The 288,358-nt window shown below is 41.0% G+C and overlaps 1 protein-coding gene and 2 long non-coding RNA genes across 7 annotated transcripts; 2 read left to right on the top strand and 1 right to left on the bottom strand.

Annotated features, from left to right (window-relative positions):
* The first annotated feature begins 91,035 nt into the window (after positions 1-91,035).
* On the top strand, positions 91,036-263,726 carry LOC118400066 (contactin-4-like). Of its 4 annotated transcripts, none has more exons than XM_035796461.2 (23): positions 91,036-91,188; positions 117,672-117,812; positions 138,231-138,363; positions 142,342-142,517; positions 164,906-165,001; positions 187,115-187,318; positions 192,659-192,761; positions 193,096-193,280; positions 196,226-196,365; positions 209,135-209,264; positions 211,190-211,340; positions 234,410-234,537; positions 251,898-252,073; positions 253,371-253,491; positions 254,273-254,431; positions 255,097-255,246; positions 255,455-255,525; positions 259,240-259,474; positions 259,759-259,874; positions 260,791-260,977; positions 261,073-261,185; positions 261,281-261,449; positions 261,794-263,726. In XM_035796461.2, the coding sequence occupies exons 2-23, from the start codon at positions 117,758-117,760 to the stop codon at positions 261,883-261,885; spliced, it is 3,090 nt and encodes a 1,029-aa protein (XP_035652354.1). In that variant the 5' UTR covers positions 91,036-91,188; positions 117,672-117,757; the 3' UTR covers positions 261,886-263,726. The 4 variants fall into 4 exon arrangements, with proteins under 4 accessions (XP_035652354.1, XP_035652356.1, XP_035652353.1 ...); XM_035796463.2 differs by lacking the exon at positions 91,036-91,188 and adding an exon at positions 91,753-92,055 and having other exon boundaries at positions 253,374-253,491; XM_035796460.2 differs by lacking the exon at positions 91,036-91,188 and adding an exon at positions 91,753-92,055.
* On the bottom strand, positions 187,325-197,554 carry LOC127910283 (uncharacterized). The gene is made up of 4 exons (XR_008074112.1): positions 197,386-197,554; positions 196,162-196,322; positions 189,128-189,242; positions 187,325-188,691 (listed from the first exon to the last, which is right to left on the bottom strand). It is a non-coding gene; the product is annotated as an uncharacterized LOC127910283 (long non-coding RNA).
* Positions 209,275-211,163, top strand: LOC127910284 (uncharacterized). 2 transcript variants are annotated; one of them, XR_008074114.1, is made up of 4 exons: positions 209,275-210,202; positions 210,319-210,434; positions 210,522-210,637; positions 210,754-211,163. It is a non-coding gene; the product is annotated as an uncharacterized LOC127910284 (long non-coding RNA). The 2 variants fall into 2 exon arrangements; XR_008074113.1 differs by having other exon boundaries at positions 210,522-211,163.
* Positions 263,727-288,358: the final 24,632 nt, after the last annotated feature.

The following is a 288,358-nucleotide window of genomic DNA, read 5'->3' as shown; positions in this document are numbered from 1 at the left end:
ATATGGTTGCCTGGAGACAATCCATTCAAAGTCTTGTGCACAATGATGGTTAATTATCAATAACTCAAGGTTAACCTCTCATGAATACAGAAATGATTGATTATTTTTCAGATACAGGAAAATCAACCTTCAAAATGTCCCATGTTTTCAGAGGTCAGGTCCCCTGTATGAACTCTGTTGAACACTACACTGCTACCATATGATTGAAGGCTCTCGTCATTCTTTCCCAATTAGAACAACTTTCTCAGAAAACAAATTGACTTGCAACAAGCAATTAGAATGGTAAATTCAGAGGTAAACATTCAGTAATCGGAATGGCGGGGGACAAAGGAAATCCACGGAACCGTTTTGACTCCAGTTAAATATTTGTCTAATTGTTGTTTCCTCCTGACAAACAATGTCATGTTGAATGCATGATATTGGCATGCTGATATCTGATATTGTATTTATTTATTTAGGACATATTGCATGTCAACGTGACAAGAGACAAATTGATCGGCGCACACACAGGAATGTACTTCATAATGTGCCGGGGAACATTTTCAATATGATGTTAAGGTCAGCAAACGATACATGAAGTTATGTGTACCACATGGCATATGACATTTTCAAGACGAGGCATGACACAGGAAGACTACACCATAGTAGAGGAAGTGCATTCCAGCCAGCCACACATTGGAATAATCGTATCAGGCTGGCTGACAGGTAAGTGTCTGGATATGGACATTAATCTCCTGAGAACTGCTCTAACTCTGTGGAATACCCAGGGATTTCATAGCAGACGCTAGGCCGCCTGAAAATAGAAGCAGGTCTGGAATGAAAGTAGAAGTGTACTTAAAATGTCCTCTGTCACGTTATGTTGCACAAAGGTACAGTATGTCTTAAATAACACAGAGAATTGATCTTGATCTCTTAACTAATTATTTTTTCATCACTGTATACCATCAGTATTGCATGTCGATCATGAACTGAATTAATAGTACCGACGTCTTATCGTGGTTATTGCTTATTCATATCCTGAGAGGGACATTACAATACTATACCTTCAAAAAGGTTGTTGTCACAGTAACACTGTGAAGAGATATGATGCAGACCTCCAGTTGGGGTTATGTTCTTCACTTACAGAGTTTAGGTATACAGTATAAGTGTCATAGAGTGTAATACACAAGCCTTTCAACCAAGTTTATTTTTGTCTTATAGCCTGAATTTAAAATGGATTACATTTTGTGTCTCTGATCTACAGTACACACAATACCACATAATGTTAAAGTTGAATATTTGCTTGTAAAACATTTTTAATTAATAAAAAACGAAAAGCTGAAATGTCTTGAGTCAATAAGTATTCAACTCCTTTGTTATGGCAAGCCTAAATAAGTTCAGGAGTAAACATGTGCTTAACAAATCATATAACTTGCATGGACTCATTCTGTGTTCAATAATAGTAGTTAACCATGATTTTTTTAATGACTTCCCCATCTCTGTACCCTGCACATACAATTAAGGTCCCTCAATCGAGTGGTGAATTGCAAGCACAGATTCAACCACAGAGACCAGGGAGTTTAAATTCACCTTTCAGCAGGACAATAACCTAAAACACAAGGCCAAATCAGTTATATGTGAATGTTCCTGAGTGGCCGAGCTACAGTTTTGACTGAAATATTTTTGAAAATCTATGAAAATCTAAGTCTTGAAAATTGTTGTCAAATCAAATTGTATTAGTCACATGTGCCGGGGTAGACCTTACAGCGAAATGTTTACTTACGAGCCCATAACCAACAATGCAGTACAAATAAGAATAAGAAATAAAAGTAAGAAGTAAATAAGGAACAGCAGTAAAATAACAATAGTGAGACTATACACAGGGGGCTACCAGTACAGTCAATGTGTGGGGGCATCGGTTAGTCAAGGTAATTGAGTTAATATGTACATGTAGGTAGAGTTATTAAAGTAACCATGCATAGACGATAACAACAGAGAGTATCAGTGGTGTAAAAGGGGCGGGGATATGCAAATAGTATTGGTAGCCATTTGATTATATGTTCAGGAGTCTTATGGCTTGGGGGTAGAAGCTGTTTAGAAGCCTCTTGGACCTAGAGTTGGCGCTCCGGCACCGCTTGCCGTGCGGTAGCAGAGAGAACAGTCTATGACTAGGGTGGCTGGAGTCTTTGACAATTAAACATTAGGGGTCGAAAGGGGGGTACAGCAATGATCAACAAACAATTTGACAGAGCTTGAAGAATGTTAAGAATAATAATGGGCAAATATTGTACAATCCAGCTGTGCACGCTCTTAAGGACTTACCCAGAAAGACTCAAAGCAGTAATCACTACCAAAGGTGATTCTAACATGTATTGTCACACTCAGGGGTGTGAATATTGATGTACATTTGATATTTCTGTATTTCATTTTCAATAAACTTTCTAAAAACATGTTTTCACTTTGTCATTTTGGGGTATTGTGTGTACATGGGTGAGAAAAATATATTCAATACATTTGGAATTCAGCCTGTAACACAAGACGTTGAATAAAGGGTATGAATACTTTCTGAAGGCACTGTACAGTATATTAAGAATAGGACCATTGACCAGATTCCCAGATGCCACTATAAAAAATGATGATCTGTGACAATTACTGATTATTGCACCATTTATATTGGCCTTCACGACCCAGTCATGCTTTTCTTGGATTTCAATGGAGTTCCCCCACCACCACCATCCACTGTCAATCTTAAATCATATAGCAGTCTTATTCTTGACAATACTTAAATAGCTATTAGATGGAGATCAGTTAATTCAAGTAGGGACAGATTAGACAGCCCATCCTAAGGCCATGTAATGAATCTTATGCATTAAGAACCAGAGAACATTTGGCCCAGATTTCTCACAGATAACCACAGAAGTGGTGAAAGATCACTGCATATACACAAATGAGACTCAATGTTTCGAGGAGGAAGTCCAGGCAAATGCAATATGGAATAATGTTGGTGATAAAGATTGTTTGTCGGAGTCAAATTCTGTTGTTGGTTGTTGAAAATAGTTTGGAATGGTTGATGTGTTGAAAATCGGTGATTGGTAAAACATTACATCTCTCTTAGAATTATGGAAGTAACCAAGTCTTGATCTCATGTCCACACAAAACGTCAGCAAATATTTGTGATTTTTTTTTATATATTCAAGAGAATAAGTAGTGGATTTCAAAAGATGCAGGGTACAGAAGTTCTAAGACCCAGGTTAAAGCACTCATAATCTGCAAAATAGCACAAGCTACTTGGCCTGCAAATGCACATGAATAGTCAAGGTTCAGTACTGATAAAGCTGGTCTCAGGACTGGGAGCTATGACAGAGACATAATCTTTAAGGTAAACAGGATTAGAACTCAAAGGGAAAGCATTACCTTACCAACAGTGAGATAAAATTGAGTTTAAGTGTGTCAGACACTCTCAGTATGTGGTTGTCTCACCTAGCTATCTTAAGATGATTGCACTCACTGTAAGTCGCTCTGAATAACAGTGTCTGCTAAAATGACAAAAATGTAATGTAAATGTTAGCATGTTCAGTTCAGGACAATGTATGTTGGATTGTATGGGTGTAAGTGTGTGCAATACCAAATCAACTGATGGTTATCTGTAAGGACTGATGCTGGAGACAAGAAGCAAGTACAGGGAGTGAACATTTAATGGAAAACAGACATCAAACAGAGGAAGGACAGTGTCTGGACAGGGTGAACAAAACAACATTACGACAATAATGTCGACACGGGGAACAAAACTGAGGAACAGACAGATATAGAGGGGGCAATCAAAAATGTGAAGGAGTCCAGGTGAGTACAATAAGCACAGATGCGCGTAATGATTGTGACAGGTGTGTGTAATGAAGGGCAGCCTGGCACCCCCGAACGCACCAGAGAGGGGGAGCGGGAGCAGGCATGACACTACCTCCCCCTCTAGGGGCACCACCCTGCGTCCCACCTGGGCGAGCCTGACGGGCCAGATGAGGCATGGATGCTGGACAAGCCTACTGAGGCGTAGAAGCCGGACGCGTAGAAGCCGGTCTGATGGGCCAGCTGGGGCTTGGGAGCCCGACGAGCCGGCTGAGGCATAACATGGGATTGGAGCCTGCCGAGCCAACCGATGTAAGGAAACCTCTGAAGCCAGCTCAGGCGCGGAAGTCCGATAAACCAGCTGAAGCACCCCCGGTTCCATTGGCGTCTGCACCCAGACCCGATGTCACCACCAAAAACAAAAAACAAGAACTCCCTGATGCTTCAAATAGTGGAATCAGCATTCTGTAAAGACCAACGCTGGAGATGAGAAGCAAGTACAGGCAGTGAACATTTAATGGAAAACGGACATCAAACAAAACAAGAACAGCGTCTGAACGGGGGGAACAAAACAACATCCCGACAATAATGCTGATAAGGGGAACAAAGCTGAGGAACAGACAGAAATAGAGGGGGCAGTCAACAACGTGAAGGAGTCCAGTTGAGTCCAATGAGCGCTGATGCGCGCAATGATGGTGACAGGTGTGCGTAATGAAGGGCAGCCTGGTGCCCTCAAGGGCCAGAGAGGGGGAGCAGGAGCAGGCATGACAGTCATCATAAATTGAGGAATTTGGAGCCATTGGTTGGCAGAATGGCACACATGCAGAAAAGGAGTTCCACATAGAACCAAAAATGGTATCATATATGGAACTCTTTTGTAGGGTTCTTCTTCACTGACCCAAATAAAACCCTATGGGTTCTTCTTCACCAAACCAAATGGTTTCATATAGAACCCTTTACGGTGCCATTTATGAATTATGGCTACTACTAATAGAATAGTAATATCAATAAGAAAAATATATATTGAATAATAAAATAATGCACAAAAGAATACCAACATAGTTTTGATATGCTATTGTCATTATAGTCACACTCAAACAACCAGTTTAGGGAATGCAAACATTGTTTGGAAATATGCACTGGTGGGCAGGGAGGCACTTTGTTTGAATGATGGCCCATGCCAATCTTGGTAACTCTGAATGCCTTCAGAGGGTTTATACATTCTTTGTGGACAGTACTGTATGGGTTATTACCTGGCTGGTTCCTGAGAAGAAGAAAATTGCAGCATAAACATGAGTCAACCTTACACCTGCAAGAATGAAGGAAAAATGCTGTGCTGACATAATTATTATTACGCAGAAGACCAACTTACATGCATTTGCTGACATCAGTAGCAATGATATTTGTGTTCAGCGGCAACATAGCTAGTCCCTTTTTATGAAAAGGGGTCTTCCATTTTAACCAAAGAATGAAAAGGTTCTATATAGGTGTGCATATTATCAAGTAAAGAGATTTTGATAGTAGTTGACATTATGGCCATCAAAAAAATTCATTCAAAAATGTAAGTAAAAAAACATATAGTTGCAATAAACTGTCTAAACAATTCAAAATGTTATGTTGCCACCTTTGATTAAAAAAACTGATACAACTGAACTCTTTAGAACCCATAGCAGCCGTCGACAGCGTTAAAAAAAAATACTGTAGAGACCGCGAACGGCCTTGTTTTTCAAACAATAATATGTGTGAATATGGCAAAATTTACTTGCAAACAAACTGTTGTGGTATTTGCAGAGCTGTTGTTATCAACCAGAAACCGGAAACAAGGTATGCAGTCTTTTTTTTTTTTTTTTTAAGACTCGCTTCATGAAAAGGATGGCACCGAGGCGGACACGACTTTTCACTGTGAAAGAGGCTGTATCCAAATGATAGCTGAGGTTGACGCTTCGTGAGTGCATCCCAAATTCCCTCTACACACATCTTTTCTTGCCTGACAGACTAACTAGCTGGCTAGCTATAGCAAGCAGCTTGGTCCGTTTCCACATGAATTACATCGGTAGAAACAAGACAAAACAACCACCTAGTTAGCTAGCTGACTATATACAGCTAAAAACTGCAACCATTGCCATGAGACAGGGTGCAAACATTCAAACTCCACCGCTGATGTGCTCACCTGTACCAACCAAGTGATCATGACAGCATTTGCTAATCTGAGAGCTTTTCCCCAAATTTCACAGCATCAATTATTGACAGCACCAAACATATATCTGCCCTATTACTTATTTCACGCACCTCGACATCACCGCTTTTCAAGATGCAGGATGCACCTGAGCTCAATTTCGAGTCTCATAGCAAAGCGTACTTCTGTAAATAAGGTATTTCTGTTTTTTTTTTTTTTTTTACACATTTGCAAACATTTCTAAAAACGTTGTCATTATGGGTTATTGTGTGGAGATTGATGAGGAAAAGCATTTATTTAATCCATTTTAGAATAAGGCTGTAAAGTAACATCATGTGGAAAAAGGGAAGGTGTATGAATTCTTTCAGAATGCACTGCATAGGTATAATGGTTCCCAAATAGGCAAGAACATTATGGTTAGTCATTATTAGTTACTTCTGTCTTTAAATCAGTAATCTGATTCTGGAATTTCAATTGAAAAACAAAATTTACTTGAGTAATGACGATAACCAAGTGTCTCCCAATTACATTTTGAGTAATTTTATTAAACCTAGATTTTAAAAAAGCAATTAGCTTAGTTGCGTATCATGATGTTACCTGCCTCAAGCTTCACAATTATTTAAACGTTTTGTTCAAGACACCTTTCTTTATGTTCATTTGGCGTCACCCTATTGGACATTATGTCACACTGATGAACAATAGGCAGTCAAATTTGAACACCCTCCAAAATAATTGAACCATTTGTAAATGCAACTTCTAAACATCAATAATGAATCCTCATTCAATTATTTAAGGGTATTCATTCCACTTACAGGGCCTCGAAAGAGCCCTGTATTATTATTTTTTGTCACTCCCCTCCCTGAGTCGGAGTGGGTAATTTACATGCCTGGTGCCTTCCTTGGATGTGGTAGCCATTTCTTAGGCTTCCTCCCTGGAATCGAACCCTGATTCCCTGTTACCCGTAGTCAACATGGTATGCACAGAAAGTACCATTGAAAGTTGATAGGGCACACATTCGAATGAGACTTCAGCGCCGCTATTGGGGTCAACAAAACCATGATGCCAGAGACCAACCCCGCATGGGTTTTGGGTAGGTCTGTTGCGGTGACCATATTACCGCCACACTGGAGGTCACCAGTCATGAAGGCAGTTACATTCCACGTGACTGTTTAGTCACGGTAATTAGGCTTCTCCAAGCTCTGATGCTGCTGATGGTCATTAGTATCCTACCAAACTTGCTAACTGCCTGGTACTCAGCCCTCTAATCACTCTGACATCTAAAGTTACATTAATAATGCTAAATTAAGCATATGGGAGTACCTATTTATTTGTTAACAGTTCAATATAGAATAGCCGCATGTGTGCACTCCCTCAAATCGTTTGGAGAAAATATCCTTTCACTTTTATTCAGCTTTGTTCAATTGTATTCTTCATACTAAAAAATTATCTAAAATAATGCCATGGAATTCTAAGCAAATCTTGTCTGCTAAAAGAACTAGTGTAGCCCACAGCCATATGGCATAGCCAGATCAGGACCTAACATAAGAACAACTCAGAGTACGCTATTCTGTTCTTCTGAAATAGACTGCATTTTCTTTATATCATGTTTGTTTAGACCTGTCTAACACCAAAAAAAGAGGATTTATTGTGAAGGTGTAGGATATATTACATGGATTTATTTTACTTTTTAAAATGTAGATGTTCCAAAGGTCTGCATCAGTGGCTTGTGCGGAAGCCAGGAGATACTAAATGTGTTTATGTTAATGAACAGTAAATTACCGTGAGACCGACAGTTATTTGCTTGACAATCACTGGCTGATGAAATTTTGTGAACGCCACAGCCCTAGTCGTGGGTCTGATAAATGCACGTATCCCCGAAGGTCAGCGCTCATTGGCATGTATTAGCTCTAGAATTTCCTCAGTTATCCAAGTAACGTTGTTGCAATCAAAGGAACCATAACTGATTTAATGAGCCATTACCAGTTTCACTGTAACAACTGTGTGTACTAAGACTTGCATGGCTTCATCCTTGAGACAAGAATATGTTGCTGACAGGATCACTCAGGTAGACACCCACAACATTGAGGTGTACCTGGCCACAGTGTGAGGAGGAGCCAAGGAGCAGCTCAAGAGAGGTGTTCGGTTGGAGGATACCACACAATGGAGCCAATGACAGGGTTTGAGAAACACAACACATTTACATTACATTACATTTAAGTCATTTAGCAGACGCTCTTATCCAGAGCGACTTACAAATTGGTGCATTCACCTTATGACATCCAGTGGAACAGCCACTTTACAATAGTGCATCTAAATCTTTTAAGGGGGGGCACCTAGGCAACGAAGCCATGGCACACCTAGACATCATTGCCTAGGAGTGCCATGTCTCTTGCCAGAACACCAATCTGAGGACCACTGAGACAGACTGGTGGGACCGACAGAGAAGCATCAAGGGGTTGAATGATCTAATGCAGGGAGTGAGAACCAGGAATGGGAGCACCACAGACAGTCCCCAATATCTGCCTGCACCATCCCTACGGCCAGGTAAAAGAACCAGTCCCTTCCCAGGCGGCAGAGACAGAACCAGAGGTCAGTGGAAATCTCAGATTGTATGGTCTTTTTTTGGCCTTATTGTTAACATTAAGTATACCATTTGATTTCACCACAGCATGTTGCTTTTTATATTTCAACTGTCCAACAAATATTTTTTTCAATTAAACCAACCAATTTTCAATCAAACCAAAAGACTAAGAAAATTACCCCTTTTATGGCAATTGCAGAAAAGTGCAGTATTTATGATGAACATTTCTGACTAAGTTTACAATCTGTTCAGAGCATGGGCTTCAGCAATGTCTTCAGTACTTCCTCATTGCAAGAGAACCCTCCCCACACAATGGTGCCCAAATGCTGGCTCATTGTTTAATCACAGAATTTTGTCACACCAAGTGGACATTGCTTTTGGGGACAACATTTAATCAATCAGAACCATTTTTAAATATGATGAATGGACTTGGGGACTACTGTTTCTTGAAATACACATCTGTGTCATAAGTACCGTTGTTGTAGGTGAAGGGAATATTTTTCATCCATTGATTCACTTAGTTAAAAGTTCTGCAACCTTACCTGGGACAGTCACACCATTGGACAATTACCACGTCTGGTTCAAAATAATAAGAAAGAAAATAATACATTGCATGAATACAGTCATGATCCAAGTTAAAAAATCAAAGCTTTTAGTAATATGTTTAAAATTTTAACAAAGTTAAGTTATATTTGTGAAAAAAGCGGGCATCGCGTCAACTATCCAGTTCCACGCCAGCATTCATCTGATACTGCTCTATCCGTGCGTTAGCAAATAAAAGTCTGCTATTAAGTATTATGTTAGTGACTTACTTTGTAAGGCTCAGAGAAAACCTTGCATCATAATCACATATAAAGCAACCCTATAAAAGCATAGTTGTTGAAACGGATATCTTTCCATTCTATTTTAAGATTGTGTTTAATCATCTTCGCATCCCTCACAGACACAAAAGATGAGGTCAGGTGTATTCATGCAACATGACTCCAAGCAGCAGATGAGAACGTTACTCCACATTCTATGGCCGTGCTTTTCATATCAGTAAGATGCCGTATAAAACAATACCATGTAATGAGCTTTGTATCGTGAGATGTTTTAGATACAGCAGAGAGTAGTCCATAGTACATTTGCATAGAGCTGCATGGATTTTTTTTGTCGTTATTGTTTTTGCAAGAACTGCATCGATTTATTTCTATTACTAATAGGCTGCATAACAGAGTAACGTGAGGGGGCTCTGAGTGGAGGTAATGTCAGTATTTTTGAACATGTAGTGTGCAGAAACATCAGTGTGTTATTATTACAAGCCTCAAAGAAGGTACACTGAATGTCACCAAATGTAAACCCAGTGGACATGTACGGTACAGCACTATGGCGTTGATTTTAGCAAGAGATATTGCGTGCTGGTTTACTTGGAATGCGTCCCTGGATGTAGCGTTTGTGTGCGGTATAAGATATGACCTGAAAGGAATTCCTTCTTTTTTATCCCTCTTCAGCAGTCCTTAAGCTTGTTTTTCTTTTTCTTTCTTCATCGTGGCTGCATAAGAAAATGAAAATATCTGGAAAATACTAGGATTTGGGTTTTGGAGTTTCCTATAGCAACATGTTGAGTCTTTAGGAAACCACAACTGGTATTGGTTTGACAACCAGAAAACTCTGTGTAAAAAAAAAACAAGCTGAGCTAGAAATATATTTTCAACATTTAAAGGCTATTCGTGGTGTTCTGAAAGAATCATATTTGGAGTTGAGCCTGTTGGGCTAAAATTACATTTTCAGTAACTAAAATATGCTTGATAGGAGTGCAAATATCAGTCATGGTTCATTTTAAGCCACATTTTAACCCAAGGTGTATAGTCTACCTTTGTAATGTTTTGCTAATGTAGGTGCTCCACTGCAACTTAAAGGAAAAATACACCTAACATTGATATTTTGGTATTTGTTTCATTAGTCCATTATTGACATAGTCCACAAACATTTAGCTAGTTAGCAATCAAGTTTTCAAGATATGTGTCTTCCAAAATACAGAAATCATACCTGTATGATGCTAAACACAGCATCAAAGGATGCACAATGCATCATAGGAGGAGACAGTGGTAAAATGGGGTTTTATACATTGTCATGCTTCACACCTATTTTACTGTGTTACACGAGGATGAGTAAATGTGTTTTGGAAACTAACATCACTCAAAGTCTACTTTTAACAGTCACTTCAATTTTCCAAAGCTTCAATCCCCTTTGAGTTTAAGCTGGCTGCTCTGTCAGAAGGAAACTCAGACTTAAATATGTAAAGCAATTGGTATAACCAGAGCTTGACTCATGGATTGTAACTAATCCCTTTTTCATGGACATTTCATAAGAACCTTACTCATAAAAAAAATTGCATTCTTTACCTCTAGGAGCTCATGGACTTAAATATTACCCAAAGTCAACCTTTACTGATTGTAGAAGCAATTTTGGTCGATGTAAATGGTTGGCGACTTGTGTTGTCTACAGTTTGGCTGTATTTGTATATTCCACTTAATTTGTACCCTACAGTAGAGCAGACATTACCTCTCTAGGAGATTGGATTATTTCATGGACATTGGATGGAATCGTTTTCCTGGCTGCAACGGATTCGGCTGCCAAGGAATATTTACCGACGAATGGGAGGAAGGAAAACAAATCTACTGTGCAAAATAGCATGATTGTCAGCGGTGTATCAAATGACAGTATGTGTACTTCAGCAGAGAGCGTTCTAGGACATTCCATGTAAAAACAAAAGTAGGCTAACAGTTTGTGACAGTTGATCACTTTTATGCATTTATATTGATCTCCAAAGATATGTTGTGATCACACTTAAAGACAGGTTAATAGTTACTTTGTTTAGTTCCTTCACAAGCCAAATGTTTGGAGGATGATCAGTGCCACTTTAAAAACTAAATGCTTAAATGTTAAATAGGAACGTGAAAATGCTAAATGAATTTATATAGTTATATCAGTGTGCATGATTCATTCCACAATTCAATTGCAAAGTTAAAATGAAAATAGAAAATTGTTAATAAAAAAATTGGAAGTGGTACACAGAAATTCGAAATGAACATGGTAAATGCCGTTGTAAATTGGAAATGCAACGTGCAAAGTGAAATTGAAAGTGTCTGTTTTCTTTTTCCAACAACCCAATTCAGCATTTTTTCTTTTCTATTTCCATGTTCATTTTCAAAGTGTATGCTAAATGGTGTGAACCAGGAGAGTCAGAAACGCCACACCCCCATGCAGTAGTACATAGCCATGTTGGACCCTCTTTGAATTGATCGTAGACTAGTGTCGTGACGTTGTATTAGTTAATATGACGACTGTTGCTCATCAAATGATTAAAAGTTTCTAATTGCGTGATTAACTGATTCAAACAATTATTAACTCATTAACCTGGGGCACCATGGGAAAACTAGTTTTTATTGAGTTTCTATTTCCCAAATGAACTCAAAGAATATCAGAATATCGATTTTACAACAGCCGCTAATTAACCAGTTACCTCTACAATCTCGTTCTGAACATTGTATAGTCCGTGAATCTGCACGGACCCGGGTCTCACCAATGAGTTCGTACCACACCAATCATAGTTGAATATTTATTTACTATAAAGCTAAAATGATGATAAAAGATACACATAGACAAAATACATTATAGGCTATTGATTAGAAGTTAGTATAACGGGCCAACACACTATGGCGCGTGTTACCCAAAATGGGGATTTCAAAGAGAGAGACAAAAAAGAAAGTACACGAGAAATATACATTTGGGTGAATTCGTCAGCTATGCTATTCTACCCCTAGCCTTGCCCCAAACTGCCGTTCTTATGGGTCAGAATATAATGATGTAATTACGTGGGGAAGATCTCAGAGGATTCTCTGCGTGAACCGTTCAGAGGACCGTTCAGGCTGCTCGATGACTCACTTCTCCCGGCGCACCTTTCTGGTCGTCCTCACGATGTCAGTGTCCTTTTGGCTTAGGAGTCTGTTCCCTCACCCTTGCTCTGGAAGGGGTCTTCTGAGGACAGACAGCTCTGTAGCTCAGAGCTCACAGCATAGGAATGAAACCGTTTAGATACCACGATTCGCTGGGATCGGATGCTAGGGGGTCCGGCTTGAATTCCCCCGCTTAGACACAGCTCCGTAGCTTGGGTAGAAAAATATTTATTTGTCCTCAAACTTGTGTTGCCTTCTGGATTCGTTGACTTTTTAGACCTTGGCTGCAGCTTGGGTCACGTAGTCTCCTCTTTAAATTCTTTACTCACAGGTTGTATACCCTCGTGTCAGAAGTGGGCGTAACCGCCTTTAGGGCAATTCTCTGGGCGTACCAAGTTATGAGGCAAGGTCTAGATTTTACTCAAATCCAATTTTAGACAATGAACTTCACATTTCATCTTTACCAAAACATTCTCTTTGTTTTGGACATTTTCCATACAATGTACAATGTATAAACATCAAACATATACTAGGTAAACAGTTGACGTTACAATGTTTTCGCAATAATGTCATCTATTAACCTTTAATAACAAAACAAAAATGACATACATTTTCATATTCCATCTATCGTCATGACCACCATTGTGGCTGACGGATCCATTGTTCCAAAGTCCCTTTATTTAATGTTTAATGTTCTGAGGCTGGTTCTCCATAGTAACAGGACAAATGAATTTGTCTGTGGCCTGAGATTTACTAGGGTGTGAGGGGTCATAACACCCCCACATCTTCAGACCCCTAGATCTCTCCTCCTCTGTTGGGGTTGAGAGATAATCTGTAGGGTTGTGGTCTCCTGTAACCTGACCTGATCAGGACAGTCATGACACTAGTGTAACCAACAGGGTGTGACCCCAGGTCTCCTTGGCACCAGAAATGCCTGCTAAGCTGAAGCCTAGTCATTGACTCAGGGAGCAAATGCAACTTTGAAAGTCTCAGGCAAGGTTGGGACTACCCCGAGTGGGGTAACTCGGGGTTAGTCCCAACCTTGCCTGAGACTTGCAAAGTTGCGTTTGGGGCGCAACTTTCACTGGGTACGGTAGGAGGGGCTTTTCCCTCCCACATTCTGAAATATAATTTCTCCCCCCAGTTTTATCATTGGAATGTGATACAAAACTAGCCACCAGTGTGCTTTAGGACCATGCGGACGCCAATGAGCTGTCGGGTAGGCTATTTGGAGTGTTTATCCAACTGGATTTTTTTTTCAATATATATAGTTATGTCCCCCCCACTTCTAAAACCAAAGTTGCGCCCATGTGGTTTGAGCACACCTACTCTTTCAAGGGTTTTTCTTAATTCTTTTGTATTTTCTACATTGTAGAATAATAGTTAAAACATCAAAACTATGAAATTACACATATGTAACCAAAAAGTGTTAAGCAAATCAAAATATATTTTAGATTTTAGATTCTTCAAAGTAGGCACCCTTTGCCTTGATGGCAGCTTTGCTAACCCTTGGCATTCTGTCAACCAGCTTCATATGGAATGTTTTTCCAACAGTCTTGAAGGAGTTCCCATATATGCTGAGCACTTGTTGGCTGTTTTTCCTTCACTCTGCAGTCCATCTCATCCCAAACTACCTCAATTTGGTTGAGGTCGGGTGACTGTGGAGGCCATGTCATCATATGCAGCACTCTATCACTCTCCTTTTTGGTCAAATAGCCCTTACACAGCCTGGAGGTGTGTTTGGTCATTGTACTGTCGAAAAACAAATGATAGTCCCACTAAGCGATAAACCAGATGGGATGGCGTATCGCTGCAGAATGTTGTGGTAGCCATGCTGGTTAAGTGTGCCTAGAATTCTAAATAAATTACTGACAGTGTCACAAGCAAAGCACCCCCACACCATCAAACCTCCTCCTCCATGCCTCACTGTGGGAAACACATATGTGGAGATCATCCGTTCACCTACGCTGCGTCTCTCAAAGACACCGGTTGGAGAAAAAAATCTCAAATTTGGACTCATCAGACCAAAGGACAGATTTCCACTGGTCTAGTGTTCATTGTTTGTGTTTCTTGCCCTAATCAAGTCTCTTCTTCTTCTTATTGGTGTCCTTTAGTAGTGGTATCTTTGCAGCAATTTGACCATAAAGGCCCGATTCATGCTGTCTCCTCTGAACAGTTGATGTTGAGATGTGTCTGTTACTTGAACTCTGTTAAGAATGTATTTGGGCTGCAATCTGATGTACAGTTAAGGTAACTCTGGGTCTTCCTTTCCTGTGGCGGTCCTCATGAGAACCAGTTTCATCATAGCGCTTGATGGTTTTTGTGACTAAACTTGAAGAAACTTTAGAAGTTCTTGAAATTTTCCAGATTGACTGACCTTTATGTCTTAAAGTAATGATGGACTGTCATTTATCTTTGCTTATTTGGGCTGTTCTTGTGTTGTTTGCATTATATAGCGAATGTGCACACTGGTCGTGGCACGTGTGCTCTAGCCCACAGGTTGTAGATATAGTGTGGGTAGGCTACCTACATGATAAGATTGTTATGGAAAAAAGAGTGAGATTATTTTTATTTGAATCATCGATCATCATGTCACTAGAATAAGACCCTTGATACTTATTAGAAACGAGAATCAAGCTCATCACCGTACACTTTCACCACTCTGTGAAGTTTGTCTTAACTTATTTCATCTGTAGCCTAATAAACTGCATGGTTTTCCTAGTCGTAGTGGGAGGACCACACTAAATATCATCGCGTGACTCCAAGTTTACTACGATATGATGGTTATTATATCAATATTTGTCCATACAGTTGAGGTCGGAGGTTTACATACATTTAGGCTGGAGTCATTAAAACTAATTTTTCAACCACTCCATAAATTTCTTGTTAACAAACCATAGTTTTGGTAAGTCGGTTAGGATATCTACTTTTGCATGACACAAGTAATTTTTCCAACAATTGTTGACAGATATATTATTTTGCTTTACCACAATTCCAGTGGTTCAGAAGTTTACATACATAAGTTGACTGTGCCTTCAAACAGCTTGGAAAATTCCAGAAAATTATGTCATGGCTTTAGAAGCTTCTGATGGCTAATTGACATCATTTGAGTCAATTGGAGGTGTACCTGTGAATGTATTTCAAGGCCTACCTTCCAACATATTGACTCTTTGCTTGACATCATGGGAAAATCAAAATAAATTAGCCAAGACCTCAGAAACTTGACCTCCATAAATCTGGTTCATCCTTGGGAGCAATTTCCAAACACCTGAAGGTACCAAGTTCATCTGTACAAACAATAGTACGCAAGTATAAACACCATGGGACCACACAGCCGTCATACCGCTCAGGAAGGAGACGTGTTCTGTCTCCTAGCGAAAAGTGCAAATCAATCCCAGAACAACAGCAAAGGACCTTGTGAAGATGCTGGAGGAAACAGGTAGAAAAGCATTTAACCCACAGTAAAACGAGTTCTATATCAACATACCCTGAAAGGCCGCTCAGCAAGGAAGAAGCCACTCCACCAAAACCACAATAAAAAAAGACACTATGGTTTGCAACTGCACATGGGGACAAAGATGTAACTTTTTGGAGAAATATCCTCTGGTCTGATGAAACAAAAATAGAACTGTTTGGCCATAATGACCATCGTTATGTTTGGAGGGAAAAGGGGGATGCTGAAGAACACTATCCCAACCGTGAAGCACGGGGGTGGCAGCATCATGTTGTGGGGATGCTTTGCTGTAGGAGGGACTGGTGCACTTCACAAAATACATGGCATCATGAGGCAGGACAATTATGTGGATATATTACATTTACATTTACATTTAAGTCATTTAGCAGACGCTCTTATCCAGAGCGACTTACAAATTGGTGCATTCACCTTATGACATCCAGTGGAACAGCCACTTTACAATAGTGCATCTAAATCTTTTAAGGGGGGTGAGAAGGATTACTTTATCCTATCCTAGGTATTCCTTAAAGAGGTGGGGTTTCAGGTGTCTCCGGAAGGTGGTGATTGACTCCGCTGTCCTGGCGTCGTGAGGGAGTGTGTTCCACCATTGGGGAGCCAGAGCAGCGAACAGTTTTGACTGGGCTGAGCGGGAACTGTACTTCCTCAGTGGTAGGGAGGCGAGCAGGCCAGAGGTGGATGAACGCAGTGCCCTTGTTTGGGTGTAGGGCCTGATCAGAGCCTGGAGGTACTGAGGTGCCGTTCCCCTCACAGCTCCGTAGGCAAGCACCATGGTCTTGTAGCGGATGCGAGCTTCAACTGGAAGCCAGTGGAGAGAGCGGAGGAGCGGGGTGACGTGAGAGAACTTGGGAAGGTTGAACACCAGACGGGCTGCGGCGTTCTGGATGAGTTGTAGGGGTTTAATGGCACAGGCAGGGAGCCCAGCCAACAGCGAGTTGCAGTAATCCAGACGGGAGATGACAAGTGCCTGGATTAGGACCTGCGCCGCTTCCTGTGTGAGGCAGGGTCGTACTCTGCGGATGTTGTAGAGCATGAACCTACAGGAACGGGCCACCGCCTTGATGTTAGTTGAGAACGACAGGGTGTTGTCCAGGATCACGCCAAGGTTCTTAGCGCTCTGGGAGGAGGACACAATGGAGTTGTCAACCGTGATGGCGAGATCATGGAACGGGCAGTCCTTCCCCGGGAGGAAGAGCAGCTCCGTCTTGTCGAGGTTCAGCTTGAGGTGGTGATCCGTCATCCACACTGATATGTCTGCCAGACATGCAGAGATGCGATTCACCACCTGGTCATCAGAAGGAGGAAAGGAGAAGATTAATTGTGTGTCGTCTGCATAGCAATGATAGGAGAGACCATGTGAGGTTATGACAGAGCCAAGTGACTTGGTGTATAGCGAGAATAGGAGAGGGCCTAGAACAGAGCCCTGGGGGACACCAGTGGTGAGAGTGCGTGGTGAGGAGACAGATTCTCGCCACGCCACCTGGTAGGAGCGACCTGTCAGGTAGGACGCAATCCAAGCGTGGGCCGCGCCGGAGATGCCCAACTCGGAGAGGGTGGAGAGGAGGATCTGATGGTTCACAGTATCGAAGGCAGCCGATAGGTCTAGAAGGATGAGAGCAGAGGAGAGAGAGTTAGCTTTAGCGGTGCGGAGCGCCTCCGTGATACAGAGAAGAGCAGTCTCAGTTGAATGACTAGTCTTGAAACCTGACTGATTTGGATCAAGAAGGTCATTCTGAGAGAGATAGCGGGAGAGCTGGCCAAGGACGGCACGTTCAAAAGTTTTGGAGAGAAAAGAAAGAAGGGATACTGGTCTGTAGTTGTTGACATCGGAGGGATCGAGTGTAGGTTTTTTCAGAAGGGGTGCAACTCTCGCTCTCTTGAAGACGGAAGGGACGTAGCCAGCGGTCAGGGATGAGTTGATGAGCGAGGTGAGGTAAGGGAGAAGGTCTCCGGAAATAGTCTGGAGAAGAGAGGAGGGGATAGGGTCGAGCGGGCAGGTTGTTGGGCGGCCGGCCGTCACAAGACGCGAGATTTCATCTGGAGAGAGAGGGGAGAAAGAGGTCAGAGCACCAGGTAGGGCAGTGTGAGCAGAACCAGCGGTGTCGTTTGACTTAGCAAACGAGGATCGGACGTCGTCGACCTTCTTTTCAAAATGGTTGACGAAGTCATCTGCAGAGAGGGAGGAGGGGGGAGGATTCAGGAGGGAGGAGAAGGTGGCAAAGAGCTTCCTAGGGTTAGAGGCAGATGCTTGGAATTTAGAGTGGTAGAAAGTGGCTTTAGCAGCAGAGACAGAGGAGGAAAATGTAGAGAGGAGGGAGCGAAAGGATGCCAGGTCCGCAGGGAGGCGAGTTTTCCTCCATTTCCGCTCGGCTGCCTGGAGCCCTGTTCTGTGAGCTCGCAATGAGTCGTCGAGCCACGGAGCGGGAGGGGAGGACCGAGCCGGCCTGGAAGATAGGGGACATAGAGAGTCAAAGGATGCAGAAAGGGAGGAGAGGAGGGTTGAGGAGGCAGAATCAGGAGATAGGTTGGAGAAGGTTTCAAGCAACATCTCAAGATATCAGTTAAGCTTGGTCGCTAATGGGTCTTCCACATGGACATTGACCCCAAGCATACTTCCAAAGTTGTGGCAAAATGGACTAAGGACAGAAAGTCAAGGTATTGGAGTGGCCATCACAAAGCCCTGACCTCAATCCTATAGAAAATTAGTGGGCAGAACTGAAAAAGCACATGCGAGCAAGGAGGCCTACAAACCTGACTCAGTTACATCAGCCCTGTCTGGAGGAATGGGCCAATATTCACTCAACTTATCGTGGGAAGTTTGTGGGAGGCTACCTGAAACGTTTGATCCAAGTTAAACCATTTAAAGGCAATGCTACCAAATACTAATTGAGTGTATTTAAACTTCTGACCCACTGAGAATGTGATGAAAGAAATAAAAGCTGAAATAAATCATTCTCTACTATTATTCTGACATTTCACATTCTTAAAATAAATGGGTGATTCTACCTGATCTAAAACAGGGAATATGTACTAGGAATAAATGTCAGTAACTGTGAAAAACGTTTAAATGTATTTGGCTAAGGTGTATGTAAACTTACGACTTCAACTGTAAATGCGTTTCCACCACCATTTCTCTCATAACTACTTTTACAGAAATAAAAAGATCCCACTTCGTCAAGCATATTTTGTTTTGTCGATATTTGGAAAGTTTGCCGAAAATGTTGTTCTTTCCATCAGGCTTGTCGTGACATTTTTTTATCCAACATCAACAACTTATAGTGTACTGGATCACTCACAAACAGAGTAATATAAAATCAATTTAATGCTGCAACTTAAAAACAACTCCAAGTATATTTTAAAACCTCTTGCTCCTACCTGGCACGCAGGCGTCCCATCTAGAGCTCTGGAAATGCAAATGCTAAATGCTAATAGTATTAGTTAAAACTCAAACGTTCATTAAAATACACATGCAGGGTATTGAATTAAAGCTACACTCGTTGTGAATCCAGGCAACAAGTCAGATTTTTAAAATGCTTTTCGGCGAAAGCATGAGAAGCTATTATCTGATAGCATGTAACACCCCAAAAGACCCGCAGGGGACGTAAACAAAATAATTAGCATAGTCGTCGTACACAAACCGCACAAATAAAATATAAAACATTCATTACCTTTGACCATCTTCTTTGTTGGCACTCCTAGATGTCCCACAATCACTATTGGGTCTTTTTTTCGATTAAATCGGTCCATATATAGCCTAGATATTGATCTATGAAGACGGTGTGATAAACGGAAAAAAATAGCGTTTCATAACGTAACGTCATTTTTTAAAATTCAAAAAGTCGACGATAAACTTTCACAAAACACTTCGAAATACTTTTGTAATGCAACTTTAGGTATTAGTACACGTTAATAAGCGATAAAATTAATCAGGAGGCGATGTCAATTCTATAGGTGTCTGTCTCGAAAAAATGTCTTGGAGAGAGCTCGACCAAAACATCCGGTCAGAGACCGGAGGGAATCGATTCCCTTGATTCGGTTAGACCAAGAATCAAAGCTGAATCAAATGACAAGACTCTAGACAACGTGTGGAAGCTGTAGGCACTGCAACCTCGGCCTCATTTAATTCGGTTCACTTTGAACAATTCCTTGAAGTCACGGATGGATATTTATTTCCATTTTCAGTGATCAGATTTTCCTGCACTTTTCGATGAAACGCACGTTCTGTTATAGTCACAGCCGTGATTTAACCAGTTTTATAAACGTCTGAGTGTTTTCTATCCACACATACTAATTATATTCACACAGTGGTGAGACAAATGGGTTCAGACCTGCCGATTTATGAATTGAGACCAGAAAAGGGTAAGGGACGCTCCAGGGTCCTGCACAGAAACCTGCTCATGTCCTGTGACCACTTACCTTTTGAGACACACCCAGAAATGACCAGTGTGGACAAGTGGACAAAAGTCAGAAAACGAGGAGACACCAGCCTGCATAGCCTCTAGATTCTGATGAAGACAGCGGGGATGAATATGACCTTCATCATGAGCCGCTACAGGTTCCCACATCTCCTACAGTACCCGAGGAGAGGAATGCTGAACCAGCGAGAGAGTGGGAACACAGGCCCCCAACAGTGAAACAGACAGTCGCAGTGCCAGTCCCTGATACGCTACCAGCACAGCCTCTTGTTGAAAAGCGACTGGAGGAGACAACAACAGTTAAAGACCTGCCTGATGAAGAGATGAACTTGCCTGCTGAAAATTTGCTTGATGATCATCCACCAAGTGCCTTTCCTTCATTAACTGATGCTGCTGAACCTGAGGAACCAGCCTACCAGCTGCCACAAAGAGAGAGACACCCTCCAAGACGTATCACCTATGATCAGCTTGGTATCCCTTCCTGCTACAGTATCCAGCCACAGCCACAGTTGTTCCCTATCTACTCTGCACCAGGACTGGTTCCATCACTACAGCAATGTTACTTTCAGGCACCTTACATGTATGGGCTTCAGCAAACATGAGGCTACAGAGTTGACATGTTTGACCATGGACTACTGTCTGATTTCACAGACTGTCAAAAGAGACAATTTGCAGACTATGCATATAGATCATTAAAATTGATGGACTGTTGATCAATAGTATGAGAAAAGACTGCTTATGTTATCTGTTTGTTCACTTCCACTGTTTGGTTTTGTTCAAAAGTTAATGCAGTGGCTTTAACATGTTAGGTAGGTTTGGCACAAACTTTGCATAGTATGTCAGTAGTCCTAAGAATGATCTCAGCTGACTCACATTCTGTGGGGATGGAGCTTCCGCAACGGCCTTCACCTTCGATGGCGCCTTGTGGAGCCCTGAACTGTCGATGATGTGGCCCAGGTACTCAAGAGGGCCAGAAAAACTCACATTTGTCCTTCCGGACCCTCAGACCGTACTTCTCCAATCTCTGTAGCGTAGCATTCAGGTTTCTCAGGTGCTCCTGCTCGTCTTTGCCGGTGATGAGTTGATCATCGAGGTAACATTGGACCCAAGTGAGCACGCTCAGTATCTGGTCCATAGCTCTCTGAAACAAGGCCGGAGCTGAGTTGATTCCAAAAGGAAGCATCCGGTACCTGTACAGTCCTTTGTGAGTCACTATGGTTCTTGTGACTCTTGGTCCACATGCATCTGTAGATAGGCCTGACATAAGTCTATCTTACTGAATGGTTGTCCTCCAGCTAAACCTGAAAAGAGGTCGTCAATGAGGGGTAGTGGATATTTTTCAGCAGTCAAGACTGGGTTAATGGTGACTTTGAAATCACCACAGAGTCAGTCTGAGTGATCCATCTTTTTTCATGACTGGAACAACGGGTTTAGCCCATTCACTAACATTCACTGGATCCAATACTCCACTCTCGACTAGTCTGTTAAGCTCCATTTCAACTTTTGGCTTTATGGTGTATGGGACAGGTCTATCTTTGAAGCATTTTGGCTTGCTGTCTCGTTTCACGGTCAGTTTAACTGTTATGTCCTTCATACTGCCAAGTTCTCCTTTGAACACATCCGAGTGTTTCCTCAATATCCCTTGTAGGTTTGTGTCCTCTTTTGCAACCATGTGAATTTCGTGCCAGTTTATTTTGATCTTTTCCAGCCATGTGCGTCCTAGCAATGCTGGATGGTTGCCTTTCACAATGTAGAGTGGTAGCTTTACCTTCTGTTTGTTGAGCTCCACTGTGACAATCACGCTTCCTCTCACTGGAACAATCTCACCGGTGTATGTTTTCAGCGTCATCTTTGTGGGCTGTAGTGTGACGGGATGTAGTTTCTCCCTGTATACAGCCCCAGACAGCAACGATATGGCTGCTCTAGTGTCCACTTGCATCCGTACTGGGTTTCCATCCAGTAGTGGTGTCACCCACTACCCGTATCCATTGTGTGAAATTGACATAACATGCAAAGATTCCTCCCCTTCAGACAGGGTATCACTTTGTTCATCCTCTGTGTGCTCCATTTTATGCACTTTCTTTTTGTACTTCCTGAAGTCGCTTTTCCTTTGTTCAGTACTTTTGTTTGATTGTCTTTTGTTTTACATGTACGTTCGATGTGACCCTGTTTTTCTACAACTTCTGCAGTCTAAGTCTTTGCACCAACACTCCTCTGCTTGGTGACCTGGTTTCTCACAGCGATAGCATGGCTTGCCACCCCCTGCCTTTTTTTAACCACATAGACACCTTACACACTTTGGTCGATGCACTTAGCTGTTGTGCATCTTTATTTTCCATTTCCATTTACTTACTCACTTCTATTGCTCTCTGCAATATTAAGTTACTCTCAGTCAAAAGGTGTTACTGAATTGCCTCGCTGCGCATGCCACACACTAACCTATCATGTATAGTGTCACTCATTGATCGCCCAAATTCACAGTGTTCTGTTTCAATACAGCCACAAACTGTGAGATTGATTCCCCCTAACCTTGATTTCTCTTATGAAGCCGGAATCTATCTGTGATTATCAGTGGTTTGGGAGAATAATGTCCTTTTAAGATAGACACAATTTCATCATATGATTTATCACCAGGTTTTTCAGGCGTTACTAGGCCGCGCAGTCGATTGAATGTTTTTTCTCCCATAACAGTCAAAAATGTTGGCACAACGACTTCTGCTTTAATTCCATTTGCCAACACAAAGTACTCAAAATGTTCTGTGTAAGAACTCCATTGTTCCACAGATTCATCAAAGGTTCCTATATTTCCAATCATTGCAGACGTTTTCGATTTATTTTTATTTCTCACACTTTTCAAACGGTCCCTTACTCCCAGACCCTTTTTTTCTTTCTTTTAACTCACGCTCACTTCACTTTCTCCCGCAGCGAAACTCTTCCTATCCCTCGAGGCACTCGTTGCCATAACATCAAAGGCTAGCTAGCATCACTCGACTGGCTAGCTCCACGTTTTGTTTGCATCTTTCTACAGTGATTTTTTTTTTTCAACTCAGACTTTCTGCCGAAGATGATGAGCACAAACGTGAGAACATTTCTTCCTCGTCGCCAGTTTTGTTGTCAAGACTAAGGAGATGATTGTTGACTACAGGAAAAGGAACACAAAGCACGCGCCCATTCTCATTGACGGGGCTGTAGTGGATCAGGTTGAGAGCTTCAAGTTCCTTGGTGTCCACATCACCAACAAACTAGAATGGTCCAAAAATACCAAGACAGTCGTGAAGAGGGCACGACATAGCCTATTCCCTCTCAGGAAACTAAAAATGGGTCCTGAGATCCTCAAAAGGTTATTCCGGTTGCATCACTGCCTGGTACAGCAATTGCTCGGTCTCCGACCGCAAGGCACTTCAGAGGGTAGTGCGTATGGCCCAGTACATCACTGGGGCAAAGCTGCCTGCCATCCAGGACCTCTACACCAGGCGGTGTCAGAGGAAGGCCCTAAAAATTGTCAAAGACCCCAGCCACCCCAGTCATAGGCTCTTCTCTCTACTACCGCATGGCAAGTGGTACCGAAGTGCCAAGTCTAGGACAAAAAGGCTTCTCAACAGTTTTTACTCCCAAGCCATAAGACTCCTGAACAGGTAATCAAATGGTTACCCGGACTATTTGCATTGTGTGCCCCTCTTTTATGCTGCTGCTACTCTCTGTTTATCTTATATGCATAGTCACTTCAACTATACATGTACATACTACCTCAATTGGCCCAACCAACCAGTGCTACGGCACATTGGCTAACCGGGCTATCTGCATTGTGTCCCACCACCCGCCAACCCCTCTTTTTACTCTACTGCTACTCTCTGTTCATCATATATGCATAGTCACTTTAACCATACCTACATGTACATACTACCTCAATAAGCCTGACTAACTGCTGTCTGTATATTGCCTTGCTACTCTTATTTTCAAATGTCTTTTTACTGTTGTTTTATTTGTTTACTTACCTACACACACACACACACACACACACACACACACACACACACACACATACCTTTTTTTTGCACTATTGGTTAGAGTCTGTAAGTAAGCATTTCACTGTAATACCTGTTGTATTCGGCGCACATGACAAATACACTTTGATTTGATCGCGTAGAAGAACATTCGTGAGATGCAGAAAAATGAAAAGATGATGTAGGAGGGCTTGACGCCATCTGTCAAGCATGGTGGATGGTCTGGGGGTGCTTTGGTGGTGGTAAAGTGGGAGATTTGTACAGGGTAAAGGGGATCTTGAAGATTTTGCAACGCCCTGCCATACCCTGTGAACGGCGCTTAATTGGAGCCAATTTCCTCCTACAACAGGACAATGACCCAAAGCACAGCTCCAAACTATGCAATAACTATTTAGGGAAGAAGCAGTCAGCTGGTATTCTGTCTATAATGGAGTTGCCAGCACAGTCACTGGATCACAACCCTATTGAGAAGTGCCCATCAACCCAATCCAACTTGTGGGAGGTGCTTCAGGAAGCATGGGGTGAAATCTCTTCAGATTACCTCAACAAATTGACAACTAGAATCACAAAGGTCTGCAAGGCTGTAATTGCTGCAAATGGAGGATTCTTTGACGAAAGCAAGGTTTGAGGGACACAATTATTATTTCAATTAAAAATCTTTATTTATAACCTTGTCAACGTCTTGACTATATTTACTATTCATTTTGCAACTCGTTTTATGTATGTTTTCATGGAAAACAAGGACATTTCTAATTGACCCCAAACTTTTGAACGGTAGTGTAAGTATTCAGACCCTTTATTCAGTACTTTGTTGAAGATACTTTGCCAGCGATTACAGCCTTGAGTCTTGGGTATGATGCAACAAGCCTGACACACCTGTGTTTGGGGAGTTTCTCCCATTATTTTCTGCAGATCCTCTCAAAACTGTCAGGTTGAATGGTGTGTCACTGCACAGCTATTTTCATGTCTCTCCAGAGATGTTCGATCGGCTCTGGCTGGGTCACTCAAGGACATTCAGAGACTTGTCTTGAAGCCTCTCCTGTGTTGTCTTGCCTGTGTGCTTCGGGTCATTGTCCTGTTGGATGGTCCTGAGCACTCTAGAACAGGTTTTCATCAAGAATCTCTTTGTACTTTGCTCCTTTCATCTTTCCCTCTATCCTGACTAGTCTCCCTGCTAATGAAAAACATCCCCACAGCATGATGCTGCCACCACCATGCTTCACCGTAGGAATGGTATTGGCCAGGTGATGAGCGGTGTCTGGTTTCCTCCAGATGTGACGCTTGGCATTCAGGCCAAAGAGTTCAAACTAGGTTTCATCAGACCAGAGAATCTTGTTTCTCCTGTCTGAGACTCCAACCGGGCTGTCATGTGCCTTTTACTGAGAAGTGGCTTCCATATGGTCACTCTACCATAAAGGCCTTTTTGGTGAAGTGCTGCAGATATGGTTGTGCTTCTAGAAGGTTCTCCCATCTAGGGCTGTGGCGGTCATGAAATTTAATCAGCGGGTGATTGTCAAGAAAATAACTGTCGGTCTCACGGTATTTGACCGTTAATTAACATGAACACATTTAGCATCCCCTGATTTCCACACAAGCCATTTAAAAAAATGGAATAAATCTATGTAAAATAGCCTACACCTTCACAATAAATCCATTATTTATTTTAGGCAGGTCTAAAGGAGCATGATATGAAGAAAATGACATCTATTTCAGAAGAACAGAATAGCATACTCTGATACGCTGAGTTGATCCTGATGTGGCTATGCCAAATGGCTGTGGGCTACGCTAGTTAATTAAGCAGAGATGATTTGCTTATAATTCTGTGGCATTATTTTATATTGTGAAGAATACAATTGAACAAAGCTAAATCAAATATAAATATTTTCATCAAACGTTTTGAGGGAGTGCACAGTTAACAAAGAAATAGGTACTCCTATATGCTTCATTTAGAATTATTAATGTAACTTTAGTTGTTCTACAGAAGTTGGGCTATATGTTTTGATTTTTAATACATTGTAAGGCAGCATGATGACACTAATGATAATTTGAAAAAAGTTGCTTGAAAAGGCATGTGCAGGCTGTACACACTCCAATAGTTTCTCATTCAGAATTTGACAAGCACTTGATAATGCCTCAAATTTCACAGCGGCATCCCTTTTGTGACCTTAATGCACTCCAAAGTGTCTCTCACTCACTCTCCATGATTGGGTCTTTCTCACAGGCTACAAGTGAAGACAGACACATCAGGGACGCAACTGCGCGTGTCCTTATCCAATTCCGAGGTGCATATTGAAGATATTGGATGAACTGTCCACATTTACTTTTGTTATCAGCCAACAAGATGAGTAGGCCTAACGAACAGCAAAACCACTAGCCTATGTAAATCTACTACCCCCCATAGTACAAATGTTTACCTATTCTATGCATGAAATAAATATTCCAAATAGTCTGGGACAGTTGTGGGATGCGATAGATCCCAAATTAATACAACATTGTGGCTGATGCAACAGATCAGAACATTTAGCTTAAAATGTTGATAAACTATCAGGCTATTTCTTCACATTATAAGCGCAGCAATGTGCAAATGGTAGTAGGCTATAAGCGTGAATTAGCGGAAAACACCATTTATTAAAAGTGACCGCAAATGCAATTATATATGTAATGTTTTTATTATAAAGGTGCACTTTTATGGTGAAAATGTTCTTCCCCAAACTTGAAACTCACTCGCTGCTTATGTATGACAGTTAGGCTATACACCATTTGTAAAGCGGATTAATCTGCTACATTTTAAGAAGTTATTTGGCCACTTTTTAGTTGATACAACCCTAATTAAAACATATAGGCCTACGGGCCAGGCTACATGAGGTGTGCGACTATGATTTGAACAAGATGCAAAAAAAAAAGGCATTGTTTCTTACTATATATAATTCATAGGTGATGGGCTAATATTGTCACCCATCAGACCATTCTTGATGTAATATTGACTTTACATATACTAAATCTAATATGTGTGACATTTGTTTTGATTTTGAATGGATCATTATCATGCACCTGTATCAAAACAGTGGCAGTGGAATAAAATATGTCACATATGCACTTAAAGAGCGAATGGAGGATGCTTTTTCACGTGGTTTATCTACATGCCAACCAAGTAGGCTATACTCGTGGTGTAAATATAAGCAATGTGCTTAATATTAGGAAAGTTGAGAAATAAATATAGTAGGCCTAGCCTATAGAAAGCTGATGGGATCCTCCTCTTTTTATTAGCAGCAATCACACTTCTCCTGCAGTTGCATAGCCTACTCTTCTCTCTACTACCGCATGGCAAGTGGTACCGGAGTGCCAAGTCTAGGACAAAAAGGCTTCTCAACAGTTTTTACTCCCAAGCCATAAGACTCCTGAACAGGTAATCAAATGGTTACCCGGACTATTTGCATTGTGTGCCCCTCTTTTATGCTGCTGCTACTCTCTGTTTATCTTATATGCATAGTCACTTCAACTATACATGTACATACTACCTCAATTGGCCCAACCAACCAGTGCTCCCGCACATTGGCTAACCGGGCTATCTGCGTTGTGTCCCACCACCCGGCAACCCGTCTTTTTACTCTACTGCTACTCTCTGTTCATCATATATGCATAGTCACTTTAACGATACCTACATGTACATACTACCTCAATAAGCCTGACTAACTGCTGTCTGTATATTGCCTTGCTACTCTTATTTTCAAATGTCTTTTTACTGTTGTTTTATTTCTTTAATTACCTACACACACACACACACACACACACCTTTTTTTTGCACTATTGGTTAGTCTGTAAGTAAGCATTTCACTGTAATACCTGTTGTATTCGGCGCACATGACAAATAAACTTTGATTTGATCGCGTAGAAGAACATTCGTGAGATGCAGAAAAAATGAAAAGATGATGTAGGAGGGCTTGACGCCATCTGTCAAGCATGGTGGATGGTCTGGGGGTGCTTTGGTGGTGGTAAAGTGGGAGATTTGTACAGGGTAAAGGGGATCTTGAAGATTTTGCAACGCCCTGCCATACCCTGTGAACGGCGCTTAATTGGAGCCAGTTTCCTCCTACAACAGGACAATGACCCAAAGCACAGCTCCAAACTATGCAATAACTATTTAGGGAAGAAGCAGTCAGCTGGTATTCTGTCTATAATGGAGTTGCCAGCACAGTCACTGGATCACAACCCTATTGAGAAGTGCCCATCAACCCAATCCAACTTGTGGGAGGTGCTTCAGGAAGCATGGGGTGAAATCTCTTCAGATTACCTCAACAAATTGACAACTAGAATCACAAAGGTCTGCAAGGCTGTAATTGCTGCAAATGGAGGATTCTTTGACGAAAGAAAAGTTTGAGGGACACAATTATTATTTAAATTAAAAATCATTATTTATAACCTTGTCAACGTCTTGACTATATTTCCTATTCATTTTGCAACTCATTTTATGTATGTTTTCATGGAAAACAAGGACATTTCTAATTGACCCCAAACTTTTGAACGGTAGTGTAAGTATTCAGACCCTTTATTCAGTACTTTGTTGAAGATACTTTGCCAGCGATTACAGCCTTGAGTCTTGGGTATGATGCAACAAGCCTGACACACCTGTGTTTGGGGAGTTTCTCCCATTGTTTTCTGCAGATCCTCTCAAAACTGTCAGGTTGGATGGTGTGTCACTGCACAGCTATTTTCATGTCTCTCCAGAGATGTTCGATCGGCTCTGGCTGGGTCACTCAAGGACATTCAGAGACTTGTCTTGAAGCCTCTCCTGTGTTGTCTTGCCTGTGTGCTTCGGGTCATTGTCCTGTTGGATGGTCCTGAGCGCAGCAATGTGCACATGGTAGTAGGCTATAAGCGTGAATGTTCCATTAGCCGAAAACACCATTTATTAAAAGTGACCGCAAATACAATTATATATGTAATGTTTTTATTATAAAGGTGCACTTTTATGGTGAAAATGTTCTTCCCCAAACTTGAAACTCACTCGCTGCTTATGTATGACAGTTAGGCTATACACCATTTGTAAAGCTGATTAATCTGCTACATTTTAAGAAGTTATTTGGCCACTTTTTAGTTGATACAACCCTAATTAAAACATATAGGCCTACGGGCCAGGCTACATGAGGTGTGCGACTATGATTTGAACAAGATGCAAAAAAAAGGCATTGTGGAAAAAAACATGTCACATATGCACTTAAAGAGCGAATGGAGGATGCTTTTTCACGTGGTTTATTTACATGCCAACCAAGTAGGCTATACTCGTGGTGTAAATATAAGCAATGTGCTTAATATTAGGAAAGTTGAGAAATAAATATAGTAGTCCTAGCCTATAGAAAGCTGATGGGATCCTCCTCTTTTTATTAGCAGCAATCACACTTCTCCTGCAGTTGCATAGCCTATAGAAATGTTGCGCAACATTAGCTCATGGGCTCTCATGAAGTGTCTGATTAGATTTTCTAATAATTTTGCGTTGATGTCAGAGTGATTTGAGGGACAATAGAGTGCTGAATACCAGGCAGTTAGCAAGTTTTGTCGGCTACTAATGACCAGCAGCATCAGAACTTGGAAAAGCCTAATTACTGTGACTAAACGGTCATGTGGAATTTGACTGCCTTCATGACTCATGACCGCCTGTGTGGCAGTAATACGGTCAACAGGCCTACTCCCACCTCCACAGAGAAACTCAGGAGCTCTGTTAGAGTGACCATTGGGTTCCCCCGATTGCTCAGTTTTGCCAGGCGGCCAGCTCTCGGATGAGTCTTGGTGGTTCTGAACATTTTCCATCTAAGAATGATGGAGGCCACTGTGTTCTTGTGGATTCAATGCTGCAGACATGTTTTGGTACCCTTCCCCAGATCAGTGCCTTGACACAATCCTCTATGGACAATTCCTTCGACCTCATGGCTTGGTTTTTGCTCTGACATGCACTATGGGACCTTTATATAGACAGGTGTGTGCCTTTCCAAATCATGTCCAATCAATTGAATTTACCACAGGTGGACTCGATTCAAGTTGTAGAAAAATCTCAAGGATGATCATTGGAAACAGGATGCACCTGAGCTGAATTTCGAGTCTCATAGCAAAAGGTCTCAATACTTATGTACATCAAGTATTTCTGTTTTTCATTTTAATCCATTTACAAAAATGTCTTAACCTGTTTTCACATTGTCATTATGGGGTATTGTGTGTTGGAAAATATGAGGAAAATATTTTATTTGATCCATTTTAGAATAAGGTTGGAAAGTAACAAAATGTGGAAAAAGTGAAGTCGTCCGAATACTTTCTGAATGCACTATATGAGGTGGCATAATTTTACTTGAATTTTCACTTCAGAATTTTGTCCCATTATACAAGGAATCTGATTGTCTGAACACCCCTTTTTATTTGAGTAAAGTTGCGCTGGCACTATATTTTATGTTATTGCCTAGGTGTAGGCTGTGAGATATGTCAGAAGGTGACATTGTGTGGACCTGAGCTGAGCTCTAAAGTAGGGATAAAGTGATGTGATGGACAGAAGATTGGCTGAGAATTAAAATAGAAGATGAGCCCTCTCCGAGCACTACAGGACAGCTGACAGGCAGCCTGTAAAGTTCTCTCCTCAGGTTCAGATGGAGTGAGCCCTCTCTGGAAGGCCACAGGTGAGCTTGACTGATAACTATGGAGGTCATCCTTCCCATACTATGACTTGTGGGTGTGAGACCAAGCTAGCTAGAAAAATAGTTGTAAACCATTTCAATTGATGTGCTTTGGCAAATAGTTTCCCCTTATTCTATGGGTATAATTTAACTGTGCATATTTGCAGTAAATCTGAATATTGCTCAATTGAAAAGAGTTAACTCACAAGACTACCATCTGTAGGAACATCAAAGTCACCCATTAGAAAATAATAATATCAAGCAACGTGAGAAGATAGGAATATTAAAATAATGTGCCTTACTGGCAAGTACATGTGCTCATTATTGCATATGAAAAGTTTGGAACGTGTTAAAGCTGCCTGTGAAGAAAATCTTTGATTGTGTGATGGAGAAAAATAATTGGGTAAAGGCTTTGGAAATCTCAGTCTGTAGAGAGACAGATATTTTGATTTCAGTTTCTAGTGGGACACATACGAAAGAGGTATGACATTTAAATAAACACACGGTGTGTCATTCTATTTGGATCAAGATGTTTCAGACAGGAACATGATATAGCTATGATTTGTATTTCACGTTTGTTTAGAGTATACACATAATTTACTCTGAAAGTGCACTTCTCTTTCTCACACAAACACATCATTCAAATATCTATCCAAAGTCATTCAACTTGAGCAAAATCAACCTGTTTTGTGTTCTCCCAGGAGAATGAATTACAATAGAGATCTATTCCAGTGACAGTATTCTCTCACAAAACATGACATTCCACAGTCTCAGGGATTTTTTTATTTTATTGGACAGAATCAAACAATGTCAATGTCTCTGATGAGATCAAAAGTAGAGCAGGGAGGGTATGAGCCAAGTGGATCATAGTGCCGTCCTATTTTATTGACTTCTACCATGTTCTTTGTCACCCGTCCTGTCAACCATCCTGCCAGAGCAGCAGCATAGCCATCTTCAGCTAATCAGCAAAAGTAGACAAAAGTCAAATTGCAGCAAAATGTTTGTGCTATTTTACAACAGCTCATGTTGTTTAGGTCAAGAATAAAAATGTTAAAGATTGCACACACATTGAAGAGGGATGATCCTGACTTTTGAGCTAATCAAACCTTTGTCGAATGTATTATTTTGAACTGGATGATTCGAGCCCTGAATGGTGATTGGCTGACAGCAATTGTATATCAGACCGTATACCACGGGTATGACAAACAATTTATTTTAACTGCTATAATTATGTTGGAAACCAGTTGATAATAGCAATAAGGCACCTCGGGGGTTTATGGTATATGGCCAATATATCACGGCTAAGGGCTGTATCCAGTATCCGGGCAGCCGCGTTGCGTCGTGCATAAGAACAGCCCTTAGCTATGGTATATTGGCCATATACCACACCCCCTCAAGCCTTATTGCTTAAAAATGTGTACAACACATTTAGGCACACTTTCCTGATATCGAGTTGCACCCCCTTTTACCCTCAGAACAGAAATACAAGGTGTTGAAAGCATTCCACAGGGATGCTGGTCCATGTTGACACCAAATCTTGTGTCAATTTGGCTGGATGTCCTTTGAGTGGTGGGCCATTCTTGACACATATGGGAAACAGTTGAGTGTAAAAAACTCAGCACTCAAACTGGGTGTGCCTGGCACCGACCCCGTTCAAAGGCACTTACATATTTAGTCTTGGGCACACATACACAATCCATGTCTCAATTGTCTCAAGGCTTTAAAATCTTTATTTAATCTGTCTCTTCCTCTTCATCTACATGATTTGAAGTGGATTTAACAAGTGACATCAATAAGGGATCATAGCTTTGATTCACCTGGTCAGTCTATGTGATGGAAAGAGCAGGTGTTCCTAATGTTTTGGCTGTTGGTGCAGCAGCTACACATACACGACTTGACCAAAATTATGTGGACACCTGCTCGTCGAAAATCTAATTTCAAAATAATGGGCATTAAAATGGAGTTGGTCCCCCCTTTGCTGCTATAATAGCCTCCACTCTTCTGGGAAGGCTTTCCAGCAGATGTTGGAACATTGCTGCGGGGACTTGCTTCCATTATGCCATGAGAGCGTTAGTGAGGTCGGGCATTGACGTTGGGCGATTAGGCCTGGCACGCAGTTGGCGTTCCAATTCATCCCAAATGTGTTCGATGAGGTTGAGATCAGGTCTCCGTGAAGGCCAATCAAGTTCTTCCAGACTGCAAACTCTCCTTCCAGACTCACATCAAACATCTCCAATCAAAAATCAAATCCAGAGTCGGCTTTCTATTCCGCAACAAAGCCTCCTTCACTCACGCTGCCAAGCTTACCCTAGTAAAACTGACTATCCTACCGATCCTCGACTTCGGCGATGTCATCTACAAAATGGCTTCCAACACTCTACTCAGCAAACTGGATGCAGTCTACCACAGTGCCATCCGTTTTGTCACTAAAGCACCTTATACCACCCACCACTGCGACTTGTATGCTCTAGTCGGCTGGCCCTCACTACATATTCGTCGCCAGACCCACTGGCTCCAGGTCATCTACAAGTCCATGCTAGGTAAAGCTCCGCCTTATCTCAGTTCACTGGTCACGATGGCAACACCCATCCGTAGCACGCGCTCCAGCAGGTGTATCTCACTGATCATCCCTAAAGCCAACACCTCATTTGGCCGCCTTTCGTTCCAGTACTCTGCTGCCTGTGACTGGAACGAATTGCAAAAATCGCTGAAGTTGGAGACTTTTATCTCCCTCTCCAACTTCAAACATCAGCTATCCGAGCAGCTAATCGATCGCTGCAGCTGTACATAGTCTATAGGTAAATAGCTCACCCTTTTTCACCTACCTCATTCCCATACTGTTTTTATACTGTTTTTATTTATTTACTTTTCTGCTCTTTTGCACACCAATATCTCTACCTGTACATGCCCATCTGATCATTTATCACTCCAGTGTTAATCTGCAAAATTGTATTATTCGCCTACCTCCTCATGCCTTTTGCACACATTGTATATAGACTGCCCATTTTTTTCTACTGTGTTATTGACTTGCTAATTGTTTACTCCATGTGTAACTCTGTGTTGTCTGTTCACACTGCTATGCTTTATCTTGGCCAGGTCGCAGTTGCAAATGAGAACTTGTTCTCAACTAGCCTACCTGGTTAAATAAAGGTGAAATAAAAAAATAAATAAAAATAAACACCGATCTCAACAAGCCATTTCTGTATAGACCTCACTTTGTGCATGGGGTCATTGTCATGCTGAAAAAGTAAAGGGCTTTCGCCAAGCTGTTGCCACAAAGTTGGAAGCACAGAATCGTCATTGTATGTTGTAGAATTAAGATTTTCCTTCACTGGAACTAAGGGGCCTAGCCCGAGCCATTGAAATACAGCCCCAGACCATTATTGCTCCACCACCAAACTGTACAGTTGGCACTATGCATTGGGGCAGAGTGAGTCATCACTCCAGAGAACGCGTTTCCACTGCTGCAGACTCCAATGGCGGCGAGCTTTACACCACTCCAGCTGACGCTTGGCATTGTGCATGGTGATCCATGGCTGCTCAGCCATGGAAATCCATTTCATGAAGCTCCCGACAAACAGTTCTTGTGCTGACATTGCTTCCTGGGGCAGTGTGGAACTTGGTAGTGAGTGTTGCAACAGAGGACAGACAATTTTTACACCCTTCAGCACTCTGTTGTCTCGTTCTGTGAGCTTGTGTGGCCTACCACTTCGCGGCTGAGCCGGTGTTGCACCTAGAAGTTTTCACTTCACAATAACAGCACTTACATTTGACTGGTGCAGCTCTAGCAGGGTACAAATTTGACAAACTTACTTGTTGGAATGGTGGCATCCTATGACGGTGCCACGTTGAAAGGCACTGAGCTCTTCAGTAAGGCCTTTTCACTGCCAATGTTTGTCTATGGAGATTACATGTCTGTGTGCTCGATTTTATAAACCTGTCAGCAACGGGTGTGGTTGAAATAGCCGAATCCACTAATTTGAAGGGGTGTCCACATACTTTTGTATATATAGTGTAGCTCTCCACTTCTCTTTTGTCATTTAAAGGCAATTTTCTCTCCTTCAATTGAGCTTCAGTCCATCACCATTTGAGCAATCTGCAAGAACAATATAGTCTCCTTATCTGTTCTCCACTGTCAAACATCCTCTTGTATTTCAGTCCATTAAGGTATGTATGCCATTAACCCTGGGCGGTCTCCACACTGCCATGCCTATCAGGAGTATCCTCTCGTCTCTCCTATAAATTATTGATTAGGAACTGTGAGGCTATCATGTCCAGCCATTTGAAGTAACCCATTGTTTACCTTCCTTTTGTCTATGTTAATACCATTTAAAGTGCTAGTACCGTAGTGGAGCAGAAGAATCAATGTAACCAGTATCAGTGAGGCCAATATTTGACAGGTGAAAATTAGACATTTTTCATAAAGAGAGAGTTGGAGAGTTCAGTACATGTGTTAGATTCCTTATTCAACCATTTCACTTTTCAATAAATACGTTATTTGTCAAATATGAGAGCCGCTATGTATCTGTCGAATGGCCATACTGTATGTATCTGTAGGTGGGACAGTAATAGTCCATGGGCCAGTATGTTTTGGTATGATAACCACGTATCTGAGAGAACTAAATGTGGTAGCTGAATTTACTGCATTATATGTTATGACCCCTATGCGGTTATTTGGCCCAACAGGATTGAGGGTATGACATGTTTTTCTGATTATCAGGGCTCCTGAGTGGTCTAAGGCACTGCATCTCACTGCAAGAGGCATCGCTACAGTCCCTGGTTCGATTCTAGGCTGCATCAAATCTGTCCGTGATGGGGAGTCCCATAGTGCGGCGCACAATTGGCCCAGCGTCTAAGATAGTTGTTCTTAACTGACTTGCCTAATTAAATCAAGGAGCAATCTTCTGAAACTTTGGTAATGATATCTCTATGGGCCCACCTTAGGGGGTCAAAGGTCCTACATGTATGCATTTTGGGGTACATCGAGACAGAATGGACAGTATTGCGACGCACTCTATTATCACATGGTACCCTAGATCAGAGTTTCCCAAACTAGCTCCTGGAGGCTAGGGGGAAAAAAACAAAACGTGCACCAAGGGTGGCTGCGGGACCGAGTTTGGGAGACTCGGTTTTAGACGAGCCTTCTCTGTATTGTCAGCACTGGAAATATGGATTTAGTTTCATAACCAAGCAATGACAGCAAATACAGAATGGTTTAGACTAATGATGTATTGCTTGATCTATTGTCATACAGTAGCTAAAATCTGTATGAATCTGTGTACATATTGATATTGTTTATATGAACTACTTCACTTAACACTAAGTTCCCTGGAAGGCATGTGATTCTAAAGTAACCAGGCATTAAATAACTCCTGATCTGAGCCCACTTGCCTCACTCTTTTGAAGAGTAGCCAGGTGCTCCCAGGAGATAATGTTTGACATCATCAAGGACTTAAAGACCTCTTATGCATTTTTGTTACAATGACATGGTTACTTTAATCAGCCTCGCATGATTTTGTCACAGCCACAGAATTATTTAGCTGACAGAGTTTGTCATTAAGGGCTTCAGCAGTTTTGCTTAGGTCTGAGGGAATGAGACTTTTTGGTTCATGATAGAGCATCTGTACTGTCCATGGCCCTCCTATAGATACACCGCTCTTCTAGTCCATGGGCCAGTGGAAAAAATGTGTCCACTTTTGGGGTGGCACAGGTTTGATGCTATTCAATTGTACACCACAAGCCCCTGATCAAATTGATATATGATAACTTCTCCAAAAAAGTACCTTAATGCGTTTTTCACACCTACAGCATCTTGTTGTATTGGGAGTCTATGCAATAGAATGGGAGTCTATGCAAAGGAACGTTGAGACAAGTTGGAATGTTCACATGCTCATTGAAAATGATTATCGAAAATGATTGGAACATTTTTATCGAGTTGATGTCATCATAAAAACCATGGGATTTGGTACATTTTTGCCATCAGATCTAATGATTCAGACGGACTCATCATCGAAAATGTGGAATTAGCATGTGGTGTTTAATCCCCCCCAAAAACTATTATTGTGCTCATGCATATCAAAATAAGATGGGTGATTAGTAAATAAGAACATCAGCAGGGAGATTAGTATTCAGTGATACATTGCTCCTTTAATAAGATGGTTTGCTCTGTAAATTAGTGCTCGTAATTGCTGCCTAATTGGTTTGTTAAAATGAAAAATCGACACCAGTCTATCATTGGCGCTAGAGCATGAACTCCCTAGTACACAACTAACATTCATATCCCTAACACATTCATTCATTCATTCATATCCCTAATGGCAAACTTGAAAACATGCCAATCAGAGATGTACAGTATGATGTGATTTAACTATCCATTTTCCCGTTAGGTTTATTCCCCAGGGATTCATGTTCTACAACGCTACAGCTTGTAATGTCAAGCTTTACAATTTGTAATGTGAATCTGAATATGTTGTGAATATGTTGAATCTATTGTTGATGTAGCTAGCCTACTATGAAACGTAATGAAGCAGATACTTGCGAGGGGGATGTATCGGTGTATCAATATCCAATCAAGGATGACTGTCATTACAGAAAATGTTCAATGTATCTTCCTCTGAGGTCCTACAGTATATTGAACAATATTAATACACAATAATACATCAGTTATATTCAATTTAATTGACTGCGTGCACGTCAGCCTCCATAGCTAAAGCATAGCTGAGATTGAGTCAGGAAACCTTGGCCAAAATAATTCAAATGAAAACAAAACCTCACTCAAGCTGTAGGGATTTTCTTTTTTAGTAACGTGAGGAAACTATTTCTCAATGTCGGAGAGGTCCTACAAATATAAATTGAACTATTAAATGGAGAAAGAATGCAGGAAATGCTGACAATTGCCTAATACGTTTGTTGATGATTAAGCTTGTTTGTTAGAGAATATTTTTTTATAAACCATTATTAACTAGGTTGTTCAAGCCCTGAATGCTGATTGGCTGACAGTCGTATACCACTGGTATTTTTACTGCATTAATTACGTTGGTAACCAGTTTATAATAGCAATAAGGTACCTCAGGGGTTTGTGGTATATACCCAATATACCACGGCTAAGGGCAGTATCCATGCACTCCACGTTGTGCTTAAGAACAGCCCTTAGCCGTAGTATGTTGGTCATCTACCACACCTCCTCAGGCCTTTATGCAAGGGTGGGTCTAATCCTGACATGGATGCTGATTGGCTAAAACCACATTCCAACCAGTGTCTATTCCATAAATTACCACCGGCTAAGGCTATGACGTTGAAATGTCTATTTAGTCACTGGGGGATCCACTGTCTCATTAGCCCAACCCAGCAATTTCTAAACTTAATCTACACTGTAAAAAAGCATCTACAGTAGACATTATCTTTCATTTCTACAACTCTACACTGGCATTTGCACCACTCGCGTTTGGGTTTACAAATCATGACTCAGAATATTTATGGATATATACAAAACATTTCAATAGAAAACCAAGTAAAATGAAATGAAATGTAGCTAGTTTGGTTTCTTTCCAGTTTCAGTTTGAAGTCATTTTCGTAGCTGTGTAGTTGGATATCTCCTTTGAACAGAGCAGTATCCTGATGAGACAGCACATTTTCTATGCCAGGCGGAATCGTGCATTAAATAAATATCGCTAGAACACGGCTTAAACAAACATAAATACAGCTACAGTACTTTGCTTTTATTCTGGGTGCAGTGTTTGGCGTGACTGTGTTCACCGTAGCATGGCAATGGAACATTTAGAACGAATGACTGAGTCACATCCATAGGTATAGAAAAAATACTCCATGACTGGGCCGCCTCTGGCAACCTAACCGATAGAATTAACGAAGATTTATGTTGGGACTATATCTCGTGAAAGGATCCCTTAACAAAAAAGATATGCTCTAAATCCTTCGTCCAAAATAACACCGTTTTTTTACTACAGTAATTTTGCAATGTAACTGCAGTAAACTGCAGTTCTTCTGCAATTATTGCATCCAAAATACCACAGTTGAGTTACTGCATTTTTACTGATGTCACACCCTAATCTGTTTCACCTGTCTTGTGATTGTCTCCAACCCCTCCAGGTGTCGCTTATTATCCCTGGTGTATATATCCCTGCGTTTCCTGTCTCTCTGTGCCAGTTTGTCTTGTATGTTTTTCAAGTCAACCCCCGTTTTTCCCGTACTCCTGCTTCTATTATCTTTTGCTAGTCCTTCTGGGTTTTTGACCCTTGCCTGTTTCCTGGACTCTGTACACGCCTGCCTGACCATTCTGCCTGCCCTGACCTTGAGCCTGCCTGCCACTCTGTACTTCCTGGACTCTGAACTGGTTTTGGCCTTTTGCCTGTCCACAACCATTCTCTTGCCTATCCCTTTTGGATTGTTTAATAAATATCAAGACTCAAGCCATCTGACTCCTGTGTATGCATCTGGGTCTCGCCTTGTGCCCTTGTAACTGCAGTTACAAAACTGCAATCCTTTTTTCTAACGGATGAAATAGGAGGAATAAATGAATCAATATAATGTTTTAATTGAATATGTCAATCATTATTTCAATGTTTTGGTTACCTGTTGTATGAAAGTGCCGTCAAAGCCGGTGTTCGGATGATATATTGACTTCTGCCGCCCTAGGCGAGACCAAGGAATGCCTCGCCTGTAAAACTAGAATAGTCCCAGTAAGCAAAATGTTAGGTTCAATTTAAGTTCTGGATGCGGTTGAAAATACATATTTTTCGGACATTGAAATCAAGTACATTCTTGCTTCTGAATGAAAGTTGAAAGACCTAATATATAGATGTCTATGTTTGGGCCAACTCAAGCCTGATCAAGACCAGATCAGATCTGAACCAAACATAGACGTCTATGATTAGTTCAGATTTGGTCCATACCAAAAAAAGGCTTTTTAGCGTCAGTCCGTGCATACTGAGGTATAGCCTATAGTGTCACTTGAAATATAATTGAGGAATGCCCATCTACAGTTGAAGTCTGAAGTTTACATACAGTTACATTGGAGTCATTAAAACTCATTTTTCAAACACAAATTTCTTGTTAACAAACTATAGTTCTGGCAAGTCGGTTAGGACATCTACTTTGTGCATGACACAAGTCATTTTGACCAACAATTGTTTACAGACAGATTATTTCACTTATAATTCACTGTATCACAATTCCAGTGGGTCAGAAGTTTACATATACTAGGTTAACTGTGCCTTTAAACAGCTTGGAAAATTCCAGGAAATTATGTCATGGCATTAGAAGCTTCTGATAAAGTAAATTGGAGATGTACCTGTGGATGAATTTCAAAGCCTACCTTCAAACTCAGTGCCTCTTTGCTGACATCATGGAAAAATCAAAGAAATCAGCCAAGACATCAGAAAAAAAATGGTATGCCTCCACAGGTCTGGTTCATCATTGGGTGCAATTTCCAAACGCCTGAAGGTACCGCGTCAATCTGTAGAAACAATAGTACACAAGTATAAACACCATGGGACCACACAGGCATCATACCGCTCAGGAAGGAGACGCGTTCAGTCTCCTAGAGATGAATGTACTTTGATGCAAAAAGTGAAAATCAATCCCAGAACAACAGCAAAGGACCTTGTAAAGTTGCTGGAGGAAACAGGTACAAAAGTATCTATATCCACAGGAAAACGAGTCCGATATCAACATAACCTGAAAGGCCGCTCAGCGAGGAAGTGCACCAAAACCGCCATAATAAAGCCAGACTATGGTTTGCATCTGCACATGGAGACAAAGATCATACTTTTTGGAGAAATGTCTTCTGGTCTGATGAAACAAAAATAGAACTGTTTGGCCATAATGACCATCGTTATGTTTGGAGGAAGAAGGGGGAGGCTTGCAAGCCGAAGAACACTTTCTCAACCGTGAAGCACGGGGGTGGCAGCGTAATGTTGTGGGGGTGCTATGCTGCAGGAGGGACTGGTGCACTTCACAAAATAAATGGCATCATGAGGTGGGAAAATTATGTGGATATATTGAAGCAACATCTCAAGATATCAGTCAGGAGGTTAAGCTTGGTCGCAAATGGGTCTTCCAAATGGACATTGACCCCAACCATACTTCCAAAGTTGTGGCCAAAGTCAAGGTATTGGAGTGGCCATCACAAAGCCGTGACCTCAATCCTATAGAAAATGTGTGGGCAGAACTGAAAAAGCACGTGCGAGCAAGGAGGCCTACAAACCACATTCAGCTCTGTCTGGAGGAATGGGCCAAAATTCACCCAACTTATTGTGCTATCTGAAACCTTTGACCCAAGTTAAACCATTTAAAGGCAATGCTACCAATACTAATTGAGTGTTCTGACCCACTGGGAATGTGTTGAAAGAAATAAAAGCTGTAATGAATAATTCTCTCTACTATTATTCTGACATTTCACATTCTTTAAATAAAGTGGTGATTCTACCTGACCTAAAACAGAGAATTTTTACTAGGAATGTATTTGGCTAAGGTGTATGTAAACTTCCGACTTCAACTGTATGTGGTAAGGCTACCGTTTGTAAAACACCAAAAGAAGACAGCTGGTCCGGACAGTACTAAAATTCCAAAAGATGTCTGGGTTATAGCCTTTTTAAAACAAGGCCATAGCATTGTCTGTATTAGTTCTCATTCCTGTGAATAATGAATTAGGCTTTTTAATTTCTGAATATCAGCTACCTGACTTTATCAGGAGGAGTCATCCCGAGCCTATTTGCAATGTGTTTACACAAAGGGAAATGTATTAAAGTATTACATTTCGTCGCTATAATCAGCTCAATAACAATTGATGAACACAAACGTGAAACCATTGATCATGACAATTTTGCTCAAGGGATGGAACTCCTGGGCAGCAGTTCTGAGTAGCCTGATTCTCCATGCCATAATGTCCATTTTATTTTGACCTGTCATGTTATTAAGATATGTTGCTTGTTAACATGTCAGCACATTATTTGATTAGGCACCATTTACAGCGGCTTGTATTCATGGAGGCCAAGGGAAGTCATGCTTCCCACTAAATTGACCAATATATATATATTTTTTTAAATAAAACTTATTTAGTCTCTCTGTGTTTCATAAATGTCCTTCAATTCACAGGAGGCTGAATGTATCTTACACAACAAGGCATTAGAATGAATGAAACAGCGGCCCTCTTTCTCTCTATGCGCCCATCTATTTGATGCTGTCTAGTCAAAAATAGTATGATACTGTCGTCGCCCATAGCATTGAATGCAAGGGACCAGCGAGCATTTGGCCTTCGTTGATAAAAAATATATAATAATAGCCAATCAGCATTGAACTAAACTGAGTGAGCTCAACTGTGAATGGTCCTGGTGCACAATTTGTTTTATAGGGAAGCCAGTTTGGATTTGGCTTCACACCAATCACGTTTGAAGCAAAATGTCATCGACAGAAAAAAAAAAGTGTGGCATCTTGCTCTGTTGTTGTCCTCCAGTGGCTGGCTAGCTAGCTGTACTGAACAAAAATATAAATGCAACATGCAACAATTTCAACGATTTTACTGAGATACAGTTCAAAGGACCAAGAGTATGTGGACACCTGCTCGTTGAACATCTCATTCCAAAATCATGAGCATTAACAGTGGTGTAAAGTACTTAAGTAAAAATACTTTAAAGAACTACTTAAGTAATTTTGGGGGTATCTGTAGTTTATTGTACTATTTATATTTTTCACAACTTTTAATTTTACTTCACTACATTCCTAAAGAAAAATATGTACTTTTTGCTCAATAGATTTTGCCTGACACCCAAAAGTACTCCTGACATTTTGAATGCTTAGCAGGACAGGAAAATTGTCAAATTCACACAATAATCAAGACCAATTGTATTTACTATTGATACTTAAGCATATTTAAAACCAAATACTTTTAGACTTTTACTCAAGTAGTATTTTACTGGGTGACTTTCACTCTTACTTGAGTCTTTTTCTGTGAAGGTATCTTTACTTTTAAGTATGACAGTTGGGTACTTTTTCCACCATTGTGCATTAATACAAAGTAGACCCCCCCACCCCCCTTTGCTTCTATAAGACCCTCCACCAGTCTGGGAAGGCTTTCCACTAGATGCTGGAGCATTGCTGATTGGGGACTTGCTTCCATTTAGCCACGAGCAGTAGTGAGGTCGGACACTGATGTTGGGCGATTACGCCTGGCTCGCAGTCGGCGTTCAAATTAATCCCAAAGGTGTTCGATAAGGTTGAGGTCAGGGCTCTGTGTGGGCCAGTCATGTTCTTCCACACCAATCTCGACAAACCATTTCTGTATGGACCTCGCTTTGTGCACGGATACCGTCATTGTCATCCTGAAACAGTAAAGGGCCTTCTACAAACTGTTGCCACAAAGTTGGATGCACAAAATCGTCTAGAATGTCATTGTATGCTGTAGCATTAGTATTTCCCTTCACTGGAACAAAGGGGCATAGCCCGAACCACGAAAAACAGCCCCAGACCATTATTGCTCCACCACCAAACTGTACAGTTGGCACTATGCATTGGGGCAGAGTGAGTCATCACTCCAGAGAACACATTTCCACTCCTGCCGACTCCAATGGTGGCGAGCTTTACATCCCTCCAGTCGACACTTGGCATTGCGCATGGTGATCTTAGGCTTGTGTGCGGCTTCTTGGCCATGGAAACCCATTTCATAAAGCTCCCAATGAACAGTTATTGTGCTGACATTGCTTCCAGGGGCAGTTTGGAACTCTGTAGTGAGCGTTGCAACCGAGGACAGATGATTTTTATGCACTACGCGCTTCAGCACTCGGAAGTCCCGTTCTGTGTGCTTGTGTGGCCTACCACTTCATGGCTGAGCCGTTGTTGCTCCTAGATGTTTCCACCTCACAGTAACAGTTGACTAGGGCAGGTCTAGCAGGGCAGAAATTTGACCAACTTACTTATTGGAAAGGTGGCATCCTATGACGGTGACACGTTGAAAGTCACTGAGCTCTTCAGTAAGGTCATTCTACTGCCAATGTTTGTCTATGGAGATTGCATGGCTGTGTGCACGATCTTATACACCTGTCAGCAACGAGTGTGGCTGAAATAGCTGAATCCACTAATTTGAAGGAGTGTCCACATACTTTTGTATATATAGTGTTCTTCCACGCACACACATACACACACACACACACATACACACACACATTCACATAAATCAGTAACATGGACAGGCACGTCATAATTACGTTGATTGGACTAAATGGTTTTTGGTATCTTTTAGATGTCACTGTATTAGACTCAGCAAAGGTGATTAGATGATGTTGAAGTTGGAATAGTGGAGGCAGAGCCTGTTTTCTTTGCGACTTCCGGTAACTCTCTGTGGCTCTAAATCAATAGGCCTAGTTGTTAAGTAGCCGGAAAATGTCAGAAACATTAACTTGTTTGACAATGCTGTAGGTCATGTAGTTGTTTGTGACATACAATATGTTTTGTGGACTTCGCTGGACAGATGTTGTTCTCTGGTTTTGCGCTGAAACAAAAGGTGTGGTTGAATTTACTCTGCCCACTGTGTCTTCTTAATGTTCTGGCCTTAGGTGTATATATGACATTGTCAAGGCACATGAACTAACAGATTATAGAGCAAACAACGCAATTATCACAACACATGAGCCTATATGGATTTTCTTTCCTGGCTTGGCTTCCCCAGTGATTTTAATCACGCACCGCTACTGGCCATTTAGGTTAAGCTATTTGATCGGAGAAACTTGCATGATTTCAAAAGTTTCTGTCTCATTACGTTGTTATACATTTTATCACCAGCCTGTAGGCTACAGAAAAGGCCACTTAGGCCTACTCTTTCTACCATAAGATTTATGTTATATTATTATTATTTTGACGGAACGTTGGTGGAGCGCCGCAGCGATGCGTCTCTCCAACAGCACCCTGGAGAGGCGCGCTGGGAATGGACAAGATAAATATTTTGCGGTCCTGCCTTTGACGAAGTGGGCACTTCTTTTCATAGGGCGGCATCAATGCTCAGCTAAAAATACCATGTGACACCGGTTGAGAGAAACTCATTGTTTTGGGGCAGAATTATGTGAGGTTTTATGTGTTTTTGGAAGTACGTATTGGTCAGTTTAGCTCAGAAAATGCCGTACTCGTTAATCTGCTGCCATAGTCGGCTGCCTAATCCTCCCTAATGATCGGTCCGGCCCTGCAACACCCTTGCCAATTTAACCTCCAAACACTGGCTTCTCTGGCATTATCACTTACTTAACTGACTAGTTGAACGAGAAGAGAATGATTGATCAGATGTTTGTTATTTCTATCCCAACCATAGAGACACGTAGCCCAACCTTCCACTGTCTGACTACAACAGGAAATGAGGGGTGTAAATACCGTTTATCCATTTTGCATTTCACCAATGAACATTTCATTATGCATTCACCAATTATCCTTCCCTAAATTACAGATTGGCATGAACCGCACAACGCATCGCTCCTAAACACACCCCTGTTTGCCTGCCACAATCTCCAACCAGGGGTGTATTCATTACGCTGAGGTACATAAACCATTTACTCCAAATGGAAAACGTTTTGAAATGAAAACAAGAGTTTCTATTGGACAAATTCAAGTAGGTCCCTTCCTGTTTTTTTTCTCCGTTTGATCTGTTTGCTTCCGTTTGTTTCTTAAATGGTAAATGGTGTGTTTCTGTTGCAAGACGTAATGAATACACCCAGGACACATTAAGGACTCCTCAAAAAATATTTGGACAAAGAAGTAAGTGTTTACATTTCTTTAATGTAACTTTAGCGTTCATTCTGAAAGAGGATCATTGGTACTGTAGTTTTCATTTTAATCAACAAATACATAAATGTAAATAGTGTGGAGTCGCAAACAAAAACTTTGGTACAAAAGTACATCGGCATCCATGACCACACATTACCATACATTACATTTTTGTTTTCACCAGTGATCAACAATCAAACTAATTGAGAACATTTCTGCAATTACAAAACCTATATTTGATTAAATTGTTTTTGATAAATGACATCGGCAAGAGACTGGGGCTAAATCCCGGCATTTGTGCAGGGAGGGCTTTTGTGAAGGTAACTCTTCTTAGGTCCCAATTGAAACTGGTCTTCAGGGATGCAGCAACCAACCATATGGTGAAAATAAACAAGTGAGTTTCCCCATAAAAGTGAGGGAGGCATGGAGCTGTTATGAGCTGCTTCCATTAGCCCCAATAAACTCTGAAGGTGAGGCGGAACAGTGTGACAGAATCTAAACCGACAGCAGTTTGTTTTTGCAGTTTTAATTAAGGAAGGCAGGTGTGATAAGAATTGGTGTGTTATGCAGCATATTAGTGATATTAACACAAATGAATGTTATTCTCTCACACTTTGTATTATTTAGTACTCAATCTCCAAGTGCTCTACATAAAGAGAGAGACACTAACAGGTTACAAGAAGCTAACAGGTTACAAGAGGCTAACAAGTACAAATAAGACTATTTTGCACAAGTGAACACTTGGATGAGCAATACATTTTCAGAAAGTAAACAATGACAAAGACTGAGATCATGGGCCCCAAATCCCTCATCAAGAAACTGGGTCAACTCAACATGACTATCGATGGCTGCACCATCCACTCCATCTCCACAGTCAGGAACCTTGGTGTCACATTTGAGCCCAGTCTGTCATTTAAACCCGTCATCATACAGAACATCACCAAGTCAGCTTTCTTCCACCTCCAAAACATCTCACGACTCCGACCCTCTCTCGCTGACCCCACTGCTGAAACCCTCTCTCACTGACCCCACTGCTGAAACCCTCTCTCACTGACCCCACTGCTGAAACCCTCTCTCACTGACCCCACTGCTGAAACCCTCTCTCACTGACCCCACTGCTGAAACCCTCACTCACGTCTTTATCATTCATGGACTACTGCAACACCATTCCCTGCGGACTCCCCACCAAAACACTGGACAGACTTCTACACATAAAAAATTCAGCTGCACGAGTCCTCACACACACTAAACCTTGGGACCACATCACCCCCACCCTCATAAAACTCCACTGCCTACCAGTTCAATACAGGATCACCTTCAACTGCTCCTGCTCACCTACAAAAGCACTCAATGGACTGGCGCCCACATATTTTACTGATCCCCTACACTCTTAGAAAAAAGGTGCTATCTAGAACCTTAAAGGGTTCTTCGGCTGTCCATAGGAGAACCCTTTGAATCATTTTTTGGGTTGCAGGTAGAACCCTTTCGGGTTCCATAATGCCTTTCACCATTGAACACTTCATTATACATTATATGTTCACCAATTATCCTTCCCCAATTTACAGGTTGGCATGAACCGCACAACACATTGCTCCTAAACGCACCTCTGTTTGCCTGTTACAATGTCCAACCAGGGGTGTATTCATTCCGTTAGCTCTGTTTGCTTCTGTTTGGTTCAACGGTAAACTGTTTCCGTTGAAAGACGTAATGAATACACCCCAGGAAGCATGACGATGAAGAACCCTTTTTGGTTCCAGGTAGAACCATTTTGGTTCCAGGTAGAGGAGTGCACACTCACTGCACTTTTCTGACACTGGCCTCCTCAACAGGCTCTGCTCCAAGGGAGACCGGGCTTTTAGCAGTGCAGCTCTCCAACTCTGGATCTCCCTCCCTCTCCATGTCAGGACCTCACAATCCATACAGATATTCAAGTCCAAACTAAAGACACCTCTTCACATAGGCTTACCCGGATATTCTGTTTGTCTTACCTTTATATCCCTTGTCTCGTTCCTTCCCTGTTTAGTCTGTCATCATGATTAAGTCGGGTAAGTCTGTCCTTATGTTAAGTCTACTTTTACATACTTATTTTAATGTGTAATTTTATAGCTTTTTATCCCACTGATTATCTTGTGTATGTAAAATAACTTGAAAATTATTTTAAATGAAATGCATTATTATTATCATTATTATTATTATAATAATATTATATAATCAGTCAAAGTTAGTTTTGAGGCCTGTATAAAACTCCTGGTGAGAAATTGGCTTCAGTCTATGGTAATTAGGAAGAGCCCTGAGTGATACATTTCATTTTAAGGCCTAACAAACACATTTGTCATAATCATTTGTAACCATTGTCACAATGTGGCATACCATTAAACATGTGATTATGTGTTAACAGGTGCTCACAAATGATAATAAAATTGGATGATTATGTTGTATCAATTGAAATGTAATTCTAAAATGAGAATATTTCTAATTAAAGAACGAAAACCAATTTCTCATCACCAGTCTGTTTTCTACTCCTTTGAGAGATTTGAGTAATTGAGTGGAACCCACCAAGAGATTAATGACATGGTTTTTGCAACTTGGCAACTAGTCCTTATTATGGCTGGCAAGAGGGAAATAGTACACAACAGTGTGTAAACACAGATCTGATTTGATGTAATGATCCCAGTTTTCCCAAATCCCAGTAAAACTCTCTGAAGAAAAATAAGCTAATTTGTTCAAATTTTTCCCCATGCTCCTGCGGGCAAAGTCTGGTTCCAAGGAAAATTGGGTCTAATGGAGTGTGCGCCCTAGTGGTATGACCTCAATTAACGTTGCCATCCTCAATGTCTGTACAGTGTTCAACCCTCGGTGACCACATCAGAAAATCTCTTGCATGTCTTGTTCCCTCCTTATTTTTTCTCCATTTTATGAAAAGCACAGATGTTCTTTGCTGCTGTTTTCCATTGCTTTCTGAACTTCTGTCTTTCAATCAACTTTCTACAGACGAAGACACTCATATCAGGTAGACAAACAGCCGCCCCGTTTCAAAAACATATTTGATACTTGCCCCTTCTGCACCACTGAGAAATGGTTACTGTTTTTTATTAAATAAGGGTCAGGGAGAATATTATAAACTGCATGAAGGGCAGTCGCATGACCCTATTGTACACTAAGAATGATCAGAATTCATGTTTGCAATGCTTGACAAGAACTTATCTCATCCAAGTGGCCCCATTTTCAGACTTGTCTCATGGCCATGGCTTTAAAAAACCTGGCACAGGGACTGGACTAAGGGGCGTAGCTGCCATGTGAAATCCTTCACATGCATAACTAGGCTGAAAAGGACAGATTCCTGAAATACCCCTTAAAAAGCCAGGCAGTTGCCAGCTCATAGCTGAGATAACTACACAGAGCCAGACTGCCTGAAGCCTCAATGCATCATTGGGCCATTAGTACAGACAGTGTTGTGTGTGTGTGTGTGTGTGTGTGTGTGTGTGTGTGTGTGTGTGTGTGTGTGTGTGTGTGTGTGTGTGTGTGTGTGTGTGTGTGTGTGTGTGTGTGTGTGTGTGTGTGTGTGTGTGTGTGTGTGTGTGTGTGTGTGTGTGTGTGTGTGTGTGTGTGTGTGTGTGTGTGTGTGTTTTTGATACTTTCCGTTTTTTGATTGACTCATGTTTCTTTGAGGCATCCGTCTCCTAAGAGTGACAGCCCAGTGGCCAGGAGAGCCAAGTTGCCAGACTTGATGATGATAGATGATGCCAATGGGACACGCTTACCGCATGGATCAAATATAAAGGAATGTGACACTGAAAAATGACTTGACCAAAAAGTATCATTTGATTGAATAGTTCTGGATTAGTCTCATCATCTCACACAGAAAACTGCATGACGTTTCTTACATCACTGCAATTCCTGCCTTCCATGGAAATAGGATAGAGCATGTAGCACTTAGATCCGAAATACTGAAAATAGTCTTTCATGTCTCATTAACTTGCAAAGACATTGGGAGCTTAATAGACTATTATTATAGAGTGCTCTGAGTACATTCCTTTTTATTTTTCACAACGCAGTTGCTGTGGGCTTTGATTTCTCCAGTCTTCCTTAACCCCCTAATTATTTGAATGCACCTGGCATCTTGAAATTAGAAAATTGTTAGACACTTTTTGTCATATATTTATGACACCAGTGCAACAATCCTCTAACTTGTTGGGTTACAGTTAGAAGCAGTTGAGTTTGACAATCTTCCTCTGGGCTACAGGAGAGCAGTCGTCTGGGAAGCCAGTAAATGCTATTGAAGCATCGCTGAGCAAATATATCCAACCAAGTCACAGCTATTTTGTTCAAGGAAACACAATCTGCGGTCCACTGACAATTCAGAGAAAAGGGTTGGCTAAAATTGCATTTGTGATGCCAGTAATGTCTCACTGGAGAAACGGAGTCCAATTTCTTTTTGAAATAGTTTACAGTAGTGCTAGGCAGGCAGCACCCACAGTTGTCCCTCCTCAGTGTACTTCTACATGTGCATTTTTCCAGGTTTTAGTGGATCCTGTCAGCAGGCTGGAGTAATCCAAGCCTGGAACTCAATCACCATACACAGAGAGAGAGTCTTGTTACCGTATGGTTACCATGGACGCAAACTTGGCTACACCCCATGAAGATGAGATGTAGCAGACATGTATATTTTGAGAATCGACACGGACAAAGTAATTACTGCAGTCGTCTCGGTGATCATCCAGGGCAAGGAGTATGAATCGGCTGATGTAAAAAAAGGGCGTGGTAAATACATTTGATTGATTGGTTGAATGACAAATCGTTAGAAGGTACTTTCTAACGCCAGACAATATAGTGAAGGTAAGACCAGACATTCTTTAACAATGTCATTTAAATGTTGCCTGGCAAAGAACCCAAAGAGGGCCATACTTGGAGTAATCCATGAATGGTTTGAAAAAGCCTACCTGTTGAATATACTTTTGTCTACAGCAAATACATCTATTACAGTGCACTTTTCAGATGAGGGCATTCCTACCACGGGAAGAGTGAAATAAATGTATTTCATTGAAAAGATCACCTACTAAAATCATGCTGCGAACAGAATGCACAGCATGTGAAAAAATACTGGACCTTCTCCTTGTAAACAATATTGTGTAGACGTACGACTCATTAGTCTCAAAACAGCCAAACGCATGATCGTTTGATGATTTTCTTTTTGCATTTCTTTAAAAAAAAGATTACTTTATTCTTTTAAACCAAGGGTCAACATTTGCACGCTTGCCTTTACCTTAGTCATCAATAGCCTATTTCTCGAAAACCCGAATGTGCAACCTAATGATATCCGACAGATGTGTCGTGCAGAATGTATACGCTGGAAATGTTCCAACGAAACGTTTGTTTTTTCTTACTGTCAGTGTGTTCACAGTACCTGTGATACCATTCCAGAATGTCATACTTGTCTTGCATTTTGTATTTTGTATTGAATACTGTATGTAGTACTTTGTCGTGTAGAAAGACAGCGGGACAGTGAGATTGTGGTGGGCCTACTCTATGTTACTGGAAACACGGCAGCAGGTTGCTGGTGGGTTTAGAAGCAGCTGTGTCAACTGCAGCACCAGCCCCCTTTAAGCATCACAGCTCAATCCATCAATCCAGGAGACACATTTTCTACACCGATATACACACAGCATTGTATGTGCTGCAATGCCTCATGGATGTGGGACAGCTGTTGGGAACATCTAATAGATTCAACAATGGGAGATTTTGTGGAATCATTTGTAAAAAAAAAAAAATACGACATTTAATGGTGAATGAATCATTCATTACGTGAGTATTATACATGTGCATGTTACGTTTATGATTTTCCTTTTTCTTGCTGAAATGGGAGCTGTAAATGAATAGTCGATACATGCAATTGTCCTCATTATGTCACAGTGATAGAGTGTGTGAGTGCTCCTCTGGCATTCTTCAGGGCGGCTGTTTTATCAGGGCTTCTCTGCAGACAGCCCCATGGAGGGAACCAACATTTGGGCTTGTGACTATCAGAGCCTATTGTCAGAGAGCTCTGACTCGCACCCTGGGAGCCATCAAACCCACACAGCCCGAGTGTCTGTTGCATGAGTGGCGAAGCAGGGGCAAAGAGAAACAGGATGTAATATCTGGAGCGTGGCTCTCTGTTAAAAAAAAGAGATTTCATGCAGTGTGCTGTTGGGATGTATTTTGGCATTTTTATACACCTAAACACTACAGGTTTTATTGTGCTGCTGTGTTAATGCTGAGGCTTGTGTTTCTTTGCCCAGTGATTGCGTTAAGTGCTGTTTTGAGTAATGTATGTCTACCTCTTACCTTGGAGGGTGTCTTGTGGGTGGTGTCTGCTCCCCTCCATGTCTTTGTATGGGAGGTGAGTGGGAGGTGGGAGAGCGCCTGTCTGAATGAAAGACTAGGGCAGGGAGGTTTATAAATAAAATTGACAGCAGACACCTTGCTGAACCATGACTGGAATTTTTAAAGGGTGGCAGAGCTTTTGTGAGAGGCCAGGGAAATATCTAGCTCAAACGCCTTGCAGAGTACACTGCCTCACTGGGTATAAATATGGATAGGGTGGTCTCTTTAGAGTGCTGGTCTGTGGGTTCACGTGATCTGTGCAGTACATCTCAATGGTGGGGAAAGGGAAAGAAAGCTACATGTGGCGTAATTTGAGACAAGCTGGATATCAGATCGTTGATTTCCCGAGCTGTTACCTGAAGCCAAAGGCCACCTGAAGCAGACGTGTCCTGGCTGGACGGACAGCAATGTCACAGCTCTCAATTTGATCAAGATTAAAAAATGGACAAAAATATTGAAATATAACAAAAATCTTTTGAAAGGTTAATCTTTTGCACTCCTTTACAAAGAGAAGAATGAAAGAGAAGGGATTGAAGAAAGCGAGACAAAACGATCCAGGAAGAAAATGAAAATCATATATCTGAAAGGACAACCTGTTTTCAGTTTCCATTTTTTTTCATGACTGATAACCTTATCTCAAGCAAATAGCAGTTGTGTCAAAGCGTCTTGATGTATAGTAAGAGTGAACAAAATTACCTTGGGTCAATCGATACTCATCAAATTCTGTTATCACCTTGAGACCCCATGCGAAAGGTTTGTGTCTCTACTGGAGGTGCACATTTCACCTCTGCTCTGGCTTTAAGGAGCTGATATGGCTGCCTGCTGCAGATTCCCCTCTTCCTCACACACACAAACACCTATGTAGAAGTGACTCCAGGGAGATATACCCTTTCTTTTGGCTGCGATAAATCTCAACACATTAGGAATTTAACCTTTTGTTTTGAACTTGAGCCTTGGCCTAGCTTTCCCTGTTGTGACATCTCTAGGGCAATGGAGATGAGCCATCCATCAGATATAAGCTTCACCTATATTAAAGATTACTTACACTCAGCTCTGCCCTTCTGCTCCGTGCACACACACATAACACGATTCTGTCATCGAAAGAGGAAGAACAACCTGGAGCACAACATCAAACACTTCTTGCACCATCCATGAAACCAGCATGACTTATCACCAGAGCATATGAAATGTTTATCCTTCACATTGACACATGTATTTAAAAAAAAAAGGCATTTAGCAGATGTTCTTATCCAGTTCAATTTAAAGTTGTGAGTGCATACATTTTCGTACTGGTTCATCGTGGGAATCAAACCTGGCGTTGCAAAGCACCATGCTCTACCAACTGAGCCAAATGGATTGTTTAAACGCACTAGCATTTTACAAGCATTTTTCTGAGAACACACAGCGTGCCCTCTTAGCGTGCTTGCATCTTTTATCATCTAATTTAAAAGGTACTAAAGCCATGTACCATTTTCTATGCATGCACATTTCTATGCATGCACATGTCTATGCATGCACATTTCTATGGCGTCACATTTCTATGCATGCACATTTCTATGACGTCACATTTCTATGCATGCGCATTTCTATGGCGCCACATTTCTATGCATGCACATTTCTATGACGCCACATTTCTATGCATGCACATTTCTATGACGCCACATTTCTATGCATGCACATTTCTATGCATGCACATTTCTATGGCGTCACATTTCTATGCATGCACATTTCTATGACGTCACATTTCTATGCATGCGCATTTCTATGGCGCCACATTTCTATGCATGCACATTTCTATGACGTCACATTTCTACGCATGCACATTTCTATGACGCCACATTTCTATGCATGCGCATTTCTATGACGCCACATTTCTATGCATGCGCATTTCTATGATGCCACATTTCTATGCATGCACATTTCTATGGTGCCACATTTCTATGGCGCCACATTTCTGTGACACCACATTTCTATGCATCCACATTTCTATGGCGCCACATTTCTATGCATGCGCATTTCTATGATGCCACATTTCTATGGCACCACATTTCTATGGCGCCACATTTCTATGACGCCACATTTCTATGCATTCATTGCTGTGTATCTCTTAATGATCCTGCTTTACAAGAGATCCACGTTAAAATACGACACTTAAACCCATCTGTGTTTTACATAACTGCATCTAGAGATGTTATAGTAAGTCTGCCTTCATGGAACACACATGCTTGTGACCGCATGGTCTTTTTGTTATCCACATCAGTGATCAAAGCGAAGGAGAACGTTTTCCAGGCCATCCCATCCCATGTTTTCAAAAGACCTCTCGTTTGTAAGGTAAAATAACCTATTCTGAGAAATAAACTAGTGTCTCAATTTCTCACACTGCCCGCCTCTCCTGCTTCCTCAGGGGACCCAGCGCCCCTGTCCCTGAGTCTCCAGAGGTTGACGTAGACCTGCTCATTGCACATTTTCTCTCCCCGTCTCAGCTTCTCCCGGCTCACTGTTAACTGATTAGTACACAGTGTCATAGCCTACTTATTATTAAATTCTGCCAGCCACAGGGACACGTTCCAATAAGTTCTCAGAAGGAAATGGGGGATTAGTTTGCATGTTTTTAAGATTGCTTTTGTGAGTGAAAAAGAAAATGCTATGAGCACTAGAAATGGAAAGGTAAGAAAATATGAGCTTTATGTGTTTGCATCGTTTTTTGGCATAAAGGGCATTTAAAGGCTAAAAGTATTAATCCCAGAAATTGGGTAATTTATTTGATTGACATGACGCAGTACCATTAAAGGTATACCATTTCAATAAAAAGGTAACTTCATCCATGATTCCTAGTTATAATAGATAGGGACTCTGGTAGTGACCCGAAAGCACTTTTGTTTAAAACCAGTCATTCAATCAAATGTATTTATAAATCAGCAGTTGTCACAAAGTGCTTATGAAAAAAAATATATCCAAAAACCCAAAAGAGGTAGTAATACAGATGTAAAAGCTCAAATGCTAGGAAAAACTGGCTAGAAAGGCAGGAACCTAGAAAGAAACCTAGAGCGGAACCAGGCTCTGAAGAGTGACCAGTCCTCTTCTGGCTGTGCCAGATGGAGATTATAAGAGTGCATGGGCATTAGGGCCAGATCATTCTGGCCTTTAAACACGGTCAATAACTTAGACAACTGCTATGGTGCCTCAGGGCAATATCACACCACTTGGGAAGGTACAATTATTGACCAAAGTAACAAAAATACAGGGAGAAACTGAACTGACCTGATTGAACAGGTGAATTAAAAAGCACACTGATATCTCTGGGTTGATTTTCCACCCACCCATTCTTGGGATTGTGGAGTAAGGTGGGACTTGATTCTATAACATCAGTATAAATGTCAATGGAGAAGGACTCTAATGATGGCTACACAATAGCAGCTTTGCTCCAGGGACCTGATTAGGTTAGAGGAAAGAGAACTCACCAGGTGGGAGTCCATTGCACTGGCCATAATGAGTGGAAGCTACACAGGGTATTTGAATGTCAACTCTACCTCCCGAGAGCTGCTTTCTTACATTTTTTGGGCCATTCTAGAGTGAAACATCGGGGAAGATCCATGAGCTAAGGGTGCCATTTTACAGGTAAGACATGAATATTCCTGTTGCATGTTCCTGTGTCAAAAACTGATGAGCGAGGATGATATGTCACTTCCTCCTGCCAATTTGAGCTGACATGTCTATAATGATATCCTAGTGAGCTTTATTTGTAAGGATGATGAGAACGTCAGATTTTGAGGGGAATGACATGTCAGACCAATATGGCAGGAAGGTATTCAACTCTATAAAACTGTATAATAGTCAACTTTCGCGTACTGTAAGCCGAATTTAGTATTTACATTTTACTTAAAAATATTCTGATGAGTACTGTTGGGGGAAGCAACTGCCCTAGTTTTTTTAGTGTTCTCGTCAATTACCTAGTAAACATCGACTACCTAAGGTTACCTATTTTTGATTGTCACCCTAATGTCTATCAATGCGCTTTCAACCGTTCAAGTGGCAGAAGAAACATGCGGAATTGGTGCGTTCGGTTGCTCTTTAACTTTTATCTTTGGAAGAGTTGGAGACGTCATTCCAACATATCATTTCTTAACTTGTCGACAATTTAATAGGTTATTTATTCTATTTCAAAAGTGGTATTGAATTGTGTTTGGTTGTCAATGCAACCAAATAGTAACATTTGAATGAGATGTATCTTCTGCTTGGAAAGTTCCATCTGTGCCAATGACTTAGTCTGGCTTTAATTCCAGTTTGATGTGTTGGATTCATGAAACAAATCTAAATAATCTATAGAATAGTACTAAATCAAATAAACCTTTAAAAATATATATATATTTATTTAGCTCAGCTCCAGTACAGTGGGCTTGGCAGCAGCTGCCTGCATTGCGTCTCTTCCGGTGGTGCTGCTGTGACAGGCTCTTGCTCATTGACTGTCAGACAGTCTATTGTCTGGAGAATCCTCATGAATCCTCTCCCCGGCCCTGACTAGTCCTCCATCATGAGGCTTTAGCCCTGGTTCTCTGGCAGGGGATGTGCCCCTGTCACCTCAGCCTAATCTCACAGGCAATCTACAGTTCAGCCAGCCTCATGTCACTGTGACATTGGCCTGTTATTAGCCTCACTACTCTTTTAGGGAGCATGCAAAGACACTTTTGGCAATCCGACAGCTCCGTGGCATGAACTTCATTTTGGTGCAGGTAATACAGCTGCCAGCGGGACTGGATCCTGATGCTCAGGCGAAGAGGAGAGAGTCAAGGTAGGCCCCCAATTGGGAATTCTACAAGCCAATCCCCTTCAAACTCCATTCTATGGTAGTATAGCCAGGCAACATTGGAGTCTTCCTTGTCTCAGCCATGCTTTGGATATCCCTGACATCACGTTTGACTGTGGATTGGATCTGCTGGGATATCCCACTTACCATGGCTAACCCCTGACAAACCTACCTAAAATGTTCATTATTACTACTGCAATGTAGGGAAAATAGATACCTGGTCAGTTGCACAACTGAATCCCTCTGAATCAAGCGCATTGCGGGAGGCTGCCTTAATCTATGTTATCGGCGCCCGGGTTGCTGGATCAAATCCCTGAGATGACAAGGTAAAAAAAATCTTCCGTTCTGCCCCTGAGCATGGCACTGTTCTCCGGCTGCCGGTGGATGTCGATTAAGGCAGCCCCCCACACCTATCTGATTCTGAATCAAATGCAGAAGACACATTTCAGTTGAATGCATTCAGTAGGTATCTCCCCTTTAAACGGCCTTGCTCAAGTGCAGAACAGTAGATTTCTCCACCTCAGAGATTCAAACCTCTAGGCTACCTGCCGCCCGTACTGCTACTAGTCGCTTCAGGCTATGTACTACTACTATTACCTAGTCTGCCACTGAAAGCTAATATTTATAAAACATTCACTCCTAGTACACCAGGACTTCCCCCAGGAGATGCACCATCATATTTCTCTCCCTAAATAATAGCCTAAAACTTTTAGAATTTCTTATGAGTAAAAGTGTAGTAGCCTGATTGTAGTTCTTTGTGATATGGGATCTAACCGCCCCACACTCCAAAGTCATGATGTTGATATAGTAGTCTGTCAATGTACTCAGACCAGATATTTCAATATATTTACCTTTGACTATATTTCACTGCTTCACTTAAGTAAAAGGGTTTTAAACCTCTTCAACGACCACTAAAAAAATACTTTTATAGAGCTGAAGCAAGTCCCACAAGCAAGCCCTTTTGTCCCCCCAGGGAGAATAATGTATTACACTTAATGAAACTAATTACACATTTACAAACAGGCCTAAGAAGAATATGTGACATTTTCTGTGTTGTTAATTCAAGCCACATTCACCCTTAAATTACATCCCGATTGGCAAAAATTTCAGCACAATTGGTCCGTCAATCAAGAATAACTAAATAGCCCATTTACAGAATTTAGACACAGCACATAAATATATGTTAGGTTAACAGGAGTTAGTTGACTGGATATGTAACATTCGTCCAAACATTGTACAACTGCAAATGCACAGGGGGGCCTCGGACTTCTGTCTCTTTACATTCTACTGAGAGGAAGTCAATCCGGATGTTTTTTTTTTCTTTCTTTCCAACTATGCTTGTTACAAGTCGAAGAATGATGTATAACTGTCTTGACTAGGAAATCCCTAACAGGACCACAAGAGAGTTGTTTCAAGAGTACAAAGAAAAGCACATTTCTTATTTCATCTGCTGTATTCTATGTTCATCATCCTTCCTATTGGGCGTGCTCCATTGGCAAGTTATATAGTTATGTTCTTATTTGAGATCTCTCCCAATCAGTTTCTTAGAAGTGCAACACTAACGGCATCTCCATCAGGTATACAAGACAACAAAAAAACAAAGTTGATGTGTCAAATGGATAGTATTTTCACTATCTTTTTAAGAAATGTGTTCAAGCTGTGTGTAAGGCAAGTGCAATGGTTGGTCTGATAAGAAGATGCTGGCTCTTAAGCAAGAAACACAGTGTAGGAAAACCCTAACCTTTAATGACAGACAACATGGCCATGTTAACTTTGTTCTTCCATTAAGATTTCCATCAGTTATTTTGTTGTTGTTGATTCAGGACCATTTCTGTGTTAAGATGAACCTGACCTTCTTGATATAACAACATCTGCCAATGTGTCTTTGATGGGATCTGCAGAAACATAAGGAGATATTGAATTCATAAAGTGTTTATCCGAGTACTCAAGGTGCTTCACATTGACGGCAAGAATACGGTGTATTGGAATGTTTTAATTAGCGTCGAGCAGGGACATTCACAATTATTTTAACACTTGTGGTTATCATACCCTCTCATGTTAACATCTGTTTACATACACTGAGTGTATAAAACATTAGGAACAACATCCTAATATTGAGTTGCACCCCCTTTTGCACTCAGAACAGCCTCAATTCGTCGGGGGCATGAACTACAAGGTGTCGAAAACGTTCCACATGGATGTTGGCCCATGTTAACACCCATGTTAACACCAATGCTTCCTACAGTTGTGTCAAGTTGGCTGGATGTCCTTTGGGTGGTGGACCATTCTTGATACACACGGGAAACTGTTGAGCGTGACAAACCCAGGAGCGTTACAGTTCTTGACACACTCAAACCAGTGCGCCTGGAAAAATACTACCATACCCCATTCAATGGCACTTAAATATTTGTGTCTTGCCCGTTCACTCTCTCAATGGCACACATACACAATCCATGTCTCAATTGTCTCAAGGCTTAAAATCCTTCTTTAACCTGTCTCCTCCCCTTCACCTACACTGATTGAAGTGGATTTAACAGGTGACATCAATAAGGGACCATAGCTTTTACCTGGATTCACCTAGTCGGTCTAGGTCATGGAAAGAGCAGGTGTCCCACATGTTTTGTACACTCAGTGTAATTCTCACTTATTCAAACACAGGGTTCTCAGAATTGCAATCCAGATGGCTTACTAAGGGCATGATGGTGTGTGAACCTTCTTAAAGGCATATATGAGTTGTGACGCTAAAAAGCAACAGTTCTCTAAATAACACTTAGTAGTGCTGTTGTGTATATTTTACCATATGCTATTGTATTGAACTATAATGGAATTTCAAACATTCAGTTCAGGGGTATTTTAAAATTGACAGATGTTTAACTTTATGGGATGGGGCCATGCTTGCGAATATAAGCAACCATTTAAATTGAACAGTTTCGTATCAACATATCAGCCAATTCAAATTGCAGATTTACACGTGACAGAATGCTAAATTGTAGCTAGTCCAATCAGAGAACATGGCACACATTAGCCCTACAGTATGCTAAACTCGCAAAACAACGGCATTTCTGGCCAACAGAGGGATATTTTAAACTTACAAATTCAGGGTTTACTGCTGGTCTGTAACAAAATGTTGTGCACCAATGTTGTTAATTTATTTTAAAAATATATATTGATTGAATTTCAAAAACATACAATCTACCTGCTGGGTAGCCGCTCAACATCTACATTACATTCCAGTCATCTAGCAGACGCTCCCATCCTGAGCAACCCACAGGAGCAACCAGGGTCAAGCACCCCGACCAAGGGCACATCTACAGATCCCCAGCCCAGTCGACACTGGGACCCTAACCAGCGACCTCCCGGCCACCGGCCCCAACGCTCCCAACCGCCAGGCCACCCATCACCCCCAATCATCCAAGATCCCCCCACATTTCCCCCCCAAGGGCTGCCCCTCAACCATACAAGACCCTCCCACAGTCCCCCTCGAAAAACCTATCACTCCTTTCCCCAACCCCAATGACCCGTCTCCACCCCCTCCAAGCCACCATCCCCGTCCAACCCAACCAAAACAGAGTTATCCAAAGTTGGCTAGCAAGCAAGCAAGGGATAAGAACGTTGACTGGGTTGTGTACATAGATTTAGAACAAAAAAATGTATGACTGGGTCGCGTCTCAGGCAACCGAACCGGTAGAACAAACGACCAGCCAGCTTGGGTAGCAACCCTGGATGTGTGTCGGGACTATATCTCATGGAAGGATGAAATAGTATGATTAAATTCTTCAAAATAATGTTTTTAATGAAAATATGTCAAGCCGTAGTATAAAAGTGATAATGTACTCGAAGTGTTAAGGGGATATATTGTCAGGGTTTGCCGGCTCACAACTTCATCTCGTAACAACACCTGTGCCAATATATCCTACAAACACCGGCCTCAAGGGCAATATCACTTAAATGTAAGTGGGAAAAAGGTATGTCCAGCAGTAGTTACAGCACCTATAGAAAGTCACCCTTCCCATTGGATTTCTTCTCATTTTATTGTGTTACAAAGTGGGATTAATTGACATACACAAAATACACTGTAATATCTAAATGGAAGAACAATTACGAATATACCTTGGTTGCATAAGTATTCACCAACCTCAGGTAATACATGTTAGAAACACCTTTGGCAGCAATTACATATGTGAGTCTCTAAGAGCTTTGGAAACCTGGATTGTAAAATATTTTCCAATAATTATTTAAAAATTCTTCAAGTTATTTCAAGACATTGAGGATCCATGGATAGAGAGCAATTTTCTAGTCTTGCCATAGATTTTCAAACAAATTTACACTACCTTTCAAAAGTTTGGGGTCACTTAGAAATGTCCTTGTTTTCCATGAAAACATACATGAAATGAGTTGCAAAATTAATAGGAAATATAGTGAAGACATTGACAATGTTATAAATAAGGATTTTTAATTGAAATAATAATTGTGTCCTTCAAACTTTGCTTTCATCAAAGAATCCTCCATTTGCAGCAATTACAGCCTTGCAGACCTTTGGCAATGCTAGTTGTCAATTTGTTGAGGAAATCTGAAGAGATTTCACCCCATGCTTCCTGAAGTACTTCCCACAAGTTGGAATGGGTTGACGGGCACTTCCACGTACTATATGGTCAAGCTGCTCCCACAACAGCTCAATAGGGTTGAGATCCGGTGCCTGTGCTGGCAACTCCATTACAGACAGAATACCAGCTGACTGCTTCTTCCCTAAATAGTTATTGCATAGTTTGGAGCTGTGCTTTGGGTCATTGTCCTGTTGTAGGAGGAAATTGGCTCCAATTAAGCACCATCCACAGGGTATGGCAGGGCATTGCAATATGAAGTGATGGCCTTCCATCTTCAAGATCCCTTTTACACTGTACAAATCTCCCACTTTACCACCACTAAAGCACCCCAGACCATCACATTGCCTCCACCATGCTTGAGAGATGGCGTCAAGCCCTCCTCCATTATCAATTCATTTTTTTTGCATCTCACGAATGTTCTTCTTTGTGATCCGAACACCTCAAACTTAGATTAAACTGTACATAACACTTTTTTCCAATCTTCCTCTGTCCAGTTTCTGTGTTATTTTGCCCATCTTCATCTTTTATTTTTATTGGCCAGTCTGAGATATGGCTTTTCTTTGCAACTCTGCCTAGAAAACCAGCATCCCGGAATCGCCTCTTCACTGGTGACGTTGAGACTGGTGTTTTGCAGGTACTGTTCTGTGAAGGGAGTAGAACGAGATCTTCAGTTTCTTGGCAATTTCTCGCATGGAATAGGCTTCATTTCTCAGAACAAGAATAGACTGACGTGTTTCAGAAGAAAGTTCTTTGTTTCTAGCCATTTTGAGCCTGTAATCGAACACACAAATGCTGATGCTCCAGATACTCAATTGGTCTAAAGAAGGACAGTTTTATTGCTTCTTTAACCAGCACACAGTTTCCAGCTGTGCTAACATAATTGCAAAATGGTTTTCTAATGATCAATTACCCTTTTAAAATGATTAACTTGGATTAGCTACACAAGGTGCCATTTGAACACAGGAATGATGGTTTCTGATAAATGGGCCTCTGTACGCCTATGTAGATATTACATTTAAAAAATCATCCGTTTCCGGCTACAATAGTCATTTATAACATTAACAATGTCTACACTGTATTTCTGATCAATTTAATTATTTTAATGGACAAAAATGTGCTTTTCTTTCAAAAACAACAACATTTGTAAGTGACCCCTTTTGAACGGTAGCGTATGTCTAAAATGTAACTTGGCCACTCAGGAACATTTACTTCTTGGTAAACCTTCTTTGGGATAGCCCCCTTTTTTACATTTTTGCCTAAATGACATACCCAAATCTACCTGCCTGTAGCTAAGGCCCTGAAGCAAGGGTATGTATATTCTTGTTAATATTTGAAAGGAAACACTTTGAAATTTGTGGAAATGTGAATTGAATGTAGGAGAATACAATACAATAGATCTGGTAGAAGAAAATACAAAGAAAAAAACTACCTTTGATTTCTACCACCATCTTTGAAAGGCAAGAGAAAGGTCCCAGTTCTAGCCATCACTCTGGTTGTAATTCTGATAGTGTCCACAAGATGTGTACTGGCTTATCTTCCACCATAATTTGCAGATAATTCATAAAAAATACTACAATGTGATTTTCTGGATTTTTTTTCTCATTTTGTCTGTCATAGTTGAAGTGTACCTATGATGAGAATTACAGGCCTCTCTCATATTTTTAAGTGGGAGAACTTGCACAATTGGTGGCTGACTAAATCGTTTTTTGCCCCACTGTATGTACTGACATTTGTTGCTTCTCTAAAATCTGCGATCTTAACATAAGGCGCTGCATGATTTATTTTAAGGTAAGCAACTCCAGTGTAGATTTGGCTATGTATTGTAGGTCATTGTCCTGCTGAAAAGTGAATTTCTCTCCCAGTGTCTGGTATGAAGCAGACTGAAGCAGATTTTCCTCTGAGATTTTGCATATGCTTAGCTCCATCCTGTGTATTTTCATCCTGAAATACTCCTCAGTCTTTACCGATGTCAAGCACACCCATACCACCGCCATGCTTGAAAAGAAGGAGGCATTTACTCAGTATTGTGTTGGATTTGCCCCAAACATAAGGCTTAGCATTTAGCCAAAAAAGTGTAGTCTTTTACCGTGTTCTTTTGCAGTATTACTTTAGTGCCGTGTTGCATACTGTACATGAGCATGTTTTGGAATATTATTCACAATATTAGTCACTACAGTGTTGTTGAGATTTCTACACCACTGTGTCTGTGTGGATGGACCATTTTAGGTCCTCAGTGATGTGCACGCCAAGGAACTTGAAGCTTTTGACCCTCTCCACATCGGCCATGTCGATGAGGATGGGGGTGTGCTCTCTCTGCTGTCTCCTGTAGATCAGCTCCTTTGTTTTGTTGTTATTTTCCTGGCACCACTCCGCCAGGGCCCTCACCTCCTCCCTGTAGGCTGTCTCGTCATTCTTTGTAATCAGGCCTACCACTGTTGTGTGTTAGCAAGCTTGGTGATTGAGTTGGAGACATGCCTTGCCACGCAGACATGGGTAAACAGGGAGTACAAGAGGGGGCTGAGCAGGCACCACTGGCTGAGGTGTTGTTGCCTATCTTCACCACCTGGGTTTGGCCTATCAGGAAGTCTAGGACCTAGTTGCACAGGGAGGGGTTCAGACCCATGGTCATGAGCTTAGTGATGACCTTGGAGGGCACTATGGTGTTGAAGGCTGAGCTGTAGTTGATAAACCGCATTCTCACATTCCACATCTCCAGGTGGGATGGGGCAGTGTGCAGTGCAATGGTGATTGCGTCGTCTGGATCTGTTAGGGCGGTATGCAAACTATAGTGGGTTTAGGGTGTCAGGTAAGATGGAGGTGATATAATCCTTAAACTAGCCTTTCAAAGCACTTCATGGTGACAGAAGTAAGTGTTACGGGGTGACAGTCAATTATTTCAGTCACCCTCGCTTTCTTGGGTACAGGTACTGTTTGTTCTGAGGTTAAATGCGGGTGCAACTCAACGTGTTCTTAATGTTTGATATACTCAGTGTAGTGTAGAGAATTATTGTACCATCTAAACTGTTGTGAAATATATTTTCCAAAACCCCAAATATTAGATTTACAGCTTTTTGATGCTGGTGTACGAAGTCGAACGTAAAAGACGCAAAAACTGAACCTAAGTACGAGAAGCGTAGAAATAACATAGAACAAATCTATCGCTTCTAAGACTTGCTTTCAATGACAATGGCAGATCTATAACTCACAATTCTATTGGTGTATTTAGACTTGACAATTCATGCAAATTTTGTATTCTGATCATAGAGTTCTGATCATGGAATTCCGAACGCGTCATGCGTCTAAAACTACATTTAAAGGTGTCTACCGTGTCCACAGTGTGTCCAGATTCCCTTTTCCCACGCTTCAAATGCCAGTAAGCATTCTAAAAATGGTGGAGCAGTTAGTTGCCATAACAGGCGGTGATGCAAACGGTCAGGATGCTCTCGATGGTGCAGCTCTGCTACCGCACGGTAATTGGTACTGGAGCATCAAATCTAGGACCAAAAGGCCCCTTAACAGCTTCTACCCCCAAGCCATAAGACTGCTGAACAATTAATAAAATGGCCACCCGGACTATTTACTTTACAAATTACCTCGACTATTCTGTACCCCCGCACATTAACTCGGTACCGGTACCCCTTGTATTTAGCTTTGTTATTGTTATGTAATTCTCTTGTGCTACTTTTTAATTTTATTTAATTTTCTTACTTTAGTTTATTTAATAAATATTTTCTTAACTCTATTTCTTGAACTGCATTGTTGGTTAAGGGCTTGTAAGTAGGCATTTCACAGTAAATACAAATACCTGTTGTATTCGGCACATGTGACAAATACAATTTCATTTGATTTGAATATTCTTACACCAGCTAAACTCTCTAGAAAGTCAGCAAGCTAGCATGCAATGCTAAAGGGATTGCTAACAGGTTAGCATAACTCTATCCAAACCAAAACTAGTTTTTCTAATTATTAGCTAACTGGCTAGCATTTATGAGTCCAGCAAACTTGTTCCTCACACGCTAGGAATGTATTTCCTCTAACGCTATGATGAAAGGTGCCCCTCTGTCCCCAAACACATGTTTTCTGGAGACTTCTGCTAGGAGTGCTGGTGATGTTGTGCACTGTATGCGCTTTCAGTTGCCTGATTGCATCTAGACTGAGGAGAAATCCACACACAATGCATCCCTGACCACCTCCTGAAGTGGTCAGACAGATATGAACACAATCAGAACACAAAGCAACTATTGCACGTCTAGACCCATCTTTGCAATGCAATCTTCATATTCTGATAATAGGAAGTTGCATGTAAGTGTCAAGTGTAGACACGACCTCTGTGAATTTGTTCGGGTCGCCCAAAAAGTTACATATTGCAGCTTTATGGCCCTTACAGACTGTACGATTTTACGCCATCTTATGCCATCCCATGTTGTGAGCAAATTCTTAGAACGTAAAAGATTGTCAGACGTCTTTATTCAGTGTGACAGAGTCTAGGTGTGTCTTGCAGTCGTAGGCTCTGACAAGGTTCTGGCAGTGTCCTAAATCTTGAGCCTTTTTCGTGTAGTGTGTGGCTGGTGTTAAGAGCCGATCTCGGTGACTGACCAATAGGAACATTGCCGGGCAATGACACCATGCAGTTTTTTCTTTTCAAATAATCTGTAGAATTCACACATCGCATAATTAAAACTTGGTGCAAGTAATGGGTTGTGTCTAGTTACAAAAAACAAACACACCACAAATGTCAAAATCGCAACTCTTGTATTGAGTAATGCCAAGGATTATGTGGAGACGTATATCACATTCAAGCTATGGGGCTTATATTCGTCATAACGCTTCCATGTTCTGATGTGCCTCTTCAATTCGAGAGTTGAGCTTTTCATTACGAGGAGCGCACTGTCAGAGAGGTAGGAGGAGCCTATCAGTCATCAATATAGAAACAGCTTGCTGTAACTTCTTTCGACTTCATGCTTGATACGCCCAGTTGACGTAGACCCTACGTCTCAGTTAACGGAGTCTACGCCCAGCTGACGTAGCCTCGCAAGCCAATTGAAAAGAATGTGACCAACAAACTGAAGCAAATCGTACAATCTGGCCCGGTTGATATAAAGATTTTAATTTTGGTCACATTGCACAGTGTGACACGTGATAAGTGTAAAAGACCGAGTCCGACGTACAGTGTGGGAAGGCCTTTAGTTCCAATATCTCTGCCCCAGAATGTGCCTAATGCCCAAGTTTGACCAGCACGATGGAAAATGTGATTTTTCTGTGTACCCTATGTGCACTACTTACAGCATAATAATGACAAAAGTAACTATAAATATGGGTATTCCCTACTCTAAGTATGTATGATTACATAGTCAGTTTATATTGATATGTTCAGTAAATTTGGTCAGAATGTGACTATCCTATTTGGCTGCATGTACATTTTACCCATAAAAAATTGCATAACGGTTTCAATATCTCTGGCCCAGAAAGTCAGGTAAAATCTCCCACAGTTTTCTGAGAGGGGCTACATCATCTGAGAACGGCTCTTGGTGGTGCTGTTCTACTTGATAATGAATTGCACACACTTGGTGTCCCAGGTCTAAATCAGTCCCTGATTAGAGGGCAACAATGAAAAAATGCAGTGGAACTGGCTTCGAGGTCCAGAGTTGAGTTTTAGGGGTCTAAGTGTTTATGTTTGATAATGCACTCAGTTTTTGTTGAGAATTTCAGGATATTTGACCTAAACTTATTCCTTTTTCCATTATGCCCATTTTCACCAGATTTGACCATTAACCCTTTGAAAATCTAAATTTAACTTGTTATCCAGCCTAACTTTTAACAACCTCTAAAAAGCAACAGTTAACTGAAGGTTAGTAGGTTAACTTAACTACTATTGTGGGTTTTTGGTTGCAAGTAAGTTTGTTTTAACCCGCAGGTGCATGTAATCACCTGTTTTAAGAAACCCGGTGCTAATGTTCAGCTATGTGATACAGTAAGCCCTGCCTTTTGGTTACAATTGAGCCTATGGTACTGACACACTGGCATTCCCATGGTAGGCTACTTGGAGCTGAAGAAATGGCAATATTGTCAGTGAGCTGTATGCTATGACAGTGTGAACGTTTTGAAGAGTGCTTAGTATCAAGGGCAGAAATGGAGGATATTACAGTTCCTTTCATATCTCAACTGTTCTCTCACACAATCTAATCTCACAAGCTGCATCCTCTTTAATCAACAGGGTTTGGTTAAATAGCAAGTCGTGAAGTCTGTCAAATAAATCTGGAACATCTTATTAATTAAGTTAGTGTTACATCTTCACCAGAGTAATTTTGATCAAGGACCAATTTCCCTCTAGATTGAATGCCAATCAATAAAGCTGTGGCTTGCTATTGGCCTCCCTAATGGTGTCAGTGGGCGTTTTTTCCTTGAACAGAAACTTAGTCCCCAATTCAATCTAAAGTTCGTCTTGGAGATAGGAAATAATTGATCTGTGTAAATCTGGCTCTAACACCACACCACACCATTGGACACCAGACGCCAAGACCATGCTGCTGCTCCCTGCCAACATAGTCAACATAAGATAAGAGCCTATCTCCAAAGAGCAGGTACACAGGTAATTTAACCTACAGGGAGGCAGGTAAAACGATTTCTTGTCTGCTGCAGTTCATTGAATATCAGTAAGAAGAGCAAAATGTAGATTATGCGTTGCTATACAAGTACTGCATTTTAAAAAATCTAGACCTCTTGGATTTCCTTTCTGAACCATTACAATACATTAAAACAAAATCCATTAACGAGACAAATATGCCATATAGATAGCTAGCCCTTCCTGTTACAGTACATTAATGACCTTAAGATGCCCTTCCACTTACTACTGACCCATATATTTCAGCAGTGAAGCACAGTTATGCATTTAATAAACCTGAACACTTTAGTGAATTGGAAGCTGGACTCTTTTGTTCAAGTTCAATTCCCTCTTGGTTTGTGGAACAACAGAATCATTTCCTGAGCTGGCTGGTTATGTAATATAAACTTAAAGTAGCATTTATGTGAACCGTTTAGGTTTGCCTAAATAGCCCAGAGCTTGAAGACAAAAAGCTCTAAGCAGCCACTCCTGAGTTGTACAAACAAGTCAATTGGATTAAGATCCATCTGTGATTTAAATAGGAACAACAGAATAAAACATCAGTGACACGTTCAGCAATTAAAGTGCAGATGGTGGAATGAAGCAGTTGGTACCTGTACAGGGAGACGGGGCATGTTGCACGATGCATCTTTCAATTAAGTGTGCTTTAATGTTTGACTGTGACACTAAGCTCTGAAAGGTTGTACTTGCAGATCTCCTGCTAACCATTAATAACGCATTATATTTTATTTGGATGTTGTCTACTTGTTAATGAGTGCCTGCATCTGGTATAAAGTGTGTGTGTGTGTGTGTGTGTGTGTGTGTGTGTGTGTGTGTGTGTGTGTGTGTGTGTGTGTGTGTGTGTGTGTGTGTGTGTGTGTGTGTGTGTGTGTGTGTGTGTGTGTGTGTGTGTGTGTGTGTGTGTGTGTGTGTGTGTGTGTGTGATTATCAGTTACACATATATGTCAGTACATACACACAAGAAGTAGGTCACATGGGGGAGAGGCGTTGTGCTGTGAGGTGTTGCTTTATTTGTTTTTTGAAACCAGGGTTTGCTGTTCACTTGCGCTATATAATATGAAAGGGAGTTCTATGCACTGATGTGTCTGTATAAAACTGTACGTTTCCTTGAATTTGTTCTGCACCCAGAGGATGTGAAAAGACCACTGGTGGCATGTCTGGTGGGGTAAGTGTGTGTGTCAGTGCTGTGTAAGTTGACTATGCTTGTTTGTAGGCTTATGTAGCTTAATTGTATCTATGATCGGACGCTATCCATTTATGTTTTTTGTGTGCTATTTTAATATATGAGAATTAACCGATGATATCAGGCCACATTGGGCCATAATTACAGACACCTGTGTGTGTCTAGTGACACTATATAAATGAGTCACCCCGCAGTGTTTGTCATTATACCCTGATGAAGACAGCTTGTCTGTCGAAACGTATATAAATAAATATTTTTGCATCTGAGCTCCTAGAGTGTGTGGCTCTCCTTTATTTTTTAAGTGTTCTACTCTGCCTGCCAGCACCTCGCCTAAATAGGTGTGCATTTCTTTCACCTCTAGATTAAGTTGACTATGCCGAATATTTGGGGATGAATGCTTACTTTTGGAAAGATTTTGTCAGAGATCAAACTTTGCTAACTGTCATTATATAAATTGATGAGGCCCCAAGGCACATGACAACACCCAAGCCAATATATCCTCCAAACACTGGCTTCTCTGGCATTATCACTTACTGTAAGTAAATAGTGGTGTCACCTGAACTATGGTCTTAAATGTAGGCAGAGAACTTCATATTTCTTTTCAAATTTCAGCATTCTCCCTCGTAATGTTAGAAACAAATGCATGACTGGAAACAGACCACAAACTCTCATACTTTTTTATTTTCAGGTGATCAACAATCAAAATACTGGAGACCATAAGTGCAAGTGGGATAAAATAAACATACTATCCTGCCTCCTCACTGCACAACCTCCAAGACGGCCTACCACACAGCAGTGTATTGTAAGTAGTGCATTGATTGTGCATACTATTCCTTCACACACATTTGATTTTTAAAAATGTGTTGGCCAATTTGTATTACTTCTGTAGTCTGGCCCTTGCAGGTCAGTGTTTTCTGCAAAAACAAATGTTACTAGCAATACATCATCTTTCCCAAGGGATTTTCAGGTCAAATATGACAAATGTCCATATCATATATTTTGGCTCATGCAGCCTTGTGGAGTCAGATCCAGATTGCATTAATATGACTGTGCTGTAGACAGATATATCCGACAGAAATTGACACCTACCCGAAAATGACGTCTGACACCGGAGAGAGGAAACTGGGTTGACAGCACCTGCTGCTGCAGCAATGAGGCGATAAGACGGGAGGGGGAGAGGACGAATGGGAATCTCATCAGATTAGTGGAGAGAGAGAACCTTCAGGTAGAACTGACATAGATGCCATTTAAATCTCAGCTGTCACTTCTCCCTCTGAGGGACACTGTGACGTTCAGGGAAGCCAGAACAGTGCAGGCTGCTCAAACAATACAGCTCAGCTCATAGGCCGCTAACGCTTTCTTCTCTTGTTTCCCATTTAGTTTGGATTTTGTATTATATCGGTATCATATAACTGCTATCTATGAAAATGCATTTATTGCATTGGAGTGTTTTCTGAACCCTTACGGAAAAACAACATTATTTCACATGCGGAAAATCACATGATTTCCCATTTCGAAAATCAAATGTGTTTTTGGAACACTTCACGTGATGATATTTCACATGGTTTCACATTTGAAATGTAGTTTTTAATGTGAAACCATGTGTTTTTGGCACTCTCAACATGTGAGGATATTTTTTCAACTTACATATTTCACATACATGATTACATTGTGTATGTTTATTTATACGTTATTCAACATGTCCCCACCTGGGATTTGAACTCAGAACATCTTGGTTCACAGCATTCTGATCTTCCTGCTATGACACCATATCTGTGTCAATGTCTGATTTCCCATGTATTCATACACTTTGGACTTCAAAGTAAATCTCAGCTTTGTTAAAAATACACTAAAGAAACACGGTTATATTTGTCATCGTGATTCAGGAGTAACATTAAACCAGAATAATATGTCCCACCAACATTAGACAACTGTAATTGTATTGTCATTGATTAAAGGTTTTTATACTATTTTAGCTGAACAGCGTACCACTTACTTTAAAACTCCCATACCATTTCATTCCCATAGAAAAAAACACATTTGAAATTGCATTTTCACATGTTATAACTGTTTTCACATGTTGATCTGAAATGTTCACATGTGAAAAAAAAAATAGACGATCAGTAGTTGTGAAACCATATGCTCACGTAATCAAATTGAGTTCACGTTTACACCACCTTTTCACATGTGAGGAGAAAAATCAAATTTGCATTTTCACATGTGAAAAAGATCCATATGTGAATAAAACAAATTTGCAGTTTTAACATGTCATTTTCTTTTCTTCACATGTTAAAATCTAAGTCTCACACGTGGAATTGCATTTTCATGTGTGAAAAATGTTCACATGTGAAAATCTGACTTGTACTTTCACATGTAAAACTAACTCTCACATGTGGAATTGTTGAAATTTTGCATCCCGATGTTGTAACGTTTATTTCACAAGATCATATTTTCACGTGAAGTTTCATTTGATCACGTTTCTTTTACATCTTGTCACATGTGAACACATTCATTTGACAAAAGATCACACGTGAAATTGATTTGGTTTTCTGCTTAGGGAATGGCCAATCAATATGCAAATTACACAATGCTAATTAGATGACCACATGGTCATACTTTTTACATTACATTAGACACATTAGAAATTTCAATTATACATGATTCCTCAGAACAAAATAGGTTGCATGGATACAGAACCGCTTGCATTTACTCAACAAATGAGTGAAAGGGCCAGTGTTATTGTCTATTAGACTTTAGGCCTCAGCGTAGCATTTGGACATTAAATTGCCTCCATGGAGCAGCCCCTGGCAGCCCCATGTTTAATGGGCCGTGGTGACCACTTGTCATACTCAGCAGTCACATCTGATAAGTTTAGAATGGGGAGCCAGTCATAACACTTTGTGTCACATCTCCGTGTAAGCATTTTGAGGGGCTTTGAAAAACCCTGTGTTGCCACACAGAGGGGATAAGTGCTCGCTACACTATCCATCCTACCATTCATCTCAAAATGGTCCAATCTTACAAATTAAGCGCAAAGGTAAAAAGGTCCATTAAGACAAGAGAAAAACACTCATCCTGGTTAACTACTGTACTTTCATAATCAAATGTTGTTTTCTTGAAGTTTGGGACACAGTACTGTTATATAGATTCCCGTAGCAATACTGTGACACTGACTGATTCAATCTGAAGTTTTTATGTCAAACCCGAGAGATGTGCAAATGGTAAAACTGAAAGCATGAGAGGCGATACAGCTCCTAGGTGAAATTAGGTCTCATACTAGCAATGCCTGCCCTGCTTTCTCACAGACTATGTTTGGCAGCGAGTGTACATTCTGTCGAGCTATCCACTGAGTGAGAGTGGTGACTGGTGTGCCAAATAATTCGTAAAAGGCCATTTTTCTCACCATGCTTGACAGGTAGGGGGAATGAAGGATTAGGATCTTTTTTGTGGCGCCTGGCCTAAGCAGCAATGTGTGGACCATAGTGAACAGACCACTAAGCTTAGGGCCATAAAATGAAATGGTGTATAATTTTTTAGGGGAATCAACTGTGTAGTTTCCTGAGGTGAAATATAGTGTGCAGAATGTGCATTCTCAGTTAGCTATCACAAATCCCAGAATGTACTTTGAATTCCCTTTCCCCTTTAAATACGTACTTATGACAACCCATCTTAAAGATGCACTATGCAGAAATCCTGGTTCCCCCTCAAAAATCCTGGTTGCCAAAATTAATAAGACAAAATTAAAACAAAATTAGTTTGTCTAAACAAGCAGTCATTGTGTAGAGAATCATTGTACCATCTAAACCACTGTGAAACATATTTTCCATATCCCCAAATATTGCATATTTAGCTGTTTGAAGCTGGTGTAAAAAAAAAAAAAGTAGCACATAGAACATCTACCACTTCTTAGATTTGCTTTCAACAGGAATGAAATATCTATAACTCACATTTCTATGTGAATTTGGTCAGATTGCCCAAAAAGTTACACATTGTAGTTTTAAATCTTTTCTTACTCTACCTTTTTGGAAGAATTGTCATTTGAGATATGCCTTGGACATTCTTGAGGACCTGTCAGATCAATTCTGGAAGTCGTAACACAACAGAAAGTAATCAAATGTATTTGACATTTCTGGACTCTTTTATGACAGTGGCATTATTAACTACATATGACTATCGAATAGATGTTTCATCTTTCTCCACAAAGGCAGCAAAATAGTTATTCATATCATTTATCTTTCCTTTACTCTTCATCTCATAATTGCAATATCCTCCAGCTCTTTGTAAGGTTAAGTTCAGAGAAGCAGCCTCTTTTAAAATGAAAAATCAGGTGGGAAATTCTGTTCCCATGACCAACAGTAGCATGATGTAGGGTTCACCCATGCATGTTGACTGTCACACGGCCCTCTGTACCTGGGGCCTGATGATGCCATTAACCAATCATAACCAGTAATGACAATTTCTCAAGATTTTTTTTCACTGCCAAGCTGATAAATGTACAGTATTCAAAAATTGTACACCATATACCTTTTTAGTGATTCAAACACCAATGCATGTCTTCTATGATTACCAGTGGCGATTTTAGCATGTAAATCTTGGTGGGGCAAACTCTGTTTTAGATGCATGCAAGCAAAGCCATTGCACAACTCAACACTAAACAATACATGAATTGCACTATAACAGTGACAAACGGGTGCCCACAAACTGTTAGGGCCTACATAAAGCTGTCCCAAAAAAAGCAGAGCTTTCTTTTCAGCCTCATGGAGTGAATCCTTACCACCAATACACCTGGCTATCAGTGGAGCCTTGTCTTGGCAGTAAAACAGTTAATTCAGCCTAATTTACTGCCTTTTAAAAAACATAGCTGATATGGCTAACTGGCCACAAATGTGGTTTCAACTGACAATTGAGATGTACAAACTATGGCATAAGGGGACGACGAGCGGATATGAGGCAATCATCATTTCGATTAAGATTAATGAGCGAGATATATGGATATAGTAAATATAGTAAACTTTTTAAATGTACAGCAACAAAATTCAGAACATGGGCCATTCTTACAGTATTCTCCCTTTAAGTCAGAAACATATAATATATGTTATATATTAAAATATAATATATATATAATTTATTTATTTATTTATATTTTTATTTCACCTTTATTTAACCAGGTAGGCTAGTTGAGAACATGTTCTTATTTACAACTGCAACCTGGCCAAGATAAAGCATAGCAGTGTGAACAGACGACAACACAGAGTTACACATGGAGTAAACAATAAACAAGTCAATAACACAGTAGAACATTTGAAAAAGTCGATATACATTGTGTGCAAAAGGCATGAGGTAGGCGAATAATTACAATTTTGCAGATTAACACTGGAGTGATAAATGATCAGATGGTCATGTGCAGGTAGATAAAGGGGGCATATAAACAGACAGTGAAAGCTCTTACAATTTTCCATGATGCCATTTCCCTAAAACAGGCTATAGGCTACCACCAACAGTTAACAGCACCACCAACAGCTAACAGCTAACTACATAACATACACTTAGTATTACTTCCTTAGCTACGGTAGACATATCTCCCTGGCATATTACATCATTTATGCAGCCGCATTCAAGACATTTTTGGACTCTCCTTGTTGTGCTGTGCTCACTTGAACAGGAAGGTGTTGGATTTATGGTGCTTTCAAGACAACTGGGAAATCTGGAAAAAAAACAAGGTTGAATCATGACGTCAGTGATCTTCAGGTCAGAGCTCTAGAAAGAGACCTGAGTTCCCGACTTCGAATTCCGAGTTGGATGGTCATTCAAATGTATTTTCCCAGTCGGAGCTCGTTTTTTTCCTGAGTTCCCTATTGTCTTGAACTCACTGGAATCTGAGATTTCCTAGTTCCGAGTTTCCAATTGTTTTGAATGCGGCAGAAGTCATGCTGGATTGACAGCATGCCCAATGTAGAATGTTCTTCCTTTTAAGCTTGGAAAAGAGACCCTTAACCACAGACTTGGACCACACGCCCACTCCACTGAATAGCAGGTTAGTGATTGCTTTGCAGCACTTGCAGTTAGTCACTGATTCCTTCGAAACCACTCATTGTTGAATTTGCAATTTCAAACTGGTTGTGAAATGTTTATGTCCAATGGCCGATGAGCACCGATACATTTAAAAAGATAATTTATCTTCATATGACAAGGATTTAAAAGGATTTGCCAATAGATGATGATGACTGCCAGCTAAGATTTTGAAAGTATGATGTTCACATGATCCAATCATTGCACATGATATTGTTTTCATGCAGATTTCAGAATATTCACATGAAAATCTGTCGACAAAATAGATGGAAACCTAGCTAGTGAGAATGCATCAGAGACGGGAAGGTTCTCTTTGAGCTGGGGTGCTGCTTATCTAACACACTAACAGCTCATTGTCAGAGGTCCTGTGCTCTGAGGCATCTGCATTGCCATTATACCTCCTCTGAGGGATTAGGAAAACACGTCCCATTAAAAAGATAATGACAGATTCATGCATTTTAATGACACCAGGGACAATATGTGCAGCGTTTCCTTAATATTCGTCAGTATCATTTCTCATTTCACTGTTCATCCATAATCATAGACGTGTTCCTTTGAAAGCTGGTACATTATGTAATGACTGTGTAAACGGCCCGGGCTGTAAGAACCATGAGGAGGCCCAAGGAGATGTTAATTTCATGACTTATTAAACAGCACTAAATAGACATACTACACATCCTGTTTTCAGCTCATTTCACATACCTAGAGAAGCTCTACTCTAGGCCTAGAGGACTAACTACATATGAGGGCACCGATATCCGGACCGCTGTCATTTCTTTCTAAATAAAAAAATGAAATAATACAAATATATATTTTGTACACAAAGAGAATCAATTGCGGTTCAACATCTAAATATTGCTCCCAGCGTCGATCAGCGCCTGCATCTTTGCGAATGAGTGAAATCGTTAACAGTGGTTTGTTTGTTATGTTCGCCTTCATCCCCCGGATTTTCCTCCCGTATTTGCATTTTAGCAGCACCTTCCGCCACTCTTTCAAAAGGCTATAACTTCACCCTCTCGCGGCACAGGCTGAGGGCCTGAGAGGTGAAACGAACTACCCCAGCTCGCAGTCGTAAGCAATAGAGACTCTGCTGACAGTGTGTTGTGGGACAAAAGGCAATTTTAAAACTGTCCTACGACTCCTGCCGTGGCTACAGACATCCCCAAACAAACAACAAACTACTCTCAGAGAATGAGTGCACAACTGGTAAATAGTCGCTTATAGTTACGTCAGTTAGTCAGGCGGCTAGCTGCCGGCAGAGACTTCTATTGCAGTAACGTCAGCGTTGAAGGGCTCTGGCTAGCATTACTTAGCCAGCAAGAAGGGTGAAGTAAGAAGCTAACCTTAAACAGAGCCTACCTCAGCAGGTAAAAATAAAATAGGCTACTAAGTTCTCATAATAGCCTTGCTTTACAGAGAGAAGGCTACTAATAGGCTGTGTGTTTGATAGACTGAGGTGAATGAACCTACAGCAGCCAAGCTGGGGTCATTTTAGCTTGTTTTTGCTTTTCTCCGGGTTGGTAAATGGGGGAGTTATTGCCATAACTATCAGCCAAGCTAATTCAAGGTTGACTGTAGCAGATGTTCATGTTGGTGAAAGAGATTTAAGCTCTCCCAACTACCATCTGGGCCCTGCATAAGCAATGGTTGCTATGCCCGTCATTTCCTAGTTTTGCAAATCACTTGGCTAACTTAAAATTAAACATTTTCTCACTTAATTAAACTGTTCCTTTTCCCCCCTTTATTTGTGTCATCCATTTATTAGGAATAAAAACTATTCAAAACTATTTTTTATCATACTTGCCTTTTAAGTATATGGTAAGTAATAGCCTTTATAAAGATACTTTCATGACAATGCTGTAAATGAAAAGATGATTCTCTGATATGTTTTGATGGGAAAGCACTTGAAATGGTCCCTTGGGACTCCCAGTTATTCTCAAAATAAGTCCTAGCTGGAAACGTAGTGGCCAATCACACACTGACATCTCCATAACATTCATAGACTACTCACAGCAAGTGTTTTGGTAGCTTTTATGCAAATATATATTTGTCATTCAGTTCAGTTAAACACGCAGGGGTGGGTTAACTAAACTTTCCATTCTGTCACATTTCTGTCCTTGACACTTGGGGAGAGTGTTTGAGAAGTGTTTCTCAAATGTGTTTGTGACTCATTCCACAGTTTCAGTTTCCTTTGGCCATTGCATCGGGCGTGATTCAGTCCAACATAGTCCCTACGTAGTGTACAGAAATCGATACACTTGAGGAGTGGTTGGAGGGCCTTTATCTTTGGGGTCTGATGATTTTGCCCTATGAATAATTCACGGGTAAAAAGCCATGGCTAATGGTGAGCCGTGAAGATAGGAATAACAGCTTTACCTTATCACTCTTAATCTTAGAAGCTGCAGTAATACAATGCCTAAAATGTAGCACTTAATGGTGTGTCAGTGAGGAAACATGATCTAAGACCATTAGGAGCATTTTGTGCTGAGGCACAACACAGGCATTTCCCCTCTTATCAGTCCCACTGAGCAGACTGGGAATGCAGAAAATCAGGGAAGGTGCTGGGTTAGCATTTGGACAGGTAAACTGTCAGCCTCTTTGCTGAGTCCAGGAAAGTAATTTGCTCTTTTTAGCAAGTAAATTATTCTAGCTTGTATCCCCACAAATATGCACAGTGTGATGCTGTGTGGTTAGCATGTTATGCAAACAAAGGATTGAGTCTTTTCCCAGACATCCCAATGACACCAGATGAGGGTTAGAGGTTCATCAGATTCAACAGTCAATGAAACATTAGCATTGCTTATGACACTTGTTTGATTAATGAGTTTATTTTTGACATGGCCATGAAAAAAAGACTTCACGCTTCTGCTAAAATTGATTGAAATTATGCGGAAACTGTCAATGAATTCATATTACCGTCTGTTGGTTTGATATTGACTGGCGGTCATTCCATGAATAAATGGCCCGATCCAGGGGTCCTGAGAATACTTAAACAAACACTTATGTAGATGCCAACTGACTTTCGCCAGTGGTTTTCCATTTAGAATCCAGCACTTCTCTAAAAACAGAAGAAGTCACTTTAAGGTTCTGAGCACAGCAATCACAAGCACTCTTTAATTATATTTCCCCATGGACAGACAAAGTATTGAGATGTGTAGGCCTACATATTTCAATATCTTTAAGTGCAGGGAACTCTAAAGAGAGATTGCATATCATGTACGTTAAAACTCATATCAATCAGTCATGGCTGAAATGACTTCCTCACATTGGATCTAAAATAAGAAATAGTAGTAGGTTTCATTATAAGAGCTGTAACTTCCAAAGGGACCTCCATATTTACGATTTAATTTACTTTTCAAATGAGTTTCTGTCCAAAGCTGCCTTTGTATAAACCTGCTGTAGATTACAGCAGAGGTACTAATTCACTTTCAAAGGTATGATCTCAAAAGGCACGAATCACAGGTATTGTAGTTGGTATTATATGACCAAATAAATAAACATTGAAATTATGAGACTAGGTGGAGAATGCTAGTTGTCATTTGTACTTTTATAACAGATTCAATTTGTTACAAACAAGTTCTACATACATTCTCAATGCTCATTCACATAATATGTAAGTCTACACTGAGTATACAAAACATTAAGAACACCTGCTCTTTCCATGACATAGACCAACCAGGTGAATCCAGGTGAAAGCTATGATCCTTTATTGATGTGACTTGTTAAATACACTTCAATCAGTGTAGATATATATATATGCCATTTAGCGGACGCTTTTATCCAAAGCGACTTACAGTCATGTGTGCATACATTCTACGTATGGGTGGTCCCGGGAATCGAACCCACTACCCTGGCGTTACAAGCGCCATGCTCTACCAACTGAGCTACAGAAGGGGAGGAGACAGGTTAAAGAATCATTTTTAAGCCTTGAGACATGGAAGGGTGAATGGACAAGACCAAATTTGTAATTACCTTTGAACGCGGTATGGTAGTACGTGCCAGGCGCACCGATTTGAGTGTGTCAAGAACTGCACTGATGCTGGGTTTTTCATGCTCAACGGTTTAATATGTGTATCAAGACTGGTCCACCACCCAAAGAACATCCAGCCATCAGCAGGCCAGTGGTTGAAAACGTGTCATTGATGAAAGAGGGCAAAGGAGGCGGACACAAATTGTGCAGAGCAACAGACGGGCTACAGTCAGTCAACAGTCAAATAATGCACAACTCGTCGTACCTTGACACGAGTGGGGTATGGCAGCCGATGACCTTAGAGTTCCACTTCTTTCAGCAATGGGGGCTAAGGAATGAAAACCTTGGACACTGGAAAATTGGAAAAAAATTGCATGGTCTAATGAATCCCGGTTCCTGTTGTTTCACACTGATGGGAGGACTAGGTTATGGAGAAAACCACATGAGTACATGCATCCATCATGTCGCATGTCAACATTTCAGGCTAGTGGTGGTGGTGTGATGATGTAGGGGGTGTTTTCATGGCACACGTTGGGCCCCTTGATAAACGTAGAGCAACATTTGAATGCTACAGGATATCTGAACATCATTGCCAATCAGCTGTATCCCTTCATGGCAGCAGCGTATCCATCTGCACATTTTTTCATCAGGATAATTGCCAGTGCCACAATGCTAGGTTTGTCCAATAATGGTTCCATGAACATGACAGTGAATTCAGGTTACTGCATTGGCCTACCCATCTTGTATAGCAGTGGATTGAGATTCCACGCCGGCTATTGACACGACCAAGGACTGAGTATGGTCCCGGACCCACCACGTCGCAACAGTATCCGTTCTTGGACACATCCTCTTTGTACTGTACATGCTCCCACTCGGTCGTGTCATTAGCCGGTGTGGAATGTCATTCCACTGATATGCTGACATGATATGAAAAGCTATTTACAAATGTTCTACATTATTATAATTGAATTATTATAATTACTATTATTATTATTTTCACCAGATGGTACATTAGTTAATAGACCAATAAGAAAGAGAGTTCCAAACCTCTCTGCCAATAACAGCTAGTTTTTAGTTTTTCCCTCCCCACTCAGACAGTCCTAGAACAATTCTTGCTTGAAAAATGGCTATTTCTAAGAAGATTTTTTTGTTTCTTTTTGACCATTTCAATTACAAACAATCACTTTTTTTGTGATTTTTTTATTATTATTATTATTTTTTTTTTATATTATTTTTTTTTTACCCCTTTTTCTCCCCAATTTCATGGTATCCAATTGTTGTAGTAGCTACTATCTTGTCTCATCCCGTACGGGCTCAGGAGAGACGAAGGTTGAAAGTCATGCGTCCTCTGATACACAACCCAACCAGCCGTACTGCTTCTTAACACAGCGCGCATCCAACCAGGAAGCCAGCCGCACCAATGTGTCGGAGGGTACACCGTGCACCTGGCAACCTTGGTTAGCGCTCACTGCGCCCGTCCCGCCGTACAGCGCCCTTAACCACTGCGCCACCCGGGAGGCCCCACAGTAAGGTACTTAATTGTTACCCAGAAATGATTTGATATGGAGATGAAAATGAAAATGGCTGCATTGGGCCTTGAACTTCTTCTTCCAGTGAGGGCTCACCAGAGAGGGTACACTGCCTGCCCTCCAGGACATTTACAACACCCAGTGTCACGGGAAGGCCCAGAAGATCATCAAGGACCTTAGCCACACCCTGTACCTTAGAGACTGCTGCCCGATGTACATAGAGTAATTTAACACTGTTCAATTTAATAATGTTTTCATTGTTTTTATTGTTCTGAAATCATTTCTATAGTTAGAAACAGATAACATTAGCATTCCTGCAACTTTATTTGGTTGAAATGTAACCTGATCTCTGAGAAATCAAGATAATTGTTTACTCACTTTATACAGTGCCTTGCGAAAGTTTTCGGCCCCCTTAAACTTTGCGACCTTTTGCCACATTTCAGGCTTGAAACATAAAGATATAAAACTGTATTTTTTTTGTGAAGAATCAACAACAAGTGGGACACAATCATGAAGTGGAACGACATTTATTGGATATTTCAAACTTTTTTAACAAATCAAAAACTGCAAAATTATTCAGCCCCACTTGTTGTTGATTCTTAAAATAAATAGCTATATCCCTTTGGGAAAGGTGAAGTTATTAATTAGACTTTTGATGGTGAATCAATACACCCAATCACTACAAAGAAACAGGTGTCCTTCCTAACTCAGTTGCCAGAGAGGAAGGAAACCGCTCAGGGATTTTACCATAAGGCCAATGGTGACTTTAAAACAGTTACAGAGTTTAATGGCTGTGATAGGAGAAGACTGAGGATGGATCAACAATATTTCAGTTACTCCACAATACTAACCTAGTTGACAGAGTGAAAAGAAGAAAGCCTGTACAGAATAAAACTATTCCAAAACATGCATCCTGTTCACAACATGGCACTAAAGTAATACTGAAAAAATGTGGCAAACCAATTAACTTTTTGTCTTGAATACAAAGTGTTATGTTTATAGCAAATCCAATACAACACATCACTAAGTACCACCCTCCATATTTTCAAGCATAGTGGGGACTGCATCATGTTATGGGTATGCTTGTAATCGTTAAAGACTATGGAGTTTTTCAGCGTAAAAAAGAAACGGAATGGAGCTAAGTACAGGCTAAATCCTAGAAGAAAACCTGCTTCAGTCTGCTTTCCACCAGACACTGGGAGATGAATTAACCTTTCAACAGGACAATAATTTAAAACACAAGGCCAAATCTACACTGGAGTTGTTAATCAGAAAGACAGTGAATGTTCCTGAGTGGTCGAGTTACAATTTTGACTTAAATCTACTTAGAAATCTATGGCAAGACCTGAAAATAGTTGTCTTGCAATGATCAACAACCAATTTGACAGAGCTTGAAGAATTCTGAAAAGAATAATGGGCAAATGTTGCAAAATGCAGGTGTGGTAAGCTCTTAGATACTTACCCAGAAAGACTCAGAGCTGTAATCGCTACCAAAGGTTATTTTACAAAGTATTGACTCAGGGCTGTGAATACTTATGTAAATGAGATATTTCTGTATTTAATTTTCAATACATATGCAAACATTTAAAAAATCTTGTTTTCACTTTGTCATTGCCAGGTATTGTGTGTGGATGGGTGTGGGGAAAAAATCCAATCAATTTTGAATTCAGGCTGTAACACAACAGCGTTTGGAATAAGTCAAGGGGTAGGAATACTATTAATGCTACTAAATATTCTCTTTTACTTGAACTGCATTGTTGGTTAAGGGCTTGTAAGTAAGCATTTCACGGTAAGGTCCTGTTGCATTCGGCGCATGTGACAAATTACATTTGATTGGATACTTTCTGAAGCCACTGTACATTTATATTCAGGACTCTGACATTGGTGCTTCTGATATTTCTTAATTTCTTGTTCCTTCATCTTTTTTTCCCTTCTTTTTTTTGTGTACTTGTATTGTACTGTTAAGATACATAATGCACTGCTAGAAACACAATTATTTTCACTACACCTGCTGTAACACCTGCCAATCTGTGTACGCAAAAAAAAAAACGTTGATTTGAGAAGTATTTGGTAGCTTGGTGAACTACATTTTCAGAGTTGCTTCCCCAACACTGATGGTAGGGTATGTTTATGTCCATGGTAGTGGCAATCTAACTCTCGTGACCTCAATGAGGAATTTCCCAGAAGACCGATTACAAAGGTTCACAAAGTTATTCCGCATATGCCCAATTACTTTTTAATGAAGCCTAGTGGTGCACAGCCAAATAACGCAGTCCTGTTTTGCTGCCGTCTGCCTGTTCAATGGTGTATGTATTGCTTGTTCATCAGGGGGTTGACTTACAAATGACTGTTTTTCAGCTGTCTTATGCATACTGTATCCAATTAATAGAGTTTTAATTAACATTACATCGAAATTTGACACTTTGCAATGGCTCTAGGGCAATTACAGGTGCAGTGTAGATGTGTCCAAGCCAATACAGAGTATGTTTGAACAAAGACCAGTGTGATCCTATGTGCTTCAGTGGATACACTCCTGAGATTTAGCCAGGCCCCACATCACAGCATGTCCCCTGTGTACTTTGTGAGCGTTAGCACACATACCCTTGTTAGCGTGTCCTCAACCAGTCAGCACCGGCAGGCGGCTCCCTGGGCCAGGCTGACGCCAAGGAGGGACTGCTCAAGAGGCTGCACCTGGAAGGGCCTGATGAGATGAGATGTGCTACAGTGAGCAGGGAAATGAAGATCAGCGCGTCACTCGAGGGCGATGGGGTGGCACGCCTTAACACAGTACACTTTTCCCTACCACCTTCTTTCTGCCGCTGTTTATGATCTTTCCCCGATCTTGAAAAACCATCACTGTACTCAATGGAGCGACGGGTTTATCCAGTATATATCCTGCTGCATTTTCTCAAGCTCCACAGGTTAGAGACTTTCATCTTTAAAAAAAGCTTGGAGTGTTCCATGTTTTTTTTACTCATTAACATCCTTGAGGGAAAGACATAGCACAACTTGTACAATTCTAGTAATTAATTAACATTTTAATTTGCATATACAGTATAGCATAAGGCACAGAGCTTTAATTGTGAGGTGCACTGTGACCTAAGCAGACTCCGCATGAGTTTCTCTAATTATTTGTCTAATATTTAAGCTCATCCTTGAGTTGTTCATTACGAGTTAATGAGAAATGATCGACGATAACAAAGAGCTTTACAGGCCGTTACATCCTTTTCAAATGAGTTTATTGGGGAAAGGAAGAGGAAATTATCATAGCATATCACAGATAACAAAGCTCTCATGGTGTTATTAGAGAGAACTCGGTTTATTGCATCTCTTAGAAACGATAGTGACGAGAGACAGGAAAACAAATTGTGGTCTGTCCGTTCTGCTAAGAGGCTTATAGAAATTCAACCCAACCTGTACACTGTTAGAAAAAAGTTACTGTCTAGAACGTCAAAGTGTTCTTCGGCTGTCCCCACTGGAGAATCCTTTGAAGAATAATTTTTGGTTTCAGGTAGAACTCTTTTGGGTTCCATGTAGAACTCTCTGTGGGGGTTCTACCTGGAACCAAAAGGGTTCGACCTGGAACCAAAAAGGGTACACCTATTGGGACAGCCAAATAACCCTTTTGGAACCCTTTTCTTCTAAGAGTGTACAGTAGTGGCCCTGATATGTTCATTTCAAATGGTCCCTTCCAGCACTGTTCCAGTAACTATAGTGGAGGCGTAACCAGGCCAGTGCAGTACAGCTCTAACTGGGTCAGTTCGGCTCAGTAAGGTGAAAAGGGTATTCAATTATTGTTACCCATACTCTGTTGGGGATCAGTATACACCTTTGATTTTCCTTCACAGATCTATTAGGTTGTCAGTTCTCCTCTTTTCTCCCATTTATAAACATGACTTTAAAGATGGCAAGCACAAAGCATCGTTTGAGGGCCATTATCCAGGGTAAGATCCCTATTCATTTGTAGTCAAATAAAATGAAATGTCATTTAATTGTCATTTTCCAAATTGTTCTACTATTTGAAAAATGTAGGTACTTTTGCATATTACAGCATGTCAGCAGTATCTCAAGAAGCTTGTATCAAGAGCTGATATACTTTCAACACCTCACAACCACTTTTCATTTCGACATCTAGCTCACCTCTTTTGTGTCTAAATTGATTGCAGAACTTTTTCACGTAATTGACTGACAAGTTCACTTAAGAAGAAAGTGTCATTACTGTATCTGCCTTGAAGATATTTTTCCTCATATATGGCTCTATCAACTCTATTGACTTTTTCCCTCTCTCAAGCCTGGCATTCAATGCGTCACATGGTGCAACCATGTGAGTAATGTTCCCCATTATCTCTAGGAGCGAAGTCTAGACGTATGAGACAGTGCCAGCTCTCATGCAATCAATGCCACAATTTCCAAATGCTGTCTGTTTGCTCAGCCCTCAGGTCAAAAGCCTCTTATTGTGTTCAAGGGCGAAAGCATGTAGTATAAAGCCTCTGGCATGACCCAAAGGGTTTTGTTCTGCCTTTTCAAGTGAGCTGTGGTTTAACAGATTAAAGCCTACAAGACCGGACTGAGGTCTACAGGCATGATTGATTGGCTCAGTAGTTAATAGTTTGTGTGCTTGAGCTTCTGTACAGTACCCAGATTAAGAACATGGAACAGTAAAACAATTAAAACGTTCACTGAGTGAACACTGTGACTACAAGACAAGAACAAAGCATCAACTCAAACAGGCACACATGGAATTTTTGTATTTCCACCCTGACTTGTCCCGTGCTGGGCATATGCCAAGAAAAAGATTCTACAGAGTAAAGTGGGTAATATTGGGCACAAGGGGCCATGCCACCCTATAAAGGAAGCAAGTTGCTAATTACTTTTTCAGGAACTAATTTTCTGCATTGAGGCACAGCCCATAAAACAAGGTTATTTCTCGCATCCAGGGATAAATAGAGATTTAACTGTCTCTTCTGTTTATTGTCTTCAACAGCAGCATTTATGTGTTGGACACAGCACAGATTTAGGAGACAGTCTCAGTAGACTTATTTTGTCCGGTGACTTGCGGCCTAGAACTGTTTTGTTAATTATAGAGAGAGCCGGTAGGAATCCACTGAGGCATTCAGCATATATCCCATAACAAATGAAAGTAGTTGTACTAAAGATGTCAACATAAGGACCCTTAAAGTTGCCTGTGTCAAGATCTTCCTTCTTCACAGGAAAGCACACTGAGAGCATTTCTCGTTAAATCTACCGAGCAGCTTATGTTGGTCCAGCCTTTTAATGGCTAAAACAAGGTGACAGCAATGCCAGGCAGACAACATTTGCTTAAATGCTGAGCTGCTGGTGACATAGTCCACCTTATTACACATGCACCCCCCCATGCACCCTAATTCCCCCTCACCCCCATTTTACCCCAGCCGCCACCACTCTCACCCAAAATTCAAGATGATTTTGTATCCTTAAAGCAATTCCCATGAATATATTCAGTAGGTGGAGGGTTTAGGGAGTCTATACACTAGGGCTGCAATACAAAATACCATACCATAGCAAACAGTGCGGACTTATTTTAAAACAAGCATGCCATTTCACTGTATTTGGAGTATTACCAAAAGGAGAGAAAGGGATGTACCAATAGAGCCAAGCCCAACCCCACCCTGAGGCAGAGGACAGAGATTTTCAGAAGGCTTTTGCCAGCTGTGTCTGTCAAACTATAACCTTACTGATGAATTCATGCAGCACCATGACTTAATTATGACTGGACAGGAAATATTGTCCATTCCTAGTAATGACCCCATAATCCATCGATTTAAAAAAGCCTGATAAAACAACGCTGCAGTAGGACTTCCTGAGCATGGACAGATGTATATAGCGTGACTAATGAGACCCTAGCTGCGGACGATGCTCAGAGACTGGAACGGGATGCTTTTATCCCTTCTTTGAAACCTCAGTGTGTGCTCACTTGTTCACAGTTCGGTTTCACACAACCCTGTGTGTGATCTTTCATAGGGAGAAAAAAAAAGCTTGAGATATCAGAGCAGATTTCCATGTAACGCGAGATGCCGTTTTCAGAAGAGCTGCTTGTGTTTCGCTCGCACTGCTTTCATGGCTCCCAAAGTCTAACCTTCATAGGGAGAGTCATAAAATAGACCTTTAATATGCATGTGTGGGGATCAAGTAAATCAAAGCTGTTGCACACCAGTAGTAGGCTATGTCACAGTATATCTAAAAAAATAAGTTTTAACAGCAAAGGCAGAGGCTTTACCCCAAATCAGCAATAGCTCAGCTTAAAGATATTCTACAGTACTTTTGTATACTTTTGAACCAGTAATTCTGAAAGTAGCGCCCACGAGACAAAAGTGGTCCCCGGAAATTGTGTGCTATGCAAAAATGTGCAGATATGTGCACCACATCATTGCTCTCTCTCTCTCTCTCTCGCTCTACTGTGTGTCTTGCCCAGCTGTCACTCAAATGGTAAGGGGCTGATGCTCATTGGTGAAACTCGATTGCTATCGGGCTGGCCCACATGGGGGTAAATGGTGTTGTTTTCTCTTTGAACAAAAACAAGGGTTTACTGCCTTCATTTTTAATGCCTTTACTTTGCTGGGCCCCGGGAAAAGTAGCCTTGTCAGCAGCTAATGGGGTGTCATAATAAATACAATTACAAGGGGTCTGTGCCCTGAGCCGCCTTGGGCTGGCCTTCTGGGCCGCCTTGGGCTGGCCTTCTCAGCAAGGTGTGTCTTTGGCTAAATCCCGCCTAACTGAATGACCCTGCTGCCATGGCCCCAGAGCTGGAGAGGAAGTGAAGTCACTTGCAAGCTTAATATTACAGCCACCAGAAACAAACACAGAGCAGACAAAGCCCTAACTGTTTGCAGATAAACTGTCGGGGTACCAGGTACAACAACAAAAAAGGAATTATTTGATATGCCATGTGACTCAATAAATATTTGGTAAGTAATCAACCAAAATAGTTGGCTACATGAGGCCTGTTCAGCACATTGCCTCTATAGCATTGCATTGATTCCTGCTGTGAACTGCCCAACTTGAAGGACTGAATGAATATCCAACTTGGTCAGTCAAGTAAACACAACTAGCTCTCCCAGTCTCATGTCAGAATTAGACGTTCATCCATGTTTCTCAAATGTCAAATTTCAAAGGTTAGGCATTAACTCCAAATTGTTAAGGTTTGGGATAGGCTTAAACCAGAAATACCTTTATATCGCTTTTTACGCCCATCCACCATCCCATCCACAATGCCCTAGCAAAACCAAAACCTACTTGAAGGTAACAGCACTCACTGTTGCCCCTAGCAGCCAGTTTCCACATCTCCAGACTTTTTTTGGTCACATTAGCATGACATGTTACAGCACAACACCACATCCTATGTATGCAAAGGACACTGTTGTGTCGCTGACATATTTGGTAATAATGCCCCCCCCCCCCCCCCACCCCATTTAGCTGTAGTCAACAGATTGTGATTCTGTGTGACCTATAATGCACAGAATTGCTTGTACCTGCTGGGTGGAGGACACAAAAGCAGTCATACTGTAGATGATAATGAACAACCCTTCAGCTGCATTACATGTGTCGTCATCAGCATTGTGTCAACGTGACATTCTACCTGGTACACCAGAGACCAATCAAATCAACTTTATTTCACATGATTTCAATTCACAAGGTAGAATGAACGCGCCATTGAGAATTGAACCTCTGTAGCTGGGCCGTAGGATACATTGATGTCATACAGGATCTGATGACCTCCTAGTAGGGGGTTAAAGGAGGGAACCAGGAGCAGCACATAACAATTTGTGGCCTGGAGGTGTGGGACCTGTCAACACGGTGGTCATTCCAAGATGCTGTGTCTGGCGAGCACTCGCCTCCTTCCGTGATTCTCTGCGGCACCATGTAGGCTTTTTTCCCCCCTGGGAGCTGGTAACTAGCTTTATATGTCCTGCCTTGTACGTGTGATGTAAGTTCTACAAGTGTTCAGTTGTCGTTGTAATTGTTCGATTTTTTTATTAAACAGTCACTTTTACCTTGTAAAGTTTTCAATTGTGAATTCAAATGAAAACGTGGATTTTTACATAACAGAGATTTGTCTGTTTAGTTTTTTTAACATGCAGGAAGTAGGCCAAGTCATCCATGGATCTGTTACTCTGGCAGTGTTGATGCTGATGGGAAAACGAAAAAAAAAAATCATATCACTGAAATGCATTGAAATCACTTATTAGCGTAAGTTTCAATGGCCTTTCCAAACCAAGTTTTCATTGTATTGATTCTAACTAAATGTCATTGTATATTAATTTCTCAAGTTGCTTTAGGAAAAGGGAAAATACTTGTAATGAGAGTAATGTTTGCTATTCTTTTGAACAAAATGTTCCTGGAGAAACTCTTGGTTGGTTGGTAGTGGGACAGAAGGGCTGAGTCCCGAGTCTGTGGGGGTTGTTGGCTTGGGAAGACATGAAACAAATTGTTACTTAAATAGTACACGGTACAATGTAATGTCATATTCATCTCAAACCAAACACACTGTCATGTCATCAAATCGCATCTCGAGCTTCAGTTAGCTAAAGTTAGGTAGTTGAAATAAAGAAATTGGGCATTTTGTGAGGTTTTATGTAGTGTAAGAGTTCGAATACAGATGACATTAACTAACTAGCCTGAACATTAAACATACTGTAATGAAACAGCAGGGAGCAGGTTCCCAACCCTCGACCTTGGAGCCCGAGGTCTTGCGACTCTACGTCTTACAGGAACGAGCTCACCGGACAAGCACACGCACTGTCGTGGATGCAAGGTCCGATCCCTTCTGACACCAATATAATGATGTAGGGAGCAGGTCTCGAACCCTCGACCTTCCAGCCCGAGGTCCAGGGCGCTATCGACTGTCGTGCGGCAGGGTCGACTTCCGTGCTTATAAACCCTGGGTCGTTACAATACTAAGGTTAACTGCTATGGTAGCTAGCAGGCTAAACACGAAACCCAACACTTACCTACCAATCCATGAGAACTGTGGCCATTTCAGCGTCACTCTTCCACCTTTCAAAATTAATTCCAGTGTTTCTGGATTGTTCCTTTTTATTTTGGGGTCACCCACGACCTGCGGATTCCTACTTTAATAACCGAATCTAAAGTATTTATTCTGGCGCATGGAGAAAATGCTAGAGCCATTGTGGAGTACAACTGGTTCTATTTCATGGTTCAGATACTTTTCTATCCTTAGCGAGAAGACAGATAGTCTGGGGTTAAATGTCTTGGCAAGGCAATCATTAGTCAAGCTCAGAGTGAAAGACCCCAAAGACGTTGCTTACAGCTCAATGAGGAAATACTGTTAAAACGTGATTTTCATAGCGGCAGGAGCATCATGGGAAATATCCAAAATCACCTGAACATTTTCAATTATATACTATTATAGTTAAATATATTTTACAATCAGATATAAGATCTACAGATGAACTATGTTGGTTATGGTCACTAGGTCCTCTGTACTGAAGCTCTTTTCCCTACCAGCTTATTTGCAATGCCCACTGGGAATTTCATCTACTTGTACTTAATTATCACCTTTTTTTTCATTGATAAGGAGTAGATTTTCTTAAATCCCACTTACTATAAGGCTTCTATGAGGATAATGAAAAAACAAGGGATCAAAGGTTGAATTAATTAGGTGAGGCATACTTATGTATTTAATTCAATTTATTCATCTACGTTGAATAGGTATCAAGCTACTGCAGACAGACAGACAAAGACAAGTTGTCAGTGTTTTAATTAAGTACATTATTACTATGTATGAATGAACAAGTCAATGTTATTGCATGCATAGTCTAGATTTTTTTTTTTTAAATACATAAACAATAACTGAATTTAATTTTCATTATGGTAGGCTACTAACAATTACCTCTGGCACAAAGGTCTTATCTTGACAACTCACTTGAAATCTTGTTGCCACCTAGTGGATAGTTGTATGTGAGAGAGCGAAAGAGAGAGAGCGAGAGAGAGAGAGAGAGAAAGTGAGAGAGAGAGACTTCAATAATATTATCAAACCACTGACTTCACACTCCTGGCAATACAGACTTGTGTCTATGGACTGGTAACTGGGAGTCACAGGTGTCGATAGAATCAGTTCATTGATTAAGATGCAGATTTAAGGCTTAAAGTTCTTCAACTGACCTCATGGACCTCCTGCTCCCCGGGTACACCTCTGTATCCTTTAAACCAGCTCATTGTTGTCAATGGTAAATCTCGATTCAATCTGCCAATTCTGCTTAATTGAGGGGGATTTCATGGTATTGAATGGAAAATGCAATGTCCGGATGGTGAGATGTGATCTCATTAAGAAGATATAAATATTTGATCAGCTAATGCATTCTGGGTGTAGCCTTTTCCAGGGTTATGGGCTGATACATTTGGCATGAGGACACTAAACCTTGATCTGGAAGGATAAACCTCAGGTTATTACCTGCCTGATTGCTGGTTCCAGACACTATTGAGGGAACAAAAACCCTAAAAACACTATTACTGAAACTATTGTATAGAAAATGTTTTAAAAAACCCACCCAAAAAGTTTTAAATGAACAATACTCATAATTTTGTTGGTAGTTTGGAAACAAGACTACCTTCATAACATTTGAATTGTTATTTCTTTCATCTAATAGGGTAGCCTAATATCACAGTCTTGACAATATAGTTACACTACTGTTATAATAACTTCAGTGAACTTTAAAGTTATTGTACCAGATTTCCTCAGACAAGTCCTAAGTATGTGGGAGGTGCCCCCCCCAGCCCCTCTTCTGCCAGCTCACGCCACTGTAGGATAAGGTAGAATGATTTATGCGCTAATGGCATGGCACTGCTTTCCTAATCAATGGGAATCGTACTAGTTTACAATACTTTCCGCGTATTGCTGAATTGGAGTGTTTTACAGATCGCCTAGTTATTTTGTATTAGAGCCCAGCTGAAAGAATTGCTCTATTACATCTCGACCGCGTAGACTACCCAGAAGGGTCTGTTCCGCTTGGATGCTCGGTGCAGTGAGTGCCTCACCGAGGACAGCTCGTGTGCCTGCTCTGCTCGGGTTAGAGGAAGGAAAATGATGCATCACAGTAAGTATATTTAGATAATAGTCGCGGGGAGCTCCTGTTAAACTGTGCACTCTTTACCTACATTGCAGATAACGAAAGCGACATTCATAGAGTAGGCTACTATTTTAATGTATTCGGTCGGGGATAGCCTACAATGCCTTGCACTCTCGAGTGAGGGAGGAATATTCATAGTGCATACTCAGCCGCCGACAGCGTCGCCACGATTCAACAGTGAATGTATGTGTACAGAATTTTGTTAGGAGTATCGAAATACGGATTATTTAAATGAAATGCAAATTGCAGGGATAATTACGCATACGGTAAGAATATTGTTATTATTATTATTAGGCTATTATTACTATTATCATTATAATGCTAGACTATTATAGCTTGTTATCTGTGTCCCAATCGAATATACTCTTTATTGTCAAAATAGTTCATTTATTTGCTTTAGCCTTGTTTGTAATTGCATTTCATTCACGTGGAATTGTTCAATCCGTGTTGGAAACTGTAGTAGCCATAGCCCGTATAGGCGTATAGCCAACACAGCAGGTGAAAAGGCACCTCTGTAACTTTCCCGTGAAAACTCATAACCCATATCCTACTTGTGTAATCCCATATTTACATCAATAAGCAGGGTCCCCCATTCATTTTGCGCGCGCGTAACCCACTTGGAGTTGTAATGATCTGGGGCCTCATTTATCAGAGGTGCGTGCGCACCAGTTTTCCCACAACGGTTGGTATTTATCCATTTTGAACTTGACGGGAAAGTGTGCGTATGTCCACGCAAATCTCAGACCATGCTTACCACAACTTCTATTGGTTGAGCAACTGTATTGCAAGCAATATGTTGGGGAAAATGAAGGTGTTTGAGGCAAGGCAATTATAATAATGGTAGGCTAATAACATATTAAAACATAGGCAGAATGATAAAACAGATACATTTACATTTGCCATTGGTAAGGAGATCACATAGCAGCATGAAGCCTAATATATATTTATCTTATTGTACTATATTGGCCTAAAGCATAATCATATTGCAGGATATCTCTCCTTTTCTGTCATGACTGGGTTATTCCCGCTACACAACGAATATTAGGGTACCATTTATCCATCGCTCCTTCAATAGCCCACCATGCTCGAAAGTAAATAGACCATTAGCCTATTTAAAAATATTTTACAGTATGGGTAGGCTACAGTTTTGCTATGTGATAGGAGCACGTGATCACAGCCTATTTAATCTCAGAGCCTATCCCAAGGCAGGAAACATAATCATGTATTGATAAACAAAATTATTGAATGACAATTTGTCTTTTGAGTAAAAGTTTGGGCTGTAGACAGTATTTACTTTAAAATAGACAATCAATCTTGCAGAATGCACCCCCAGTGTTTGGCACTGGCTATAGGCCTCATGCATTTTTTGTTTAAAAATGTCACTGCAAAATATGAAAACATTCTGACCACACCTCTACAGAAATGTGATCAAATTTGCCGTTGCCCTTTCTTTTAGAAGCTGTCTTGATCCAGTTCCAACGTCTCCAAATCATACAGCAAATGAGGGTATTTTTGTTACCATTAAAGGTGAATGGAGAGCATTTTTGTTACCATTAAAGGTGAATGGAGGGCATTTACCAGGCAGTGTTGTAGCACTCGTTCACAAGCACAGAAATATAGTATGATATGTTGCATGTGACAGTTTGATAAATCATACTAATTTATTGCGCACGCAAATCCTAGAATCTCCAAGTACGCCAGAATTTAGTGAGACATTTATGCGTGTTTGATAAATGAGGCCACTGATTTGCCAGGAGTGTTGGATTTAGTTTGGGAGCTGTTATGCTGGAAGTATGTATTCTATGAGTCAGTAGCTGTGTGCCACCATGCCGATCAGTGCGTGCAGATGTTTGGTAGCCTAATCCCTTGCGCTGACTCCCTATCATAATCCCCCCTGGATTTGCTGATTATGTAGTTGACCAGCAATTGCGGTCATAGTATCCTATGTCTAGCCAACTAGATTAAGCAAACAGAAATATTCCACAATGGCTTCTCTTCTACATTATCTCAATTTTGTACAGGCTATACAAGTACACGTTTAGCAAGTAGGCATAGGTTCAGTCAGGAAACTTCAAAACATATCAATAAAGTCAAGATCAATATCCTAAATTACATCCTTCCTAAGTTTTCTTCGGCCGACATTGAAAAATAATTTCCTAGCGATCAACACAGGACTAATCCAAGCATCTGTCCATCAGCCTCATGGTACTCTGCTGCTGTTGCCCAGTGCCCTTATCTGATTTAAATGGGTGGCTAACAGATGTGTCCACTCACACTCGCTGTTGCCAGATGCACAACTAAACCTGCTCTTTTAATATGCATAATAGATATTTGAGCATCTGTCTGTTTTTTTAGTCCGCTCTTATATTAAATAATTACTGGTTGACCAAATGTGTTATTTACAGTGTATATTTGTATCTGCGTTCTCCACGGCTGCCTAGAGTCCTCTGTGAGTTCACTTGTGTTACTGGTTAGGTGTGCTCTGAATGTGGAATGTATGATAAGGTGTGATATCTGCTTTGCTGTGGGAGATGAAAAGCGTCCTTTAGATGAGTGATATAGATACGGCTGCGCTGTAAATTTGGTTTGTCTGGTAGCTATGAATGGATCCTCTGTCCCTTTGCACTTCACATGGACATTATCGAGAGCATTCCCACTGGGCACGGACTTAATTTCAGCGTCTAGTTTTGGTCGAGTTGACAACTAACCTAAATTCTACGCGAAATCAGTAAAACATGTCACCATGTCATTGGGTTTGGTTGAAAAGTTGGGTGAATAAAGTCAGAAATTCCCCGACATTGATGACTTTTTGCAAGTCCAATCAGTTTTCCATGTTGATTCAACATCATCACATCAAATGTGTTTTTTTGTTGAAATGACATGGAAAGAACATTTAATCAAACCGTTAGTGGGTTTCCTCAAAACATGAATTCCACGATAGCAAGAACAAATTGTCCAGGCAGTCCTGTGTTGGAAATCCTCACCACTTCCTCCCCCGCTCCTAGTTCCTGCGTTCTTGATGAAAGTAATCCCGAGGCTGAGATGCACCGTGCAGCTCAATGGACACGGCAGGTACCCTGCAGAGACAAACCAAGTTTGGAATGACTTGGCTACCTGGCATAACTATATGATCTGCCATGGACACATAGTTGGTTGGTTTAAACATTGCGTGTTAATTGTTGCCACACATTTCCCTGACATGCATGTGTGGTAGTTTCTTGGTGGACTGGAGAGTGCCCTGGCAGATGCAGCTTTGCAGGAAGTAGAAAAACAGGCCTGTAATGGTTAGCGTGCAGCAGAGCAACAGCCTGTCAGATGTGATGTAGTGCAGAAGTGACATTAAATAGATTATGGGATAGTAACATTTAGAGACATTTCATAAAAATTTCATTGGATGGTTCCTGCTGGTATTGAGAAAATGTGTCATAGGGGATATTTTTATTTAATGTATACAATTCTTCCCTCCGTCCAGGACAGGAAACACTTTTGAAAGAAAAGGAAATCTTTGTTTTCCATAGTAACCTTTGGGAAACATGTACATTTTGCAATGCTTCTGGAAAAGATAAGTGTCCCCAGCAAGCGACTAAAGTGAGTGTCCATTACGGTACTGTAACTTTATTTCAGCATTGGAGAGGAGAGCCTGTCCAACTCTCTCAGTTCAAAAGAGAGGCATTGCGCTTGTTTCACATGCAAGGAACACTTCAGCATTTTCTTCACATTTTCAACAAATTTTTATCTCTTATTGGAGCACTATTCAGTCGGGCAGCGGTGAAGTTCAGCCAAATATGTCCGTCCTTCTTAACCAGTAACCGTGCAGCCTTGTCAGAAATCTCCTCCCCACTCACTTAGCTGTATCAATACGGTTGAGAGACACTGTATCAGTCAAAATGTTGAAATAAAATAGATCTTTTGACTTTTTTCCTAAATTCATGCTTGATAACGTGCTGGAATTATAATCTGGTTCTTTATGGGCGTTATCATCACACCGTGAAAGAAACGTTTCTCAATTTCAAGTCATTCCCCTATATTGCCCTTCCCAGTAGTGACAGGAAATGTTATCATTTTGCATACATTCAATTGCATAGATAGGCCTTTAGCGTCTATTAGAGTCCAAAACATGTACGCCGACGCACAGCAGTGTTCTATAATGTTTTTTTCTCGTACTTTTTTACTTTTGGAATTCTCCGCATTGGCTCAATCAATTTCCCCATGGATTGATGTCTCAAAGCCTCGTAGCTATGTCACAATGGCACCCTGGACTATCATGTCTCTGCTTTGAGTTTTTGATCTATGGTTGCCTGTGTATTCATTTTCTTGCTCTTTTTTTTTTACCCCTTGTTACTATTGTACACCGCTACTTTGATTATGATATTGACTGCATTTACAGAGCCAGAAATGCCTCCAGCACTTATTTTCATGAGTGCTCAGCCAATGCCATAGTCCAGAAAGCCACTCATCTCTGCACAGTCCCTACTGTGTGAGTACAATCTCAGTTGAAAAGCGCTGTGATTCCACGGGACTCCAGACCAAACCGGGAAGGTTTGGCGGCACTATTAGGCAGGCCCCTAATTGTTGACTATGAAGTCTAAGTATTTTCTATGGAGCGTCACGACTGTGAGGGAATTACTTCTATGACAAATAACTGTGCAGTCCAAGGGTCTTGCCTCTGAGGTTGTTGCCACACTGGCGCTTTAAAGAACAACAGGGCAAAGAGCAGCAAATAAAGACAAATGCTCTGTGTCAGTTCTTTAGCCACACTTTTCTGCTGCTCTCTGCTGGTTTTAAAAAAAGTAAACAGTGCTGTGTGATTCTTCATAACATCATTATGGATGAGAAGGAGGCTGCAGGCCCCTGATACTACTTTGCCAGTGCACAGACAGCGGTTTACACACCTCCTGTGTCATATCTGGGTGTTCTCTAGTTCTCTGCCCGCCGAGGAGCCAAATTGTTTGTTCATTGGGATCATTGGGTGTAGTGTCAGTCATTGTTTTGAAGCAGGCATTGTTTTTGCCAAGCTGAGTTGTCAGTGGTGTAGGCAGCAATCTTGCCATATGTATGCAAATGGGAATAGCGGAGAGACATGTACCATATACAAATACTTTAGAACATTTCTACGTTTGAATACCCATATCAATCACCCCGGCACAACAGTATATACTCTATGTTTTGTTTGAGAAGGGTTTTAACTGAGTGAGACATTTGACACAGACAACCCATCAGGTCCATTCTCCAGTAATAGCGCCAGGTCCAATGGTTAATTTATAGTGTTTTTAAACCGAACTGTGTGGGACTGAGGGACCAAAGGGTTTCAACAGAGGGTTTCTTTTTCCAGAGAAAGAGGACTTCCCTGACTGTCCATCCCTGTCAGCTCCAACCCTTTGACCTTCTTCTACACAAATTGGTTGTTTGTATAGCAGCATGTTTTATTCCATGTGTTCTATAAAAAAAACATGAACTATGACAGCAGCACAAAACCCAGCAGTGGTGTTTTTGTGGAGCAGCACTTTTATATGAAAGCATTTCGAAAGTCAAGTAACGTGGTGGTAAATCTATCACCGTTGCTAAAAGAATACATTGAGCATTGAGCATCTTGTTCCAGCAGACAATTCAAGCAGACAGATAGCATGCATCTAAAACAAGTTATGAAGTAGACCTTTCCTGCAGTCAAATTACCTAGTGGCCTCATGGATGGAATGTTATTCATATTTTTATGTCATTTCATAATTCATCAACATTATTATTCTTTTTTTAACTGCCGGAAATCCAGTGTTTCTATGTCAACGGTTTTGTTATATTTCAGTCTTCTGTGATGTACTGTATACAGTTGAAGTCGGAAGTTTAAATACATTTAGGTTGTAGTCTTTAAAACTCATTTTTCAACCACTCCACAAATTTCTTGTTATCAAACTATAGTTTTGGCAAGTCGGTTAGGACATCTACTTTGTGCATGACACAAGTAACATTTCCAACAATTGTTTACAGACAGATTACTTCCATTATAACTCACTGTATCACAATTCCAGTGGGTCAGAAGTTGATTGTGCCTTTAAACAGCTTGGAAAATTCCAGAAAATGATGTCATGGGTTTATAAGCTTCTGATAGGCTAATTGACATACTTTGAGTCAATTGGAGGGATACCTGTGGATGTATTTCAAGGCTTACCTTCAAATTCAGTGCCTCTTTGTTTGACATCATGGGAAAATCAAATGAAATCAGCCAAAACCTTTCCAAATGTCTGAAGGTACCATATTCATCTGTACAAAAATTAGTACGCAAGTATAAATACCATGGAACCACTCAGCCGTCATACCGCTCAGAAAGGAGACGCTTTCTGTCTCCTTGAGATGAACGTACTTTGGTGCGAAAAGTGCAAATCAATTCCAGAACAACAGCAAAGGACCTTGTGAAGATGCTGGAAGATACAAAAGTATCTATATCCACAGTAAAACGAGTGCCATATCGACATAACCTGAAAGACCGCTCGGCAAGGAAGAAGCCACTGCTCCAAAACCGCCACAAAAAAGCCAGACTACAGTTTGCAACTGCACATGAGGACAAAGATCGCACTTTTTGGAGAAATGTCCTCTGGTCTGTTGAAACAAAAATAGAACTGTTTGGCCATAAGGACCATTGTTATGTTTGGAGGAAAAAGTGGGAGGCTTGCAAGCCGAAAAACACCATCCCAACCGTGAAGCACGAGGGTGGCAGCGTCATGTTGTGGGGGTGCTTTGATGCAGGAGGGACTGTTGCACTTCACAAAATAAATGGCATCATGAGGCAGGACAATTATGTGGATATATTGAAGCAACATCTCAAGACATCAGTCAGGAAGTTCAAGCTTTGTCGCAAATGGGTCTTCCAAATGGACAATGACTCCAAGCATACTTCCAAAGTTGTGGCAAAATGGCTTAAGGACAACAAAGTCAAGGTACTGAAGTGGCCATCACAAAATCCTGACCTCTAGCCTATAGAACATTTGTGGGCAGAACTGAAAAAGTGTGTGCGAGCAAGGAGGCCTACAACCTGACTCAGTTACACCAGCTCTGTCAGGAGGATTGGGCCAAAATTCACCCAACTTATTGTGGGTAGCTTGTGAAAGGCTTATCCATTTGACCCAAGTTTAACAATTTAAAGGCAATTCTACCAAATACTAATTGAGTGTATGCAAACGTCTGACCCACTGGGAATGTGAAAGAAGTAAAATCTGAAATAAATAATTCTCTCTACTATTATTCTGACATTTCACATTCTTAAAGTAAAGTGGTGGTCCTAACTGACACAAGACGTGGAATTTTTTACTAGGATAAAATGTGAGGAATTGTGAAAAACTGAGTTTGAATGTATTTGGCTAAGGTATATGTAAACTTCTGACATATATATACTGTATATATATATATATATATATATACACTGTAATATTGGGATGCAAACTCAAAATTTAATACATTTTAACTTTATATCTCTTGTTTTAAAGCCTATAACCATGTGTGAGGTGCATTTTAGTTGACTTTGGTTTATTAATTTGACCATCTAGAAAAAAACGAGCACACATAAAACTTGAAAAGTCATACATGCACATGAGTAAAATCGTCGAGAATAACACACAATAAAGTCTGGGACTTATTTCCATTGTGGTCCTAGGCAATATCCATGACGGCTCGGCAATATACAACACGGATGAACACAGTATGACAGCGACATAATAAAACATAAACAGTGGGGATGTTGTGTTCAGGGGTGATGAGCTGTGTTGCTTTTAGGCCAGAACAAATTAGAAGAACATCTATATACTAAACACTTTTTATGGATATCTTTAAGAAATGGCTTTCTTCTTGCCACTCTTCCATAAAGGCCAGATTTGTGCAATATACGACTGATTGTTGTCCTATGGACAGAGTCTCCCACCTCAGCTGTAGATCTCTGCAGTTCATCCAGAGTGATCATGGGCCTCTTGGCTGCATCTCTGATCATTCTTCTCCTTTGTATGAGCTGAAAGTTTAGAGGGACGGCCAGGTCTTGTTGTAGATTTGCAGTGGTCTGATACTCCTTCCATTTCAATATTATCGCTTGCACAGTGCTCCTTGGGATGTTTAAAGCTTGGGAAATCTTTTTGTATCCAAATCCGGCTTTAAACTTCTTCACAACAGTATCTCGGACCTGCCTGGTGTGTTCCTTGTTCTTCATGATGCTCTCTGCGCTTTTAACGGACCTCTGAGACTATCACAGGGCAGGTGCATTTATATGGAGACTTGATTACACACAGGTGGATTGTATTTATCATCATTAGTCATTTAGGTCAACATTGGATCATTCAGAGATCCTCACTGAGGGGCTGAATAATTTTGCACGCCCAATTTTTCGGTTTTTGATTTGTTAAAAAAGTTTGAAATATCCAATACATGTCGTTCCACTTCATGATTGTGTCCCACTTGTTGTTGATTCTTCACAAAAAAATACAGTTTTATATCTTTATGTTTGAAGCCTGAAATGTGGCAAAAGGTTGCAAAGTTCAAGGGGGCCGAATACTTTTGCAAGGCACTGTATACCTCACATACGACCCATTAGAAGACTAAGCAATTAGCCCATTAAATGGTTTCCTGACTCCAGAAAGATGATTTAGAAATATGCAAGATACTATAGTTAAGTCACAGTAATAGAAAGGTCAAGAAAGGAATAAGAATTGTCTATATCAAAAGCAAATATTTAATTGACATGGTAAAATGAATGATTCACACACAAGGCATAAGCTTACGTTACCAAGCATTATTAACAAGCATTACAAGGCATTATTCTAGGCATGATCAGAGGGAGAGAGGGAGAGAAGTCATCGCCTAAAAGGGCATGGCCCCAAGAGTCCACGAGGAGGAGAGAGAGAGAGTAGGTATCTCACTAGCACAGGTCTCACCAGAAAAAGAAGCTAAGACCCTTTTATAACCATTTTGCCATGTTAGATTTAATATCTGAGTTGTTTTGCAGGTAGTATTACTGAAAAGTAATAACCTCCAATCAGATATCAGACCTACAGGATGTAAAGGAAATGTAACATCTGCATCTGCTGTGTGACAGAATGGGGGGCTGAGCAACACAGAGAAGGCTGCATTTCCGAGAAGGCAAAAAAACCTTTTGCATACAGTTGATAACAGTCACTTCGGGGGCTGGCCCGCCCTACAATAGCTCATCGTTTTACTCAAGTACTATATTCCAGCTAGCAACACTTCAATGGCCCAATGACCCAACAATTAAAACCAGCCTACCTCCTAATGCATCTGCCTGCACTGTCCTGTTTTTTTTTTCTTCATAAAAGGTGAAAAAGCCAAAAACGGCAATTTGTGTTAAAAGGCTTTTTATTTGCTGAGAGGCATTTGGTCAGCTCTAAGAGATCAGTCTACAGCTGGAGGTGTTGTGGTCTCACAGACCGTAGATTGGATTTCAATACAACAAATCTCCTATTCTTACAGGATGGTAAATCATGTCTGCCACCTTTTACCTCTTGCCTTTAGGGGATGGAAAAAGGAGAATTCTGTCCAGACCTTTCCATAAAGGTATTGTGTGAATTGAGGTATTGGCAGACTTTGAAGTTGGAAATACAGTGAGTATGTAATGTAATGACATAGTTATTAAGGTTAGTTAAACATCCAATATATCTACATTTGTACGGAGATAAAGTGAGATAGTGAATTGGTTTTGCTCTTGTACAGTAGGTACATTATAACATCTTCTACATCCAGGCAGCTCCATCTCCTGCAGTATTTCTTGCTTGGTCATTCAGTTAACACCCTAGCTGTATTCCACTCATATTGCCTCAATCCTGTGCTTTAGCTACGGTATGTTGAAAAAATATGTTAGAGCTAGATGTGGGCTTTTGGCTTAGCGGCACAACAATCCTTGGGGTATGATACAAACTGTGTTGTTCCTGCATCACTTCCTTACTCAAACATGGTGTGATACGGTCCCTCCTTGGGAACAGATTCGATTGAAGGCCTAATAAGAGTAACACCAGCTTGTGTAAATATCTGAGCATTGGAACTATTGCATTATTAACTATTCTTTATGTGGGGGCTTCTAACAACTTCCAAGCTATCACAGCAAGGGGGCAGGTTTGTGTTTTTTCTTCAGAATGCACTTAAATTGAAGATGAGGGGAATATTTGGATCTTTTAACACTTTGTTATCGTTGTACCACTGGGGACAATTCTCTGATTTTGCAATTATCTTTGAGAGGAAAATGGTACCACCCCCCCATAGGGTGGGCCTGTGATTTGTGAGCCTTCTTTCCCCCACCATTTATTGGAATACTAATATGCTTAATAAAAACAACATGCCCCAGAAGGCATTGTTATTTTCTTTTCACATAGTTGAGATGAAAGAAATGTTGGATGAATTGGGATCACTAGATGACTCAACAGAATGTCACAATGTTCTGGCACCGTTTTATGGTTTCTGGTGGATTGAATTGAATTTGTTTTGATAGAATACAATCTTATAGAACAAGTTCGACCAGAAACTAATACAAGGCCATTTGAATATCCTGATTCACAGTCGGCATTCTGTAGACTTTAGACAATTCATTATGAAGAACGCAACGGTATTGTCATGCCTTGGTCATTGTATTTTGTGTTTTTGTTCATTATTTGGTCAGGCCAGGGTGTTCACTGGGCTTCCTCTCAGTACTGGGCTTCCTCTCAGTACTGGGCTTCCACTCAGTTCCGGGCTGCCACTCAGTTCCGGGCTGCCCCTCAGTTCCGGGCTGCCCCTCAGTTCCGGGCTGCCCCTCAGTCCCGGGCTGCCCCTCAGTTCCGGGCTGCCCCTCAGTTCCGGGCTGCCCCTCAGTTCCGAGCTGCCCCTCAGTCCCGAGCTGCCCCTCAGTCCCGAGCTGCCCCTCAGTCCCGAGCTGCCCCTCAGTCCCGAGCTGCCCCTCAGTCCCGAGCTGCCTCAGTCCCGAGCTGCCCCTCAGTCCCGAGCTGCCCCTCAGTCCCGAGCTGTCCCTCAGTCCCGAGATGCCCCTCAGTCACAAGCTGCTCCTCAGTTCTGTGGGGTTCTGGGTGAGGACTATTAGGCCATGGTCGGCGGCGAGGGTGGATTATCCCAGGACGCGAAGGGGAGGAACTAGGACATTAATGGGGTGGGGTCCACGTCCCGAGCCGGAACCGCCACCATGGACAGACGCCCACCCGGACCCTCCCTATGGTTTTGAGTTGCGTCCGGGAGTCCGCACCTTAGGGGGGGGGGGGTTCTGTCACACCTTGGTCTTAGTATTTTGTGTTTTCTTTAATTATTTGGTCAGGCCAGTGTGTGACATGGGTTTATGTTGTTGTATTTCGTATTGGGATTTTTGTATTGTTGGGATTGCGGCTGAGTAGGGGTGTTGTATGGGCTTGGCTCCCTGAGGCGGTTCTCAATCAGAGTCAGGTGATTCTCGTTGTCTCTGATTGGGAACCGTATTTAGGTAGCCTGGTTTCGCTTTGTATTTCGTGGGTGATTGTTCCTGTCTCTGTTTAGTTTCACCAGATAGGCTGTAATAGGTTTTCGTTCTGTTTGTTGTTTTTGTATATGTATAGTTATTTCATGTATCGCAATCTCTTCATTAAAGACATGAGTAACCACTACGCTGCATTTCGGTCCGACTCTCTTTCCACAAACGAAGAACGCCGTTACAGGTATCAATTCATATGAATATGAATACTGCTAGTATTCATCCTATGAATAGTATGTTGTCTCCAAAGTCTGTGTTATTTATGGAGTAATTGTGAAGCATACAGTCTGCTGATGGCTGACTTTGTTTAATTATGAATATTCAGAACAATACATTACATACATTTCTTGGAAGGTTTGACACTGCACAGCAGAAGCACTCTTCGTGTACTGCTCTCATTTATACAGATAGTAAAATGTCCCCTGTTGTTCTTATAAATGTAAATGTTTTTGCTAATGTTTTCAAGGGACTGTTAAAGCTTATGAAAGCTACATGCAAATAGCAAAATAATGACCTCCAAGAGCTGCGATTAAGCAATAAGGGAGTCCTTCCTCTTTCTGGTGCATTTTAAACATGGGGACTTACCTGTGTGACGGGCAGAACAGGCTAAGAATTATATGAAAATGTTTATTCAGTGTTAAAATGCTACCCAGGAGCACACTGGTGGACACACTATCCATGCTAGAAAAGCAGGAAAATATGACTCACGAGGTGAAATAATTGACAGCTAGCTATATTCAAGGGAAGTAGGCCAGCAGAATGGCTTAGTTCATGTGTATATAATCCACTATAGAGTACTGTGTATGCATCGAGCAGAGTTATCTAGTCTGCCTTACAAGTGTACAAAGCAGCACGCCATGAAGTATCTGCTGTCCAATATACATCAATCACAGCAGATTATGAAAAGTCTCTTCCCTGCTTGCCATGTTAAAAAGGTCAGCAATTTAATGTGATAGTTCGAGATTTTGGCAATGAAGCCAGAGTCATATGAACTTGTGGATACCATTTTAAGCTAGTTAGCATTTGGCCTGTGAAAATACCTCTAACTTCCTTCATACTGGACACGGACACATAAAATGGTATCCACAGGTTCATCTGTCTCTGGGGAAGTAGATTCAAATAGCCAAAATCCCTAACGATCGCTTTTAACCATCTTGAAGAATCCAAATAGTCTGTTTCATACAGTCATTTTTTCAATGGAAATGTCCATATACTGTCCTGTATGGCAGGTGAGTTATGATGTACTGTACCAGTAAGCCTTGGATGTTATTCAATTTCCTCTGAATGCAACTATTCTTTTTCCTTATATTCGTTATTTATCCATGCGAATCATGTTGAGATGAATATCTATTTTATAAGGGAGCGCTGGCACAATTGTCATTGTGTGAAATACTCTTTCTTTTCGCTGTATTTCCTACATGGAAATTCAAGCATCCATGTCAAGGATGGTTTGGGGTGTTGATGTTGATGCTGTGTTCTCGACTTCACAGAAAGGGTAATGCTGTGTTCTTTGACCCCATTATATGGAGTTGAATTACTGCGCACGACTCCAGTTGTTCAGCCTTTATTGGGTTTTATAATGAGGAAACACATTCTATAGTAATCCAGCTGGTGCGCGACACCACCGTGAGTAGGGGATTGAGAGACATGATGATGTAAGTAATGAAGCCTGTAATATCACCCTGGATGGTCTACGAGCCTTAACTGTCCACTGCCAACATCTAGTCACCACCCACTGTGTTTCAGCTGGTCCTTTTTATCAGGGAACAGATGATGATGGTACCATTATGTTAGTGATATGAGGCACTGATGTTGTAGCCTAGTTTCAGAGATGTTAGTGCTTGAGCCAATCTCTCGGACCATGGCTGCCATGCCATATGTCTGGCATAGCATGGCACTGCAACGATAGTTCAGGGGAGTTGGCTACTAAATCACATGCATACGAATGGGAATTGGTTTGGTTGATTTTTAGAAGTGATTAATACAGGCTTCTTGAATCATATCTTATCTCTTTAAACAGTACAGCAATTGTATCATCAACAGCACTCTTGGACATCTTGATAGCAGTTGTATCGTAGTGTCTCTGTTTATTGTGCTCCGAGCTGGCAGAGGCTGCACCGCTTTAGGATTATTCTATTTGACACTCATGAAACGCTTGCTGCATGAAACACTAGCTTATAAGGCGAAGAATGGGATTTGGGTGCTGTGTTTTAGCTCTAAACTGTCTGCTCCTTTGTTCTGATGTTCATTATGGTGGTTATACAACAAGTCAAACCAAGGCAACACACTGGTTCCAGACAGAGTATTATGAGATTCTCACAGACATGAAGTGTTTCACTGTCGCCATAGCTTACCTTAGCTTGGTTACATCCCAATGCAAAGAACCATGAGAAGGAGAATGTAGGTATATGTATTTTCGGAGGTTGATAGCCATACATCGTGAGCCATGTAGTAGTTTCTTTACATTTTTACAAGTAGGCCTGGAATAACTGTAACTATGGGCTTAGCTATAGTTTTAACTATGCTTTGTGGAAAAAAAGAAGAAGAAAGTGACTACTTTGAGCCCTCCTGAGGGGTGCCGCAGTCTAAGGCACTGCATCACAGTAGTAGAGTCATCACTACAGACTACAGTTCGATCCCAGGGTCAATTACGCAGTGCACAATTGTCTGGGTTAGGAGAGGGTTTGTCCTATCGTGTTCTAGCGACTCCTTGTGGTGGGCCCGAGCGCATGCACGCTGACTCGTGACCCCAGTTGCACAGCGTTTCCTCCAACGCATTGGTTCGGCTGGCTTCCGGGTTCAGCGAGCAGTGTGGCTTGGCAGGGTCGCGTTTCAGAGGACGAATGGCTCTCTCCCGAGTCCGTATGGGAGTTGCAGCGATGGGACAAGCCTCGTAATGACCAATTTGATTTGACGAAAAAGGGGTATAAAAAAACAAAGGGACAACTTTTCAAAACTATTTGAATACAGATCTCAGAACTAACTACTTTGTTAACTATTTGAATACAGATCTGAGAAGTAACTACTTTGTTATCTATTTGAAAACAGATCTGAGAAAGCAACTGCTTTTTACAAATATTTTTATATTTGAAACACAAATGTTCCACTGTTTCAACCAGCAAAATAAAGTTCTGAACTGCTTCGAATCTCCCAATAAGTAATGGTTTATATTGTTCCTTTCTGTTCCTTTTTAAACCTCTGAAAACTACATGTTTTTACATTGAGCTCGACAATAAATTACTTCACCAATCACTGCAGACAGAGCAGCTCGCTATGAACTTGTCTGTCCAATGTAGTGGAGTGTGTAGGGCGCAAGACAGAACTGGAATTTTAAGGGTGGAGAGAGAACAAGAGAGGGTGAAGGAGGAGGCTTTTTTTATTTTATCTTTATTTAACTTGGGTATTTGATCCAGCAACCTTTTGGTTACTGGCTTAACACTCTAACCACTAAGCTACCTACCGCTTGCAGCGCTGGGAATCTTGTGATGATATGCATTATATGAATTAAGCCCACAGAATTATACCTAAAGAGGAGCGGCTTCTATCTGTACTTAATTATTTTACCAGGTAACTTGACTGAGAACGCATTCTCATTTACAGCAACGACCTGGGGAAAAGTTACAGGGGAGAGGAGGGGGGATGAATGAGCTAATTGGAATTCTATCAAGGAACTTTGAATGTCTTTTAACTTCGGAGAGTTGGCTTAACGTTGGACTAGAGCTAGCTAGCTAGCAAGCTAACAAGCTTGTGTGTGCAGAGCGGCACAATAATTTAAATAAAACCACTTTTTACCTTTTTTTTGTTAACTCAATGTGAAACGTGATAACTATTGTATCCTTAACTTGCAGTCAAAAAAGGTTCATCCATAGTCTTCTCAAATAAAAGATTTCTCTTCCTAATTTCTGAATCATGCTTGTAACGTCAGTAGGCTCCAGTAGCTTCGGAGGGGGAGGGGCAGATCGCCTACATGCACACACACACTGGCAAAGATTTTCAGTTGTCAGGCAGACACTGGAAAATGTTTTTTAGACAGAGTGAGTGCTTTTTATAGGACCTGTGTTGCATTGTTTTGCTCTGAATGGAAAATAACGTTATTAACCGATTCCCATGCTTTTAAAATAACGTTTATGTTCCTGAACCGTATAGATCACTTTCATAATCTGACTTCGATATTATGGGGTATTGTGTGTTGGCCAAATGCAGGATAAAAATCAAGAGGTGGGAATACTTTCAGCACATAACATATAAAGAGAGAAAAGAACTTCCTATTGGGTGTGACAACTGATCGTGTGTACTATTCAGGCTATAATTATGCAATACTCTGGTACTACACCTTCTGCAGGCATTTTTAAAACATTCCAAATGACAACAAATATGTTACGATAGATTTTGGTCCAAGGCATCTTTAAGATTAGAATGTCTATTTCAGACTCTGTAACATCCATAACGGAGGGTGTATCATCCATAGCGGTCATTTTTCGCTGTCTAAAGTAAGAATTGAAATGACTTTTTCATATTATTATCGTTGTTGTGTTCAGCCAAGTATTTTCTTCAAAATGGCTATCCATGGTAACTCACAGACATTCTCCACAAAAAGCTTGTCCATTTCATGTAACATCCATTATTAGCTTGATTTCTCCATCATGCCAATATTTAGTCAGCTTTTTTGTGTATACATAAGGTCGCAAAGGGAGGGTATATTACTGAAAACATTCTAAGTTTAACAGTAAACTACCAGAAGTTTGGTAACTTTAAAGGATTTTATATAATTTGTCACGATGTCTAGTGGTGCTTTTGGCTACGTCAGATTATCACAGGTGTCTGTAATTATCTCGGGCCCTCTGTGTGGCTTTGTCACATGTAAAACATATCAAAACTAAAATACATTGATTTTAAAATAACAACATATATGACAAAGCTGAAAAACGTTATCCTAAATATAAACCACCAACCATCTGTGTGAAGTATGAGGGTTTCAGCATGAAATATTCTTTATATATTTTTTTACAGACTTGTATTTATTTTATGCCAATGTCTTTGTTGTTGTTTTGGCACCAAACTGGTCAATAGTTGGAAGAGTTAATTGATGTTTTTTTCATGAATCCAGTTATTTTCTCTTGAACCATATGGTCTATCCACTAGAAACGCATGGACAATATGGACACACATCTAAAAATACTAAAATACTATATATGAATAATTTTTTCAAAAAGTTATTCAAGTATAAGTTACTACATTTATCGCCATTGATTACCTGTTAATTACCAAAATGACTAAAGATTCTGGTAACTTTCGTAAATTACCTGTACACTCCCGCCAAGCGGTACTATAGAAACACACATCAAAAGCGTCATTTCTATTTTGTTTGTCCATTCTGTGAGACATTAAAAAGTTGTGCTTTTGCGTGCCATTACGCTGGAATCAACCTCGTTTCTTAATATGCAGCTATTGTATTTACTTCCTTTACAACAGTTTTTAACTTTTCTGTTCCCATTCATGGATGTGCTTTACCCTGGAAGTGACTGTTGTAATACTGTCATGGAGTGAACTGGCTGTGGGTGCTCCTTGGACCTTTCTATTACACCAATAGTCTCTGTGGCAGGACGATGAGAGAGACACATTTCAAAGTAAATAAATGTCCGGTAGACCATGTCTGTCAAAACCTTTATCACAGTTGAAGTTCACATGGTTTCTGATTAATTAGGACACCTGTAGTCATTACTGAAGCATTACGAATGCTCAGTAAAATACAATATCTGATAATTATACAATAGCTTATGTAATAACTCATTCTGTCATTCTCTTAACTCTATTGAGGCATAGTGTATTGCAAATGGGTAAATGTTGAGCCTACCTTTGTCTCATAAGTATGTGTTATTATAGGCATATGCTATGATGTATGTATCCTGGTAAGTATACTGTAGGTATACATCATTCAGGAAAGCTAATCAATGGTTAGTAATCTGACCTCCATTGCTCACCACGCACCATTTGGTACAATATCATGACTCCATGTCTCCATTTTACCAAGTCACACTAAAAATGAAAGACATTGGACATCGCAAAGCTTCTCACAGAACAGCCTTCAGGCTACAAAGCTATACTGAAGAAAAATATCAATACAACATGCAACAATTTCAAAGATTTTACTCAGTTACAGTTCACATGAGGAAATCAGTCAATTGAAATAAATAAATTAGGCCCTAATCTATGGATGTCACATGCCTGGGAATACATACGTATAGGCATCTGTTGGTCACAGATACCTATAAAAAGGTAGGGGCGTGGATCAGAAAACCAGTCATTATCTGGTGTGACCACCATTTGCCTCATGCAGCGCAACACATCTCCTTTTCATAGAGTTGATCAGGCTGTTGATTGTGGCATCTGGAATCTTGTTCCACTCCTCTTCAATGGCTGTGTGAAGTTGCTGGATATTGGCGGAAACAGGAACACTGTCGTACACGTCGATCCAGAGCATTCCAAACATGCTCAATGGGTGACATGTCTGGTGAGTATGCAGGCCATGGAAGAACTGGGACATTTTAAGCTTTCAGGAACTCTGTACAGATCCTTGCGACATGGGGCTGTGTATTATCGTGCTGGAAAAATGAAGTGATGGTGTAGGATGAATGGCACGACAATGGGACTCAGGTTCGCTCCATGGTATATCTGTGTTTTCCAATTGCCATCAATAAAATGCAATTGTGTTTATTGTCCGTAGTTTTTGCCTGCCCATACCATAACCCCACCGCCACCATGGAGCACTTTGTTCACAACGTTGACATCAGCAAACCGTTCGCCCACACAACGCCATACACGTGGTCTGCGGTTGTGAGGCCAGTTTGAAGTACTGCCAAATTCTCTAAAATTAGGTTGGAGGCTTGCCAACTGCACGCACGCTCAAAACTTGAGACATCTGTGGCATTGTGTTGTGTGACAAAACTGCACATTTTAGAGTGGCCTTTTGTTGTGCCCAGCACAGGGTGCACCTGTGTAATGAACATGCTGTTTAATCAGCTTCTTGATATGCCACAGCTGTCAGGTGGATGGATTCTTGGGAAAGGAGAAATGCTCAGTAACAGGGGTGTAAACACATTTCTAGGATCTTTCAGGGACCAACACTTTACCTGTTGCTTTAATATAGTTTTTTCAGCATATTTAAATGTTGCAATTATCTTTTGATCCTTTTTGCGTAAATTAAACACTTCTGCCATAATGCCAAAAATGTAAGTACTTTGAAACATGCTTTGTGTGTCATTCCTTTGTAATTTACGGTGGTACAACATACAGTCAGTCTTCAGTACATTTTAATGAGGACGAATTGGAAACCGAAACTGTCTTGCAATTATAGCAATTCATTTTTTTATATATATATTTTTTACAGATGTGTTATGTAAACAAATTATATTTACAGAAATAGCTATACATAGACAAGACATGCAAGGTTATGCATGTCATTGAGGTGGTCCAGATGAATCGTTGGTCTTGCAGCTCTTCCAGCTAAAGGAAATACATCTTGTCAAGAAGCAGGAAACACAGCTTCCATCTCAAGGGGAGGGATTCATTAGAAGACACTGATTGAAATAAATAAATATAAGATATTAAATGTGACCCACTCAGACAAATCCAGGCTTCATTCAGTCCTTATTTTTTTAGAAAGTGAAGAAAATACAATATTCTGGTCCCATATTGATTTCCTGCCCCTCGTGTTTTGAAACATGTGATTATTGCATTACTCAAGCATGTCTTTGAAATGTAGTGTTACAGTTCAGTGAGCAAGAGCTGAAGGAGACGTTCAGTGCTGCTTCTGCCTCTGTTTCGATGGTGGAATGCTAACAAGAGCCTGGTTGTGCCATAATGGGATGGTGTGGGTTATTATATACTTCTACTCTATGAATAAACATGTATTTACCCGAGGGACATATGGTTATTGCAGCTTGTTTTTTATGGAAGCTTTGCAAATGGTACATTGCAAATGACTTAACTTGTCACATTGCTGTAATACCTTTCTATCCAGTGTACACAGTGTTTCCAGAGGCAGCCTCTGACATTTACCTCAGACTTATTCTGTATTCTTCTCTCAGACTCTATGGCAAGCTGCGTAAATCTTACTGCCTACCCCCACTGTGTTTCATTTACATATTTACTTCCTCTCCCTGCTACTCAAAACCAAATACCTCTCCCATTTGGCACTTTTGAATGTGTTTGTCAAAACAGTCAATTAAACAAATTCCCCAATTTAATCAATTCAAGGAAAACCGCAATGCGGGTTCATTCAGATTGTTTGTGTTGTATTTCAAGGAAAGGTATGGTTTTGTGTAAATATGCATTGACAAGGTCCGTAAGAGGAACCGCTCCAGTAAAGTGTAAATATTCTAAGATAACCCTCAGAGGAATTAAAAAAACCTCAAACATCAGCACATAAGGTAGTTAGTTTGCTGTTATTCCTTACAAGTCTGTGCAAACATTTTAGACCCCTGTTTTAAGCTCGTTGTTTTCATATTTACTTTGAATAATCACTCGTTTCGAGATGCATACAGAATATATACAGTATATATACTGTAACGGCGTTCTTCGTTTGTAGAATGAGAGTCGGACCGAAATGCAGCGTAGTGGTTACTCATGTCTTTAATGAAGAAAGCGATACATGAAAAAACTAATACAAAATACGAAAACAACAAACGGAACGTGAAACCTAATTACAGCCTATCTGGTGAAACTACACAGAGACAGGAACAATCACCCACGAAATACAAAGCGAAACCAGGCTACCTAAATACGGTTCCCAATCAGAGACAACGAGAATCACCTGACTCTGATTGAGAACCGCCTCAGGCAGCCAAGCCCATACAACACCCCTACTCAGCCGCAATCCCAATAATACAAAAACCCCAATACGAAATACAACAACATAAACCCATGTCACACCCTGGCCTGACCAAATAATTAAAGAAATCACAAAATACTAAGACCAAGGCATGACATATACAGTACCAGTCGAAAGTTTGGACTAGTGGTGGAAAAAGTACCCAATTGTCATACTTGAGTAAAAGTAAAGAGAATTTAATAGAAAATGACTCAAGTAAAAGTGAAAGTCACCCTGTAATTTCCAACTTGAGTAAAAGTCTAATAGTATTTTAAATACACTTAAGTATCAAAAGGAAATGTAATTGCTAAAATATACTTAATTATCAAAAGTAAAACTATGAATAATTTCAAATTCCTTATATTAAGCAAACCAAACGGCACCATTTTCTTATTATTTTAAGTTACGGATAGCCCGGGGCAGGCACCAACATTCAGACATCATCTACAAACGAAGTATGTGTTTAGTGAGTCCGCCAGATCAGAGGCAGTAGGGATGGCCAGGAATGTTCTCTTGATAAGTGTGTGAATTAGACACTTTTCCTGTCCTGCTAAGCATTCAAAATGTAACGAGTACTTTGGGTGTCAGGGAAAATGTATGGAGTAGAAAGTACATCATTTTCTTTTGGAATGTAGTGAAGTAAAAGTAAAAAATGTCAAAAATATAAATAGTAAAGTAAAGTACAGATGCCCAAATAAACAACTTAAGTTGTACTTTCAAGTATTTTTACTTAAGTACTTTACACCACTGGTTTGGACATAGCTACTCTGTCATGTATACTCCCTCTTCGGCTTCTGATTATCCTGCACACCTGTCATCATCGTCTCGTGCCTCATGACACTCACCTGGACTCCATCACCTCCTTGATTATCTTCCCTATATCTGTCACTCCCCTTGGTTCTTTCCTCAGGTGTTGTTTTCATGTCGGTGTGTTATTTGTGTTTCATTTATTTATTAAAACACTCACTCCCTAAACTTGCTTCCCGACTCTCAGTGCACTCGTTACATACTCATTCAAGAGTTTTTCAAAACTATGAAATACACATATGGAATCATGTACTAACCAAAGTATGATGTGTTAAATGAATCAAAATATATTTTATATTTGAGATTCTTCAAAGTAGCCACCCTTTGCCTTGATGACAGCTTTGCACACTATTGGCATGCTCTCAACAGCTTCCCACATATGCTGAGCACTTGATAGCCCTTGTCATTGTCCTGTTGTTTAGGTGTGCCTTGAATTCTAAACAAATCACTGAGTGTCACCAGCAAAGCACCCCCACACCATCACAACTCCTCCTTCATGCTTCATGTTGAGAACTACACATGCAGAGATAATCTGTTCACCTACTCCGCATCTCACAAAGACACGGCGGTTGGAACCAAAAATCGCACATTTGGACTCATCAGTCCAAAGTACAGATTTCCACTGGTCTAATGTCCATTGTTCATGTTTCCAGGCCCAAGCAAGTCTCTTCTTCTTGTTTGTGTTCTTTACTAGTGGTTTGCAGCAATTTGACCATGAAGGCCTGATTCATGGAGTCTCCTCTGAACAGTTGATGATGAGATGTGTCTGTTACTTGAACTGTGAAGCATTTATTTGGGCTGCAATTTCTGAGGCTGGTAACTCTAATGAACTTATTCTCTGCAGCAGAGTTAACTCTGGGGCTTCCTTTCATGTGGCGGTCCTCATGAGAGCCAGTTTCATCATAGCGCTTGATGGTTTTTGTGACTGCACTTGAAGAAACTTTCAAAGTTCTTGACATTTTCTGAATGGCTTAAAGTAATGATGGATTGTCGTTTCTCTTTGCTTTTTGTGAGATGTTCTTGACATAATATGGACTTGGTTACTACATGATTTCATATGTGTTATTTCATAGTTTTGATGTCTTCACTATCATTCTACCATTTAGAAAGTAATAAAAATAAAGAAAAACCCTTGAATGAGTAGGTGTGTCCAAACTTTTCACTGGTACAGTACTGTGTGTACAAAACATTATGAACACCTGCTCTTTCCATGACATAGACAGAGCAGGTGAATCCAGGTGAATGATCCCTTACTGTTGTCAATGGTTAAATCCACTTCTATCAGTGTCGATAAACGGGAGGAGACAGATTAAAGAATGGTTTTTAAGCCTTGAGACAATTGAGACATGGATTGTGTTTGTGTGCCATTCAGAAGGTAAATGGGTAAGATAACAGTTTCTCATGCGTATCAAGAATGGTCCACCACCCAAAGGTCATCCAGGCAACTTGACACAACTGTGAGAAGCATTGGAGTCAACATGGGCCAGCATCCCAGTGGAACGCTTTCGACACCTTGTAGAGTCCATGCCCCGATGAATTGAGGCTGTTCTGAGGGCAAAACGGGGTGGGGGGTACAACTCAAAACTCAATATTAGGAAGGGGAATTTGATGTTTAGTATGCTCTGTGTATATCACCAGAGGATACTGAGGGGAGAACGTCTCATAATAATGTCCGTAATGGAGCAGATGGAATGGCATGGAAACCATGTGTTTGATGCATTTGTTATCATTCCACTCCAGTCATTAGAATGAACCCGTTCTCCCGAATTAATGGACAACCAACCTCCTGTCGTGTATATATATTATTTAGTCCTCTCAAAAAATGTGTTGTTTTTGGGTGTTGGTGTTGAGCAGGCGAGATGAAAGGGAAATTTGTAATTCAAATTTCAACAATGCAGCAATTGATTGTGTCAGCCCCTGAATAAATCAGTAATTGGATCATATTTTGTCTTTCAACAGCAGAAGAATGACTATATGTAATACATATTCAAAGACTGACTATAACAAAAACCCTGCATCAAAATTACCATGTAATGTCTAAAAGTTCACCATTAACTACTTTTCTACCAAAATAGAGAGCATTACTGTATATTGTCTATAGGGCAACAGGGTACATTAAGCTAATGTTTTAAAAGTACTGCCATGGGACACTGCGTTTCTGGATGGCATTGATTTTATTTGTCTCCCCCTGCAGATCCCTCCCCCCCATCTTCCCTTCTGCTCTTTACATCGAAGGCCCACTGGAGCACACAGAGAATTACTATCCCACTGACACAATGCAGGCTTTTGAGGTTTGGGTACTGATTTCATGCCGATACCCCTGGTATTTCTGCTGGGGAATAAAAACACATCTGACGTTGACACTGTAGTGGGATCGCTGGAGTTTTTCACACCCTATCTCTTGCTATCTCTTACAACATTTATGAACATAACAGTGAATGGGTATTATTCTGTGTAGGTACGCCACTATGTTGAAGAGGGAGCTTCTAAAATAGGCTAAAAACAGGATTCTCTGGAGCCGTATTTGTCGCAGATATGGAAAGGCATGTAATCGTCACTGTGCCAAAACTGAAAATCAGTGCTATTTTTTTTTGTTTTCCCTCTCTAACTTTTTAGTTAACAGATTAGGCTCCAGCTTGACTTTGGTAGGCAGAAAAAGGGAGTAATGTATGTTTTTTTATTATTTATTATAGTACTTCTGAACCAGCCCATCGGTTCTGAACCAGCCCACCAAAGCTGTGCATTCTGAGTTACATGTAATAGGGATTTGGTGAAAGAGAATATTGAGTCATTTGTATAACTAATTTATTTCATTCATTCATTGGTGTATACATTAAGGCAATCTCTTTGCACATTGCTCTTTCAAGGCTTAATTTCTTAAAAATCCATAATTTACTAGATCTAAATATACAGTGCCTTCAGAAAGTATTCATACCCCTTGACTTTTTTCATATTGTGTTGTGTTACAGACTTATACTGAGATTTTGTTGTCACCGGCCTTCACACAATACCCCATAATATAAAAGTGGAATTATGTTTATTTTTTATTTTATTTTTTACAATTAATAAAAAACAAAAAGCTCAAATATCTCGGGTCAATGTAAATTGTCCAGTGGCGATTTTTATAAATTATTCAGCAGTCTAACGGCTTGGGGGTAGAAGCTGTTGAGTTGTCATAGGCCTGGATGAGTTACAGTTTTGACTTAAAGCTGCTCAGTTGTCAGAGAGGAAGGAAACCGGTCAGGGATTTCACAATGAGATCAATGGTGACTTTAAAACAGTTACAGAGTTTAATGGCTGTGATGGGAGAAAACTGAAGATGGACCAACAACATCGTAGTTACTCCACCATACTAACCTAATTGACAGATTGAAAGAAGGAAGGCTGTACATAATATGTTATGTTTGGGGCAAATCCAATACAACACATTATATATTTTCAAGCATAGTGGTGGCATCATCATGGTATGGGTATGCTTGTAATGGTTAAGGACTGGGGAGTTAAGGATTAAAAAAGAAAGGGAATGGAGCTAGGCACAGGCAAAATCTGGAAAACCTGGTTCAGTCTGCTTTCCACCAGACACTAGGTAATTAATACAGCAGGACAATAACCGAAAACAAGAGGCCAAATCTAGTACATTGGAGTAGCTTACCAAGAAGACAGTGAATGTTCCCGAGTGAACGAGTTACAGTTTTGACTTAAATCTACTTGAACATCTATGTCAATACTTGAAAATGGTTGTCAAGCAATGATCAAAAACCAATTTGACAGAGCTTGAAGAATATTGAAAAGAATAATGAGTAAATGTTGTACAATCCAGGTGTGGAAAGCTCTTAGAGACTTACCCAGAAAGACTCACAGCTGTAATCGCTGCCAAAGGTGCTTCTACAAAGTATTGACTCAGGGGTGTGAATACTTATGTAAATGAGATATTTCTGTAGTTCATTATCAATGAATTTGCAAACATTACTGAAAGCATGTTTCCACTTTGTCATTATGTTCTTTTGTGTGTAGATGGGTGAGAAAAACATATATTTAATCCATTTTGAATTCAGGCTGTAACCCCCGAAAATGTGGAGTAGGTCAAGGGGTATGAAAGCGCTGCACATGACTGAATGTGTACAGTAGGCTACATGCTGCTGTAAAGGGCAACATTTTGAAAAGCATTTCCCTAGTCTTTGACATGTTATCAGAAGTGAGAAATGCCGTCATATTCCTTCAATTCTCTTAATGTTCAATTCATGCCCCTGAACGAGGCAGTCAACCCACTGTTCCAAGGCCGTCATTGAAAATAATGATTTTAAATTAAAAACATTTTTTTTTTTAATGTTAGAGTTCTTTACAGTCCTTTATCAGCACTTTTCTCAAGTGCTGATAAAAGACTGTCTTTCTGTCTTATCATGGTATTCATTACGCCTGTTTCTTTTTCTACAGAGTGAAGACCCAGAAAGGTACCGAAAGGATTCCTCCGTACATTTGTGATTGGATGTGAGTCTACTTTTGACCCCACAAAACTGAAGATGACGTTGCTATGGAAACTGCTGTTGCTGCAGTCACTCATGGGGTGCCTAGCAGGTAAATAATTTTTGATGCAAGCAAGAGCTCTCTTTGTGAAGTTTTGTGTCTCATTCATATGTTTTTTGGGGGCAGGTTGCAGTGTGAAAGCCATAGTTTAGAATGAAGCTAGCTCAAGTAACACAGGACACAGGGAAACATTAAGATACAAATAATGAGGTTGTAAAATGTATTTGATAATAAAGGAGGTTGTTAAAGGAAATCATTGTAATTGTATGGTCGGCAGTCCGTAAAGGTTGACTGCTGTTAGCGCAATCGTTATGAATATAAACAAGGAGATTGGGTTGCGGATATGAAATTAAAGACAGAAATATTAAATGTAATGCATTGATTGCAAAAGAGTGTGAGATTTAATCAGCAGAGGAAAAAATGGCAATGACCTTTGTTCTGGGGTAAACTAAGACTGCATCATGCTCATACAGTAGAATGTACTGCAGAGTCAAGGCCAAAAATGTGAAATATTAGACAATGACTGGTGAAAAATAGAAGCTTTGGACTTCTACTGTCACAATCAAATGGTTGCCGCTTGCGGTAACTCGATTTGGCGTCATTTGGTTTGGTGAACAGAGAAGCTCTCCTCTAATTTTCGTAAAATATACATAATTAGGTTAAATACATATAAAGGATCATTGATAACATTAACATTGATATCAAAGCTTCATTGTTTCATATAATTCCTGTCACTATCTGTTTGGATGTCAGATGATAGTTCTTTAGCTTACAGAAACATTTGGGGGCTAAGGGGGATGGGAAAGGAACGAAGGTCAAAGGTTGCTGATGACGTCTGCGTTGTGGATGGTGGATGACGGATGGCATCTTTCCCTTCAAGATGTTTTCGATACGTGTCTAGATTCATGGTCTCCGATACGATACAGGAACGGTACGTTTTAGTTTGAAACGATTCCGTGTGATTCACTGTGATTAGAGAAAGAATCGATACGATTTCTTCCTCTGTGATACGATTCGATGCACTAGCATGTTGCATAAACACATGAATTTATCATTCTAAATCATAATCTGCTGCTGATGGAGAGCTCATGAGCTGGATTAGTCTGACCTGACTTCTGTGTGTGTGTGTGTGTGTGTGTGTGTGTGTGTGTGTGTGTGTGTGTGTGTGTGTGTGTGTGTGTGTGTGTGTGTGTGTGTGTGTGTGTGTGTGTGTGTGTGTGTGTGTGTGTGTAAGTTATTGTCTATGGTGTACAGTGGGGTCTGAAATTATTAACACTCTTCATGAAGTTGAGCAATAATGACTATCTAAAATACATAATTAAAATACTGAGCTATATTGTATGCTTAAACAAAGACATGATCTTCTACATTGTATAATAATAGTGATGACATCAAAACTTTTATATAACACATATTGAATCATGTGGTAACCAAAAAAGTGTATTTTATATTTGAGATTCTTCAAAGTAGCCAACATTCCCCCTTAATGACAGCTTTGCACAATCTTGGCATTCTCTCAACCAGCTTCACCTGGAATGCTTTTCCAAAAGTCTTGAAGGAGTTCCCACATATACTGAGAACTTGTTGGCTGCTTTTCCTTCACTCTGGGGTCCAACTCATCCCAAACCATCTCAATTGGGTTGAGGTCGAGTGATTGTGGAGGCCAGGTCATCTGATGCAGCACTCCATCACTCTCCTTCTTGGTCAAATAGCCCTTACACAGCCTGGAGGTTTGTTGGGTCAATGTTCTGTTGAAAAACAGATGATAATCCCACTAAGCGCAAACCAGACGGGATGGCATATCGCTGCAGATTGCTGTGGTAGCCATGCTGGTTAAGTGTGCCTTTAATTCTAAATAAATCACAGACAGTGTCACCAGCAAAGCACCCCCACACCATCACACCTCAATGTTTCACGGTGGGAACCACACATGCAGAGATCATCTGTTCACCTACTCTGCGTCTCATAAAGACACGGCAGTTGGAACCAAAAATCTCACATTTTGACTCATCAGACCAAAGGACAGATTTCCACCGGTCTAATGTCCATTGCTCCATTGCTTGGGCCAAGTCTCAAGAAGAGACTGGGCCCAAGCAAGTCTCTTCTTCTTATTTGTGTCCTTTACTAGTGGTTTCTTTGCAGCAATTAGACCATGAAGGCCTGATTCACATAGTCTCCTCTGAACAGTTGATGTTGAGATGTGTCTGTTACTTGAACTCTGTGAAGCATTTATTTGGGCTGCAATTTATGAGGCTTATAATTCTAATAAACGTATCCTCTGCAGCAGAGGTAAGTCTGGGTTTTCCTTTCCTGTGACGGTCCTCGTGAGAACCAGTTACATCGTAGCGCTTGATGGTTTTTGCAACTGCACAAAGTTCTTGAAATTTTCCGCATTGACTGACCTTCATGTTTTAAAGTAATGGCGAACTGTCGTTTCTCTTTGTTTATTTGAGCTCTTCTTGCAATAATTCTTGTATTTTACCAAATAGGGCTGTCTTCTGTATACAGTGGCTTGCGAAAGTATTCACCCCCCTTGGCATTTTTTCTATTTTGTTGCCTTACACCCTGGACTTTTTGGGCGGTTTGTATCATTGGATTTTCACAATATGCGTACCACTTTGAAGATGTAAAATATTTTTTATTGTGAAACAAACAAGAAATAAGATAAAGAAACAGACAACTTGAGAGTGCATAACTATTCACCCCCCCCCAAAAATTAATACTTTGTAGAGCCACCTTTTGCAGCAATTGCAGCTGCAAGTCTCTTTGGGTGTGCCTCTATAAGCTTGGCACATCTAGCCACTGGGATTTTTTCCCATTATTTAAGGCAAAACTGCTCTAGCTCCTTCAAGTTGGATGGGTTCCGCTGGTGCACAGCAATCTTTAAGTCATACCACAGATTCTCAATTGGATCGAGGTCTGGGCTTTGACAAGGCCATTCCAAGACATTTAAATGTTTCCCCTTAAACCACTCAAGTGTTGGTTTAGCAGTATGCTTAGGGTCATTATCCTGCTGTAAGGTGATCCTCCTTCTCAGTCTTAAATCTCTGGAAGACTGAAACAGGTTTCCCTCAAGACTTTCCCTGTATTTAGCGTCATCCCTCATTCCTTCAATTCTGACCAGTTTCCCAGTCCCGGCAAATTAAAAACATCCCCACAGCATGATGCTGCCACCACCTTGCTTCACTGTGGATGATATGTTATCTCGGGGTGATGAGAGGTCCATCAAGGAAAACTCCAGACATAGACATCTGACCAGAGTATCTTCTTCCATATGTTTGGAGAGTCTCCCACGTGCCTTTTGGCGAACACCAAATGTGTTTGCTCATTTTTTTTCTTCTTTAAGATATTGTTTTTTTCTGGCCACTGTTCCGTAAAGCCCAGCTCTGTGGAGTGTACGATTTAAAGTGGTCCTATGGACAGATATTTCAATCTCCGCTGTGGAGCTTTGCAGCTCCTTCAGGGTTACCTTTGGTCTCTTTGTTGCCTCTCTGATTAATTCCCTTCTTGCCTGGTCTGAGTTTTGGTGGGCGGCCCTCTCTTGGCAGGTTTGTTGTGGTGCCATATTCTTTCCATTTTTTAATAATGGTTTTAATGGTGCTGTGTGGGATGTTCAAAGTTTCGGATATATATTTTTAAACCCAACCCTGATCTGTACTTCTCCACAACTTTGTCACTGACTTGTTTGGAGAGCTCCTTGGTCTGCATGATGTTGCTTGCTTGGTGGTGCCCCTTGCTTAGTGTTGTTGCAGACTCTGGGGCTTTTCAGAACAGGTGTATATATACTGAGATTGTTAGATCATGTGACACACAGGTGGACTTTATTTAACTAATTATGTGACTTCTGAATTTAATTGCAGTTGCACCAGATCTTATTTAGAGGCTTCATAGCAAATGGGGTGAATACATATGCACGCACCACTTTTCCATAAAAAAAATAAAAAATACATTGAAAAAAGTTATTTTTTTCATTTCGGTTCACCAAGTGTGACTATTTTGTGTATGTCCATTACATGAAATCCAAATTAAAATAAATTAAAATTACAGGTTGTAATGCAACAAAATAGGAAAAACGCCAAGGGGGATGAATACTTTTGCAAGGCACTGTACCAACACAACTGATTGGCTCAAACGCATTAAGAAGGAAAGAAATTCCACAAATTAAGTTTTAACAAAGACACACATGTTAATTGAAATGCATTCCAGGTGATTATCTCATATCTCATTAAGCTGGTTGAGAGAATTCCAAGAGTGTGCAAAGCTGTCATCAAGGCAATGGGTGGCTATTTGAAGAATTTGTTAAACACTTTTTTGGTTACTACACGATTCCATATACTGTATTTCCTAATGCTGATGCCTTCACTATTATTCTACAATGTAGGAAATAGTAAAAAAGAAAAAAGAAATTGAATGAGTAGGTGTGTCCAAACTTTTGACTGATACTGTACATATTACCTCAATTACCTCGATTAACCTTGACCCCCGCAAATTGACTCGGCACCAGTACTCCCTGTATATAGCCTTGTTATTGTTATTTTATTGCTGCTCTTATAATTTCAGCACACAAAACATTTTAGCATTTAAATGCTGAAGGTGCTGCACAGATGTGCAAGATCAGGAACAGGCCACTTACCTCGCGTTGATCAGTGCATGAAGCTGGGCACAGTGCGTGGTTTGACCAGGCTTCTGAAATTGCCTGGGGTTGTTCTGCATGCAAAATGACTTGTAGGTCAATGACTGTCAACACAGTTACATGCAGTTCAATGCTGAAGGAGTGGACACATCAGTTGTGAGAGCTATTTGATATTTCTGTAAAGTCGAAATAATTTAATATGAGCATTTGGATCAGTTTGCGGTCCACGGACCTTATGCACTTGTATCTTAAACATTTGAATCGGGACCCGAGGTGAATCTACATCTCTACTACTGACCTAAGTGAAGTACTGTGTAGAATACGCCCTTGCGGTTATAGCACACTCTGTGTGAAAGACATTTGTTAGTAAATGTTTGTTCTTGTGAAGATTATAGATACGACGAACATGAAAGAACCCCTGCTTTCATCCATGCTGATCCATAATGGAAGTGTGTTTTTGCTAATTTAGTTCATCCCTACATCAAACCTCATACAGTAATCAGAAGAGGTAGTATAATATCCCCCTTGAACCCAGTCATCAATGTCCACAGTGCCATTGAAAATCTTTCAGGGGGAAATAGAGACTCATGGAGAGTGCTCCTGTTCTCCCTATCTGCCTTTAGTGCCGCCGTGAAAGAAACAGTAAGGCATACACTCTTATTTCTATACAGTATAGCAGGGGAACAGAGGGATATGAATGACACAGAAATCCTTATTGTAAGTTTCGGAGTATCCGTCATTCATGTACAGTAAAGCTGAATTATAGCTTCATTATACAATGGGTGTCAGTTGTTCCCCACAGGGCTCTCCTGCATGATCACATTTTGATGGAGGATTTTAATTTCTCTTGCTTACAAATTGGTGGGGGTCAACGGAGAACATCAGTTGGATTTCTCAGTCTTTAATCAAGAGACATTATCCTAGTCAAGATTTTAAAAAGGCTCTACTGATGAAGCACTAGACTCTGGCACTAGTTCACCCTCCCAATCCAACACTAGACAGTTTTGAGACTGCACGCCTTTCTTATTCTCATGATTGGGAGTTGGAATTTGATTGTAAAGGAGTCTGTAGACTTCATACTTGTCTTTTGTTCTTATGTGTCATTCAAATCAGACTTTGGCGTTCACTCAGCATGCAGTTGGCACTGGCTGATTGACCAGCATCTAATATACACAGTTTGTTGCCACAGTACTCATATAGTAAAGCAAGAAGAGCCGCTACCTCTATGGCCAGAAATGATTTTGCACTCGATCTGTTTCTCTTTAAGGACCAATACATAAGCTATCCTAAGTATGCCAACAAAAAGAGTCCTTTACCTGCTGTTGAAAATTACAAGACAGATGTGGGCAAATAATAAAAATGTAGGCTAATAAGTATCATTATGTTTCCAGTGATACACACAACATTTTATCCATGTTATATCTGGGAGCAGGTTCTAGTCATTTATTATCTTTGAAAGGTGTGATCCCAGTTTGCCATGTACTGTAAGACACTCGTCTTTCATGACGTGCACTAGCTGTCTGAATGCAACTGACCGAAAAGGTCAAGCAACCTGGCGAACGCCAGTGAAAGGGAAGGTTACCCCTGAAAAGCCAAGGATTCACAGTCAGACTGTACCGAATGTGTTGAGGGGGCCGTAATGATCTCTGTCCCCTGCTAGGTGTGTTCCTTTGTTCTGCTAGTGTGCCTCAACAGGGTTGCCTCCTGTTTCCCCTGCCTGCACTGTGCTGCCTGCGCGTCACTCTCACCCTCACTGTTAGCATCTGATTACCCCAGCGCAGCGCCACACTCTTCCCCAGGACACGCTCAGAGTCCTGATACCCTGCCTTTTATTCCTGCTTACTCCACCATGATGACGGCCCATGCCTTTACTTAATTTAGCCTTTACTTAAGCTACATACATTTTTATTATATAAAATATTATTAGCATATTAGCACAGTTACGCTAAGCAGCACTAATGGTACTTAGAGTATGAACTCGGCCCTGATGGCTTAACGTTTTGTCGCCTGTCCCAAAACCATTTGATTTCCACGCCTAAGCTGCTTGCTGTGCTCGTGGAGAATAAAAGTGTCTTACTCCATATGGGCTCAAATGTCTTTAAAGGCCACATTGCTGTGTAAGTGAAAAAGGACATGAAAGAGACATTGTGCACACAAAGGAGTTCTCTATGGCTAAACGGTGAATCGTTTTGCATCGTTTTATTAGCGAGATGACCTTCACAGCTCCAGAGACATTACTGTAGTTGTTCTGTCTCTGTGAAAGTCCACCTGTTGTTGTTAGAACCCGGAAAATAACATGGAACAAAACGGTGAATGTATTTTCAGGATGCCTTTATGTTCCAGAGCACTTCTCCGAATGAGGATGTCGCATCAGCTTTGCTTTCTCTCTTATGCTTTCTGAGCTGTGCCTATAGGTATAGGGTCTGTCTAAAGAAGCCACTAAAATACATGTGCGCATCCTAAAAGGCATGTTACTGAATCAAGGTTGTACGACATCCTTTCATGGATTCCTCCTCAGTTCACCTTTTCTCTGGGATTTCAATAGGGGCTGAGTTATTTTCAAGATCCTGAAGGACAGAACACGAGAGATCCATAGACGTGAAACAGAAGGACAAAGAGGAAAGTCTGTTTCCACACCAGCTGCTCTGGACATCCTGGTGTTTACTGTATTGTACTGTACAGCAGCGGAGGACAAACGTGTTTCAGGAGAGGCCATGCAGAGTACAACATGTGTTATATCTAAACCGCCACAGGAAATGTCCAATACGAGCAATAGCATACTGCAAACACATGAATATGATTTTGCAAAGTCACTTTACAATGCAGGTTTTGTATCATCTTGTCGTATTGATCAATTTCGACACATTTTTCTTTCATGGGTAATACTCAATGTTTTCAGGCGAAAAATGAAACAGCAGGATTCCACAGCAGTCAGTTGATGGCCAAGTTATTCAAGGCCTGTAAAGCAAACCCAGTAGGTGGCATGTAGACAAAGCCAATTTTCATGAAACAATTTTTGTCCTCTGTTTCATTTCATGTTCATGTAAGAGTGCTGTGTCACCGACCTACTGCTGCTGTTGTGAATAAGTATGCTAATATAGCCGTAAATAGCTTGCTCAGTTTGCTCTCCTTATCCAACGTTGTACACTTTTATGAATACACACGATTTCTTGGGGTGGGCATAATGGTGTCATGTTACGGCCTTTATCTTCCCCTTGCATTAAGGTCCACACAGCAGGCACTTCATAGCCCTTATCACTATACATTGGACGAAATTGTTCTCAATATATATCGCTAATAGAAATCTTAATTTGATTATACAGTACCGGTCAATAGTTTGGACACACCTACTCATTCAAGGGTTTTTCTTTATTTTTTACTATTGTATGCATTGTAGAATAATAGTGAAGACATAGGAACTATGAAATAACACATATGGAATCATGTAGTTAGCAAAACAGTGTTAAACAAATCAAAATATATTTATATTATTCAAAGTAACCACACTTTGCCTTGATGACAGCTTTGCACACTCTTGGCATTCTCTCAACCAGCTTCACCTGGAATGCTTTCCCATGTATGCTGAGCACTTGTTGGCTGCTTTTCCTTCACACTGCGGTCTAACTCATCCCAAACCATCTCAATTGGGTTGAGGTCAGGTGATTGTGGAGACTTCATCTGATGCAGCACTCCATCACTCTCCTTCTTGGTCAAATAACCCTTACACAGCTTGGAGGTTTTATTTTTTTTTATTTTACCTTTATTTAACTAGGCAAGCCAGTTAAGAACAAATTCTTATTTACAATGACGGCCTAGGAACAGTAGGTTAACTGCCTGTTCAGGGGCAGAACGACATATTTTTACCTTGTCAGCTCGGGATATGAACTTGCAACCTTTCGGTTACTAACCCAACACTCTAACCACTATTCTACCCTGCCGCCCCCAGGTGTGTGGGGTCATTATCCTGTTGAAAAACAGATGATAGTCCCACTAAGCGCAAACCAGATGGGATGGCATATCGCTACAGAATGCTGTAGTAGCCATGCTGCTTAAGTGTGCCTTGAATTCTAAATAAATCACCAGCAAAGCACCATCACACCTACTCCTCCATGCTTCACGGTGGGAACCACACATGTGGAGATCATCCGTTCACCTACTTTGTTTCTCACAAAGACAGCGGTTAGAACCAAAAATCTCAAATTTGACTCATCAGACCAAAGGACAGATTTCCACCGGTCTAATGTCCATTGCTCATGTTTCTTGGCCCAATCAATTCTCTTCTTATTATTGGTGTCCTTTAGTAGTGGTTTCTTTGCAGCAATTTTACCATGAAGGCCTGATTCACGCAGTTTCCTCTGAACAGTTGATGTTGAGATGTGTCTGTTACTTGAACTCTGTGAAGCATTTATTTGGGCTGCAATCTGAGGTGCAGTTAACTGTAATGAACTTATCCTCTGCAGCAGAGGAAACTCAGGGTCTTCCTTTCATGTGGCGGTCCTCATGAGAGCAAGTTTCATCATAGTGCTTGAGGGTTTTTGCGACTGCACTTGAAGAAACTTTCATAGTTCTTGAAAATTTCTGCATTGACTGACCAACAAATCTTCTGTATACAACCTCTACCTTGTCACAACACAACTGATTGGCTCAAATGCATTATTAACTTTTAACAAGGCACAACTGTTAACTGAAGTGCATTCAAGGTGACTACCTCATGAAGCTGGCTGAGAGAATGCCAAGGGTGTGCAAAGCTGTCATCAATGCAAAAGGTGGCTACTTTGAAGAATCTCATGTGAATTATATTTTGATTTGTTGAACACATTTTTGGTTACTACATGACTCCATATGTGTTATTTCATAGCTTTGATGTCTTCACTATTATTCTACAATGTAAAAAATAGTACAAATAAAGTAAGGGTGTGTCCAACTGTTGACTGGTACTGTATGTCACAATCACCTATATTTCAAAAGCAATTCACATGTATTTAAGGATTCATTGAATTGCTCTTGACTCCAGCAAAATATGGTTTCAGTTTGGAAAATTATAAATCAGTTCCAAAATGTTTACAGAATGACTTTATATGGACTGATATTAGTGTCAACAGAACTATCACAGATCAGTCTATTTGATCGAAATTGCATTGTCTGCAATGTGTCTACAGGCAACTTGAACACCTAGTTAAAGTAATTAACACTTAGCATCTCGCATATTAGTCATGAAACTAATAATACTTTTTTTCCCCTAGCAGCTAAAAGCTATCGTATAATCTCAAAGGAAAAACATTGCGCTTCATAATGATTGACTAGTTAAAAGCGTGTTGCAACATTATTGTTCTATTAACCCTATTGATCTAAAGACAGAGGACGAGAAAACAACCCTCGTGTCTATTAAGAGCTGAAAGGAGTTTGAGGTGGGGTGCCGTTCTCAACTGGCCCTGAAATTGTCCTTCGGTGTGGTGTGGTGATCGGCAGTGCTCAGTCCGCTCACACTGGGAGGGATTGGTTGAGTTCTTAAAGGGACAGTGCTGTAAAGGTGTGGTTTGTAGTTACACCACGAGCAGGCGAGAAGGGCTATGCTCGAGATGGAAGGACCACTGGATGGATCAAAGTAGGCAAATATGAATATCCATGGACCATGCAAAATACATTACATTGGTAACATGGAAATCGCTGTCACTCATGGAAACACATGGAAATATATTGTCACCTCAGCATTATGATGAGTGATAGCTTGGCTGTTTTACTGTTTTTGCACCAACATCTCTGGCTGTTGATCGTCAGAGTGTGACAATGGCTTGGCTCCTGACATTTTCTGATGTAGTTTGTGGCAGTGCTCCCCTAAATACTTATTCTATTCATCTCCAACTAGGCATTGTGGTAGCTATGTTCAATACAGGGCTGCTGCCTGCCAATACCAGGTATCCAATTTGATCCATATCCTATTCATGTCTTCTCAAGTCAATTACAATCACGTCAATTACATCAAACTTATTAACTTGAGCATTTTTCTTCATTCCATTGATAATGGTGATGAACTGATTTCAGAATAATAAGACATTGTCATCTGAGAGGCTCTAATTATGGGATACTTGTTTTCAAATGCAATTACTTTCAAATGTGTTCACTTTTTTTGTCTGAAAGGGATTCTGTCTGTAAATGCATGTCATATCTGTGCCCTATCTACGGGAGATGAATACTCCCCTGTCCCACTGAACTACTCCAGCGCAGGAGAGAACCATTCTTTCTAATAGCTCAGCTGAAGCATGAAAGATATGGCCAGATTTTCTCAATTCCTTGACCTTGAACCCATTTATGAAGTCTTTTTACATGGCCTTTCTACGAAGAGGCTCGCCTAGACATCCACTCTGGCTCCCAGAGCATGGAGAAATGCATTCCCTCTGAAGTTTTCTGTATAGCTGTATATCTGCTCCAATTGTTCCACCAGTGTATCTGGACCACGTGTCTTGCGTTGTCTCCACGGAGGAGAAAGGAGTAGGAGGAGGAGGAAGAGAGGACAGGATATCTAAACGAACACCTATGCAGTAGCCCAAGAGTCCAGCAGCTGCTAGAAGACACTTGATTCAGCTGGCCTATAGTAATGATGGGAGAAAAAATATACTGTTACATATCGGGATATTATTTTTGACAACATATACAGTTGAAGTCGGAAGTTTACATACACTTGGGTTGAAGTCATTAAAACTAGTTATTCATCCCCTCCAAAAATGTTTTGTTAACAAACTTTGTGCATGACACAAGAAATATTTCCAACAATTGTTTACAGATGGATTATTTCACTTATAATTCACTGTATCACAATTCCAATGGGTCAGAAGTTTACATACACTAAGTTGACTGTGCCTTTAAACAGCTTGGAAAATTCCAGAAAATGATGTCATGGCTTTAGAGGCTTCTGTTAGGCTAATTGACATCATTTGAGTAAATTGGAGGTGTACCTGTGGATGTATTTCTAGGCCTTCCTTCAAACTCAGTGCCTCTTTGCTTGACATCATGGGAAAATCAATAGAAATCAGCTCAATTTTTTTGTGTGGACCTCCACAAGTCTGGTTCATCCTTGGGAGCAATTTCCAAACGCCTGAAGTTACTACGTTCATCTGTACATACAATAGTACGCAAGTATAAACACCACGGGACCACTCAGCCGTCATACCGCTCAGGAAGGGGACGCGTTCTGTCTCCTAGAGATGAACGTACTTTGGTACGAAAAGTGCCAATCAATACCAGAACAACAGCAAAGGACCCTGTGAAGATGCTGGAGGAAACAGGTACAAAAGTATCTAAATCCACAGTAAAACGAGTCCTATATCAGCATACCCTGAAAGGCCACTCACCAAGGAAGAAGCCACTGCTCCAAAACCACCATAAGCCAGACTACAGTTTGCAACCACACACTTGGAGAAGTGTCCTCTGGTCTGATGAAACAAAAATAGAATTGTTTGGCCATAACGACCATCGTTATATTTGGAGGAAAATGTGGGAGGCTTCAAGCCTAAGACCACCATCCCAACCGTGAAGCATGGGGGTGGCAGCATCATGTTGTGGGGATGCTTTGCTGCAGGAGGGACTGGTGCACTACACAAAATAGATGGCATCATGAAGCAGGACAATTATATGGATATATTGAAGCAACATCTCAAGACATCAGTCAGGAAGTTAAAGCTTGGTCGCTAATGGGTCTTCCAAATGGACAATGACCCCAAGCATACTTCCAAAGTTGTGGCCAAATGGCTTAAGGACAACAAAGTCAAGGTATTGGAGTGGCCATCACAAAGCCCTGACCTCAATCCCGTAGAAAATGTGTGTGCAGAACTGAAAAAGTGTGTGCGAGCAAGGAGGCCTACAAAAATGATTCAGTTACACCAGCTCTGTCAGGAGGATTAGGCCAAAATTCACCCAACTTAACGTTTGACCCAAGTTTAACAATTTAAAGGCTATTTGCTACCAAATACTAATTGAGTGTATGTAAACTTCTGACCCATTGGGAATGTGATGAAAGAAATAAAAGCTGAAATAAATCATTCTCTCTACTATTATTCTGACATTCCACATTCTTAAAATAAAATGGTGATCCTAACTGACCTAAGACAGGGAATATAGTAAAATAAAATTGGGAGAGTATCGGAATATTTTTTGCACTAGTCGGCTGTACCTGCACCAAAACTCCAGTATTTGTCGTTCATAGCTTGTTCTCCACCTTCTATTAAAAAGAGGGAGCCAATTTGTTTTCAGCACTTTTGTTTACATGACTGATGAAAACATGTTTTCTCATGGTTCTTTCTGGTCCCTCTGCAGCAGATATATGGTGAGCAATATGTTTGAAACATCGAATCGCAACACAGAATCGTGAGAATCGCTATTCACATCGAATCGTTTTGTTTTAATATCGGATGGTGAAGTCCCAGGTAATTGCCAGCCCTAGTTTGGAGGAGTGTCATCTGAGTGATAGGCTGGGAGTGGCTGTAATATGTGAGGCTTGGAATATGAATCTGTGTTGAATGGATACTGGAAGAATTCACAAAGTAGATTCTCCTCTATGCTGGACTCCTTCTGGGCCTTTTTTATTCATGCTGAGGAAAGCTCTGCAAATTCATTTTCTGTCACCTGCTATTGGGCATCAGATTAGTTTGGGGAGGAGGCGGGGTTCAAACAGCTATTGCTTTTCAGCATTGCCACCAGACGGTCTTGGGCGGTCAAAGGCAGCCTTGAATATTGTATGGCAGGTGGGACATGGTGGGATAGGGATGTTTCTGAAATGTCGTACCTCAGTCCGCCTTGGAACATGTAAAGATTTCTCTCCCAACTAAAAAAAAAACAAAACAGAAGTTATTTTGAATGAATGTCTTGACTCCCATTGTCAAAAAAAAGATGTACCTCCAGCTGTGCAGATATTCCAGAAACACCTGGGACCAAGTGGTTACAAGTGCACCTTATGGGTGCATATTAAACAAAGTTCTGGAGGTAGTTGTAGCTCTACCTGCACAGTGGAATTGGGAAGTTCCATTTTGGAGAAGTGGAAAACACATTAATGAACAGCAATCATTAAAGAAAGAGGATTGCAGTTGTGTTTACAGCTTAATCCACATAAACTTGGGGACCATTGTGGTAGCAATTATAGGCATAATATACTTTTTATGCAATTATTTTACACTACCATCACAATTATTCTGTTGTTATTCCTGTGTTATGGCATTACTAGGGTTGCAAAGGGAGGGTATGTTACTGGAAACGTTCCAGTAATCTACCAGAAATTTGGTAACTTTCAAGGATTATATGTAATTTATCATAAAACATTTAGTGGCCCTTTTGGGTACTTCAGATTATCACAGGTGTCTGTAATTATCTCGGGCCCTCTGTGTGGCCTTATCACATGTCAAATGTATGAAATAATTAAACAAGATTATTTTAAAAAGTACATTTGAATGACAAAGCTGTAAAACAATCTCCTAAATATAAACCATCAACTTAGTGAATACTATTGCTGTTTCATATGAGGGTTTCAGCATTAACTATCCTTTATCATTTTTTTTTTTACACCATTTATTTATTTGACGATGTCAATACATCTTTGTTATAAATGTTTTGGCACCAAACTGGTGGCAGTTATGAAAAAACTAAATAGTTTGAAGAGTTGCAGAGATAATTGAAAATGTGCCATTGTTGATCAGGTGCATTTTTCATTAATTAGGGTATTTTCTCTTGAACCATATGGTTTATCCACTGTGGACAATATGGACACACACATAAAATATATGCTATATATGAATATATGAAGAAAAAAAAAAGGTTTAAGTATAAATAGCCATAGTTACCATAGAAGATTCCGGTAACTGAAATAAATTACAGGTAACTTTGCAACCCTAGATATTACACCCTTGAAGTATGTAGACTACAAAGCCTGAAACTATGCTCAACTTTCAATTTCTGTATAAACCTCGGTGTCATAAACTCTGAGAAGGCAATCAGTGGATGTCATTTGCATTGTATTAGACTGACCCCAAGGCACAGCTTTGAGGACACAATCTGCACTAAATATCCAGCTCTTTGGTCCAAGGTTTTCGAGATCAGGAAAAGCACATCTAGGCGAAGCTGAGTTTTCAAAAACAAACGGGTGTAATTTAGTCCTGTGGAATAATATCTGTTGTTGTTTGTTATCGTAGGGTTGGTCTTTCTGTTTAGCATATAGAGTTTGATAAGGTGTGTGGTCCTGGGATTTACATTTTCAGGAGCATCTCTGATTGATTAAATGTTAGTCAGACATGTAGGATAAGTCAAAGCCATCACCTGGGCTCAGTGAGTTTGCATAAATATGCATGATGCCATCTGCAGCTCAATAAAAACATTCACTGGGTTGCTAATGCTGTTTGCGCATGACATGCATTATGTTTTCAATTGTCTACTACTGTATCTTCCTTGTTCATTTGAAATCTGCGATGGAAGCATCTGTGACGGCTCAGACTGATGGCTAATATACATATATTTATATGCTGTTCAATTAAACGGTGGACTTGGTACTGTCATTTTGTTCTAGCCAGGGTGATATTCATACAGTGCCTCTCTCTGCTCTTATCCACTGGCCGTGAAGGATGTAGCTAGTTGTGCTTGTGCCTGGACTGCCATGCATGTCAGATGGTCTGGTTGGATGTTAAAGTTCCAGTGGAAAGGCGTTCTCTCCAGGCAGTTTGACAACGGAAGGCTTAACATCGACCTCTGTCATTCCACTGGGTGGAGTGTCCTACCCCCTCTGTAGCAACCCACCCCCTGGTGTCAGGCCAGGCCAGCTGTGAGGTACTGCTGGGTAGACTTTGTGGCCAATGGCCCCTGGATCTCAGTCCGGATGGACCTCCTAACCAGCACAGCTGTCCCTGCTGTGCCTGCTTCAATTACAATGTGTTTATTAGGATTAAATTAGCATGTGAGATGGACTAGAGTCAATCCCTGACCAGTAATGCTATATATACTATATCAGGGGGAATATAGGCAGCTCTCTTTTTTGACAAAATATAGCCAACTCTCCTTTCATAATGTAAAATATCTATACTGAACCATTCAACAAAAACACATTAGCTTATTTTTCTGTTTTCTAGACTTCCTCCTCCTTACAGAGGGAAAGGTAATATGCCCTTCCACCCTGACTGTTCCTCCTCAAACATGACTACGGTTCTACTCCATTAAAGGATTCATTAGCCAGGCTATCTCGTTGATGACAGTATTAGTGAGAGCTCAACTCCTGTCGATGAAATCTAACACGGTGTCTTAGTAACGGGGAGCGTGCCCGCCTGCCTGCCTCTCCAGGTGCACTCACCTGCTCCTCCTCTGGAGAAGCAATTATTCTTTGTGTGGTAGGATGAAGGAGGAGGCGCTCCCCAGACGGTCACACAGCCAAGCCCCTGCTAATTGGTGATGTTAGGGATTCAGACCAGATGCCAGGAGCTCCTCGCTCTCCTTCTCCTCCTTTCTGCTTTGCTTCCTTCTTTCTCCACTTTGGTTTTGTTTTGTCAACACTTTTGCTTTTGATATGTATATCAATAAATGTTTTATTCATGCAATCTAGGAAATCAGTCGGGTTAGCCCCGTGCCCCTCTTTATTTCCTCCCCACAATGATTCACCACATGTGTGTGGGTTCACAGTTTCAAAGGTGCTTTTCTGAAAGGCTGCTACAATTAAACAACCCGGGCGAAAATGAATGATTAATGCAATTGTCAATCTCACACCCGGAGAAAACAGCGCAGGTGAAACTGCAGATCCATGGTATTTTTTCTTCTGTTTTTCTGACAGGCTCCAGTATTTTTTAATGAGTCTGTGATGCTAATTGAGTGGCTGGGAGGGAGGATTGATCAGTGCTGCTCCCGGCAGAACAGCTCAGAGGCATGGGGCAGAGGCAGGGGCACTGGCAGGATGTGCTGTATGGCGTAGGTTTATAGTTCCTGTCTCCCAAAGGGCGTGTGCACCTGTTCCAGAATCAACGGCTCTGGCTCTCCCTGTTAATCATCACTTTAAAGATGTGACGTTTAATTTAAACTGCGCTCTAGTAAGATCATGTCAACGTTTATTAAGTCTCATAATGACTGTGACAGCAGAGGCCATCTTTGTGAAGAGCAAGTCACCATGACTCATGGATGGTAGTCCCCCCCTGCCTGACTGCCTATCAGTTGTCATGGAACTTTGACTGATGCAAGCCAATTCAAAGTGGTGATGTAGTAACTATGCAGTACTACCACACACTGATACTTTACATAATACAGTTGGTGTCTTGGTAAAAAAAAAAAAATCTAATTAAATTGTTTTTATCCACTGTTACAGTAACTCCACCACCTCGTCTATGTGCTTTCCTCATCAATATGTCCTATAGTCATGTAGAGTACCACTGCAAAATATTCACTGACGAGAACAGAAATGCTATGCACATAGTCAATACCAGCTTGAAACTTTAGTCAATTGCCTGTTTGGTCCCCCCCGCCCACACACACACCCTGTACAGTAGCTTTATGGTTTAATATATATATTCTCCAGTCTCCACTGTTGTTGCATCATCCATCCAGGGAAGGTAGCATTGTGGACCCGAGATAAACACACGAGTCTGTCACATCGCTTGGGACTTCAGTCTAACCAGTAAGGACTCTGATGAGGCTGTCTGTCTGAGTGGAAACAAAACAAGTCCAATTATACCAGCTCAAGTGCAATGCAGTGGAGGCAGGCAAACAATATCGTTTTTTCTGTATTCTCTATCACAGACACCCTTTACTGGAATTATATTCTTTGTATAATGGAAAATAAGAATTCTGGTGCACACACACAAACATACACGCATCAACTAGATATATGAACCCATTCACTTTTAAATAAATACCAGATAGGCCTACGCACTTGTGAAAAAAATCAGCCAGTCTTCACATACCTGTTGAAGGGTTGTGAAATTAGTCATGAATTTATTTGCACCCTGCTTCGCACAAACACAATAGTTTACCACTCAACGATATGCAATATCCATCAGTTTATGCGACTATAAATTGAAATAGCTGAGTGCTGTTCTCTTGACGTGCTAGTCACACACGTACACATGTACACACACACACACACTCGCGCACACACGCACAATCACACACACAGTGTGAACACATCATTTTCATACTTTATTTACAGTGAGAATAGACAGCAGTCTGGAAGCAGCCAAGCCCTTCACAAAGCATTTTCAGTCCACTAAACAGCTCTCACTGGGTGCAAAAATGTAAAGATCTTACCAAAAATTGATCATTTCAAGTGGTCAGTCATAAATAATCTTTGTCCAGTTTCTCTTGTTATTGTGGCTACAGTAATTCAAAGGGAATCTCATGTGAGACACTAGATATCAATTACACATCTTTCTTAGAATAATTCATTCATTTTTTAATTTTTTTTTTCATTCATTCATTTTCAGTCGTATTATTCATTGAATCTGGAACAAATTAGTGTGATCATTTTCTCTCAAGATGAAAAAAAAAAAGACATTCTGAGAATAAAATCTGGCTTCCATGACAAGTTCATAAAGGTCATCCCACAATCAGTGGGTGAATACAATTGGCTTGGTCTTATTACAGATGGCAACAATAATGACACAAAAATGTAAACCTGTTTACTTCAACGTTTTGGAATAGGGTTTATGGTCTCTGTATCGTACACTTTCCAATGTATTCTCCATTAAACAATCATCTATTCCATTTGTCATCTCTGTGTTAAATCTAGCAAGGATGTGGGCATTACTTCAGTCCTAACTCTCTCAGTGTATTGAGCAACTTGATTATGACCCCGTGAAAATTTGATGGAAAAGTATGAAAACACCACCTCAGTCTCATAACCTGAATTTTGCATGAGAAATGGGGGAAGTGTGTGTGAATGTCACAATTATGAATGCAAGCCACCAATTTGAGCCATGCTGGAAATTCAGAGCGCTGGGGCTCCTTCTCAGCAGAAGTATACCCTGGTGCTTTCACCTGACAAGTTTCTTCTGCCAAATATCATGCTCATGAATCGTGCTATAAAGCTATAATCTTTCTTATTTTTTTTGGTCTGTGGTACGGTATGTGAGGCCAGTAGGGAGTACTGTAAAGATAGCTGCATGTGTTCCATGAGGCTTTAATGGTGACCTACTTTCACTGTAGAATAAGATGTACAGTACACTATTATCATGTCTGCCCAGAACGAGAGCGAAGAGGGTGTGCTGCTTTCTTTAACTGTATTACGTACTGGCAAAACAATATCCCAAATTGGGAATGGGAACGTGTCACAATCAGTGGAGACTGTCGCATCTGTTGCAGAAGTGATATGAGTTAAGACTTGCGGCAAATACACTGTAACTTGTCTTCACTCATTACGTTCACACATGCGTTCATTTACTAAAGCATGTTATTAGAGCCACTCCCGAATTGTTTCCCCGACGGGCCTAGTTTGAAAACGGGAAGAAAATATTTTAGGTCTGCAAGGGAGTACTGTATCGTAGTTAGGGTTTTTGTTTTGAAACGCATTTTGTCACATTAGCTTATCAGTCATGTGACGTCTCCAGCATGTTTTTCTGTTGTTTTTCCTCAGGGGAGATACCTTAGAGAAGATCCCAAACAGAAACAGCAGATGTGTTCATTTTCATGGCAAAGTTCTGGGAAAAACAGAGCTTATCTTTCCCCAAATTAGCATGACGTCTCAATGACTGCTCACAGGGCATCAAAGGCATGTAATTATCGAAATTGTGCAATTTGTGAGGGTAGGACAAAAGCTACGGTCACAAACACAGGAAATCATTCCCCCAGTAAGGTATTTTTCGCTGTTATTGTTTATTTAAACATGGCATTGAATAAGGCAAATTGTCATGTTTTGAGTGGCTTTGTTATTTACTGCACAATGTAGCATTGATACATCCTGCTGCTAAAAAGCTTTTCTATTCCGGAGACAAAATAAGTGGCCTGGATCGCCATTGTAAAGGCAATATGCACCACCGCTGCAAGCCAATAAGAACACTGACCTTTGATGTTATACACATTTCAGGAACCAGTCATGAATATCTTTTAGCCAGGCTAGCCACAGGCAGGTGTTAAATACACTCTTTGGTTGTGTTGTTTTTTTTTTGTGTTGTTTAAAAAAAAAAAAAAAAAAATGACTCGACAGACAGTCCATAGTCATGTCTCGATGGATCTGGCTCGAGCATGAGTCTGCTACTACTGCAGCGCAGAATGGAAATGGCTGAAGATTGGCTAGGTAATGTACTGTATAACCCTTGAATCACATCTAATCACATTCTAGGCCAAAGGTAAGGTGGTTGCAAAGGCTGTCACTTGTCCTTTATCCCATGGCTTACTGACACTAAAGGCTTTTGTTAAGTCATGCACACATAGCCCATTGGATTCCCAGCTGCCCATGGAGTAATGGAGACTTCCGTTCGGTGTGTGTCATTTCACTGAGAGAATACAAAACCACAGCCGAGGAACGCTAACCGCACAACTAATTGCTTAAACGTCTGCAGAGACACAACTACTCCAATAGCACTTTGTGAAAAAAGGATGCAAGTTAAAACGTGTCCCGACTGGTATACATTTGGAGATCTCCTATTACCGCCTAAATGGCTTTTGAAGACACGTCTCACTTCCGATAATTCTTGTCTGTGCGACGGTGCTGTGACAGACGGAATTAATTGATATGTTTTGTCTGCTTGTGGTTCGCCCCCCACACCTTTTGGTTTTACCAGGTCTGGCCTGTTTGCTGCCTCGGACTAATTGCCTGTTTTGCAAGCAGGTTTGTTGTCTGAGCCTGAGTGTAAGCTGAGTGTTATCCCCTGTCTGTGTGCCCCCTATAGAGAGCAGTGTCCTGCAGAGCCCAGTATTCACCAAGCAGCCTGGCAGCATTGTGTTCCCTGTGGACTCCCAGGAGAAGAACAGAGAGGTGGTGTTCAGCTGTGAGGCCCAGGGAAGCCCATCTCCACTTTATCGGTGAGTATGTATTACACAGTGCACATCTCCCACCACAATCATTTCCTTCTGTTCTGTTCTTGTGGATCGATCATTTTGTGAATTTTATTTCATTCCGATGTAGCACCCTGACTGCTGGACACAAAATCGTAAAAAAATAAAAATACAGTAAAATAAATAAATAAAAATACAGTACGAGTCAAAAGTTTGGACACACCTACTTATTCCAGAGTTTTCTTTATTTTTACTATTATACTACAATGTGGAAAATAGTACAAATTAAGAAAAACCCTTGAATGAGTAGGCGTTCTAAAACTTGTCTGGTACTGTATATATATTTTTTAGCTCATTGAGATCACACACATGAACGGTAAAAGCATTCATCCCACTTAAGAAATAGTATGGAACATTATCTTTCCTATTTTGGGAAAAGCAGTGTGGCTATGGTTATGAACATTATCTTTCCTATTTTGGGAAAAGCAGTGTGGCTCTGGTTGTGAACATTATCTGGTTCAAACGAATTGAGGCAGAGGCTCAAAGAGACTGTCCCTTTCGCTCTCTCTTCTTCTTTTCCTGGACGGTTCGTTAGTCTATCGAAAGGTTAGTAAGTTGTATCGCTGGCAACTGCAAGGTTCAAGTCAATCATGTTTGCACGGTGAAATTGCTGGGTTGAGATTTAGAAGGATTGGTACGTTTAATACTTGGGATTGAGCCAGTTTAAAGGGTGACCTAATCAGCTGTTTCCTGTCAAGGTCGCTGTACAGTCCTGTCAGAGAGAAGCACAGAGCCTTGGGGTGGGATGGGCTGCCTGCCTGCCTGCCTGCCTGCCTGCCTGCCTGCCTGCCTGCCTGCCTGCCTGCCTGCCTGCCTTCTAAGACTGTATTCCTTTACACAGCTGTAGACTAAATCATCTTCAAAGTTCATTAACTGCACATCACAAAATCGTATGCTGTGACTGGCTGATGTAAGAGAGGCTGGGCATTACATTTGGCTCATCCTCTGATATGCTTTAAAACGGTCTGTCCCTACAAAACATAAAGCTTCTAAGAGATTATTAACTCTGGAAAGAAGAAGCATTGTTCCCTGGTTCTGGGTCTATTTGGTTTCCCCAAAAAAGAAAAGTACAATGCAGAAGGCTAAAGGAAAAGATGTGACATTCTACAAACTCGTAAGCCACGTGGCTTTGTATCATGCCACTGTATGGACATCCTGTTGAAAACATGATTGCATGAAGCATGTGCTTAACAAACGGAGCTGCTGTACCAGTGTCCCCCTCTAGAATGATTGATAGCCAAAGAGATTATTTGATTGTCTGCAGCATGTCCATGTACTTGATTAGATGTGTTGCTCGATGTATCATAGCTGTGATGTTAAATTCTGTTCAAGAGTCAGTGTCTGGACAACATCTAGTGACAAGACCATAGATTTCATCTTAGTGTGTTAACCTAACTCCCTTACTTATTCCTTTGTGCAGAACATACCTTGTAGAGCGTAATGCTCCGATGTTGACCTAAAGACAAGTGGAGTTATGTGTTTTCTCATGATTACCATATCAGTCAAAGCTATGGCGGTTAACATTTGTACATGTTTTATTGAACCTTTATTTAACTAGACAAGTCATTTAAGAACAACTTCTTATTTACAATGACGGCCTACCCCAGCCAAACCCTCCCCTAACCCGGACGACACTGGGACAATTGTGCGCCGCCCTATGGGACTCCTGATCACAGCCGGTTGTGATACAGCCCGGGATCAAACCAGGGTCCGTAGTGACGCCTCTAGTACTGAGATGCAGTGCGTTAGACCACTGCGCCACTCGGGAGCCGTCTCAGCTCTCATCCAATACACCCTATTTGCTACAAAAAAAAGACCTTGACAATCCTAAGCGAGCACATTTTTTCCTGTCAACCGGGCCTTTTTGAACGACACATTTAACGCTACGTGAGAAGACTTCTCCCTGCCAACGCATGTGAAACTGAGACGGTGTAGCACATTGATAGATAGACAGTGATCTTCTTTCGCAGGGTCGTACACTCTGCAGTCTTTGTGATTTGTAACAAGATACTTATACATTACTCATCAAATATCTTTCTCTGTCCCTAAATTTGCCCTCTTTTAATGCCTTAGAAAGTCACGGATAAAGCATTAAATGAATAACCGTCAGTAAAATAATTAGCGGGCACGCGTAATTCAAATTGTTGGCTCTATTAAGTGCTTTCCTTGTGGATTTGTTGCTCACTCTCTCTGTTGAAGAATACTAGAAGGCTGTTGAATAGGGTGCTTTCATTTTTAATGGAATACAATTTTCGTCTCTGAAACAGAAATAGCACTTAGTAACAACACATAACAGCCTGCTATGAGAGCTGATGACGACTTCCTCCCTTGGAGATCTAGGATCATGTTAGATCCTCTTCTCTTCCTGTTGCAGGCTCTCTCTCTGGAAGTCTGAGTAGACTCACTACCGGGAAGTAAAATATTAATGTTGGTACTTGTTTTTCTTGCATTGGAAGTAAGCGAATGGCTGGAGTTGCCTTGTAAGACGGTCGGGGAGGACCTTTGCCATAGTGTGTGTAAAGTAATGAGGCTCTGGAGACCAGGGGACTTGTGTGTGTACTGTAAGGCTGGTGTGGAGTAGGCATGGAAATGAATTCGGGAATCATTATATATGTTGCTTGTACAAGCAGTGCAACTCCAATAAGCACTATGTATTTAATAGCATGGCCATATTGTATTCTGAACATAAGAAGAAAGCCACAGGGAATGTTTATAATCAGATATTTTTAGGTGAACTACATGTTCCCTTTTCCTCAAGCGTTGATACAGAACATGTTCAGGTGCTTATTATCTTGAGTGTGCCTCAGTCATAATTGGCGTAGCAAGACCTGAGCTCTCCCCTCTCTATAGCGAAGCTCTGGGAGAGAACTCTCAGTCCCAGTCTTTATATAAATGCTTGATATGGTCGGTAGTTGTCTAAATGCTGGATGAAAGAGAACAAAGACATTGACGTCAAATGTTATGCTTTTAACCTGGCATTAACCTTTTACAGTGGGCTCTTTATTAGTAGTGCCTTTTCTCGGCTAAATCATACAATAAAATAGCTTTTATCTATTCAAGCAGAGTTGCACCAACCTAATGCAGATATTTCTATAAACGCTTTGACAAATTCACCCGATTTGTTGAGCTGTTTGGAATCCATAAAGACAATCAATTACTCTCCTCACTCCAAAGACATAATCAGCAACTAATCGCCCTGGACGCTAATCATGATTTGCGTCGCCCATTTCCCAATAAAGTGATTAAGAATACCTATCATGCTTACTCATATGTGAAATGCCATTTTGGACTTTTTTTTTTGTAATAGAACTGGACGTTGTTGAAAATACCTACATGTATCAAAGTGTTTTCCTGTCAAGACGCTGTGATGTGTAAATGATGGGTTCACACCTCCGTAGCGGGGATTTAGCTGGTATCGATCCCTTTACCCCTCCATGTTGTTTGGCATTGTAACGGCCATTGTGCTCAATGTGGAGGGATTGAGGAATCTGCTGCCTTCATAAGTGAATTATATCCTTCACTGATCACCTCTAACACCAATGATAATCTTGTAGCCTGGTGTAGAATGCAAAAGTGCAGAATGCAGGGCGCTAGTCATTAATTTTAATTGCTGCATCGTAATGATTAAGCTGCATTTTTATGCTGTTTGACTGGGTGTCTAGCAAGATGGATGGCGATGGAGGCTGTGTATTCTTGTTGAGTGGGTTCTTTTCTGCTACGTGGTGTGCCGGCCGTCAGTGTGGTTCACCACTTAGATTAACGCTAAGCCCTTTCTTCGCTTATTGAAAAGGAATTTATCAAATGAAGGTAAAATCATCATTTTCTTTGTCAGAATCTCATCTTGTCCTAAAGGTGAATGATCTACATTAGAATTGAGTTAATGGTGGGATTCTAAGATTGTCTATCAATTGTTCTGGATCTGACTGCTTTTCATTCTGTTTTTAGGTGGAAACTGAATGGCACCGCAATCACTCCAAAATCAGTCTCACACTACAGCCTGTCTGGAGGCAACCTCCGAATCAGCCATTTGGACAAAGACCAGGATGCTGGAACATATCAGTGCCTCGCCTTCAACTCTTTTGGGACCATCGTGAGCCGAGAGGCCAGTCTAACCTTTGCATGTAAGTCACTAACTATCTTTAGTTCCCTTTCTGATCAAACTGTACTAGCCAGCAGTGTGAAAGCATGTGACATAAAAGATATGTCATTGGGACTTGTGATAGTGTCTCGTGTCCCACCTGATAAAGCGATCAACATGAAAATGTCTCCTTGGGGAGCAGCAGTTCCCAGTGCTGTGATTCCACACTCCCCTTTCTGTCAGGGTGCATCCTAATCCTGATAGAGCTTAAACATGAATCTACACAACTCCAACGCACAAAACTAACTCTCCATCACCTTCCCCAGGCTTGGCTGTTACTCAAAATAAGTAGCAATAAATGCCTACACTACCACATACTGTTCTTATAACACATGACAGACTCTCCAAGATGTTCAGTTAAAGCATATTGAGCAAAAGTAATGTCACCGTAAGTATAAAACCGAATAGAAATCATCTTGTCTCAGCATGTGAAAAGAATCGTTATTGTAGAATAAGATTTTTTTTTTAATTGCGGAGCTTTAGACATTATAACTGAGACGTGAGTAGAATAAGATCAAGATTGTGAATAAGATGAAGAGCCTGTGGTTTCCATTTAGCCCTTTCCCTCTAAACTACGAACTCAATACTCCCTGCTGCTCCTCCAGTTATTGGACATCCTTAAATGACGACATTGGCAGTGAAGTGAGTGATGGCTTCTTCAGATTGAATTTTGATGACCCACGTTGGGAACAAGGCCGCTCCATCCCTCACACGCTATTTGTTTTGTCCCTTGGTTGAGCCCAGTCTAACCCCTGAGCAGGAACAATTCGATTTCGTAAGGGAACTCCACTGTCACTATAGGGTTAATACAGTGACAGTTTCATCAATTGCCACGGCCTGACCTTACCAGTCTTGGGTTGTTGTCACATATTAAAGCATGCATCTTCTTTATTACTCTTGGTAAAGATTCATTTACTCCGCATGATGACTGAATGGTGCGGGTGGAAGAGAATCATTTTAAGGGCAGCTGATATTATTAGAGTGTTTCCTAGAATTTGTTAGAGTAGAGATGAGAGATAACGTCTATGTGGCTCTCAGCTTCATGTCAACATTGTGACGACAGTACCCGATGTCTATAGCCACATGTTGTCATCCCCAATGATCAGCAATGTTTTAGAGAAGATTCTACTGTAAAAAGCAGTGAAGAAAGTACTGAAACATGAAAGTAACTGTCCAGTGTTTCCCAATTACTATGACATTTGACCTATTATTAACTACAGTAAGCATGTTCCATCCATAGTTTTTATGGCCGTAAAGTCATACCGTATAAAAAATAAATAAACGACAGCTGTGATTTGAAACAGGACGTTTCGGTACAATTTTATGAACGCCGACATGGTGGGATCTTTTTGTGTCGGTACAATTAATTATGTGAGAAATGGCGGTGGAACAGCCTTGATGCGCAAATATTGATCTAGTAACCATAAAATCAAAGTAAACTTGGAGTTGCGATGATATGGAGTGTGGTCCTCTCACTATGACTCAGAAACCATGCAGTGTATTAGGCTACAGATGAAATAGGGGTGGTGAAATCACAGCGTGGTGAAAGTGCAAGGTGATGAGCTTGATGCTCCTTTCCAACAAATATTCTGGTGATATGATAATCGATGCTTGACTGCTGTTTGACAAATACAACTATTCTCGCTCTTTTCCCTAATAATCTCATTTTGTAGACTAGCCTATCCATACAGCCTACCTTCACTGTATCTGAGAGCTGTTGTTGGCTAGAGCACACCTGCCAAGACCAGAATAGACACGTTTGCTACTTAACTCAACAGCTTTTGTGACAAAATGATGGGTAGAGTTGAAAATGCGATGGAACATGAAAACTTAAGCAAAAATGTACATTTTGTGTGGACTATGTCATCACGCTCTGATTTTTATCCACATTAATTCAGTTTAGTGAAACACACTACTGTTGGGAAAATGTGCCTATTTTCTTTATGCATATTTTTGAATATGCGCATGAAAATCTTTTGCCAATTGGATGGAAACCTGCTAATATGAGTGAAATATGAGTTTTTAAAAACTGAAGTATGTTAAACATGCATTTTTCTGTATTGAAATGGTATGGGCATACCCCAACAACAGAATGGTGTGGGCGGATAGCGGTCATTACAAATATTCATGTGAGTCGACCACTGATTGGCCAGCTCATTTTCCTCAGAGGATGGCATGATGTTATATGAGGAAATTGGTGGATTTGACACTATTATACCTTTGGGCACAATATAATCTACATCTTATTCATCTTGTGTCGATCATTTTCCATGTGTTAATTTCTTACCTGTTTCTATGTTAACTGTATTGTGTTCTTGAACTTGAAAATGGTTTTCTGTTGATTCACATGTAATATATGAATGTCATTTTATACTGTAACTTGCGTACCACTTAATTGGTGCAGTACAGTCAGCGGCGTAGCGCAGTTTCCCTGGGCCCCCCGCAAGGTTCGAGGAAAGACCTTTGTTGTCCAACAAGTGTTTAAAGGCCATGATTGTTTAATTCTAAATATTCTAACTTCTCTTTGTTTTCTTTTATAGCACGGTTAAATTCTCCAGGGCTAATTATGTTAGCATTTTGGCATGTTTTTCTAGATTTAGAACATAAAATAACATTTATAAAGAAAACATTATCCCTTAGGTCTAGCATAGCAAATACTTCAAAGTTGCAGAACGATTATTACAATATTTTGTCAGAAAATGGACTAAAACAAATATCTTAAGAGGGTTAGTCATCAAGGAGCCACTGACAGAGTTGACAACAGATACTCAAAACAGATTTTATTCCTCATAAAATAAAGTTCAGTACCAACATTTGCAAAATATGGAAAACGATTCAATTGAAAATCCCCAACAAAAACATAACCATTCTGTCAGATCTTTCAGGACTCAGACAGAGTAGACGTTAGAGAAAAATCTGACAGAGTTGATATTTTACGGAGTTGACAAAAATTGTATACCACTTTACTCAAGTGGTGTACACAGTAGCAATTTTGTTTTTCCTCAGTTGCTTCATAACTCTAAAACCTAATTAAATGTGACATATTTGGACCAAAATTCATACCATAGTCTATCTTAATCTATCAGGCAGATGGAGTTGACAGACTATGGTTGTCGCCATGGTGATTTCAATATTGTTTGTTTTAATCTATCAAAAGTAGATAACTTTACAGACCATGAATGGTTTTGTTGCAGAAAATGTAATGAGGACATGAATAAGGGGTCCTTGTGGTATAGCTGACCCTGCCCATTCCTGATTAAGTCAACCAAATCTCTGGACACATATTTTAGGAATCAAAGTTCTGAGAGAAATATTCTTTCAAGTCACAGAGGGCTATTCCAAGTAATTACATCCTATAATTTTTCAGTTAATATACATTTTTTGCCCGTTATTAAATTTTAAACCGTTTTTTGGAGAGTTTGAAATCGGGACCTTTGCTCCGGACAAGGGCGTTTCCAGGAAAAGAGCCGACATGGAAATGAATAAAAACAAATACTTTCCCTTATGAAGTAATACAACAAAATCCAAAGCTCGTTCCACCCCGTGTGGGGGATGCGGTGGCGTGTGCTACGTCAGTGAATCCGCTTCAGCTCAATCAAAAATACATTCTGTCCATGTGCAGATTAAATGAATGGAATATGTTATTGCTCTTAAAATGAATTCTATGGAAATATGGCTTCAATCAATACCATCTTCTACCAGAGAAGCGTAATGAAAGTTGGCTATTTAGTGTTTTAAAATATGCTCTGTGATTATTCCACTGGAGCTTGACCTTGCAAAGTTGAGATAATAAAAAAGTGACCATGAACAATGAACATCAAAATACTTCAAGGAGATATGCGTTTCTCTGCCTTTCCTCCTGAATTGGATTGCTTTAATTGCACAGATATTGAAAGCCTTGTCAGTAAGATCCATAGGAAATGGATCATTGTCATTACGGACGCACTGATGTTGTCTGAAGGACAAGCTCTGCTTCCTAATTCAGTAATTGAGTTCTGGGTAAAGAAAGTTAAAAAATAAATTCAAATCAACATCGAACGTGAACCTCATGCATAGTGTTTTAATCATGTTTCTTGTGTACTGTAATCTTTTTTTAAATACGTAATTGTTGCGATGAATTGACTGGCTGAACATAAAGATAGTTTAAGAATGCAAAGGATGATTAAATAAGATTTATTTTCTTAGGTTTTTGACAATCTTTCAACCACTGTAACTCATCTTTATCTCATCCAGCTCCTTTCAACACTGTATAAAGCCTTTTCCATTTTGTACAACAACTGTCATGTTTATCTCATCCAGCCCCTTTCAACACGGTATCAATCCTTTTCTATTTTGTACAACAACTGTCATGTTTATCTCATCCAGCCCCTTTCAACACTGTATCAATCCTTTTCCATTTTGTACAACAACTATCATGTTTATCTCATCCAGCCCCTTTCAACACTGTATCAATCCTTTTCCATTTTGTACAACAACTATCATGTTTATCTCATCCAGCCCCTTTCAACACTGTATCAATCCTTTTCCATTTTGTACAACAACTGTCATGTTTATCTCATCCAGCCCCTTTCAACACTGTATCAATTATTTTCCATTTTATACAACAACTATCATGTTTATCTCATCCAGCCCCTTTCAACACTGTATCAATCCTTTTCCATTTTGTACAACAACTATCATGTTTATCTCATCCAGCCCCTTTCAACACTGTATCAATTATTTTCCATTTTGTACAACAACTATCATGTTTATCTCATCCAGCCCCTTTCAACACTGTATCAATCCTTTTCCATTTTGTACAACAACTATCATGTTTATCTCATCCAGCCCCTTTCAACACTGTATCAATTATTTTCCATTTTATACAACAACTATCATGTTTATCTCATCCAGCCCCTTTCAACACTGTATCAATCCTTTTCCATTTTGTACAACAACTATCATGTTTATCTCATCCAGCCCCTTTCAACACTGTATCAATTATTTTCCATTTTGTACAACAACTATCATGTTTATCTCATCCAGCCCCTTTCAACACTGTATCAATCCTTTTCCATTTTGTACAACAACTGTCATGTTTATCTCATCCAGCCCCTTTCAACACTGTATCAATCCTTTTCCATTTTGTACAACAACTGTCATGTTTATCTCATCCAGCCCCTTTCAACACTGTATCAATCCTTTTCCATTTTGTACAACAACTATCATGTTTATCTCATCCAGCCCCTTTCAACACTGTATCAATCCTTTTCCATTTTGTACAACAACTGTCATGTTTATCTCATCCAGCCCCTTTCAACACTGTATCAATCCTTTTCCATTTTGTACAACAACTGTCATGTTTATCTCATCCAGCCCCTTTCAACACTGTATCAATCCTTTTCCATTTTGTACAACAACTGTCATGTTTATCTCATCCAGCCCCTTTCAACACTGTATCAATCCTTTTCCATTTTGTACAACAACTGTCATGTTTATCTCATCCAGCCCCTTTCAACACTGTATCAATCCTTTTCCATTTTGTACAACAACTATCATGTTTATTTCATTCTGGTGTTAATATTCAGAATTAATCATATCTCTTAATATTCATGGGATGTATCATTTATTCCTCACAACTTCTTCACACCCTTAGGATATACTCACCCTGATTGATGTAATGTTCAATTTGTTTGCTCTGTGAATGCAAATCCTCTGATGTTGGAACTGTTGCTTCCTGCCTTGCTTACTTTAAACCAATGGCTAGTTTTCCATCTGCTCATTTCCATGTCTATGAACTTGAAGTGACATTGAGCACAGGGGAAGAGCTGTCTAAAATAAAAGATAATAATTCATAGTAGTTTATTACATTTATAAAGTGCTTTTCATTATACAAGAATAATCTCAAAGTGCATAATAATGTCACTTTGTTGGACTTTCTTATCAGAAATATCTAGGAATATCTTAAACCAACTGCATCTGCTTACTTGTCAGTGATTTGTCAGTCATGTTTGGATATATTTTGGTCTACTAGTAATACCCGATGGTATGGTCTGAATTTCAGTATGGACAACAATCAGCACTCTGCTTCCTACACTCTTAGAGAAAAAGGTGCTATCTAGAACCTTAAATGGTTCTTCGGCTGTCCCCATAGGAAAACCTTTTGAATAACCCTTTTTGGTTCCAGGTAGAACCCGTTTGGGTTCCATGTAGAACCCTTTCTACCGAGGGTTCTACATGAAACCCAAAAAGGTTCTACGTAGAACCAAAAAGGGCTCTGCCTGGAACCAAAACAGGTTATCCTATGGGGACAGCCGAAGAACCCTTTGGGAACCATTTTTTTCTAAGAGTGTAAAGTTTCAATAGGTATATATTCTTCAGTTGGAAAAAGTTATTGTTCCTCTAGATATTCTACTGGGCCCTGGGCCGTCAAGGTTACCCCCATGAGAGTGGCAGTGCTCCAAATAATTTGGCGTTACCCTTCCCTCTCGGAACTTTTGATGGATGATGGTGCTGCCGGTGAGGAGTAGGTCCTGTCTGCTGGCTGAGGCATGGCTAACTGATGAATAGAGGGCCAGTCTCTCACTCAATACCGTCTGGCCTTGATAAGTATTTCTATTGATTCATTATCAGTGATTATGTAAAAGATGTACACCATAATTAATACTGATGAATAGCTTGTATATCCAATGTGTCTGAGTCACAGAGTTCAGTTGTTACGTGGAAACTATTTCAAAGGCCATGCTTTGAATGTGATACATTGTGAAATAGTGTATTCAAGTTTGTCTATAGTGTTAGACTGAAAACTGACCAATAATTTGTTGTAGAAAAGGTATTTGTTGGCAATGGAAATGGAAATGTGGGTCCGGATTAAAAGTATGTTTAGTACAGACACTACCTGTAAAACGTTTTAAAACACCTACACATTCAAGGGTTTTTATTTTTACTATTCTCTGCATTGTAGAATAATGGTGAAGACATCAAAACTATAAATAACACATATGGAATCATGTAGTAACCAAAAAAGTGTTAAATAACTCAAAAGACTTGTTATATTTGAAATGATTGAAATAGCCACCATTTGCCTTGATGACAGCTTTGCACACTATTGGCATTCTCTCAACCAGCTTGATGAGGTAGTCAAATGGAATTTCAAGTAGCAGATGTGCCTTCTTAAAAGTTAATTTCCTCCTTAATGTGTTTCAGCCAATCACTTGTGTTGTGACAAGGTAGGGGGGTATACAGAAGATGGCCCAATTTGGTAAAAGTCCATATTATGGCAAGAACAGCTCAAATAAGCAAAGAGAAACAACAGTCCATCATTACTTTAAGACATGAAGGTCAGTCAATATGGGACATTTTAAGAACTTTGAACGTTTCTTCAAGTGCATTAACAAAAACCATCAAGCGCTATGATGAAACTGGCTCTCATGAGGACCGCCACAGGAATGGAAGACCCGGAATTACCTCTGCTGCAGAGAATACGTTCATTAGAGTTACCAGCCTCAGAAATTGCAGCCCAAATAAATGCTTCACAGAGTTCAAGTAACAGACACATCTCAACATCAACTGTTCAGAGGAGACTGTGTGAATCAAGCTTTCATGGTTGAATTTCTGCAAAGAAACCACTACTAAAGGACACCAATAATAAGAAGAGACTTGCTTCGGCCAAGAAACACGAGCAATGGACATTAGACCTGTGAAAATCTGTCCTTAAGTCTGGAGTCCAAATTGTAGATTTTTGGTTCCAACCGCCGTGTCTTTGTGAGATGAGGTGTGGCTGAACGGATTATCTCCGCATGTGTATTTCCCACCGTGAATCATGGAGGAGGATGTGCTATGGTGTGGGGTGACACTTTGGTGCTTTGCTGGTGACACTTTTTTTTAAATTCAAGGCACACTTAACCAGCATGGCTACCACAGCATTCTGCAGTGATACGCCATCCCATCTGGTTTGAGCTTAGTGGGACTATCATTTGTTTTCGACAGGACAATGACGCGAAACACACCTCGAAGCTGTGCAAGGGGCTATTTCACCAAGAATGATGGATTGAGTGATGGATTGCTGCATATGATGACCTTGCCTCCACAATCTCCCGACCTCAACCAAATTGAGATGGTTTGGGATGAGTCGGGCCACAGAGTAAAGGAAAAGCAGCCAACAAGTGCTCAGCATAATATGTGGGAACTCCTTCAAGACTGTTGGAAAAACATTCCAGGTGAAGCTGGTTGAGAGAATGCCAAGAGTGTGCAAAGCTGTCATCAAGGCAAAGGGTGGCTATTTGAAGAATCTCAAATACAAAATATATTTAGATTTGTTTAACACTTTTTTGGTTACTAAATGATCCCGTATGTGTTATTTCATAGTTTGATGTCTTCACTATTATTCTACAATGTAGAAAAAAGTAAAATAAAGAAAAACCTTGAATGAGTTGGTGTTCTAAAACTTTTGATGGGTAGTGTATATTTTGCCAGAAAACGATCCGTAGTTGTTTTTAGTTTACATTCATAGAGCGTGTATGTATTTCTCTCACAGAACATGTGCAATTGCAGATTTGCTGTTTTTATTTCCCTTTTTTTCCTCTGGGCTCTAGATTTTTACGAACTCTGTTCATCCAGAGATTTGAGAATCCTAGATTTACTGAACATGGTGTGAAAATCCCAGTAAGTCAAAAGAGCAGACCACAAGCCCTGGAGGATATACAGTACATGAATCCCTCATTTAAGCGTGAATAATTCCGAAACATTACTCTCCAGCTGTTGTGATAATGTGTATAGAGAGAGCACAGTAAGCTGAGTTAATGAAGGGTAAATATCTACCAGCTATTTCAACTTTTTCCTTAATAGAATGCAGGTACTGTATCTGTACAGCACTGTATGCAGTTGCATCAGATATCATGTACATTTCTCCACCTCGTGGCTTTGAATGCTTCTTCTTTGATAAGAACAAAATGAAAAGAAACATCAGTCATTAACTGCACATTTGAACCTACTCTTATGATGCAATGTCAAATCCAGTTAACCCAGGTGCAGTAAGTTCAGCGTGCAAAGATGAGTCGAACTTTCAATCCCCTGCAAATACTCCGGGGTCTGTTTCTGAGTTCAGCGGAAAGGGAAGGATGCGGAAACCATCAAAAGCCTCCCCAGGATCTCGACCATCAAGGAGACCCATCTATAGCCCCTACACAGCCTGCTGTGAGGAGAAAGAATACCTCACTCTATACCTCAAATAGAGATACTGTGGCCAACGTGTCTTAAAAAGATCAAAATTGCTTTCCCGAACTGAAGGGGTAGAGAAGACTAGCAACAACAGATATAGTACTATGGTCCATGTCAAACATAAACAGATCATCATCAACACAATGTCATATCTGATAGCAACACATCTACTTCCAAAGATCAAGTCGTGATGACAAACATATTTAAATATGTGGTTTATGGTGTGCGATAGGTACTAGAGTAGAACATCATTGAAATCGACCCTCAGTCCCTTAAGCTCTGCCCTCATCACGGTAGTAAATCGTACCTCCAGGAGTTGGTTGCGTAATGAATCCCATTGTTCCGCTTGGACAGCCTTGTTGAAGTATGATAAGTCGTCCTGGCATTTAGAATGCTCATATAGCTGGGATGTGATCATCAGGTTCATCTGGATCATTGTATGTAATGTCATCCCACCCTTAAAATAATGGATGCTAATTGGATAAGGAGTCACATTCAAACTGTGATTTATTGTAGTTAGCTCGTTCCATTATGGACATAGACCTACGTTATTGTAGTGCTAGAGTCTTCTGTTTTTTCCACTCTCGTGTGTATGTTTAGATCGAACCGAAAGACGTAACTAGTCTTGATACTACAAAGCCATTTTTTTCTCACTTGATTTGTATTTATTTATATATTTCCTTCAGTATTTCTCAAAAGAAATCATGGCGAAGAGTAGTTCAATGCCAACATATACAAGGCCTGTTGTTTTTGTTGCGACTGATGTGAATTATTTGAAATGTCCCTTGAAGGCTGATGGCATGCTTTCTTTTGAACAAAAAGAGCACGAGCACAGCTGTGTGCCTAGAGGAGCATGCATTTGGTCAAGTCCCTCCCCAGCACTGGCCGCTCCGACTCTGCAGAGGCTCCTCTTAAGACTTGGCCTGTATCATACTGTATTAAGGATTTCTGCTTGTCTCTTCGGGGCCTTTTTGCAACAATGGTTTGTTTGCTCTGTTTTGGCTTTCAGGACAGGAGGGGGCACTGTGTGTGTGTGTGTGTGTGTGTGTGTGTGTGTGTGTGTGTGTGTGTGTGTGTGTGTGTGTGTGTGTGTGTGTGTGTGTGTGTGTGTGTGTGTGTGTGTGTGTGTGTGTGTGTGTGTGTGTGTGTGTGTGTGTGTGTGTGTGTGTGTTTTATCAGGATGATCAAAAAATGGCCTCCTGCACTTGCAGTGAAGTGGTCCCAGTACTGTTTCTTTTTACTGCGATGGCTTTTATCTCGATCCCAAATAATGCCCAAAAATATACTTTGTTAAATTAATTCAGCACCTTAGATGTCCAATGCTTTTGTCCACTTTGTTCCCTTAGACTCTCTATTTCCTAGGCTCTCTGTGGCTTTTATCTAGCACCCCATCCTGTGTTGAGATGAAAGAGGGCGGCAGTGCCACTCCAAACCTTTTGTTACCAATCCCCCGGTAGCAAGATTGGACCAATATAGACACAGAATGACCTCCGTGGGCCCACGTGCACGGGACATCGGCATACAGTCATTAAATGTGTGTTTTGATAGAGAAAAGTCAAGCAGTCTAGACTTCCCAAATGGAGAGTTCACTTGCAGACAATTAAGCCCAGTCAGTCCAGAGATCACATTCTCTTTTACCAGTAATACTGTCTATAGTTGAAATGTAGAAACACTTTGAACTGCCATAGCATTTGAAACCATTTTGGATGTTGTAGAATATGTTCAGAATAGAATGTATTCAACCGAAATTATTCCAAAATGGGATAAACGTTGTACTGATTTTCTACCAGTGTGCAGTTTAATGATCTACCAGTTTAATGGTATGGTATCAACAAAATGCATTTATCTTTTTGCATTGAGAAAGAAAATATGAGATTCATTCATTCCTTTTTTTTTCATCAGTTCAATTGCGGAGGTAGGTGCATATAATTGACTCCAAATTGCCAAATCTCATATTAATCTGTGAAAAGTTGCAAGGAATATATTTTCTTAATAGAGCTTAAGAGTCTCAAATAGCTATTAGCAAAAGTGTGTTCTTGTATGGGTTCAGAGGAGATTTATGTTTTAAGAAATAATTACAGCCTGCCTCCTAATAGACTTGTCCCATAGTCAGTATGACATATATTAGCTGACCTTATAGTCCTCTTCATAAATCAGTGAGCCCAGTAATTTTACATTTAAATCTGCTCCTGGAGCAGAACTAATCAGCAATATAGTTTCAAAGCAGGTTGGGTTGGTTGCAGAGAGACGCTCAAGACTTTTCCATTGAGTCGCCCTGGAAAGAGAGCTTTCATTCCTGCATCGCTGCTCGAGGTCACATGACAATATGGAGCATATTACAGAGCAAGGTTAATTAAGGTTAATTAATCCAATTTGAACAACAGGTGCTCTTAAATCTGCGATATCACCCGTTATCAAATAAATGTCTCGTCGTTCCCTGTGGTAGAAAGATACAGTATGAATGTCCTTCTTATCGCTGTCTGTGTCCCCGACGGTCAAATTCTTTCTAACTTGGCCCATTTTTGTGGAGACAGGTTTCACTTGTAGTAAATTACCACTGGTTAAATTCATACTGTCCCCACTTTAAACAGTGTCAATACAAATAAACAAAATGGAACATTCAGTAAGTAGTGTTCGGGGAAATATCAAAGGGAGAAGAGGAAAATCAGGGGAATTTGTCCACAAGCTCGACCGCTGCTGTTTTGTCTTTGTGCGATATCTACAGCATCGGTCTGTGCAGCTTTTCCCCCCAAACACACTTTTGCATAACTGCCCCTTTCATGTCTGTGGTAGGTATGGCATTATTCCAAATCGAATCACTGCTCACAGCCTCTTGAAAGGAATTGAGAAGTTCCCAATTGCAGTTCCCATATTTATCCAGGTCCCACCCGAGACGCTCTGCACACTCATCCATGAAGACTGCTCTTTGCTTTCCGAATTCCCTTTACCCAGATCCGCCGGGCAACAATGGCGAGGGAAGTTGCAGGAGTCTGTTGCGGCCTGTTATTGTTTCCCATCAATTGTCAAACATAAATTAGTTTCAATAAAAAGGTAATTTTAGTTTCTAAGCCATTTTTGAATTGCTTTGTAATGTTTGCGGTAGTGAGAGTGATGAATAAAACACAATGGAAACCTGATAACCATTGGAGCCATTAAAATCCTTCATGTGTGACTTAGGCTAAGCAAAATACCTTCTGCATACTGGAGTCCTCCTTTGTTTTGGAGGCCCTATTTATTTGGGCCTTGTTGATTTCATCCTTAACATTTTGGGTCTAATATCGCCTTCTTGATGTTCCCGAGACTATGACTTCATCATTTCAGGAGTGAAAGTACATGATGAAAGTTGTTTTTCCGTCGGCCTCAGCTGTGATGTTTTTTTCTCGGCAGGCTCAACCGTGCAACAATGATTGTAATCTAGTGTGGATAACTGTAATAATCTTGTGGTAGTGATTCTTGTATGGTTGCACCGTGTTGTATATGCTGTTTGGTACCCTATTAAATATCCAAGACGTAATAGGAGGAGTACTAATCAAATGGTTGTTTGTGTAGAGTGGTCAATTGATTGAACTATGTTTACTGCAGGGTTCCCCAACTCGTGGTCCGCAAGAAATTGACTGCAAGAAGCCCAAACAGATATAATATTTGACTATGTAACATAATCATTTCAAACCTGGCGTACATTTGTATATGATCACGTGTCTCTCTTCCAAGACACCGTCGTAGCTTTGTGTCACGTTCGGACCTTAGTTCCTTTGTTATGTCTTTTGTTTTAGTATGGTCAGAGCGTGAGTTGGGTGGGTTGTCTATGTTCCGTTCTCTATGTTGTGTTTTTGCGTTTGGCCTGGTATGGTTCTCAATCAGAGGCAGGTGTCGTTAGTTGTCTCCGATTGAGAATCATACTTAGGTAGCCTTTTCCCACTTTTGTTTCGTGGGTGTTTATTTTCTGTCTAGTGTGTTTTGTCACTTTACAGAACTGTTTTGGTTTCGTTTCTTTCTCTTTGTTATTTTGTTTAGTGTTCTGAGTTTAAATTAATATCATCATGAACACTTACCACGCTGCGCTTTGGTCCTCACCTCATTCCAACGACGATCGTTACACTTTGTGTATCGCGGTTTTCTCATGCTCATGGAATGACCCGCTTCCCTTCAAGTCAAGTCCAGTTCAAGTCCAAGTTTGTTTATTTGTCATATACACATGATCTAAAAAAGAGTACACAATGCAATGAAATACTAACTTGCAGGTTTGCCTCTCGACAATGCAACAACAATAGAACAAGTAGGTAGTTAAGTGATTAAAAAGAGTAAAACAAATAAAAGCTCCATGAAGTAGATCCTGTAGATCACTTCATTGCTCCCATCTTGTTGACAAAGCTCTGCTCCAATATACCTCACTTCCCTGTTGAAATGTACATATATGAGAAACCAAACCTGTTTGCAGGGTTGGGTAACTCTCGAGGTCCCGCTTGTCTCCACAATATTTGGTAAATCCGCTTTCAGTCTTAACGCACCACAGTTATGGAATGCCTTACAAAACAAATGACACCTGGATTTCCTGGTGTCAATGGGGCAGTTTAAAACTCTGTTGTTAAATTAGTTCACTGAAGTGTCCAATTGTTTCAATTCATTGTTATAACTTGTTGTAATAACCTCAAGTTCTATATTTATAGCTGTCTTGTAGTTTTTATCTTTTTGTTGTTGTGTTGATGGAATTTTTGTCATCACGGCACCATTGCAAATGAGATGTGGTCTCAATTGGGCTCCCCTGACTAAAGAAAAGTATATACAAATAATTTAACCAATTTAATAATTGGCAGTTTTTTTTACAAATAGTTGCTTAGAATACTGTATATGGAAATAACAGACATGAGACAAGCATGTTTACCTGTAGAATGGAATAAGACCTCTATGATTAATTTCATTTTTTCAATTCTACCACCTCAACATTGTCCATTTTAAACAGGGTTAAATATCTAGTTGTAGTAAAGTTCAGCTTCAGTCCACAGGGGGGGAACTACTTCAGTCAGAAAAGTGTTCTCTCATCTCTTCAGTCTCAGAACAAGCATTTCGCTAACTCTGTCTGACACCCAATAACTAAAGGAGGCTGAGCTCTAACACTAGCTTATTAGCATTAGCTACCACCTTCCCTGCACAAACCTGTGGCTAAACCTGCCGCTGCTGTGATTGCACTTTGACTTTCTGGCAGTTCTGCCCTCTCAATCACTGCTGCCTGCTCATGCTCAACCTGCTCGCTTTTTCTGCCTCTCTTTTGGAAGAAGTTCAGAATATCCATATTTGCTCTGCAGACTCTGACTGAGTGACAGGCGTTTTGCTGAGTGATGGCATTCAAATCAAATCAAATTTTATTTGTCACATACACATGGTTAGCAGATGTTAAATGCGAGTGTAGCGAAATGCTTGTGCTTCTAGTTCCGACAATGCAGTGATAACCAACAAGTAACCTAACTAACAATTCCAAAACTACTGTCTTATACACAGTGTAAGGGGATAAGGAATATGTACATAAGGATATATGAATGAGTGATGGTACAGAGCAGCATACAGTAGATGGTATCGAGTACAGTATATACATATGAGATGAGTGTGTAGACAAAGTAAACAAAGTGGCATAGTTAAAGTGGCTAGTGATACATGTATTACATAAGGATGCAGTCGATGATGTAGAGTACAGTATATACATATGCATATGAGATGAATAATGTAGGGTAAGTAACATTATATAAGGTAGCATTGTTTAAAGTGGCTAGTGATATATTTACATAATTCCCATCAATTCCCATTATTAAAATGGCTGGAGTTGGGTCAGTGTCAATGACAGTGTGTTGGCAGCAGCCACTCACTGTTAGTGGTGGCTGTTTAACAGTCTGATGGCCTTGAGATAGAAGCTGTTTTTCAGTCTCTCGGTCCCAGCTTTGATGCACCCTGTACTGACCTCGCCTTCTGGATGATAGCGGGGTGAACAGGCAGTGGTTCGGGTGGTTGATGTCCTTGATGATCTTTATGGCCTTCCTGTAACAACGGGTGTGTAGGTGTCCTGGAGGGCAGGTAGTTTGCCCCCGGTGATGCGTTGTGCAGTCCTCACTACCCTCTGGAGAGCCTTACGGTTGAGGGCGGAGCAGTTGCCGTATCAGGCGGTGATACAGCCCGCCAGGATGCTCTCGATTGTGCATCTGTAGAAGTTTGTGAGTGCTTTTGGTGACAAGCCGAATTTCTTCAGCCTCCTGAGGTTGAATAGGCGCTGCTGCGCTCTTCACGACGCTGTCAGTGTGAGTGGACCAATTCAGTTTGTCTGTGATGTATGCCGAGGAACTTAAAACTAGCTACCCTCTCCACTACTGTTCCATCGATGTGGATAGGGGTGTTCCCCTCTGCTGTTTCCTGAAGTCCACAATCATCTCCTTAGTTTTGTTGACGTTGAGTGTGAGGTTATTTTCCTGACACCACACTCCGAGGGCCCTCACCTCCTCCCTGGCCGTCTCGTCGTTGTTGGTAATCAAGCCTACCACTGTTGTGTCGTCCCAAACTTGATGATTGAGTTGGAGCGTGCGTGGCCACGCAGTCGTGGGTGAACAGGGAGTACAGGAGAGGGCTCAGAACGCACCCTTGTGGGGCGCCCGTGTTGAGGATCAGCGGGGAGGAGATGTTGTTGCCTACCCTCACCACCTGGGGGCGGCCCGTCAGGAAGTCCAGTACCCAGTTGCACAGGGGCGGGGTCGAGACCCAGGGTCTCGAGCTTGATGACGACTTGGAGGGTACTATGGTGTTGAATGCCGAGCTGTAGTCGATGAACAGCATTCTCACATAGGTATTCCTCTTGTCCAGGTGGGTTAGGGCAGTGTGCAGTGTGGTTGAGATTGCATCGTCTGTGGACCTATTTGGTATTTGGGCGGTAAGCAAATTGGAGTGGGTCTAGGGTGTCAGGTAGGGTGGAGGTGATATGGTCCTTGACTAGTCTCTCAAAGCACTTCATGATGACGGAAGTGAGTGCTACGGGCGGTAGTCGTTTAGCTCAGTTACCTTAGCTTTCTTGGGAACAGGAACAATGGTGGCCCTCTTGAAGCATGTGGGAACAGCAGACTGGTATAGGGATTGATTGAATATGTCCGTAAACACACCGGCCAGCTGGTCTGCGCATGCTCTGAGGCGCGGCTGGGGATGCCGTCTGGGCCTGCAGCCTTGCGAGGGTTAACACGTTTAAATGTCTTACTCACCTCGGCTGCAGTGAAGGAGAGACCGCATGTTTCCGTTGCAGGCCATGTCAGTGGCACTGTATTGTCCTCAAAGCGGGCAAAAAGTGATTTAGTCTGCCTGGGAGCAAGACATCCTGGTCCGTGACTGGGCTGGATTTCATCTTGTAGTCCGTGATTGACTGTAGACCCTGCCACATGCTTCTTGTGTCTGAGCCGTTGAATTGAGATTCATTGACATCTAAACGGTGCTGTAGGTCTGGGGAGAGGGCAAGGGGCGTGAGCGGTCCACTGCGTTGTGAAATCTTGACCAAATACAATATATATATATATAATATATATATATATAATCAAAAAAGTGTTAAACAAATCAAAATATATTTGAGAGTTTAGACACTTCAAAGTAGCCACCCTTTTCCTTGATGACAGCTTTGCACACTCCTGGCATTCTCTCAAACAGCTTCACCTAGAATGCTTTTCCAACAGTCTTGAAGGAGTTCCCACATATGCTGAGCACTTGTTGTCTGCTTTTCCTTTACTCTGTGGCCCGACTCATCCCAAACCATCTCAATTAGGTTGAGGTCGGGTGATTGTGGAGGGCAGGTCATCTCAAGCAGCACTCCATCACTCTCCTTCTTGGTCAAATAGTTCTTACACAACCTGGAAGTATGTCCTGTTAAAAAAACAAATTATAGTAGCGCAAACCAGATGGGATGGCGTATCTCTGCAGAATGCTGTGGTAGCCATGCTGGTTAAGTGAGCCTTAAATTCTCAATTAGTCACAGACAGTGTCACCAGCAAAGCACCATCACACCTACTCCTCCATGCTTCACGGTGGGAACCACACATGTGGAGATCATCCGTTCACCTACTTTGTGTCTCACAAAGACCAAAGTACAGATTTCCACCGGTCTAATGTCCATTGCTCATTTTCTTGGTCCAAGCAAGTCTCTACTTATTGTGGTCCTTGCAGCAATTCGACCATTAAGGCTTGATTCACACAGTCTCCTTGTTAATGTTGATATTTGTCAGTCATAACTCTGTGAAGGATTTATTTGGGATGCAATTTCTGAGGCTGGTAACTGTAATGAACTTATCCTCTGCAGCAGAGATAACTCTGGGTCTTCCTTTCCTGTGGCGGTACTCAACATAGCGCATTATGGTTTTTGCAACTGCACAGTTCAAAGTTCTTGAAATGTTCCATATTGACTGACCTTCATGTCTTAAAGTAATGATGGACTGTTGTTTCTCATTGCTTATTTTAGCTGTTCTTGCCATAATATGGACTTGGTCTTTTACCAAATAGGGCTATCTTCTGTGTGAAACCCCTACCATGTCACAACACAACTGATTGGCTCAAACGCATTAAGAAATAAATCATTTCCGTAAATTAGCTTTTAAGGCACACCTGTTAATTGAAATGCATTCCAGGTGACTACCTAATGAACCTAGTTGAGAGAATGCCAAGAGTGTGCAAAGCTGTCATCAAGGCTAAGGGTGGCTACTTTGAAGTGTCTCAAATATAAAATCTATTTTGATTTGTTTAACACTTTTTTGTTTGCTACATGATTCCATATGTGTTATTTCATCGTTCTGATGTCATCACTATTATTCTACAATGTAGAAAATAGTAAAATAAAGAAAAACCATGGAATGAGTAGATGTCTCCAAACTTTTGACTGGTACTGTATATACAGTGCCTTCGGAAAGTATTCAGACCCCTTTACTTTTTTCACATTTTGTTACTTTACGGCCGTATTCTAAAATGGATTAAATAAAATAAATTATTTGGCAATGTACACACAATACACCATAATGACAAAGCAAAAACTGTTTTTTATATATTTTTTGCTAATGTATATAAAAATTCAGACCCTTTGCTATTTGACTCGAATTTGAGCTCATGTGCATCCTGTTTCTATTGATCATCCTTGAGATGTTTCTACAACTTGAATGGAGTCCACCTGTTGTAAATGTAATTGATTGGACATGATTTGGAAAGGCACACACCTGTCTATATAAGGTCCCACAGATGACAGTGCATATCAGAGCAAAAACCAAGCCATGAGGCCGAAGGAATTGTCCGTTGAACTCCAAAACAGGATTGTGTCGAGGCACAGATCTGGGGAAGGTTACCAAAACATTTCTGCAGCATTGAAGGTCCCCAAGAACACAGTGGCCTCCATCATTATTAAATGAAAGAAGTTTGGAACCACCAAGACTCTTCCTAGAGCTGGCCGTCCGGTCAAATTGTGCAATCGGGGGAGAAGGATCTTGGTCAGGGAGGTGACCAAGAACCCAATGGTCACTCTGACAGACCTCTAGAATTCCTCTGTGGAGATGGGAGAACCTTCCAGAAGGACAACCATCTCTGCAACACTCCACCAATGACCCCTTCATGGTAGAGTTGCCAGATGGAAGCCACTCCTGAGTAAAAAGGCACATGACAGCCCGCTTGGAGTTTGCCAAAAGGCACCAAAAGACTCTGAGAAACAAGATTATCTGGTCTGATGAAACTAAGATTGAACTCGTTGGCCTGAATGCCAAGCGTCACGTCTGAAGGAAACCTGGTACCATCCCTACGGTGAAGCATGTTGGTGGCAGCATATTGCTGTGGAGATGTTTTTCAGCATCAGGGGCTGGGAGACTAGTCAGGATCGAGGGAAAGATGAACAGAGCAAAGTACAGAGAGATCCTTGACGAGAACCTGCTCCAGAGCACTCAGGCCCTCAGACTGGAGCGAATGTTCACCTTCCAACAGGACAATGACACTAATCACACAGGCAAGACAATGCAGGAGTGGCTTCGGGACAAGTCTCTGAATGACCTTGAGTGGCCCAGCCATAGCCCGGACTTGAACCCGATCAAACATTTCTGAGAGACCTGAAAATAGCTGTGAAGTGACGATTGAGGGCATCTGCAGAGAAGAATGGGAAAAACTCCCCAAATACAGGTGCTCCAAGCGTGTAGTGTCATACCTAAGTAGACTCGATGCTGTAATCACTGTCAAAGGAGCTTCAACAAATTACTGAGTAAAGTCGGAGGTTTACATACACTTAGGTTGGAGTCATTAAAACTCGTTTTTCAACCACTCCACAAATTTCTTGTTAACAAACTATAGTTCTGACAAGTCTGTTAGGACATCTACTTTGTGCATGACGAAAGTCATTTTTTCAACAATTATTTACAGATTATTTCACTTATAATTCACAGAATCACAATTCCAGTGGGTCAGAAGTGTACATACACTAAGTTGACTGTGCCTTTAAACAGCTTGAAAATTCCAGAAAATTATGTCATGGCTTTAGAAGCTTCTGATAGGCTAATTGACACAATTTGAGTCAATTGGAGGTGAAGCTGGGGATGTATTTCAAGGCTTACCTTCAAACTCTGTGCCTCTTTGCTTGACATCATGGGAAAATCAAAATAAATAAGCCAAGACCTCAGAAGAAAATCTCCACAAGTCTGGTTCATCCTTAGGAGCAATTTCCAAACGCCTAACGTTCATCTGTACAAAAAATAGTATGCAAGTATAAACACCATGGGACTACGCAGCCGTCATACCGCTCAGGAAGGAGACGCTTTCTGTCTCCTAGAGATGAACGTACTTTGGTGTGAAAAGTGCAAATCAATCCCAGAACAACAGCAAAAGACCTTGTGAAGATGCTGGAGTCCACAGTAAAATGAGTCCTATATCCACATTATCTGAAAGGCCGCCCAGCAAGGAAGAAGCCACTGCTCCAAAACCGCCATAAAAAAAGCCAGACTACGGTTTGCAACTGCACATGGGGACAAAGATTGTACTTTTTGGAGAAATATCCTCTGGTCTGATGAAACAAAAATAAAACTGTTTGGCCATAATGACCATCATTATGTTTGGAGGAAAAAGGGGGATGCTTGCAAGCCGAAGAACACCATCCCAACCGTGAAGCACAGGGGATGACCGCATCATGCTGTGGGGGTTCTTTGCTGCAGGAGGGACTGGTGCGCTTCACAAAATAGATGGCATCATGATGGAGGAAACTTGTGTGGATATATTGAAGCAATATCTCAAGACATCAGTCAGGAAGTCAAAGCTTGGTCGCAAAAGGGTCTTCCAAATGGACAATGACCCCAAGCATACTTCCAAAGTTGTGGCAAAATGACTTAAGGACAACAAAGTCAAGGTATTGGAGTGGCCATCACAAAGCCCTGACCTCAATCCTATAGAAAATTAGTGGGCAGAACTGAAAAAGCGTGTACGAGCAAGGAGGCCTACAAACCTGACTCAGTTACACCAGCTCTGTCAGGAGGATCTGGCCAAAATTCACCCAACTCATTGTGTGAAGCTTGTAGAAGGCTACCTGAAACGTGTGACCCAAGTTGAACAATTTAAAGGCAATGCTACCAAATGCTAATTGAGTGTATGTAAACTTCTGACCCACTGGGAATGTGATAAAAGAAAATAAATCTGAAATAAATAATTATCTTTACTATTATTCTGACATTTCACATACTTAAAATAAAGTGGTGATCCTAACTGACCTAAGACAGGAAATGTTTTCTTGAATTAGATGTCAGGAATTGTGAAAAATTAAGTTTAAGTGTATTTGACGAAGGTGTATGTAATCTTCCGAAATCAACTGTATGTAAATGTGACATTTCAGTGTTTTATCTTAAATAAAAAATAAAAAAAATATGTGTTTGCTTTGCAATGATGGGGTGTAGATTGATGAAGAAAAAATAACTACTTGATCAATTTTAAAGTAAGGCTGTTGAGGAACAAAATGTGAAAAGCAGGCAATGTGAGTTGCATGGACTCACTCTGTGTGCGATAATGGTGTTTAACATGATTTTTGAATTTTTTAAAACTATTTTTATTAGTATTATTCTTATTGGACCATCAAAACATCCGGGCTGAAGCTAATGATGCAACTGTGTGTGACATTTTTCTCATATTGAGGCTTGGGATCCCTCAGTAAACACTCAGTCACAGGGGGATTTAGCCTGAGGCAGAGCTTAAGGCTGTTTACCACCCCCAAATGTGTATACGTACAGCACAAGGCAAGGCTCACAGGGATTTCCATCATGACTATTCATCTCCAGCTAAATATACACTACATTGCCAAAAGTTTTTGGACACCCCTTAAAATGAGTGGATTCAGATATTTCAGCCACAACTGTTGCTGATGGGTGTATGAAATCGAGCACACAGCCATGCAATCTCAATAGACAAACTTTGTCAGTAGAATGGCCTAAACTTAAGAGCTCAATGACTTTCAACATGACACATTCATAGGATGCCACCTTTCCAACAAGTCAGTTCATCAAATTTCTCTCCTGCTAGAGCTGAACAGTCAACTGTAAGTTCTGTTATTGTGAAGTGGAACCGTCTAGGAGCAGCAACTGCCCAGCCACGAAGTGGTAGGCCACACAAACTCACAGAATGGGACCGCTGAAGCTCGTAGCGCGTAAAAATCATCTGTCCTCGGTTACAACACTCACTGCCTCTAGCAGCAATGTCAGCACGATAACTGTTCGTTGGGAGCTTCATGAAACACATTGGGTTTAGCGGATTCCAGGAGAACGCTTACCTGCCCCAATACATAGTGCTAACTGTAAAGTTTGATTGAGGAAGAATAATAGTCTGAGGCCTAGCCCGAACCATGAAAAACAGCCCCAGCCCATTGTTCCTCCTCCACCAAATGAGATGTCCGACGAGCAGGTGTACCTCTCACCACTTTCCTTTCTGACCATTGTTGACATTTTTTAGTTAGATGTTAGATGTGCAGCACAGTTGCAGCGCACCTGAGATTGTTCAATTTGACCCAAAGTTATTCTCTCTTTTCTTTTGATTTCTCAAATGTGTGTTCTGTTTTCTTGCTCTGCACAAACATGTTGTGTTTGTTTGTTTTGTCTTGTCTTCTATCAAAGATTTGTCGGGCCACAATCCAGCAGGGAGTATTACATAATGCCTATTATTTTTCAGACATGGAAAACTTCAAGACCCACAGAAGAAGCTCGGTGTCAGTTCGCGAGGGACAGGGGGTGGTGCTGCTGTGTGGTCCCCCATCTCACTCTGGAGGTAAGAAACCAACCACAGACTCTTTATAGTGATAACTGAGCCATACATTGTCACCTGCTTGTCAGGCTATAACACGTCTCTCTCCTGAACACATTGAAACTTTTCTAACAGCTTAGGATATGTCCGAGGCTGAGGCATCAGAAATGAAGAGTGGAGTTTCCAGACAGACAGACTCCTCTCTGCTGCTTTCAGCTCCTGGAGCTGCCTATCTTCCTCTTGCTCATGTTTCCTAAGACCGTCAGCAAGTGTTAGCTTGCCAAATTGCCCTCGGGAGACAAAGGTGTTTGTGTGCCACTAGCCTATAGCTGACCAACACCCTCTTTACCCGCATCTGTGGGGAGCCAAGGCCAAGTGATCTCCAACGGATCGTTTCCGGTATCCAATAGATTGCGCAAACATTATCACCCTCTGCTAACCATGGGGTGTTAAGCCATTCTCCTCTGTCGAGAGTTTAGCTTCCTCTCCCTACCAGCCTTGGAGTCCTACCTCTCTTTCATAGGAGGGACTTTGTTTTGAGATTCATTTATATAACCACCTGTCAAGCCTCCTCGCACTTTCTGTACCTTCCATCGTCCTCTGTCGCTCAGTTGGTAGAGTATGGCCCTTCCAAATGTCAGGATAGTGGGTTTGATTCCTGGGAATATCCCTACATAAAATGTATGCATGCATATAAGTCACTTTGGATTAAAGCGACTGCTAAATGGCATATAATATATTATTTTCCCATATCAGTTTGATTACTTTTATTCATTAAAAGAACAGCATGTGTTTTAACATCTTATTAATTGTGTTGACAGTGTTGCTCAATTAAAGCTAGAATCTGCAGTTGAAACAATAACAAAGCCCATCCCTGTCTCTGTTTTAGTAAAAAAACTGAAGGATGGACATAGAGAAATGTAATTACTTTCAAAATCATAGACTGAGCTGATGCAAGGACTGGCCATCCATTATATCAATATTATAGTTTTAACCATGTTTTTTGGCTATACAGTGTTTGTTTACATTTACGTTGTTTACAATCATTGGAGTAAAACAAGCTTATACAATATGTTGGGTTCTGATGGGTTATGACAGTTAAACTAAGCTCACGAGGCATTTGTAAGTTGTATTCCTCAAGAATCAATGGGTATGTCATTCATTTATATCATTCATTTATATCATTCATTTATAAGTCCAAAAATTGATTTTGCAACTGCAGATCCTAGCTTTAAAAGTGCTTCATATCCACAGAATGTTCAAATTACTACGGGTTGGTCTTAACCCATCAGAACTGAGAACTATCATTTTCAGTTTTGCTGAATATTCTTACATGATGAAATAGAATCATTAATTACTTTTCAAACGCAAGTTGAATTTCTGTATATTTTCCATTGTGAAACATACTTGCTTATATTGTATTTTCTTCTGTTCATAAATTCTTAACAAGTTAAAAGAGCAAAAGGAATTGCTTTAGTTATCACCACTTCTTAGAAACTGAAAACTTTTCAGAAGTGAAGAGGATAAGCTTGTATTCCCTATACTTGAAAAGGGTGTCTGGTTATTTAGAAGATCTCTGCATGAGAGATGAATGGTGAAGGCTGAACTTTATACACAGTTTCAACCCACAGTAATATGCTGCGGCTGATGAAGAATGATCATTGTATTGCTATTAAATATAATTATTGAATATATACTGTATGTATATATATATATATACACTACCGGTCAAAAGCTTTAGAACACCTACTCCTTCAAGGGTTTTTCTTTATTCTTACTATTTTCTACATTGTAGAATAATAGTGAACACATCAAAACTGTGAAATAACACATATGGTAACCAAAATCATGTAGTAACCAAAACATTTTTTTTAATATTTGAGATTCTTCAAATAGCCACCCTTTGCCTTTATGACAGCGCTGCACACTCTTGGCATTCTCTCAACCAGCTTAACCTGGAATGTTTTTCCAACAGTCTTGAAGGAGTTGCTGAGCACTTGTTGGCTGCTTCTCCTTCACTCTGTGGTCCAACTCATCCCAAGCCATCTCAATTTGGTTGAGGTCTAGGGATTGTGGAGGCAAGGTTATCATATGCAGCAATCCATCACTCAATCCATCCTTCTTGGTGAAATAGCCCTTGCACAGCCTGTAGGTGTGTTGGATCATTGTCCTGTTGAAAAACAATGATAGTCCCTATATGCCCAAACCAGAGGGATGGCGTATCGCTGCAGAATGCTGTGGTAGTCATGCTGGTTAAGTGTGCCTTGAATTCTATATAAATCAAATACAGTGTAACCAGCAAAGCACCCCCACAACACAACACCTCCTTCTCCATGCGTTATGGTGGGAAATACACATCATCCGTTCACCCACACAAGGCGGTAAGAACCAAAAATCTCACATTTTTCAAACCAAAAAGGACAAATTTCCACCAGTCTAATGTCCATTGCAATTTGACCATGAAGGCCTGATTCACACAGTCTCCTCTTAGCAGTTGATGTTGAGATGTGTCTGTTACTTGAACTCTATGAAGCATTTATTTGGTCTGCAATTTCTGAGGCTGGTAACTCTAATGAACTTATCCTCTGCAGCAGAAGTAACTCTGGGTCTTCCTTTCCTGTGACGGTCCTCATGAGAGCCAGTTTCATCATAGTGCTTGATGGTTTTTGCAACTGCACTTGAAGAAACATTCAAAGTTCTTGACTTTTTCCACATTGACTGACCAACATGTCTTAAAGTAAGTTCCGGCGCCGACAGAGATGGCCGCCTCGCTTCGCGTTCCTAGGAAACTATGCAGTTTTTTGTTTTTTTTTACGTGTTATTTCTTACATTAGTACCCCAGGTCATCTTAGGTTTCATTACATACAGTCGAGAAGAACTACTGAATATAAGATCAGCGTCAACTCACCATCAGTACGACCAAGAATATGATTTTCGTGACGCGGATCCTGTGTTCTGCCTTTCAACCAGGACAACGGAATGGATCCCATGCGGCGACCCAAAAAAACGACTCCGAAAAAGAGGGAAACGAGGCGGTCTTCTGGTCAGACTCCGGAGACGGGCATATCGTGCACCACTCCCTAGCATTCTTCTCACCAATGTCCAGTCTCTTGACAACAAGGTTGATGAAATCCGAGCAAGGGTAGCATTCCAGAGGGACATCAGAGACTGTAATGTTCTTTGCTTCACGGAAACATGGCTCACTGGAGAGACGCTATCGGAGGCGGTGCAGCCAGCGGGTTTCTACACGCATCGCACCGACAGAAACAAACATCTTTCTGGTAAGAAGAGGGGCGGGGGCGTATGCCTTATAGCTAACGAGACATAGTGTGATGAAAGAAACATACAGGAACTCAAATCCTTCTTTACACCTGATTTAGAATTCCTCACAATCAAATATCGACCACATTATCTACCAAGAGAATTCTCTTCGATTATAATCACAGCCGTATATATCCCCCCCCAAGCAGACACATCGATGGCTCTGAACGAAATTTATTTGACTCTTTGCAAACTGGAATCCATTTATTCGGAGGCTGCATTCATTGTAGCTGGGGATTTTAACAAGGCTAATCTGAATACAAGACTCCCTAAATTTTATCAGCAAATCGATTGCGCAACCAGGGGTGGAAAAACATTGGATCATTGTTACTCTAACTTCCGCAATGCATATAAGGCCCTGCCCCGCCCTCCTTTCGGAAAAGCTGACCACGACTCCATTTTGTTGATCACTGCCTACAGACAGAAACAAAAAAAGAAGCTCCCACGCTGACGTCTGTCCAACGCTGGTCTGACCAAGCTGACTCCACACTCCAAGACTGCTTCCATCACGTGGACTGGGATATGTTTCGTATTGCGTCAGATAACAACATTGACGAATACTCTGATTCGGTGTGCGAGTTCATTAGAACGTGCGTTGAAGATGTCGTTCCCATAGCAATGATTAAAACATTCCCTAACCAGAAACCGTGGATTGATGGCAGCATTCGCGTGAAACTGAAAGCGTGAACCACTGCTTTTAATCAGGGCAATGTGACTGGTAACATGACCGAATACAAACAGTGCAGCTATTCCCTCCGCAAGGCTATCAAACAAGCAAAGCGTCAGTACAGAGACAAAGTAGAATCTCAATTCAACGGCTCAGACACAAGAGGCATGTGGCAGGGTCTACAGTCAATCACGGACTACAAGAAGAAAACCAGCCCAGTCACGGACCAGGATGTCTTGCTCCCAGGCAGACTAAATAACTGTTTTGCCCGCTTTGAGGACAATACAGTGCCACTGACACGGCCTGCAACGAAAACATGCGGACTCTCCTTCACTGCAGCCGAGGTGAGTAAGAAATTTAAATGTGTTAACCCTCGCAAGGCTGCAGGCCCAGACGGCATCCCCAGCCGCGCCCTCAGAGCATGCGCAGACCAGCTGGCCGGTGTGTTTACGGACATATTCAATCAATCCCTATACCAGTCTGCTGTTCCCACATGCTTCAAGAGGGCCACCATTGTTCCTGTTCCCAAGGAAGCTAAGGTCACTGAGCTAAACGACTACCGCCCCGTAGCACTCACTTCCGTCATCATGAAGAAATTCCACAAATTCACGTTTAACAAGGTACACCTGTTAATTGACTTCCTCATGAAGCTTGTTGAGAGAATACCAAGAGTGTGCAAAGCTGTCAAGGCAAAGAGTGGCTACTTTGAAGAACCCCAATTATAAAATATATTTTCATTTGTTTAACACTTTTTTGGTTACTACATGATTCCATAAGTGTTATTTTATAGTTTTGATGTCTTCACTATTATTCTACAGTGTAGAAAATAGCCCAAATAAAGAAAAACCCTTGAATGAGTAGGTGTGTCCAAACTTTTGACTGGTATTGTATATATATTGCATGAGGACATTTTGTACACGTTCAATATTTCTGAAATATCTGAACTGAATGTGCAGCCGAGATGGCAAAGCTTGAGTACCAAATGTTTTCTTGTTATTTGTCTATTTGAATATTTCTGAGAGAGAAACTGGTAGAAATCTAAACAATTCCCTTTCAGCCAGGAAAAATGTTTTTCAGTTCTGAGTTATGTCACTTGAGCATACGGGCGGCAGCTTTGTGTGAGGAAGAGCTTATCTCCTCTAGCAAACAGTTTCCTCAAAGTCTCTTCGTCTCTTCGTCCTACAGCTCTCATAGCTTCAGTAGGACGCGGTTGTAGCAATGAGTTACGATAACACATTCGAATGACGGTGCTTTTTCTCATGCTATGGTTATACGCATTAACTGTTACTTTAGGCACACATCTGGAAAAATAGGGTATCCACGTATTTCAAATCATATTTGTGCTATCATTTAGGCTGTCACCTCCTTTGCCTGTTGGCACATTCTGTCTTGTTTTGGCAGATGGATCAGATGGGATCGATCCCATCTCTTTCAGGAGTGATTAAATGCAACACCTGCTTTGCCTCGCTCACTCAAACCTCTCTCACAGATGTCATAAATTCACCTACTACTCCTGCAGGGTAGTACAGTAAGTGGAGGGATCGGTGATAAACAAGGGCTGTAGCAATTTGTAGTTTGTAGCCTGTTGGGATTGTTCCTAACAAAAGCTTGGCAGGCTCCATGGCCAATTACAATTTCAGATGTGAATATTTCATAGTTTGGTGCCAGTGCCTAAGCTAAAACAAAGGTGCAGAAAACTGCCTGGAAAAAGTTAGTATTCAACCCTTTCCACTTACCTTCATCATAGTCCTCCATCTAGAAATAAAGGCATTTTGTCACGCCTGCTCCCGCTCTTCCTCCCCCTAGTGCTCGAGGGCGCTAGGATCCCCAGCATTACGCACTCAAGCCACCATCAGTACGCACACCTGCCTCCCCCCCGTCACGCACATCAGCAATCATTAGACTCATGTGGAATCAATTACTTGTGTCATTACCTTCCCTATACCTGTCTGTTCCCAAGCTCTGTTCCCTGCTTCGGGATTAATTGTCTCATGTCCGTGTTACCCGGGCTCCGACGCTGTTCCTGTTTTGTTTCCTTGTCTGTTCCCGAATAAATGTCTGACTCCCCGTACCTGCTTGTCCTGTCCGGCGTCAGCCCTTACAGAATCCCAAAGCCATCACACGACGCATCGGGGAGTACTGGCGTTCTGTTTGGTGGTGACGTGGGTTCTGGGTCGCTACCGATGGAACCGGGGGTGCCTAGCCAGCTCATCGGGCTTCCACGCCCTAGCTGGCTCGAGAGGTTTCCCTGCCCCATGTTGGCTCGGAGGGCGCCCATCCAACTTCGGGCCTCAGCCGGATTGTCAGGTTTTGTTCGCCCAGCAGGCTTGTCAGACTGTTCCATCTCTGCCGGATCATCAGGCTTCCACGCCGTTGCGGATCGACAGGCGTTCATGCCTCAGCCGGATTGTCAGGTTCCTATGCCTCAGCCGGATTGTCAGGTTCCTATGCCTCAGCCGGATGGCCAGGCTCCCACACCCCTGCCGGTTCGTGGGGAGGTTCCCACCAGCCGGCTTGCCCAGCACCCATGTCTCGGGCCGGGTTGCCCAGGTGGGAATCGGGTGAGATCATTGGACTCACGTGGACTCAATTACTTGTGTCATTACCTTCCCTATACCTGTCTGTTCCCAAGCTCTGTTCCCTGCTTCGGGATTAATTGTCTCATGTGCGTGTTACCCGGGTTCCGACGCTGTTCCTGTCTTGTTTCCTTGTCTGTTCCCGAATAAATGTCTGACTCCCCGTACCTGCTTGTCCTGCCCGGCGTCGGCCCTTCACATTGTTAATAGTATCCTGATTTACCCTCATATTTTCATTGTTGATAATTTCATATCTAATGTATTTAGCGGAGGGCTGGTCGCTGGCTCGAATGACCTTTGGGGATGACATCTCCACTTTAGTTTGTATTTTAATAAACCCATTACTTGTTGTGTAAGAAAGGCGAGAACATTTCAATCACATCAATACATATAACAAAGGCCACCTCGAGGCTGGTGACTCACTTCCGATGCATGGTACCGTGTCAGCCTGTCAATTAAGTGTTTCTCCTTGAGTTACATGTCTTCTTAGTAATGAGAAGTGGAACATAATTTTAATTCTCACAATGTTGTTTCAGAAAGAATGAAGAAAGGAGATATTTCTTCTCAAAGACCAAGGTTAATTTGAAATATTTTCCTATAGAATGTTACTCTACTTCCTGTTGGAGGAATTCTATTGACGGAATGTTTCTTCTTAGAAAGTAGGTTTCCATTTTTTGTTCCTACACGGTTTTCCACAGAAGTCCTTGAAGAGCAGATGAAATTCATTTCAAAGCTAGAGTCTGATAAGTCAAATGCTAAGAACAAAACTAAAGAGTATACCTCAGAGTGTATATCCCTGTACTGGCGCAATCGGTCATTGTGAGTATCTTCGTGGAGTCCTTCCCACTCAGCTGATGCGTTGTGTTTGAACAGAAGGAATACTTTGACCTTAAAAGTTGCGTTATGTTGCTGTCTTTCTAGTGTAATAATAATAGGAGATGCACCAATGGTCCTTACAGTATATTTAACAGCTGACTCCATGAATGTACATCAGAGTGAGTGTAGTAGCTCAGGAATAAACAAAATGGAGATTGTGGAAGGACTCCATAGTATACAGTCAGGTCCAAAATTATTGGCACCCTTGATAAAGATAATCCAAAAATATTGTAGCAAATAAATATTACAAATACTGAGCTATATTCTATACCAAAAATGTTTTTTAATGATATTCTTTCTATCGCCGCAAATGTGCATGGCCAAAGACCTCTATTTTCGTGTCATCCAACAAATCTAAGAACGAAAGAAAGATGCATATGCAGAAAGTAATCTCATACCTAAATGTAAAATATGGTGGTGGATCTTTGATGTTATGGTGCTATTTTGCTTACACTGGTCTTGGGGCCCTTGCTAAGGGTGACGGCATCATGAACTTTACCCAGTACCAGGATGTTTGCCTCTGCCAATAGGCTGAAACTTGGCCACAAATGGCTCTTCCAGAAGGACAATAACCCCAAGCACACATCAAATTCAGCAAATAAATTGTTAATTGAACCGAAAATCTACATTTTAGTTTCCAGACTTGAACCCCATTAAAAAAAATGTGCTTTGAATTGAAGAGTCCATAAGCACAGATGATGGAGATCAAGGATCTGGAAGGATTCTGTATGGAGGAATGGTCTAAGAACTCATAAAACCTTTTAGAAAACGGCTCAGTGACATTGTCCTCACAAGATGAGGTATTGAAAGGTATTGAAAAAAAATGATTACTTGTTAAATAAAATCTCTTTCACTGAGCAATTGTATTAGTATAAAATAATATAATGTTCCCATTCATTTGAGCATGCAATAGAGTTTATTTATTTATTTATTTATTTTATAGTCTTTGCTCATCTTTGTAAAAGGTGCCTATAATTCTGGACCTGACCGCATACAGTATGTACCCAAGCCATGAGTGCATACTGTAGTGACGCCTCACAAGTGTGATGTGATGGGTTGGGAAGCATTTCCATCGTAAGTCATTCGTTTGACATGATGAGGGGTGTCGCTCTTAGCGTGTCTTCAAGATGGTGACAGCCTATGACAAGCGATACTGACAACAATCTGCCATATTGCCACACTATATCTCATGAAGCCAGTAGCTCAATCAAATCCTGCATGTGGGTGGTGCAGTATTCATATTCATTACCCTATGTAGGTGGGCAAGGCCATGGGTTCCAGCCTTGAGTACCAGTGTATCCCCAGGGCTCCACTGGGCCTCTGCCTGAGTGGCTGTCAAGGGGCCCACAATGTATAACAGACAGCTGTCTACAAGCTCCCTGTGCAGCAGAGTGCATGCATAGTGAGCTCAAATATGCAGATTGAGCTGTATGATCTACTGGCAAGGGAGCGTGTGTGTGTGTGCGTGCCTGTGCGTGTGCGACTGAGTTAGAGAGAGGCGAGAGAAAGAAAGAAAGAGACAGAGATAGATTTCCTTCTATTCTATTCCTAGCTAGGGACACAGGGGTGTGAGTTCACATTGCCTTACACCCGATGGGTTAGCAGCAAATATCAGCAGAATGTTTACTAAAAGGCATTTACAGGTCATCTGTGACTCCGTATTTCAGAAGGGGTATGCTGTCAGGGTTTATGTATAATCTGATTAGTGGATGACACATTTTATAATCTCCATAAATAAACTCCTGAGTTGATAACTCAAAAATACTGTATTGAGAGACATTTTTACACTCTGGCTATCGCCAGAGGAAGAATCCACACAGAGTGTAATTTGCCGAACCCATTTGCAACAGCACGCATGGCACATCTTCCTACCATATTAAAGACACACACACACACAAGTGAGATGCATGTGTTTCCTAAGGGGATATACTGTGATAGTGTTATTGACCCGTTTCCCATATTAGTATCAAGTACAAGGTAGAGGCTTTTATACAGACATATATACACTAGTAGACATGTTAAAATAATTATACTCCATTACGGTACAGAGACAGTGTTCACTCTCTTGATAAAAACAACTTTGCAGGTAACTGAGTAATATTCTTGGAAAATCATACTCAAACCCTGTGATTTATTTGAATGTAGTTATTAGTCATATAGAGAGCTAACAATTCATGGAAATGGGGGATATAAAGTGTATTGAAAGCAGGTGCTTCCACACCGGTGTTGTTCCGGAGTTATTTAAGCAATTAACATCCCATCATGTTTAGGATTATGTATAAATATGCTGGGAAGGCCATTATTTTGACCATTGTTTTGGCTACAAGGGGCCACTGAGTGGTTTGAGAAGCATGAAAACGATGTAAACCATATGCCACGGCCGTCTCAGTCACCACATCTGAATACTTTGGGAGATTCTGGAGCGAGACATGAGCCGGCGTTTTCCACCACCATCAACGGAACACCAAATTATGGAAATTCTCATGGAAGAATGGCATTCACATTCTTCCAATAGTGTTCCAGACACCTGTAGAATCTATGTCCCAACACCCTATTAAGACACTTTATGTCGTTGTTCCATTTATTTTGGCAGTTACCTGTAGTTTATGGGCATGTACCCATAGCAGGATCAGTGTACATACAGTAGGCAACTGTAGGAACACAAACATGCAATCTCGAGGGAAACTTGTATGTATGGAGTAAATAACATTGAGTTGTTGTTGGTTGTCGTTATATTTAATGTGTGTGTGTGGTGTGAGGGGAGTGTAATTGCAGGTGCCTTTCCTGCTATGCTATCTAGTTGGCTGTGTGTAAGTACTTCGTTCCTTTCTGCTGGACACCAGCCACACATCCTCTCCCCAGGCTCCCGTGCCAGAGTACATAAACACAAATCCCTCAATGCCAGTGGGAATTTCATTCCCTCGAGGAATACACTGCATGTCAGCTGCTCTGCAAGGAGAAAATAACAATCCTGGAAAACAACACTCTGTTGTCCTGTTCTGTGCTCAACAGCAAGCTTGGGTAGCAGAGCACCATCTTGGACTGGAATACAGTGTTGTTGCTAACCATTACGATGACAACACTCCAGCTTTCAGTGTTGCAAGGAATTAAAGCTGCAATATGTAACTTTTTGGGCGAGCTGACCAAATGAACATAGAAATACGATTTATAGATATGTCATTCCTATTAAAAGCAAGTTTAAGAAGTGGTATATCTGTTCTATGTGTGTAATTTCTATGCTTCCCATTATTACGTTTTGCTTTACGTTTTACTTTCAGTTTTGTACACCAGCTTCAAACAGCTGAAAATACAATGTTTGCTTATGAAAAATATATTTCACATTTGTCACAAACTGAAATTAAGCAAACTATTAATTTTTTAATTAAAATTTGAGCAACCAGGAAATGGCGGAGCGATTTCTGCAAATTGCACCTTTAAACTCAACTGCATTGTGTTGTGTTCCTTCTCATATTCAATACTTTTGGCTTTTGTATGTTAAATTCTCAACATCTTTTATTCAAACGTATAGCAATATTGCCGAAGTGAAATTGCAGCTGCTTGTTTGCTTTTAATATTGCTTGCAGTAATGGTCACACTCTTTGATAAGCTAAGAGATTGATGTAGAGTTGGCTGTCTGGCTGTGTGGTTATGGTACAATTCAATCAATAGATGGATGTTTCCTTTACTCCCAGGAAAGATTGCATTGATATACTGTCTTCTTTCTCAAATGTGCTTTGAACACAAATCCCTTTCATTTACAGTATATTGATTGACCTCAGGTGTATATGATAAAAGGATATGGTGCCGCCATTAAAAATGTTTTTTTTTTCTGTCGTGCCTTGACCTGCAGTAATATAGGTCTGTCATGGCATATAAACCATTGTGGAGGCACCGTCTGAATTCAGGTTGACGTTTATTGTCATGAATCTTGCTCTGGAGGCCAACACACTATCACAGCTTATTGTGAAATAGACACCAATTACTTATTTGAAATTCATGACAGGCATACAAAATAGTGCGACATTACAAGATTTTCATCACAACACATTTCGCGTGTCTTACACAATCTTTTCCCTCAATACGTATTTGTGTACGTTACACAAATTCCAATTTGTTTGGGTTGCTAGGCGTTCACATTATATGCCCACCCATCCATCCTCCCCAATCAACATCCCTCCTATCGTTTCTGCCTTAAGTAACGTACTGTCTTTATCTGTGATTGAAATTCACTGTATACTGTTGGATTCGGGATAAACTCTGAACTTTGCGATATTAGATAAATGATAGATCAGAAGCGTAGAATATGAGGAGTGAAAGAGACTGGGTTTTATGTTGGAAGTGAATGATTTTCTGTAGAAGACTTTGAAATGTGTTGGGTGGATGAGAGGATTAATATAGGGGAGTGGATGGACATATATGGATTAGGCGAAGGAGGGGTTGAGGTCAGGAGGTCAGGTCAGATCCCCTGAAGGGAGTAATAAGGGTTTATTACCCTATTACCCTCTTCCTGTGGAACCATAAGATGTAAGGATTGGAGAGAAGGAGGAGTGTCTAAATTGGGGTATATATACTTGTGATGGTGAGAAAGATGTTGTTTTATCTGAGTACAGCTGTGTCGACCCTTTGGGAAGAATTAAACTTGGTTAAGCTTCTCTAGTGTCCATGAGTTATTTACTCTGAAAAATAAGAGCCTAACAATACCAAATTGTGTACTGCACACAAAAATATCAACTTATTCGTGTGACTGTCTCGAATTTCCAATAAGCAATTTGTTTCTATTTCAAACTAATCTGTGAAACTGGTTTGTGGAGGCAGAATTGACTGCTAGATGGGCCGGCTGTGAAGTCATAAATGGCTATATCATAAAAATTTATGAAAACAAACATTTGCTTTTTGGTCTTAATTTAAGGTTAAGGTTAGGCATTAGGGTTAGTTATGTGGTTAAGGTTAGGGTTAGGTTTGTATGACTTTGTGGCTATGGCAGCAAGTGACCACTCTGCATAGCTTCCTCCAGGGCAAGATTCCTGACAATAAATGCCGACTTACCATCTGAATCAGTGTTCTCAAACAGGTTAAGTGAGACACAATATTAATCATGTGTTCTGTAACTCAACGTCTTAAAGGGCTCTTCGCAATTCTTGTGCTGTTTGTGTTATTGGAGTGCATTGCTTTCACTTATTGCTTTTCAGTGTGGCACGTAAAGTGTTCCATTCAATTTGGTGGTGTACAGTAGCAACCTAGAAGTGGGTGAGACAGGAACAAATTGGACTCCTTATGTCTCCAATCTTCCTATTGAACATAAATACACGTGCCCTCTGATTTGGCTGGTTTATTTGCAGTTGAGTATTTGGAAAAGCTTTGATTAATTGTAAGCCCTCTATGTGATTAATAACTACATTCAAATGAATCACAGGGTTTGTGTATGATTTTGCAAGAATATTAGTCAGATCTAAATCTGTCTCCGCTAATGCTCCTTATCTACTGTTGTCACCATGTCTAGATCTACATGAACTTTGCCCGTACACTCAGGTCCGTCTAGTCCAGGACATGACGAGATGGGCAGCCAATGACCAGACTGATGTTATCCACCCACACCTTTCCGATTACTAACGTATTTGCTAATCGGTGATCCTATCATTTCAAATATATATGTGATATTTCGCAGTATTGGTATGCTTTTTTAAAAAGTGATTTTTACCTCAGAAGCATTGTTAGGCATGTCACATTTCATTTCTTGATCATGTGGTATGGATTAAAGAGGTCATTCAAATGAAGACGATTATTGCCCGTTTTGTGAAGTTGTGGCATGACAGTGATATTTTGGCTGTTCTTTTTTTCCGAAGGCCAATGTCCGCATGCAGAGCCTACCTGCTCCTCCTAGTCAGCAGAAGAGAGACAGGCAGGGAGATGGGGCTGGGTGCAGATCAGGGATGACACAGACTGCCAGGCCAGATACAAGCGCAGACAGAGCAAGGAGCTGCCTCCCCTCCGCTGATGCACTTCCTATTTTGACAGGCCAATGTTCTAGCATTGGGAACGTGCTGGGAATGTGTGGTCATTATAACCGAATACGCCCAGATTTGAAGTAGACACAGTCGTGTGCACATGCTATTATTAACAAGGTCTTCTAATGATGAGGTAATAACACTCTCTGTTTTCTGAATGTGTTGCTAGCGTTTCCAGAAATCTTACAGTGGAGAGTCAAATATCTATCTTGGGCTCCTGATATTCACCTCGGATCAGAGAAGCTAGAGAGGCTAAAAGGCTGTCACTTACGCTCTCTCAAAGCACACTACATTAGTGTGCTGCCTGTGTGACATAGCCTTGGTCTTTGTATTACTCAATTACTTTTTTTAGTCCTGGACCTAATGCGCCTGACCTCCATTTTATAATGGAGAGAGAGAACTTTTAGGGGCACTCCAGACTGAAATCACTTGTGCACATCCACTTAGAAGAGGGTTGCTTTTATTGTGCATCCTCTGTTCTTTTTTTGCCCCAAGACCCCAGGATTTGAGAACATGGAGCATGTGCACTCTGTCAAGTCATGTAAAGGAGCAGAATGTGGGGAGGAAGAGGATTCTCGGAGCCTGGAGCAAACTTGGGAGCACTGCACTTTGAAACAGAATTGGAATGGCATTACTTTCAGGGGGTGGTTTTCACAGAGGCTGTGGTATGGAATTCTATGTTTTCAGCAGAGAAGAGAGGCAGTATTTTGGAGGAGGCCCTAGTTATATTAACAGTGTGCACTGATTGTACCAAATTTAGGGTGAAGCTGTTATTTTGTGTAATTTTATTTTGTGTGCAATTTCGCCTTATTTTGATGCTCACCAGACTATTGGACCTGCTAGGACCTCGTCTCAGTGAAACTAAAGTAAAATATCAGAGAAACTAAGAAATTGGTTTTGTGACCCTTCTATGGGTTTGTCCAACAGCTCCACACATGTCACGGTACATTACTTCTTCCTTACGGACTATATTAAACTTTGAACACGACTATTAGATACCTTTTGTTTTAAGTTTGTTAATCGCCAGGATGCTGCTGCCTGTGTTTGTAGCACGGTAATAATAAATGCATAGTGTTGTCAGAATAAACTTGACATGTATATTAATAGCAGACAATCAGACATCTGTGTCATTATTAATATTCATTGAAAGCATGCCACTGATAATGCTTGATGGAGATACAAATACAACCCCCCCCCACCCCCCCACTCAGAATCAACACGCCAAAATCAACACTGATGCAACTCATAACTCAGAAGGATCTAACCAACTGATATGCCCTTATTATAAAACCTTAACAACCACATTGTATTGATAGATGGGTTGTTTTGTCTGTTGATGCAGGCCTATGCTGCACATGTTGTTCCCCCTTGTCATAATTATTCCCCATGTTCAGATGAATATTTATTGTTTTTATAGCAAGCTGACTCTGCAGGGGGATCCCAGGGGGCTCTGCCACTGGGTTAAGTGTAGGAGGAACTGAGGCTAGGAGCCTGCCGTCCTGCAGCGTGTAGATATGAATCACGTTGGTTACTTTGAAGAAAGCCAAGAGGCTGGTAGGGCTTTAATTGTTGTCTCAGAACACTGACACTATTAGACACATGAAGGAATGCTTGTGTAAGCATTTCCAATCATTTGTCATTAAAGTCTATTTATATTCTGTCATGCTCATTGAAGGGAATAATTACACTGTTGGACTAGTGCTTTGATGATAAATAAACAATATTATTTGTATTTCTGTCATGGGGATTTTTTTGTGCTTTTGGGGAAAATGTACAGATGCACAATTATGTCATACAAGATTTTCCATGGTGATTGGATGTGCTATTGTGTTTGGTCAAGTTTGCTTGGGCCAATGGAGTGAGTCTTTACATTGACCAACTCATTTGACCAAATATGTTATAAAATACAAACCCTTTAAATCTTACTTTCAGTCATACAGTATGGTATTTTCTCTGAGTGTGACAGAAACACAGTGTATGCTGAATCTGTAATGGAAACCTAGGAGACAGCGGTGTCATCTTAAATTACGGCAGATTTACCTTTGGATAATGTCTTAGTGTCTCAGTCTTCCTACATAATTTAAACATTTTCACAAATCATTTACGATATACTTGCTGGTTTCTCTGTTTTTGTGGATCTCCTTATTTCATGGTGACTTCTCCAAAGCATTGTGCCACCCTAGCAATCTAGACACACACCGCACTATATTCTGTCAGCATCTGACAAGACTCTTACGGGGACTCCTCAAAGTGGGAACTCCTCTCTACTCAAATGTAGCATCTTTTCGCAACAGCATCAAGGAATTTGCCCACACTTTACAGATTGCCTTATCTATCTAGCGTTCATAATCTCATCACATGGCCAAAATCAGCAGAAATTGTTCATTGTATAAAAGGAATTTTCTACAATTACTTGGAGTTTATTGCTAGTCTTTTCACTTTTTTTTCACACCTTTGGCGTCTGTGTTTGTCGTTTTGTTTGTTGAGCGTAAACATGATAAAGCAATCAGTCAGTTTTCATGGGTGTGGTGGTTGTCAGGTCGGTCTTATTCGTATTAGTAAAGCTTAATGGTGAAACCGCCACGTCCGTTTGTGATATTACAACAACGAAGAAGTTACTGTAAACAACAAAACACTGTTTGTTTTCCCTCGGACATCATTGCACATGCAACGCTCCTCACCTCCACTTCGTCAACAGTCGGGATCTCAACGTACTGTTCAGAGTTAGAATAGTAGAATACACAAGGTGCAATTTCGAAGTGTGGTTGTGCATCATCAGTTTTTCTCTTGTTATGTCAGTCACTGACAGTCACTCAATTACCGACCGGGCGCCAGACGATTGATTTTGCTAGTCACTCTCACTCAGATATCATATTAAAAACTGTAAACATTTCTCTCCACCCTATGGCAAAATGTGTAGAATTGTAGGAAATGAACTCTCTCTGCTAAAATGTTTTGCTCGCAAGGTTGGTTGTCGGTACGCAGACCCATGAGCCACTGTGGCCCCCCCCCCATTTTGAGTTCAATTTTGTGGCCCCAACCCCCATCAAAGTTGCCCATCCCTGGTTTATATTATGACAGAATTCTTGATGCTTTAAGAAAGTAAATATTGATTTCAGCCCCCCATCTGAATGTATTTTCTAAGTGCTAAGTCTGATGTTTAAATAATAAGTTTAATTTGAAGTCAAATGCCCTCTGTTACATTATGCAAATGCATTATCCTCTACTTTACCTACAATAACCAATGACTATTTTTGACAATATTTTTCAGGCATGTTTCCTAGTCTTGTTTAACACTGAATTATCATTACATTTTCTTGCTCTGACATTATTTACCCATACTGTAGTCACCATGTATCATATGAGTAGTACATTTAAGGCACTGAGGAGAATAAAATGACGTAATTAGCCTTTTTATTTTACTGGACTGACGGTACCTGCATCTGATGGTGCTTTCAAGACAACTGGGACCTCTCCCCAAATTATGATGTCAGTGATCTTCAGGTTGGAAAGTCAGAGCTCTAGAAAGATGCCTGAGTTTCCGACTTGGAATTCTGAGTTGGATGACCGTTCAAAACTATTTTTCCCAGTCAGAGCGCCTTTTTTGTCTTTCTCAGTTGTCTTGAAAGTTGGAGATTTACGAATTCCCTGTAGTTTTGAACACAGCGTTAGTCTCAGTGGAGGGAGGGAGAGAGCAGCAGAGGGTCCACCTCTCACAGTCCCTTGTCTCTTCTTCTTTTCCTCCAGTGAGACTGACCAGAGATGAGACACCGTCTTCCATCTGATGAGGAAACTGAGTCGCACCGCATCTGCCTTATGCAAAAATTCATGTTCCTATGACCAGATAAAGTTAAATATTCCTTGATATTAAAATAGACACAATGAGTGGCTAATAATAATGAAAAGGCAGGGCTATCGATACACTTATTCATTGCAGTTGCAGCGCGAGTGGAAGTACAGAGAAGCATTTTTTATTTTTTGTAATAGTGTTGAATAAAAACAGTGTTGACAGTCATGAATAGAAACAGTGTTGACAATGATGAATAGAAACAGTGTTGACAGTGCTGAATAGAAACAGTGTTGACAGTGCTGAATAGAAACAGTGTTGACAGTGATGAATAGAAACAGTGTTGACATTTAAGTCATTTACATTTAAGTCATTTAGCAGACGCTCTTATCCAGAGCGACTTACAAATTGGTGCATACACCTTATGACAACCAGTGGAACAGCCACTTGCATCTAAATCTTGTTGGGGGAGAAGGGGGGTGAGAAGGATTACTTACCCTTACTTACCCTATCCTAGGTATTCCTTGAAGAGTGCTAAATAAAAACAGTGTTGACAGTGATAAATAGAAACAGTGTTGACAGTGCTGAATAGAAACAGTGTTGACAGTGATGAATAGAAACAGTGTTGACAGTGCTGAATAGAAACAGTGTTGACAGTGATAAATAGAAACAGTGTTGACAGTGATGAATAGAAAGTGTTTACAGTGCTGAATAGAAACAGTGTTGACAGTGATGAATAGAAACAGTGTTGACAGTGATGAACAGAAACAGTGTTGACAGTGATTAATAAAAACAGTGTTGACAGTGCTGAATAGATACAGTGTTGGCAGTGCTGAATATAAACAGTGTAGACAGTGCTGAATAGAAACAGTGTTGACAGTGATGAATAAAAACAGCATTGACAGTGATGAATAGAAACAGTGTTGACAGTGCTGAATAGAAAAAGTGTGGATACTGCTGAATAAAAACAGTGTTGACAGTGCTGAATAGAAACAGTGTTGACAGTGCTGAATAGAAACAGTGTTGTCAGTGCTGTATAGATACAGTGTTGACAGTGCTCAATAGAAACAGCTTTGACAGTGCTGAATAGATACAGTGTTGACAGTGCTGTATAGATACAGTGTTGACAGTGCTGAATAGAAACAGTGTTGACAGTGATGAATAGAAACAGTGTTGACAGTGATGAATAGATACAGTGTTGACAGTGCTGAATAGATACAGTGTTGACAGTGCTGAATAGAAACAGTGTTGACAGTGCTGAATAGAAACAGTGTTGACAGTACTGAATAGAAACAGTGTTGACAGTGATGAATAGAAACAGTGTTGACAGTGATGAATAGAAAGTGTTGACAGTGCTGAATAGAAACATTGTTGACAGTGATGAATACAAACAGTGTTGACAGTGATGAATAGAAACAGTGTTGGCAGTGCTGAATAGAAACAGTGTTGACAGTGATGAATACAAACAGTGTTGACAGTGATGAATAGAAACAGTGTTGACAGTGCTGAATAGAAACAGTGTTGACAGTGATGAATAAAAACAGCGTTGACAGTGATGAATAGAAACAGTGTTGACAGTACTGAATAGAAACAGTGTTGACAGTGATGAATAAAAACAGCATTGACAGTGATGAATAGAAACAGTGTGGATACTGCTGAATAAAAACAGCTTTGACCGTGCTGAATAGAAACAGTGTTGACAGTGCTGAATAGAAACAGTGTTGACAGTGCTGTATAGATACAGTGTTGATAGTGTTCAATAGAAACAGCTTTGACAGTGCTGAATAGATACAGTGTTGACAGTGCTGTATAGATACAGTGTTGACAGTGCTGAATAGAAACAGTGTTGGCAGTGCTGAATAGAAACAGTGTTGACAGTGCTGTATAGATACAGTGTTGATAGTGCTCAATAGAAACAGCTTTGACAGTGATGAATAAAAACAGTGTTGACAGTGATGAATAAAAACAGCGTTGACAGTGCTGAATAGAAACAGTGTTGACAGTGCTGAATAGAAACAGTGTTGACAGTGCTGAATAGAAACAGTGTTGGCAGTGCTGAATAGAAACAGTGTTGACAGTGCTGTATAGATACAGTGTTGATAGTGCTGAATAAAAACAGTGATGAATAAAAACAGTGTGGATACTGCTGAATAAAAACAGTGTGGATACTGCTGAATAAAAACAGTGTGGATACTGCTGAATAAAAACAGTGTGGATACTGCTGAATAAAAACAGTGTTGACAGTGCTGAATAAAAACAGCGTTGACAGTACTGAATAAAAACGGAAACACGAACTCACTCCTAAAAACAGCAGCTCTTTTCTGTCTATTATTGGAACCCCTGTAAGCACGGTGATTTGAGCTATCCAATTGGCCTGCGCAGTAGGGGCCCTCGATTTAGCCATGGATCTCCCAGTCTCTTCAGACAAATGAAATGGTTCAAAATAGGAGCACTTTGTTTACCCGTTGCGCAGGGCTTCTGAATCGAGTGCACCTATGACTAACAGCGCAACACGAATAAAAAACTAAAAGGAGCGCAGGCCTTTATTGTTGGCTTTTCTACAGAAATGTTGGACCAACGTTTGACCACTTGTCTATACACTCAGGACTCTGCCAAAACACACTTTTGCTGAGGCTGATTGGCCTGCTCTGATTCATGCTGTAGCCTATACCTGCTCCTAACTGTGAGGGAGCTGCACCATGGATCGAATCCTGCTTTGATAAATGACCAAACAGTTAGAAAGGGTAAGGGAGGAATCCTCCAAGACTGTTTTGTTTAATTACCAGCCAGCTAACAAGTGAATGGGTTTGATTTGGCTCAGCAGGGAAAAGGTACACGCGTGCCTGTCAATTAGAAGGCCTGGAAAACTCATTGATGAGAATGTCAGAACATTCAGAAATAATCATTTCTTCAAAGGAGAACTCAGCAACAGAAAACTAGCATTGAGAGCATTGCATTGATAAGCACACCAGCTGAGATCAAACTGTTACAAATCATGATGTCTTACACTGGCTCTGGTTCTCAATGTTCCTTGCAGTAGGTTGAAACCTAGAAGTATGGTTTCGCTGTAGGGTACTGCAGGATCACAGCTAATTTGACATACCTTTTAAATCACATGATGATGATGATGATGATGATGATGATGATGATGATGATTAAACAACATTCAAAATCCTGCTGGGAACAGTGAGCTTGGATTGTGAGCAGTGAGCTTGGATTAACACAAAGTAGTGAGCTTGGATTAACACAAAGTAGTGAGCATGGATTAACACAAGGCAGTGAGCTTGGATTAACACAAAGTAGTGAGCATGGATTAACACAAAGTAGTGAGCATGGATTAACACAAAGCAGTGAGCATGGATTAACACAAAGTAGTGAGCTTGGATTAACACAAAGTAGTGAGCATGGATTAACACAAAGCAGTGAGCATGGATTAACACAAAGTAGTGAGCATGGATTAACACAAAGTAGTGAGCATGGATTAACACAAGGCAGTGAGCATGGATTAACACAAGGCAGTGAGCATGGATTAACACAAGGCAGTGAGCTTGGATTAACACAAAGCAGTGAGCATGGATTAACACAAAGTAGTGAGCATGGATTAACACAAGGCAGTGAGCATGGATTAACACAAAGTAGTGAGCATGGATTAACACAAAGTAGTGAGCATGGATTAACACAAAGTAGTGAGCATGGATTAACACAAAGCAGTGAGCATGGATTAACACAAAGTAGTGAGCATGGATTAACACAAGGCAGTGAGCATGGATTAACACAAGGCAGTGAGCATGGATTAACACAAAGTAGTGAGCATGGATTAACACAAAGTAGTGAGCATGGATTAACACAAAGTAGTGAGCATGGATTAACACAAAGTAGTGAGCATGGATTAACACAAAGCAGTGATCTTGGATTAACACAAAGCATTACAAATATACAGAACTAAGAATGTGGAGTATTTCAGTTGTCTCGGTCACGTACAAATATTATTTGAATTTTTAAGTGTTTTTTACTCCTCTGTGAATCCTTTTGGCCTGAGGGGCCCAAGTCTCTGAGCACAGAAAGTAATTGACTCTGCAGACAAATAGCAAAATAAAATGTCTTTCTCAAAGGTCAGTCTTCAGAACGTGTGTTTTGTTCTTTTTGAAAGAAGCATGTCACAAAGACGACTAGAGAGATTACCCGTTTGACAGTTACCAGCCAACAGGACACTTGTTATCCTGAGAATCATAGAAGATCTGAGATCCTGGCTTGCTCTGTGATCCTACAAATGTCCTGTATACTGTATGTTGTACTGTTATTTTTACCATTGTGGTAATGAGTTATTTTAAAGCTTACTTAACGTAAAATGTACCTAGTATTTTTGGTCACGTTACTGTCCAACTGTGTGCTTTAAAAACAAAACCCAACTAACTAGGCTGTCAGGTCAGTCATTCTTAATATAGTTATTTACAAATTGCATGGTGACTGCTAGAGTTGGTTTTCTCTGTGAAATGAAACATTCTCCGCTCATCTTGAAGCCGTGTGTTAACTACAAAGTGTCCACAGAGTTTTGTCCAAATGAAACGTTTGTTTACAGAAGAAACCTTGCCACACATACAACATTCATGTTGAAGTGTGTCCAGATAATTAGAGCATATGGTAACTCCTCACACTTGGAACATCCTTCATTTTCACCCTAGTGTGTAGCTCTCTGGTGATTGAACCACAACACCACCCACCCACTACACCATCAAATCAACTCCAGTCTGACAAACCATGGATAAATCTGGTATTTTCTGTATTTTCACGTGATATATTTTAATAAGAAGGAGAGTCAGCTTGACCCTCTAACCCCTGTGTAGTTTTAGATTTAATTTGATCTCACACGTTTAAAAAAAAGAATTTGTCATCCTTTTTCCACAGATCTGACGTTCTCCTGGATTTTTAATGAGTACCCCTCATTTGTGAAGCAGGACACGCGTCGCTTTATCTCCCAGGAGACTGGAAATCTATACATCGCTAAAGTGGAGCCTTCTGATGTGGGCAACTACACCTGTGTGGTGACCAACACTGTCACCAAGACCAGGGTCCAAGGCCCGCCCACTCCTCTGGTGCTGCGCAGTGATGGTGAGATCCAGTTCTACAGCAATTCTACTACAACCCTTATCAAACAGTATATTTCTAGGTCATGTGTTCCCTTTCTGGCCCTTGTGCGATTTAATGTGATCAAATACCATCACATTTGAATATCAATTCAATTCAAATGTTGTTTGTCACATGCGCCGAGTACAACAGGTGTAGTAGACCTTACCTTGAAATTCTTACTCACAAGCCCTTAACCAACAATGCAGTTCAAGAAACAAGAGTTAAGACAATTTTTACTAAATAAACTAAAGTAAAAAATGAACTAAAAAGTAACACAATAAAATGACAATACCGGGGCTATATACAGGGGGTACCGGTAACGAGAAAATGTGCAGGGCTACAGTTTAGTGGAGGTAATTTGTACATGTAGCTAGAGGTAAAGTGACTATGCATAGATAATAAACAGAGAGTAGCAGCAGTGTAAAAACAAAGGGGGGGTGTCAATGTAATAGTCCGGGTGGCCATTTTATTAATTGATCCGCAGTCTTATGGCTTGGGGTTAGAAGCTGTTAAGGAACCTTTTGAACCTAGACTTAGTGCTCCTGTACTGCTTGCCATGCGGTAGTAGAGAAAATAGTCTATGACTTGGGTACTGAAGTCTTTGACAATTTTTGGCGACTTCTGACACTGTCTAGTATATAAGTCCTAGATGGCAGGAAGCTTGGCCCCAGTGATATACTGGACCGTACGCACTACCCTCTATAGCGCCTTAAGTTCGGATGCCGAGCAGTTGCCATACCAGCTGTATAACTTTTTGAGTATCTGAAAATCTTTTCAGTCTCCTGAGGGGGAAAAGGTGTTGTCATGCCCTCTTCACTAGTGTATTGGTGTGTTTGGACCATTCTAGTTTGTTGGTGATGTGGACACCAAGGAACTTGAAACTCTCGATCTGCTCCACTACAGCCCCGTCGATGTTAATGGGGGCATGTTCGGCCCTCCTTTTCCTGTAGTCCACGACCATCAAATCAAATGTATTTATATAGCCCTTCGTACATCAGCTGATATCTCAAAGTGCTGTACAGAAATCCAGCCTAAAACCCCAAACAGCAAGCAATGCAGGTGTAGAAGCACGGTGGCTAGGAAAAACTCCCTAGAAAGGCCAAAACCTAGGAAGAAACCTAGAGAGGAACCAGGCTATGTGGGGTGGCCAGTCCTCTTCTGGCTGTGCCGGGTGGAGATTATAACAGAACATGGCCAAGATGTTCAAATGTTCATAAATGACCAGCATGGTCAAATAATAATAATCACAGGCAGAACAGTTGAAACTGGAGCAGCAGCATGGCCAGGTGGACTGGGGACAGCAAGGAGTCATCATGGCAGGTAGTCCTGAGGCATGGTCCTAGGGCTCAGGTCCTCTGAGAGAGAGAAAGAAAGAAAGAGAGAAAGAGAGACTTAGAGAGAGCATACTTAAATTCACACAGGACACCGGATAGGACAGGAGAAGTACTCCAGATATAACAAACTGACCCTAGCCCCCCCGACACATAAACTACTGCAGCATAAATACTGGAGGCTGAGATCCTCTCCTTGTCTTGCTCACATTGAGCGAGAGGTTGTTGTCCTGGCACCACACTGCCAGATCACTGACCTCATCCCTATAAGCTGTCTCATCGTTGTAGGTGATCAGTCCTACCACTGTTGTGTCGTCAGCAAACTTAAGGATCGTGTTGGAGTCGCCTTGGCCACTCAATCGTGTGTGAACAGGGAGTACAGGAGGGGACTAAACACATACCCCTGAGGGGCCCCCGTTTTGAGTGTCAGCGTGGCAGATGTGTTGTTGTCTCCCCTTACCACGTGAGGGCGGCCCATCAGGAAGTCCATTATCCAGTTGCAGAGGGAGGTATTTAGTCCCACGGTCCTTAGCTTAGTGATGAGCTTTCTGGGCACTATGGTGTTGAATGCTGAGCTGAGACAAACAAATTGTAATTTAATTGATTAACTGGTATTTCTTCATAGGTTTCTAAATGAGGCCTAAACAGTTGGAGTGAAAGATCTGCTCAAGGCCATTCAAGAAGAAGAAAAAAACAAAAAAACTAAAAGTAGGACAGTGATTTTAAAGGTCCAATGCAGTCGTTTTATCTCAATATCAAATCATTTCTGAATAATTAAGTACATTTTCTGTGATTGTTTTCAATGAAATTGGTAAAATGAAAGTAGCAGAGAACAATTCCTCAAGCTAACATTTTGCTAGGTCTGTCTAGGAGTGGTCTAAGTGGGGAGAGGAAAACTGTAAATGAGCTGTTATTGGCAGAGATTGAGACTCTCTTTCTTATTAGTTTATTAACTAATTTACCACATTGTGATGTCACCATGGAAGGCCAAAACTCCATCCCACCAAAACAAGCTGAAACTTCAGGTGCTTTTCAAACAGCTCTTACACTAAAAAGGTATTGTCATAATTTTCACAATTTCACAGTATTATTCCAATGTCATATTGTGGAAATATAGACACCCAGAGGTCAGTTTGTTAGGTACACCCATCAAGTACCGAGTCAGATCTCACTTTAGCTCCAGAACAGCCTGAATTCTTTGGAGCATGGAAACATTGCTCAATGAATATCAGGAGACTTAACGTGTGCCAGAAACATTCCCCACAACATTACACCACCACCACCAGCCTGTACTATTGACACCAGGCAGGATGGGGCCATGGACTCAAGCTGCTTACACCAAATCCTGATTCTGCCGCAGCATGATGCAACAGGAACTGGGATTCGTCGGACCAGGCAATGTTTTTCCACTCCTTTGTCCAGTGTTGGTGGTCGCGTGCCCACTGGAGCCGCTTCTTACTGTTTTTAGCTGAAAGGAGTGGAACCCGGTTTGGTCTTCTGCTGCAATAATCCATCCAGGACAAGGACCGATGAGATGCCGTTCTGCAAACCACTGTTGTTTCTGCCTCGTTATTTGCCTGTTTGTGGCCCGCCTGTTAGCTTGCACGGTTCCAGACATTCTCCTTCGACCTCATCAATGAGCTGGTTTCGCTCAAAGGACTGCTGCTGACTGGATGTTATTGCTTGTCGCACCATTCTCTGTAAACCCTAAACACTGTTGTGCGTGAAAAGCCCAGGAAGCCGGCCATTTCTGAGAAACTGGAACCGCCACTCCTGGCACTGACTATCATACCACGGCAAAAGTCGCTTCGGTCACTCGTTTTGCCCGTTCTATACTTCAATTTAACAGTAACTGAATGCCTGAATCCCGGTCAGCCTGCTTTATATAGCAAGCCATGGCCACATGACTCACTGTCTGTATGAGCTAACCATTTTTGTGAACGGGGTGGTGTACCGAATAAACTGTCCACTGAGTGTATACAACACAGGTAAATCACATTTCTTTTTGACTGCACTGTGCCTTTAAGGAATACAAATTAATTCCAAAGGTTAATTAGCTGTTTCTTTGCAACTTTAAGATAGCCCACTCGCCAATGGTTTTGGTGCTTCAGGCTGGCCTTATCAAAGGCTCTCCAATGGAAAGGTCATTTGTCTGAGAGTGATCTAATTGTTGGCTTTCTTGTCCCAGGAATAATTATTTCTCTAACTAATGTTTAACACCATGCAGGGATACAATTCTGTTATGTATGATCTATTCATGGTAGTGTATTGTAGTTTTTAATACTCCTGACATTTCATCTACTGATTGTGAACCATATCTAGCAAATATGTCAGGCACAAGTACAGCAAACTATAGTACCTTATGTAGCATGAAAACCACTACTAACTACTAATTCATCCCTCTTAGGTATGAACATGAGTAAATGAAGCCTCCCTGTTGAATATGGTCTTTAAGACAACTACAATTGGTTGAATCAAGGGAAACATTTACTGTATGTGTAGTCAGTCTACGTTTCATTAAATATTGCCACGGGTAGTATCGCAGAATTACAGTACATTACACTGAGTGTATCTAAGCAGTCAGGCGGGAATTGTTTAGATACAACACTCTGCAGAAGCAGCAGCATTTGACAGTTAGGTTTCCACGACAGTAGATCTCCGATCGTCTGGAATCACTACTTCTAGTGCATGCTATTTTGTAGGATGCCGCATGAGAAGGCATGATTGTTTTTATTTCATTTCTAACTTATTGTTTTTTTTTATCAACGCACCAGACCTGCTGAGATGCCAATAATGAACCCTCCAGAGTCACACAGGTCACATTAGCCTGTGTCCCCTTCCTAAAGGTCATGGTATGAGAACTGGTTAAACACGATGGTGTTCTCAGTTTGTCTCTATGAGACATGCTTCCTTTTGATGTATTTTTTGGACTCTCTGTTTTCCCATGCATTTCTATGGGCTAATAGCAGGAGGGCTAAATTCAATGTTTCAGATAAAATGATGATAAAATGATGATGCTCATAGGCACCCGAGTGATGGAGCAAATGGAGCAGCTGCGTCCCCACCTTCAAAATAGGTTGCAATTTTCAATGATTATCAATGTTTGAGCTAGACTGTATTAAAATAGACATGTCACGTTTCTATATTTTTACTCGGCAAGTCAGTTAAGAACATATTCTTATTTACAATGACGGCCTACCCCTAACCACAGTGGGCCAATTCTGGGACTCCCAATCACGGCTGTTTGTGATAAAGCCTGGAATTGAACTAAGGTCTGCAGTGATGTCCCTACCACTGATATACAGTGCCTTAGACCGCTGCGTCACTCAGGAGCCCAGGAATGGAAGGAATATCATTTTCTTGAATAGAAAGCGGCAGGCTGAACAATTGAATAGGTAAACTATTCTACTATGGGGTTGTCTGATTCTGCTGTTGCTTACTTGTGTTGTTGACTGTGGAAAATTAAATATGGACAACACATGTTTCATTATAGAATAAAACATTAGCATAACCAAAGGTACCAGGTCTCAGCTCCGCCTGGCTCTCATTTGGATCATAGGTGGCGGGTCTCGGACCCAGCAGGACCCAGCCCAGCTGAATCCCTGGGTATAAGACCATTAGAGCCTCGTCCAGCGGTCTCATTTACCATGGCTGATAGGCCCTTGGATACCTGGCAGTATTATAAAATGGAGATACGGATGAGAATGAGCTTTCACGGTCAGTCAGGGAACCTTCCAGATAACACTTGCCTCGCAATATCAAGAGCTCATTTGTTCTGAGAAACCTTTGGAAATGTGATAAAGGATTGCAGATAAAGAATAGCAGCAGCAATGAGAAAACCTGTTAGTGGCTTTCCAAAATAACCACTTCTCAGATGTATGATGGTAATCGCTTTTAGGACATATGTAGGAAACGACATATCAGCAGTTTCCATGTTGTTTTCGTTTTTTTTTTAGCCTTCTTGTAATTGGTTGTGAATTTCTCTCCTCAGGTATAATGGGTGAATACGAGCCAAAGATCGAAGTTCAGTTTCCAGAGATTGTCCATGTAGCCAAAGGATCAACAGTGAAAGTGGAGTGTTTTGCATTAGGAAAGTAAGTGGACTCTGGGCTTGATGAAACAGGCACACAAATACATGAAAAGCAGAAGGTTATTAACAAACAGCATGATAGTATTCATGTTTCACTGCATGCCTCCAACCCTGCCCTGATTGAGGCCGGGCTGCAAATCGGAGAATTCTGGTACAGTTGGGGCCGTGTGAGACTCCTCCTGGTTCACTAGCTGAGTGATGTATGCCCTACTTGACTTTTTTCTGTCAAATCCACTGAATCCATATAGGTTAAGTACAGTGGCGATGTTACAATGATTTGTGTTTGTATGAACATGCTCCAAGGTTTCTCTACCTCTCTGCATTACTCTTCCCACCAGCCCTGTCCCCTCCATAAACTGGAGGAGAATGGACGGAATCCCCTTTTCTAGGAAGGTGGATGTGAGGAAAGCCAGTGGCGTCCTGGAAATCCCCTATTTCCAGCAGGAAGACGCGGGCACATACGAGTGTGTGGCAGAGAACTCCAGGGGGAGGAACACTGTAAAAGGAAAACTCTCTTTCTACGGTAGGTGATCCTGAACCACATGAATATTTGAACCAGGGATGGCTTCATGTGTCAGTTTCGCTTAGACTGAGAGGCATCAAACGGAGACCTTACTGGGTTTAAAACAGCGATTGGTAATCAACAGCGGCGCCGCCACTTTGCATGGGAGAGCATCGTTTTAACAGCACATCCCAAATGATTAAAGCCCTGGTGGCCAATATGTCTTTAATATTTTGATCCAGATTAAACCAGCGATGATGTGAATGAGGAGACCTTGGATGTGACCTTGCATTGGGCTCCAACAGATGGCATCATGATTGACATCCAACTTAACTGGAGATCAAAGCTCTTATACTGCATACTTAGACCAGGGCCACATATACCCCATGAATTATCTGCAGTGCAGCATCTGGATGAAGTGGATGGGGAGTGGTGGCAGGTCATCTAGCAGTTAGAGCGTTGTGTCAGTGACTGAAAGGTTGCTGGTTTGAATCCCCGAGTTGACAAGGTGAAAATTACTTTTTGCTAAATGGTAAATGTACTGTACCACTGTACTCTTTCTATACTGCATGCCTAAGAACCCATTTACAAGAATAGCTCGTCGGGCTCCATGAATGTTTTCTTACACTTGTTGTTTAATTAATTGCTTATATTCCACACCATGTGAATCCCTCACAGATGCTGGAAAAGACTGAAAACTAACATGGCTGGCTGGACTAATGATATGAAAGTATGTTCGCTATGGTAGCGGCAATGAGATACAGCATAGCTGTATGCATTATAACATGAGGTAATAACAAAACAGCACAGCAGATGATAACAGTCGTACGTCCATACAGATCATCTATTTTAGTATGGGTAAATATTTATGATATATTTGACAAATTACTCATTGTCTGCGCTAAGCAATTTGCTATTATTTACAAGGTGTCTTGCTAAAAGCTCCCTGCACCTCTCTGTAATGGAACCCAGCAGCAGCGTCGCTCTGGCTGTGAGCTATGGGGGATGGTTTGTCCGAATTAGCAGCAGGTCTGCCCTCTTTTGATTTTTTTTCTCTCTCTCTCTCTCTCTCTCTCTCTCTCTCTCTCTGATAAAACATATCTGTATTCCTATTTTGAAGTCCCTTGGATTTAAGCCTTTGAGACATTTGTCAGCAGTGTGTGAGAATCAGGGAATCGATAAGTGTATCTCGTGTACATCGCTACAACCTGCAGTCACAAAGCTGCGAAAGCCTCAGCTTTCTGCCTAGGAAAGAGCTGAAGGCATTATTTAACTCTGAGAGTCTGCTGATCACTGTGTCCTTAGTAGTTAGATGTCAATGCTTTAATAGGGTTCTGCACGTCTTGTGTTTTAACAAGGTGAATGGTAATTATCCTTTCATGTCAGTCGAAGCTACGTTCAAATGAATGTCTGTTGTTTTACTCTTGATTGGAGAGAGCATTTTGGGATCAAATGGGGAAATGTTGCGCATTATTCCATCTGAATGTCATCGAAAAAGTAGCCTAATACAACTAATTAAATACAACTAACTATGCATATAGACTGCCATTGGTTTCTCTATTTGAATCAACAATTTGCCTCTGCAGTGTATTTAATACTTTCCTACAGTAAGTAGTATCCCAAGATAATGCCATGAATATAAAAACCCTGTGTCAGTTTCACTCTGATTCCCCTATCGCCTATCTCCAATCTCCCCCTCTTTGCTTTAGCTGGTTGATTTGAAATGTTTGGGCTGATTGTGTGAACAGTGGGCCTGATGCAGCCGAGGATGGGCCGCCCGCTTTCATTTGGTGGTCTGTGACTGAGAGTCGATACGTTCACAGTGGCTGAAGGATGGAGTGACAGAGGGCTAAAAACAACAACAACAAAAGGGTCCTGAGAGGTGGAGAGGGTGGAGCATGACCAGTAGGCTTCTCTCTAAGATTGCGCTGGCATGGATGTGATGCTAAATGACTGGTGATAATGGAGTCTCAGAGTACCTCTCTCTGCTATCTCGTCTAGGGGCACTTCTGTCCAAAACACACACTGGCTAACCTCTTAATACCCAGACGCACACACAGACCCACAGACCACACAAACACACCCGCTCTCTCGTTTTCATTTGTTTCCTATCTCTCTCTCTCTCTCTCTCTCTCTCTCTCTCTCTCTCTTTCGTTCTCTCTCTCTCGCTCTCTTTCTCTCTCTCCTCTCACACACACATGTGCCACATTGAATACACACAGGAGTTATGAGGATAGAAATGCAGTAGCAATTGCAAATGTAACTGTTTTATCTCGAATTTCTTGGAAGCAAGCTGAGCTGAAGCAGGAACCCAATTAGAGTTGGATTTGTATGTACCATTACAGAGAAGTCACCTCAAAGGTCAGTCGGGGAGTATGGCATTAGTCAGATGCTGCGTAATGGAAATGTATAGTGTGCCATTACTCTTGTCGTGACAATGACCTGGTGTGATAGAGGATGATGGCGGATTGACCTACACATCATCCACAACACGGAGAGTTACGAGGACAGTAAATCTGCGGGTTTATGTTCCTTATTTCCCCCCTTGCTAATTTGTTAACCAGTCATGAGTTACTTGGAAGCTACTGTAGGAATCAATAAAGTTCCTGTATAATTCCACCATCATTTACTTGAATGGTTTTTGGTAGAGGTATTTTATGGCAATGTGCTACCCACCCATGTATACACTAATACATCTGGATTGTTTTGTTCACTGTCTCAGCAGCACACATAACCTAAAACTAGGATAGTCATATACCATTTATGCCATTTACTGCATTTTTGGGTTCTGTAAGTCAATTTGCAACGATACATAACTCATTATAATTTCAGCGCAGGATCAACTGTCTGAGATTTCAAAATACTCCACATTGTTCTTGAAGTTAGAGGAGTACAGGCTTACCTGCGAGAAATGGGATCTGTATGAGAATGTTCTAATTCACAGCCATGTTGTTTTGACCATGCAGCCCCTCCACATCTGATAGAGAAACCCCAGGATGTGCAGAAGCCCATTGACGACTCTCTGGTGTGGGAATGCAAGGCCACTGGAAAGCCCAAGCCCTCCTATAGGTGGATGAAGAACGGAGAGAACCTGGAGTCACTGGAGGTTAGATCTACATAGGGTTGCAAAGCTACTGGTCATTTACCAAAGTTACTGTAATCTTTGGTAAAATTGGTAATTAAAATGCATGGCAATTTATGGTAGCTTATACATGAATGCTTTTTAAATTATTTATTTATTTATATAGTATTCATTTGTTATATCTGTGTCCATATTGTCCATGCGTTTCTACTAGGTAGACCATATGGTTCAAGAGAAAATAGCCTAATTAAAAAAAGCATCCAATCTAATTAGTTTCAAATCAATCTGCAGCTCGTACAACTATTGTATTACTTCACAACTGCTTCCAGTTCGGCGCCAAAACATTTACAACAAAGACATATCGACAAAGTAAAATGAAGTGTGTAAAAAAATATAAAGGATATTTCCTTGGTTGAAACCCTCGTATTAAACAGCGATGGTATTCACTAAGTTGATGGTTTATATTTAGGAGAATGTTTTACAGCTTCTGTCAATCAAATTTTTATTTTAAAATGATCTTATTAGATTTAGTTCTATTTTGCATGTGATAAGGCCACACAGACAGCCAGAAATAATAACAGACACCTGTAATAATCTGAAGCACCCAAAAAGACCACTAGATGTCATCTGATAAAATGCCATATATTCCTGGAAAGTTACCAAAATTCTGGTAGTTTACTGGTACACTTTGAAAGTTTCCAGTGCCCTACTGTAGTTCTGCGTTTAGCTCACAGTGGAGTGAATTGGAGTTGATTCAGGATGATACAACAGATAAATGCATTGTGCCTAACAGACATGATTCTCATTTCACTGGCACTATCACCCAATGCAGATAGTTTTATGAACTTCAATTACTCTAATAAACATTGTACTGACAAAGCAGTCTATTTCCTGCTTGGCTTGTTCAGCCTCTCTTTCCCAGTATATGAGTCCCTGGTGCACTTGGTAGTAAAAACAATGAAATCTAAACACAATTTGGCTAGATATCACCTTTATTCCCCAGAGCATGGCTTTAAACTGTTCAGTTCCCAGAACACCACTTACCTTACAGGATTTACAATATTCTGAAAGTGTCTACTAAGCTGGTTTGTTAAAGGTAGACGCAGTGAAATGACGTTGCCACGAGCAGCGCCGGAGATATTGAGATGAGCGAGATGCAACACTTCGCTCTCACAAAGTCACACACGGTATCTGCGCATGTGCACGGGTTCGCTTCACGCTGTTACAGCGTGGTAGCCAGGGCACCAAAACAGCAGAGAAGTTGAGCCTCGCGCTTCAACGCTCTTAGTTGTTGCGGAAGTTGACCCACTATGCTGTTTCCCTTCTGCATCTACGTCACATCCCTGAGTCCACCTTTAAGAGACCAAACTCCAAACAAGCAAACAATTGTATGCTTGTCTGAGCACCATAATATAAGACCCACCGTAATCTTCTGGTAAATCTCTCTTCCCAGAGTGCAGTCATTAATCCTGTACCACCAACGGAGAAAAAGGAGGTTAGCCTTTTACAACCACACTGACATCATTTGAAACACATCCTAGATTTGTTTTAGCCAGCCCCTTATAAACACACTGACCACAATGCATCCTGGGACCTCCTGTACCATGTCCCCGTGCCTCCCTCAAATGACCCATCACGAGCACAGTAATGAGAGCTGAACACTACCTAGACACTGTACAGTGTAGACCGCAAATGCAAAGTTATTCGTTCGGCTCATATTTTTGGAGATAAAGGTATGGCTTTGTGGAAATATTATTCAGTACCCCCTGAATGGGAGCGTGCCATGCCCCCTGTGCTACAGTATGTGGCCAGGTTATTTTCTGGAGATTGATGGTGGGCACTCAGGCACAGCTTGGACGTAATAAATAAGCAGACTTGATGTTAATTTTCTTAATTACACAAAATGTTCACAAACAAAACAGACGGTATTGATCAATCCTTCAATGTTATATATGTAGTAGAAATGAGAGGTGCAGGCTCATTTTATTGTTACCAGTGGCAGTGCTCCAAACAGCTTCAGCAGGCTCTCTCTCTTTCCTTCCCCCATAAAGGCAGATTAGGGTTGCCTTCAGCTGTGCATAATTAACAATCTGTCTAGTCATTGCATCACATTTGATTAAAAACCTTTGCAAGGTCTGCTGGAATGGTATGATTTGTTCTCTCAGTTGGTTAAGGAAAGAACTAGAGTAGGTAAGAGTTACCCCCCCCCCTGTTTCCTGTTTGTCTCTATGGAAGAGGGATACGTTTACTTAGTGGTTTTTATCACTTTTTGCAAGCAGTATTTTCATACCATCCCACTCGGTACAGATGTCAGTTCAACGTCGATTCCTCGTTTGTTCCACGTCGTTTCTTTGAAATGACAACGTTGATTCAGCCGGTTCATTTTACACGGATAGTTTGACTGCACATATTTGGGGAACCATGTGTATCTGATGCCTCTGAGTGTACAATATCTGTGGTAAAAAGGTTAGACACATTGACGGTGTTAATTCCCATGGAGTAGGATTTCCTTAATATGGACATAATAAATGGGTGGATTAGCAATACACTTCGATAAATAGATGACTCAAGCAGAGTTATTCCATTGTTTGAAATTTCACCATCAAATAGTGCAGCTTCATCAATCTAATAACTAAAGGTCACTGATGGAAGGAGAGCAGGAACGGGGAAGATGCACCCTTTGTAGTGATTCATTACAGTAAATCAATGGGGACCTTTTCTGCTTCTCCTGCTCATTTGGACATTTGAGCCGACTGTAATGGCTTATGGCTTAATTAAAAAAATATATAAACTTCCGGTAACACTTTCTTTGGATAATCCCAAATAGATTGTTTGTAGATATTCAGTAGATGTTCTATAACTGTCAACAACAGTCCAACTAACTACAGTATCTACTAACCCTTGACCTAGCCCTAACCCTAACCTTAAGCCTTATCCTAACCCTTAACTTTACCCTAACCCTTGCCCTAACCTTAACTCTTGCCCTTATTCTAAATCTGAACCTAAACTTAACCTGAACCTTTACCTTAGCAAGCAGTTGCTTATCAGCAGACCATTTGCTATGACCATCTGTAGATCATCTGTATGGTACTATCCAAATAAAGTGTAACCTAACTTCCCAAGTGTGGTCAGTAGTTAAAGTGCATGGGTACACAGTAGGGTATGAATAGTTCTGATACTGTCAGTAATGCAAATGTATATCTCATACCAGACGAAATGGACAACAATTAAACACCAAATTCAATGCATCTCAAAAACCGCCATGACAGACGTTTGTTTGTGACATCAATCACGTCATCCAAAGGGCTGTTGCGGTGACCGTATTACCGCCACACCGGCAGCCATGAGTCATGACCGCAGTCAAATTCAACTTGACCGTTTGGTCACGGTAATTCCCCCCTTATGCATGCGTTAATAGTACCCAACTTGCTAATGACCATCAGGTCCTAATGGTCTGGATCTTACCACTCTATTGTCCATCTCACCACTCTGGTGTCAATGCAAATACAATAGAATATCACATCAAAACTGATCATCAAAACAGTATCATCCTTTTAAAACTCACCTCACACATTCACTTCACAGTTATTTTGAATTTGTATTTGATTTTGAATAGCCTAGTAATAATTAATTGGCTGACACATTACCTAGCGACAGAATATTTCACCACTGTGCGTTTCCATCTCCTCCCCTCTCTCCTTCATTCAATTCTCGAGCGAACAGAAAGAGTGGCTGTCAACAGTTTATTGAAATGATTCGTTTTGAAAACATGATGTTGATATCGATATTCCCGAACAGATTTCACTTGGTTTGGCTGCAGGAACAGGGTTGGATAACCCCACGGCATACAGAGTTTAGGTGGAATATCACCTGTTGCACAGAGAGAGGCTGCACGCTCCTCAAACAGTGGTTGATGCATGGAGTAGCCTACCCGGCATGATAAAAAACAAAACAGGCGGTAAAGCGGCCCCCATTCGCTATTCGAGTCCATACAGATTACTTGTATTTCCCCCTGCCCCTGTTCCTGCCCATTTGACAATGGGCCATTGTAAATCGAAACAGATTTGACATATTGGTAAAGACGAGATTAAATTGAGAATAGTCTGATGGGTGAACATATACAGTAAAAATGATCACTTGATGAGAGAACAGCTTGTGCAGCCTGAGGCAAGGAACAGAGCACAAGTTTTTTTGTGTTTTTGTGTGACTTTCTCAAATTATCAATAGTCGCATCACGCAGCACACGTTTTGATTTCTAAGACATTCTAAGGTTTGTATCATTCACAACTACAGTTGCCAAATAACTCTAAATCTAGCATATAGGGCCTGTTTCAAATGATCACTTTTACTCTCAACATCAAATGAGCACTAGCTCAGGAATGGTAAAAATATCCTTTCTATTTTATTCAGATAAGTTCAATTACAGTGCCTTCAGAAAATATCCGTGCTGCTTGACTTATTCCACATTTGTTGTTACAGCCTGAATTCAAAATTCATTCAATTGTTGTTTTTTTCTCATCCATCTACACACAATACCCCATAATGACAAAGTGAAAACATTTATTGAAAATGAAATACAGGAATATCTCTCATTTACATAAGTATTCACACCCCTGAGTCAATACTTTGTAGAAGCTCCTTTGGCAGCGATTACAGTGGTGAGTCTTTCTCAGTAAGTCTCTAAGAGGTTTCCACACTTATATTGTGCAACATTTGCCCATTATTCTTTTCAGAATTCTTCAAGCTCTGTCAAATTGATTGTTGATCATTGCTAGAAGCCATTTTTCAGGTCTTGCCATAGATTTTCAAGCAGATTGAAGTCACAACTGTAACTCGGCCACTCAGCAACATTCACTGTCATCTTTGTATCTGATTCGAATCCAAGATGGCGTAGCAGTCAGACTGTTGTCTTGTCCCGTTCCGTCCCATGTATACATATTTTTTCTTCGTATATTTTTCGTATACATTTTTTGAATCTTTTTTAATCTCAATTCCCATCTACGGACTGAACATACTCTCCTGCAATCCGCCTCAACCAATGTGCTATTTTTACCGGAACCCACATCGGAAGCTAGCCAGCTAACTAGCTACTAGCTAGTAGTCAGCTATCCACTGCTTGTGGTCATCACCGTTAACTCGGACATCAGCCAGCCTCAGCCCGGTCAATTCCTGCCAGTTTGCACAGCGCGATATCAACCCAGAGCATATCGGACTGCTTTTACTCTACCACATCTCCACATCTCCGGATTCATACCGCAAGCTCTGAACCTTTACACCGGATCTTCGCAGCTAGCTAGCTGCTATCCGTGTGACTACTCCGGGCTAACGTCTCTGTCCCAAAGCAAGCACCAGTTAGCCTGGAGCTAGCCTCGAGCTAGGCCATCTCCCGGCGAGCTGAAGAGGTCTATCAGGCAATTTCTCGGGCTATACCGTTTTTGCCAATTGCTTTGAACCCTTTTACTGCCGAAATGGAGCCCCACCGATCCATCACGATTGGTCCGCCGACGTAAAGCGAAGGCCCTTCTGCTAGCCCGCGAGCTGTATGAATCGCCGTGTCTCCAGCTCGCCTAGCTACTCACTGGACCCTATGATCACTCGGCTACGCATGCCTCACCCTAATGTCAATATGCCTTGTCCATTGCTGTTTTGGTTAGTGATTATTATCTTATTTCACTGTAGAGCCTCTAACCCTGCTCAATATGCCTTAGCTAGCCCTTTTGTTCCACCCCCCAGACAACCAGTGACCTCACCTGGCTTAAATTGCGCCTCTAGAGACAAAACCTCTCTCATCATCACTCAATGTCTAGGTTTACCTCCACTGTATTCCCATCCCCAACCATCCCCTTGTCTGTACATTATGCCTTGAATCTATTCTTCCGTGCCCAGAAATATGCTCCTTTTACTTTCTGTTCCGAATGCACTAGACTAGTTCTTATAGCCTTTAGCCGTACCCTTATTCTACTCCTCCTCTGTTCCTCTGGTGATGTAGAGGTTAACCCAGGCCCTGCAGTGCCTAGCTCCACTCCCATTCCCCAGGCTCTCATTTGTTGACTTCTGTAACCGTAAAGCCTTGGTTACATGCATGTTAACATTAGAAGCCTCCTCAATAAGTTTGTTTTATTCACGGCTTTAGCACACTCCACCAACCCGGATGTCCTACCCGTGTCTGAATCCTGGCTTAGGAAGGTTACCAAAAATCCTGAAATTTCCATCCCTGGGGGTTTATTGTCCTAACATTTTCCGACAAGATAGACACCGTGCTTCTACACCTGCATTACATTGCTGTTTGGGGTTTTAGGCTGGGTTTCTGTGCACACTTTGTGACATCAGCTGATGTAAGAAGGGCTTTATAAATACATTTGATTGATTGATTGAACCTCCAAAGGGGGCGGAGTTGCAATTGACTTCAGAGATAGACCTGGATAGTATGACAGAACTCTGCAGGCTGTGCCCAAACAATTCGAGCTTCTACTTTTAAAAATCCACCTTTCCACCGTTGCCGCTTGTTATATACCCCCTTCAGCCCCCCGCTCAGCCCCCAGCTGTGCCCTGGACACCATATGTGCATTGATTGCACCCCATCTGACTTGTTAAGCACTTTCCTGAACAGTTTGAATCATAGCCATGGGATGTACAGTGGCTTGCGAAAGTATTCACCCCCCGTCGCATTTTTCCTATTTTGTTGCCTTACAAGCTGGAATTAAAATTGATTTTTTTGGTGGGGTTGTATCATTTGATTTACACAACATGCCTACCACTTTGAAGATGCAAAATATTTTTTATTGTGAAACAAATAACAAATACGACAAAAAAACTGAAACCTTGAGCGTGCATAACAATTCTCCCCCCCCCCCCAAAATCAATATTTTGTAGAGCCAACTTTTGCTGCAATTACAAATGCAAGTCTCTTGGGGTATGTCTCTATAAGCTTGGCACATCTAGCCACTGGGATTTTTGCCCGTTCTTCAAGGCAAAACTCCTCCAGCTCCTTCAAGTTGGATGGGTTCCACTGGTGTACAGCAATCTTTAAGTTATACCACAGTTTCTCAATTGGAATGAGATCTGGGCTTTGACTAGGCCATTCCAAGACATTTAAATGTTTCCCCTTAAAACACTTGAGTGTTGCTTTAGCAGTATGCTTAGGGTCATTTGGAAGGTGAACCTCCGTCTCAGTCTCAAATCTCTGGAAGTCTGAAAAAGGTTTCCCTCAAGAATTTCACTGTTAGTGTCATCCATCATTCCTTCAATTCTGCACAAGTGTCCCAGCCCCTGCCAATGAAAAACATCCCCACAGCATGATGCTGCCACCACCTTGCTTCACTGTGATGGTGCTCCCGGGGTGATGAGAGGTGTTGGGTATGCGCCAGACATACTGTCGGAAGTTTACATAAACTTAGGTTGGAGTCATTAAAACTTGTTTTTCATCCACTCCACAAATTTCTTGTTAAATCAAATCAAATGTATTTATATAGCCTTCTTACATCAGCTGTTAACAAACTATAGTTTTGGCAAGTCGGTTAGGACATCTACTTTGTGCATGACATAAGTCATTTTTACAACAGTTGTTTACAGATGGATTATTTCACTTATCATTCACTGTATCACAATTCCAATGGGTCAGAAGTTTACATACACTAAGTTGACTGTGCCTTTAAACAGCTTGGAAAATTCCAGAAAATGATGTCATGGCTTTAAAAGCTTCTGTTAGGGTAACTTACATAATTTGTGTCAATTGGAGGTGTAGCTTTGGATGTATTTCAAGGCCTACCTTCAAACTCAGTGCCTCTTTTCTTGACATCACGGGAAAATCAAGAGAAATCAGCCGAGACCTCAGAAAAAAATGTGTAGACCTCCACAAGTCTGGTTCATCATTGAGAGCAATTTCCAAATGCCTGAAAGTACCAAGTTCATTTGTACAAACAATAGAACGCAAGTATAAAAACTATGGGACCACGCAGCCATCATACCGCTCAGGAAGGAGATGCGTTCTGTCTCCTAGAAAATAATGTACGTTTGTGCGAAAAGTGCAAATCAATCCCAGAACTACAGCAATGGACCCTGTGAAGATGCTGGAGGAAACAGGTACAAAATTATCGATATCCACAGTAAAACGAGTCCTATATTGACATAACCTGAAAGCCCGCTCACCAAGGAAGAAGCCACTCCTCCAAAACCGCCATAAAAAAAACAGTCTACGGTTTGTAACTGTAGATGGGGACAAAGATTGTACTTTTTGGAGATATGTCCTCTGGTTTGATGAAACAATATTGACCATTGTTATGTTTGGAGGAAAAAGCGGGATGCTTGCAAGCCGAAGAACACCATCCCAACCGTGAAGCACGGGGGTGGCGGCATCATGTTATGGGGGTGCTTTGCTGCAAGAGGGACTGGTGCACTTCACAAAATAGATTATGTAGATATTTTGAAGTAACATCTCAAGACATCAGTCAGGAAGTTAAAGCTTGGTGGCAAATGGATCTTCCAAATGGACAATGTCCTCAAGCACACTTACAAAGTTGTGGCAAAATGGCTTAAGGACAACAAACTTTTTTTTTTCTTTAAGCAATGTTTTTTATTCTTGACACTCTTCCGTAAAGCCCAGCTCTGGAGTGTATGGCTAAAAGTGGTCCTAAGGACAGATGCTCCAAAGTCCGCTGTGGAGCTTTGCAGCTCCTTCAGGGTTATCTTTGGTCTCTTTGTTGCCTCCCTGATTAATGCACTCCTTGTCTGGTCTGTGGTGGGCGGCCCTCTCTTGGCAGGTTTGTTGTGGTGCCTTGTTCTTTCATTTTTTAAATAATGGATTTAATGGTGCTCAGTGGGATGTTCAAAGTTTTGGATATTTTTTTTATAACCCAACCCTGATCTGTACTTCTCCACAACTTTTTCCCTGACCTGTTTGGAGAGCTCCTTGGTCTTCATGGTGTCACCTGCTTGGTGGGGCCCCTTGCTTAGTGGTGTTGCAGACTCTGGGGCCTTTCAGAACAGGTGTATATATACTGAGATCATGTGACCCTTAGAATGCACACAGGTGGACTTTATTTCACTAATTATGTGACTTCTGAAGGTAATTGGTTGCACCAGATCTTATTTAGGGGCTTCATAGCAAAGAGGGTGAATACATATGCACGCACCAATTTTATGTTTTTTAAGTTTTAGAATTTTTTGAAACAAGTTATTTTTTTCATTTCACTTCACCAATTTGGACTATTTTGTGTATGTCCATTACATGAAATCCATATAGAATATTCGTTTAAATTACAGGTTGTAATGAAACGAAATAGGAAAATTGCCAAGGGGGATGAATACTTTTGCAAGACACTGTAGGGGTGCTGAGGGTTCTGCAGAATATCCCCTCCCCCCCAAAAAAATCTCATGTTAATCCATTACACAACAAAATGAGGAAAAAGTCAAGGGGTATGAATACATTCTGTAGGCACGGTATATTCTTCTTACTATAAAATCATATAATACAAAAATAAAAATGACACAGGACTTATAAGCATATCTTGCCAGATAACACACAGTAGGCCAACTTATATTTTGTTCAACTGAATGACATTTTCTTCATACAGTATCATATTTCTTTAATCCTGCCTAAAATAAACAATGCATTTATTTTGATGGTGCATTACATTGATTTATTGTACTTTTTTAAAATGTAGATGTTCCAAAGTCATCAGAGACCTGTATGCGGATTGCATGCATGGAGGCCTGGATACGCTAAATGTGTTTATGTTAATTCATTGTCAATTACTGTGAGACTGGCCCCCTTTTGCATGACAATAACCCGTTGACAAAATGTCATGTCCGCCACAGACCTACAGTATCTGTGATAAGAGGTGACAGTGTTCATTTTGGAGTAGGATTTCCTTAATATGGACATAATAAATGGGAGGATTAGTAATGCACTTCAATTAATAGATGAATCAAGCAGAGTTGGTCCATTGTTTGAAATGTCCCCATCAAATGGTGCAGCCAGGAACGGGGAAGATGTACCGTGCGCAGTGATTCATTACAGTAAATCAATGGGGACCTTTTCTGCTTCTCCTGCTCATTTGGACATTTGAGCTGCAATAGCTTATGATATTACCTTCATTTTTCAAATAACTTCCGGTGACACTTTATTTGGCTAATCCCAAGTGGATGGCTTGCAGATGTTCATTAGGATACCTTTCAACAACATTCCAACTGACTACTGTATCTACTAACCGTAACCCTTACCCTAACCCTTATTCTAAACCTAAACCTAACCTTAACCTTTCCCTTAGCAAGCAGTTGCTTATCGGCAGATCATTTGCTGATAGTATGACCATCTGTAGATCATCTATATGGGACTATTGAAAAAAAGTGTAACTTAACTTCCCAAGTTTGGTCAGTAGTTAAAGTGCATGGGCACACAGTAGGGTATGAATAGTTCTGATACTGTCAGTAATGCAAATGCATTTCTCATACCAGCCGAAACGGACAACAATTAAACACCAAATTCAATGCATCTCAGAAACCTCCATGAAAGACGTTTGTTTGTGACATCAATCGAGTCACACGGCTTGCTGTTTATACTCTCCTATATCAAATGAAGTGACCTGCTAGTGTCGGCAATGACATTGCCAATCATTTTCCATTCAGCAGAAGTTGTGCAGATGGTCCCCCCAGGTCCCCGCATGAAAAACTGCGGATTTAAGAGGAATGTCATGCTTAATTAATAGCAGCCCGTAAATGGAGTGCCTTCCACACAAAGACCAATATAAGCCACCACCATTCTGCCGTTCTCGCCAGAAGGCACATTCGCCTCTGTGCATCCAGCGAGCAGCAAGTCACTGAGCATCATCAAAATTCACAACGCGACCTGCTCAAACACGGGTTTAGCTACTGATGTTTCAATGAGGACAGCTCCTCTTTTCATGTGACAGTACCTTAATCCCGTCAGACTGGAGCCACACCAAGCTGACACCCCTATGGAAATGTGCTTTAATGACATTAATGGTAGGCCTTTTGAAAACAGAGGAGATGAAGGGAAGCGGGGAGCATGTAGCACCAAGTGCACTGACAAAAAGCCCTACCCTTAAAAACTGGTGTCGGTTTTAATGCCGTTCTGGGAATAGACACTCCGTGGCCAAAAGTATGTGGACACCTCCTTGTCGAACATCTCATTCCATAATCGTGGGCATTAACATGGAGTTGGTCACCCCCCTTTGCTGCTATAACAGCCTCCACTCGTCTGGGAAGGCTTTCTACTAGATGTTGGAACATTGCTGCTGGAATTTGCTTCCATTCTGTCACAAGAGCATTTGTGAGGTTGGGCACTGAGGCGGGCACTTTGGCGATTAGGATTGGCTCGCAGTCGGCGTTCCAATTCATCCCATAGGTGTTCGATGGGGTTGAGGTCAGGGCTCTGTGCAGGCCAGTCAAGTTCTTCCACACCGATCTCGTTAAACCATTTCTCTATGGACCTCGCTTTGTGCACATGGCCATTGTCATGCTGAAACAGGAAAGGGTCTTCCCAAACTGTTGCCACAAAGTTGGAAGCAGAGAATTGTCTAGAATGTTATTGTATGCTGTAGCATGAAGATTTCCCTTCACTGGAACTAAGGGGCCTAGCCCGAACCATGAAAAACAGCCACAGACCATTATTCCTCCTACACCAAAATTTACAGTTGGGGCAGGTAGCGTTCTCCTGGCATCCGCCAAACCCAGATTTGGTCATCGGACTGCCAGATGGTGACGCATAATTAATCACTTCAAAGAACGCATTTCCACTGCTCCAGATTCCAATGACGGCGAGCTTTACACCATTCCATTTTGATCTTAGGCTTGTCGGCTATGGAAACTCATTTCATGAAGCTCCTGACAAACAGTTATTGTGCTGACATTGCTTCCAGAGGCAGCTTGGAACTCGGTAGTGAGTGTTGCAACCGAGGACAAACGATTTTTACGTTCTACGCACTTGGCAGTCCCGTTCTTTTGTGGCCTACCACTTCACGGCTGAGCCGTTGTTGCTCCTAGACATTTCCATTTCACAATAACAGCACTTACAGTTGACCAGGGCAGCACTAGCAGGGCAGAAATTTGATCAACTGACTTGTTGGAAAGATGGCATGGTAACATGTTGAAAGTCTCTCAGCTCTTCAGTAAGGCCATTCTATTGCCAGTGTTTGTCTATGGAGATTGCATGGGTGTGTGGTTGATTTTATATATGGCGTGGCTGAAGTTCAAATATGTAAACATACCTTGACGATAAAGATGCTAAGTGTCTGGGTTTTAGTGCATTAAACCCACTTAGGCTAATACGCCTGTTTATTTTGACGGGCCAGTCACAAGAGCTGTATCTCCTTCACAAAGATGGCAGGAATCTGCTATTCACAGTGGCTCAGTGCAGTGTGCGATCTGTGGTGTACATAACAGCATACATACAGTACTTAGTATGTATAGGGCACACTGTACCTATCAGGAAACCAATTTTCACATGCAGCATAGCTCTGATAAGATATTCCTAATCCTCACATCCAGTCCTCATGCTGAAGGGGAAACAGGTCCATTGGTGCAGCCAGAGATATAAATAGGGCATGGTTTTATTCCACTCTCATAAACATGCAGATTGATTAGGGTCATTTTCTGCTAGCCTGCCTCCCTCCACCCAACCCCCTCCCTCCATTAGTGATGAAAACCTAGATTTATTGCCACGTCCGTCACTGCCACACTATAATTCACTGGCACATTGGCTGCATGCTTTTATGTAAATGAGCAATCGCAATAAGGCATATCAAAAAGCATGTCTCTGTCTCTCTGTTCATAGGAGCGCATACAGGTTGCCAATGGGCTGTTGTCAATCAGCCGACTGACGCTGTCCGATATTGGAATGTATCAATGTGTGGCTGGAAACAAGCATGGGGAGGTCTACTCCAATGCAGAGCTCAAAGTCATAGGTAAGGCAATACAAGGTGTGTGGGTGTACGTGCCTGACAGCCTACATGCCGGTGCATGTATTGTATGTTGTACAGTATGCACGTTTGTTGTGTGCATGTTTTAGTGTCATAGGTAGTTTGTTTTTCCGCTCTCTACCATCGCAGTGTGACCTCTAGCTTCTCTGTGATTGCCTCCTAATTAAAAGGCATTCATTAAAAGAAGAATGCACTGGGGTGCTGTTGATGTATGGCCATGCCACTGTGCTCCCCAGTCCCACCCATCTGCCCTGTCAGTCCTGTTCCTCTGGACCCTGTTCCCTGGCACAGGGCTGGCCTTCAGCTCTCCCTCTCAATACCCATCTCCCACCACTCTTCATCATCGTTTTGCCATTGATTGGAATTAGATCCAACACAGCCAAAGTTCCCAGGTTGAATTAAACGTGGAGGAGGTAAAAACGTCATTGACAGCCCCTGGCACTAATTGAAGTGCTTTATAAAAGCAAAGGAAGGGAGGATCCTGGAGAGAAAATGAGATGATCATCATAGAACTAATTTGAGCTGCAAAACAGACATGACATTTTCCCTTTGTTTTTCTTAGCCGAGAAAAGGATTCCCTGTTTTTTAAGGAGTGCAGTGTGTTGCACTCTCCTTCCTTCCCTGCCATTTCTACTCAACACATTACACGCCTCACTTTGAAGTAGACAGTAGCCATGCAAGGGTGTATTAAAACCTTTAGGGGTTATACAGATAACGTACCATTGCATAATTTTTGTTTTGTTTTGTGCTTTTTTTCAACATGTCTGCCTTTGACTCACTCTCTGTCTAGTGTGGAGTTTAGTAATCTCCTTGAGCCTTGTTTACACCTGCTCTATCTCTGGCCAATGACAATGACTATCTCTAGCTCTGGCCAATGACAATGACTATCTCTAGGTCTGGCCAATGACAATGACTATCTCTAGGTCTGGCCAATGACAATGACTATCTGTAGGTCTGGCCAATGACAATGACTATCTCTAGGTCTGGCCAATGACAATGACTATCTATAGGTCTGGCCAGTGACAATGAATATCTCTAGGTCTGGCCAATGACAATGACTATCTCTAGGTCTGGCCAATGACAATGACTATCTCTAGGTCTGGCCAATGACAATGACTATCTCTAGGTCTGGCCAATGACAATGACTATCTCTAGGTCTGGCCAATGACAATGACTGTCTCTAGGTCTGGCCAATGACAATGACTATCTCTAGGTCTGGCCAATGACAATGACTGTCTCTAGGTCTGGCCAATGACAATGACTATCTCTAGGTCTGGCCAATGACAATGACTATCTCTAGGTCTGGCCAATGACAATGACTATCTCTAGGTCTGGCCAATGACAATGACTATCTCTAGGTCTGGCCAATGACAATGACTTTCTCTAGGTCTGGCCAATGACAATGACTATCTCTAGGTCTGGCCACTGACAATGAATATCTCTAGGTCTGGCCAATGACAATGACCATATCTAGGTCTGGCCAATGACAATGACTATCTCTAGGTCTGGCCAATGACAATGACTATCTCTAGGTCTGGCCAATGACAATGACTATCTCTAGGTCTGGCCAATGACAATGACTATCTCTAGGTCTGGCCAATGACAATGACTATCTCTAGGTCTGGCCAATGACAATGACTATCTCTAGGTCTGGCCAATGACAATGACTATCTCTAGGTCTGGCCAATGACAATGACTATTCCCTTTATTTATATGTTGTTATTTCCTGTGACACCACCAGGTAAAGACTCTGGACCCAGTATACTAAGGCCCTCAGGTTCTCCTAGTTCAGGTCATGTGTTCAGGATAAACTCATGTCTTTACGCTCATGTCATACATGTTGAAAGTTAAACATAAAAAGTAAAGGGGAAGGGAAGTGTTGAGTTTTTAACATGCATGTGTTGTCTTAGCTGTTGCCCCAGATTTCTCCCAGAGCCAGCTGAGGAGCCACACAATGGTGAAGGAGGGAGGAGATGTGCTGATGGAGTGCAGGCCCAAAATGTCCCCCTGGGGTGGGATCTCTTGGAGGAAGGGCAGTGAGACTCTACAAGAGAGCAACAGGTAAGCAAACAATCTCTCTCTCTCTCGTTATTAGGTAATCCCTCTCTCATAATGGGGTTGATTTCCTAAACACTGGGGTTACTGTGGGATTTGTTCTGGTATGGTACCCTGGAGGCTATGTTTACTGTATGGTTACCTTTCCCGCTTCTGTAGCTTGGTATTATATATCTGGTGATTTCATTCCTCAATGTTACAGAGTCCCTCCTTGACTGTTCAAATAAATATTGGAAGTAACGTCTCTGTCTGTATACCTACCTGCTTCAGATGTAGACTCCCGTAGGCCAGTGTTAATTTTGCCAACAATAACTAAGACGAAAAATATTAGCCAACGACCTATATTTCCTGACGAAAACGAATGACGATAATGAGACAAGATGCCATGGGGGAAAAAGACAACTATTCATAGTGACTTTTCATTTGAGATGACAAGAGGAGAATTCCATGCGAGACTAATGGACAGGAATTTGACAGGAAGCTCCTTTTCATCTGTTTTGTCCAATCATAAGCAAGCATACCTTTGCAGAATATACTGCAAACCTCTCGTTGGTCTTTTAGTTAAAAAGGCTGATTGAGCTGATATACAGTATCCACAGACATTTCAATCGTAACAGTAGTGTTTACTGTCTCTTACTTTCGTATGGCCTGCTTTAGCTTTTTTCCAATTAGCTTTTTCCCGTATGGAAATACTAAATCTATTTGCTGAATATTAGGTAATATACAGTAATAATTCGAACATTGTTGGAAATGCTCAGATTCTCCCCTTTTAAGGGAATCACTGTCATTTACCTCATCACAAGGTGGAGAAAAACCGTAGGCCTAAATGGTTGAACCTGTAGCCAATAGCAAGGGAAAGGGGAATACCTAGTCAGTTGTACAACTGAAATGTGTCATCTGTATTTAAACCAACCCCTCTGAATCAGAGAGGTGCAGGGGGCTGCCTTAATCAACATCCATGGCTCCTGGGGAACAGTGAGTTAACTGTCTAGCTCAGGGGCAGAACAACAGATTTTTACCTTGCCAGCTCTGTGATTCGAGACAGAAACCTTTCAGTTACTGACCCAACGCTCTAACCACTAGGCTACCTGCAACCACTGGATAGAAGGCCTAGTTGGTCAAGGCTATATTAATGTGCACATAGAAGTTGGAGGTTAAAAAAAAATGCACAGAGGAAAATGTGACTAACATAACAGTGACTAAAACAAGACTAAAATTGTCCAGAGTTTTAGTTGGCTGATAATAACTAAAACTATGAAGGCTGAAATGGCTCAAATGAAATCTAAAATATCTGACACAGTTCAACACTGCCGTAGACCTACATTCAGTAAGGTTTTCAAGTCACTTAGTGTAAAAAACATTAGGAACACCTTCCTAATTGCACCCCCTTTTGTCCTCAGAACAGCCTCAATTCGTCATGGACTACACTGTGTCGAAAACGTGCCACAGGGATGCTGGCCCATGTTTACTCCAATGCTTCCCACAGTTGTGTCAAGTTGGCTGAATATCCTTTGGGGGGGTGGACCATTCTTGATACGTACGGGAAATTGTTGAGCGTTAAAAACTCAGCAGCGTCGTAGTTCTTGACACAAACCGGTGTGCCTGGCACCTACTACCATAACCCGTTCAAAGGCACTTCAATATTTTGTTTTGCCCATCACCCTCGGAATAATATATGCCATTTAGCAGACGCTTTTATCCAAAGCGACTTAACCACTTATGTGTGCATACATTCTACGTATGGGTGGTCCCGGGAATCGAACCCACTACCCTGGCGTTACAAGCGCCATGCTCTACCAACTGAGCTACATAAGGACTGGCACACATACACAATCCATGTCTCAGTTGTCTCAAGGCTTAACAAATCCGTCTATAACCTGCCTCCTCCCCTTCATCTACACTGATTTAAGTGAATATAACAAGTGACATCAATAATGGATATGTTTGGAATGGAGAGTTTTGTTGATTGATTTGGTGTTTTGCACTGCTGTGACACTGTTATATGTTCCAATGGGATGATTCATTCAACAGCAGTGGCTATATTACGGTTGAATGGACGGATGTTTCCTTGTAACCCTGTTGAGATAGTGTATATGTTTCCTAACATCAATAAGGGATCATATATTTTACCTGGATTCACCTGGTCTTTATCATGGAAAGAGCAGGTGTTCCTAATGTTTTGTACAGTCAGTATATAATGCCTGGTGTAATTCACAGTGTAGATGTACACCACAAACAAACCAGTGTCAGTACTGAAGGTATAATTGGTTTGGCCAGTACTTATGGGTGTCCCGATATGCCCCTCGCTGTGTAGAGTTCCGGGTGCTAATCAAGCACTTTTCGCCCTCTGTGGGGGTGTGTGGGTGACCAGTCGCTGTCTGCTGACATGACACGCTTTTCTGGGCTAAAGTGTTAACTGCTAACAGTGACAGGAGAGTAGGGTGTGTGTGTGTGTGTGTGTGTGTGTGTGTGTGTGTGTGTGTGTGTGTGTGTGTGTGTGTGTGTGTGTGTGTGTGTGTGTGTGTGTGTGTGTGTGTGTGTGTGCGCGTGTGTGCGTGTGTGCGTGCGTGCGTGCGTGCGTGCGTGCGTGCGTGCGTGCGTTTGTCTGTGTGTGTGTGTGTGTCTCTGTGTGTGTGTGTCTCTGTGTGTGTGTGTGTGTGTGTGTGTGTGTGTGTGTGTGTGTGTGTGTGTGTGTGTGTGTGTGTGTGTGTGTGTGTGTGTGTGTGTGTGTGTGTGTGTGTGTGTGTGTGTGTGTGTGTGGCATCAGGGGTCTGGTCAGTCAGGCTGTCCTAATCCAGACAGCAGCTGCACCCCTTTTTGTGGCACAACTCTGACAGCAGGACTGTGTGCACAGTGTCTGGCACGTCTTGTCAGAGTTTACATATACACAAAGAAGTGTTGTCGCTAAACAAAGTGGCCCATGCATTTGCATAGTGGTTGCGCTGCTTGTGCCCTTCAGTTGCCCTGTATACTTATGTATATGATGCTGTCTCCCTAGCAGACTGATCAAGGCTGGAATTCTGAAGCACATCAGGTTTTATTAATAAAATATGTATTTTTCTCTTTCGTCATCCCTCTTGAACTGACAGCTAGAATCTTGGTTGAACTGTGAGGTAGCAACGGATTACACACAACAAAAAAAACGAGGGTTCCTCAAAGTTTCTTTGGGAAGAGTGATGGTTCTACTGACTAAAAAGAACTGACCCAAAGAACCATTTGAGCCATTCGATGTCTCTTTGCAGTTCAAGAAAGGGTTCTTTCCTCTTTTAGTGATAATTCAAATGTGGGGGTGGCGGTTTATTAGAATATTTTTGAGGCGCTGATTTGCTCACAGCTCTTTTTTGTGTGACCGTGAGTGAGAGTGTCATTCCAACATCTATTCTGTTGTGTTGCGCCAGTACATGTTATATATGGCAATGCCAGTGTAGGTGTCTTGTGAAAGACTTACCTATAGCCTTGTGTCAATTGAGAATGGGTGACTAAGTCAGTAGTTCTCAATTCTCTCCCAGCTGTTCCAGAGCTAGCACCCCTGATTCATCCTACGGTATGGCATTTTAACAAGACACTATCAAGCCAGAGTAAAACAACTCTGTGTTGTTCTACAAAGAAACTTTGATGACTGAGAAAGGTTCTATAAAGAACCATAAAAAGGGGTTCTATATAGCCCCAAGAAGCATTGTAACCGTAGAGGAACCCTTTTTTGGTGCTAAATAAATATAAACCTTTTTAATGTTTCTTCATAGCACTGTAGATGTTCCTTTTAGAACCTTATGAACACGGTTCTCTATAGAACCTTCAAAGAAATACATAGCATATAGCACCAAAAAAAGGGTTCCGCTATGGTTACAAGCCAATAGAATCGTTTGTTTTTAGCGTGTATGCTTTTCCCTTTCCATGGTTTCCAACACAGATATCCACTGAGCTACAGTAACTGATCATTTTGATTTAACATCCTGCTCGTAGCCTATGGATATGTTTGGAATGGAGAGTTTTGTTGATTGATTTGGTGTTTTGCACTGCTGTGACACTGTTATATGTTCCAATGGGATGATTAATTCAACAGCAGTGGCTATATTACGGTTGAATGGACGGATGTTTCCTTGTAACCCTGTTCTTCCCTGCTGTTTTGTGGCTCCTTGTTGTTTCACTATGAGCTTGTTAGAAGTAGATAGATAGTTGAGATATACTGTATATGTTTGCTGTAGCGGAGAGGCCAACCAGAACTCATATACTGTATGGTATTTTAATGTTCTGATTGTTGGAAGCAAAGGCAAAAGTGGATTATTACATCTGGACCAGTGCCCATAAACACAATCTATCATAACAATATGCTATTCACAAAGGGAATTATATTACAATACCTCTAGGTCTGTGTTCTTGTGGAGTCCTGAATTGAACTTGAAAAGTAAATTGTCATGCTTTTACTTTGTAAATGCTATTCAGTGCAGACCACCTCTTTGACACAGAGGTAATTAAAAAGAAAAATGTGCAGATAACACGTTCGCTCGCATCTGTCCCAGGTTGTATTGTGCTGGATGAAATCTTGTCAGGATGCTGGATTGCATTGTCAATAGGTGGAACCCTGCCAAATTACTTTTTTGCAGAACTGAAAAAATGTGTGAGGCATTGAATGTGTTGTCTCTACTCTTTCTTGCTTTCTTTCTTTCTTTCTCCTTCGCCCTATTTCTCTCTCTCTTTCTCTCACTCTCTCTCTCTATCAGTTTCTCTCTCTCGCTATCTCCTCCTCTCTCACCCCAGTCTCATTCTCTCTCACACACACACACACGGACACACATTGCTCAGACATACAAACCTACTTTGAGCCCAAGTTATCCTGCCCTTTCTGGACCGCCTACATCTCATGCTATGGAAGTAATCATCACCTGTTCTTGTCGTCATTTAACATATTGCCTCACTTCGAAAGGACTGTGTTACAGGAGGATGAATGCTTTGATAACCATTGTGATTTAGCGGTAGTTAAAAGACCTTAACATCATGTAAAGTGAAACTAGTTCACCATGCAAATGAGAGGACCACCACTGCTTTGCTTTGTCCATCCCAGATCGATTATACCAGTAACACAATTACTGCACTTGAGAGTAATCAATAATCACATTTATTGTTTTGAAAATAAGGTGTGAGCAGGATGTGGCGGTACACCTGCTCAGGAGCGTGCATAATCAAAGGCGGGAGGGGGGTGTGTGTTGTGAACCCCTTTTGTTCAAGATTAATTGGCCTAATTGCGTTAGCGCTCCACTGTGGCTTTAGAGGGAGGGGAGCCAGTGTCACCAGCTGGGTAATCCATCTTCATAGCAGCAGCTCTTTTTTTCTGCAAGAGACCAGCAGAGAGTGGGGTGGGGTGGGGTGGGGGGGTGGGGGGGGTTGTCTTATCTCTCCCAGACAACCCTACAGGGACCCGGTTTAGATGACATCAGCTGGAACAAAGCAGCTGAGAACGCAGAGCAGGGTCTTGCTGATGAGTGTATAAGTGGGCCGTGTCAGGCAATGGACCGTTGCCTAAAAACATGCCATTTCAATATGTCACCACTGAATTGGAAGAGAGAGAGAAAAAAAAAATGTGTTGGCCTCACACACCAGACCCACACACTCAACTGTCTCTGTATGAGTGGCCACCGCCCGCCCGCCGGACGTGCCGACATTCTGTTTTCCCCTCATCTCCTCTCCCTAAATTAAAGGCAGTCTTTCAAAGGGCTGTGTGGAGTTATCTTACACCACAGCAGCACTCGTAGGGAAGAAGCCATTTTTTTCATTCAGCATAACTATGTCAAGGGAAATATAGATACGTTAAGGGAAATATAGATATCGTTCTATCAAAGATATCTACATACATTTTGAAACATTGTATATCCCTGGAAATAACCAGAGGTATGTAAACATAACAGTTTTGAAAACATTTAACATAGACATAAGCCCTGGTGTAACCTCATATCCCAGCGATAATGCCTGGGAAGAAAACACTTCAACTGTGGCCAAGAGGGGGAGCGAACCCCACTGAGGAATGCATTTTTCATCATTTGAATCACACAAATGTGAGGTGTCTTCAAAGTACTATGCATATTATGCATGAAATGGACAAATGTAATCATTATTTGTATGGGGTATATTGATTATCTATTGACTCAATTTGCCCCTTGCTAAGTGGCACAATTTACCCCAAAGCAACCATTTTGACTATATTATCTACAAGGATGCACTTTCATGCTAGGTTTAGGACCTCGTATTGTAGCTTATAGAGACCCCAAAGCATAAAACAGTCTTTAATCAGTCTACTTTTGGTGTAGACAGAAGCATCATGAAACCTATAACACAATAAATACATTTTACTTTGTAAAATTCTTCTTCTTTTTTTTTGTTTGACCTAGCTTGCTTATCACTTTTCCCATGTGGTTTCTTCCGTCACGGACTCCATGAAATGATGACCTCTTCCTAAATATTACCTCATCCTGACCTAGAAATATTTCAAGATATTTTTGGGTCCTTTGATATAGTTGCTTGGCTTCGGATGGAAGTCTTAAACTGATGTGCAAAAGTGGTACAGATCAACTGCAGTGTGTTTCGGTGTGCTGTGATGCTGTAACCCATTGTCTGTGAAGCACAGGGGTTTTATTGCCTTGGTGAGATCTGTTTAGTGGCTCTATATTAGTTTTGCTGTAGTATATGGAAGGAGGAAAGAAAAGTAGATTGGTTAGTGTCAGTTAAGAATTACATATGGCAAGTTTACTCAGTCAAAGCCATGGTATGTTCTCATTAAGGCTCAACGTAATGTAGCGCTAACATTTATCTAATTGCTGTGTAGAATTTTTACTGAAGTTGTACAATTGAAGTATTACATACTACAAGAAGTCCCAGTCAGTAGTGATTGTATTTTATTGTAATGTGTAGGCTTCTGCAAAAATGGCTGTATCATGAGCGATACAGTAGATTAAGTTAACTTCCAGAAGATGTCATGCAGAGACCATCTTCTTTTAAACATTAACCTCACTTTAAATCTATTCTTGTAACTTTCACCTTTATTATATGTGGCCAGATGGAATTATTCTACCTTCTTACTGCATAGAATAAGTTACCTTGATTGCTTTGTGCACTTTAAAGAAGTGCACTGTGTTTTGACTTTACAGCTGTTTCTACCACTCTCTCTTGAACTCATAATTGGTGGCTTGTCAGGCCTTGATGCCTGGCCGGGGGTGTTTAACATACAACGCTTGTAGAATATTCTCCCTACATCCCTGTAGAGTGGATAATGGATTGAGTGGTGGAAATGAGGCATAGCAGGGGTTTCTGCGTCAGGGTGTTGACTGTTGACTGCTCTACCATATTGAGGGTGACAGGGGCGGGAGTGAGATTGCTCCAGATCTAGCCATGCTTTTGGCCCATCTCTAACCCTTCCTGCAAAGCAAGAGGAAAAGAGATGGCTCTCACATAAATGAAGTGATGTCTGCCAGAGTGAACTCCATTTACAGACCCCATCTGCTATGCCAGACACACTCCAGAATGAATCAATGTCAGGAAGGAAACCAAATGTGGAATGAGTATCAGCACATTTTTATACGTGTCCACAGAAGAAGCTTGTGATGCATTTACTTACATTGACTTAGTGTAAACGATTTTGCACTCAGTCATTACTCAGACATGATTAAGTGTCACACTTGCACTTTTTAAAATGTAATAATGTGATTTTCATCAAACGTTGCTCAAAGTTACATTATGAAATCTTAACATGAAACAGATGTGTTGTTATTAAAGAGAGGGATTAGCCCAGAGCACTGTTTTAGTTTTCATTCATTTCAGTGGTGCCATGCTGTTGTGCTTATTAAAAAACATTGGTTATCATGTTTGAATGTCACTTCGCATTTTTTCTCATCACGTCTCTAATTTCCTCATTTGATTCTAATTGAACATCTGCTTGGAAAAGTGGAGATCTGGATCTCTGCGGAGGTGCCTGTGACAACATCGCGTTCCGAGTGGAATATTGAGAGGTTCTGCAGCCTAATAAACGTATCTCATTTCCTCACCTTGAAGGGAGGCACACCACCTGATAAGTTGTTTGTGCAGCTTATGGTGCTCATGGTCATTTAGCAATAGACTCTGTCTTCAGAGTCTGGTGTTGGCTGGGCCGGGAATGTCACATGAAGGGGAATGGCCCTCCCACCTGAGGATGAGAGCAGGTTTTAGAATGGATGCACTGACTGGAGCACATCCCAGCACAGACAGACAGACAGACACACACACACTCCTCCGTGCAGTATTGATTTCACCTAAAGTATGTTGTGGCTTTTATCACTTACATAGTTTTAATAGCTGACCTTAACTTGATCTATCAAGATGTGCAGTGCGAGTGCATAGAGGATTCATGTTTATTGAATATTTCCCTCTCCAAAAAAAAGTCAATTAATAAGAAACACATCACATATTTTTTTTTTACCTTTATTTTACTAGGCAAGTCAGTTAAGAACAAATTCTTATTTACAATGACGGCCTACCAAAAGGCAAAAGGGCTCCTGCTTGGACAGGGCCTAGGATTAAAAAGAAAACCATAGGACAAAACTGTTGATGTGATATTTTATACAGTATATGTTTTATATTTTTACAGACATTTTATAAAGTATTTTTAGTCACGTAAATCATGTATTGATACCAGTGGTAGATTTATTGGTAACACTTTATTTGGACGGTCCATCTGTAGATGCTCTACAGACTATCAGTAACATTTCAACTAAATATCTACTAACCTTAGCCCTAACACTCTACTAACCTTAGCCCTAACACTCTACTAACCTTAGCCCTAACACTCTACTAACCTTAGCCCTAACACTCTACTAACCTTAGCCCTAACACTCTACTAACCTTAGCCCTAACACTCTACTAACCTTAGCCCTAACACTCTACTAACCTTAGCCCTAACACTCTACTAACCTTAGCCCTAACACTCTACTAACCTTAGCCCTAACACTCTACTAACCCTAAATGTAACCCTTACCCTAACCCTTATTCTAAACCTAAGCAGTTGCTTATCAACAGATAGGTGTAACCGATTAACGCAAAAAAAAAACATGCCCCTTAATGATCAAGCTATTTCTGGTCATATCAAGTTAGCTGAACCCTTGTTCCCTATCTTGTAAAGGTTGTAAAACAAGCTCAAGGAAGTTAAGTTGATCGACTTAACCCAAATAAATCTAAACCTGGAGATTTTTGCTGAGATTAGGTCAGAACCCTTTGCTGAGATTAGGTCAGAACCATCTTTACCTGTCCACGTGCCATGTTCTTCTCTACGGGATTATTCTTTATCTGGGAGAGACTGCTGCTGATATCGTTTTTCAAAGGGAGAATGTGCCAGCACAGCACAAGTAATCCATCTTGGTTCCCGACAATTTCTTTGGAACCGGTGTGTGTGTGTGTGTGTGTGTGTGTGTGTGTGTGTGTGTGTGTGTGTGTGTGTGTGTGTGTGTGTGTGTGTGTGTGTGTGTGTGTGTGTGTGTGTGTGTGTGTGTGTGTGTGTGCTCCTTATTCCTGAAGGATACCTCAGCCAGCGCATGAGGAGGAGATTAATATCAGTGGAAGGGAATATATTTTGAGAGCAATTTGTGATTAGAGGAAGGATCCTGTAGCAGTACATCCACACAGCCCTCTGTGGACCAGGCAGATAAACACTCGACTCCTTCCAATGCAATTACCAACACAATCCCATCCTGTTCTCCTGTTTCACAGTCGGAAATGAAGACAATGTAAATCGGGAGCTTTGATTAAGACAGCTACCTGTAATAAGTAGTAGCTCTGCACAGCGTTTAATTCATACACATACACTGAGTGTACAAAACATTAGGAACACCTTCCTAATATTGAGTTGCACCCCCTTTTGCCCTCAGAACAGCCTCAATTGGCCAGGGCATGCACTCTACAAGTTGTCGAAAGCATTCCACATGATTATGCTGGCCCATGTTGACTCCAATGCTTCCCACGGTTGTGTCAAGTTGGCTGGATACATACAGGAAAGATACATACAGGAAACTTTTGATTGTGAAAAACCCAGCAGCAATGCAGTTCTTGACACACCCAAACCGGTGCACCTGGCGCCTACTACCATACTCCATTCAAAGGCACTTAAATATTTTGTCTTGTCCATTCACACTCTGAATGGCACACATGCACAATCCATGTCTTAATTGTCTCAAGGCATAAAAATCATTACATTTACATTTACATTTAAGTCATTTAGCAGACGCTCTTATCCAGAGCGACTTACAAATTGGTGCATACACCTTATGACAACCAGTGGAACAGCCACTTGCATCTAAATCTTGTTGGGATGAACAATTTTTGTAGGCCCGCGGTCCAATTTTTTAAATACATTTTTAAAACAATTTTTCATTGTTGTCTGTGTGTTTTTTTGGGGAAGTCAGTCAGGGTCACAAGTTACTGTTGAGATTTATAATAATAGAATACACAAGGTACAATTTATGAATTTAGTTGTGAATCAGCAGCCACTCAATTAGCCAATGTCAGCTAAATTTTTTTTATTGGTAAATTAGTCGAGCGGCCAGCTACCTAATCTTGTAGTAAGCATGATCGAATTACTATTTACTATAGAATTGTATAACTGAGTGAAATTAGTTATATTATTGCCAAATCTTCTCTCTGACCCATGAGAAAATGTGAAGAATTCAGGAAATGAACTTTAAAACAAAAATGTTTGTTCTTCACTGTCACGGGTGGCCACTAAAATGTTTTGCTTACAAGGGTGTGGATATGCGGCCCTTCATGATGAGTTCCGTTTTTTTCGGAGCCTCCACCTACATCAAAGTTGCCCATCCCTGATCTACACTGATTGAAGTGGATTTATTAACAACTGACATCAATCAGGGATCATAGCTTTCACCTGGATGCCATGGAAAGAGCATGTTTTTTTTAAACTCAGTGTATAAAAGCATATTCAGTTAGAAAAGCTTATGTATTAAGGAATGTTATTGTAGGTTGCATTAGCCACGTAAAATGTGTCTGTTAGATCCATGGGGAATCACTTGTCATTTCTCTCTTTATGTGAAGGTGGTGTAAGAGGGAATGTTTGGCACCTCGGTGTATTTGTTTCACAAAGTAGAGATTAATACTTCCTTTGCAGGCTAACACCCCTGTCCCCTGGCTGTGTTTTGATTAAGTTGCATATTGCCATGGAAACCGTATTAATGCTACAGAGTGCCCTGGAGACAACGGTCAACCGAGACAGAGCTGAAAGGAAATGTCATTTCATGTATAGCCTGCAATTCAGTATTTTTTCTTCCTCCATCTTAATGTAACTGAAAAAAGAAAAAGAACCCACTCAGTGCATTCTGCTAGTTGCAGGGTAAATCATATGTACTGTGACAAGGGGAATGAGTCCTTACTTACTGTCAATCATTCTTCTTCTTTCTGTCAGACATGTACACTCAACTAGAGCTCTTTGCAACACTGGCTCCAGATGCACTCCTCATACTCCTGTTGTGCTTTGATTGACGCGTGCAAATTATCTCTGTAGGGTAGGCCTTCTAACAGTAGCTTGAGGAACTTCCAAGCATTGTGTTGTGTTCATTGCTGTTATTCTCAGCATTACTCTCCATGATGTACTGTTCTGTTCATCACATCATTGTTGTTGATAAGTAGTGCATTCAGTGGTCGACAGTTCCAACTTTCTGCTATTTAAGCAATGTGTAAGCTTTGTGTTATTAAGTACATTTAGTCATCAGGGCTTCCAACTTTTGAAGATAGCTTGGCGTGAGATCTCCTATCGTGAATGATCTATCAGCTCCAGCCCTTGCTGGAGGGGTATGGGGATACCCTCCCCAGGAAAATAAATTGCTGTTTTAAAGCTAATTTCCTGCCATTATACATGTTTTCACTTGGCTTAGTCCCATGACCAGGGTGAAATAAAAAGCATAGGTCAGGTGTATTCGGGATAATTTTAAAATTGAATAAACACTGAAAACTCAACAACTTGGTTTGAAGTTCATTTGAGATTATTTGGAGGCGGAATTTAGAGTATGCTAGCTGGGGAACATTGATGTTTGGTTCTGAAATGCTAATATTAATGGTTGGTGTCAGTAGCCAGCCATAGGATGGATTGCAGCCTCTCCTTGTCCATAACAAACAAACATGTTAATATGTAATTAATTTGGGTGAACTCTCAGTTTAAAATAGGACCGTAGAAAATCTTGCCTAGAGGTAGCTCTCCAAAGGGGGTTGGCCACCCCTGATCTATGTTTCCCTAATACTGGGGGTTTGAATATGGTCATGTGACATTTGATTTCTACACATTACCTTACATTCAAGAAAAATCGAATGAAGTTGGCGTATCAGATTTCAAGAGAAATTGGTAAGAAGTGAAATAATAAAAGTATGGGGGATAACAGTAGTGTTTGTTCAGAGATAAGCACACTAATTAGTATATATTTTAGCCCTTTGTAGGGTATGGGAATTTTTATAATGTCTTGTGAAAGACCTAAATCTAATCTGCCCCTACACCCAACCCAAATGATCTTTCAATGTATTGTTGTCCCCCCACTAGAATCAGATTCATTCGGTTCACAATTTGTTTGGGCAAATAATGTTAATAATACAGATATAAATTCAGGCTAAATTCCCTCTGAATGTTGCCTTTTTGTTGTTACAGCCGAATGAACATAAGTGCTAAATTGCCAATGACCAAACAAGGTGAATAATGTAGGCTATGGATCTGAGCTCATGCAAGTGGTGGATTATCAAGTTAGTAGTCTAGGTTATATTATCACATGCTGTCAAAAAGAAGCATTCTGTTGACAAGTTGCACTGCTGCTCTTTTGACAATTTAGCTCACAAACTTTGATCAGATGAGAACAAACCTGCCTGTCCAGTCTGCCGTGGCTGCTCCACTCTAATCGTGAGGGCCATTTCTTTACAAACACACATCCAATCGCCTTGGTACTAACCCAATCACAAGCTTCAATCTGCCGTGGTTCACAGAGCGGTGGTAGGAAAATGATGGATCTCCCGGGTGAAGCTGCCACAGTCACAATGCTCATGATGTAGAATTGCAGGGTATATGCTCCCGATTTGAAAATGATTTGGAGGCACAGTTGAAAAGTTCAAGCGCTGTGTTAATCAGGAAATAAAAACCAGCACTTTTTTCCATGCGAGAGAAATAAGAGACGCCACGTCTCTGTGAGTGTGTGAAGAGGGTCAAATGTGTGTCTCTCGCCCAATGCGTAAATTGGCAGCACTGAGTCATACAACACTTACTGTACCTGTATCCATCCACCTTTAGTGTCACATTCTGACCTTAGTTCTTTTATTATGTCTTTGTTTTAGTATGGTCAGGGCGTGAGTTGGGTGGGTTGTCTATGTTCCTTTTCTATGTTTTGGGATTTCTGTGTTTGGCCTAGTATGGTTCTCAATCAGAGGCAGCTGTTTTATTTTATTGAGAACCATATTTAGGTAGCCTGGTTTCACTTTTGAGTTGTGGGTGATTATTTTCCGTGTTAGTGTTTGTTGCCACACGGGACCATTTTGTTTGTTTCACTTTGTTATTTTTTATTTGTGTAGTGTTCAGTTTGTCTTATTAAAATGGACACTTACCACTCTGCAAATTGGTCCGACCTCTCTTACTCCTCATCAGAGGAAGACGACGAACGTTACATTTAGGTAGATTTGTCACACACTACAGTCTAGACACTCTAGTCACACTAAACTCTGATATATTCAATGCTTATGGCAGTGTCATCATAAATATGCAGTTTGAGTGACATTTGAGTTCTCTCCTGTTGTGGGGGTGTCAGCCCGACCGTTAGATGAGGTGCCATTTGTATGTTGTTGCACCCCATTTTACAGCCGATAACTGTAAATCATTTTCTATCATAACGACATCAATTCCTGAATAATTTTGTAGAACTAACAGTGCATGTGACAAGCTAAGAGGTATTGGCACAAGCCTACGTAGGGCAAAAATCAATATCAATTACAGTGCTATTGGAGAATTGTCAGAGGTAAATGCTCAGGTGTCCCTATTTTACCAATGTCAGGCAATTGGTTTGTTGTCTAAGTGAGAAAAAAAACACCTCATTGCCACACATATTATCGTAGACTGTAATTGCCTGTTAACCTTGGGGCTGACAACTTTAAAAACAGTGGTATACACTCTGGATTTATCTCGATGGTACTGTGAAAATAGACTTTTCCCATTGAGTTGAACCACACACTGCATTCTGCGTCATATACTCCGACTTTGGTTTTGCTGGGTCAAATCTGTGCAGTTTGACTTGATTTACGTGTCTGACAAGGCCGTTCCTCTCAAACACGGAGCTCTGTGGGGAATCTGGGGAGAGACAGACTTTCCGTTTATCTTGCGATGTCAGAATTTCACACCCTACACTTCAGGACTTTAAAGCAGTCAGGAGTGTAGATCAAAAGTTGGGTCCAACCTCTTGTCCTGTTCAGAGGATAGGGTGACATAGCCTTCCCCCTGTAGACACCTGATCTGAGCTTTTCTTATTCAACCCTGAAGCAGTGTTACTACCACCGACGCTTTGATACAATCATGATTACAAACACCACCTGCAGGTAGGTCAGTGTCGACCAGGACAAGCAACATACTTTAATGCATACCTATTCTTATGTGTAAAGTTAATACGAAAGGGCACACACAGCTACAGTACAGTAGCACACAGAGTGAAACCCTGACATACTTGTTCATGTGCTGGATGAATGCTGCATGCATTTGGAGATTGCATGGCTCCAGTGGTGTTTGGACTTAACCAGATGGGGCGAAATGAGTGTTAGACGAGTGCAGAGATGCAATATGCACTGAGTGTAACGCACCTTAGCCAAGGTTAATTATTTTGTGAAATCACCGAAAGCGTAAGATGGCCTTTTTTCACACAGCCTCCTGGCTGAGTAATTCTACTGATAGAATCTTAACCCCTATTTTCACAGTCCTGTTTTATTTACCGGGCTGATGAAGAGCACACAAAGACCCTGCATTCACCTGTCCAACCGGGCTCTGAGATGAGAGGGTGTATTTGTACATGGTGGTGTCTACCAATGCTACCTTCACATATGCACGTATTATGATATAGGTGTAAATAGTTTGATTTATGTTATGCCAATATACACTGAACAGTCAGTATCTGGTGTGACCACCATTTGCGTCATAAAGCGCGACACATCTCCTTTGCATAGAGTTGATCAGGCCATTGAGTATGGCCTGTGGTATGTTGTCCCGCTCCTCTTCAATGGCTGTGCGAAGTTGATAGATATTGGCGGGAACTGGAACACGCTGTCGTACAAGTCGATCCAGAGCATCCCAAACATACTCAATGGGTGACATGTCTGGTGAGTATGCAGGCCACGGAAGAACTGGGATATTTTCAGATTCCAGGAATTGTGTACAGATCCTTGCGACAGATCCTTGCGTGCATTATCATGCTGAAACTTGAGGTGATGGTGGCGGATGAATGGCACAACAATGGGCATCAGGATCTCGTCACGGTATCCCTGTGCATTTAAATTGCCATAGATAAATTGCAATTGTTTTCATTGTCCGTAGCTTGTACCATACCATAACCCCACCCCAACCATGGAGCACTCTGTTCAGAATATCAGCAAACCGCTTGCCCATATGGCGCCATCTGCCCGGTACAGTTGAAACCGGGATTCATCCGTAAAGAGCAAACTTCTCCAGCGTACCAGTGGCCGTCGAAAGTCATAGGCATTTTCCCAGTGAAGTAAGTTATGACGCCAAACTGCAGTCAGGTCAAGACCCTGGTGAGGATGACGAGCACGCAGATGAACTTCCCTGAGACGGTTTCTGACAGTTTGTGCAGAAATTATTCGGTTTTGCAAACCCACAGTTTGATCTGCTGTCCGGGTGGCTGGCCTCAGATGATCCCGCGGGTGCAGAAGCCGGATGTGGAGTTCCTGGGCTGGCGTGGTTACACGTGGACTGTGTTTGTGAGGCCGGTTGGACCTACTGCCTAATTTTCTAAAACAACATTGGGGGCAGTTAATGGTAGAGAAATGAACACCACAGCTCTGGTGAACATGCTTGCAGTCAGCATATGAATTGCACGCTCCTTCAAAGATTGAGAACTCTGTGGCAAAACTACACATTTTAGAGTGGCCTTTTATTGTCCACAGCACTTGCGTAATGATCCTGCTGTTTAATCAGTTTCTTGATATACCGCCCCTGTCAGGGGAGAAATGCTCACTAACAGGGACAAATTTGCGCACAAATTTTGATAGAAATATGCTTTTTGTGTGAATGGAACATTTCTGGGATCTTTTATTTCAGTTGAAACATGGGACCAACACTTTACATGTTACGTATATATTTCTGTTCAGTATAGATAGCATCAGCAATTATAGCTGTTTGCATGCATCAAATCCAACATGAAATGCAGTACTCTCGACATTTCAGTGTAGTGCTGCCACTATCATTTCAAATCATTTCTGGTCCCTGGTTTTGTCATGAACTCATCCAACACACTCTCACATTCTAGCACTTCCTTTCACAATACATCTGTGCCATTTAATTAACTCTACATACAGTACAATAAAATTGTCCACATCACTGTGTTGTTTGTGTAAATCAAAGGTCAATGTAGTGTCCTTCAATTATGAGGTAGTAAAGACAACCAAAACTGACAGCTTGTTTTGCATGTACTGTAAACTGAATGCTTGGGTATCATGTACCGTAATATAGTCTTATATATAATGGTGATGTTTCAAAAAGAATATCAGAAAATATATTGGGAGGAAAGGTTTTTACTTTGGACCATAATTACAGTTTCCAATATGCACTTCACAGTACGAGCAATGGATTCTCTGAGACTAATGTTATTTTTGAATCCCTTTCATCTTGGAGGACATAAAAGATTAACACTGTCCAGTCTCTTTGCCTGTTACTTGATCTTCTCCAATACATTTTTTTTGTTTGTATTTTTTATGATTACATGAGTAGTGTGTTTGGGCTTTTCGCCTCTTGTTAGAAATAAACGTCTCCTCTTCGGAGGGGTTTACAGCGGCAGCCGTTAACTTTGTCTGAGGCTGAGATGAAAAGAGTGGCACTTGTGTTCATCTCACCTGTGAATTATTGATACGTCCTCCACAGCAGCAGGAAAGGAAGCTCTCCTGAGACAGTGGGAAGATCAGACAGACATGTTGTCCAAAGGTTTCTTAAGTAGGGAGAGGAGGAGTAGAACTGGAAGACATTTACTTCACTTAGTTGACTTGTAGTTTACCTCAGCTCCTCTAACACCAGCTTCAAAGCTAATGTCTAAGTCTACTAATAAAGCCTTTCCCAGTTCTGTAATTACAGCAAGAAAGGCATAGTAGGATGCATTATGTCTGTTCACTCTCCCCATTTGTATTCTTTCTGTGGAGCTTTTCTCAGAGGATGCACCAGTCACATGATTGTCCTTTTGTCCCAGGGTAAAAGGGAATTGTGGAAATATACAGAGTCAAGCACACAAAAGCAGGTGTTGAGTTATATGAGGCATGTGCTCGGAGAGGTAGTCTTAAATCAGGTCAGAGCTTGATCTAGTTAAAACAACGTGTTGTTGCCCTATTTGTTCACAGTCTGGGGGTTATACTTTAACAAACTTAACGCAATGGTAAATCTTAGCGATAGCGTTATAGTTTCAGGGGTGTGTCAGAAATATTTGAGCTATTTTCACAACCGGAATTAAGGGCTTAGTAGCTGGAGGTGGCGTGAAAGGGCTGGGTTTTGATGAATTAACAAGTTGTGGGAGTGTCAAGGCTTGGCCTCTCACTGGCCAATCAGAACATGCTCCATGGCTAAATATGTGGTTACTTCAAGTTGTGTATTTATGGTCTTTTATGTGTTGCATTGTCATCAACTCCAATTTGAATGTTAGTCCATTATAGCCTATTTCATTAGATAGCCTGCCCCATATTTGCTAAATGAACATATTTGCAATCCACATTGTTCTAATTGCATTGCTTCAATATGGAAATAAGCTGTTAAACGTAAGCTACAGCTTTCGCACCGATATAGTGGCTAGACATACTGTAAATTGCAGTCTGGACATAGACATGTCAAACATAGTCAATAAGCAAGATTAAATTCACTAGGCTATTTATAAGGCCTAAAAAGACAGTGTATAATTCTAATCAAATTGTAATAAAAACTAAACAATAACTTGCTTTAAATAGGCTATGGCTAAATACAGTTAGAGGCACAATAATTGCTCCTCGTGGACATATAATACAGACTAGGCCATTTAGACTATGGAGAGTTTTACGCACATGCAAACCTTTCACAGGAGCTGGAAAAATGTATTTTATTTATCCGTTATTTTACCAGGTAAGTTTGACTGAGAACCTGTTCTCATTTGCAGCAACGACCTGGGGAATAGTTACAGGGGAGAGGAGGGGGGATGAATGAGCCAATTGCAAACTGGGGATTATTAGGTGACCGTGATGGTTTGAGGGCCAGATTGGGAATTTAGCCAGGACACCAGGGTTAACACCCCTACTCTTACGACAAGTGCCATGGGATCTTGAATGACCTCAGAAAGTCAAAGATCCAATATAAAGACAAAGGGGGAATATCCACTCACCGTTATACTGCTCGCAAATGTAATGTTTTATAAACCTAATGGAAACATCTTACAGATCATATTCGGACTTCTCCAGAACGATCAGACGAAATTGAATTGCATTCGAGCCATGTTCATTTTCACCATTACCACATGAATCTTCCTTATGAATTTATTTTTAAATCAAATTAAACGAAAAACAATCAAACTCTTTTTTTAAACCAACAACACTATTTCTAAATAGGATACAGTCAGAAGCATGACATCATAAATCACATCTCTCATTCCATTATGCAAAGTGCATTATGCATACATTATGCAAAGTGCATACAACCGCTGAATTGCATAGCGCCACATTCAAATAATATTAATACAAATATTTATATTCATGAAATCACAAGTGCAATATTGCAAAACACAGTTTAGCCTTTTGTTAATCCTCCTATCGTCTCGGATTTTGAAAATATGCTTTACAGCCAAAGCCATCCAAGCGTTTGTGTAAGTTTATCGATCGCTCGACAAAACATTATGTACACTTAGCATCAAGTAGCTTGGTCAGGAAATTCAGAAAATCAAAAATTACCTTTGATAATCCTCGGATGTTTTCACTCACGAGACTCCCAGTTACACAATAAATGTTCCTTTAGTTCCATAAAGATTATTTTTATATCCAAAATACCTCCATTTGTTTGGCGCGTTATGTTCAGAAATGCACAGGAAAGAGCGGTCACGACAACGCAGACAAATTCCAAATAATATCCGTAATGTCCACAGAAACATGTCAAACGTTTTTTTTATAATCAATCCTCAGGTTGTTTTTAAAATATATAATCGATAATATATCAACCGCAACTGTCTTTATTAGTAGGAGAGGGAGAGGCAACGGCTGCCCAAACTCTGTTGCGCGAGCAAAACTCATGCAAACACCTGACGCGATGTAATCTTTCTCGCTCATTTTTCAAAGTAAAAGCCTGAAACTATGTCTAAAAACTGTTGACACCTTGAGGAAGTGATAGGAAAAGAAATCTGGTTGATATCCCTTTAAATTGAGCGAAGGCAGGCTATGGAACATGGAGCTTTCAAAATAGAAGCCACTTCCTGGTTTGATTTTTCTCAGGTTTCGCCTGCAATATCAGTTCTGTTATACTCACAGACAATATTTTGACAGTTGTGGAAACTTTTGAGTTTTCTATCCTAATCTGTCAATTATATGCATATTCTAGCATCTGGTCCTGAGAAATAGGCCGTTTACTTTGGGAACGTAATTTTTCCAAACATAAAAATAGTGCCCCCTAGCTTCAAGAGGTTAACAAACTTTCCTACAGTCACTGACACCTTTAATTTTTTGGATTTAACTAGGTAAGTCAGTTAACCTCTCTGGGATACGATAGGCGTCGCACCTCTCCAACAGCCAGTGAAATTGCAGGGCGCCAAATTCAAAACAACAGAAATTCCATAATCAAAATTCCTCAAACAAGTATTTCACACAATTTTAAAGATAAACCAGCCACAGTGTCGGATTTCAAAAAGGCTTTACGACGAAAGCACACCAAACGATGTTAGGTCAGCACAGCCAATTTTCCAGCCAAAGAGAGGAGTCACAAAAAGCAGAAATAGAGATAAAATGAATCACTAACCATTGAGGATCTTCATCAGATGACACTCATTGGACTTCATGTTACACAATACATGTATGATTTGTTCGATACAGTTCATATTTATATCCAGAAATCTCATTTTACATCGGCGCGTTATATTCAGTAGTTCCAAAACATCTGGTGATTTTGCAGAGAGCCACATCAATTTACAGAAATACTCATAATAAACATTGCTAAAAGATACAAGTGTAATGCATGGAATTTTAGATCCACATCTCCTTAATGCAACCGCTGTGTCAGATTTCAAAAAAACTTTACGGAAAAAGCACACCATGCAATAATCTGAGTACAGCGCTCCGACACAAAAACAAGCCATACAGATACCCGCCATGTTGTGGAGTCAACAGAAGTCAGAAATCGCATTATAAATATTCACTTACCTTTGATGATCTTCATCAGAATGCACTCCCAGGAATCCCAGTTCCACCATAAATGTTTGTTTTGTTCAATAAAGTCCATAATTTATGTCCAAATACCTCATTTTTGTTTGTGTGTTTAGCCCAGTAATCCAAACTCATGAGGCGCGAGCACTAGGTCCAGACGATTAGTCAAAAAGTTCTGTTACAGTTCGTAGAAACATGTCAAACGATGTATAGAATCAATCTTTAGGATGTTTTAAACATAAATCTTCAATAATGTTCCAACCGGAGAATTCCTTTGTCTTTAGAAATGCAATGGAACGCAGGTCGCTCTTACGTGCGCACGCGTGATCAGCTCATGCCAGACATCTGGTTGAAACAGCTCTCTTTCTCTCCCCCTTCATAGTAGAAGCCTCAAACAAGGTTCTAAAGACTGTTGACATCTAGTGGAAACCTTAGGCAGTGCAATTTGACCCCATAGACACTGTATATTCGATAGGCAATGACTTGAAAAACTACAAACCTCAGATTTCCCCCTTCCTGGTTGGATTTTTTTCTCTGGTTTTTGCCATATGAGTTCTGTTATACTCACAGACATCATTCAAACAGTTTTAGAAACTTCTGAGTGTTTTCTATCCAAATCTACTAATTATATGCATATTCTTGCTTTTAGGCCTGAGCAGCAGGCAGTTTACTCCCAGTCCCAAAGAAGTTAAGAACAAATTCTTATTTACAATGACAGCCTAGGAACAGTGGGTTAACTGCCTTGTTCAGGGGAAGAACAACAGATTTTTACCTTGTCAGCTCAGAGATTCGATCCACCAACCTTTTGGATACTGGCTCAACGCTCTAACCACTATGCTACCTGCCGCCTCATTCAATGGGCATCACACATAGGCTTAATGAGTCCTAACTTTTAACAGAAGCTGCATGAACAAAAATTATGTTTAAAAAACAGGAATGTCTGGGCACCACCTTAACACCAGCTGAAAATAGAGCCCTGGCTGGATTTACAAAAATGCTCCTTGTTTCCCAGAACTATACCAATGTCAATGTGCATTTCTATAATATTTATTTTTCTTGACACAACTATCCAAAGATCAGGACATCTCCCAACACCAGCAAATAAGTTCAATTTTTTTGCAACTTCATTGTTCAGTTCTTTCAGCTGAACAATGAGGTGCATCTAATACCATTTGCAGTATGGTAGTTCTGTGACCGCTGCAGTACTTGTTTAACTCTCGTCTGTTTCCTTCTCGTCCTGTCCAATAGTCCGATAAAGACCAGGTAGTGATTCTCTCGCTTGATTGTAGTAAATTGACAGAAAATTGGTCATTTAAAGTGTTTTGTCAGGTAAGGTCGCCAGAGTACATCACAAACACATTCAGTCATTAAGATAAGTATATGTAATTTCAAAACAGGGTTTTTTCATGTTTCTTGCCCTAATCTTTTTACGTTCAACTGGTGCAACCTTCATTTGAGTGTAGTGTTTACCATCTCTGTTTTTATCAACACAAATTAAAAGCATATTTCACCTCATCCAATCAGAACATCTTAGATAAGTGGCTTCACTAACCGAGAAATTTCCAGAGTTGCAATAAATGACCTGCTAACACACAGAGGTGTAGATGACAGTTTTCTTTACACTGTCCCTTACATTACACAGCAGATCACTGGGGAAAGTGCAGTGCAAAGACAGAGCTCTATTTTTCTTGTCTGCTTTACAATAGGGCCGGGGGCTTTTTTTTTATATTTACAGTTTGCACGGAGTTTCAGATAATTAGAATCCACTACGGTTTAATGAATTGGTCTTCCCATTTTCCCACACTGCCCTGCTTTTAAGGTCAACTATTTCAATTTGTTGCTTGTTATTTAGGAACATGTCGAGTTTGGTTAAGGATCATTGACCTTTTGTAGTACCAGTGGCCATTGTGTAAAGGCCATGCAGAGATGAAGTGACTGTTGTCTTGGTCCCGGATTTCTTGTGGTCATATGAAGTCATGAATTAGCCATTTGACCACCTTGTCACATTTGATCACATATAAAAGAACACAGCACTATTAGAAATGTTTCTAAACTTTCCCAGTCACAATAGTTACATTTTAAGTGTCATATTCAATTTCTTTGAGTGGCACGTATACATACAAGAACAAAAGTAGAGAGGAAGTTTATATGATCAAATACAGTATATAATCAAATATTACATTTAATCTCAATTAAGTTATGTAATTAAATTATGTTAATTCCAATCAATGCATGATATAGACATTTTTGTTTTCCATTTTCTGAAGACATTGCAAATGCTAGACTGATTGCCTTTCTCTCTGGGGAACGCCCATGCTTAATGATGATGAACAATGCAAAAAGTTAACCTTTAAATTGACAATTGAAATTCACAGACTGCAATAAAAGTGGGAAAGTAATGTGGTCATGCAATGTTAGTGTCTGTAACACAATCTTTCTACTTTTTCTGCCTGCAGAGTTTCCATTCTGGACAACGGAAACCTCCGGATACAGAATGCAACCAAACCAGATGCAGGTCTTTACACATGTGTGGCACGAAACCAGTTTGGAGTGGCAAGCAGCTCCGGTACTCTCATGGTCAAAGGTAAGCCTATTTGTCATTGTCTTATACTGTATGGGATTATTAAGTCTTTAAATTGGGTTGTGATTTCTCATAGGATACAACTTGTGCATTTATCTTGTGACAGACTCTTCACAGGAGATTTGGTTCTGGGTTTTGAGATTACTACAGTCCCTAAGCCTTTCTCCCCTACACATAAGTGACGGTATCAATGGGTTCTTGCACTTAGCGCTCATTAAGAAACAGAGTTGGAGGTTGCACTGTTGCCCTCACTGCACTGTTGTCCTCACTGCACTGTTGCCCTCACTATGTGCTGTAGTGAATGTTCAGCACTGTCTCTAGACCTCCAGACCAACCCGATTATTGGTACAGTATAAACGTAGAAGAGATGAGAAGGGGAGTAGTGTTTTTGAGATAATCTGGAGGAGTCAACCCGTGGGACTGAGGGTCGTGTTTCTGCTCTGTTGCTGTGACTTATTATACTTCATTAAATATGAATGGGAGGCGGGTGTAAGGTGCTGTGTATTGGGTGGCTTTGTTGTGTGCATGCTGCTGTTTTTTTTGTCCTGCTGCTGTGAGGGGGGGTGATATTCTCACCAGGTTTTTCATCGCTTGGAGTGTTGGTGATTCCACCCCCCCTTTTTTTTAATTAACTTTAACCCTAACATGACCTATGTTTTCATAGGTCAGGTCTGGTCCAGTTGTGTTGTGATATGATTTTTTCCCCCTATAATTACTTTCTTTGTAGGTGGTGTGTTTTGCCTGAGCTATTGATCCCTCGTCCCACATGTCTGTCCCCAGGGATAAAAAGTTGTCAGTTAGGTCTTTGATTCACATTCCAAAGTGTCTGATATTGATCTTATTGTACATGAATATTACAATTGATTGTTGGAATGAGATGAGTGTTAATGATTGTCTCATTATTATACTGTAGATCAGTTTTTCTGTGTCATTGTATTTATTAGGGGTTCAAGCAGCGAAGCTGGGTGAAACCCTTTTGTATTTGTTGGTGTTCTTATTATTATTCCAAAAGGGAATCTTCACATGCAAATTCCTGTGAAATTCTAAAACTTACAAGGTTGAGACTTAACCAAAAAAGATAAAGGGCCAAGGGCCACAGCCTCTCAAGTAATGGCATGTCAATTGGCCACATGGGGGCACTATAACAAGCAATTGAAGATGAAAACTTGAAAAGATGAAAAGTCATGCCTCTCACCCCTTCAGACCTAGAATCCTGAAATTTGGTACAGAGGTCAATCTCCTTTCAAGGAAACATTTTGCCAGGAGGACCCATAAGGTCTACCATGATGGATATTCCGCCATTTAGAATTGTTCTAAAAATACTTAAAACGCTACTCCTCTGGCACCGAATGACCAGTCCACGCAAAACGGTATATGTGGCATCTATGGCCCAAAGTCTCTTATTTTCCAGGCTAGTAGCTCAAACAACATGCCCAATACTGACCAATAAACTCTCACATGGGTGTGGTCTGGCACATAAATACATGGATATTAGTATTGTAACACACTTGATACACATGTTCAAAACACTGTCAAGACTCAACAAATGCAACCACAAAATGGGCACATATTTATATCTCTTGATCTGTTTGAGTCAGAGTGATGAAATGTGGCCCACATGCCCAGGGATGTGAGTCTAGCTAACCTGTAGGGTATGGTTCTGTTTGGCCACATGGTGGCGCTGTTGGATGGCTGCTTGCGGCTATATTTTAAGTTGGAATTGGAAAGTAGAGTTGGCACCATTTAAACTGGCAAAAACTGGACAATTTGCCAGCACCCCTTCTCTTTTCAAATGCATAATGTTTCTTCTTATTCGAGATTGAACATTGGGGGTTATTTAAACATTTGACCGTGACGCAATGGCAGAAATCAGACGGTCTGAGTGAAAATCGAACGCGACAACCCTTGACTCAGTATTCAGTGAAGACTAACCTTATAACACTTTCCCACCCCTTGACCTCAGCCCGGTATATTTCTGATGGTGAATTGCGCTATTGAAGACACTAAGGGATGCGATTTGATCATGTCTCAATTGATAAAGCAATACAGAGAAGTTTTTAAAGCAGTGCGATGAGAAATGCTATATGTTTTTTCTCCCTTTAAAGTTTAATGCTGGGTTTCACAGAGCATTGAAGACAAAGCCGCTGCTGTGGAGTACTCTGTCATGTTTGTTCAAGGGTTCAATCCATTTAATTTTCTTCCCTCTACAACTTAGAGATCTCCAAAGCCCTTTGAAATGCAGAGTAAACAGTAAGGTCCTCTGTTGAAATACCTTTTGGAATTCCCATGCGTTTTAGCGTTGCAAAGTGGTTGCCATAGAAACACTGGTGGATAGCTTATTGTGGCCCCTAACGAATCTCAAATCTGCAATTATTTAATGATTGATTGTAACTGCATGAGGTGTCCTGATAGTACCTGCAGATTATGCATGTTACAGCCTGTTCACTAACATCGGGGTACATAAGGTAATGAATGCTCAGATCCAGCCAAAGTCATTTCTTCCACACCAGCTGTGTCTTCTGTAAATCAGTGTCAGGCCATGTTTCCTTATCACGATTAATAATAAAACATACATTTCATATATTATAAATGCTAGAAAGTCAGCAGTCAAGGATGTGGAGCGAGAGCTTAGAGTGCACCTTGCCACAGACAGCTTTCTGCTGATGCCTTACAACAAACCCTCATCCACTGCCTGCCCCTCTCATTTTATCTCCAGAGTCATCGGCTACCACAGAAAACTGCAATGACCCCGCTATAATTGATTGAAGAAATTGAAACATATATCAGTATTTTCACCTAGATATATGGCTATGTACAGTTAATTGCTGTTAAATTTACAGCATTACACTCCATTTGACACAATGAATTGAATGTTATTTTTTACCCCCCCAACAGCTCACTGTTCAAAAAAGTTGGAAAACGTCACTCTGGGTTCAGGTTGATGGCCCATCTATGATTTCCCAATCTGGCTCTAAAGAAATATGCTTGTGTGTCTATATACTGTGTAAATATGCCCGGCTGTTATTCTCTCATTATTCACGTGAAAGGCAATATATGAGCTTTATTTGACATTCTCCCTTAACGGTTTACTTTCCATCATTATGTGATGGCTGCATTCTTGGGCTGATGTACAAATGTTCTCATATATGATCTTGTGCCTCTCTGTCACAATCAATACTGTAGGGAAAATGGGACAGGGAAATTTACATGCACTATTTCTTTGAGAATTGGAAACCTGTTTAGTTGGAGGATATTTCCGCAATGAGAGCAGCCCTTATGGGAGATGACAGCAGTTTATTCAAATTGACTGTGGCTGTATGAATACTGAAAAATACCTGTCACAATGCATTTATTTACTGTGGATGTGAATAAACCACCTAGACAACAGCAGAGGAGCAGTCACAACAGATGAACCCTGTTAATGTCCCCATTAGTTCAACACTGAGGGGATATTAACCAGTGTAATCAGTCTTGATTAGGAAATGGACTCTCAGAATGTTGATTGCGGTGGAAACTGAATATTGCAATTAGAAATTACAGCTGGTCAATGGCCTCAAAACTCTTTAACTCAATGTTGAGTTCACTGATTTGTTGATGTCTGAGATGGCAATTCATTTTCTTTTTCAATAATGTGATTTTCTATTGCGAGTTGTCATCGTGTCACCTTTCCAATTACATTTGAGGGTCCTTGGTTGTGACATACATGCTTTAAAACGGATTCCTTGGATCAGCAGGTTATCACAAAAGTATGAAACTAAATTCAGAGAGGTGGCAGTGGTCATTGCCTTTGTCACTTCCAGTGGTGTGATTTTTCATAGGTGCAGGACGAAAGATACATTGTCTGAACAATTTATTCTACGCTCTTTCAGGCAGATGCGAATTACAGGGCGGCCAGCGGGGGGCTACACCCCCCTGAATGAAAGATGAGCCCCACTAAACGCAACAAAAGTCAATCTTTGGGGGGGGGGGTTCTAAATAATGCTAATTTAACCATTCTCCTATTTGTTTAAAATGCAATTGTGTACTGCTACTATACAGTTGTAAATATGAAAAGAAAAGCTTATTCCAAATTAAACGAACACCACTTCTAACATGTTTTTTTTGTGTTTATGTTATCCCATGTCATTAGTTACCATAGCCACAAAGACAAAGTCATTGGCTATATCATAAAAATGTATTAAAACAAAAATGTGCTTTTCTATTCTTAATTTAAGGTTAGGCATAAGGTTAGCAGTGTGGTTAATGTTAGGGTTTAGGTGTAGGTATAAAATCAGATTTTAAGAAGATACATTGTAGATACAGCCTGGTTTTAGCCTGCCGGGGCGGCAGGGTAGCCTAGTGGCTGGAGTGTTGGACTAGTAACCGAGAGGTTGCAAGCTCAAATCCCAGAGCTGTTATTCTGCCCCTGAACAGGCAGTTAACCCACTGTTCCTAGGCTGTCATTGAAAATAAGAATTTGTTCTTAACTGAAAAAATAAAATAATTATGATTAATAATTGTGGCTGTGGTAACTGGTGATGACCCCCGGGACACTCAAATAATTCAGGCTACAAGAGTGCTGGCCTAAGGACAATCGCCAAACATGACTTTTTGGTGTTTTGTAACAGATTTCTCTTTCCATTCATCAAATGGCGTGTGCACAGTTCATTGTTTGGATGCTGGAATTATTTTGCAGTGGACAAATATACGCAGCCTTTTTTAAAGTGATTTGTTTGACAATCAGATGAAAGCATCATGACTGGTTTTGTGTATACATTTTTACCGTTAAATCACACTGTTACACATAAACAAAATATAGAACCCTGCTTTCAGGAGTTGTGAGCAGAGTTGTTTCTAATGCACAATCAGTAGACTCATACAGAGATGATTCCTGATTTATTGAAGCCAAAGGAAAATGAATGGCAAATGTTACAAAAAGCTTACAGTGCCTTCAGAAAGTATTCCTGGACTTATTCCACATTTTGTTGCAGCCTGAATTCATCCAGAATTCAGCCTGAATTCAAAATGGATGAAATATACTTTTTTTCTCACCCATCGACACACAATATCCCATAATGACAAAGTGAAAAAATGTTTTTAGAAATGTTTGCTAATTTATTGAAAATGAAATACAGAAATATCTCATTTCTATAAGTATTCACACCCCTGAGTCAATACTTTGTAGAAGTACCTTTGGCAGCAATTACAGCTGTGAGTCTTTCTGGGTAAGTCTCTAAGAGCTTTACACACCTGGATTGTGCAACATTTCCCCGTTATTATTTTCAAAATTCTTCAAGCTCCATCAAATTGGTTATTGATCATTGCTAGACAACCATTTTCAAGTCTTGCTATAGATTTTCTAGTAGATTTAAGTCAAAACTGTAACTCGGCCACTCAGGAATATTCACTGTCCTCTTGGTAAACAACTCCAGTGCATATTTGGCCTTGTGTTTTATGTTATTGTCCAGCTGAAAGGTGAATTAATCTCTCATTGTCTGGTGGAAAGCAGACTGAACCAGGTTTGTCTCTGAGATTTTGCATGTGCTTAGTTCCATTTCTATATTTTTTTATCCTGAAATACTCCCCAGTTCTTAACGATTAAAAGCATACCTATAAAATGATGCAGCCACCACTATGCTTGAAAATGAGAGTGGTACTCAGTAATGTGTTTAAATTGGATTTGCGCTTTGTATTCAGGACAAAAACTTTTTGCAGTATTACTATAGTGCCTTGTTGCAAACAGGATGCATGTTTTGGAATATTTTTGTTCTGTACTGTCAATTGGGTTGTTTTTGGTCCATCCTCAGTTTCTCCTTTCACAGTCATTATCTAACTGTTTTGAAGTCACCATTGGCCTCATGGTGAAATCCCTGAGCGGTTTCCTTTCTCTCCGGCAACTGAGTTAGGAAGGACGCCTGTATCTTTGTAGTGACTGGGTGTATTGATACATCATCCAAAGTGTAATTAATAACTTCGCCATGCTTAAAGGGATATTCTATATATTTGTTTTACCCATCTACCAACAGGTGCCCTTCTTTGCGAGGCATTGGAAAACCTCCCTGGTCTTTGTGGTTGAATCTGTGTTTGAAATGCACTGCTCAACTGAGGGACCTTACAGATAATTTTATGTGTGGGCTACAGAGATGAGGTAGTCATTCAAAAATCATGTTAAACACTATTATTGCACATTATTCACCTATTATGTGATTTCTTAAGCACATTTTTACTCCTGAACAGGTTGAATCATAGCCATGGGAATTAGGGGTGCTGCAGAATATCCCTTCCGCCAAAAAATGTACATTATTTTTTCACAGAAATAGTGCACTGGGCTTTTCTAGTCCTGTATTAGCAGAATGATATAGCCGCCTGTGGCGGGGCCAGCTACCTGTATATTAAATTATCGCTCAGTTTAGCCAAAAAGAAAGCACTGAGCCATTATAGGTAGAAGACTGGGTCCACCCTAGTTAGTCATGACTGGCAGAGATAATAGAGTGGTTGGACATGTCAAATGATGAGTCCTGATTGGTCTGTCATGTCACAGGCTTCTGTCTATAGAGAGAATCTTTGCTACTGCCAATTTCTGGAAAGATACAGTGCCTTCGGAAAGTATTCAGACCCTTGGCTTTTTCCACATTTTGTTAGGTTTCAGCCTTATTCTAAAAGTGTTCGTTTTTTTAATCTACACATCAATCTACACATAATGACAAAGCAAAAACAGGTTTTTAGAAATTGCGCACCTTTTTTAAACCCTGAAATATTACATTTACATAAGTATTTAGACCCTTTACTCAATACTTTGTTTAAGCACCTTTGGCAGCGATTACAGCCTCGAGTCGTCTTGGGTATGACGCTACAAGCCTGGCATACCTGTATTTGGGGAGTTTCTCCCATTCTTCTCTGCAGATCCTCTCAAGCCATGTGAGGTTGGATGGGGAGAGCTATTTTCAGGTCTGATGTTCGATCAAGTTAAATTCTGGGCTCTGGCTGGGCAACTCAAGGACATTCAAAGACTTGTCCCGAAGCCACTCCTGCTTTGTCTTGGCTGTGTGCTTAGGGTTGTTGCCCTGTTGGAAGGTGAACTTTTGCTCTGGAGCAGGTTTTCTACAAGTATCTCTCCATTCATCTTTGCCTCAATCCTGACTAGTCTCCCTGTCCCTGCCTCTAAAAAACATCCCCACAGCATGATGCTGCTTCCACCATGCATCACCGTAGGAATGGTGTCACGTTTCCTCCAGATGTGACGCTTGGCATTCAGGCCAAAGAGTTCAATCTTGGTTTTATCAGACCAGAGAATCTTGTTTCTCATGATCTGAGAGTCTTTTGGTGTCTTTTGGCAAACACCAAGCGGGCTGTCATGTACCTTTTACTGAGAAGTTTCTTCCGTCTGCCACCCTACCATAAAGGCCTGATTGGTGGAGTGCTGCAGAGATGGTTGTCCTTCTGGAAGGTTCTCCCATCTCCACAGAGGAACTCTGGAGCTCTGTCAGAGTGACCATCGAGTTCTTGGTCAAGGCTGACCAAGGCCTTTCTCCCCCGATTGCTCAGTTTGGCCGGGCGGCCAGCTCTAGGAAGAGTCTTAGTGGTGCCAAACTTCTTCCATTTAAGAATGATGGAGGCCACTGTGTTCTTGGGGACCTTCAATGCTGCAGACATTTTTTGGTACCCTTCCCCAGATCTGTGCCTCGACACAAGCCTGTCTCAGAGCTCTACGGACAATTCCTTCAACCTCATGGCTTGGTTTGTGCTATGACATGCACTGTCAACTGTGGGACCTAATATAGACAGGTGTGTGCCTCTCCAAATCATGTCCAATCAATTGAATTTACCACAGGTGGGCTCCAATCAAGTTGTAGAAACATCCTAATGATGATCAATGGAAACAGGATGCACCTGAGCTCAAGTTCAAGTCATATAGCAAAGGGTCTGAAGGTATCTGTTTTTTAATTTTTAATTAAACAAAAATTTCATAAAAACGGTTTTCGCTTGTTCATTATTGGTTTTTGTGTGTAGATTGATGAGGATTTGTATTTTATTTAAGACATTTTATAATTAGGCTGTAACATAATAGAATGTGGAAAAAGTCAAGGGGTCTGAATACTTTCCGATGGCACTGTATAGCTATAGACAACTGCAAAAGCATTGCTAGACCTCTCAGAAACATTGCTGCCCTGAATTTAGCTGGCGCTACTGACAAAGCTCGCTCGGGAAAAGTTTAAGTAGACAGACTACTTTCTGGAGTACAATGCCATGTCGACTCACATGCATTTATGTGTTTGGGTGGGGTGGGGATAAGGCTTACGAGGGTGTGAACAATGTTGAATAGGCGTAAAGAAAGAATATTTCTCAATATTCCACTTTATTTGGAACGGCAGCCAGACAAAATTAAACGGGCCTATTTATATAATGAATATGAATTCTCGGGCAGAAATGATAAAATATTAAAGCATTGGACCTCTCACTAAAGGATTCAGTTAAATACAAACTGGTTCTCTAGCAGATTAGTAAGAATGGCTCACCCTGTGTTCAAGAATGGCCTTTTTCCCTTCATTCAGAATACAACCTCTCATTTTCGGGTTATTTGAAAAGGAAATAATCTCCAAAATATCACAATTTTTAAAACAAGCAATAGAAAGCTGATTGCAATTATAGTTTAATCCAAAAGAAAAGACTGAACAAATATTAGAAAATAATATTGTTTCAACTCAAATATACTAATTGATAAAATACCAATATTTTCTTTTTTTCTTTTTTTATAAAACAGTATAATCTTTGTAAATTATATAATAAATAGCACTAGTGGAGTTGTCACACATCCAGTTAACAAAAATATATTGAAATGTCTGCTCTATGCAAAATTACAACCAACTGATTGCAGCATTAATGCAAAAATGGAGGAGGCAAAAGTGGAAAGGGGAGAATGTAATGAACTTGTCTGTCGGTCCTGAATTAAAGATCAAAATTGTCTGAAGATAATTGTGATAAATAAAAAAGTATACCAGTTTAATTGAAGGATAAAATAATTGACAGCTGCACCATACAGGTTGCAAAATAGTTGGGAGATTTTCAACGGCACATGGTTTATGAACTGATACACAAACCGTTGTTTTTCAATTGAAATTATATACAAAATTCTTGCAATAAATAGAATGTTATATGTATGGGGGATACAACCATCCCAGCTCTGCAGATTTAGCTACAAAGTTACAGAATCAATAGATCACTTGCTTCGGTACTGCCCATATGCAGGGTTGGGTAGGTTACTTTATAAATGTAATCTGTTACAGTTACTTTGTAACCAAAATTGTAATCAGTAATGTAACTTTTGGATTATCCAAACTCAGTAATGTAATCTGATTAGATTTTGTTACTTTTAAATTACTTTCCCCTTAAGGCATTAGAAGAAGACAAAAATATATGTTACCAATTGAATGACATCTATTGCAGGATAAATCAATGTTAAAGGTTACATAGGGCCATGTATGGATGCAACATTTTACTTTATGGGTTGGTTATGTAGGCTTCTTCTAACCCATCGCTTTCTACTACATATAATAATATGATTTAATTATATCTTTACATTAAAAACCAAAGTCTATCAGAATTCCAGTTATTGCAATAAATGTTATACCTCTTGATCTTTAAGAATAAGACTTGGAAATATGGAAGTATAGATTAGCCAAATAGTTTTACCTGAGCATAACCCCAAAACTAAGGACTTTTTAGCCGTTGTTTAGGATTTTGGTTTTTGGAGGACTGATTGGGCTCATTGATTTGAAAAATAAACGCTGGTTCATGGAATGGCATGTTTTGAGCACTTTTGAAAAGTACTATTTACATGTGGAAAATGAAAGCCATGTGCTGCATTATAATGTCCATTGCTCGTGTTTCTTGGCCTAAGCAAGTCTCTTCTTATTATTGGTGTCCTTTGGTAGAGGTTTCTTTGCAGAAATGCAAAGCATGAAGGCCTGATTCACACAGTCGCCTCTGAACAGTTGATGTTGAGATGTGTCTGTTATTTGAATTCTGTGAAGCATTTATTTGGTTGGAGGCTGGTAACTCTACTGAACTTATCTTCTGCAGCAGAAGTAACTCTGGGTCTTCCTTTCCTGTGGCGGTCCTCATGAGAGCCTGTTTCATTATAGCGCTTGATGGTTTTTGCAACTGCACTTGAAGAAACTTTAAAAGTTCTTGACATTTTCTGTATTGACTGACCTTCATGTCTTAAAGTAATAATGGACTGCCGTTTCTCTTTGCTTATTTGAGCTGTTCCTGCCATAATATGGGCGGTCTTTTATCAAATAGGGCTATCTTCTGTATACCACCCCTACTGTACCTTGTCACAACACAACTGATTGGCTCAAACACATTAAGAAGGAAATAAATTCCACAAATGTGACCCACCACCTAGATTTGATCTTATGCCGCAAAAATGTTAATGGTGTTTTTTACTTTGGATAAAAGTAGAGGCTCAGAGCTACAAAATGGTACATCATACACTTCATTTTTGAGGAACAATGGGAAAGTAATTCTGCTTTGAAAGTTGACACATTTGTAAACTCACTTTTGAGAAAATGTCCTTTCAATGTTTTGGTATCTGGTGAAGAGCTCTTCTTTATCTACACCCATTCAGAATTCAAAGTTCATAGCGCACACCTGATGCTCTGGTCAATGATTTGTTTACCTCTGAATAACAGGAAAACAGCCAAACCACCTCTGCTGGCCTCAATTTCATTACGCTTTTTTTCTCCGATGTTTACTGACACTGACCATATTCAACGGGTGTTGCACACTTTTGCATCAATGAACATAGTGCCAAATCATGTCATTACTACCCTGTATGAATCTTCTGGGAGCTAACCAACCAGGTTCAATGTTAGCTAGCTAATATTAGGCTCCAACTAGTAAGGTAAACGGTTCTGGGATATGAATAATAATGTCATACATGTCACAACATTTTTTATATATGGTGGATTGGAAATGATGCAGACAATTACGTTGATAGATGATGAATGATGATCGCATGCAATGATGACGCAAAAAAATGAATAGGTATCCCCTCTTACCCCGTCACTGTCCATTTCTTGTTTCTAAAGGATGAAATAAGTGCTATACCTGGTGGAGAGAGACTGTAAGACAGAAATAGTTGCTTTATGCGTGCTGTACGTTACGACATGACACGTCTAGATGTAACGGAGGGTCCGTTTTTTAAACTTTTCTCCAATACTATAGCTATTACCATGTCGATCAACGCTTGAATAGAAACCTAGTTCACACCCCCGATTTTGAAGTCAACACAGTCGCTACAGTCCCATTAGTTTTCTTTGTATCCTCGTTTGAATGTTGCGGTTGAGCACATTTGTACAGAATGGGGTGAGTTTACGTTAGTTGGCTAAGCATAGCCTGCAAGCTAGCTATCATTTTAGCTTTTCACATTTCATTGTGAAATAATCGGGTTGATAATAAAAAAAATATGCCCTGGCAAATATTCTTATACTTGCCATTTTAACCTACAATATTATCCCAGTTTGATATGCTGCTTGAATGTATTCACTCCCAGCTAGCAGCTGTTTTTACAATTTCAGAATAGCCTAGAATCACGTTATTATCACTACTTTATTTTGGGGGGATTCTAATAAGGATACAATGTTGTTTGGTTTACTGTGTGAACAGTTACTGACCTTACATTTGGTTATCAATGCAAAATAGGCTACCTGATTCATGGCCTATACAGTATATATAGATCAGAACAAGGAACCGAGCGAGTTGGTGGTAAAATACAGCTTCATAGCCTACACAACACTGCCCCATGGCTACGCAATGAATTCTATTTTGCGTTCCAAATGTCATGGGGTGCAGGGATGGGGCGCCAGGCTGCCAATCAATACGCACACCTGTCACCATCGTTACACGCACCAGCGCTACTTTGGACTCACCTGGACTCCATTACTTTGTTGATTGCCTGTCCTATATCTGTCTGTTCCTCGGTTTGATCCCCGTGTCAGCAGTATTGTCGTTATGTTTCCCCTGTTCAGACGCTGTTCTTGTTTGTTTCATGCCGGTTATTTATTAAATGTTCACTCCCTGTACTTGCTTCTCGTCTTCCGGCGTCTGTCCTCACACGTTGCTATACTGCGCTACACTCCTCCATAGGGTGTAAATTGGCCTTTAGTGGCATAACATGTTTATTAACTTTCAAAGCAGCATAACTTTCCTGTATTTCCTCCGGCTACAGTGTATGATATAGCATTTTGATGCTCTGAGACTACGTTTTAAAAGTGTGAAAAAAGAGAGGAGAGAAATACAGCCGCATAACTTATCCGCAGATACAGTAGCTACAGATGTACTGTTATAGACAGGATGAATAGAGTGTTGAGAGCAGCTCACTAGAATATGTCTCTTTATTTGCACAACGTTTGCTCACCAACCACCAATGCTCCATTGAGGTTTGTCCTTGAGAGAATCCTTTTTGTCTCTTGAGGAAAATGTTAAGTATCCATGTTGAATGGCTTTAGAATCATTTGTTTGCTCCGCATTGGTAAAGGGCTTTCATTGTGTTTCCTTGATCTAAAAGGCTTGGAAATTAAGATTCGGTTTTAACTATTTATTTCTCGCAGATACCCTATAAGAAGTTAGTTGCAGGGTGCATTGCTATTAGCATTAGCGCAATGAAATGCTAGCTGTTCCCATAGACTTCCAGTCATTGAGTCAAAGGTTATTAATGTAAAAACGCATCTGGGCAAAAATATATATATTTTAAAAAGAGCAGCTTTTTTTGCAGCAGTGGCAACAATCTGGGGAAACTCTGTCAAAACCATGTGACTCTGGAATACACCTAATATATTAGTCAACTGCACATAGCCACCCTTGAGTAGAGGGCCTGAGAGGAGTACACATTTACACCCCCACCTTCCCCCTCCCAAGGCCATTAAACTTGGAGGGAAGTCTCCACAGTGGTCGATGGGGCATCTCTGCCTCAGTAGCACTAGCTACATAGCCTGTGAGAGCATTATTCACATATGACCGGCTGTTTGTGGGATGAGCAGAGGCTGTGGCCGAGTGAGTAGTGTCAACCGTGAGACACAGGGACGGGAGAGGATGGAGCTCACATTAATTCACACCTTAAACAGTCAGCCCAGCCCAGCTCCTTCTATCTCTCTCTCTTTCCCCGTCGTTGACTTCCCACTTTAATGATATTACTATGCAATTTCATGTCTCTCCAGTTTTTCTGCTGTTCACCCTCCCAGCAGTCCCTGGAGTGTAGTTGGATCTACCTGTCGGGGTGGTTGCAAGCTTTACCATCTTGTCTCTGATTGACTTTGCTTAGTGAGAGGGGTGCGCTCCTCGCTCTTATAGCCACAGTAGGTAACAAGGCATTATACAAGATAGATATCAATCAAATGACGCTGGAGAGCTCTGCTGAGGTTGTGTAACCAAGCAGGGTTATCCATACAATCTGTCACAAATGATGATGGAGTGGAGTAATAAGAGATATTTTCCCAGTATCGTCTTTACAGTGAATGATTGGCTCTGGTCAGCCTCAGAGCTTAGAGCTGACTATGCATGGCCATATATCTTGCCACCAGGTTTTTTAAATGACTGTCACATTAGCATTTAGGTTGCCATGTCAGTTAGCATTGGATATTTCACCTGAATTTTGTCAGCACTCTGTCTTGACATTCACATGTCATTAGGTGTGTAAATGTGTGACAATTATGTTATAAAAGATACCACACTGAGAGGAGTAAAACAAAAAAATCTGATCAGCAAACTGTTACAATTGGCATTTTGTCAAGAATTAGACAGTCAAACCCAAAGCTCCTATGGCCATGTTCACACAAGCGATCTGTCAGGAGAAAGAGGAGGTGTAGCTTTTTCTCCCTTTCAAACCTATTGGCATTGATGGACATTTAATAAACGTGTTCTCTCTGCAAATAGAAACCCAGACCCAGACACTTGAATAGTTGCGCTCACGTGTCCCATTGTGTCTGACTGTGTCACTATATAGCTCCCCATTTTATCTTCCCTGGAATAGGGCTGAGCCTATATGACACCCTCTCATTGTATGTTTAACAAAATCAGTGTCGTGTTTTCATGGATGCCAAGGGAAGCCAGGCTTCCCCCCCCAAAAAAAAATTGACCAAGAAAAAAAACATAAAATAATGTGTCTTTCGTCTCTCTGTTTCATCATTTCCATTCAATTTGCAAGAGGCTGACTGTATCTCACTGGTGAAAGCGTCCGAGCGAGTGAAACATTGCCCCTCTATCTCTGTATGTGTTGCCCATCTATCTGACGCTGTCTGGCCGAAAAGAGTATGCCATTGTTGCCGCACATATCATTGAATACAAGGGAAGCCAGTGAGCATTCTCCCTTGATACAAATATCATAGAACAATAAGCAATGAGTTTGGATTTGGCTTCACACCAATCATATCAAAAGCCAAACGTCATTGACAGAAAAAAAACTTGAAATGTTGCATCTCAATGTGTTGTTCTCTTCCGTTGTCTAGCTAGCTAGATAAAATTGTCACTTTCCTAAATTTGCCATGAATGGAGATAGAGATTTGGAATTGTGGTTTTACTTAATTCTCCGTACTGGCCAATGATTATAACCCTAAGTTCATACATTGTGCCTCTGGCCTGAGAGGATGGAAGTTCAATATGTAGCTAGATGTTGTAGGCTAATGTTAGCTGGCTAATAATTGCCCATGAAAATAAGTTAGGCTAGCGAGCATTTATTTTAGCCAGGTAGCTAGCCTAGGACAACAAAAACTAAAAGTGTGTATAGTATGACAAAGTCATAGGTTATTTCGGCAACGTGAAAGAGAGGAGGATGGCATTGGAATTTCTCTAACAAGCATTTCTCTACTTTTTCTACTTACGCACACACACACATTTGTTTTACTATCCTTGTGGGGACCAAACTATTGATTCCCATTCAAAATCCTATTTTCCCAAACCGTTAACCTAACCCTAACCTTAACCCCAAACCCTAACTCCTAACCCTAATCCTAACCTCTAAGATTAAAATAGACGTTTTCCTTGTGGGGGCCGGCAAAATGTCTGCTCTTCTCTTAATTTTCCTCTTTTTACTATCCTTGTGAGGACATCTGGCCCCCACAAGGATAGTAAAACCAAAACACACACATACATCAGTATCATGGACAGCCACATGATATTTAGCTTACCTTGATTGGACTAAATCGTTTTTAGAATCTTGGAGTTGTCACTTTATTAAACTAAGCAGAGGTGATTAGATAATGTTGAAATATTGAAGCTGAAATGTTTCTGGAATAGTGGAGGCAGCTCCTGTTTTCTTTGTGACTTGCGGTAACTCTTTGGTGTTCTAAATCAATAGTTGTTTAGTAGTCCAAAAATGTCAGAAACCTTAACTTGCTTGACCATGCTGTAGGTCATGTAACTGATTGTTACATGCAATATCCTTTGTGGACTCCAGCGGACAGATGTTGCTCTCCGGTTTTGTGATGAAACACAAAGGTGTGGATGGATTTATTCGGCCACTGCGTCTTCTTATTGTCTCAGTCATAGACCTATATATAACGGTGGCAAGCCATGTGAACCAAAGGGTTATAAAACAAACAATGCAATTATCACAACACACAGGTTGTAACATGGCTTTTTTTCCTGGCTTGGCTTCCCTAGTGATTTTATCGCTACTGAACAAAACCCATCAGCTGATTGCGGTCTACTCTAAAATCAAAAAGAGACAAGATAAATTACATTCTGAGTAGGGGGCATAACATGCAGTAAGATTGGGGTAAATTCGGAATTCCTGAATTTAATTCAACTCAAACTATTAATTGAAATTGTCATTTTATTTGGCCTCAAGAACAGAATGCAGAAATTGAATTGAATTTGAATTAAAGGAAGTAGAATTAAATTCAAACCAATTTAAATAAATTCCACTGAGACATGAAAGATACAGTATGTATCACATTCCTGTGAAAATTATTTAGCCAAAAGCATATGCCACCTCTTACTGTATACAGATTCCATTTTAAATATCAGTTTGATTATAACGCGAATATGTCAAACAGTATTTTGTTTGTATTTTTGTCATGAGATGTTAGGTTTTTCCATTCTGCTTCATCCTTCCATTCTGGAGTGTTTGATCTAATGCATTCTGGGAAATTTATTTTTTTACATTTAATAACATATAAGTGAATTATGAGTTATTAACATACAAAATAATCTTAGAATGCTTCCCGACTACTGTAATTATTTAAAACTATTTTTAGGAGGACAAGTTTCAAAAATGACATGTTTCAAGAATATTAAACAACGTATTGGCAACCATATATGATGTTAAAATAAACATTCATAGTGATGTGCAGTACCAGTCAAACGTTTGGATTTTTCTTTATTTTTAATATTTTCTACATTGTAGAATAATAGTGAAGACATCAACACATATGGAATCATTTAGTAACCAAAAAAGTGTTAAACAAATCTAAATGTATTTTATATTTGACGTTCTTCAAGTAGCCACCCTTTGCATTGATGACAGCTTTGGAATGAATTGGAATTAATTAATTGGAATTAAAGACCAAGTCGCAACTCAATTCAGAATTGACCCCAACACTGCAATGCAGGTATCGAATTCGCTCTGGATGAAGACTGCACTGCCGGCACTTTTTACAGGAATCTATGGCTGCCTGTCCAGGGATCATTTGCCATGGTTAATTTAGTTGGCGCTCAGAGTGGATATTTCAACCGAGTACTCACAGCACCCCCAAGAGGGAGACAAGCACCGTACAGCATCAGAACAAAGGGGCTCCTTATTCCTCTCATCATTCCGCTCTCGTGCTCCTGTAGCTATCTTTCTTGTCTCTGCTCACACTCACACTGGAGACGAGGAACACTGTCTGTCTAATTCCTCAGTGAAACAACAGCAACACACCACATACATGCAGAGACTTGAATAGCGAATGTCTAGTGAGGGGAGCCCTGCACGTGTTTATTTTCTTTGAGTGGCTGCAGAAGTCAGGGGGTCTGCAGACTGCAGATGTGGGAATTACAGTACCTACCGACTGAAGGCTGAGCTGACAGTGACAGTTGGAGCACATTCTGTAGGTACAGGTAGACAAGCCTTCGCAGTTCCCTCTGGCTGGCTGAATCTCATTAATTCTGGTAATCACACTAGTTTTTGTTCTGGGTTCGTGTGTTTTTACTTCCACGTGTCCATTTATTCGTTGAATTCTGCATTTGAAAAGCATGGAAAATATTTGAATTTTGCACAACAATTGGAATAACCTTTTACAGTATTTTAAGCTTGGGATCACTGCATAATATAATGGTTGCTTTTAGTATGTGTTTTGTAGCGACTTCCTTCACACTAACAGTAGTGCATGTGTGCTGTTTTCCAGAGCCGACCATTATAACCACGCCACCGTCCACCCTGGACGTGACTGTAGGAGAGAGCATCGTGCTGCCGTGTCAGGTGACTCATGACCCGTCTCTAGAGCTCAAGTTCACCTGGTTCTTCAACGAGCAGCTGATCCACTTTGGCGACCACGGCGGATACTTTGAAAAAGTGGGAGGTGTAAGTGCATAAGCCTCCAAATATTCCCTCCCGATTCCCTCCCGGGGCCATCAAGCCTCCCATTTATAATCAAAGTGTCATGTCTGAGAAATGGTGCCGTATTACCACGCTTTTACACCATGCTTGTCAGGGGCACTGCAATGCATAATGAATAGGAAGAAACACACATCTTTACTACACCGTGTTGCAGATTGCTTATATTTTATTTATGCCACTGCTCTCTCACGAAGATATGTCATTAAAGAGACATTGATTTTTCAACCCCTTCAGAAATTACATTGAGAGAGGTCAAGGGGTGGAGCTGGTGATACATTGCAACATCGACACCGTGGTTCCCTTCCTTTAATATAAGTGAGGTCATATTAAGTAGGGTATCCGCAGTGCAGAGAATGTTTGGAGCATGTGTATTTATGTGTGGTGAAAATGTGCTTGCACATAGTTTATTTTAAAATCACATTTACATATTCCCCATCCTTCCCTAAAACCTACCAAGCTCAAAGCTCAGATCATATGCCCTGTTTTGCATGGGTTTCCTCTTTCATTTACACTTTACGTTAACTACAAAACACTTAAAAGCTACTTTTTCATCTCCCCTGTCTGAAGAAAGAGTGATGATAATCATTGTTCCAGAAGTGATGAGTAGGGGCATGTACATTACACTCTCTGGTCAGGTTGTAATGTTTTTCATTATTTTAATCGTAATAGTTTTCCTTTTACATGATAAATGACACCACCTGGAGTTACATATGCTGTTTTTGCCACATCCAATTGAGCTTTTGCCACTGGTCCTGATTCCACTCAGTACTGGGCTGATTAAATGGTGGTGGGAACTGCAATTGGAAATGGAATGGAACGAACTTGAGAACTTTACCTTTAAGCTTTGCTTGATCATTGAAATAATGAGGCCACTCTTCCACAGCTAAAATCAGCATGTGTATGAATACATTTGCGTAATAATTATAATTAAACGTAAGTGCTCTGCCCGTCTCATATGTACATGTATGCCGATGACCCTTTTAAAACATGGAAACAGATCACAGTTAAAATCCTAGAATTGTAATACAATAATAGGCATACAAAGACCCTGAATAGTTGTTTTTTTAAATATACAATTTCTGCTCACATATTATTATTTCTGCTCAAATCATCATATTTCATTTATTTTAATTACACGTTGGTAAAATGTTACTACAGTATATTAATCGTTGTGCTTGTGTATGTGTGTGTGTGCGTGCGCGTGTATGTGTCTGCGCGTGTCCATCCGTCCGTGTGTGTGTGTGTGTGTGTTGCATGTTAGCAGCATTCCGCTGGGGACATCATGATTCGGAACATCCAGCTGAGACACGCAGGGAAGTACACCTGTGCAGTGCAGACCAAGGTGGACAGCATCTCCATCGCAGCAGACCTGGTGGTCAGAGGTAGTTCTCTCTGTCTACAAGCAATATTTCATGAAAGATACCTTGATTTTGACTACCATTTGTTGTTATTTAATAATAATGTAATACATGCTTATTTAGCATGATAAAGTATCATGCGATGTTAACACTTTCACAAATTCAACATGGGTTACCTTTGTCGTAGGCATTTGTCGATCTTGAAAACCTTGTAAATCCCACAGAACTGATCCTATGTTGGAAAGTCTTTATCATGTCCTTGAAAGGTCATTGAAAAATAATGGTAATAGAATATGCAATTTGATAGGGAACAATCCCACCCACTCACTTGATTAGGTCAGTTATCCATGGAAACAACAAAGCATTATTTAAGTTAGCTGTGCAGATTTGAAGGGGTCCCATCTGTGTCTTTAAGACTGAATGAGATGGATGCTAGTTAGTTGTCTGTGTTTATTCTCCATCATCCTGGACATGCCTCTAATTAAGATGTGAAGGCATTGTACTCTGTGAGATCAGTTGAAAAGATGGTCAGATAGAGATGTATCTCTCTCTTTTAATCTAATTAGACAGAAAAGCTCCCTGAGGATTCACACCAAACTGATTTCACCAGCTGTACTCCTAGTGCTGAAGGCAGATAGTGATAAGGACACCACTGCTCTGCTCTGCCTTTTTTATACTCTCTCTCTCTCTCTCTCTCTCTCTCTCTCTCTCTCTCTCTCTCTCTCTCTCTCTCTCACTGTCTCTTCCTCTCTCTGTCTCCCTCCCTCTATCTCCCTTCCTGCCTGGCTGTGCGTCGTATCTGCAGGTCCCCCAGGCCCGCCCACCAGCATCCATGTAGAAGAAATCAGTGACACCACAGCCTCTCTCTCCTGGAGGCCCGGGCCTGATAATCACAGTCCAGTTACAACATACACCATCCAGGCCAGGACACCATTCTCCCTGGGCTGGCAGGCTGTCACCACAGGTAGGCTCTTCAACCAGCTATTGCCTCATCAAAGCATTATATAGGGGTCTGATCTCCATTTTCTCTTTTCCGTGTGAGAGTATGGGCCTATGAGTGATTTTACTTCAATTCCAAATGGCACTCGATTGTTCAGTGACAGGGTTCACTGCAGATTTACTTGACAGCAGGTGTTGTTGAAATGTGGATCCATTTCCAGAGGTCTGACTTACAGTGAATGGTGCTGTTTGATAGCATAGAAATGAGCCCCATACGGAAGTTTGGAGGACGGTTCTAGAGCAGGCTGTAGTTATGCATGTTTGGTGCTGTTCCAATTCTTTTGGGGAGGAGCCTGTTAGTTTGGGGGAAAAATACATATTTAATATATATATTGATACTGCATCTTTAAGTGTGTGTCACTGTACAAGGCAACATCACTAGTGCCCAGAGTTTTTTCTGGCCATGCCTTTTACAGCCAGGAAAAACCTGACCAAACAGGGACACTGAGTGAGGTCCACCCTTAAGGTGTGTGTTTTGTCTTGTGTGAGTGAGTGAGCACACCATGTGTCCTTCTGTGTAATTAGCCCCCTGCACCTGTGGAGTGTGCTCAGTGGGCCTGTCAGCCTAGAGGACACTCTCCTGCTACCTGCTTCATTCTGACGGGAGGGGGCTGTTTTGTTTTGTGCCAGTTCCTGAGATGGTGGGGGGCCGCCGCCTGACAGCTACAGTAATAGACCTGAGCCCCTGGGTGGAATATGAGTTCAGAGTCCTGGCAAGCAATGCCATTGGGACCGGGGAGCCCAGCAAACCATCCAAACAAGCAAGGACTAAGGAAACATGTATGTACGGTATTCATTGAATCCCTTCAATTCTGCATGTTTTCAGTTTTTCTTATGTGCATCTTCTTGCCATTAGTTTGTCTGGTATGGTGGGGAAAAGCTATTTCAATGTCAAAGAATCTAATCCGAATGTGTTGTTATCGTGTTATCTTTGATGGCTGGGGTCGACTGAGTTGAGCAGGATTACGATTACCCTCTGTTCCCCCAGCTCCGAAGGTCACACCAGCTAATGTAAGCGGAGGTGGAGGCAGTCGCTCAGAATTAGTGATCACTTGGGAGGTAAGCAAGCCGCTCACTCCAATACTCCCTCACCCATGGAGGGGAAGCCAGAAGTCATTATTCTCTAAGGAGTCGGGCCGTTGTTTCATTAATAACAGCAGCCAGGCTTATTGTATGGCATTTCATTTTTAAGAACAGAGAGGCAATAACTGCTGCTGTCTCCCCGGGGTAGAGAAAAATGCCTTTGAGGTTTTAATAAGCTAATTAAACCGAATGATTCTTCACACAGTCACAAGCAACTTTTTCAAAGATTGTGCTTCCCTATCTTTTTCAGTCTTACAGTTCTTCTCAATCCCGTACAAGCTTTTTTTATTTTTTTAAACAATGTTGCCGATTTTCAAAACAAAGTTCAAAAGCCACAGAACTCTGTGGCGTTTTGCAAAACACTAAATGCTTTTCACTAATGTAGTTGCCTTCTCAAAACATAAATATATTCATCAAAAGTAAATGATACGGTCAAAATTGTAAATACGTTCATCAAAAGAACATGAATGCCTGCAAAAAGATTGATGCCACCATACTTATGTCTTGAAGTCAAGCAGACAAAACAGAAAGTTAGTTGGTCTTTTAAAAACCCCAGGAGATCAATACAATTTCTTTGCAGTCACTGGATAATGATGATCAAAATTGGAAGTACAACTATCCAAAAGTGCAGAATTATGGGCAATTACTCTCCATGTATGCATATTTCATCAAACAATATCATACACATCAAATCAAATGTTATTCCTGGTAAAAAATTGAATTAAATAAAAAAGTACATTGAGTGCCGGTTACGTTCATCGGTATCATCACAATACAATTCCATGTATTCAATACATAGACTGGTTTGTTCATAGTTTTGTAAACTTTCCATCGGTGCACAGAAACACAATCCACAATAGAAACAAGTAAAGGTGAATACAATGGAATTACAATGGTGGAGATGACTTAAGAGGAACCCAAACACAACGTCATTCTCTGGATCTCTGCATGTCCGCAATATTGTAAAAAAGAAATAAAAAAAAAGATCCGTCAGGGACTCAACTTATTGTTGAGAACAAATGAAAACATTTGGTGTGCATCAGCAGTCAACAAACTAGCCCATGTTAGATTGGTAGATTAGTCTAGCGGCCAGCTATCTAAACTTGTAGTAAGCATGTTCGAATTACCGACCAGGGTGGGGCCCATTGATCATCAGTCATCATATTAAAAACAGCAAACATTTGCCTCCACCCTATGGCAAAATGTTTAGAATTGCAGTAAATTAGCTGTAAAACTGCACATTTTTCTCTGTACCCCATGGCAAACTGTGCAGAATTGCACGAAATTAGTTATACAATGGCATAATCTTCTCTCCACCCCATGGCAAACTGTATAGCATTGCAGCAAACTTGCTTTAAAACAGCAACATTTTCTCTACTCTCCATGGCAAAATGTGCAGAACTACAGGTGATTGCAACTTTTAAATAAATAAACATTTCTCAGATGTAACGAGGGAGGCAGACCCATGTGCCACTGTGGCCCATCATGACGAGTTCCATTTTCTGGTGGCCCCCACCCCCCATCAAAATTGCCTTCCCTGGCCTAGATCTTTCCCTATATTGTAATGTACATGGTATGACACTGATGGGGTGATTTAGAATGTTGTGCAGAAGTATTTACTGATTGTCTATTCACTCATTACAATTATGTTTAATGTTTTGCAAAAGGTGGGCTAAGACATGCAAGTCAGGTACTAAGGCAAGAAAATGATCGGAAATTCTGTAAATGTATTTGAGCATTTGATCATTGCGGTTCTGCTATAGATACGTTTCAACACAGATTCAAAAATGTATTGTACGCGATTGAGAAAACATGTGATTAGCCCTGCTTGAAAATCATTCACTGCTGTGAAAGTTTTGTTTGCTGATTGACTATTGAATGTTAATGAGTTCAATTACAGTCTAACTTTGCCTTAACAAAGTTTCAATACAGCCTTGATTGAAGTTACTTCAGACGAGAAGTACAATGGACTAAATTATTTCAATGTGTAGCTACACAATGATGTGAAAATGTAAGCTATCTGACTACATACTACTTTTCCAAAGCAGTGGTGGTCGGTGCCATTGAAGATGAGGGAGGACGATTCATTTTCTTATTTCTATTACAGCATATTGGATGACTGTCATTCATATTCCATTCACCCAACTCAATGTAACATCGATAGGTTTTGGCTACTACATGATACCAACACTTTCCCTATACCCCATCATGAGGTTACTAGCTACAACCTAGCCTATGAATGAAAGTCAAGAGAAATTTTGAGCAATCAAATCTATTGCCTGCATCTATCTGATATAGGGTTTAATCATTAGTCCAACAGTTGCAAACGAGAGTTTCATGTGAACAAATTCAGGTCTGTTTATCACTGATTCATTCCAATTGCTTCTGTTTAAGAAATGGTTTTCAACAGAATCGGTGGAATGAATACACCCCTAATCACACTCAAACACAGTTCACTTTCATAGCAGCCACATACAAACAGCATGAATGATCCCTTTGATCATAGTATTCCTTCTCGTATCTACGCACTCTCCTCCTCTCCTTTTCCCTTCGTTTGTGGACTTCAGTGTACAACACATCAGCATTCTGTGACCAGGCGAAAAATAGCTAACTGCTATACACGCCTACATCATTGTCACCATATAAACATCATAGTCAGCATAGCTACTAGAACTAACTAGAACATGCAGTACAGTGTACAATCAGCAGCAAGAAGTTTAGCAGTTACACCGGTGGGCCCCAGTGGAAATAAATTAATACAACCAAAAGCTTACCTTGACTTGGAAGAGTTTCAGCTAACATAGCAGCCCTCTCTGTTTAAGCCGGGTGTTTGAGTAGGCTAAACTAGTAAGTAAGTGAAAGTGAAAAAAAATACAACAAAATATATCTCTCTCTCTCGCTTGCTTCTCCTTTATTTTTGAAGAAATGAATTTGTTCAAAGCTGTTCAATTACTGTCTTTCCCTCTCTTTGAGTCAACTACTCACCGCATTTTATGCAGTGCTAGCTAGCTGTAGCTTTCAGTACTAGATTCATTACTCTGATCCTTTGATTGGGTGGACAGCATGTCAGTTCATGCTGCAAGAGCTCTGATAGGTTGGTGGATGTCATCTGGAAGTTGTCATAATTACTGTGTAAGTCTATGGAAGGGGGTGAGAACCACAAGCCTCCTAGGTATTGTATTGAAGTCAATGTACCCAGAGGAGGACGGAAACGAGCTGTTCTCCGGAAACACCATGGTGCTAACCTACAGAGTGCTGCTGAGGGTACTGTAGACCTTCATTGCCAAACAGTGTGTATTAATCATTTATTTGGTGACATGAATATATTTAGTATAGTTTTATTTAAAGAGGTTAACTTTTTTAATGTTTCACTATTTACATTTTTATGAAATTCACTGAGGAGGATTGTCCTCCCCTTCCTCCTCTGAGGAGCCTCCACTGTTCCCAACTATTATAAAATAGAATGCCCTTTATATAACCATGCATCTTTGGGGAGTGTTGACTTAAAACAATAAAAGTCAGTCCCCATAAATATATGAAATATGATGTGCTTTCAGTCTTAACAATAGCTAGGTGGTGGTATCATGCTGAGGGCGCTTTATTATTGATGGACGTGGGTGTTCACTACTTGTGCACCAGTTTCAATGTGTGTGTGTATGTGTGTGCGTGTATGTGTATGTTTTCTTCTAGCCTGTTCCCGAGGAGCTGCAGAACGGGGGAGGGTTTGGCTATGTGGTAGCCTTCAGACCGTACGGCGCCACAGGCTGGATGCAGGCCGCAGTGCCCTCATCGGAAGCATCCAAATATGTCTTCAAGAACGATAGCATCCAACCCTTCTCCCCCTTCCAAGTGAAGGTTGGAGTGTACAACAACGAGGGGGAAGGCCCTTTCGGACCCGTCATCACCATCTACTCTGCAGAGGAAGGTTGGTAAAGAATTAAGTCAAACCAGAGGAGCGGCAGTGCTTCCCGGGCCTCAGTTCACACATAGCATTTAAAAGCCAATGGAGAGGCGTCTCTGGATAGTTTATTCCCGGTCAATACAGTGATCTTGTTGCCCATGCTCTCCTATCTGCAGATGGTTGGTTCCCACAGCTGCTGGTTTTGGTTCTCTCTGTACTTCTGATGAAAGAGATGGACCCACTTTAAGAGTCATCAAAGCCTGCCACTACTTTTAAACTCATTCAAATTATTTTTACATTTCACCCAGAGCCTGGCAGAGCGCCCACCAGGATCCGAGCCAAGAGCCTGTCTGCGTCTGAGATTGAGGTTTCATGGAAAGCCCTGCCTTGGAACACCAGCAAGAGAAGAGTCCTAGGCTATGAGGTTAGTCAAGTTTTTTTCCAGTTTCCCTCTACCTATTTGTGTGTTCTTGCATGAGTAAAGGTATGCGTGTGTCTGTGTGTGTAGTTGTGAGCATGTGCATGTGTGTGTGCATGTGTGTAGCAACTAATGCTGTACGATCTTGTTCCGTTCTATTATTGATGAGTGTTGCTAGCTCATGCACATTGGGCATCTCAGATGTAATAGGTTGTTATGTGTAATGGTCCAGCCAGGTCCCCTGTCTGTTGAGTTGTGTTTCTCTTGTTGCTTGCTAAGTGCTGTTACTAACTACACTGATTAGTCTAACAGTCTAGTGATGCAATGTACCAGGGGACAGAATGTTTAGCCTATAATCCACACTGTACTGTAGGCTAAAAGACTGTGGCTTTGAGCTCAGTTAGTTGATTCCAATCCTTAGGCAGCTATTGACATTCAATATTGGAAAAAATATATATTTTCATCCATGGGATCCATAACGTACTGTAATTATGAATTGTTGACCATTTAAAGTAAACAGGGAAGTGGGGCCTGAGCAAACGGTTCCTGTGAGGGAAGACAAATTATATTTGTGCTGTCAACCGTGCCAGCTATTTCAGCCTAGACACTCAGGCGACAAAGAAAATCTGTTATCATTCAACTTGACAGCTGGGACATTTTACACATTGTGATTTCTCTTTGACCACGCCATTTAAACACTCCCTCACTTCAAGAGCTAAGTAACCAGAACCAAGGCACCTTACCCATGGAAAGACGAGAATATATGAGGTGACACCATACAATGAAATGCTGTTTTTATACCAATCCACTGCAGTTTACAGTTCGTGGACAGTGTCTACCAAAAAAACAGTTTTTTACAATGTTCTCACAAATTAGTGTCTGCATTAATGTCCCTGGTTATCCTCTTTCTATCTGGTCTCAGTTGAGGTACTGGGAGAAGAGAGAGAAGGAGGAGGCAGCCAGTGTGCAGAGAACGGTAGGCAACCAGACATCAGCCATTATCCGAGGGGTGAGAGGAAGCAACACGTACTACGTCACAGTGAGAGCATACAACACGGCCGGGGCAGGGCTTCCTAGTGTTACTGTCAATGTCACCACCAAGAAACCACGTAAGCGTCTACCCCTGCTTTTGGTTCGAGCGGTTGTTTCCATTGACTTATTGGAGATCATGTGATCCTCATCCTCATGTATTTGTGTCCCTCAGCGCCCAGCCAGCCCCCGGCGAAGGTCATGTGGAACACATTGAATTCCAAGATAATCCTGAACTGGGAGCAGGTCAAAGCCCTGGAGAACGAGTCAGAGGTCACAGGCTACAAAGTAAGGAGGCACTGACTGCATGGATTTAATTAGAAATAGTGGCCATTGTCATGGTTTCTCCCGGGTGACCTTCTAACTGTGTGGTCCATCCCTAGGTGCTCTACAAGCGTAACCGACATAGCCGTCCGAGTGTCATGGAAACCAACACAACATCGGTGGAGCTTTCCCTGCCTATGGATGAGGAGTACTTCATCCAGATCAAACCATTTGGGGAGGGAGGAGAGGGGAGCAGTAGCAGACAGATCACAATCCCCAGAATACCAGGTCAGTCTCTAGTCATACTTCATTGATCTCAATGGCGTTGCTATAGCTATTGCCAGTACTGCTTTATTGTCTTGACGACAGACTGGAGTTTTTCTTGCCCTAGTCATGTCTTCAAAAGGAACAGATAGAGTAAGGATTATCTATAAAAATGAATAGTGCCAGGATTTAATCCCGGACTAAATGACTTTATGTATTCAGAATTGCGTGTAAATATGCCCAAGGTTTGATCATCAAAGCATTTAATAGCACAAAAGCCTTCAACAATGAATTGCCAACCAGGCTGCTTGTCATTTTCCGTATAAACAGACAGACTATCAAAGCCCATTCCTTTTCATGTTTTTCAGGTCCCAATGCAATTGGCTCGGCGACCAAGGTCTCTACTTTATCAGCCCTCAGTACAATAGCACTGTCTTTCACAGCGCGGACATCGTTATGACAAACCGCTATCAGCGAACATCTGATGTGGAGGCAACTTGACAACGGAACAGGAACACCAACCACCCAGTCTGGTGTAACTAGATCCGTTCATTTAGATTTTAGAGGCAGGAGGATGAGCAACGTTGGAAAACAAAGTCACTGAGATGAGAGGGAGAGAAAGGGCCTCGCTTCAGCACCCCGTCCACCGGCGAGAACAGGAAATCGACCGATGTCTTGACTCTGTTGTTACCAAAGCAGCTTTCATTTAAAAAAAAGAAAAATGTCTTATATGCATCTTTTGTATGACATGTCTAGCTTTTATAGATTTCTTTTGAAGCCAATTCATAATTGGTCTGGGCTTTTTATAAAAGGCAAGGTTGAGGTGAGTTCAGTGCATGGTGCGTACCTACATACAGATCTGACAGTTTTAGAATTTGATACGTTTTCAGTTTGTTGGAAAGAGCGCTTTTGTCGTCTGAGGTGAATTGCATTTTACCTGTTAATTGCAACTACCTGTTACTGTGGTTTCATGTCAACAAAAACCATAGTTCAGTCTTCTTAGAAATGTATGTATTTTTACCACCATCTAGACTGATATGTTGAGTATATTGCTTTATAACTATTTTTTTATTACTCCATAAAACATTGCACTGACACCTGATGAAAAATGAGACTTGATAGAAATATAGAAACAAACTATGTTAAAGGATGAGAGGGACTTTATTGTCCCTTGCTGGTTTGGAGTCCCATCTTCCATAGGTTGCTCTGGCCTTGGCCATTTAATTGCGCTGGCTGTCTGTTTCATCCGCTCATCATCCTACTCATCCTCTCAGTTACATTAGCCGTGTGTCAACTCTAAAGCTATTCTATTCTTTGCCTTGTGTGTGCCTCATCATATCTTCGAAATCCTCAGGTCCTTAAAGAGCCTTAACTTATCTATCAACAACTATTATATACATAGATGTATGTCGTTATGCAGCTGCTGTATGATGTGTAGCTACATCCCGTGTATAATCCTATAGTCATTCTTAGGGCCAGGAGTTTTTTTCCTTGTCAGGTTATGTGGTCGGGAAAATCTCCATGTCCTTGTCGTATATTATAGTTAGGGCCAGGGGGTTTTCTGACCATGTGACCTGACCTGGAAAAGCTCTTTATGAAGGAGAAGTGTGTTTCAACAGTGTCGTGCTGTTCAGCATGGCTTAAAGGTAAGGTGGAAAGCCTGGGACATTTTAGTAGGTCCACTGACTGCTCCCCTACTAAAAGATAAATGCTGCTGACAAGTTTTCCTTTCCCATAGTCTTCTGATGCCATGTGATACTGGTACAGTACAGTACAATACAGTCCCATACATATGTAGCTTGTAATCCAGTGAAAAAGTAAAAAGTGCAGGTAGTTTGTAGTACTTTCGAGGGGAAGTTTAGGCAGACTAATGGGTCTGACTCAGAATCATGCATCGAGAAATGTCTAATATACTTTTTTTGTACACTTCAGATCATTTATATCAAATAAAAACCTTTCTAAAGAGCTGATTAACCTGGTTTTTATGTAATAACACAAATGTTTCATACAGTAGCTAAATGTTGTTCAGCATGACTGTATTTGCCCTTATTTTCTGTCCATTTGCTAACTGACTGAATGGCTTGAGACCATACAAAGAGATAGCAGGTTTGTGTATCTAGCCATACAAGTCAAACCACTTTTATGTCTGTGCTTCTGTCTCAAACAGGTGTTCTCCTGTAGGCCTACACACTTTGGGATTTACCGGTACGACCATCCATTTACTCCATGTGAAGTTCTGTTTTTTGCTGTTGTTGGTCGTTTATACTGTGTTAATGAATAAAGTTGATTGATTTATATTAAGTGAGTGAAATTCAATGGACTTATTTCTTAATGCTTATTACTTGTGATCAGAATTAATTATCTTGAAATTCATATTACATCCAGTGGGCGGTGGTGCAAGTTACAATTCATGTTCAGGGAGCAAGTGTGTATCGGACCCGATTCAGACTTAAGAAATGTATGCCTTTCCTACACACGCCTTTCCTTCTCAGTAGTTGGATTCAGGCTTACCTTATGCAGGTGCATAACAGGCTTTACAGGCGTGGTTCCCTTGCTCACGCTGAATAAATGTAATTCAACCACTGAAAACCCTCCCTCTTGCTGACCAACAGATTTTCTTGTGGAGTTTTCGCTCAATACAATTTTCAGTACATTTTTTCTAAAGCAATCCCTTTAAATTTACCATGTGATACTGGTACAGTACGGTACAATAATTATACTTTTCTTGACAAACTCACTAGAATATATGGACAGAACAGTTCAGAATATTTGGGATCAATGAAAGAAAGCCATGTAAATATGAAATGAAAGAAAGCTATGCATATTTGGCTCCTTTTTAGTACCAATTAGTAGATTTTAAAATACTCTGATCTTGTGTATTATTTAGGGTTAGGAAAGCATTAATGAATAATAATTACAAACAAAATGGTTCAAATCAAATCAAATTTTATTTGGAGAGCCTTTATGGTGAATCCAAAATACATCCTTAAAAAGTTGTAATATTCAATTCCACGTGACCGTTTAGTCATGGTAACTACGCTTCTCCAAGCTCTGATGCTGCTGATGGTCATTAGTAGCCTACCAGACTTGTTAACTGCCTGGTACTCAGCACTCTATTGTCCCTCTAATCACTCTGACGTAAATGCAAATGTAATCAAAAATCAAATCAAACACTTCATAAGAGCCCATGAGCTCATGTTGCACACCATTTCTATAGGATAGGCAACTGCATGAGAAAACAGAGTTTTGATGGCCTCTATTAAAAAGAGGAGGATCCCATCAGCTTTCTATAGGCTAGGCCTACTATATTTATTTCTCAACTTTCCTAATATTAGGCACATTTCTTCTCTTTACAACAGGAGTATAGCCTACCTGGCTGACATAAAACATGAACCACAGGAAAAGCATAGATGACATGTCTTTTTTCCCCTGCCCCTGTTTCGAGACAGGTGCATGGTAATGGTCCATTCTAAATCAAAACTAATTTCACCCATTTTGTTTAGTATATGTAAAGACAAGATTAAATCAAGAATAGTCTGATGGGTGACAATGTTAGCCTATCACTTGTGAATTATATATTATCAATTGTGAATTATGCCCAGCTTGTGTGGAGTAAGGCAAGAAACAGCGCCTGTCTTTAAAAAAAAAACTTGTTCAAATCATAGTCCCATAACTCATGTAGCCTAGCCCATAGGCTTATATGTTTTGATAAGGTTTGTATAACAAAAGTGTAAAAAATAACTGAAAATTAAGCACATGAATTGACTGACATGCATAGGTGGCGTGTGAATTTCAAGTTTGGGGAAGTTAATGTTCACCATAAAAATGCACCTTTATAATAAAGCATCACGTGCATAATCGCATTTGCAGTCACTTTTGAGAATTTTGCAACGTTCGCCCTTATAGCCTACTGCCATGTGCACTTATAATGTGAAGAAATAGCCTAATATGGGCTCTTAACCAACTGTGCTATTTTTATTCATTTATTCTTCTTCTTGTCTTCATGTTTCTTCATGGTGGTGCTACTGTCTCTTACTGTCTCTTATGACCGACGTGTAGGTAAACCACCACTACAATCCATATTATTGGCCAACAAGCAATCATTGGAAAACTGGACGATCTACGATTAAGTCTATCCTACCAACAGGACATTAAACTGTAATATCTTATGTTTCACCAAGACGTGGCTAAACTACGACACGGAAAATATAGAGTTGGCTGGAATCTATGTCTGGGAAGACGAGGGGCAGGGGTGTGTGTCTATTTGTCAATAACTGCTGGTGTGCGGTGTCTAATATTAAAGAATTCTCAAGGTATTCTTACCTAAGGTCGAATACCGCATGATAAGCTGTAGACCACACCAGGAGAGTTCTCATCTATATTTTTCGTAGCCGTCTATTTATCACCACAAACCGATGCTGGCAATAAGACTGCACTCAACAAGCTGCATAATGGCCAAGCAAACAAGAAAATACGAATCTAGAAGTGGCGCTCCTAGTGGCCGGGGACTTTAATGCTGGCAAACTTAAATCCATTTTACCTCATTCGCATGTCGCATGTGCAATCAGAGGAAAAAACAATCTAGACCACCTTTACTCCACACAAAGAGACGTATACAAAGCTCTCCCTCGCCCACCATTTGGCAAATCTGACCATAATTCTATTCTCCTGATTCCTGCTTATGAGCAAAAACTAAAGCAGGAAGTACCAGTGATTCGCTCAATTCGGAAGTGGTCAGATGACGCGGATGCTATGCTAAAGGACTGTTTTGCTAACACAGACTGGAACATGTTCCTTGATTCATCCAATGGCATTGAGGAGTATACCACCTCAGTCACCTGCTTCATCAATAAGTCACTGTCTTCATCAAACAGTGACTGTACGTACATATCCCAACCAGAAGCCATGGATTACAGGCAACATCCGCACCGAGCTAAAGGCTATAGCTTCTGCTTTCAAGGAGCAGGACACTAATCCGGACGCTAATAAGAAATCCCGCTTTGCCCTCAGACGAACCATCAAACAGCCAAAGCGTCAATACAGTACAAAGGTTGAATCCTACCACACAGGCTCTGATGCTCAATGGATATGGCAGGGCTTGGAAACTATTACGGACTACAAAGGGAAACTGAGCCATGAGCTGCCCGTGACGTGCTAAATGCCTTCTATTCTCGCTTCGAGGGAAGCAACACTGAAGCATGCATGAGAGCACCAGCTGTTCCGGATGACTGTGTGATCACGCTCTCCATAGCCAATGTGAGCAAGACCTTTAAACAGGTCAACATTCACAAACCCGCGGGGCCTGATGGATTACCAGGACGTGTACTCAAAGCATGCATGGACTAACTGGCAAGTGTGGTCAAGAACTACAGGAAACATATGATCTCTGTAATTGCAAACAAAGTTTTCTGTACCAAATACTAAGTTCTGCTTTTCTGATGTATCAAATACTTATGTCATGCAATAAAATGCAAATTAATTACTTAAAATCATACAATGTGATTTTCTGGATTTTTGTTTTAGATTCAGTCTCTCACAGTTGAAGTGTACTTATGATAAACAATTACAGACCTCTACATGCTTTGTAAGTAGGAAAACCTGCAAAATCGGCAGTGTATCAAATACTTGTTCTCCCCACTGTATGTGTTAACCTCTTGAGACTCTAGGGGCAGTATTTCATTATTGGATAAAAAAACGTGCCCGTTTTAAGCGCAATATTTTGTCACGAAAAGATGCTCGACTATGCATATAATTGGCAGCTTTGGAAAGAAAACACTCTGACGTTTCCACTTTAGAGTGTTTTCTATCCAAATTATATGCATATCCTAGCTTATGTACCTGAGTAGCAGGCAGTTTACTTTGGGCACGCTTTTCATCCGGACGTGAAAATACTGCCCCCTATCCCTAAGAAGTTTTAAGGGCTTGTAAATAAGCCTTCCATTGTAAGGTCTACCTACACCTGTTGTATTTGGCGCATGTGATGAATACAATTTGATTTGATTAATAGTTTATCAACATTTTAAGTTAAATGTTCTGACATGTTGCATCAGCCTCATTGATTTTAAACTGTGCGGTCTATCCCATCCCACAACTGTCCCAGACTATTTGGAATATGTATTTCTCGAGACAGAAAAACAATAGAATAGGTCAATAATATAATAATAATAATATAATAATATATGCCATTTAGCAGACGCTTTTATCCAAAGCGACTTACAGTCATGTGTGCATACATTCTACGTATGGGTGGTCTCGGGGATCGAACCCACTACCCTGGCGTTACAAGCGCCATGCTCTACCAACTGAGCTACAGAAGGTCAACTTTTGTACTATGGGGGAGAGTAGATTGACATAGGCTAGTGCTTTGCTGTTTGTTAGGCCTGCTTATCTTGTAGGCTGACGAAAAGTAAATCTGGACAGTTCTTCCAACATCTTCAATATGCGCCTCGGAATCCGATAAGAACTCACGCCCCAATGTATCTGTCTTTACTTGTATCCTGTGAGAAGGACCCCTGAGATTGCCTGTGAGAAGGACCCGATCACGTGACGGGCATTGGCTAATAAGAATTGAGATATCTGAGAGAGCCATGGGAGTGAGAGGTGATGCGTCATGCAGCCTTGGAATGTAAAAAAAAATATATATATAGCCCAACGTTTATATGACTAGTGAAGTTGCATAAATAACTCTAAATTAAACATACAGCATAGGTGGACCAGTTTCTTTGTTAACCGCACAACACGGAATAGCCGCATGTGTGCGGACTCCCTCATTTGTATTATTCATACTATAAAATAATGCCAAGGTATTCTTGGCAAAAGCAAATATTTTCTGCTAAATTAACTAATGTAGCCCACAGCTATATGGTAGAGACAGATTCGGGCCTAACATTAGGACAACTCAGAGTATACTATTCTGTTCTTCTGAAATAGACCACATTTTCTTCATATCATGTTTCTTTAAACCTGTCTAAAAGAAATCATGGATTATTGTGATGGTGTAGCCTTAATTAAATGGATTTGTTAGACTTTTTTAAATGTAGATGTTCCAGAGGTCTGCATCAGTGGCTTGTAGGCTATGCGTGTTAGCCAGGAAATGCTACATGTGTTTATGTTAATTAACAGTCACTTACAGTGAGACTGGCAGTTGTTTGCTTGACAATCACCGGCTGACAAAAATTTAATGACCACCCTACTTGGATGTCAAGATGGCAGCAGGCAGGACAGCTGTGCTAGGCTTTTTGAATGGTAACAACTTTGTTTCAATCATCAATGATTATTTCTACACGACAGTTTAAAGTAGAGGTTAATGAAGAAAATGTGCCTTGTTTTTCGACTTGACCACATAAGTTACAAACATTTTGGCTATGGATGTCAAGTTGTTTATAACATTCTTATCATAGCTATCTGCCTATTACTGTCATGATTTACACTCAATGACCAAAACTATATGGACAGTATATGCCCAAATCATGGGCATTAATATGGAGTTGGTCCCCCGCTTTGCTGCTATAACAGCCTCCAACTCTTCTGGGATGGCTTTCCACTAGATGATGGAACATTGCTGTGGGAATTTGCGTCCATTCAGCCACAATACCATTAGTGAGGATGTGCACTGATGTTGGGTGATTAGGCCTGGCTTACATTCGGCGTTGCAATTCATCCCAAAGGTGTTCAACAGGGTTGAGGTCAGGGCTCTGTGCAGGCCAGTCAAGTTCTGCCCCAACGATCTCAACAAACCATTTCTGTATGGACCTTGCTTTGTGCACAGGGACAATGTCACATTGAAACAGGAAAGGGTCTTCCCCAAACTGTTGCCACAAAGTTGGAAGCACAGAATCGTCAAGGTCATTGTATACCGTAGCGTTATGATTTCCCAAACCATGAAAACAGCCCATTTTTCCTCTCCCACCAGACTTTACACTTGGCATTACGCATTGGGGCAGGTGGTGTTCTCCTGGCATCCGCCAAACCCAGATTATTTCATCAGACTGCCAGATGGTGAAGAGTGATTCATCACTCCAGAGAACGCGTTTCCACTGCTCCAGAGTCCAACGGCTGAAAGTTTTACACCACTCCAGCCAATGCTTGGCATTGCACATGGTGATCTTAAGCTTGTGTGTGGCTGCTCGGTCAAGGAAACCCATTTCTTGAAGCTCCCAATAAACAGTTACTGTGCTGACGTTGCTTCCAGAGGCAGTTTGGATCTAGATAGTGAGTGTTGCAGCCAAGGGCAGATGATTTCATGCGATACATGTTTCAGTACTCAGCGGTCCCATTCTTTGAGCTTATGTGGCCTACCACTTCGCAGTTGATCCATTGTTGCTCCTAGACATTTCCACTTCATACTTTTGTATCTACACTACCGTTCAAAAGTTTGGGGTCACTTAGTCCTTGTTTTTGAAAGAAAGTACATTTTTTGTCCATTAAAATAACATCAAATTGATCAGAAATAATGTACAGACATTGTTAATGTTGTAAATTACTATTGTAACTGGAAATGACAGATTGTTAATGGAATATCTACATAGGCATAAGGAGGGCCATTATCAGCAAACATCACTCCTGTGTTCCAATGGGACGTTGTGTTAGCTTATCAAAGTTTATCATTTTAAAAGGCTAATTGCTCATTAGAAAACCCTTTTGCAATTATGTTAGCACAGCTTAACACTGTTCTGATGATTAAAGAAGCAATAAAACTGGCATTCTTTAGGCTAGTTGAGTATCTGGAGCACCACCATTTGTGGGTTCGATTACAGAATCAAAATGGCCAGAAAAAAAGGTATTTCTTCTGAAACTTGTCAGTCTATTCAGGTTCTGAGAAATTATGGCTATTCCATGCGAGAAATTGCCAAGAAACTGAAGATCTCGTACAACTCTGTGTACTACTCCCTTCACAGAACAGCGCAAACTGGCTCTTACTAGAATAGAAAGAGGAGTGGGAGGGCCCGGTGCAAAACTAAGCAAGAGGACAAGTACATTAGAATGTCTAGTTTGAGAAACAGACGCCTCACAAGTCCTCAACTGGCAGCTTCATTAAATAGTACCCGCAAAACACCAGTCTCAAGGTCAACAGCGAAGAGGCGACTCCCGGGATGCTGGCCTTCTAGGCAGAGTTCCTCTGTCCAGCGTCTGTGTTCTTTTGCCCATTTTAATCTTTTATTTTTATTGGCCAGTCTGAGATATGGCTTTTTCTTTGCAACTTAAGATAACGATAACTTTTTACTTGAAATGCTTCTCATACATTTTAAGGACACATCGATCTGTCTGAATGTATCCCCCACCAAGAAGAACTGTGATGGTAACATGTCTTTGGACATGGTGAAGGAGGGAGACACAGACATCCAGGGCCTGCTGGAAGGAAACGCTGCCCTCCCGGAGCACGGGGCTGACGACAGCGCTCAGGTCAAAGGAGGCCACATCTCCCTGCACAATCCAGCCTCATACGTGGTGAGTCACTACATAGATTAAATCAGGCCTTTGAAGATGCTTTAACTGCTGTACGGCTTGCCGTAAGGGTTTTACATAGACATGGGCAATGCACACAAACACATGCGCTGTGACATACGTCACATAAAATAACATTTTAACACCCACACTGTGATGAAAGAGACCTAGTGGAATGTCTGCATGCATGTATTGGAGTGGACGTCCTCTGTCTCACTCCTCTCCATCACTCCTCTCTTCTCTCCTCAACCTGGTCTCATCATTTTGTATTATTCTGTATGTAAATATAAGATTAGGGCTGTTGCAGTGACACTATTACCACCACAATGGCAGTCATGAGTCATGACACAGTAAAATTCCATGTGACCGTTGAGTCATGGTAATCTCCTTTTATGCACTCTGGACATGCTTTGGTAGTACCCAACTTGCTAATAACCATCAGGTTGCTAATACCCTGGTACTCATCACTCTATTGTCCCTCTAACCACTCTGACATCAATGCAAATGATGAAATCACATCGTGGCGATTTTAGCATGTAAATCTTGGTGGGGCAAACTCCCCCAAAAATGTTTTAGATGCATGCCATAGACAAACATTGGCGGCAGAAGGGCTTTACTGAGACATGACACTGTCATAGGATGCCAGCTTTCTAACAAGTCAGTTCGACAGACTGTGCCCACAAACTGTTAGGACCTACATAAAGCTGTCCCAACAGCAGAGCTTTCTTTTCAGCACCATGGGGTGAATCCTTACCAGCAATACATCTGGCTATCAGCGGAGCCTTGTCTGGCAGCAAAACAGTTCATTCAGCCTCATTTACTGCCTTTTTAAAAAACATAGCTGATAAGCCTGACTTGCTTAAACAAATGTGGTCTCTACTGACAATTTAGATCTACAAACTATCCAGAAGGCAAGGTCAGTACAGGTGCATCAAAGCTGGGACCGAGAGACTGAAAAACAGCTTCTATCTCAAGGCCATCAGACTGTTAAACAGCCATCACCAACACAGAGAGGCTGCTGCCTACATACAGACTTGAAATCATTGGTCACTTTAATAAATGCATCACTAGTCACTTTAATAATGCCACTTTAATAATGTTTACATATCTTGCATTACTCATCTCATATCTATATACTGTATTTTATACCATCTATTGCATCTTGCCTATGCCGCTCTGTCATTGCTCATCCATGTATTTATATTTATATATTCGTATTCCATTCCTTTACTTAGATTTCTGTGTATTAGGTAGTTGTTGTGGAATTGTTAGATTACTTGTTAGATAATGCAGCACTGTCGGAACTAGAAGCACAAGCATTTCGCTACACTCACAATAACATCTGCTAAACATGTGTATGTTACCAATACAATTAGATTTGATTTGAATTATAAGGGGACGACGAGCGGATAAGAGGCAATCCGTAATTTCGATTAAGACATTAATGAGCAAGCTAGGAATGACGTTACAGCTTTATTTTAAAATAGATTTTTAAAATCCTCAATGTACAAACAGTACCCCATAAAGACAAAACGAAAACAGGTCAAAATGTTTTTTTTAAAATTAAAGCAGAAATACCCTTTGCTATGAGACTCAAAATTAAGCTCAGGTGCAACCCTGTTTCCATTTATCATCCTTGAGATGTTTCTACAACTCGATTGGAGCCCACCTGTGGTAAATTCAATTGATTGGACATGATTTGGAAAGGCACACACATGTCTATATAAGGTCTGACAGTTGACAGTGCATGTCAAAAAAACAAAAAAAGCCAGGAGGTTGAAGGAATTGTCAGTAGAGCTCCGAGACAGGATTGTGTCGAGGCAGAGAACTGGGGAAGGGAACCAAAATATTTCTGCAGCATTGAAGGTCCCTAAGAACACAGTGGCCTCCATCATTCTTAAATGGAAAAAGTTTGGAAGCCTCTTCCAAAAGCAGGCTGCCCGGCCAAACTGAGCAATCGAGGGTCACTCTGACAGAGCTCCAGTATTCCTCTGTAGAGATGGAAGAAACTTCCAGGTGGACAACCATCTCTGCAGCACTCAACCAAATCAGGCCTTTGTGGTAGAGTAGCCAGATGGAAGCCACTCCTCAAAAAATGCACATGACAGCCCGCTTGGAGTTTGCCAAAAGGCACGTAAAAACTCTCAGACCATGAGAAACAAGATTCGCTGGTCTGATGAAACCAAGATTGAACTCTTTGGCCTGAATGCTGTGGGGATGTTTTTCAGCGGTAGGGACTGGGAGTCTAGTCAGGATCGAGGTAAAGATGAATGGAGCAAAGTACAGCGAGATCCTTGATGAAAACCTGCTCCAGAGTGCTCAGGACCTCAGACTGGGGCGAAGGTTCACCTTCCAACAGGACAAAGACCCAAAGTAAACAGCCAAGACAATGCAGGAGTGGCATCGGGACAAGTCTCTGAGTGGACCAGCCAGAGCCGGGCTTGACACCGATTGAACATCTGTGTGCTGTAACGGCGTTCTTCGTTTGTTGAAAGAGAGTCGGACCGAAATGCAGCGTGGTGGTTACTCATGTCTTTAATGAATGAAATGACGATACATGAAAATAACGTAATATACAAAAACAACAAAACGGAACGTGAAACCTAATTACAGCCTATCTGGTGAACACTACACAGAGACAGGAACAATCACCCACGAAATACAAAGTGAAACCCAGGCTACCTAAATACGGTTCCCAATCAGAGACAACGAGAATCACCTGACTCTGATTGAGAACCGCCTCAGGCAGCCAAGCCTATGCAACACCCCTACTCAGCCTCAATCCCAATAACTACAAAACCCCAATACGAAATACAACAAAATATACCCATGTCACACCCTGGCCTGACCAAATAATAAACGAAAACACAAAATACTAAGACCAAGGCATGACAGAACCCCCCCCCCCTAAGGTGCGGACTCCCGGACGCACCTCAAAACCATAGGGAGGGTGGGCGTCTGTCCATGGTGGCGGTTCCGGCTCGGGACGTGACCCCACTCCATTAATGTCCTAGTTCCTCCCCCTTCGCGTCCTGGGATAATCCACTCGCCGCCGACCATGGCCTAATAGTCCTCACCCAGAACCCCACTGAACTGAGGAGCAGCTCGTGACTGAGGGGCAGCTCGGGACTGAGGGGCAGCTCGGGACTGAGGCAGCTCGGGACTGAGGGGCAGCTCGGGACTGAGGGGCAGCTCGGGACTGAGGGGCAGCTCGGGACTGAGGGGCAGCTCGAACTGAGGGGCAGCCCGGAACTGAGGGGAAGCCCAGTACTGAGAGAAAGCCCAGTACTGAGAGGAAGCCCAGTACTGAGATGAAGCTCAGGCAGGTAGTAGGCTCCGGTAGATCCTGGCTGGCTGGCGGATCTGGAAGATTCTGGTTGACTAGCAGATCTGGAAGATTCTGGTTGACTGGCAGATCTGGAAGAGACTGGTTGACTGGCAGATCTGGAAGAATCTGGTTGACTGGCAGATCGAAAAGATCATGGCTGACTGACGGATCTAGCTGCTCTATGCAGACTGGCAGCACCTTGCAGACTGGCAGCTCCTTGCAGACTGGCAGCTCCTTGCAGACTGACAGCTCCTTGCAGACTGACAGCTCCTTGCAGACTGACAGCTCCTTGCAGACTGACAGCTCTGGCTGCTCCATGCAGGCTGACAGCTCCTTGCAGACTGGCAGCTCCTTGCTGACTGGCAGCTCTTTGCAGACTGACAGCTCTGGCGGCTTCATACAGACTGACAGCTCTGGCTGCTTTATGCAGACTGACAGCTCTGGCTGCTTCATGCAGGCTGACAGCTCTGACTGCTCCATGCAGGCTGACAGCTCTGACTGCTCCATGCAGGCTGGCAGCACCTTGCAGACTGGCAGCTCCTTGCAGACTGGCAGCTCCGAACAGGCAGGAGGCTCCGGCAGCGCTGTAGAGGAGGAAGGCTCTAGAAGCGCTGAACAGGCGGGAGACTCCGACAGCGCAGGAGGGAAGGAAGGCTCTGATAGCGCTGAACAGACAGGAGACTCCAGCAGCGCTGTAGAGGAGGAAGGCTCTGATAGCGCTGAACAGGCGGGAGACTCCGACAGCACAGGAGAGGCGAGGCACACTGTAAGCCTGATGCGTGGTGCTGGCACTGGTGATACTGGATCGAGGACATGCACAAGAAGCCTGGTGCGGGGAGCTGCTACCGGAGGACTGGTGTGTGGAGGTGGCTCTGGATAGACCAGACCGTGCAGGCGCACTGGAGCTCTTAAGCACCGAGCCTGCCCAACCTTACCTGGCTCGATGCCCACTCTAGCCCGGCCAATACGAAGGGCTGGTATGAACCGCACCGGGCTATGCACCCGCACTGGAAACACCGTGCGCTCCATAGCATAACACGGTGCCTGCCCGGTCTCTCTAGCCCCCTGGTAAGCACAGGGAGTTTGCGCAGGTCTCCTACCTGGCATAGCCATACTCCCTGTAAGCCTCCCCCCAATAATTTTTTGGGGCCGACTCTCAGGCTTCCATCCGCGTCGCCGTGCTGCCTCCTCATACCAGCGCCTCTCCGCTTTTTCCGCCTCCAGTTCTTCCTTGGGACGGCGATATTCTCCAGGCTGAGCCCAGGGTCCTTTTCCGTCTAATATCTCCTCCCAAGTCCAGAAGTCCTTTGATCACTGCTCCTCACGATTAACAGGGAGAGTTGGCTCAGGTCTGACTCCTGACTCTGCTACTCTCTCCCTGAGCCCTCCCCCAATACATTTTTGGGGGGTGATTTTCGGGTTTCTTTCTGCACCGCCGTGTCTTTCTCGTCGACTCCATTGTCCTATAGCCCTCTTCGCACTGCTCCAGCGAATCCCAGGCGGGCTCCGGCACTCTCTCTGGGTCGACCGCCCACCTGTCTATTTCTTCCCACGTAGTATACTCCATACCTCTGCTGTCCATAACGTCCTCCCTTCGCTGCTCCTGCTGCCTGTTGCCACGCCACTCGGTCCGGTCCGTGTGTGGTGGGTGATTCTGTAACGGCGTTCTTCGTTTGTTGAAAGAGAGTCGGACCGAAATGCAGCGTGGTGGTTACTCATGTCTTTAATGAATGAAATGACGATACATGAAAATAACGTAATATACAAAAACAACAAAACGGAACGTGAAACCTAATTACAGCCTATCTGGTGAACACTACACAGAGACAGGAACAATCACCCACGAAATACAAAGTGAAAGCCAGGCTACCTAAATACGGTTCCCAATTAGAGACAACGAGAATCACCTGACTCTGATTGAGAACCGCCTCAGGCAGCCAAGCCTATGCAACACCCCTACTCAGCCGCAATCCCAATAACTACAAAACCCCAATACGAAATACAACAAAATAAACCCATGTCACACCCTGGCCTGACCAAATAATAAACAAAAACACAAAATACTAAGTCCAAGGCGTGACATGTGCTTGATTTATACACCTGTCAGCAACAGGTCTGTCTTCTATAGAGTACCAGTCAAAAGTTTGGACACACCTACTCATTCAAGGCTTTTTCTTTATTTTTTACAATTTTCTACATTGTAGAATATTAGTGAAGACCTCAAAACAATGAAATAACACATATGTAAAAAAAAGTGATTATTCAAAAAATCCTTTGTCTTGATAGTTTTGCACACTCTTGGCATTCTCTCAACCTGCATGTGCCTTGTTAAAAGTCAATTTGTAGAATTTATTCCCTTGACAAGGTAGAGATGGTATACAGAAGATAGCCCTATTTGGTAAAAGACCAAGTCCATATTATGGCAGGAACAGCTCAAATAAACAAAGAGAAACTACAGTCCATCATTACTTTAAGACATGAAGGTCCAGAACATTTCGAGAACTTTGAAAGAGTTACCTCTGCTGCACAGTATAAGTTCATTAGAGCTTCAGAAATGGGCAATTAACTGCACCTCAGATTTCAGCCCAAATAAATCATTCACAGAGTTCAAGTAACAGACACATTTCAACATTAACTGTTCAGAGGAGACTGTGTAAATCAGGCCTTCATGGTCGAATTTCTGCAAAGAAACCACTACTAAAGGACATCAATAAGAAGTGACTTGCTTGGGCCAAGAAACATGTGCAATGGACATTAGACTAGTGTAAATCTGTCCTTTGGTCTGATGGTGTCCACATTTGGACAATTTGATAAATTATATAATAAGGCAGTAACATAACAAAATGTGGAAAACGTCAAGGGGTCTGAATACTTTCTGAAGGCACTGTACAGTGTACTTTCTCCTCTTTTGGTGGCTAGATTAGGTTTTAGCTTTTATTTATTTGCACCAAAGAAAATAACTGAAATACAAAACAGTACAGATAAAAACAAACTAGCAAAAATGGTGTACATCTGAGGTTGGAAGCCCAAAAGTGCTTATATGAATACCACACCACAAATATAAGTACAAAAAAGAAGTTACATCCAAAAAGATGCCAAAGATGCTGTAAAGATTTTAGTTTCTACACTTGCAAAAGTGCCATATCTGTGGAGTAGTTTTTATGAAAAACATATTTGTGCTCATATAGAATAGAGTTGATTTAAATGTTTCGACATTAAATGTTTGGACAAATCATTTGTAAAATATCTTGGATCTCCAGTTTTATAGAATGGGATATCTTTGTCAATTTTCAAATCTTTAGGAACAACATTTGGTAAATCAGGGATCAAGGTAAGACCCAGATGCAGACTGTCGAAGTAGCAATGTTTATTTGTAGCACCAGGGGCAGGCAAAGACAGGTCAAGGCAGGCAGGGGTCAGAAATCCAGGGTAAGGCAAAGGTACAGGACGGCAGGCGGACTCAGGGTCAGGCAGAGAGGTCAGGCGGGCAGGTACAGGGTCAGGACAGGCAAAGGTCAAAAACCAGGAGGACGAGGAAACAGAGGCTGGGAAACAAAAGGAGCTGACAGGAAAAATGCTGCTAAGCTCAAACGAACAAGACGAACGGGCAACAAACAGACAGAGAACACAGGGCGTGACAGATATACGTTAGTGGCTCAGTAAGCGAGGAAGACACTGATTTCACCAAGGAGACACCAATCTCATCATGACCTGCTGCTGAGATCTTTACGTTACCAATGACCTCCATTCCTAAGGACACATCAGGAGGAAGTAGGGAAAAGGAATTGTCAGTTAATGTAATCCAAGGGATTTCCATCAGTTTTCAAAATGTTCTTTGACAGAAAGGAACCCACATTCACAAAATAGTTATTAAATTCACATGAAATACCACCAGGATCACTGTCATTCTTATTTGCAACAATACATTGAGATGAAATAGTTGTAGATGCCTTTTTCTTATTCAACAGTTGATTGATGATTTTCCAAGTTAACTTCATATTATTTAAGGATTCTTGGAATTTGTTAGTCAAATTTATTTTGGAGGATATGCAAAGTATGTGAGTAAATTTGTTCTTATACTTTTTGTAATTTGCAGAAGTCAGGGTAGAGATCTGTGAAAAACTTTTAATACAACTTCCAGAATCCTTCTGCTGCTCTCTTACGTGGTTTAACTAAGGGAAAGCAGTGATGAAATAAAGAATGAAAAGATGTGAAAAAAGTCAGACTCCACATCGGCCTGATTACAAACATTTCCCCATAAAATACCATCAATTGACATCTTAAAGCACTCACAATTCCTTTTGTTAAATATTCTAAAATGAATGCTACTAATCATTCCCATCTGTTCATTTCCAGCCGCCAAAGAGAAGTGGAATATTGGAAAGCGGTTAGAAATGTCAGTAAAAAGTAAGTATTAGCCACATTATTCAAAGAATTTGTTAAAATAAGATCAATAAGGGTGGCAGATGAAATGGTCTCTCTTGTGGGTTTATAGATGATGGGGTACAGATTGCTGGAATATGAATTATTAAAAATAAATCTGATGTCAGTGAGTGGTTCTATAAATATTTGTTGTAATCACCCAGTAGAAAACACATGTTATCTTCATTAATAATCAAATCCAAGGTTGGTGCAAGGATATCAATTAAACTAACAATGTCAGAATCGGGTGGCTGATAGATGCATCCAATTACCCCTTTTTTTACCAGCAGAAAATGAACAGGAGGGAATATCTTATGAAAGAGATTCAACATCAATGTTATCAGATGTGAGTGTGAGGTCCTCTCTTACAAAGAATTGAATACGTTTATGAACAAAAATGGACACTCCTCCTCCCACTCACGAGGTCCTACAGTGGTGAACAGCGTGATAAGGAGACATGTCATAAAGCGAGGTTGTCTCTTCAGTCGACCATGTTTCTGAACGGGCAACAATGGGAAATTCACGACTGAGAGAAGACAGATAATGAATAAGGTGGTCATGATTTTTAGGAAGACTGAACATTCAATTGAAAGGCAGAAAACAAGCTTGTCTTGGAATTAGATCAACTGCTTTACAGGTTGTTAAATTGCTTAACATTATGGTAATCACAAGTTGTAGACTAATTTCTGGTACATTTCAGGAAATTTCAATCTGGATCAACACAATCATTATATTTATCATACGCTTTATTAATATCTATTGGGTTAAAGACCATGTTTTCAGGGTTGATATCCTGCCCAACTAAGAGTGATACACAGTTGAAATCATCCAGAGAGTGCAACGGAAACATAGAAGTGCATGCCTCACATGTCCAATACAACCATCCATTTGTGTTCGTTTTATCAATAGGGGTGCACTTCCAATGGTATGCACATTGAGACAGTCCACATAACGCCACTGAAGACTTCAGAGGGTTATGACATTTAGAGCAATGTGTGTTTTTTGGTCATGAGGTTAGGGGGAAACACATGAACAAAGTAGAGCAAATATATATGTGTATGTGTGTGTGTGTGTGTGTTAAATTAGTGGACTATAGCGGAGTTATAGACCAGCTGATCATACTTTAGGTATACAATGTTGCCTTTTGAAAATTATTCAATTAGTCATGGAAGCAGCTCCTTTCTTTTGAGGCGTACCTTTTCGGAGAAGTCTTCATTGATGAAGATTTTGGTTCCTAGTCTTTGAACCTGAGCAGTTTCGCCACTATACTGTAGATCTGGGCTGTCCATCAGGGAAGAAAGTGCCATTCCTACACACCCTCTCCACCTCAATGAGTTTAGGGTCCAGTTTGTGATGATCTACCAGGCGTTTCTTGGCCTTGACTTCTGTGTCATGCCAAGTTTCAGTCTTTACGTCCTCAATTCCATCGATTAAAATGTTATTGCACCTCCATTGGTTTTCGAGGTAGTCTACTTTGGAAGAGTGCTTGTCAAGTGTTATTTAGAAATTTGCAAAACTCTCACAGAAAACCACCCTGCATCCCACTTCTGGCTTGCTTCTGAAGCTAAGCCAGGTTGGTCCTGGTTGGTCCCTGGATGGGACACCAGATGCTGCGGAAGTGGTGTTGGAGGGCCAGTAGGAGGCCGGTCAAAAATTCCCCAGGGCAGTGATTGGGGACATTGCCCTGTGTAGGGTTCTGTCTTTCGGATGGGACGTTAGACGGGTGTCCTGGCTCTCTGTGGTTGCTAAAGATCCCATGGCACTTATTGTAAGAGTAGGGATGTTAACCCTGGTGTCCTGGCTAAATTCTCATTCTCGCCATCATGCTGCTCTCTTTGCTGAAAACCTGCTTCAGAGTTTTCAGGTCCTCAGACTGGGGCGAAGGTTCACATTCCAACAACACAACGACCCTAAGGACACAGCCAAGACAATGCAGGAGTGGCTTCAGGACAAGTCCCTGAATGTTCTTGAGTGGCCCAGCCAGAGCCCAGGCTTGAACCCGTTTGAACATTTCTGCAGAGACCTGAAAATAGCTGTACAGCGACGCTCCCTATCCAACCTGACAGAGCTCGAAAGGATCTGCAGAGAAGAATGGGAGAAACTCCCCAAATACAGGTGTGCCAAGCTTGTAGCGTCATACCCAAGAAGACTTGAGACCTTAATCTCTGCCAAAGGTGCCTCAACAAAGTACTGAGTAAAGGGTATGAATACTTATGGAAATGTGATATTTCAGGGAGGTTTGTGTTTTGTTGCAAAAATAAAAAATAAAAACAGTTTTTGCTTTGTCATTATGGTATATTGTGTGTAGTGTCGTGTCTTTGGCTATGCAGGATTAAGTGATATAACATGCTATTCTATAAAATAATTGATCTGTATTTAATATTACCTGATTAAGCTAATCAGGTAGATCATTAACTAGAAAGTCGGGGCACCACAAAATAATGTTTATAGAGCTGGTATCTTCCGAATAAACTCTTAAAGACCTAGTAATCTTTTGCATCAATAAGAGTCTATGTTAATAGTCACCTTATTTCAGTCTCGTCTGAACATTGTAGAATTCTTCACAATCCCTGACTAACAAGTTGAATCAGCAATACGAACTTTGTTTAAATTATTTATTTACTAAATACCTAAATAATCACACAGAATTACATAAATACAGAATGGATATGATGTCATATGCAAAACGTCCCTGGTGGACGGAGCCGACATGACGGCTGATTACACAAAGGAAAGGGGGTTGGGTTTGAGTGAAAGAGCGGGAAGACTGAGGAACAAAGGGAGAAGCTATGCTATCGTAAATACAGTATCTTATGCATTCTAAATTACCGGCCATTTGGCAAAGGAAAATGCAATAAATATTTCCTCAGAGCTGTGCTTCGGTAGGTTGGTTGTAGATGCTGGTTGTGTTGCCCAACAGAGATCTTCCTGTCCTCGGAAGAATGTCTCTGGTGGTAAACTGGGTAATTTGTAGTATCGTCGTTGTTTGTTAGACTGGATCCGACGTCCGTCCTTTCCTAGCCCACGTTTACAGCGGCCTCTGCTAACTCAACGGCTAGGAGGTATCACTTCTCTAGTGAATAAGAGTTCATTCATACCATTCGCAACCAAAGCTCACGCTGAGGTTGGGTTAGTTCTGTAGTATACATGTTAGTCCTTTTAACGTGGGACTGTCGTCCTCACGTCCTCGGAACAGCTTATTATCTGAATCCTTCTGACATCGGACCGTCGCCCTAATGTATCTGGACAGAAAGTTATATTTTTTGTAAAGGGCTTATAGAGTGGAGGGAGGGAAGGGTGTGTTTCATAGTTTGTAACCAATGTCTCTTCACAGGGGCGGGCCACTGATTGAGCAGAGCTTTAACCTTATGAAAATCCAATTCTCTCATTTGGAAGCTAAAATTACATTTAATCTTTTCACAAATAGTTTCATATTTAAACATTTAAATTGCACAACAATTCCATGTGAATCTGATAACTATAATGTGTACACTTTCCAAGATACAGTTTATATCATCCTGTCATTAATAAGAATGTCTCAGATGACAACCGAGCTGACATCATATTCATTGAGTACCAACGCATATTTTCAACTGGTTGGATTACCGAAATATGGTTCCTTTCCCCCCCACCTTTTGATGTTCCCAGACTCTCTATGTTTAAAAAAGGTTCTTCAAGAGTCCTTCTGTAGAGAGAGAGGGAAGGGAGAAAGGTATTTATGGGGGGAGGTCATAAACCTACCCCCAGACCAACGTCATGACAGTAGATTGATGAGGGAAGAAAATAATTTAATACATTTTAGAATAAGGGTGTAGCTTAAAACTAGTTAGGGATAGGCGGGACGCAAATGTCTCAACTGGCCAATTGCCAGGGATTCAAATAAAATACTATAAAATTCAATCTTTCATTAAATCACACATGTAAGATACTCTATTAAAGCTAAACTCGTTGTGAATCCAGCCAACATGTCAGATTTTTTAAATGCTTTTCGGCGAAAGCAAAATAAGCTATTATCTGATAGCCATCTGCACCAGCAGTAAACAAAGGAGTTAGCATATCTCAACCCTGCAGGCGCTACACAAAACGCTGAAATAAAATATAAAACATGCATTACCTTTGACGAGCTTCTTTTGTTGGCACTCCAATATGTCCCATAAACATCACAATTGGTCCTTTTGTTCGATTATTTCCGTCCATATATATCCAAAATGTCCATTTATAAAGCGCGTTTTATCCAGAAAAAAACAGCTTACAAAAAACGCAGCGTCACTACAAAATATTTCAAAAGTAGCCTATAAACTTTGACAAAATATTTCAAACTACTTTTGTAATACAACTTTAGGTATTTTTAAACGTTAATAATCGATCAAATTGTAGACGGGGCAATCTGTGTTCAATACAGGAAAGAAAACAAAATCAGCGCCACTTTTCACGTCAGCGCAACTCACAAAAGTGTACCCAGTTCCGAGTTGGCCTACTTATTCATTGCACAAAGGAAAAACCTCAACCAAATTCCAAAGACTGGTGACATCCAGTGGAAGCGTTAGGAACTGAAAACAGGTCCCTAAGAAATATCCCTTGGCAATAACAAGTCAGGGAATAGAGAGAGGCAAAAAATAATAATCTGAACAGTTCGTCCTCTGGGTTTTGCCTGCTACATAAGTTCTGTTATGCTCACAGACATGATTCAAACAGTTTTAGAAACTTCAGAGTGTTTTCTATCCAAATATATGAATAATATGCATATATTATATTCTTGGGCATGCTATTTATCCAAAGGTGAAAATTCTAGCCCCAAGAAGTTAACAAAATGTGGAAAAAGTCAAGGGGTCTGAATACTTTCCGAAAGCACTGTACATATCCAATAATGTGCTGATGTATAATTTGCAGTCTGGTTTTAGAAAGTCACATTCAGCTGATTCATGTTGCCTGTATTTAACCGACCGCATTAGGAAAGATATTGATGATGGAACATTTTGTAGGATGGTGTTACTGGACCATCAGAAAGGCTTTGATATAGTAGAGCACCAGATATTACTCTACAAGCCAAGGGCCCTAGATTTTAGCAGCATAGCAGTAGAGTGGTTCAAGTCGTAACTGTCAGGAAGGTATTATAGAGGGTTGATGTCAGTGGCACCTCATCAGGTGCAAGGTTAATCAGCTGTGGAGTGCCACAAGAAAGTGTTTTAGGGCCACTACTTTTCATGTTATATGTCAATGATATCAAATCAGCTTGTTCCTGTCAGCTGTTTTAATATGCAGATGTTTCAGCTCTTTTGGTCTCTCATAAAGAAAAGAGTATGGTTGACAGCCAACTTAGTGCAGAACTGATGAGTATCGCTAACTGGCTGTCAGAAAGGAAGCTGTCTCTTCTTTTGGGAAAAATAGAGAGTGATATTTGGCTCTAGGCTAGTTATATCACCAGGCTTTAGAGTCACAGTTGGTGACACAGCGGTTACTGCCAAGAACTGTGTTAAATACTTAGGCTGTGAACTAGACAGGTTCCTGACAGGGGAGTGCACGGGGCATAATGTAATTGTCAAGGTTTACCAGAAAGTGACATCTCTGGCCAGAAAAGCCACATTTCTAGATAAAGAACGTTGAAAAACACTTGCAGCAGCTTTAGTGCAGCCTCACTTTGACTATGCGTGCACTACCTGGCTCAGTAGCTGCCCTAAGTTCCATCAAGAACAAGCTACAGACAGGGTCATTCTGAATCTTAGCCCTTGGACTCCTTCTCAGCTCCTTCTCAGCTCAGTGAACTACAGTGGCAATTTGTTAGAACAGTATATTACCTTTTTTGGTAACACTTTACTGCACACCAAGCGTCATAACACGTTAGGACACGGTCATAACCATGGCATAATATGTAATAACAGCTGATATAACCTGCTGTAATATGGTCATAACACTGTCATGAACCATATATTTAGCCCTGTTGTGACATATATTGTGTTATTTTATGTCTGGTTATTAAGTTATTTAAAATATGATGAAACAAATATGACTGTTAAGAATTAATTACAAGCAAAAAACACATTTGAATAAATGCGGGTTTTGACAATCTTATGTAGGTGTCATAACCAGACATAAAATAACGCAATATACAGTACCAGTCAAAGATTGGACACACCTACCCATTCAAGGGTTTTTCTTTATTTTTACTATTTTCTACATTGTAGAATAATAGTGAAGACATCAAAACTATGAAATAACACATATGGAATCATGTAGGAATCCAAAAAGTGTTAAACAAATCAAAATATATTTTATATTTGAGATTCTTCAAAGTAGCCACCTTTTGTCTTGACAGTTTTGCACACTCTTGGCATTCTCTCAAACAGTTTCACCTGGAATGCTTTTACAACAGTCTTGAAGGAGAACCCACATATGCTGAGAACTTGTTGGCTGCTTTTTCGTCACTCTGCGGTCCAACTCATCCCAAACCATCTCAATTGTGTTGAGGTTGGGTGATTGTGGAGGCTCTGTCATCTGATACAGCACTCCATCACTCTCCTTGGTCAATTAGCCCTTACACAGCCTCGAGGTGTGTTTTGGGTCATTGTCCTGTTGAAAAACAAACGATAGTCCTACTAAGCTCAAACCAGATGGGATGGCATGCTGGTTAATGTGCCTTCAATTCTAAATAAATCGCTGACAGTTTCACCAGCAAAGCACCCCCACACCATCACATCTCATCCTCCATGCTTCACGGTGGCAACCACACATGCGAGATCTTCCATTCACCTACTCTGAGTCTACTCTGTGTCAAAAATCTCAAATTTCACCAGTCTAAAGTCCATTGCTCGTGTTAACTTTGCCCAAGCAAGTCTCTTCTTCCTTTAGTAGTGGTTTCTACCACTTTTAAAAGGGGGAGATCCAACTCATTTAAATAATTATAGGCCAATATCAAAGCTGTCACCCCTGGCAAAAATACTTTAAATCCTTGTTAGTGAACAGCTAAAATATATTTTTATATACTAACTCTCTTTTATTAATGTACCAATCGGGCTTCAGGAAGAAGCATAGTTACAGCAGGCACGAAGATTTTATATGATATCGCTGAAGTCCTTGACAAAAAACAGCACTGTGTCTCACTTTTTATTGATCTCGCTAAGGCTTTTGATACAGTTGATCATACTATACTGAGGCAGAGATTGTCGAGCACAGGTCTTACAGGTGCATGGTTTGCTAACTATCTGTCTGATAGAACTCAGTGCACTCGATTTGATGGGTTCATGTCTGTCTGTCTGTCTGTCTGTAATCGTGTGCTCCAGAGCTCTGTACTTGATCCCCTCTTACTCATTATTGATAGAAATCAATAAGACAAAAATTGGCCAAATGCTCAACTTCACTTTTATACCGATGATACTGTCATTTATTGTTGTGCCTCATCTCTCACAAAAGCTTTCCAGAACTTGCAAACTGCTTTTTATTCTGTTCAACAACTCTAATGAACTTATCCTCTGCAGCAGAGGTAACTCTGGGTCTTCCTTTCCTCATGAGAGGCAGTTTCATCATAGCGCTTGATGGTTTTTGTGACCGTAATTGAAGAAACTTTAAAGGTTCTTGAAATTCTCTGTATTGACTGACCTTCATGTCTTAAAGAAATGATGGACTGTTGTTTCTCTTTGCTTATTTTAGCTGTTCTTGCCATTATATGGACTTGGTTTTTTATACCGAATAAGGCGATCTTCTGTGTACCACACTTACCTTGTCACAAGACAACTAATTGGCTGAAACGCATTATGAAGGAAAGAAATTCCACAAATGTACTTTTAACAAGGCACACCTGTTAATTGAAATGCATTCCAGGTGACTACGTCATGAAGCTGGTTGAGAGAATGCCAAAAGTGTGCAAAGCTGTCATCAAGGCAAAGGGTGGCTACTTTGAAGAATCTCAAATATAAAATATGTTTAGATTTGTTTTAACACCTTTTTGGTTTCTACATGATTCCATATGTGTTATTTCGTAGTTTTCATGTCTTCACTATTACTTTACAATGTAGAAAACAGTAAAAATAAAGAAAAACCCTTGAAGGAGTTGGTATGTCCAAACTTTTGACTGGTACTGTATATATTAAAAAATATATATATTTATATGGGGGATTGTAAATGATGCAGACAATTACATTGATGGAAGCCACAATCTATCTACAATATTAAAGCAAATTTACCCCCCTCAACAACAAAAAATAATTAATAAATACAAAATCAACAACCAATTTGACAGAGCTTGATGAAGGTTTAAAAGAATGATGGGCAAATATTGTACAATCCCGGTGTGCAAAGCTCTTAAAGACTTATCCAGAAAGACTCACAGCTGTCATTTCTGCCAATGTTGATTCTAACATGTATTCATTCAGGGGTGTAAATTACTCATGTAAATAAGATATTTCTGTATTACATTTTCAATGAATTTGCTAACATTTCTAAAAACATATTTTCACTTTGCCATTATGTGTGTGTGTGTGTGTGTAGATGAGTGAGATAAAAATGTGTTTTAATCCATTATGAATTCAGGCTGTAACACAACAACATGTGGAATAAGTCAAAGGGTATGAATACTTTCTGAAGACACTTCACATATGGTCTGCATTCCATAATGATTCAAATAGACTAATACGCTAATTATTGTAATATTTTAGCCTGATTTCATCCACTCAGGAACAACCAAACGAACGTGACCGAGGAAAGAAATGTAAACTAATGATGGAATGGAATGATGCAAAATGGTTTCACATTTGACTCCAGCGATCATCAGATAAAACAGATCTAAAACAATTGTCACTGCAGAGGTCACTAGTGGATCTGAAGTTAAATGCAAACAAAACACATGGTTTTTTTATAGGTCCCATGACCCATATTTAAATGAATTTGTAATGAATAGTTCCTTCCTACAAATATCTTGGTATCTGGCTTGATGACAAACTGTCATTTCAAAAAAAACATTTCACTGAGCTGGTGAAGAAGATGAAGTTCAAGGTTCGGTTTATTTTACAGAAACAAAGCATGGTTGACTTTTGGTTATAGGAAGGACATTGTCCAGGCCACTTTTATGTCAATGAATCAATCAAATGTATTTATAACGCCATTTTTACATCAGCAGATGTCACAAAGTGCTTAGACAGAAACCCAGCCTAAAACCCCAAACAGCAAGCAATGCATGTCTATCTTAGATTATGGGGATATTATCTATATGAAGCAGCATCTACACTTCAACCACTAGATGTTGTTTTCCATTGTGTCCTTAGGTTTATTACTGGTGATGGTTATAGAGCTCACCATTGTGTTTTGTATTTTTTTTTTAAGAGGTTGGGCCTCTTTGTATGTATAGAGAGAGCAACATTTTATTGTGTATCTACAAAGCACTCAGGCAGAAACATACGATTTACCTATCATTAATTAAATTTAGACTGACAAATTAACAATCCCGGACTCAGAATTGGAAAACACTGGAGGCCCCTTCGGTCTCCACAGAGTTGGGGATAGCTGATTTTAGTTTTTGTTGCACTCTTTGTGTGGGACAACTTACAGAGCTCTCTGAAATGAGATGTTCTGGTCCCCCTTTGACAGTTCAGAGTAGTGATCGGAGACCTCTGTGTTGATAAATGTGTCTGTCAAGATCAGAATCTGTAGACACACCTCTGCCACGCCTTCATTTTGTTGATCTCCACCTCAAACGAATAGCGGGCGAATAGCATGCTCTCCTCAAGCTTAAGTTCAAGGTCAGAATACT

The sequence above is a fragment of the Oncorhynchus keta genome, chromosome 21 (genome assembly GCF_023373465.1).
Source record: "Oncorhynchus keta strain PuntledgeMale-10-30-2019 chromosome 21, Oket_V2, whole genome shotgun sequence".
Classification (NCBI taxonomy): Eukaryota; Metazoa; Chordata; class Actinopteri; order Salmoniformes; family Salmonidae; genus Oncorhynchus; species Oncorhynchus keta.
Note: the sequence above shows the minus strand (reverse complement) of the source record. Positions and strands in the feature narration are given on the sequence as shown.

Excerpts from the sequence above, each read along its gene's own strand:
- LOC118400066 (XM_035796461.2), top strand. The coding sequence starts at position 117,758 with ATGACGTTGCTATGGAAACTGCTGTTGCTGCAGTCACTCATGGGGTGC. Across the intron at positions 142,518-164,905 it reads GGCCAGTCTAACCTTTGCAT|ACATGGAAAACTTCAAGACC; the intron begins GTAAGTCACTAA and ends ATTATTTTTCAG. Across the intron at positions 259,475-259,758 it reads CATCTACTCTGCAGAGGAAG|AGCCTGGCAGAGCGCCCACC; the intron begins GTTGGTAAAGAA and ends CATTTCACCCAG.